This window comes from Acipenser ruthenus, chromosome 14, assembly GCF_902713425.1.
Source record: "Acipenser ruthenus chromosome 14, fAciRut3.2 maternal haplotype, whole genome shotgun sequence".
NCBI lineage: Eukaryota > Metazoa > Chordata > Actinopteri > Acipenseriformes > Acipenseridae > Acipenser > Acipenser ruthenus.
In genome coordinates this window covers 28,279,957-28,568,314 of record NC_081202.1, presented here as the reverse complement: position 1 = coordinate 28,568,314, position 288,358 = coordinate 28,279,957, and the positions used below count along the sequence as shown (strand labels likewise).

The following is a 288,358-nucleotide window of genomic DNA, read 5'->3' as shown; positions in this document are numbered from 1 at the left end:
GGCAAGGCTCAGTTATAAACTCCTTGCTATTTTCCACAGTACCAGCAATGGAAGATGATGTAGTCTGGACTTGTCAACTTTCCCTTATTTGCTGGGACTCTCCCGTTTTTTGGACACTTCTCCCGGACAACTCCCGGGACAGATTGTCTCCCGTATTTTGCTCAAAACTACTGTTTAACCTCTTCATGTCAGCTTTAATTACTGCAAAAGTCATGTACGGTCTGGGGTTACTGCGATCCCTGTCTGTACCTAGCAGGGTTTAGGACCTTGTGGCAGGCATCATCCTTTGATGATGAGGTCAATGTGCAGTAGCAAACTCAGCCTTTAGATATGTTGTGTGATAAAAGTAACAACACCAACTGTGTATGCTTTGCTGTCGTGCAAAATCAACTACAGTTGACCTGTTTACATAGTATTGGCTGCTGCAAAATCAGCCACCTGCAACTACAGTACATTAAGAACCACAGGGGCCAAGAGAGAATTTGATTGTGAAGCATGGTTGTTTTTCTGTTTGATATTTTTTCTTTTTAAAAGCAATTAGAAGGTGCACTGTATCACAGTCTATCATTCTATCAAGTAATAAAGTGGAATAGTTGTATGCCTTTGTCTTATGTAGGTATTCCAATTCAGGCCATTAAGATTTCAATTTACAAAAGCTCCCTTGTTTTGAAAACTCAATGTTGACAGGTATGCGCAGTCTGATCCCTGGTTTTAATTGGAGGAGCAACTCAAACCCTCCTGCCCCCTGCTGAAGCACTGCTGTAGGCCTGCTATGCGCGATTATGAGGGAATTGTTGAATAATGGAAATTGTAGCATTCTGTTTCGCATCCAATTTTCTGAAGGAGAATTTAAAAAGTGACCAGAAAAAAACAAATTCTTCCACACGGTAGGAATATTTTTCAAAAACCAGTGTTATTGTATCGAACTCACGGTATAGTAAAGACAGCTTCAGTAGCAAGTGATTTTCAAACGAAATTTGTTAATAAAATCAATCCATTAATGCTTTGAAATTGAGTCGATGAGGTTGTTAATGAACGCATTTCTTGTTAAAAAGCTTAATTGTCGCAGGTCACGTACATCACTTCCTGTCTCAACGACTAGATAAGGAGAACTTGTTAATCAAAATGCACGTTAACAAGATCAAGAAAAATGAATGGAAGCATAATTTGCTGTTATGGAAACTACTAGTGTACAGGGAGATGGCTCTCCCACCAGCGAGCAGCAGCCAAATGGAAATAAAAAATATCTATTTTGTGTATAATTTGTAAACTTAATTTAAAATAGTACATTTTGTCATCCAGAATGTACATTTGTTTAGAACACCTCACACATAAAATGCTGATTTTGTTTTTTTGTTTTTTTTTGGATGGGGCGGGGGGGTAAGCCATCTATGTATGTTGGTTGGAATTTATTTTCTTATGTTTACATCTACTTTTGTGTGTATTTTAGTATGTATGATTGTAGGCTATAAATAAATAAGTTTGAAGTGCCATTTGTGTTTGTAGTTGTTAGGTATTATACATGTATACCATGTATGTGACACTTCATTATATATTTATTAAGTTTTTAAAATTACAATAGAACTCCCTAACCCAATACACAGTTTGTTTATAATTGCTTGGTGAATTCCTCTAATCATGCATTTTCTCTGGTACTCTTTGCTCGCCTCCGCGATAAATAAACTCAACATGATTAGAAGTAGCCACCGAACATCTAAAAAAGTAACCATACTAGAACTAATTTAAGATTATTGACATATTTTTCAAACTCCCTCAAAATATCTTTGGGTCTAGCCCATATATAAAAAATATATTGTCAATGTAACACAACCATAACTTAAATAAGGTTTAAAAGGGTTATTATTATAGATGTAATCATGTTCAAATTTGCCCATATATAAATTAGCATAATTGGGCGCCATTGCTGAACCCATTGCTGCACCCTGAATTTGAAGATAATATGTATTCTCAAATCTGAAATAATTCTTATTTAAAATTAAAAAAAACAATTCTATCAAGTATGAATTAGGTGGCATCACACTGTTGTAAATAAAAATCAACTGCACAAATACATTCATGATGGGGAGTACAAACTCGATACATCCATAGTTCCCAAAATATCCAAGGGTGACAAATCACAGATAGAGCGGATGTGGTAGGGTAGCTGTTGTACAAATGGGTTAATAAAGTAATCAATAAACTGAGACAAAGGCACAGTTAAAGAGCCTATACCCGCCACTATTGGTCTACCAGGTGGGTGTTCTACGTTTTTATGTATTTTTGGGAGAGTATAGAAAACAGCACGAATAGGATATGTCTGAAGTAGAAACTCAAATTCACCTTTATTTAACCATTTATTATCAAGACCATGCTGTAAAATACATTTTATTTCTGTAGCATAAACATACATTGGATCTGATTGCAGAGTCAAGTACAAAGTTTTATCTGACACTTGTTTTAATACCTCCTGGCGATGTTTAGATGTTCGAGTTTTGAAGGTGGGGCATCGCTTGACAACCACTTTGTACAGGAAACCTACAGATCGTAACAGTTTTCTAAATGCACCTAGTTACCATCTTCTTTCATTGAACTTGCATATAGTCAATTTCTTAGATTAAGATGCATCTGTGACTCTGATGATGATTTTACATTACAAGCTAAGGAAATGAAAAACAGATTTTTGATGAAAGCGTATAAATATACTTGGGTCAATAAGGCATTATCTAAATGCATGGCTCTTAATAGAGATCAGTTACTTACACATCAGACTAAGAAAGATGAAAGTAAACATTCTGTAACTTTTGTTTCTACTTATTCGCCTATTTCAAATACGGTAAAAAAAAAAAAAAAAACAAACATAATACATACTAGGGTTCCAACCTTTGATTTACAAAAAAAACAGGACACCAGAGTCATTTTGTACAAAAAATAATAATAATAAAAATATATCATATACTTTGATGACATTTAATGTCCCAGGGAGATTTCCCAGGACAGCTGCCTCAAAAAGAGAAAAATCCAGGCAAAACCAGAACGGATGGCAACCCTAATACATGCTCATTGGCACATATTGTCAACTGATCCCAAATTAAGATCTGTTTTGCAGAATCCTCCGCGCTTTACGTTTAAACGACAAAAAAATTGGAGAAATGTATTTGTTAAAGCAGACACTTTTATTCCACCGCAAGGTAACTTTCTTTGTTACAATTTCGTGTGTTGCAATGCAATGGTAAAAAGTAATACAATACAATTACTCAACACTAATTAGCAATTTAAAGTAAGAGGTAGGATCACTTGTGTCTCTAAGTTTGTAGTCTATTTGTTAAAATGCCATTGTGATCTTTGCTATGTGGGCAAGACTATTAGGGAATTGAAAACACTATAAGTGAACATAATAATAATAATAATAATAATAATAATAATAATAATAATAATAATAATCTTTATTTTTAATATAGCAGCTTTCACTATAAAAATTGCCGCAAAGCGCTTAACATGAATAAAAAAATTAAACACAGAACAATTAAACAAGGCAGAGAATAAAAGGAACATAATTTTAGCACAAAAACACTACATTATAAAAGTGTGTTTTAAAAGCAGTGACTCTTGGTGTGTCCCTTACAGAGCTAGGCAGATCATTCCAGAGTAATAGTGGCACGTATTGTATCTAAACAATAACGTTCAATGTAGAATGTAATGTGGGTATTTGGAGCTAATAAATGGTAAACATGGTTCAAATTTGAAACATGGTCTGGTTTCATCCTTATAGAGTAACAAAGTAGTTAATTTCATGTTTACCTTACTTCATAAACCTTACACTGGCAACTCTGTTTTAAATCTTACACTATGGCAATAAAGAGCAACTTTTTCAGCATTAATATGCAAAGGCAATCGCTAAGACTATCATTTTCTTAAAGGAAATGTCTGTTGCTACTGATTTGCTTGCAGCTTCTGACTCCCACTTTTTCTTCATTGGCCAGTGCTAACACTATTTAGATCACCAAAAACAATGCAACAATAGTTTGAAACGGAGCAGCTTGTTGAATTGAGAGCAGGCACTGGAAGGCACAAGCTGTTGGGCAACATCTACCATATAAATAAAGGCTATGAGGGTGAATAAATCCCAATACAGTCGTGCTTAAAGTGGGAAAAAATGGTTTCAAATCAAAGGATTTTTTTATGCAGTAAACAGATGTGGAGGGGATTTGATTTTATCCCGTTAAGGCTGGCATGCTAGCTTATAGCATCATACTGATAGTTATAAACCACATCAATTGAGACCATTTATTTCTCAACATTGCAAGGACCAGCCCCATGAAGCAATCGGACCAGAGAAACGTATTACTCATTTTTATGTCCTGTATATATTTGAAAACTAATGCATGGATGATTTAGTAAGGAGTTTCAGGTAAAGATTCATCGATCTTCCCTTAACATTTTTAGCAATAAATATTTTGGCTTCTGATTTTATTTAAATGGCATTTTAAATCAAGATGTTTCCCTGAGCATTTGAATATCACTTTGTATTTTGCAGTAATTGTGTTGGTCTCTCTCCTGAAGAGAGGGAATTCATGATTACAGTTCCTCTTAAGTTCTCATCATAGTGACAATATAATAAAAAAACAATAACAAATATTGATAGGTTCTTTAACAATGAAAAGGATGCATGCAAGATGAAAGATGAGACAAAAAGCATCTGTTGATGGAAGCTCTGTCGTTATTGTACTTGATAAATGGTTTAGAATTACATCACATTTTTTCTTATTTTCAAATATCATCTCATGAATTTCTTGGAGAGCTTTCATATCATATCATTATTTGTTAAGGCAGTATCTGAACCAAATAGTGGTCACAGTTACAGTGACTGCGATGGTCAATCTAGCTACATTTTTCTTTAGTGTATTAAGATATTTTTAAATACCACTGTAGCTGTTTTTTGTTGTTCAATTTTAGTGTTTCAAAGCCCCATTTTTGAAAAAAAAAACATGACACAATTGAAACCATAAACATCAAATATTAGACCATATTTGCATTTAAAAAAAGAATAAAGAGTTGGTGAGCCTAACCCAATCAGTGCCAAAAGATGATTTAATTGATCATTTTTCTTCCTGGAAATTACCTAACCTGAGTTATTCTGCCCGTTTTATTTACACATAGACATAAATCCAATGTCTTTCAACGAGGGACTTTTTTTTTCCTCCAAAAAATAGGTTTCATTTCATTCCATGACATTAACAAATTAAAGTTATTATTATTATTATTATTATTATTATTATTATTATTATTATTAGGCATGTGGTGACAAAACAGTCCAGTCTTAATTTGCCCATTACTTACATGTACCTTAGAACTAAAATAAATGATTAATATGGCCTAAGAGAGCTTTGTAAGCAATAAGCAAATGCTGTCTCTGCTAGTGTTAAAGTATTGTGATTCATCTATTTTTCCTGCAAAGGGTAAGGCATGCAGACATTGCATTGACTATTGGGAGGTTGCTTGCATAAAGCTGATGATTTTTAGGCATATTCTTTTTACTTTAAAAATAGACTTTCATGAAGTGAGGTTTGTTCTTAACTGCAACTAGATGTAATGTATTGTAATTTACTTATTTTAAAGTACTGCAGTGTATACTGTCTACTTTTTCTTAATATTTTATTTCTTACATGTGTTCCCAATTATACATATTATTATTATTATTATTATTTATTTCTTAGCAGACGCCCTTATCCAGGGCAACTTACAATTGTTACAAGATATCACCTTATTTTTACATACAATTACCTATTTATACAGTTGAGTTTTTCCTGAAGCAATCTGGGTAAAGTACCTTGCTCAAGGGTACAGCAGCAGTGTCCCCCACCTGGGATTGAACCCACGACCCTCCGGTCAAGAGTCCAGAGCCCTAACCACTACTCCACACTGCTGCCCATACATATTTAATGCATGTTTGTGTGTCCCTTGTTATTCTAAATTGCTGTTTCTGTTTAGAACATAATTTACTAGGCTAAAACTGTAGGTATTCCATTTACTAAATCACAGATACCACAGAGGGGTAGAAATTGTAGTTACCGACTCCTGGGCATCATTCTAAAACCTCACTTCAGAAATGCACATTAGCTGCAGATCTGCACATACACCAGTTAGTAAGCCTGGTAAATGTTTCACAGAATAAGGCACTGTTTCAGTGATGCAATGCTGTAATAACGCTAGACTTCTTATTAACTTGACTCTTAGCCAGTGCTGAGTAGATTTAACAAGATCGTTTAAGTTCCAGGCATACCAAGAGTGAATCAACTTTACTTTTTATATACTTGTCCTGTGGTGACCTCTTACATACCCCATTCTAGTTAATGATTCATACACACTTCACTTTGAACACATATACTGAAGAGTTGTAATTATTTAACAAAGAACGTACATGACGTTGGTCTGCTTACGCTGGTGTGAGTTAAGATGCTTATTATTCAGAAACTTGTTAAAAGCCACATCTTCTCAGTGAAAGCCTACCCTCTTAAGAGGGATTGATGAAAGACTATAGACATCTACTGAATTAAATGACACTGTTAATGCCACTCTGTGAATGAACAGACAGTGTACTCTCATATCTGGTCAATTGTGTATAACATTTAGAATACCGTAGTTTCTAGCCTGGCATGTACTTACAGGGCAGAGGGAAGAGAAAGGCTTTGGAAGTTTATTCTAACCATTCTAGATTGCGTGATCAAGTAATCAAGTTAAACTTTTTTCAGTGTCTATGTGTTGTCAGTTGTAGCATTATTCAAATGTACAACTGGAAAGGTAAACACAACATACCTTTCATAGGGTGCATCCCTATATAGAATAAAATAATTATCCAAAAAAAGAATAATAGATCAACTAAAGCAAAAACAGAACAGACCTTGTTGATGAAAATGATATGCTGCAAGACCAAGTAAGTGGGAAGGTTTTATCAGTATGCACATTTTGCAGATGAGTTGTTAAACAAACAGTAAAAAAAAAAAAGAAAAATGTATATTGCATTTGTATTAGTAAGTCTACATACCTTAAAGTGTTCTTGATGTGACGGGACCACTGTGGAACTGATCATACTGAATGTTTAACCTTAATTAAATATATACTCTGTATACATTGTGGAGATAATGTGCTACCCGTGGACAGTACATTCCAAGATCAACCACTGCAATTCACATTTAAAGATTAAAATAAATAAATAAATATCAAAACAACGCATCACGTCTTATATTAAAACAGTCTATTTTTAACCCATTGAGTGCCACTGTCCTCATTTGTAATTTTTTGGAGCATTTTAGCTGGATTCTATGTCTTATTTTAATTTTCTCTTTAACTATATTGTTATGATAACTTACTCTAATTTTCTTAACCGCAAAAGTTACGTCTAAATGTAATGTATCAATTACATGAATACAGCTTGTGTTAAGTTGGTACTTAATGATTTAAACATACAGACTAAATGTATGTTTAAAGGAAAGGAAAGACTAGGGATATCTTACCTAAGTTGGCATTATAGGGGATGCATACTCTCCTTACAATCAGACCCATAAGACATTTCTATGTCTAGGTAAATTTCTTAACAAGACATTAAAACTGACATTAAATGAATCCGACCTTTAGCATGAATCATAGATAAACTCACTTCAGCACCCACTAGAATACTTAACTTGCTTTTTAACAACAGTAGACTATTGACTTGTGCTGCAGTTGACATTTGGGATTAAGAATCACTTCCCTGGCGCTAATATTTATTCTGCTCAGAAAGAAACAAAGTTCATTTGTCCCCTGTAGCCAGTTTCTATTTTCATATTTTAAGGTTATTGGATTGAGGAGATGTCAAAATAGTAAACAAATCTCAAGAATGATCTGATTTACAAAATGTGTGATAAGGTGCAGAATTCAGATAATTTAAAGAACAGAAAAAACTGGAAAGAAAGTCAATTTTCTGTCACTCCTTTCAATAGTGTGTTTGTGGAATAGAGTGACCAGTGATTTTGCCTGGGTTATAGCATAAATTAGAAATTAAACTCAAATTGCAATTCATCAGGTTATCTGATTGAATCCATTAAATATCCGATTGTCGCACAAACACACTGAAAACGACAGCTTATTTGAAACATTTGTAACGTCAACATAGTTGTTTGGCAGAAAAAGATATATAAAAAATAAACCATTGAGTTTACAAATGTATTTTATGTCAGATCTCAGCGGTGGGAGGATCTGATGGTAAATATATAAGCAGTGGCAGAGCAGGGAGATGTGTGTACGCACTTTGAGATGTGGGAAATGCAGAGAGATTAGGCCTTCCACTACAGGTGTTATGTTCAGGGTCAACCGATAATAAATGTGCTCCTCAGTGGGACTTGAAGTCTGTGGTCTATTTAAGACTACCACATTTCTGGGAGGCTCAACAGGGACACATGGCGAGTTGGTGGGTTGGAATGGGTAAAACTACAATCTTTTTCTATCGAAAAGTAATTTTCCAATAAAAATGTGTGTACAGTAGTCCCGTGCTGAACTGGGCATGTCGAGAGACAGACACGTTGTCCATTTAAAAAAAAAAAAAAATCCACACACATATATATCTTGTTCTCAATTTATTTTAAATGTGTAAATCGTTGCATTGAAATAACATTGTGTTCTCTGTACACATTACATTTTGTAAAAAATATAAATACGTGCATGTGGCAAAGTGGTTTGCAGTGCGCAGGTGTCGGGGTGATGCAGTGCGCAAGACAAGGACAAACAACAAAGTACTGGTGAAATGATGGTTTATTTATAATCCAAAGTCTGATGACAACAGTAAACAATAAAGAGATCAAGGTATTGCTCTGTTTAAATCCATGAGTTCAGTCCTAAAAATAATAAACATGGTATTTAAACACATACAGTTAACACAAACACGGTCACAAGTCCAAAGTAAGTGCTGTAGTGCTCGTGGTGAAAATTCAATGAATCGTGAACAAGTGCAGTGTTGTCTGGGTTTAGTGCTGGCCTGTAGTGGCAGCTCTGGATCGAGTTAGTCATCTAATAAGAACAAATAAGTGGATTTTAGACACGACAATAACAAACAAAACACTCACGATAACAATACGGTTCTCCTTCCGGTTCAGCGTTAACCATAATAAAGAAACAGATCACCTCGCTACGTCCCCTTATGTACTGTCAATCATGCCCCCTTGGTTAACGATTGCAACCCGCTCCTCCAATCCGCAGCTGCCACATCGTTTCCCTTCCGGGTCGATGACGGTGTACCGTAGCTCCGCCCCCTTTCTAGATGGCCGACTTCCACCTAACCCTGGGAATGAATTGTCAGGCCATCCAGTCCAGGGCACTCTGTTCCCTTTACTCAGCGCCCTCGCAGGTCGGGAGGGAGATCTAACATGAAGAATAATTCTGTCTCTGTCACATATGCCATCGCTCAGAGTGGAGCCGAAGGAACACTCGGCTGAATCTACCTTTCCCGTTACTCCCCCCTCCCATGAAAAATAATCTGCATTATGGTGTTCGTTCCCTGCAAGGTGGATCATATGACACACAAAGGGCTGCAATGCCAGATACCACCGAGTTATCCGGGCATTGCTGTCCTTCATTGTGCTTAACCACTTGAGTGGGGCGTGGTCTGTGACAAGATCAAATGAATGTCCCAATAGGTAGTATCGTAAAGAGTGAGTAGCCCATTTAATGGCCAAACACTCCTTTCGACCATGGAGTAGTTGCGCTCTAGAGGGAACATCATTTTGCTGAGGTACAAAACCGCACCCAGACGTCGGTGTGGAGGATGAATCTCTTGGTGAAATCTGGTGTGATGAGTGTGTGGGCCTGGCAGTCTCTGTTTGATAGACTCAAACTTCCCCTGACATTCTCCTGACCACTTAATCACATTTGGAGCTCTCTTTCTAGTGAGGTCAGCTAAGGGATTGACCACTGTGGCATACTCAGGGATGAATCTACAGTAATAACTGGCTAACCCCAGTAGAGACCTCACCTGAGCCTTGGTTTTGGTGGATTGCCACATCCATCAAAGCCTGGACTTTGGTGACAACGGGTTTTACCCGTCCATTTCCCAAAATGAATCCCAAATATTGAGTTTCTGTTTTGGCAAACGCACATTTTCTCAAGTTTGTTGTCAGCCGGGCTACCCTTAGAGACTGAAGGATGGCCTTGATCCTAGTCAGATGCTCTCTCCAGGTGGAGCTGTAAATAGCCACATTGTCAATATATGCTGCCACATACTCACGATGTGGGTGTAAGACCTGGTCCATCAGTCTCTGAAAGGCAGCGGGCGCACCATGTAGCCCAAATGGCATGGTTTTAAAGTGAAACAGCCCTTCATGAGTTGAAAATGTTCTTTTCTCTCTAGAGTTGCGGGTTAAGGGGATCTGCCAGTATGCCTTTGTCAGGTCCAAAGTGGAGATAAACCTAGCCCAGTCTATTGAGAAGCTCGTCAACCTGAGGCATGGGGTAGGCATTGACCTTAGCAATAGCGTTTACCTTATGAAAGTCAACGCAGAAGTGGTTGGTGACATCCTTTTTGGCGAATATTACAATCGGACTACATCACTTGCACCACTTGCTCCTGGAAAGTTCTACCGGGCAAGTCAGAAAAAACATCATTGAACTCCTTAAATTAACTTATGCAACTCTTTTTTGCTTGGAAATGTCTCTGGTGCTAGGGGTCTCTAGACAGGGGCCTAAATCATCCTTTACTTCACCTGGCCTATATAAGGCCTCTCTTGCCTGCCAGGGCTTTAATAAATGTATGTGATAAATTTCTCAATCATTACAGCTATCAGGCTGTCTAATTTCATAACTGACCTTTCCTATAGCCCGAGTCACCTCATATGGCCCCTGCCATTTAGCACACAGTTTTGATTCAGACGAGGGAAGAAGCAGCATTGCTTTGTCTCCTGGTCTAAAGGTCCGAATTCTTGTGTTTTTATTGTAATGCTACTGTTGCTGATGCTGAGCCAATTTGAGATTGTCCTTGGCCAAATGGCCAAATCTAGGCAACTAACCAAATCTTTTCTAATTCATAATTCCTTAACAAAAATCTCAGTGGCAAAATTGGTTAAAAATCGCCTGATCCTTCTAGTGTCTTCGGCAGCTCTGGTATAGAGAGCTCAGAAAATACCGACCAATAGGCAGGCATATCCCATACCTAATGTTGTTGTTGGTCGTCTTCTTATTGAAAGGGAACTTGTGAGTGCGTTTAACTCCAACTCCATGCTGTCCCGTACATAACACAATAAACCACCTTCTCTCACGGGAGGTGGGGCTAGACCTAGATGTCACACGCAGCTTACTGTTAAAGTTAAACATCCCAAAAGATACTAATGGATCATTATGGGTCACTATAGAATATGCTGTATATAATAAATCTAAAGCATAAGAACAATAATACATGTACATTATTTTCTCTTTTTTAGTTTTTTGCATGGTTTGTTCAGATCTTGCACACTAACAATTTTCTTTTTCTAACCGACGATAGGAAATGTTCCACCAAGTCCTAAATGTTAGTAAAGAAATTTATGAAATTATCAAGCTAGGAACGTCCTGTAACATACTATTTCCTATCTTAAATGAAGATAGGAAAATAAGTTAGGAGAGCATTTTCTGTAATATCAACTCTCCTAAACTTGTAGTTAGGACATTCTATTTCTGAAGATAAGATAAGAATGTCACATAGGATGCTTTTGTAATATGCCCCCAGGTCTCCAAAACCTTTACAATATTTGGACTCAGGTCCATACAGGTGTTCTCTGTTGCACAGCCATCCAAGTTCTGTTTAACCTGCCCTTTTATACCTGTGCTGTTTCCATCAATTACCCAAAGCTGTCTCTAGTTAACTGACTATCAGAACAATTTGTCCCTCACTCCTGGCATTCTGGGAAATGTAGTTCTTAGATATGGATAAATACAATATGCAAGAGAGAGTATTATTATTATTATTATTTATTTCTTAGCAGACGCCCTTATCCAGGGCGACTTACAATTGTTACAAGATATCACATTATACATTATTTCACATTATACAGATATCACATTATTTTACATACAATTACCCATATATACAGTTGGGTTTTTACTGGAGCAATCTAGGTAAAGTACCTTGCTCAAGGGTACAACAGCAGTGTCCCCCACTGGGGATTGAACCCACAACCCTCCGGTCCAGAGTCCAGAGCCCTAACCACTACTCCACACTGCTGACCTATTGTATCATGTTTGATACATCATGTAGATATTACACAGTTAAGTCATAAATAAATACGTTATTCGAAGCCTTGGCTGTCAATAATCAAAACACAATTGCCACTACTAGATAATGAATTAGTAATGGTCATATGCATTGCATTGGGATATCATAATTGTAGACTGATTGAAATACCTACTTACAGCAGATGTTTATGATTAACATCTCCCAATAATGTATGTAGGGTCCTTCTATATTAATTCATGTGAAGCTGAAGAGAAAGCATTTGCAATTGGGAACATTAAGAGGTTCCTGAAAGTTATTTTTTTCGTTACTCAAATTTTAAGTGGATAATAATTAGCAGTATAAGGTGCAGGTACATTTTTTGCGTCATAAACTTGTCTACTGCACAAGTGTATTCGATGAGTGGAGAAAATCTAAGAAGTGTATTTTTAAGTGGCAATTATACAATACGGTTTTATAAGGAAGTAGATGTGACCAGGGATACAACTGGAGACATTCTAGGATATAATTCATAATATGTATTTGATTTGCATAACAGTTTTAGGCATAACCCTTTTTTACTTAATCTGGCATCAAATAAAAAACATGTCATGCCCAGTTTTTTCTTCACTGAACCTGGACATCACATTTTCTAGGATGAAAATAAACAAACTTTCATGTTATTTAGAGGTGTTTAAATGTATTTCCAGCACTAGGCAACAATATTGCAGTGATTTTAGCTCTTAGATAATATGCACACAATGCAGTTGTACAGTTTGAGACCATACATATATGTGCATTCCTAAATGATTACAAAATAAACCACATACTCCTTGTCTTGCCACATGTTTGTCATTTTGATGTTGCCAGAGTAAACTGCCTGTCACCAGACTTTCAAGAGGTGAATCACTCTCTTAAAATACAGATATTATCATGACATTAAAGTGGTTGTAGCTTAAAAAAGAATTCCATTAATCTTACTTGTTGTGCACCTTCATTCACGATATAGGTTTTAATCTGCAGTTTTGAAAGAAACAAACCGTGCGTCACAGTGTCTCTGCCATAAATCTTTCCTTTGCATACTGTATCTTCCTCCACATACTCCCCAGTTTTCGCGATGCTCTGACAATGTTGCACAAATTATAAGTAGTACAATTTTATGTAATTAAAATTGTATATGTTATACTTTTAAACTGTACAACGGCTGTGCAACAAAAACATAGAAGAATAAAAGTAAATAGCAACTGTTTATCCTGCCTGACGTCACAAATACCGCCGTGACTGTCATTTACTGTCCTGGATGTACAGGAAAACTGTACGTATTAAACAGTATATACTGTAGCGCTGCGTGGAATAAAGGCAGACTCACACCAGTTTTTTCAGGTTCTCGAATTTAGCTGTTTATTAAGCCAGGACTACACTGGACAGCTAAGAACAATGTGGTTGTTTGGAATGTGCAAATCCCTCTCCGGTACTGACTCTGCTGAGCTCTAATTAACTTCTGGCTACAAACAAAATGCTTAATGAGTCTTCATCCCTTGGGATTTCATGTGCCCTCAGTGCACAAGAGCCTCGGTGCCCTCAGTGTTCAAGTGCTCCCCGACATCGGTGGCTTCATGCCCCAGTGCTCCATAGCCTCTGTGGCTTCTGTGCTTCAGCATCCTCGGTGCCTCGAGGACTATGCGCCTCGGCGCATCAACGCCTTTGAGGCATTTCAGCCCTGTTCATCGGCGCCCTCGGGGCCATGCTGCTCCAGAGCCTTGGTACCTCAGTGCTTCGACACACTCGGTGCCTCGAGGACTCTTTGTGCTTCACCTGTGATGTGATGCACGCAGACCAGACTGCAACTGTTAGCTACGCGCTGTTCGTGGTTGTGTGACTGCAAGCAGTCCAGACAAAGACACATAGCTCAGTGCCTTCATGCTTCGGCCCTCGGTGCTTGCTGCTTGGTGCTCAGGCGCCACAGTGTCTAGGCCTTGGGTCCTCAGTGCCTCAGAGCCTCGGTGCCTCGGCACCCTCGGTGTTCAAGTGCTCCCCGACATCGGTGGCTTCATGCCCCGGTGCTCCATAGCCTCGGTGCCTTCGGCATCCTCGGTGCCACGAGGACTCCATGCCTCGGCACTTCAACGACTTCAAGGCTTTCAAGCCCTGCACATCAGTGACCTCTGTGCTCCGGCGCCCCATAGCCTCGGTACCTCGGTGTTTCGACACCCTCGGTGCCTCGAGGACGCGAAGCCTCGCCACTTCTACGCCTTCAAAGCTTTCAAGCCCTGCGCATTAGTGCCCTGGGTGCCCTTGGTGCTCCGGCGACCCATATCCTCGGTACCTCGGTACAGGGAGGGTGGCCGCGCATTCTACCAGAGGTGTGGCTACATCATGGGCCCTCTAGGAGGTGCCTCGTTGACTGATATTTGTACTGCGGCTAGCTGGGCTACTCTGCATACATTCACCAGATTCTACCGACTTAATGTGGTAGATCCCTCTATGCCTTCATTAGGTACAAGGGTCCTTGAGGTTGCATGCTCACACCACCAACACTAGATGGTAGCGAGATGTCCCTCATGTGCTGTCCGCTCATTCTCCCTCGTGACGGCTTTGGTAGACTTTACCAAAAGTATTGTTTTGGTGGTCGTCTTCTCTTTCAGGGAACCGTGGTTACATCCGTAACCTATTGTAATATTAGGTTCCCTGGTTCACTTGTTCCTGTCCCTTGAACCTGAACTTCACATTCTCCTATAATATCAAAATATTTTATACAAAAGACACAGGATGATAAATGATTATTTAATGTCTCATGGTAGTTAAATATTTAAACGATGAGAAATTCAGTTCATTCGGACATAAAAAAATACATAGCAAAATGTGAGACCTATGAAATTATATTATTTCATATTAGATCAGACTTGCTGGAAGTATTATTTACTTTAAGGTCTTACCTGTTTAATATAAGTTGTATGTGTGTCCTGTATAGTTGTCTCTTGTTGTTTGTGCTTCTATGTATACTAACCATTCTAGCAAAACATATCCCTTTTAAACTGGGCTGCTCCTCTTACTCTGCAGGTGGAGACCTAGAAACATTCTATCCAGGATTTGAGTTAGTACCTCTATTGGTATCTCTTTTGGCCAGATTTTAAACTCAAATGTTGGAGTTTTTAATAGTTAAGGCTCTCAAGCAGTAAAATTTAATGTACATAATGTGGGTGTAATCAGGTTAATGTACAGCAAAAATGGATATGCATTGATAAAAAAAAGAGTTAATGTAACTAAATGAACTGCATACTAGTAGTGCTATTTAGCTGTCTTGGTCTGCACACTACTGAGTTGGCAGTATCTGATCCAGTGGCTGAAAAAGCAGCCTTCATTATTTATTTATTTTCCTTTGTTTAGCATTTCCTGCCCTAAATTCCTTATAGTCCTGCATTGTGTATTCATTATTCAGAGACTTTGTACTTTTGATGCATTTGATTAATCAGTTGAATATCCTCCACAACAGAGCTACCATCAGCAGTTGAAAAATGTCATGGTACATCATGACAAATACAGTGCAACAGACCTCATAAAACACATTGCTCCCAAGCATGCCATTTCCCTGGCCAAGCTTCAGTGAAGTGTAGTAATAATTAAGATAGGTCTGCTGTGCTCCAAGAGAGTTCATGAAGTTTATTTCTCAATTCACTTCTGCTGTGATGGCTCGGCTCTGAAATGATCTTCTAAATTATCTTCTTTATCTTTAAACCAAGCTGTGACTGGGTACACCTAGGGTGACCACCTTTTCAAAATGCAAAAACAGGACCCCTGCCATTTTGTATGGGGGGGGGGGGGGGTATTGTATATTTACATATTTTATACTGTATATTTAATAACAGTATTTCAAAATTAAATATCAACTTAGCAACTTTGAATGCTTCTTAATATCGTTTTCGCCTCAGTATCCAATTCTAAAATATTTTCTTACGTAATGTATAAAATCATTTGCACTTTTCCTAATCCACGTGTATGACCGTTATAACCCATTCCTGTCTGAATTTGCACAGGTGCTTACTTTTTTGCTTTGGTGGAGTAGGCTTTACAGGATACTCCTTCCTTTACTGACATATCGCTATCAGTGTCATTCCAACTTTTAGAGTTAGCCATTTCGCATTAACAAAGAAAGCACTCAAATTAAAATATTCTACTAATTGTGTTTTGTTTGCTGTTGCCAAAGCAGATCAGTGTCAGGCTGTTGGAGAACATGTGATGTGAGTGTAAAAAGTCACATGATAGTGGGACTATATAGTTTTATGTCTTAGATTGCCTAACCAATGTGTCAATCATTCTGGGGCTGTGTAAAGCATTGCAAAATTATGCAGCAGAGTCGGGGCTTTGCTCCAAACAGATATGCCATGGTTTGACTGTGGCGCTAAACTGTAAGATTGCACTGTGTCTAGGAACCTGGGACAGATTCTGTCCTGGAGGCATTTAGCCTTTGACATTTAGGGACTGTATTGTCCAATTAGGGACGGGTGGTCACCCTAGGTACATCCTACCCATGTTTATTTGTGTTATTTTTGGTATTATTATTTAAATGTATTTTGTGTTAAAACACTGTTTATTATTATTATTATTATTGTTAATGTGGGTTTTGGGTTGGCAGGGAAGCAGACAATTATTTTTCCTGCCAACAATAACACATGTAGAATGTGCCTGAGCACGACTGGTTGACAACCTCAGCAATGGTGTAGTGGTAAATATAAAAGTGGGTGAACTCCCCTGTTTGGTGGAGTTGAACAGATAGATTGAACAGATAAACATGAACCGATACATTGTTATTGGCCCTCAGCCAACCATTCAGTTATTTCCCCTCTCAGGTGCTGTTCACATGTTCTGTGAGCATTCTTTCATAGGCTAGGATAAAGGCTACTAGCACCACCATGCAGGTCCAGTGTGCCTAGCAACATAACATTAACAGAACATAAACAACCAATCACAGAATGCTCACACACACAAACAGAACACGCAGTCCAGTGGCCACGCCCCCCTGCCGCGCCACAGTTCTGTCAGTCTCGCGTACAGCAACACAACACAGATGCTTACCGTTAAAATATCTTGTCTTTAACCAAGGATTTACATATCACAGGAACGTAGAAGTGAGTAAACTCTGTATCCCTTATGGGAGAAGTGAGTAAATGCTATATTGTCCAAATTGAAAGTGGCTAAACGCCGTTTACCTGCGTATACATTCGACTACACCACTGGAACTCAGGCACAGCTGCATAAAAGAGGCAGGAACCTCTCATTCGAGGTTGGGTTGTTCAGAGGAGGAACGTAAGTGAAAATACAGAAGACACACATAGAAGCAAGGTATAAAAACACTGTAAAACAGCACACACTATATTAATATTACCGCTTTTTGTTATGCACATTGTTATAAAGCAAATAGAATAGTCATATTTCATGGGCCTGATTCCCTTTAACACAAACCTACAAAATGATGGTAATACATATTCAGAGGCATGTGAAGAGTCTTAATGACGGCATTGCATCACTGGCATGCAAGACATAATACTTTAGTACAGTATTTAAATACTGTTTATCTGCTGTTAATGGATCTATTTAAAGTGATGTATATAGGATTCACAGTACACAACCCACAAAACCACTTTACAAAAGACACATTAATCAGTGTGCCATTTTATACATTAATAGAATCTTTAGGGGGTTGCTTAAGACTGAGATATCACTTATTTACATATTTTCCAGATATGATCTAAATGCATTGCTTTTTATATATAGTATGTCAGTATTACTAATAAGCAGTTGTTTTGTTACATGGAGTTAATGGATTGTAATGCGTAAAGTAACTGTAATAGGACTGCGGTTTACAAGTTAGCTCTTGTGCATTTGGAATAGGATAAATATAAGTGAGTATTCACCATGGTGGATTTATTCATATCAAAACAATTCCGTTTTTGAGGAGGGAGACTACCTCTAATTATTTGGGGGTGAGTGAGGATACACCAATGGGTTCTGGAGTACATTCCTGTGATACACTTAACAGTTAGATTCAGTGATAAAAAACACATTTCCAAGTAAATAAGTAAGGAGAGAGCATTATGACTAAGGGTAACTGCTTACACAGTCCAATTTGTTCTGCTGAGCTCACTTCACTTTAATAGAGCTTTATTACAGCAATGGGCTATAAGTGTCTGAACAACATTTCAATTAGACATTAACCTGAATAGTAAAAACACAGACAAACTGTAAGCATGCTGCAAAGAAAACAAAACAAAAAAGCACAATAAGATTTCCGTTTAGTAAGTACTATAAATTGCTTTGATTTTAAAGCGTGGAAGAGGGCAGATAAATTGTATTCAAATAACATAAAAGATTAAAGAAAAACAAGTCTGTCTGCCAGAAAGCATGAACAAAGGTAGTTTATTTAAGGCTGGGCTGGATGTGGTTTACCTATAAAAGAACACTTCCTTTTCCCAGCAGCTGCACCGATGAACTCTTTTCCAGTTTAAACGTTCTGACAATTACTATTAATTACTGAATAATTATTATTTGGTTTTACCTTGCATTTTTCATAACATACAGCTGTTTCTTTTAATTAACCTAATTATGTAGTCTGCACACATAAGTATTGTTAGATCATATAATTACAGCTTAATGCTGAAAACAGGCCATATCTTGCAAGTGAAAAGCGTCCATATTCTCAACAGCCAATGTTTATATCTGGCACAGTGACTAAAGGTAATTTATTTCCAATAGCTGTTTGGAGCTTGAGTTCCAGTATCCAATGTGGACACAAAACATTTTTTTAAAAAATAATGCAAGGATAACAAGTGTGTTGGATTGTCTGGTGATTTCGTTATGTGGACCAATGACCCCAAGGAGTCCACCAGCCCAACAAACTTCACTTGTGCCCAGAGCTGGCTTCAAATTCATCCATGAAAGGCTACTTAATGAGTCTATCACCCAACAGGACTCTTGATTTAGATGAAATGTCAGTTAGCTCCATTTGAATATATATAATTTTAAGGTCCTTTATTCTCACACTAAAATCCATTAGAAATTCAACAATAAGGTATACTTGCTGGCTCTGGGGATCAGTCAAAACGTCCCCAGTGCGGCAGCATTAAAATCGTAAAAAACTAAATTTTTACCATGAAAACAGATCTTAAAAAAAACAAAAACAAACCAACAAAAAAAACATGTATTCATATTATCATTCTAATTCATCCATTAGAAAATTCAACAATAGGGTAAAAACTCAAAAGGATGTTAAGATTCCTACTGGCTCTGGGGATCAGCCAAAACCTCCCCAGCATATCATCATTACAAAATACAATGTGTACCTGAAAAACAGATTTTAAAACAAAAATAAGCATTTAACTATTCCAGGTTAAAATCCATTAGAAAAAACACACAGACATGGTACTCTTTCTAAAAACAGATTTTAATCATACAAAAGACCTACATCATCAAAATACTAATATCTTTATAATAATATATATATGTTTTTTTTCTAAAACAGCACATTAAGCTGTCCCTCCTCACTCACAGAGCACAGGGTGTCTCCCACACACCACCTCTCCTGAAAGCCTTCTACATTATTTACCAAGTTAAAGTAGGCAAAATCAACCTTTAACCTCTCTGCCCCAGAGAAGTAAATAGTCACTAAAATGAAACCGACCACATGTTTCTTGGATCCAGCACCAAAATCACTTACTGTTTCTCATTTCCCAGTTCTCAGCTCGGTGATGACTGACATCATCAATAAATCACTGAGTACTGGAGTAGTTCCATTAGCATTTAAATATGCCGTTGTGACTCCTTTGCTAAAAAAAAAAACAATCTCGATCCAGATGTTCTCTGTAATTATAGGCCTATTTCCAATCTGCCATTTCTGTCCAATTTTGGAAAGTGTGGTGGCTCATCAGTTACAGTCATCTCTTGAAATGTGACATCTATGAACCCTTGCAGTCAGGTTTTAGATCACAACATAGCACTGAACCAGCCCTTGTTAAGGTTGTTAACGATCTGTTCATGGCCGCTGATTCAGATGCACTGGTCCTGTTAGAACTCAGTGCTGCATTCAACACAGTAAACCTCTCCATTCTAATGAATCGTTTGGGATGTTGTGTTGGTATTGTTGGCACTGCTTTACAGTGGTTTAGATCATATTTGTCAGATCGCAAAAAGTGTGTTTCTATAGGCGGTTATACATCCGACCCTAGTTCAGTATCTACAGGTGTGCCACAGGGTTCCATTTTAGGACCCATTTTAATATCAATATGCTGCCACTTGGACAGATTATATGTCGTCATGGTGTGAGCTGTCACTCATAAGCAGATGACACACAATTATATATTCAGACTACACCTGATACAAACGTGGCTGTCTCGGTACTTAATAACTATTTTATGCAGCTAAATGGCAACAAAATAGAAGTAATGCTGCTTGGCTCTCCCTGACAACTGAGAAACATTGATTGTTTTTGTATGGTGATTGACGGGCTCGAGGTTAAATCTAGTTCTGAAGTTAGAAATCTGGGTGTGGTTTTTGACCCCAGTCTAACCTTTGAGTCTCATATCCGTAATGTTACTAAGGTGTCCTCTCCGGAATGTAGCCCGTCTGTGCCCTATCTTGTCCATGCCCGATGCAGAGAGGCTGGTGCATGCCTTTGTTTCCTCCCGGCTTCATTATTGTAATGTTTTGCTTGACGGTGCTTCCAAGGCTGCTATTGGCAGGCTACAATACATTCAGAACTCTGCCGCTCGCATTTTAACTGGCTTCAGATTGGGTGCTCATATTACACCAGTTCTAGGGTTGATTTTACAATTTTACTTCTAACTTTTAAGGCTCTAAATGGCTTAGCCCCAGATTACATCTGATTTGTTAATGAGGTACATTCCCACGTGTAACCTTCGCTCTGCGAATTCGGGTCTGTTAAGGATTTCAAAGGCTAAGCTTCGTTCTATGGGTGACAGGGCTTTTTGTTGTTATGCGCCTAGGCTTTGGAATAATCTTCTTCAGGCGATCACGGACGCTAATACTGTTGAAGCTTTTAAAAAACAACTAAAAACACATCTCTATGTACAGGCATTTCATCATGGTTAAGTTTATGTCATTGTGCAATTTTTTTTTTATAATCTGTGCTAGTTTTAACTATATGTTTGTGTATTTGTCGTTTTATTTTGTTGTTTTTAGTGTTACTGTTCTAAATCGTTCAGCGCTTTCAGATGCTTGCATTTAGGCACTATACAAAATAAAGATTATTATTATTATTATTATTATTATTATTATTATTATTATTATTATTATTATTATTATTATTAATAAAACTAAAGAGGGGGCCAAAAATAAAAACCTGTTTTGTGAATGCAAACCCTAGCTCCTGCAGCAGCTCTGTCAGCTGGTGAAACAGCGGCTCCAGTCTCTCACAATCTCCATACGTGTGGTAACACTTTCCCCTCCTGACCACAGAAACTGCACGCAGGACTGACGCTGGGGTCCACTCTGTACAGGAACCTCCCTATGGCACAGACAGATGGTCTATGACACAGACTTAGTCTGCCACTCCCCTTAAGTGTTTACAATGAATCATTTTTACATTAAAAACATAAAACCTCTTGCTGTTGGACATGTGGAAAACATTTAGTAATTTCATTAGTTTTGCTCTCTCCTGTTCCTCCTCCTCCTCCTCCTCCTCCTCCTCCTCCTCCTCACCAGGAGACAGCAGCAGCATCGGTAAACTGGTATACTCACTCTGCCCCTGTCCTTGGTCAATTTCCTCCCTCAGGACCTCTCTGAACCCTGAGGAGAGACAGCCTCTGATCTCAGACAGCACCCTGTCAATCCGTCTCTCACAGTGCCAGCCCAGCCTACCACCCAGTTCAGCAGCACTGAGCCAGCAAGAAAACCCAGGAGACATTCGGTAGGCCAGTCTGACCACCAGTGCCTTCACAAACCTGGTACACAACGCCTCTGATTGGAGGCAAGGAGTTCAGAGAAGTGAGTTGTAAAAGAGAGGCTCCTCCAACAGGCACTGGCTGGTCAAAGTCTCTTGCTTTCTGTATACCTTGATATTCTTCCAAACTTTTAAAGCATTTGCATAAAGTAAAGGCAGGTTGGAACTGTTCAGAATGTTGTGCTCGATTACATGTTTTTTCAAGGCTCTTTTGTACTACCTGGACATCCAGGTTACTATGAATAATCACATTCACATCGTCAGCGTAGGCGGACACCTTCACTGCCACAGGAGGGGCGGAGCAGGGCACTGTCCAGCCCGACAGCCTGCTCCTCAGCAGTCCTGCCTGATGTCCCTGCACACTGGAAAAGGATGGCTAAGCCCACTGTTAAATTTTAAAACACTAAAGACATTGTTGTATAAAAGTTTAACTTGGTTAATAAAAATGAGGGCTGAAACCAAAGGCTCCCAGGGTTTTAAAAGGTAGTGGTGGTCAACCTGATCAAACTCTTTTTCCTGATAAAGTCAGCTGTGTTTCCAGACTCTGCTGTTCCCCCAGGCTCAGGTGGGGCAGTTACTACAGTGAAATGTTCTCCTTAGTCGGGTCACACAGCTCGCTTGAAAACAGTTCAGAGTAGAACTGCAGCGACACCTCACTGATCTCCTTACCTGACCGGTTAGCTCCCTGCCGCAGGGCAGCTGGACACAGCGAAGCCACTTGCTGCTCGCTCTTTTCTTTTTGAGTCCAAAGAAGAAACTTGTGGGGGCGTCCATGTCTCTCAACACAATGAATCGAGAGTGTATTTGTGCCCCCTGCGCCTTCTCCTCCACAGCAGGCTGCCCACGGCTTGCTTCCTGTCATTCAGGGTCTCCTGTGCCACTGTGCTCTGTTCAGTTTCAAGATGAAGAATCTCTCTCTCTAGCTCTCTTATGGCTGCATTCACTGACTTGGTCGCATTTTGGGTGTGCTGTAGAGAAAAAGATTTTATCTGGATTTTTCCAATGTCCCACCACTGCCTGAGATTACTATATCTTCTACTAACAAAATTCGAATTTCAAGTTAACTTTACTTTATTTAATTGATTGAGAAAGGCTGTTAGGGTTTACAGTGTATATGGTCGGGACAGTCATGATTTCCTAGAAGTCCTGATGCATGGAAAAATCCTGATATTCCTGGGAAATTATTCATAGCTGTAGAGCGCTCTGTCCTGCTCACCTATTGCTGTTTGTTCCCTTTAGCATCTTCTGACCCAAGAGTTCACATGATCAGATATCAGTTTATTGACATCCATTCAACAAATTAATATGGCATCTGTTAATAAAGCAACGAAAAAATAAGTTCTCTTTTAATAGTGACTGGACTAATTTGTACAAAGGTAAGAACAGTTTGTTATGCCTATTTTTTACTATCATGAAGCTGTAGGGTTTACTTGAGGGAACTAAACAGGTGGTATAAAGTTAGTTAAGTCTGTTACTATTATGATAATATGAATTTTGTGTGAGTGTGTTGTAATCTTTTTTTAATATATTAAAACTACAGTGCCAGAAAGCTAAGTTGGGAAGTTAGTTTAGGAAGCATGCTTACAGTACTTTAGAGAAAAATTGGGTCTCCCTCCTAAACTCACATGTCACGACTGTTGTGAAGATTCTGGGTATTAAACTATTTATTATTATTATTTATTTCTTAGCAGACGCCCTTATCCAGGGCGACTTACAATTGTTACAAGATATCACATTATACATTATTTCACATTATACAGATATCACATTATTTTACATACAATTACCCATTTATACAGTTTTTTTTTTTTTTTTTTTTTTAGTGGAGCAATCTAGGTAAAGTACCTTGCTCAAGGGTACAACAGCAGTGTCCCCCACTGGGGATTGAACCCACAACCCTCCGGTCAAGAGTCCAGAGCCCTAACCACTACTCCACACTGCTGCCCAAAGACCATCATCCCCTAGGTTTGACCAAAAGAGTATGGTAGTCTCAAATTACCTAGGAAACCCAATACTTCAAAAGTTCAGATATATGACAAAAGTGTATCAATAACATAACATAACAACTGTGGTAAAGTAAAGTAGTTTATTGAATTCAGAATAGCTTGATGAGTAAATAAGTGATTCAGTTATGCAGTTCACAAAGTTACAGAATATTATCAATCAGTGAAAATAATCAATGGGTTAAATCAAACAATCAAGCAATTAAAACGTCTCATCAATACTCATCAAACCAGTTCTTTAGAAGTTGGTTGAGGATTAGGTCCTTAAGAGTGGAGCAGGAACAGTGGTGAGGTTGTCTGTACTTCTCTGTAGCTTCACTTTTTCCAACTAGAATCATAGCAGGAATCTGTGAGATTGTTATTGTATCCAAGATCGCAGGCTAGCAGCTTGAACACAAATCTGCAGTTGCTCTAAGAAGAGGAAAAGGTGGTGAAACTCAAAAGGCAGAGGCCATTTTGTCAGTTTCAGTCCAGTTTCACTGGTCCACTTGTCTTTGTAGATCAAGTGTCTTCTCTTGAAAATAAATCCCAAATTAATTCTTTCTTGGGTTGACTATTCCAATGAACACTTCTTCAGTTAAAGCTTGACATCAGCGCTCTCCACTTTGTTAATGGAGGGTCCTTACTTTTATACCCCAGGGGTGGGGTCTCAAAGGTAACTTCATTGTCCAATAAAGTTACAGGTTTCCATATGATGATTTACACAGGTACTGCAACTCTTAATATTTATGATACTGAGCTTAATAGTTGAAAAGAATGTTCAAGAAGTTTCTTACAAATCTATTGTTTGTCAAAACATGGTCTCATGTTTTAGACATAGCGACTCCAGTTTTCAACTCCAGCTCTTAACCCTCATATTATATTTTGGGTCTATTTGACCTGACACTGGTTTCTATTGACCTTAAATGTTACTTTTGTCCCTATAATACTGTATGACATTTCCTAGGTTGGGGTCACAAAAGCTTGGTTTACAAGCAAAAATAGAAATAGTAATCTCATCTTTTTGGTATGCTATTTTGGTAGTACATTTCCAGTAATCTAGGTTTAGATGTAGTTTTCTTTTAGGGAGTGCAATTCTCCTTCAAAATGCAAATTACCCTATCAATAATACAATATAGAAGGGTATGTTTAAATGTGCCTGTCATCATTACAATTTGGCCTTTGTGACTACAAATATCATGCAGATTTCTTAAACTGGATTTGCAAGAAGATTTTAGGTTATGAGAGTAGCTTATTTATTTCATGCTAATACTGGACTCTGCTTTCGCCAAGATAAAATGAGATGGTAGTGGTGTGGACGTAGCTTTAATGTAATATATATATGCCTTCAGTGCTTTTCCTCTGCCAGGTCAAAGCTGAAACCTCTCATTAGTTTTACTCCCAAAGTGGTATAATGATTGTTTCAAAATACAGCAGTTTATATGTAGCCACTAGGGAAGTGGTTAAACGTTGAATAATATGCTAGATGTATAACCGTTCACGTGACAAATTTCACCAAACACATATTTTTTAAAGTATTAATTTTAGTAATTCACCATCATATACAGTAGTCCGTCACATATTCGACTTATTGGTGCAACAGAAAGATTGACACTGGGGCGGGTTTTATTCTCGTAGATCTGGCGTGTCATTGGTGTGCTCTGTGTTCATGCTGTAGTAGGTGTGGTATGGAATCCAGTTCACGGGGTAAGAAAGTTCATGACAAGCGTTTTCTCTGACATTTGTTATATATTTTTAATAAAATGGCATCTCTAAACAAACGAACGAGGCAAAGCCACGTTTGGAAGTATTTTGAGTAACCAGATGAGAAAACCGTGGTATGTAAATAATTATGCCAAACAAAATTATCATACCACAAAACACAAGTTCAATGCTTCACCATTTGAAATTAAAACATTTAGAAGTGACTGTGGATGGAGTTACTGGTGGCAGTAAAAAGCAAACATCCATAATAAACAGAACACTCTAGATGGCGACTGACATTTATTTAGCCCTTACATCCCTGTGAATATGTATAACACAATTTAAAAGTTTTCTTTCCAATATTAATTCAGAGAACACATAAATATAAATAAATTATGTATAGACTTTCATTTACCAGTACACTTGTTTATTATTGGTTTGTGTTTTGTTCTTTGAATATAATATAATGTAAACAAAAAGCTTTAGTTTAGTTTATTCACTTTGTGCCCACAGGGCCAGCACAGGTACATTTCAATAGTGTAGAACAAATACAAAGAGACATTTACTATAAGATAAAAATATAAGATAAAAATAGTAATACATGGGCTCCCGAGTGGCGCATCCAGTAAAAGCACTCGCTAGAGTGCAGGATGCGCTCTATAGCCTGGATGTCGCGAGTTCGAGTCCAGGCTATTCCACAGCCGACCGTGGACGGGAGCTTCCGGGGGGCGGCGCTCAATTGGCCGAGCGTCGCCTGGGGGAGGGAGGGTTAGGTCGGCCAGGGTGTCCTCGGCTCACCGCGCACCAGCGACCCCTGTAGTCTGGCCGGGCACCTGCGGGCTTGCCTGTAAGCTGCCCAGAGCTGCGTTGTCCTTCTACGCTGTAGTTCTGAGGCGGCTGCACGGTGAGTTCGCAGTGTGTAAAGAAGCGGGCGGCTGACGGCACACGCTTCGGAGGACAGCATGTGTTCATCTTCGCCCCTCCCTGAGTCAGCGCAGGGGTGGTAGCGGTGAGCTGAGCCTAAAGAATAATTGGGCATTTCAAATTGGGGAGAAAATAATAAAAACTAACTGGCAACGACTAAATTAAAAAAAAAAAAAATAGTAATACAAATGCTTTTAAAAACACCAAATTCCCATTGGGCTAATTTATTAATATTATTTTTATATAGATTGTTTAGTATTACATGCAGGACAGCTGCTATAAGATTGTTAGCTTTAGTAAAAATGTGCCCGGATTAATCTACCGGATAATCAACTAATGCCCATAAATTAACCAATAAAAAATTTGAATCGAGTGATAGCCCTAATTTCAATATATACTTTGGTGTGCACATGTGTTTTTTTTTTACTTTGTAGTTAAGTCTTTGCGATGTTAAAACGTTATTTGATTATTTAGGGTTTCTTTGCTTAGAAAATACTGACCAGGGCTGTCAGTACCCATCAGAATATAATATAAAGAGCATGTGTATGTAGATATGGTTTAAACTTTTAAACGCTGACACCGTCATAGCATTTAAATGTTCATAGAAATTTACCAAAAGCACATCCCTAGTAGCTGCCTAATTAAATAGTGAGATTTTTGTTGGAATTAATGCTAGTAGGGCTATCACTGTTTACCAATCAATACAATACTTGGTGGCAGTAGGTGCAATGGAAACATTTCATACGAAAGGCTTTCAAATCGGAAAAACACAACTGAAAACGTAGCGATTACCAAAAAAGCAGTTCACATGTTTCAGCAGCACCCATTTTGAACCCAAATCCCATTTATGCTTAATATGATAAATTACTTACATTTAAATACTGTCAGTTGATTATTTTAGACTCATGTGTGCCGTTGTTTAATATTTCTGGTGTTTTGTGCTGCATTTTTTAAAAGTTTTTTTGTGATAGCATTTTGCGTCAGTAATGGAATGGATGCTGAGTCCACATCAGTACCTTGCCAGGGCGCAACCCTAAGCCTTAACGTTGCAGCACCCGGGTTACAAAGGTATAAGCTTTACGGATATAGTGGAAACCAGACTTTGAATGAAACTGATGCTTTAAGATGGTCACCACCAAGTCCATCATATCAGGAACCTATCTCCATTACATAAGTGTACATGGGTTCTGTGACTAAGCATTTAGCACGCCTGATGGCTGAAGTGTTTCTTAAATGCAGATTCCCCTGTGTGCTGGTGCGACAGACAATGTGTGGATGGGGTGATTTTTTTTCTAGGCTGTCTTGCAGGTGACGTGTGTCCTCATGAAAATTCTGAATTCTGCAGCTTTTATACACTGGAACCTTTCCCTAAGAAATATTTTGCCCGTGAAGTATGAATGCAATGACACCATTTAGGAATCAACTACAGGGTCGTTTGTATCCTAGAATCTTATTGCTGGTCACTTGGGTGTCTGCCTGCTTTTCCTCAGCAGCACTGCAATGTGGTGACTTTATAACCATCCTGTATATTTAACCACCAACAAATGAGCTTGCATGCAGAGTAACTCATAGTCATTTATAAATTCTTATGGATTCACCACAAGGGAATTTTTGAACTAAATGGAGCAGCAGATGGAGTTGCAAATACATGCCCTGGGAGTAAGTCACAGTGTTTTTAACTAAATTAATTGTTGTGTTGTGAGTTGAAACGGCAACAGATGCTTTAATAGAAATGTGGCAACTACAAAATGGTTTATATGTCACAGCTTCCACCAGGGAAATTAACATGTATTTGTCCAACCTGCCTGCTATACTTAAATAATAGGCTGTAATACTTTTTCACATTTTAACAAAAACAATCGCAATGCTATATAAATGTTCTTAATATTTAACTTCTTACGTGTTGAAGATCACTTTTATATGTGTTTGTGGCAGGGCAAAAGCCTGAAATGTAAATAGTGTGGGAAGATAGGGTTGACAGAGAGGGGTTTAAAATGCTCCCTGCAAGAATACATGTGGAATTGTGTATGTATACCGAGCATCAAAAGAAACTTAATCACTATTATAACACATTTATTTTTGAAAAAAAATAAGGTATATAAATGATGGACATTAACAAAATGTTTTTGGTTTCTTTTAATCACTCAATCATTCATCCTTGACCATGACACACTTGAGTGACTATGTCTGAAGCATATGCACTTAATCACCTAATTAGTGAGACAGTTGATAGGACACTGGATATGGAGTGATTTCAGCTGTTGAATTGCAAGCTTGAATAAAAGCAATAAAGAAAATCACAGAAAAAAATAGTATGCCACGTCTGTCAAGAGAGCAGCACCTTCATGCAATAAGCATGTTGGAGGCTGGACTAGGGCAGCGTACTGTGGCATCTTGGGTGCTCTATGATGTCAATTGTTAATCAGCACAATAAAAAGTCACTACACTACAATATATAAGTGATACATTTCTTTTGATGCTCAAATATAAGTGATACGTTTTTTTTTGATGCTCAGTATATAACTGTAGTGAAGACTAATGCCCAGCCTACAAGTGTGCATTGTTTTGTTTGAACTCTTTATTTTGGCCCTCGTGCCCTATTTGTTTATTTATTGTTCTATTTTTTTTAATAAACGTGCGCTTAAAATGGCAGATTTCTTGACTCCAAGTCTCCTTTCTGCTATTGTTCTGTATCATTCTGTATTGTTATTGGTACACCACAGTGTAACCATTAACTTGTGCTTCAGCACCAGTCATAGTGGATACAAAAATCCATCTTGGGAGCAGGGGGACTGGCGGCCCACAGGGGTGCATTAAACTGAGTTTTAAAAAGTCACCAGTACCTTATTAAGATAAAGCTGTTCCAACATCACGTTTCAGGTATGTCTCTTGTATTTACCATTCTCCAACAATTACCTAATTGCTTGGGAAACACCATTGGGCCAACCACTGAGAAATCGAAATAATCTGAAACACAACTGTAAGTAATGCAGCAAATACTGTCAATGATGCACACTATTTGTAAAAACAATAATATGCAAATAGAATCTTAATCATGACAAGATCACAAATTAATTTGTAAAACCTTCAAAAAGTGTTCATTTGTAGAACCCTGGTCTCGTTCCGGTTTAGCGTTTAACCATAACAAGGAACAGATCACTTTGCTACGCCCCCTTTGTGTACCGTCAATCATGACACCTTGGTTACCTAGTGCAACCACTCCTCCGATCTGCAGCTGCCACGTCGTTTCCCTTCTGGGTTGATGATTTAGTGTATCGTAGCTCCGCCTCCTTTCTAGATGACCGACTTCCGTCTAACCCTTGGGGGAAGCCTGTTAGTTCCCGGCCTTGGAGGTCGATCAGTTCAGCCTCACCTCCACGAGGGTGGTTCTCAGAGTAGTCAGGGGGAAACCCCTATTCTATTACAAAGTCACAAGCACTTTGTCTTTATTCTAGTATTCCCTGTACGCAGACCTGGCTCCTGCCTCGTGAAATATTTAATACTAGAAGGACCGGAGATATAGTCATACCTAGAAGCCCCGCAGCAGTCTTTCTGACGGCTGTATTCAAAAACTGTAAATAGTATAACAAAAGGAGAAACAGTCAGATGTAATAGTTTTTTTTTTTTTATTGAGTACGTCACAAACATCTGAACAACCGAAGCATATATATATAAATATATGAACATTTATTTTACAAATCAAAACAAGAAAATGTAAATAAATAAACATCTGAACAGACATCGGTTTACAACATACATATTTATAAAACTGAAACGATAGCGATACATTTTTAACCGCAATCTGTTTATTATCAGATGCGCAAAAGCAACTGAACTACGTAGATAAATAAACTTAGAAGAAAACATTTTACAGAAGCGCACAGCACAAGAAGTTATAAAAAAAGTCTAATTTATTTTTCTTTTTTTTCGACAAAAGGGTATTCCTTTACCTTGAGTCTAAGGCTGTTCACAATCAACACAGATAATGCGCTTCTCCACGCTGCCTTTCTGCACAGGGCAAAGCTATCCAACGTTTTATTTTTATTGCACTTGCCAACCTGGCATTGGCATCTCTTGCGGCTCTCAGCGGGGTTGCCAGCTTCAGCTGTGGGTACACGCTTGGCAGTCTCCCTCTGTTCCAAATGCTTCTTGTGAAGTTCCTGTGCTAACTGTAAAACATATTCTCACCTTGGTAAATTCTTCTCCGTGCACTCTTTGTAAAGTACCCAGGAGTTGATGGCTGCTAGGTCCAACACATTGTAAAACACATGAACAGGCCACTGCCGGGAGTCAGCTTTCACGGAATACTTCTGTGCCATCTGATCCAAAACATCAACTCCATATTTTTTTGCATTGTAAAACTCCACGGTTTCTGGTATTTATTTTCACTAGTCCCGATGCTAACTGACTGACCAAAACAGGCATTCACTCAGGCAGAGAGTAGAGACTAATCTAATTAGAGCTAAACACATTGCGGACTGCTAAATAAAAATAATAAAGTAGAATACTGTTCTGTATAATCAAAATACAATTGTTTTCTGTGTGGCCGTCAATGTGACTGCTCCCGGGGCTTTTAGGTATAATGTAATATATCTCCTTTATTTCTGCACTCCTGCGTTTCATGCTTTGTGAGAATATTTAATACATACGGACAGCCCCATATGTGTTACACGACTGGAGAAAATTAAATTTTAAAACCAAAAACCGCCAAAATGACTATCGCGGGTCTTCTAATGTTAAATGTTTTAACTATTTTGGGACTAATTGTTATAATTTGAAGTTCAGTGCTGTTAAAGTTCTTCTATATCAGTATACAGTATATTTATTACGTTTTCTTTCTTTCTTGCATTGTGGGTGAGCTACTACCAGCAGTATAGTTGGGAGGGTGTTTGAAACTCAGTAAACATTTTTTGTTATTTTACTTTTTTTTTTTTTACTTGATTTAGGATGCATGCAGCTGAGGCGTGATAGGTCAAGAAAGATGGTTTGCTGCTCTTTATGCATTGCAAAAGAGAAGCAGGCACTACTGTAAGAAAGATATGTACCACTGCTTTTTAGTGTTTGATCAATGATAAGTACAGCAATGAGGATGTAACATCTTATAAACACACAGTAATTACTACAATAGAAGAGCATTTTTACTGTGGCCTGCTTGGATCATCTATCAAAGGAAGTTAGATCTGTGAAGATAAATAAAGATGTTCACTGTAATTAAAAGCAGCAACTCTTAGAGTATGTCTTGATGTCAATCTATGTTTAAATGTTTGTTAACACATTTGGTAATTTCCCAGAAGACAAAGTAATCTATAGGACAGGCATTTCCAAATTATCAAAATAAGCTAAGGATTGTATGTACATTGAACAATATCAAAATTATATACATTAAGGCAAAAATTAATTTAGAAAATAAATTGTTTACACTATCATGTTCAAATATACACACCACAGCCATTTTATTAATGTAATTGGTAGACAATGGCAATTTATTTCTGAAGCATGGTTTTGTTTTTGTTTGGTTCGGGTTTAATGTTCCTGCATAATAGAACGAGGGTGTGCACAAAGCCAGACCCTGATCCTTAACTCATATAGAAGTTGTTTGGTATTCAGAAACCATATCATTTTCAAATTTCCTTTTGATTTCAGTGGTTTTACTTGTTAACAGCAGTGGGTAGAATTAAAAGTGCCTTGCTCCACCATCTTGAAAAACAGTAAACTATATACCTCACAAGGTTCATTTTAAATCTTAATATTACGATCACACTTTACACTTACAAAATCTAATTGCGATCATTCTCTTGGGAAAGCCAAACATGAACTGGCATGGCAGCTGAGCAGTAGTCCCCCAGGGTAGGACTGAGGCATCTTTCTGGGGCAGTAAAATGAAGTCTCACTGCTTGTGCATGTGTCCTACTTGCTCTATGCATTACTGGGTCTGTAAGCATTTGGCACAAGTGATCAGACAAAACAACAGGAAATCAGGTAGCTGTTGAAATAGTAATGTTCTTAAGCACATTGATTTTTTGGCAGCAAACCACTGAAGCTCCTTCTGAAGCCCCAGTCTCTACAGGAGTGAATTTACAGGCCAGGTGCAGCCTTTTATACACATACACCTGCATCACTGAACACAAATTGAATAATTTATTAATTGACCCACCAATATATGACCATATTTTACTCCACATTCTCTCATGGAGAACAAGGCTAAAATTAACCCTTTCCTGGGTTCAGATGCCACACACATTTAACACTATTAAAAATCCATAATGTAATACAGTTAACACATTTAATTGTGAAAGTAAGGATAACAAAGATAATATTGTTATTGAGGTAGCTGGTGGAAAACTTATGTGCATTTATACTGTAGACTAAGGAACTGAATGGAAACAAGTACATTTTACAATGAAAACAATACATCACAAAAATACCCCCCTCACATGGTCTTCCACTGAAATGTTCTCTCTTTTTCATCTATAACATAAGAGCAATGTTTTCACTGTCTATACTTGTTTCAGCTTGTGTGTGTTTTTTCTAAAAACATAGACGATTGAACATTATTGCCCTTAAGGAAAACACTAAAAATGAATAACTAGAAACAGACGCTACACCTGCTTTAACTGGTAATTATGGATAAGCTGCAACACATGGAATTCTACTTTGGCTATGGCACCTGGGGCATGACTCTTTATTAATACAGACTAATAGAATATTTTATTTAAAAAAAATAATAATACAATTTTCAAAACCACCTTCATAAACTGCTAACTTCTATTTTTAAAAACAAACTCACAACATGGACACAACAAAACACTGTCAATACCAAAACAAACAATGGCCCGAAGCTTTCAAAGTTTTATCCACAGAAAACAAACAAACAAACAAACAAACAAACACAAGTACTCTTAGAAAAAAAACAGTGAACAGCCTATCTATAAGATGTGTAAATAAACAGCAGGTTCGCAAAGGGCTTGACTGTCTCTATACAAAGTTTGGTGCATTTTAACGACAGAATGCCACAATAGCTAGAATGGGACGCAGAGTGCAAAATTAATGGCTGATAGTGGCTACCCAAAGACCACTAGGGGAATCTAACATAGCCGATGGAGGCTGGTTCAGTTAATTAACAATTACATTAAAACAAAGTACCGCAATAGAGGTAGTCTAGTTAGTGTATGACAGACATCTTTTTTAAGTCTTTTTTCAGTAACGTACTGTAGGATGTAATAAGCAGGCTACTGTACAGAATTCAGTAATCAAATACAGTGCTGGGAATTTATGTTTATACACACAGACACTCATTCTAAGATAGGACATTGACATATGGCTAAAAAATTATCTGTAGGGCTAAATCTAGGGGTGTGCAGAGAACCCATTACTCGTATTCAGAAGCCAAGGATTCTGACTTTACTCAAATTCTGTCACTGGAAGTGCCGTTGAAATCAAGCTGGCCCCGATTTTCATTCAGAAAGTGACCAGACAGTGGTTTAATGTTAACTTAATTTTGATAGTTTCAAAGTCCTAGTGTGTCATTTTGTTTCTTATTATGTTTTTATTATCAAATTATATTTACTCCATCTGTGATGGAGTGGCGATTAATGTACACAGTTGAAGTGGAGCTCAATTAAACTGTTTCTGTCAGATTCGATCAGTTGTTCAGTTCAGAGCAGTGCGTGAAAGTGAAACTTTAGTTATAATTAATAACTAGAATTTGGCATAATTGACTGTTTCTGATCATAACCATGTATAATAACTTAAAAACAAAAATGACACCTGCAAATTTGGTGCAAATTGAGGATTGAGGATTCAGAACTGGGGAACAGGGATGTTTTGAAGGGGGAATGCTCATTTTCAATCTCAGAATAAGACCCACATGAAAAATGATATTTAGTAACCATAGTTTCAAATAAAAGTGACAAATATTTTCTGTAAATGAGGTTCACCCAAATTGCAACCCTTTCTTTAAAGTGGTTCCTAGAATAGAAGGGATACCTGTCTGTTGACACAGTTGCTGTTACAATACGGACACATATATAAGAAGCACCTGTACCTTTTGACACAGAGGCAGTGTCACTATATAATAAGCACCTGTACCTGTTGACACATACGCTGTGTCACTACACCTGTACCATTTAAATGTATTAGCTTAATATAACATTGTCACAAAGACGGCCAGAGTGGGTTGCGTCAGACCAGAAAGGAATTCAAACACAGACAGTGGTTGTGATGAGCTGAGTGCAATGGCTGCACTCAGCGTTTATTAACAAATAAAAGGTTTCAAAACAGCACGAAACAGGACACGGCACTTGCGCCAAAATAAACAGACATACAAAACGACTAACACTAAACAAACGGTGCACGGACAGACAAACACGGTGAGAACAAACACTTATATTTACGCTTTCTATTTACTTTGCTTTTACTCCTCTCTCTCTCTCACCCGTTCTCCTCTTCCGAACACCCAACCCTGAGTGACAGAAATGTGCATCTATATATACTGTTGTGCTGGGATTCAATTACTGATTAATTATTCACTTGAATACCAGCACGTGAATTAATTCTGTGCAACCCCGTGCTCACATATTACATTTAACCAGCACGTGAAGTGATTTGTGCTCTCCTCGTGCCTAAATACAAATCTACACTTTTTAAATACATGTGAAACACAGACCCGTTTATATCCCGTGTACCAATGACTACACACCAACATTAACACACGCAACATACAGCAACACATAACACACAAAATACACACAGGGGCGGGCACTTTGCCACAAACATCTACAGTCAAATGTTACTAACTTCCATGAAGAGACACGTTTGAAGAATATGTATTTAAAAATAAATATTAAACACAATGCATTGAATATAAACAAACAGAAACGGTTTGTTTCTAAGTTGTTTCATATTTTGCTAGAAAAAAATAAGTTGCAAAATATGTAACAACTTAAAAACAAACCTTTTATATTTGTTTATATTCAATGCATTGTGTTTAATATTTATTTTTAAATAAATATTTTTCAAACATGTGTCTCTTTATCATTCTAAAGTTTCTAAGCAAGGATTGTATCTGCTTATTTTAATTATGACCACCTGCAAATCCAAAAGGTTTTCAAATATGTAATCCATTATTGTATTTTCCATAAGAAAACTATAGCTGTCTGAATCAAAATATAGCTGTCTGAATCTCTGCAACTGGGATACAGGTGAAAGTGGGTTACTTCCAACTTAGCTGTTAACAGGCATCTGTCAAATAAACTAAGACTACGACGACTAATAATAATAATAATAATAATAATAATAATAATAATAATAATAATAATGATAATAATTATAAAAAAAAAGAAAAGAAAAAGGGATATGATGAAAACACTTGCTAAATAATTAGTTTAAGCAGCAATTGCTGAGGTCTCTGTATTTATCCTCTTAGGATCCATTTTTATTTTTCCATTGACTCATTCAGACTTTTAAGCATGTGACTTTACATAAAGTTATGTATTTTGTAAACATGTGTACATTTGCTTTACATTTTCTTTTTTAATGTCTATGGTAGATTATGTATTTACAGCACCTCTATATATACCTCCCATCTTTTCAAGCCAATAGACAAAAAAGATCAATTAGACCTGGAGTATGTGGTATAGGTTGTCCAAACAAAGATTAGGGGATAGAAACAGATCCTCAAGGCACTGTTGACAGATTGGTGTGACTGCAAAAATTATTTTTTGTAGACAAAACAATCCAGCTTCACTTTTGTCAATGTTTTGGGGATAATTACAACGTTTCAGACTCGTCTATTTTTAAATAATATAAAATGATTTTGTTTCTGATATTAGATTTGTCCTGAAAACCACCCACGTTGAAATGCATTGTGTTTACAGGTACACATAACAGACATGTGTCTTTATAAAAAAAAAAAAGTGAAAGGCTCAAAATCACATAATAGTTACTGAAAAAAGTAAAAATATATCTATTGTGTGTGTGTGTGTGTGGGGGGGTTCTAACATACCAGGTAGAACGAATATTATCAAACATGCTATTATTACTCTGGCAGGTGTCATGGTCAGGCAGAGTCTGTACCGGATCCCAGTAAGTCGCAGAGGTCCCGTTAGCAAGGAGTCAGGGGATATCGCGAGGAGAATGCTATATCCAAGTTGGATGTGTATCCGATGCCCCGAGTAGACAAGCTCTTTGACTGACTGGGAACGGCGCGGTTGATCTCGACTTTGGATCTGAAAAAGGGATACTGGTAAATTCCACTCACTCAGAGCTCACAAAAGAAAACTACTTTCTCTACCCCAGATGGCCTGTTCCTTTTCCAGACCATGCTGTTTGGACTGCATAGAGCCCCGGCTACCTTGCAGAGAATGATGGACCAGGTCCTTGCACCCCATCAGAAGTATGCTGCTGCGTATATTGATAATGTGGTGATTTTTAGCTCGACCTGGAGAGAGCATATTATTAGACTTTCGGCCATCCTACAGTCTCTGAAGGAGGCAGGGCTGATGGCTAATCAAGGGCAAGTGTGCATTTGACAAACAAGAGACCCAATATCTCGGTTACATCAGCTGACGGAGTAGAACACCCTATGATTTATATGGGCAAGAAAATAGCTCCCAGGGAAATAAACTACTCTGTCATTGAGAAAGAGTGTTTGCCCATCAAATGGTCTACACACGCTCTTTGCTAGTACCTATTGGGACTTCTCTCTTGTCATGGACCATGCCCCTTTAAGGTGGTTACATACGATGAGGGCTACGAACATACTGAAAAAATAAAAAACAAATAGACGCATTTAGAAAGATGCATTTACTAATATAAGAAAACGACATATAGAGTCAGTTTGCAGCTGTCTGCTTTCACACAGAGCATTACAGTTATGCACTGCTTCTCATTTCCAGTTGTGATTACTCACACATGTTGTTCTCCCTTTTTGTTAACTGCGGTATTAATGGGTTTATACAAAAATACGGGGGTCTGATTAGCACTGAGCCTAATAAAGAAACTGTGAAATTGTAAAAGCTTCTCTTTGAATTCCTCAGGAAGCTAATGACGCTTTGTGACAGGGAGGACCCTGTCGCTGGTTCAGCTGCACTGCTGCTGTGGTAAACAGGAAGGCTTGTCCAGAGCAGAGCTGATTGGGAGATCCTGATTGGCTGGGGGGCAGGAGGGCGCTGAACGAAAGCTTGCTTTGTTTACATCGAGGAGGAGAGCATCCACTCCGCTGGATAACTATTATTATTATTATTATTATTATTATTATTATTATTATTATTATTATTATTTATTTCTTAGCAGATGCCCTTATCCAGGGCGACTTACAATTGTTACAAGATATCACATTATTTTTACATACAATTACCCATTTATACAGCTGGGTTTTTACTGGAGCAAGCTCGGTAAAGTACCTTGCTCAAGGGTACAGCAGCAGTGTCCCCACCTGGGATTGAACACACGACCCTCTAGTCAAGGGTCCAGAGCCCTAACCACTACTCCACACTGCTGCCCATACTACTACGGAACCCTTCAACTGCCAGTCAGTCACATTGCATCTTTTGTTGATGATTTTAATACACGCATCACTATACTGCAGTGGTTCTCAACTGGGGGTACATGTACCCCAGGGGGCATGCAAAAGCTTTCCAGGGGGTATGTGAAGCATTTAGATAATTTTTAAGATAAGTAATAAAAAAAAAATAAAGAAAAAATGGTATCATGAATTTTCCCTGTAAGGACTCCAGTGCGATCTTTTCACGTTATTTGTACTGCTCTATACCATTGTATACAATAACATAACATACGTATAAGATCTAACTGATTAAAACTAGGGCTGTCAATTAATCGCAGTTAACTTCTGCGATTAACTCGTTAATTCTTTGAGAGATTAATTATTTTAACGCGTGTTAATCGCGTTGCTGTGTATTGAGTCTTTCGGCACACCGTACTTCAATCCTGGCCGCGGCAACCTCTGGATTGAGTGTCTGAGTGAAGTTATTGTTTAAATAGAAAGTTAGTCACTGAACCGCTTAATGGAGCAAAGCACTAAAAATGAATGGGATTTTTTTTTTGGACGGATCACTGGACAGAAAGACGCTTACTTGTCTACTGTCAAAGTGAGTTCCAGTATCAAACACCGAGTACATGTAGTCTGCTGCGTGCTGAACACGTCTTCATCTCTCAAAATACACTAGCAGCTCTTTTGCTACAGACAATAACAACAACAAATTAAACCCACCAGTTTCGACAGAAATGCAGGATCGCTGCAAACAGCAGCATGAAGTCGGCTCATTTGCTACAACACTTGAAGACAAAACATGCTGTGCATGTTGCTAAGCCAATTCCATTTTTTTCAAAGAAAGCTTGCAGAGTTTCAGACCTGCCAATTGAAAATGAAAAAAGCTGCAACTGTTTCAACAAAAGCACTGGAGGCTTCATATACAGCGGAGTGGAGCACCGTCTATAGGCAGAGGGCGTCGTGCACCGAGCACCCGAGGGCGCTATGCGCACCAAAGTACTAGACACCTGCATACCGAGCACTGCTTGCACCAGGTACTGTGTGCACCGCGTGCACCGAGTACTGCGTATAACGAGCATCGTGTGCACTGAGGCTCTATGCGGGACCGGGGCACCGAAGCACCGTGAGCAACACGTGCACTGGATGTACCAAGCACCAAGGCTGCTATGCGCACTGAGGTACTAAACACGATTGCAGCGGGCACCGTGCGCACCGAGCAATGTGTGCACCAAGTACTGCATGCACCGAGCACCGCGTGCACTGAGGCGCTATACGGGACCGAGGCACCAGAAGCACCGTGAGCAACACATGCACCGGATGTACAGAGCACCAAGGTTGCTATGCGCACTGAGGTACTAAACACGATTGCTGCGGGCACCATGCGCACCGAGCGCCGTGTGCACCAAGTACCACATGCACCGAGCACCTCCTGCATAAACGGTGCATAAACCAGGGAGACACACAGGCTAAAGCCGCGATGGGCGAACTGAAAAACAACAGGGTGAGAAACACACTTTTTTTTTTTTGTTGAAGGCCTGACACACTGGGGTGAGTGGGCCGAGGCAGCCAGCAAGGTCTACTCACAGCGGGGCAGGTAGAAACGCAGCCCCAGTGGAGATAAAACACAGCTGGTTTTTTTTTTTTTTAAACTGCAGTGCAGCTAATCCACAGCACAACGCAGGCCAAGCGAGGTTGTGTGATCGGGTCACACACAAGTGGACACGTAACAACAATCGCAGAATATTATTTATTTTTTAAATTTTTGCCCAACTGCACGTAAGCAGCCGGCGGAATTGTTGTTGGGTTACAGCAGAGCCTAGCCCCAGTGGAGGAACTGCGTTCTCCACAAGAGTTTAAATCAACACTGCACAGGGAGTCGCACACAAATGACAGACAGTAAAGAAGCAAGCCTGCAATGCAAGCAAGGCAGGCTGCTGAAGAAAGGAGAACTTTATTTTCTAGAGTCGCTGATTCCACAGAAGCGGCAAGCTGGCTTTCAGCACGAATGCAGGGGAACTGCAGTCGACCCAGAAAAGTTATTTTAGTATACGCTCAGTATCAACACAGAAGTTCTTACCTTACCGTCTTGAGAGGCAAAAAGAGGAATAGCTTCCGTGGGTTGACTGTTTTGGTCCCTCGGTAGGCGGAACTGAGGACGTCACCCCAGGAAGGGGCTTATCGGCAGCTTTGATATAAAGAGCTCAGTAATATTTGGCAATAGGCAGGCAGTGGTGTGGAGTAGTGGTTAGGGCTCTGGACTCATGACCGGAGGGTCGTGGGTTCAATCTCAGGTGGAGGACACTGCTGCTGTATCCTTGAGCAAGGTACTTTACCTAGATTGCTCCAGTAAAAACCCAGCTGTATAAATGGGTAATTGTATGTAAAAATAATGTGATATCTTGTAACAATTGTAAGTCGCCCTGGATAATAATAATAATTTCTCATAAGTATGTTGTTGGTCGTCATCGAATTGAAAGGGAACAGCGTGTGCTGATTAATATATCAAACATACATCAAAACATCCAGGAGGACATGGAATAAAATAAATGCATCTACAGTAGGTTTTGAATTTTTTTAGATATATTTGTACACAGTTAAAATAAATAAATAAATACATTTAAAAAAAGAGTATCTGCGGGGGCTCCTGAGTGGCGCATCCAGTAAAAGCACTCGCTAGAGTGCAGGATGCGCTCTATAGCCTGGACGTCGCGAGTTCGAGTCCAGGCTATTCCATAGCCGACCGTGGACGGGGGCTTCCAGGGGGCGGCGCTCAATTGGCCGAGCGTCGCCCGGGGGGGAGGGAGGGTTAGGTCGGCCAGGGTGTCCTCGGCTCACCGTGCACCAGCGACCCCTGTAGTCTGGCCGGGCGCCTGCGGGCTTGCCTGTAAGCTGCCCAGAGCTGCGTTGTCCTCCGACGCTGTATCTGCTTTATTTGAGCAAGATTGATCTTGAGTATTTAAAGTATTTAAATAGATATTGATTTTCTGACAATTATACATTGTTTTCAGTTTTTCCTATTGGATTAAATTTCACCTTCTTCATTTAACTAGCCTTTAAAAAATAAGCGATTTTTTTTAGGGTTTTTTTTCACTTGTTTTAGAAAACTATTATGTATCCAAAACTGTAGTAATTTGCAAGGAGTCGAGGCTAGAATTAAATTTTAAATTATAGCAACCACATTTAGAAAAATGTGATAAGTTTGACAAGTTTAATTACCAGCAATAAAAGTTACCAATGTGTCATAATAGGGCATTTTATTCACATACTTTGTGTTATTATTTTTTACAGATTGTGTTATTTTGTAGGGCTTAAATCAGCTATCAGAACAGTGACGTTAAAAGGAAATCCTTTCGATGAAATGTTTCCTCTTGAAAGTAAAAAATAATTATATATATCAGTGCAAGACTAAGAAAAGTAACTGTTACAGAACCCAGTCTGGCCAGCAAAAAAAAAAAGACTTCTGAATATGGAATCTGGGAATTTAAAGGGAAAAAAAAAATAGTAAAAATTGTTGACCCCATAGTTGATTTTTACAATGTACCCCCATTCTCCAACTAGCAAGAAACTCCTCAGAACAATATACTGAACTTCTCCTTCCAAATCTAATTGGTTTCTTTCTTGTGTTATACCATTTCAATTGAGTGATTCCATTCCATTTGCCATTGTACTTATAGCTACCATTAAAAATGAAGGGTTGCGAACAACAAGTAGCTCCTTGGTAACCAGCATAAAAACATAAACTTTAACAAAGAGCACAAGCAGGAAGGTGAGCATCGCATGACAAAGCCTATTCAATTGAAACTGGTAGTTGTGATACATCTTTTAAATCTCAGGAGAGTCTTGGTTTTGGGTACCAAACAATGGAGGGAGTTTCCTGTTAAAATCCAGGCTGTCACTCGACAGGCTGATTTATGAATTAATATGCATATACAGCAGCGTACAGGGTTTATGAATTTCCTGTCCTACTCAGAGTTAACAAGAGCACAGATCAGGCCATGAGCAGGGAGGTTATAAAACAGATGCAGGCTGACTGCCGTTTTATTAAAATATGAACACAAACTTCCTGGATTGTAATACTTTCCATGGTGATAAGGTCCTGACCCACATCACCCTCCTGCTGTCTGTATGCGCACATCAGCAGGTGCGTGCATTGTTCTCGATGACATCAGCTCCCAAAATGAAAACAGAACGTCGGTTTTGAGCCAATCCAAGTAAAAGAATGTTGAATCTAAGGCTCGTGCTATTGACAGCAGCACCTTTGGGAAGATTCGATATCAAATGCTCTTTGTTATATCAAAAATCTAATGAAAAGTGCTTGTTAACAGGTTTACTAGACAGATTTTTTAATTAGCATACACCTTTGCAGTTTTCCACATTAAATTAATTCAAATTTGTATTTTGGCATAGTTTATTGTACTAATTATAAATTATGAAGACACTCCCAGCCAATCAAAACGCTCATTATGCCTTATGCCATCAGAAACAGGGTCAACTATACATAACTTACTCAGCACACTTGAGTTTATTATCTTTTTCAATAAATATACTTTCCTGTCAACATGCTGATTGATTTTACAAGATTGTTCAATTTTCTTGTAAACTTAATGTGGACTCTCAATAGCAACAACTAGGGATGTGCAGAAATTCATACTCATGCTTGGAATTGCCTTTAAGAACTATTTATCACAGGTATTCAATAAATCAATTCATTTGTTTATTGATTTCAAAACAAGAGAAGCTGTCCTTCCCTCTGTTTACAATTGAGTATTAGTCAATGGCAATATACATCTGCATTGTGTTTTAAAAGCCAATTGAAAGAACATGTTCCTCTCATCCAGGGTGATGACATTTTTACTGGCCTACCAAGGTCATGAACTGACAAAATCATTGATTGGTACTCAATTATAAACTGAGGGAAGGACAGCTTTTGTTCAACACATAAATGAATACATTTATTGAAGATCTGCACACCCCTACCAACACCATTGACACATCTGGTATGCCCTATAAAATAAATGAGGTTGGGCAAAAACAACATTGGAGTGTACTTGCCTTTTATTGTATTTCCATTTGTCAGCTATTGTTCTGTTCCTGCAGGCTTCTGTGACTTCAGAGATCAAACATTTATTTCCCTGTTTTTCTACAAGCCTACCTAGTATTCTATATTCTGGTTTGCTACTTTCTCATCGTACTTCCCCTTTACTATCTCCTTTTCATTTTTTGTATCCACACCTACAAATGCCTATTTATTTCATTGTCCCTGGCTTTGGGCCAGTATGCTCATTGCTTACATTCAGTTATCAGGTACCTGTACCTGGCATTAACACAACTTGTCCTCCCCCTTGCATCCTTATACTTTTATCTCCCACTATGAATCGCCTCCCAATGCTACCCTTCTCCAATTAATGACTATGGGCAGGATTTTCAAAAAACAGTGTTATTGTATTGCACTGCAATTAGCAGCCTGTAGGTAAAGTGTATCTGCAAGGACAGCTTTCAGTTCTAGTACCTCAGATGCATGCTCACCATTTGGTCTTGCAAAACAAATACAATGTGTAACCCATACTGATCTTGGGCATCAGTCGACTCGTCAGTGTGACCACTGACAAGCAACCAGACTGTTTTACCAATTCCATTATCTCCTGCTTGTGATACTTGGCAACTTTAGGTAAGTATTCATGTTTCAGCTGGGCTGATGAAGGAATCACTCCACCATTTACTACACTCGGTCTAAAGAATTTACGTAACTTTTGGTTGTCCAATTTCTCAAGAGCGATATTTGCGCAAACAAACGCCTCTTTCAGGTCAAACTTTAATGTATTTCATGCTTCACGGTTTTCAGTGGACTTTTGGAACATGGAAGTCACCGTTTTTTGTTTCTTTGCAAGTAAAGCAGTTGCGGTATTGCTCTGGATTTCCGCCTTTCTCTTTTGGTGAATACTTGAATCTAAATGCCTGTCAACAGCCAATTCTCGGTAGTGATCTACAGTAACATTGCAGGACGTACAGAAGAGCTTACCTCCATCGTTGTGTAAAACTGCTGGATATTGCTTTATGCAATCTGCTGCAGACACATTTTTAGAGACATACATTTCCTTGTTTACAATGTGTAGTATTTTAGTTTCCCACCTAGATTGCATATAGTCACATGACATAATCACTGCACAACACTATGTGCATGGCGAATAGTACATGCAGGCCCACAGGAGAGCTGTACAGGTTCGTTAATGTGATTTTTTTTGTATAAAATACAAATAATAATTATTAAGAATTATTAAGAATATTGTAAAAATTGAGAAATTGGGCCAATTTCACGATTTCCGCGCAGCCCGTGAAATCGCGATTTACACAGGGCCTTAGTCATTTACCTTCATTCAGGGGGATATTTTGCCACAGCTAACTATATAAATATTTTAATGTGCATTTTGCTGTCTTTTTTTGGTTAAAAAGAAAAAAAATACCATAAGCCATCTATGTATATTGGTTGGAATTTATTTTCTTATGATGACATCTACTTTTGTATGTATTTTAGTATGTACGATTGTAGGCTACACATAAATAAATACGTTTCAAGTGTCATTGGTGTTTGTAGTTGTTATACATGTATACCATGTATGTAGCACGTCTTTATATATTTATTACGTTTTTAAAATTAAAATAGAACTCCCTAACCCAATACACAATTTGTTTATAATTACTTGTTTGGTGAATTCCTCTAATCATGCATTTTCTCTGGTACTCTTTGCTGGCCTCCATGATAAATAAACTCAACATGATTAGAAGTAGCCACTGAACACTTACAGATTTATAAAAACATTTTATATGCAATACAAACGAGTGATGGTGAAAGTGTACGTTGTACATAAAGTGTGGGGGGAGTCTGACAACATTACAAATACGTTTAGATTACAAATGGTTAAATTACGTGAATAAATCTAAATCATAACCACAAGTATAGAAAGGGAAAAATATTTTCTTAAGTACAAATATTGAATTATCAAGATAGTCTGTAAGGAAATAACCCTGGTCCTGTACACTCTCTGTATTGTCGGCGTCACAGACATGGTCTGTTAAATGTCTGTTTCAAGGTGTATATACTCTTTCGTTAATTAAAACTCCTTTTCCAAGTGCAAATTAACTCCTGATAAATGATGACAATTAACATGGATTTGCTTTTAAATTCCCACGCAAACAAAAAAAATAGTCGCAAGAAGCACTGCTCGTTAACATTATTTTGGAAATCACATTAGGGCGATTATTATTTATTATTTCTTAGCAGACGCCCTTATCCAGGGCGACTTACAATTATTACAAGATATCACATTATTTTTACATACAATTACCCATTTATACAGTTGGGTTTTTACTGGAGCAATCTAGGTAAAGTACCTTGCTCAAGTGTACAGCAGCAGTGTCCCCATCTGGGATTGAACCCACGACCCTCCGGTCAAGAGTCCAGAGCCCTAGCCACTACTCCACACTGCTGCCTTAACCATTTGGAATAACAAATACCCATATCTTGAGGCTTTTGGACCATTTTAAGGAATGTGACTTCCAAATTCACAGTTTAGAATCATTTTTAAACTTATCACAAGCCAGCAGCCATGTGTTTACTTTTTTGTTGAGCATCTGAATACCGGCTGTTTGTCTTATCAAGTGGTACAAGTTTCGATATATTCAGCTTCTGAACAAAACCAGACCTATTTGAGATTTTTCTTTTTACTGTTTGTGGAGTAGGGAAGTAAAGAAACTAATAGGTTGAGATAATGAGGAATTGGATTAACTTATTTATTTACATTCTGTGTTACAGATCTTCTGTTGTTAAATGTAACTAGGCAACCCTGAGTGCTTTAGTAATTCCTTTATTATGCCTCTTGACAGTTTCTTGGAAAAACAGCTGAGTGCTTTTCTGGTCTCTCACTCTTGTTTAAATAACATTTCTTTGACAATATGGTATGCTTGTAGGCAGCTCAGTTTTACTATTTATTTTCTGTCTTATAGGTTACAAGTGGTCCTGCCAACTAAAAATGAAAAGCAAAAGATGACCACAAGTGAATCCTCAGATGATCAGATCACCTGCAAATTCTAAAGAGCATACCGGGTCATCACTATAATTAAAATTTGAAAGATATCCATTTAGCCATTTAGGAGAAATCCTTGTATAGAGAAAAACCTTGAAGATGGTTTCCAGACAGAAAGCCCTTTGGGCTCTATTAACCATTTACCACAAAGTTAGCCACAAAGTTAGGTTATCAAAGTCAAGGTCACTCAAGAAATTCAACAACCAGTATATCAAACATCAATCAAATAGATTACACCGTGTAACAATTTTTTTTTTTTTTTTTGGTTCCTGGGTAGTAAGTGTTATTTCCTAATTGCTTATGCCTCAAAAGTATAGAAAATGGCTATTATTCCCCACAAACTTTGCTTTTGTGACGAGGACAGTGATATTCTGAAATTTACCTATTTCCAATGAGAAAACGGGTGAATTTTTGTCTTTTCGTTCACATAATAAGGTTTCATACCTTATTAAAATATACATTATGACAGTAGGAAATGTAAGGAAACACATAACACAACAATAATGGCAGTGTGTTTCTTGCTTTGTCTTTTATCTTTTATTTAATAAGGGGGATGTTTGTTATTATTTCTTAACACAGCTTCAAACAGTTGTGGTTCATTTGATTGTTATTCTAGCTACAGTAGAACTAAACTGAGAAGAGCCATTAGGTTTGTCACTGTATTCTTTTGCAAATGATTTGTCTAGCTTTAAACTGTCAAGCTATAAAATAATATTCAGACTTCAGATCCCAAGAGGGAGTCCACAACTGGACATTTTTCTAGAAAGGTTGACTTTGCAAACCAAATTCAGATGCCAGACTGAAATTTGATGAAACAGCAGCAAAGGAATGAAAGGAGTGTTCTAATTAATCCCATTCTAGGGGTAGAACAACTAGGACTATTTGAGATGAGAAGTTCAGATAAAAATAGTGCAATAGGTTGATTAGTCGCCAATAACAATATTAATAAATCACGTATTTGATGAGCTTTAGCGTAAACAAAATAAAGATGAAGTTATGTTTGGTTAGTCAACTAGCAGTTTCTAAGGTCGACCACTCAACTACGGTATTTCTTACTAAAAAGTTAGCCAGAAATATAATCCCCTTCAGGTCCCTGAAATCGTTAAATACTTCCTTTCATGTACTACTTTTGGAATATAAATTGTTTACCTTTTCAAGTTTGAACTGTTTATTTCATAAGACACTTTTTTATGTAGTAAAGAGGTCAATATCAGTTCTATATAAGAACATAAGAACATAAGAAAGTTTACAAACGAGAGGAAGCCATTCGGCCCATTTTGCTTGTTTGTTGTTAGTAGCTTATTGAGCCCAGAATTTCATCAAGCAGCTTCTTGAAGGATCCCAGGGTGTCAGCTTCAACAAAATTTTTTGCATAGATGCAAGTAGCAATGTAAATTATATGAATTATTGGGTTGTCAAAAATATCAGTAACATAGCGCACATTGTAAAACCTTTTTATGACTCATTTCTATCATTAAAGAGCATTTGAAACTGATTAATAAGAATAACTCATAGTTTATATTGATAACAACAGTTATATTTTACCATGAAGTTACGACTGCATTTTTGTTTATCTGGAGGATGCCTTCATGTTTCTGCTGTTATTCAATGTTTTACTGTATACAGCAAAAGCATTTGATTTAATGCATGTTGCAAAAGTGACATGTTGTCATATATATATATATATATATATATATATATATATATATATATATATATATATATATATATAAGCACAACATGCTAATTTCTATGTTTCCCAGACCAAAACCATTTCAAAATATATGGTTTCAAATATTTCTAGGTGCATAAAGTATTCAGGTGTGTTAGATGGGTTACAATTTCTTAATTATTGCAGTTCTAAGTTCTACAATTTAGAAAACAAATCAATCTAATATTATTTAGGAATAATGTTCTTGAAATACTGAAGGTCACACAACTGTGATACTAATTGACAAACAAACAAGAAAATCCATACTGAAGAACTGACATGGTCAACAAGCATTTTGTTCAGTCCAAAAAAAAACATGAGCGTTCTTGAGAGAGGGAGATATCGTTATCTTTTCTAACAGCAATACAGTTGAATTTCCATTCTCCATGGCTCTGTTGCAATACAAGTATAGAAGCGTTAAACAGTCATCATCAGTTCATAAAGAGTAAAATATTTTTTGGACAGTGCTATTTATTCCCTAAATGGTTATTTACATTTCATTTCATGAAATAATTATAGCTCACTCAGGTTTAAATAGGCAAGCAGCACAACATTTATTCAAGCATGATAAAACCCCTGATCAAAACTCTTCAGGGAAACGGCTCTGTGACGTTCTTTGGTTTAATGTGATTGTCACGATTTATGCTAGGCAATTGAAATTCCTATTGCGAACACTCCCATGAGTAATTCAGTCTTTAGAAAAACAGACATTATTTATGAATATTTCTACCTCACTGTAAACTGGAGCCAGGACTGTCAACATGCTTTCATCAGAACCCATGCTAGCATCAAGTTGAGCATCTGCCTGCCCCCCAAATAGATCCTTGATCTTTATTAGCACAGTAGACAGTGCATTGGTCTACTGTAGGAAGACTGGGCTTCGATCCTTGATTGCTATCTCTAGATTGTATTAGTGCTTTGACATACTGCACTTTCTCCCATGTAAAGATGCCTTTGCCCAGAAGAATACCAACAGTATTACAACAGTTTTTTAAGAAAGCATATCAAATCATTTCAAAGAGGATGTTATTCAATAAACATCAAGAAAAAAGCATTTACAAATTTAAGTGGTCAATACCTTAATAAACATATATGTAAATAATAAGTGCATATATATTAGGGGTTTTAATCTTGACATTTTCTATTGATAGAATAATCATCCGAGCTACGTGATCAATTAATCGCATCTGTTTGCTGGTGATATGCATTTGTATTGAAAGACAATTACAAGTAATACAAAGTATTAACATAATGCTATTTACTGTAAATGTTTCATAATGCCAGCTAATGTTTAATATACAGTGTATATATGCAGTTGTCCCGTGTTATACACTTTATAACACCACCTTCACATACTGCCAGCTATTCACTCTGAACAAATGTCACCAATATAAAAACAGTGCCATTTTTACCCGTTATAGCGCCACCCCGGTGATCGCCATCCACCAACTTCCCAAGCCAAGCAAACGTAAATATAAGCATTGTAGTTTCCCTCTTTGTAGCGCCAGCAAAATAATCATGGCCAATTAAAACAACAAAGTTATGCAGTTCACCTTTGACACACTTTACTAATTCGTTGTTAACTGAATGTTCATACCAATGTCATCAGCACTCCCGCTCCCAAAGCAAAACAGAAAGTACAAAATGGTGAGTCGACCCTGCATTTAACACCAGAGCAAAATAAAACATCTGCATGTATGCATCTGAAAATAAGAAAGCAAGACATCGCAAATGTTTTCTTGCCAAAGTGAGGCATACTGTTAATCGAAGGACAATTGGAGACATTGTAATGGATAAAAACAAATGGCTTACCTTGATGGAACGGGTCAATTTGTTTAACCTGAAAAAGGCTTGACGCAGTCTAAAATAAGTGACTTTTATAAACCACACTAAAAAAAAAAGTACGGTAAGAGGTTTGTTTGTTTACATGCAAGTTTTACACAAATGAAGGCTGACTTAAACTAAAGCATCAGTTTTGTAAACAGCATAATACAGTTTTTTTACTTTTCGTTTAAAAAAGTGTTTGCCTGTACTAACTTTTAACTGCTTAAAAAAGAATGCTTTTGAGCTTAAATTGCTTTGTGAAAGAAATAGACGGCATCGTTCAATGGGGGATAGTATTCAGCAGGCTTACAGTTGTGTCACACAGTTCAAATGACAGTACAGTAGACAATGTATGCTTTGTTTTTATGAAATTGTTGTTTGGGTGATTTGACACTAAATAAGTATAAACTGTTCCTCAAAAGTAACCATGTATGTTTCATACAGATGGGAAAAGATGATACAACATCACTAGTAGACCTTCTGTTGTGTAAGAACTAGTACTGTAGTTTAAAAAAATATTGTTTTCTTAAAATGGCCTGCAGTTACTGTAATTGTATAATTAAAAAATAAAATGTTAGAATTTATTGCAAACATAGAAAGTTGTGTGTGTTTTGTTTTTTTTTTTACCCTCACTATAAGCCACCCACGCTTATTGCCCATTTTTGCCCATGGCCTTTGCCAGGCGGTATAAAGAGGGTTGACTGTATATATATATAATACATGGATGAAGGCTATATTTGCATCCTGAGCCATTTAAAAAAAGGCATAATAGCAGAGTAGTGACATCAAAATATCATATTTCCTCTACAGGAAAATATACTTGAACTTTGACCCATTCAACTCCTCGAGCACTTTCAATTCAAACACAAAATATCTCATTTTCAATCACTCGAAAACACCCACAGTAGAGAAATGTTCATTAATGATCAACAAAATGAGAATACGTTAAAAAAAAAATTGATGAAAAACTGGTGCATTCGTATCTCAGAGAAACTGGAGAGGGATGGAAACTTAAAGACATTCCTGTCAATGACATAAAATATTTCAATCACTAGACAACACCCACAATTCATGTTTTTTAGGCACTTTTAACAAATCTGTCTCTGAAGATTTACAATCATCCTTTACTAACGGGAGCACCAACCAAGAGACAGCAACTAATAATAAAAAAGCATACCCCATTGAAACACATTTTCCTTAAAAATATGTTATTTTTTGCAGTTCATTATCTACCCAGTTTAATTCACCATTCCTGAATTATCAAAAAGACAATTCTATTTAAGATTCTTTAATATTGACTTAATGTACATTATTATTATTCATTAAATTCACGTGCAATTTGAACCTTAACACCCGTTTATTGTCTTTTTTTATTACAGATACTAATATCCATGTATTATAAAAAATAATTGATAGGCTTCAGTGAGTTAAAGGAAAATAACTCCATCTCGGGTTTCTGTGATAGTTTAGGAATTACTCGACCTTCGGTCATGTAGTTTATGACGTCACAGAAACCCGAGATGGAATTATTTTCCTGTAACTCAAAGGGCAGCAGTGTGGAGTAGTGGTTAGGGCTCTGGACTCTTGACCGCAGGGTCATGGGTTCAATCCCAGATGGGGGACGCTGCTGCTGTACCCTTGAGCAAGGTACTTTACCGAGATTGCTCCAGTAAAAAACCCAACTGTATAAATGGGTAACTACATGTAAAAATAATGTGATATCTTGAAACAATTGTAAGTTGCCTTGGATAAGGGCGTCTGCTAAGAAATTAATATTTATATATATTATTAACTCACTGAAGCCCATCTATATATGTGTGTGTGTAAAACAATGTATATATTTTATATAGACACACAGTAGGTAGATGATGACCTTTAGCTACAGTAGCAGTATTTAGATTTTCCGTTTTATTTTGAATAGTTTTGAAATGGGAACACATATTAATAATGTATTTTGAACAGATTCATATTCATTGCAAAGTATGAATCTAAGCTAAAGTGCTTTTCTTTATCCCATCAGATACTGAACTCTAAATCATATATCCCCTAAAACTATGTGCCTTATTTAAATTACGTCATCAGACCTTTATGCCTAATAATAGTGGATGGAATTGTGAAAGTGGGTATAAATCACAAGTAAAATATTTGCTCCTATCTATCTATCTATCTATCTATCTATCTATCTATCTATCTATCTATCTATCTATCTAGGCAGCAGTGGTTAGGGCTCTGGACTCTTGACCAGAGGGTCGTGGGTTCAATCCCAGGTGGGGGACCCTGCTACTGTACCCTTGAGCAAGGTACTTTACCAAGATTGCTCCAGTAAAAACCCAACTGTATAAATGGGTAATTATATGTAAAAATAATATGATATCTTGTAACAATTGTAAGTCGCCCTGGATAAGGGTGTCTGCTAAGAAATAAAATAGCAAAAAATAAAATATTTATGTAGATATATATATAATCTATATATGTATATGTATATGTATATATATATATTTTTTTTTTGTTCCTGCCATCACATTTATGATGGACAATAACAAATACTGTCATATTAAAACCATCCTTTTTATCGGCAATGGAAACATATGTGATTAAAATACAATTTTTATATAAAGAAAGCCTTTGATGTTACCCATATTTTAGCCAGTTACTGTATCAGTTGTACAGCTAATATACCTCAATTCATCCCAATCTTCTATTTTCTACTACCTGGTTATCACATCAGCAGCCTACTTATTTGTATTCATCTTAATTGTTACATTATATGAACTGTAAGTATAATTTAGAAATGTTGCAAGCTTTAAAAAAAAAAAAAGATTCTGAGAACAGACTTGGAGATTATCATCTCCAACTTCCCTGAAAGAATTTGGTAGTAATCACTGAGGAATGGTAAAGTTCCGTATCCTTGCTAGAACAATTTAAACACCTTGCAGTTCCATCAGTCGAATCAGTGTTGTGGCAACCCTTGACAGTGATACGATTGGTGTTTCTATGTCTCTATCCAACACCAGTGTATAAGTAACACCCAAAGTGTAAACATCATTAAACAAGTACAAAACCAGGAAGTCGTGTAAAGGTGTGGTTATAATTTCAGCAGCTAAAGTCCGGATTTTGCTTCATTTCCTTATAGTGACCCGGTTTTCTTAGTAGAAAAAATACAGCTATTGTATTTAAGTATAAGCTTTACTCTTGGTGTAACACAGACCACAGTTGACTAAAGTGGGATTCTAAATGCAGCATGCATTAATAACTTGGCAAGCAGTGAAGTGAAGTATGTTAAAATACCCTCATACAAATAAACATAACAACAAAAAACAGTAATTAAGAGTAGATTGACTACTTATTGTGCAATGAAAAACACTGTGACAACATTTTGATTGTGATTTGACTGTTCACTGCATTATTGTGTAGAAGTTGTTTCTTCAGTCTCAGAGCAGGTTTTGTGGAGTGGTCATACATTTGAAACATCACTCGGCGTCAAACATCCCTCAAGAGATGATGGTGCTTTTGTCTCTCAGAAAGTGTGGAGGATTGTCAGTACTTGATGACTTAACCATTTGATTTGTTCTCCTTGAAATTAAAGGTAATGGCCTGTAATGATGCAATTGCATACAGATATACAGTACTTTCACACTGTAACACACCTCTTACAGTCAGTAAAGATATGAGTAACAGTTCCCTGTCAAAACATAACTGTACTTTTCAGTAAGAAAAAAAGTAATTGTTAAACAGCCTTATATATCTCTAAATTCCCCAATGTACTATGAAAAGCCAAATAAATAGCATTGAAAAACAGACTTGATATATCATTTATATTTACAGACACAGATAGGAAATTCAAAGTTAACGACTTCCTCAGGCCAATTATCTGAAATATCGTTAAACATATAATTAAATAATGCACATACACACAGACCAAGACAGAAATGGGCATGCATGTTCACTTTAAAAGGTTACCTGTATTTCACAGTGTTATACATTTTTTAACAAAAACTACTGTAAATGGCAACTGTCACAACATTACAGCAACTACTGTAAGCATACTGAAAGCTAAATGATGGACCCATGGAGTTTTAGATGAGAAATTGACAAAATCAGCCCGCCTATTTGGAGGTAGACCTACTTTACAAGTAGTTTGGGTTGTTTATAAAACAGGAAACTTCTGTTGATCAATGTACTGGTCTATTTGAATTGCAAACAGGGTGAATAGTTACCTGTATGTTCCCCTTGCAATCATATGTAGACCTGACATTTACATCCATGGATTCTACACAGAAGTAGCTTGTGATGCAACTGGAAATTAATTTCTGCCTCTTTGAAAGTGGAATTGAATTTCTGGCTCTTCAATTGCAATCATTTTGAAGTCCTTATGTGTACTGTAAAACAAGATATTTTTACGGCAACTTAATTTCGCTAATGACCTTCAAGGTACATTTTCACGGCACGTAATGTTTGCTGTATGGGCCTGTAGATTAAAAAAATCTCAAAAATCACAATCTCAGTGTTTAAAAAAGAAAAAAAAAATTATTGGCATTATGTGGCGGAGTGTCCTGTCCCTATATATATATATATATATTTTGCAATGCCTTACACAGTCCCAGAATGACTGACACATTGGATAGCCAATCTAAGACATACAACTATATAATCCCACTCACATCACATGCTCCCCAACAGCCTGATACTGATCTGCTTTGGCCACAGCAAACAAAATACAATTAGTAGAATATTTTAATTTCAGTGTTTTCTTTGTTAATGCGAAATGGCTGACTCTAAAAGTTGAAGTGACACTGATAGTGATACATCAGTTAAGGAAGGAGTACCCTATAAGGCCTACTCCACTAAAGAAAAAAAGTAAACACCTGTGCAAACGTTAAGAAGCATTCAAAGTTGATAAGTTGATATTGAATTTTGAAATACTGTTATTAAATATACAGTAACCCCTCCCCTCATAGCAGGTGTTCCATTTTTGCATTTTGAAAAGGTGGTCACCCTAGTCAACACATTTAGGTTAGTTTTCTTAGCGTACTGTATATGTTTAAAACTTTATTTTGGGCCTATCAAAGTTCTTTCTGTTGAAATGAAATAAAACATAACAGTGTATATCATGGGCGATAATTTAAATGGCAATTGTTATACAGTACTACTAACTATATGAAAATACTGTTCATTGTTCAATGTCAGACAATTGTGTTTTTATTTGTTATACTGTATAATAATACTGCTTACTTTCATTGTAAAATCGGATTAGAAAACACATTTTGTTTTGTAGTTGTAACTAGCATGCCTGCCTGCCCGCCAGTCCCCCAAAAAACATTTGCAATATTCTTGTTTCATATGCTGGTAATTATTATTATTATTATTATTATTATTATTATTATTATTATTATTATTATAGGACGATAATCTCAAAAATAACAAGTAAATACATTATAATCAATTGTTACATCTTGCAGATTTGCAATCTGGTCAAAGTGTGCATTAATCACCACCCCATCACAGCCATCCCATATAATTTGATAATGAAAAATAATAAGTCTTGCTCAGCAAGAATAAATGAAATATTAGGACTTCAAAACAATCACATTACATTAAACCACTGTCTTGTCACTTTCTGGATGAAAATCAGGGCCAGAGATATATTTTAAAGGCAGTTCCAGTATTAGCCCCTTCCACCTCCCATGATATCCAAAAATGTAAGTATTTATATAAGTATTGGTTTCTGAGTATTGAGGACGAGCAATAGGTTATCTGTACACCCCTGATGCTAGTTAGTTTGTTTATGAACTGTTATAACCAGCTCACTAACATGTTAACAAATGTGTTTTGTTATTTGTTAATAAATACTTCAGTACATGTTCTCTTTTTAAAATCCCTCCTTCACGAGGACCTGGATAGACAGAGATGTCCTCATCAGCTTGTAATTTTGCATATACATGACCTGGTATCTTCTAATCAAAGCACTACCTGTCCTGTTATAATGAGAGAGCTGATATTTGTGATGAAATCAAGAAAAAATTACTTTTATGCTTGTCCTACTGTAAATGGGTAATTTTTAGGTTTAAATGAATGATGTGTAGCACTATGAAAGACCCTCTATGAGGATGTAATCCAAAGGTGATTAATATAAGAGGTGCAGATGTAGGATGTAGTTCAAAGATATTAGCTTTCTCAGTTTCTTACCAATAGCAGTCTGTGATCCATAAAGTAGATTTGCTATCTTTTGTTCAAACAAAACTAATGAATCTATTCCAAAGAAGAAATCAAAATTTGTCAACGAATAAACGATAAATAAAACAAAAGAAATCATAAAAATCCTCAATCTGCATATTGTTTCAAATGGTTTGGCTTTAATGATACACACTACTTTTCCAATCAGGCTATTACTTGCTTTATTAGATCATATCGCTTATTAACTCGAAGCCTGTTATATATTATTATATATAATTTATGACTTTGTGGGTTGTACAAATAGTAACATCTATTGCAGCAATTTAAATATCATAGTCAAGCTTTTTGCACAGACATGTTTTTACAATGTGTGCATGACATAAAGAAAGTTATTTTGCAATGTATTTTTTTTTATTTTTCAATGTGTCTATTAAAACAATCTCTTTGAATTCCAGCACATCAATATTGTGATTCGTACAGTAGTTGATATAAACTGCTCTGAAATAGAAACAATGTATTACTTCTTCAGACATGATGGGGTATGTATGCAATTATATAATTTATTTGAATAGTCTCATATGGAACTCAGTACTTGCAGAATAGTTTACAAAACCACATCCATGCACAGGAAATGCCTCCAAAGTAAGAGAAGGGAGTATTATAATTGTTATTATATTATTATTATTATTATTATTATTATTATTATTATTATTATTATATTATTATTATTATTATTATTTAAATCCATAACAGTGCTTTGCATGTCAGTTGATAAGAATTCTGTGCTTGGTCCAATGACATTGGATATCTTCATTTTGTGCTCACACTGATAACACTGCCTTTAAAAGGGCTTGGCTTGTCAGTTGAACAAGATTTATGTTCTCAGCTGTGCGTTCATGGAATGGATCACAACATTGTTTGTGTTTTAATCCGGAACAGTTTTCTCAAAGGAAACCCAGAGGCCTTAACTAGTTTCATAGTTGCTTTTCTCTGTCTTTGTTATGGTGTGTCAAGGTCAACTTGAGGTTTATGCTTGGGTGTGGGTCCAGGATTATTCTCATTTATCTTGCACTTTGAGTATGCAGTGAACAAGAACAGTGTTTTTAAATACTATTGTACTGTATGTCTTTATGTCCCTCTTAGCAAATGAAAACACCTGCTTCCCAAACACATCCAAAACAATATATAGTGTAATCTTGTGAACGGAAAACATATGTATATGCTTACTAATATTTTCAGCAAAAAAAAAATAATAGAAAATCCCATGTCAACCATTTCTAAAAGTTGAATTTCTGAAGAAAGTAGTATTTGTATACTGAGCCACTACTGTTGTTTGAACAATTTTAAACAACAATTTTGAACACTACCTGGACAAAGACAAAAACATCTTGCTGAAGTCCTCGCTGTGAGTGTGAACCGGGATCGGAGCTAAAATAAGAAGCTGAAACCACAGATCACTGCGTGTGTAACCAGGATCAGGGTTTGTTTACTAATCAGGGATTTGTTTCGGGATTGTAGATACCAGCAAAGTCTAGCGAGATGTACAAGCGGGACCTCCCGTGGAGGGGAGTAGCACACGCCATGTTCATGGCAACTTTTATTTGTAGTTTTTGAACAGTGTTTTATTTTGCTTTTTGTACACTGTGTTGTATGTCCTCCATGCGCTACCATTGATGGCAGTGTCACTTGAGCTGTCTGTGTGTTTGTGTTTGGAAATAAAGCCTGCTAGCCTGCAGGGTTGTCAGCTGCAACCTCTGTCTTGATTTCCTGCCTCTCCTGTCAATCAGCAGCAAATACGCACCCACACATCTCTACCCTGTTACACTAGCAGGGTCTCCAACCCTGGTCCTGGAGAGCCCCAAATCCTCAGGTTTTATAGGTGTCTATGTCATCAATGGCTAAAGAGCTGGAACACATGTTAATCTTGACTAATTAAGCCAATGATTGGTGCAATTAAGTAACTGAGAGCTCGGTTGAAACGAAAACCAGAAGACCCAGTAGCTCTCCAGGACCAGGGTTGGAGACCCCTGCACTAGCATAAGGCAATTTTAGCTGTTAGCGTGATAACTTGTATACACATAACTAATCCACATGTTGGAAAGGTTTCAAGACCACACACAGATTTTGGCTCAAATCCTTCTTCGTACCCTAAAGCAATTCATCAGTATAGCTTTATTCCACCTTTTGCCAGAAGTCTTAAATTACATTTGCTTTATAATGTATGTATCCTCATTTGTCATGCAATCTGAAAATTTGTTTTATGCTGCAACACAGATGTTGTGCTTTTTGCCAACCATAAAGACTTTTCTGTTGATTTTGGTATCTGTGGACCAAAAGAAACCTAGGACCCTATTCACAAAGCATTAACTCATAGGTTGTTACTTTGATATTCATGAAACTGTTTTAGATTGCACAGTATCAGCTACAGTAAAGGTACAACAAGATAGTAAGACACATCTACTGTAGGTAAAAGTAAAACTGTGATATCCTAATTGGACTGTTCCCCAGATAAAGACCTGCATCATTTTAGCACTGGTTAATGTGGATACAAAATCTCAATGACTCTTCCAGACTAGCACAGTGAGTGTCTATAGCACTATAGCAAAACCTTAATTTGATATAGATATTCCCATTGTTTTACAATTCAGGGATTTGTAGTTTTGCTTACTGAATAAAACATTATTGATAAGCTTTATGGACAAAAAAATAAATATGTTCTTTAATAATAATAATAATAATAATAATAATAATAATAATAATAATAATAATAATAATAAGCAACTTTACGGCTTCCTAGTTTTTATCGTGAAATTTACGCGTATCAATTGGTCACCATCCATGTGACCAATCATCTTCATTCAATTGTGGGCATTACTTCCCATAGGGTACTGATATACAGCAAAGTTTCACAGGTTTTTGTGCAATGGTGATTTCTAAACCTTCTAGTAGTTATAAGGTAGCTTTTCATTTCACCTTAAGGAGAGGTCAGAGGTCACATGCAATGACATTTTTTATAAAGCATATTCGGGTTACTATATGTGTTCTTCAGTAACCATGACCCTATTGGACCTGACACGCCTGAGAGGCGCTGAATAAATGGACCGCTAAGGGCTAAATATGTATATTAAGTTTCAGAACTCTGTAATAAGTTGTTTTTGATACGTAGACGTTTTAACAATCTCTGCAAAATCTGATATGGCTGCCGAACCATGAGATTTGTTTTTGTTTCTGGTACACTGTCCCATGGGCATCTACCAACCTAACAATTTTAGTGAGTTTTTGAGCAACTTTGGGGGGGAAGAAAAAAAAAATACAATAATAATAATAATAATAATAATAATAATAATAATAATAATAATAATAATAATAATAATAATAACTAGAACTGATAGGCAGTTTTACGGCTCCCATGCCCCAGTACCAATATCAAACACTTAAGCAATTACTGGAAGAAGTGGGTTTAGTTCTTGATATTTGACATGCTTGAAATCAGTTACTTAACCAGTTCTCCAGAAGAAGATTTTGAAAGTTTTTTCAAAAAAATGTGTCACGCAGCCATCTTGGTTCACCCACAAACACCATTTTTGAAAAAGTCAATTGTACTGATACAGGCACGATAGTTTTCAGGTTTGGAGTTAATCATGTAAACCATTTTAAAACTGAAGCAGTTTTAAATTTAAGAAGATGTAGGGTCCAGCAGCCATCTTGTTTTACAAAAGAACACTATTTTGCCATATCTGAAATCCATTGTCCCCAGGATGATGCCTATCAAGTTAAGAGTTAGTTGGTTAAACAGTTTGCAGACAGAAGCAGTTTGATGTTTGGGACGCATTTTGGCAAATTTGGTGTCAGCCATTTTGCTAGTAAAATTTATTGCAGCAACTTCTGTTTCACAAACTTGAAGTGGACGTGGTTGCTGATGACGTATGCGACATTTCAGATCAATTGGTTCACCGCTTCCCATAAAGAAGATTTTGAAAGGTTTTTAAGGAAATGCGTCTTGCTTTACGCACAAACACAGTTTTTGAAAAAGTCAATTGTATTGACACAGGGATGATGCTTGTCAACTTTGGACTTAATCAACTAAATTATGTTCAACTGAAGCGGTTTTAAATTTAAGAATGTAGGTCTGGCCACCATCTTGTTTTACGAAAGAACACCATTTTGTCATATTTCAATTCTATTGTCCCCAGGATGACGCCTACCAACGTAGGAGTTAGTTGGTTAAACGGTGTGCAAACAGAAGCAGTTTGATGTTTGGGGCAAGTTTTGGCGAATTTGGTGGTAGAATTTTTTTTTTTTTTTTTTATATAATTTAGTCGTTGCCAATTATTTTTTATTATTTTCTCCGAATTTAGAATGGCCAATTATTTTTTAGGCTCAGCTCTCCGCTACCACCCCTGCACTGACTCGTGAGGGTGAAGATGAACACACGCTGTCCTCCGAAGCCGTCAGCCGACCGCTTTTTTTTTCTTGGTCACTGAAGCTCCTGTCAAACGCGCCCCAACAATCACCCCTCTTTCAAAGTCACTGAGGTCTCCTCTTGCAGCCATGCTAGCCATAATTATAGCAACCAGGCCTGTCCAGCATTTTTATACATGACCGTAAGCATGCTGGGATGTTATTTGCTTAATTAACGCATGAGCCACACCTGTGTGGAAGCCCTTGCTTTCAATATACTTGGTGTCCCTCATTTACCCAGGTGTTTCCATTTTTCTGTCAACTACCTGTAGTTTTAAAGGCAGCAGCAGTGGCAGCTTTCCTTACAGGGCTAGGCAGGCCATTCCATAATTCAGGGTCTTTATAGCTGAATGCTTTAAATATAAATTTTGGAAATAGTAAGTAACTCGGCATCCTGTGATCAAAGTGAGCGTCTAGGAACATATTGAGTTAAAATATAATTTAAGTAAGATGGGTCAAGGCCATTTAAAGCCTTATAGATTAAAAGCAGCACATTAAAATGTATCCTAAACCGGACAGGAAACCAGTGCAAAGATGCTAGCACAGGGGTAATGTGTTTTTGTCTCTTAGTCCCTGTTAAAACTAGCAGCAGCATTTTGTACAAGTTGCAGATGAGAAATAACATGACTACGAGTACCAGAGAATAGGGCATTACAGTAATCAGTCCTTGAAGATACAAAAGCATGCATCAGTTTCTCAGCATCTGGTCGGGAAAGAATACTTTTCAATTTGGCAGTCAGACAAATGTATATTATTTAGTTGTTTCTGAGATCCCAGAATGACCACCTCTGATTTATCTGAGTTTAACATTTAAAACATTTTTAAACATCCAATATTTGATGTCAGCAAGACAGGTATTCAAAATATTAGCAGCAGAGGTGTCACCCTGTTTGAGAGATATACTGTATATCTGTCTCATAGGTATCAACAGCATAACAATGAAAATTCACTCCATGTCTACAAATAATGTTGTCGAAAGGTAGCATATACAAAGAAAACAAAACTGGGCCTGGAATAAGAGCCCTGTGGGACCCCACATGTAACCAAATATCCTCCTCAATTTTAACAAATTGAAGCCTGTTTGAGAGACAGGACACTACCTGACAATCCCACCATATTTTTAAGACAATCAATTAAAACAGAATAATCAATAGTGTTGAATGCAGCACTTAAATTTAGTAATATAAGAACCGAAAGTGAGCCAGAAGGTCAGACTGAAATTTCTCATATATGTTATGAGCTCCCAGAAATCTGTTGAATTACTCAGCCACTACTCTTTCTAAGACTTTAGACAGAAATGGGATATAGGAAATAGGCCTGTAGTTGTTAAGAACATTGGGATCTAAGGTGGGTTTCTTGAGCAGTGGTATTATTATTATTTGTTTATTTAGCAGACGCCTTTATCCAAGGCGACTTACAGAGACTAGGGTGTGTGAACTATGCATCAGCTGCAGAGTCACTTACAATTACATCTCACCTGAAAGACGGAGCACAAGGAGGTTAAGTGACTTGCTCAGGGTCACACAATGAGTCAGTGGCTGAGGTGGGATTTGAACCGGAGACCTCCTGGTTATAAGCCCTTTTCTTTAACCACTGGACCACACAGCCTCCTATAAGCAGTCCTATAAGCAGTTACTACAGCAGTCTTGAATGAGTATGAAACAGTACCTGATAAAACAGAACTGTTAACAATATTACAAACTGCAGTATTTATTAATACTTTTTATTGCGATTTATGATTACTGGGATAATCTTACATAGATTTCAAAACTGCTGCATTGATGATACGCACACACTGTCCTCAGAGGATGAACTCAATCACGCGCTGTTCGACACCCTAATACAAGTGATTAGCAAAACAAAAGCCAAATCAAATCAAAATGTCTATAGCAGCTGCAAGAATATTTCTTAGAAATAAACACTGGCCTTTATTACTGTAAGTTACGAATTAGGAAAATGAATAATAAACAGAAGGAAAATGAATAATAAACATGTAAAATCAGAATATAACAGCGTCAGCCTGAGTGGACCGGAATGCTACAACCTTTTCTCCGTGTTATAAGTAGAATTCTATTGGGTTGCCACATTTTGTACAAGTTTAGTGATTGGCAGCATATTTTTCTCAGATACAGTTTGTATGCTTGGCAAATAATTACAATTAAAAACTTTAACTCCTTGTCATTTTTTAAAAATAAATAACATATAATACATTTGAGTCTCAAACCCCGTTCAGAAGAGTGCATAACCAACATGTTACTTGCTGTGCCACACTAACAGCTTACAACTGCATGGGTTCCACCACACTCAGTATTAGGTTACTTACCAACCAAAAAGTGGTTATCCCCTTCTCTTGCGATGACTTTCATGAACACATACGCCATTGTTAGCTTTAAACTGTAAGGCAACTGTCTGCGTGTTATACAATTTAGAACTCTGTTACACCAAGTAGCAGCAGGTATAACTCAAGACATGTAAACTACTACATTTATGGGGTGAGATATGCTGACAAAAGGATTGTACTGAGAACTGTAGACTTAAGTTATTGCTGAATATATTATTGAAATCTTGAATTGCTATTTCACAAACCTCTGTTGCAAGTGCTGAAGTGCTTGCTTTATACACGTCAAAACAAACAGTTGTTAGGATGTGTAGGAGTAAGTAAATGAAGTCTGGGTCGTTAAAATACAATTAAAGATAAGAAGCACTAATGCATTCTTGTTTAATTGTCTCTCCCTGCAGGGTTCCCATAGTAGCTGAAACTAAATAACAATGGTTTGTGGAATTTTACACAGCATGGTGCCAAATACACATATGCATTGAAATATCTGTTGGCCGAACTAGACTGGAGTAATACAATGGCATTAATAAAACACTAGAACAAACCATAAATGAAGGTGGGGATAGATAGACACCAATGTATATTCAAACACAGTTAGCTTTTTAGATCAGACTGACCTTAGTGGTGGGCATACTAAATCCAAGCCTTTCAAAGGTGAAGATTTTGGCTGCTGCAGATTTCCACCCAAACATCCTTGAAGGAATTAGAAGCAGCAATCATTGAGGAATGGTCACATATCCCTCCAGAACAATTTAAATAGCTATGTTGCATTAGTGCTATACTGGCTGCCCATGGTGGACCTACATTGGACCATATTGACAGTCTGTTGTTTTATGTCCAACCCTTGGTCAGTACATACAACCCAGTGATTAATGGCCTGTCTGCCTTCCACCCTGGGGGAAGCCTCAGTCTGGAAATTATCTACATTCTTATTATGTTATTTAGTAACCTACCAGTAGCTTGTATGCTTGAGGACAATCATTCACAGATACAGTAATCAGTAATCGTGCCTTAGACTATACTAGGTGTCCCTATATACATGATAAAACAGCATAATAACAACTTAGACAGCAGCAAATTGCACTTTTGTGTAAATAAATCTGTCCATATCTGCCTCTCTAACAAGCAATTACAACACCGGCTGATTAAAATTGAATCACTTCTCAATTAGTAGCAATCAGTTATCTACTTAATGCGTGTCCCAAGAGGTCTACAAAGGGGATTCCTGAAAAGTGGTTAATCAGCTGACTGGAGTAGAGGAAGTACTTTTTTGGCAAATTTGCAAATAGATCACATACCTAGCAACTGAAAATTTAGTATGAGCAATCAGGTAACAAACCAATACTTAACATTAGGAGACAAAACACTTGTTAATTTAACCTAACAAATAAGATCACTCATCACCTCCCAAAACATATGTATTGATTTTGTAATGGATAAATAAAGGAGAGCTAGGAAATGGTAGTAGGTATTAACACCAATTTTAATTAATTTATTCACTTTTAATATGTACTTTTATATTGTAAGTAGGTCATTCTATAGTATACCAATACAGGACGTTTTGCTGTTTTAGAAGCATTATTACCAATTTTCTTTTGATAAACACAATAAAAACACTGTCTTCATACCACACGTACAGTATAAACTTCAGATGGTTCATGGTTTAAATATTAAGGGCTTTTATTTTACAACTTTCATATTTATTAAAATAACAAACTTTACTGAAACACATGTGGAGTAACTTACAATATATAACATAATATCACATACACAACATTCAATGTCACAATATGAACGGTAAACAGGAAAGCTTATTCTGATTATGTTACACATAAAACAAAAATACTACTGGAGTTAATATGCCGTAACTATCTGTGTGAATGGACTGTAATAGATTGTATTTGGTTTTCAGTATCTTTTAAAATGCATTATAGTTTTTTTCATTCATGTAGAATCTTTAATCCACAATACAATAGAAGTATCTCTTTTCAGTACGACATACTTTGAATATGATATACATTTAAAAATAACACTAGGGTGTATTATGTTGCTGCAGGAGCTCAGTATAGGAACCTCAAAGAAATGAGATGTTACAACACAAGAGGTACTTGTTAATGTATATTCATTGACACACTGAAGAGATATGCATGCTTCTGCTAATTAGTGCAGTGAAATATTCTTATTTTTGGTCATTTTATGTTTTTGAAAACACATGTCACTTTCTCACATGATAATACAACATTTAAACCATTATTTAATTATATTTACAAGGAGGAAAAAGTTAAATCAATCTATAAAATAAAGAATGTTCTACTGAAACATACAAAAATAGACATTAACAACTTTTAAAACATTCTTCTTATAAATAAACACAGTACTTTGATCATGGCAGAGTCTGGCAAATTAAAAAGAGAAAATGTGTTCCCAGAATGACACATCTTTATACTGCAAAGTACACAAATTACATACCTGCATACATACATACAACAATGTGAAGGACAATGCTTTATGAAATATCAGTTTAACTTTATGGGGTAGGTGTACTAAGATGGGCCAATCGCAGAGCAAACCTACCACATTTGTCAAAGTATACATTTTGTTGTATGTACTAGGAAAAAATATGTTTATGAAAAGAGCAGCAGTATACTAAATTAAATATTTGTTGCGTCTTCTTAGCGAGATCTCTATTGTGAGAGTCATGCGACATTGTTCAAATAAATAGCGTGAGCTGAGTTGTGGTTTGCTGCAGCAGAGGGTGCCCGAAGGATAACGGCTATACATGCAAGGGTCCAAGAATCAAAACAACATTGTTTTTGTTAGGAGATGTTGGGTTTAAAATAAATACATGTTTGAAATTGCACACACATACATTTATAGTGCTCAATGTATTTTAAATGTATAAATCATTGCGCTGAAATAACGCCCATAATTACATATTCATCTATGCTTGAACCACAAACAGAAACTGCTGCCACAAAGCATTCCCTAAAAAATCCCAAATAGCATTGCACTTGTTTAGTACATTTCACCCAAGAGTTCGGATTCGTTTGCAACTATTGCGACAGGCGCAACACTTTAGTACACCTACCCCTAGTGCCTTATTAAAATGAGTAATCCTTATTAAAATGTGTTATACTATTGTTAAACATATTCAAAAGACCAAACAGTATTACACCTTAATACAAGTTTTCACAAGTGATTATAATAATTGGGCGAGGTCTTAAATATGTTTAAGTGGTATTTCATACCCACATCACAAAACATTGTTTTGATACTAATCATATTATAGGATAGGAAGATATGAGGGTAGATCATTAATTCACTGTTGATTGCTCACAGGTATCATACCACATCTCAACTGTGACAATTGAAAGGCTCCACCCAGTTAGATGAAGAAAATATGTATTGCTGTGTAATTTTATTCTAGGGGCATTGAAGTTGTCAAAGTAAGTATGTGTCAAAGTAAAACATTTTTCCAAACCTGGAGCAACCGAGATGATTAGGAGCTTGAGCAGACTGCATTTCACTGACTGCATTTCACTAAAACATCTAGATTGCAAGTGCTTGTTGATCAGTGGTTGGGGAAGGAAGTGTGATCTAAACTCTGAGTAATTTACGTAAAGGAATCTTTAAATAGGATTAAGTAGTCACTGTATTTTTTTTTTTTTACAAAACTAACACTATAAAAGCTTTATACAAAAATAATGTTAGACTACGTATGGCTATAAAGCCATTTCTAAGACAACAATGATCTTTTTTCAGTTCTATACTGTAAAACAATGTTTCAGAGATGATGGAATTGCACCTAATAACAGAATTATAAGCCTATAAGTACTCACAGCATTGAGGCAGTTTTATTACATTAGCTTTGGACAATACTGTCATAAAAAGCACTTCTAAGACAATTTCCAGCTACATTTCCTATAGGAAAGGGGTTATGACTTTACCTCTTTGGAACCTATATTTTATGTTTTTTCTCCTTCTGTGTCAATGTAAGGTATGTAGACAGTTGATGGTGAAGCCACAGTGCCAGCATATTGTGGGATAGGGGTAAGTGAACAGCTAGCCAACACATGCACCAATCATATCTAGTCAGAGCCACTAAGTCTGGAAGACTCCATGGATGGTAAGAAAAACAGCTGATGGTGCTGCAGGCTAGGTGCCTTCAGAGGGTAAGTAGCAAAGGTATTGTTAGACAACTCGACTTTAGAATAACCAGTTTCTTAAATTGGGCGTTAAAACATAAACACTCTTAAGCAAGGAGCAAAATCAAAAGCATATCTAAACAAACTAAATCTTCAGCACATTTTAAAAGCTGTCTTTCATAACTACCCACTCCATGGTGTTAGCAGCGATTTATGTAAACATTAAATCACATTATTACCAAGTACCAAGCTGTGACATTTTAACCCAAGTTAGTTTTGTAAGCCTCACAAACCAGACTGCAAAGATGGTTTACAGCTATGGCCAAAAGTTTAGCATCTCCTAGAACTTTAGGATTGAGACATAATAATAAAACAATATATCTGAACATAATTTAATCAAAGGAACTACACAATGACATTGCAAAAGTCTACTGGAAGCCATAATAGTAGTACAGTATTTAATGTTAGATTTTGAAATGTCACATTTTTTAATTTGTCAGTTTTTGTTAAATATATGGAAAACTACAAAGCGGTATGTAAATCAATATATTAACGTAACATTATTCAGCAGGTTTCATTCGACTTTATGAAACAAAATTAGTCAATTCTATAGTGTGCTGCAAGACTTTTGTTCATTGCTGTATATTGTTGTGAAGCTATAAACATTGTGGGTATCCTAGAGGATGTCTGTGATCATAAGGAGAAGGTGAGTTAAAAGTAACAACTTTTCGTTCATATATATCCTGTTTTATTTGGTACTTATAAATGCAATTTTTCTCCATACATAATAAACAATTTTTTAAATTTTGTAATCCGGTCCTAAAGAATATGAGCCTATTCACAAAATGTTTTGTTAAGTACTTTTTTGTTTGATCAAGTTTGCTGTTCATGAAACCCTTTTTCAACTGTTTCATGTGAAAAATGTTTATGAACCCTTTTCAAAAAACATTCCTTAAAACAGTGTTCTCGATTGATCTAAAAAAAATAAATGAATATTAATTTACATATATTTGTGATGTGTGGTTTGTGAAACTATATGGGTGGATGAGGCATCTCCCCACAAGGAGACAACGAGTCCTGGCTGTGTGTAGAGCTTATTCCGGTATCTGAGTCTGTATCATTCACATCTGTATGGGACAGTATCTGTGAAACCTTACTTTGTATTGCATTGCTCTTTGTCTGGTCTTTACAACTTACAAAATGGGGCTGTTCCACATTGTCCATTGTGTGCAATGCACTGAGCTGAGCTGCTAAAAGTTCACATTCCTGTTTCATGTTCTGTTGCACCATGTCATATTGTTTCAGTTCTTTCTGAACACCTGAAAGGTCTGAGTGTATTGCCAAGCCATTGTGCATGCTATTTTCCAGCTCCACTTTGATGCTTTCTAATTCTGTAGCATTGTCTTCTTCCTCATGGTCATAGTCTGCACTTGCTGCTGCCCCTTGTGGATCCTCTACACCGTGAAACCAAATACTCTTGATCTCTTTTTCAATGTCATCAGACAGCTTTTGAATAAGCACCCTGTGCTGTTCAAGTTGTTCCTCTAGCTGTAAAATCCCATCACTGGTGTAAAGATTCTCATCGAATTGACTCACATCTTCCTGGCTGCTTTTGTGCTTGTTATGACTTGGAAAATAGACATCTTTTACACAATTTCCCCCATCAGTCTCTGCCCATTCAGTACTCAACTCCAATTCATTTTGTTCAATTTCCAGGTCGAGTTCTCTCATCCTTCGTATTTGCTGCCTAATGGTGTGGTCTTGAGCTATAATTAACTTGATCAGGCTGTCCATACCATCCCTCTCTTGCTGTGTAGTCCCCTGCTTTATCTTCTCTAACTTCCTGAATGCCCTTTTCACCATTTTCTTCTGCTTCTCCACTGACATGGACTTCATGAATTGTGCTGGTCCTTGGTTCCATCGTCTCTCTTTAGTATGTGTTTGCTTGGTCTCAGATGACCTCCAGCCTGGCTGGAGAACAAAGGCATCTGTTTTTACCAGAACAAACTGTAGATATGCTTTTTCATCTCCCCAGGCCCTCCAGAGCCTCAAGATCCTGGTTAATGGAGGCAAGGCCCTCTCAAAACCCCTCCATCTTTCTACAAGACAATATTCCCTGGGGCTTCCTATCAGAAGGCTCTTGTCACCAGCTGTAGTCTGATGTTCCTCTAGCAAGGCTTGGACCACATCAGAACAGGTTGTATGTTTAGTCAGTCCAGAAACCACCTTCTCTTCCTGGCAAACCCATACTTGAATCTCTTTCCCATCAGACTCCATTTCTTTACTGGAGGACCTAGAAATAAATAATTTAGAATGAAAAAGAAGCTGTGTCTGTGTATTACACATGATATCTATCTAGTCTGTTCAAGCATATATTACTGATTTCCTCATTGTCGGTAACTTCTAATTATGACTTCTTACAAGGAAACCTATCAATCTCCCCAGATACAACTTCTAATATAAGACTTGCTGCTCTCTCTTTTTTTATTTGTGGTAATAATGTTCTACCAATTACCGATATCAAAACTTGAAATGAGTAAAAAGTCCCAGCAAATGCCTGCCAATTCTACACTGGCAAAGGTTTGTGAACTAATGAGTTTCATTTAATTTTAAGGATGTATTTTTAATACAATCAGAATTAATGGAAAAGCAACATTGAAAGTGTTACTATATCTAAGTCAGCTAATTAAAGCCTCAAATCATCTTATTTGTGGTTTAAAAAATGCATTGTTTCCTGTTTAAACATATTAGGAAAATAACATGAAACTAGTGTTTAGGTTTATATTTTCTTGTTGCTCTTTAAGCTTTTGTGTTAGGGAATAGGGACCTCCACCTTGTGGATGGTCCCTGGTTTTGATGTACTGTTTTCCTTGGTGAATTAAAGTACTCCTTGCATTCTAGAAAGTGTTCTGCCAAGTTGCCAGGGAATGTGTTTCTTTATCCAACTGCAAAGGATAGTATTAAAACAATTTTAATCAACCCCTATGGTGGTCACACTTTTTTCTACACAACAAAATAGTTAAATTCCTCTGTCTGGCTGAATGAAACCACCAACAAGTCATTTTAATTGTTCAAATAAACCTTTATGTTTATTCAGCCAGCCCCAATCATGTAAATAAACACTGTACTGCATGAATATTTATGGGCTATTCTCTATGGATTTTTATGATGGATGTTTGAAGTATGAAGTATGTAAGCAATAATCCATGATAGGGTGTGGGTTAAGATATCTTACGCACGCCTGGGCGCATTGTGCCTCCAACCACCCAGAAGTGCTCATACAAGCTCTATTTTTATTTTATGAAAAGAAAACAAAAAACAATAGCATTTTAAACTTTAGATTAAGTTTTATCCAAAGAATACTTCCGCCAGAGCAAAATATTTCCTATACTTTGTCTTTACATGCTACAAATTTGCTGAAAAAACTGCTGAGTACATTTTTAATTTTTTAGATACCGGTATTTAAAAATGTAACTGCTTATTTACATGTTTTATACACTTTGGTAAGTAAAGTTGACCACTGTTTCCCTAGTACAGTAATCACACTCTGCACCTTTATTTTTGAATCTTACAAACATGCTGCCTGCTTCTCTTCTCAGCACTAGTCTACCTGCTCCAGAATCCCCCAGACGATCAGTGAGGCAGTCATGCAGAATGTCACATCAGTCAACCTGAACAAAGCTGCTTAGTGCTTTATAATACACACTGATGTCTGAAATTACCGTGATGTATTTAACATTTCATACCATATTCTTGAAAATATGAACCCTTCGTTGTTAAGATCCAATGCAAACAATCTCCACCCCGATTCTGGTACTTAAGCCCGGGGCTTCACAGGCTTTATCATTATTATTATTTTACAATTCTGTTATTTAAAAAGGAGCTGCAAAGCCAATTCTTTGTTCTCAGCAAGCTGGAGGTAAATTGGCTAGCAATCCTCACGGCTGTTTGTGTAACCAGGGTGAGCAAAAGAAACCAACAACAAAGGATCACTATGTGTACACCGGGATCCTGGGTGCTTATAGAATAGGGATTAATTTAGGGGATTTTAACCCCACCCATTATAGCAGGAGTAGCACTTGGATGCTGTTTGGCCAGCTTTTCTTTTTGTTAGCTGTTTTTACCTGTTTTTTTTATTTATTTATTGCATTCTATGCCTTGATTTCGTTTGCAGTCGTGTGTATGTCCAGGTTTTACCATTGCGGTTACCCTAGTTGCAGCCACCTGCAACAGCAATAAAAATTGTGTAAATCTTATTATTATTTGTTTATTTAGCAGACGTCTTTATCCAAGGCGACTTACAGAGACTATCAGCTGCAGAGTCACTTACAACAACGTCTCACTTGAAGGACGGAGCACAAGGAGGTTAAGTGACTTGCTCAGGGTCACACAATGAGTCAGTGAGTGAGCTGGGATTTGAAGCAGGGACCTCCTGGTTACAAGCCCCTTTTCTTTAACCACTGGACCACACAGCCTCCTTGTAAATGTAGTAAATAAATCCTGCGAGCCTGAGTTGTGTGTCAACCTCTGTGTCTCTCTCCTGTCTGTCAGCGGATAACCAACAATCCTGTTTTACAAAAGCACATACATGTAACTATTTTTATTTTGTAGTAGGTAGAAGGTAGTTCAATAAACAAATGAATCTTGTCAGAGGTTTTACATATACATTTATTTAAAATTAATTACTTGATGTAGATTTAAAAAACTGTCATTTAATTATTAATAAATAAATCATAACATTAACAACAACAACAACAACAACAATAATAATAATAATAATAATAATAATAATAATAATAATAATAATAATAATAATAATAATAATAATACAACAAAACAAACACAAAATAATAAATTGCACAGGGGCAGAGGGGTACCCCGTTCTAAAAATAAACAATACATTTATGGCAGGGCTTTGCCCCACCCCCTTTTCATGTGCAGGGCTCCTCACCCTGCCACAGGGATATAAAGAGGTACATGTCTTCCTGTCTTTATGTGCACATGCATGTCACAGGGATGAAATCACGTCTACTACAGAAAGCTACATGAAAAGATTGCACTCCAAATTTACAGGAGAAGCTTTATTTCTTATTCTACAAGTACATTTGTTTTTTGTACTTAAACCTTCTTCTGTTGACTATAAAGTAAATAGAAACAAAGTATTTATAGCTCTTTAATAATTGCTGCTATTTACAAAATCCAATGATAAAAATACTGTAGCATTATTTTGTATGCCAAATAATGTATTTGCAGAATCAGAAATGTTTTTAGCGTAACGGTGCATTCATACAAAACAAAACAAACAAACAAACAAACAAACAAACAAAAAAACATGTCTATAGTCTCACCAGTACATTTTAAAGGAATTATAGTTGTAACAAAAATGCTGGACAAAATCGAGTCCAGTTACCTGTAGACCTTTACATTTTAGAAGCATTGAAGGTCAGTGCAGAACACCCACTGGCAGTCTTCTCGTACATGCCCTGTCATTGCTTTGTGAAGACTTCATAGAGTCCATACTGAGACGCTGCACGCTCGGCATCTACAGAATGAGGCAAGATCGATAGGGATTGCTTTGCTGTCTGTTAACTGGAAACCGCTGTAAAACTACAGGTGATCTACGCTTCATAGATACAAGCAGAACATAACTCGAAATATCTGATCGTTTTCATCAATGGTTTGGCATTCTGAGCAATGAACTCAATGTCAAGAGGCAAGTACGTGTCGCTTAAAAGTGAGATTAAAGTGCCCACAGCTGCCACCATATGTAGCAGGGTAGGGTTGCGTTCAAGGCTGGTCAACACCAGGAAAGCAGACCCAGAGACAGAAGCTGCAGTTTTAAAGGACTGTGCACACTTTTATCAAAAGACACAAAAACATGAAAACAAAGGCACAAGTGCCAAAATAAAAAGGTTTAAACAAAACACAGTTACCTTCTCTATTTAGGCTGGGCATTGGCCTTCACTGAATAGTTAAAAAACAAAAACACAGTTTACACACATCCTACACTCCTCCACCCAACAAAGGATTTGACTTGTTTTATATACATGTGGCCATTCCCCAGTTAGCACTCAATTACCCAATTGGGGAATGGCCACACATGTTATTGTTGGCATGGATAGATTTAACCCCATCCCTGCCAAACTTACATTTAAACATACAAACTTACGCCCTGCCACAGTCACACACATATACTTTTAAAACAAATATTAAAGTATTACATTCTTAGTCTAAAGGGCATATACTTGATACTTCTAACACATAGCATACATATGTAATGAAAACTGTACAAAATGTGTATTTAAAAGTAAATGCTGACTTGAAAGGGGAAGTATTAATTAACTGGTGCACACAGTGTATTGTGTTTAGTACTGCAGCGGAGTCACGCCTCCATCCACAGGTTACAGCATAGGCTGCTGTAATCAATTACAGATCCTCTTAGGCTCACTAGGCTCAATTAGCAGAGATCAATATCATACGATATAGCCGTGACGTCAGACCAGGAACTGAATGGACAGTCTTTTTAGTAAACGCGCTGTTGCACCGGTTTATTGTAAATTAACAAACAAAAAGGTTTAACAAAACAGCAACACAGAAGAAACAAAATGGCGCGGTGGCCAAATCAAACAGACAAACAAAACACTAACAAACAACAAGTACCGTGCTGGTGCTTCCAGCACATATAGCAATTGTTATTATCTGTTTCTCTCCTCTCTCTCCCGTACCTCTTCACTGTACACCCAACCCTGTGTGCGTGAAACATTCATTCTTTTATACAGCTGTGCCGAGACTTGATTGCTAATCAATCATTCAATTGAACCTCGGCACAGTCTGCACGTGGACTAACTGTGCACTTCCTGTGCCCCCATACAAATACCCATTTTAATCTGCACGTGAAGTGATTGTGCAATCCCTGTGCCCAAATACAAATATACATTTTACATCACCTGTGCTTCATAACCCACACTCGGTGCACCACTACAATAATACATATAACAGACAACATAAAACACAAAATACAAAACACGCATAGGGGCGGGGCACCCTGCCACACAGTATCATACACATACAGTTCAACAGACTTCAGTCACTGCATTACTTAAAATGTACAGCTACGGGCACACCAAAGTACAGAGACTGATGACTGGCAGGGGCCGGGGTTTCAAACGAGCTGTGCATTCCCAGGTTACATTTTTATACCTTTATATCTCTTTTAAAATGTGTTCACTTCTGATTGCCAAAAAGCTTGACTCCAGTTTGAGGTCAGTGTTTATGCTGAACGGCATGTTTATACATCTTATGGTATTTGAGCTGTGGGTGACAAAAAATGTTCTGAAACACAGGAATTTAACACATTTTTAGGCACCCCCTTTAACTTAAAAAGTACACAACAAAGAGTTAAGCCCTTTTCCAGTTACAGCTCCTCTATAACAGACAGGCTGTTATCTTGTGGACAGTAATGCAAGTTAACTTGTCAAGGAAAGCATTATTTATACAAATATTGGAAAAGAAAGCTGCAGACAGAAAATACGATTCAGCCTTTTTCTTATTCTGGCTACTCTAAAGAGTAGTTGATGTTTAATCGAGAGGAATCACAAATCACACAAACAAAAGGTCAGAACTTTGAATAGAGCTGTATATCAGATAACATTACTGTTGAAGAATAAATAAAATAATCCCCAGAACTGCTAAATATAGGTGTTTCATGTTTTTCGCCTTTAAGAAAGTGTGCTATTAAAAGCTAACACTTTATGACATATTGCCTGTGCCCCCTGTCTTTGCCTATTGTAATATGAACATGACAATGCCTATTGGTTACATCTACAGTGGATTACTCACAGCTCTTCCAGCAAGGTCAATAGCCACACTGCACAGAATGTGAGCTGTTAGACCAAGTTTCAATAAGGTCTTGCTTGAAGGTTTTTACAGGTATTTTAAGAAATCTGAACCTTTTTCTTCAGTAATAAGACATGATTTTGAAAGAAAAGTAAAAAAATAAATAGCCAAGTAACTCACCACCTTCCTTGCAACTTATTAATTCAGATCCCTCCACCTCCCACATATCTGTGCTTGAAGATAACCCGTGATACAATCTATTATGGAGAGTCTGCGTTTCATGGTTTTATAGCATAATCATCAATAAATAATACTTATATTCAAATGTCTGTGTTGTTAACTGTGATGAACTACTAAACATTCTTGAAATCTATTTTTGTTTACGACTGTAAGTCGCCCTGGATAAGGGCGTCTGCTAAGAAATAAATAATAATAATAATAATAATAATAATAATAAACAATTTTCAACAGAAGTTGCTGGAATGAAAGTGTTGGCAGAAACTGTTATATAAAAGCTGTAATTGCAAGTTGATATGCCGTTTGTAAAAATAGGTCCTTTATGGCTTAATAGCTGGCAGCATTGAAGAGATGAAAAGTTATGAAACCACAGTCTGGATATGCTAGTCACTACAGTAATACATAGCCTCTTAGGAATGCAATAGGAATGCAGCAGGTTAGTTAATCATTATAAATGCTGAGAACTGAGTCCAATACATGTATAAACTATGCAAAAGCCAAACAAAGCAATGCCCTACAAGTACATACAGTACATAGAACTATTGTTGAGATCTACAAAAGTAACGTGAAACACACAATCGCTAGACTGCAAGGCCACTCTATTAGAACCTGTACCTTATATCAGGTTGGGCCATTGCTTTCTGTGATATAAGCCTTTATATAAGGTGGTAAAGACCCCCTGGGGTGTTGAAAGGTGTCTAGAGTATCAAGGCACAACTGCAGCATTGTTGGGTGGAGTTGATCTGCAACGATGCTTAAGTAACCGACCACATTGTTTCATCCTTCCACAGTAATCAAGCAACCAGGGTATACCAGGAGAGCATGCCCCATGCCTGGGCGTTGCCAAATCCAGTCAAGTAAACAAGTCCTAATAAAGTAGCCAGGCAATGTACAGCCACATGTAAAAATGTAACTGTGACATACAGACAGTAGGACAGTTGCCTCCATAAACCTGATATAATAACTTAGCATGCCCAAAAGCAAGTTTCATCATAAATGGATATGTGGTTCTTTAGATATATGTTGAATTGTAATGTGCCATTAAGTACTTTAACGTCCAGCAAGAAAACCAGTGTGTGTATTCTGCTACCTGCTTTAACTCTCTGTACCATCTCAATTGGCTATAAAAGCAAATATACATTCACGGTATACATAGTGGTCAAGTTCTTTCATGTGAAAACATTTTTAATAACATATGAAATGTGTTAAATAACTCCAGGAAATAAATAGGAAATAATGGGACATGTCACAATACAATTTGTAGTACTTTTGTGAAGGGAAAATTAAACGATCCAACAATTTCTGTACTGTCCTTAACTTAACCTTTTGGGTCTTGTAATATTAACAGTTTTATGGAGCAAATTGCAATTTGGAGTACAGCTCCTCACCATTGAGCAGTACAATGTGTCACATACAGCAGGATATCATTTTATAAACTCTTACTCTTTTGTTTTCATATACAACGTTTTTTCAAATGATAGCAAGTTAGATTTCTCAAGCCAAAGAAATCAATATCCGCTGCACCTGCCACTCAATCGTACAATTTGTTTAATGATGCATCTCCACTAAAATTCATTACATATTTTAGAGCTACAACTTATAAACCAGATCTACTTTTACTAATTTAAGATCAACCGCATGCATTGTGCTTGTATTTTTTAAAGTATAACAATACATAAAGTTAGTATTGAATGTTTACAGTTAATCTGTTTTTATTGAAACTGCTACTTTACGTTAAGGTATTCGGTCATATTGGCAAAACTTATGTTTGAGTTTTTAAAGTCCCTTCTAATTGATCATATCAAGTTTGATATTCATGAAACTGTATTAAATGGTTGGCTAGAACAATATCATGAATATTAAGACAGTTCAGGACTCTGCACTTTGGGTGTTAATAGTGCAGTTATTAGCTTGTGATATTACAGGAGCAAGGTCTTGGTACTTCAAAAAAATCTTTGAAAGCTTTGTAATTAAGTAAATAGTAAGCTATTAGCAAAATGTTTTCAAGTTTTGCAACTTCAATGTTTTCCTTTCAAAAAAATGTTCTAATGTCACTGGAATAAATGGCTTTGTGAATTCCCCTTATAATGACAATGTGATCTGTGCAACTCAAATGGCTGTCCAGTTGGGGCACCCTTAAAAATGAGACATGCCTCAAAGTATTTTTATTTTCAACAAAAATAAACAGAACTGAGCAGAATACTAACTTGAAACCAATCTTCTTTTTTGCTCTTGCTTTTTGGACACAATAGATTAAACGAGTGTTACACCGAAGTATCATGTTTCCATAACACTTACCTTTGTACTCATTGCTGGTTACAGGAAACATAGCTACCAGCAACACTACAAGGGGAATTGTGCAGTCACACACATGTACACAGGAGTTACAGCTGAAGAAAGTCATACCTGGAGCAAAAGCACACAAAACCTTTACATTCTAGTCTAGGAACTCATTCAGGTAGAGAATAATGAGGTGGTTTTATGACTTAAACTGAGCTTCTGGGATGTGAGTCATTTTTACTTCCATATCAACTCAAATCACGACAATTGATTATTACAGGTGGTGTCCTGAAGTGTCAACAAATGGAAAGGCTTTAAACTCATGCCCACAACAGCTATCTGCAGATATGCTATATGCATCAGAATTCTCCCTGAAGTGATGACATAAAATATTCTTTTCATTTTTTATAGCACTTTTGTATGTGATCAAGTGTCTCTTCTGTCTGACATCTATTCAACTACTTGTTTGCTTTTAATATTATACATAAATAAATATATCCAATTACTTTGGCTTCAAATTGTGAGGTGTGAGGTACAGGAACTAGATGCATAACATCCCTAAATCTTCTAAATTAGCAGAGCAGATTGTGTTTTCCATACAGATACATTAAGTTCAGCCTCAGGGGTAAATACTTACATTCATGTTTGTACCTTTTGAAACTTCAAGTGATTTCACGGTTTAACTGAGGCAATAGGTTTTGGTTGATTTGAAGTTAAACGATGTGCATTTTGCAAATTCATCAATTACACTGACAAGTAATTTATAGTATCCTCTAAGATTTTCCAACACAAAATTTAAAACAAGTTGGGAACTTCGCTGGGGAAAGTATCATTTTTGTTTATGTTATACGGCCGTATTCGCATATACAGAATCAGCCAAGTTAGAAAAAAGTGATCATCCATATTTCTATGTGACTTCTACAAAATGAGACCATTAAAAAAAAATCTTTAATCAATGCCTCTGGGAGTGATTAATACAGTGTTTTGGACCACTAGGCCATGTTGACTTTCCTAATTTCTCTTTTATTTCATCCTTTTTATGTGTATATGTATAAGTATATGTAGAATACAAAGTATTTATATGACATATCTAACTTCATGAGATTCCTGGTCTTGAATGTTATCTACCAGGTCAGCAAGAAATGTTTTGTGCATTGAAAGTTGCTGATGGCAAAGTTCCTGTTTCTTTTGTTTAAAATCTCATTTTTCTCACATTCGGAATGCTTTGTAGATTGTTCAGACCTTTTATTTTGTTCACCAGTTGTTTATTTAATAAAAGCGCTACAGTGCATTCATTACCAATCTGCTCTGGATTTCCCTTCCTTTCACTCACCATATCACCTCGCAATGCTCTTTGTTTTGGTTTCATTTCCTGGCCTGATGTCACCCCTACAGCCAGCCTATTCACAGGAAGTAATAGGTATATTCCTATATCCCTGGCAACAATGTAGCACATATTTTGGGACATTTATTCAACCTTGCTACTATCATACTACTCCTCTGCTTCACACTCCACTGACTACCTATGTCTGCATGCATTCGACTTAAGACCCTTGTTCTTGCTTACCACTCTCTTCACCACACTTGCCCCCTCCTACCTCCAATCCCTCGTGTCTCCCTATACCCCCTCTCATCCTCTCTGCTTTTCCTCTACTGGCCTACTGGTCATGCCTTCCCTCAACTCTCCATCCTCCCGTGCCAGCTCCTTCTCTTCCACAGCCCCTCTGTGGTGGAACCAGCTACTAGTGAACCAGGACTGCTCCATCTCTCAGTGCCTTCTGCCGCCTCCTCAAGACCCACCTGTTCAGACTGCACTTGTAGACCTCTTGATCTACCCCTCCTACTATGCACTGGACTTCCCTGACTTACGCACCTAACTTGCAATCCTAACTTGTTGCATCCTAGTTGATATTGTATTTTAGTTATATTATTTTCACTTACTGTAAACTATACTGTTTTAAAATATTAAGCTTGCATTGTAACCCTGTAGTACCCTGTAACACCTGTAAGTCGCTTTGGATAAAGGCAACTGCCAAATAAATAAATAAATAAATAAATAAATAATCTACAGTATATCAGGATAATGGGATACTTTTTAGGTGCCCATGTCTTCACAGTCATCCTATTAGACTTCACTATATCTGCTACAACTACACAACCACTAGATAATGTTCTGACTGTGTGAGGTCTCCGTGACAACTTCCCCAACATCATCTGCCTTTTGTAAATTACACATTTAGATACAACCTATTTGTGTTTCAAATGTATGATACTTGTCGATCCATGGCATATAACGGCTTCACACCTGTTTTGTTTCTAGTCTAACTAACTACAGATTTTAAAGATTATAAAGTTTAATAGTTAGAAAATAAAGACACATTTGGTTTGAAAGGATTAAATAATACTTAAATTATAGCAGACATTTCCTTTATGTTTACACTACTTTAAAGTTAGACATAAAACAAATTCAAATACATGCCTCTTCTAGAATGCAAGATGTGTCAGAGAGCCAGACATGAAAACTACATATTCTTAACTTTGTAATTAAGTTTGTGTTTTTTTTGTATTATTTTAAATTCTTCAGGTTTAGCATTGTGTAAAACATGAAGATACACCTTTTCAGGTTCAAATTAAATAATTCAATTAATACTTAAAAGATAGTCTGCACATTCTTCTACAGCAGTCTGGTGTAACATTTTATTTGAGAGTCAATTATAACACATTTCTATTTATATAAAAGGAATTCCAATCGGTTTCAATTGGCAGGCACAGACATGGTTCAAACATCAGAACATGTTAGCTTATCTGTAATGTGATATTTTGCAACAACTGTAAATCACTGTGACAGAGAAAGAATGAATCTTGGTTCTAAATCTCCCCCCCGACCTGTGAGGGTGCTGTGTAAAGGGAATAGAGTGCCCCAGACTGGATGGTCTGACAATTAACCCTTTGCAGTCCATTTATTAAGTGCGCGTCCGGTCCAATTTATTTTCACACGCGCAGTTAATTTTAGACGCGCTGTTTAAAAGTATTTTTTTTTCCACAGTCAAACAGGTTTAAAAGGCCCTGCATATCAACAAAGCACTCACTAGGCATCTTCAGCCCCGCTCCACCCTTTTGTTTGCTATAGCTTTCACATATGCTAATAATTAAATAATAATAATAATAATAGTAATAGTCGTACATACCGATCAATCATCTTCTGATCACTCGTTTTATCACCAAACGCCTCAATAATGCGATCCAAGTCATTATTTTATTACTATAACATCTCAAAAAAGCTCTGCAAATGTCCGTGATATTCTCTGAGCGCTGATGCAGTCACAGCCAGCTTGTTTCCTTATGGCCTCCATTATCAGATGCCAGGGACAAGTATGACTATTCGTGAGATACACCCTTTTTTAGCCATTGAATGGTTTTCTCAGCTTTTTCCGGAGAAAAAACTACTAGAAACCCATTTTTTGTGTCTTTTTGATGATGTCGGACAGGGTCCGACATTGGACCGGATAGGAATAATTGCAATGTAGGACCACAAAGGGTTAATTCCAGGAAAAGGTGGAAGTCGGCCATCTAGAAAGAGGGCGGAGCTACGGTACACCAAGTCATCACCCCAGAAGGGAAGCGATGTGGCAACCGCGGATTGGAGGAGAAACGGTTGCACTCTTTAACCAAGGGGGAGTGACTGAAAAAAACCACTAAAGGAGGACTAAAAACATACCGTGAGTGTTTTGTTTGTTTGTCATGTCTAATTTGAATTGTTTGTTCTTGTTAGACGACTAACACGATCTGAAGCTGTTGCTTAAGGCCAGCACCAAACCTGGATAACACTTCACCATTGTGCAGGAATAAATTGTATTTCACCACTTGCATGTTAGGCCTCCCCAGGTGATGGCGAACTAGCCTCCCCAGGCGATGGCAGCCCTAAGTGTTGCAGGCTCGGCAGCCCTAGGCGTTGCAGGCTCGGCAGCCCTATCCAGTGCAGGACAGGCAACTCCAGGTGGTGTGGGACAGGCAACTCCAGGTGGTGGAGGTGGGAGCTGCAGGTAGTCCTCCCATGGCGGTGGAGGTAGGAGCAGCAGGTAGTCTCCCTCTGATGGTGGAGGTGGGAGCTGCAGGCAGTCTCCTGGCGGCGAAGGTGGGAGCAGCGGGTAGTCTCCTCCTGGTGGCGAAGGCGAGAGCAGTGGGTAGTCTCCCCCTGGCTTGCATCTCTGGAGGCATTGCTATCCCACTGCTCTGACACCATATGTGGCATGATGACTCGTATGATGGCTCGTGTGGTGACGTCAGACCCGGAAGAAACACACACACAGCACTGCGAGTGAATGTGAATGCGCTGCTTGCGCGTTTGTTAACAAAACAAAACGTTTAAACAAAACAACTAGACAAAAAAACAGCGTACGAACACGAAACAAACAAGTATCGTGCTGAGCTATGTCAGCACGAGTAGTAATTGTTAGCTTTTAGTTTTTACTTTACTCTCCTTCTCTCTCCCGTTCTCCACTCACCGAACATCCAACCCTGAGTGAGTGACTCGTGCATCTATATATACTGCTGTGTTGGGATTCAGGAATGCATGAACAGAAAAGCTAGTGTGACCTCTGTTTTTTATAATTAAAGATGTATTATGTAGAAATAATTAACATTAAATATTGATCCACTGCCGTCTTGGCTAGCAGAGCATTCACCCTTTGCGCGTGTGGGAGTACTGAGCGACGTAAACAAATTGGTCATGTGATACGAAAAGGCGGCTCTAAGACTGCTTTGCGTTCATATATATGGAAAGGCCGGCCCTGGTCCTGGATTGCAGGCCCTGGGCCACATCGAAATGGCGGCCTAAATCTAGGTCAGCCCTGGGCTGCCTTTTCTTTTTTGGAGTGGTCACATATGAGAAAAGGCGGCCCTGAGACAGCTCTGGGCCGCCTTAAATTGCAAGTGTGAATGGGGTCTATGACAGCACTGTTAGTCTACCCCTCCTACTATGCACTGGACTTGCCTGACCTAAGTACCACGTTACTGGATGCACTATCCTTGCATTATTGCACTGCTAATATGTCATTGTAGATAAAATTTGTTGTAATCCTAACTTGTTGCATTCTAGTTCATATTTAGAATTTTATTTCAGAAGTAAAAAAAAAGTTTGTATTTTAGAAGCACTATTGCACTTACTGTAAATTACACTGTATTTAAATATTAAGCTTGTATTGTAACCCTGTACTGCCCTGTAACACCTGTAAGTCACCTTGGAGAATGGTCTAAAAATAGGTATTTCAAGATATTTAGCAATTCAGCATAATGTTTATTAAAGCAGAAACAAATAGCATTGTCAGATTCAAAATATATTTTTCTCTAGTTATTATACAACAAATGTTCCTAAATATGTAAATGCTTACCTGAAAAACAGTAAATACTAAATTGTTGAATATTTTGTTGTTTTATGTACACATTGTAAATAAAGTAACAAGAACAAATGTTGTTTATTGTTATAAAAGTTATTATCTAAAACAAATGTGTGTTGCCTGAGCAGCAATGTAATTGCCGGTTTAGGGTCTTGATTATTTGAGCCCGGTGCGGGAAGTTGTTCAGAGCACAGTCCTGAACAGTAACTTAACAGCAACTGTGATCAACACTATTTAATTGTTGCTTATACTGCTTGGTTTCAATCCGCTTTTTTTATCCATATACTTTAAGCAAGCATGAATACATCAAGCACTTTTGTATGAACCCTCCAAAATGTCATACTGATTAAGGAAGACAGAGAAAAGAAGTCCGTAGGCAAACAGTGAAGAATAGGTCACTAATTTCAAGAGCATATTAAATACATAGGGAACAGCAGGCAAGGACAGAAACCACACAACAAATTACGATTAACAGAATATTGGTGGGAGATATGGGCAAACAACCCCCTATTCATACTGTGGCTGAAAGGGGGGGCCTCCATTATGAATAGCAGTGCTGGTTTACACTACAATCTAAACATGATTACCCACGGCACACAAACAGTTCAGACTTTGTAATCGGCATCATGTTAAACAGCTTTGACCCCTACAGTTGCTTATCAAACATTAAAACGTATGCATTAATTCATCAGGGATGATCTCAAATGCAAGGTACCATGTCCACGAGCAGCACTACTCACAGAGTGTGCAATATTGTACAGGATTAGTTTATGTAGCGAATGGCAATGAGGAGATTATTTTTCATGTAATGTAGACCTGCATTTTAAACAAACTTTATACATGTCCACAAGAATGTGTACTGCCTCTAAGTGAACTGCCTATATGTAGGCTACTGGAGGCAAAACTATTTAGGTAGCAATCCATTGCCAACAACTGTTTTCATCAGTTGTATAAAAATAAACATTGTTGCCTTTAAATTAAGAACGTGTGAACACACACACACACACACACACACACACACACACACACAATTCGGTAATTTAAAAAGTGTATTGTTCAAAACGCACGTGACATGTTTTAAGGCAAGCACAAATACACGTTTTCCTTTTTAATAATTACGTTTTGTATTGTTCGTAAAATGCCGTTATTTATTTATTTTTTTTAACCATTCAGAATAATTTTTGCCTTGGTAAATATTATATAACTTGAAACAAATCAACGTTACTGTACTTTGAGGTATAAACGAAGCCAGTGCATTTACCTTGAGCTGTTAAATTGGACAAAAGTCTGTCACTATTCCATTGCAATGAGCATCGCAATTTTTCCTTCGGTGCATTCAAAGCATCCACTTCAGCATCATAATAATAATAATAATAATAATAATAATAATAATAATAATAATAATAATAATAAACTGAAAAGAATGATCCCGAAATAAGTTAATTAGTTACCTATTTTTCAGGCGAGCTTTTAAAAAATTCCTTCCAAAGGGAGCCATGACAACTTCAGGAAGTTTACAAAAATATTTCCAGCCGCTTTAACAACCCATACAGTAATGTGAAGAAAAAGAAAGTTGGTTAACTTTTTGAACTCTTACCCCTCCCCCTCTCTCTCTCTCCTCCACTACAGACATTACTTAAGCCTTAGGAGTCCGTCCAATTTAAATGCAAAGTTAATTGTAATGTATCATTATGGTAGCGCTGATTACCTGTTCAACCAGTTCCAAAAATGTAGAACGAGAGAAATTAGAATGTAGGATTTTAAGAGGATATATATATATATATATATATATATATATATATATATATATATATATATATATATATATATATATATATATATACACACACACACACACACACACACTAGACACACACACAGACACACACACTGTACTAGACTACATGTCATAATTTGAAAACGTAATTTCAAATGAAATACTCGACTGTATGCCATATATTTTATTGTGTTGTATCATTTACACTTTTTAAAGGCCTCTTTACATAACCAAACGAACATCAGTGTACAATGTGCGTATGCATGTAAACACGAAGACTAAATAACAAAGTAACTAGTAAGAAGGTAACTGTCTGCAGCACATTTTGTTTTAGAGCAAGGCTGTCACAGATTCACTTTCAGTGTGCATCATATCAATGAGGTCGTTTGTTTTCAGTGACAAAAACATCAGGAACTCGGTTCAGGTGTTGGGGTTTCTGAGCTCCATCTTTTACACGCTCCTGTGAGACACCTAGTGGGGGTCCAATATTGTTGCGCAGAATAAAGCAAACATTTGCATTTGATGCTGGGTAAGCTAACTATATAAATCTATCTAGGATGTGTTATTTCTTAATGTATGTTGTGTATTGTATGTTTGTATTTTAAAATTACTGACTTACAAAAAATCTTAATTACAAAAGATCCATTGGCCCATACATCAATTATAAACTGTTAGAAATTATATAAATCATATACTGTACTATGTTCCATAACAATAGTATTATCAAAAGGGTCAACCGGAGCAATAAAATAACCACACCACCTTGTTTTCATTGGCATTCAATTAGTACATTAAAAATGATTATATAGTTTAACATAACTGTCCCTTAATCACTTTACAATCTATAAAGAGCTTCTCATTTGTGATTGTATATTGTGGCAGAGTGAAGTGCAGACAAGGCTGGTCTGTGGCAGAAACAGCAAACACACTCAGAAAACTGCAATTCAGCACCCTGGCACACTTTTATTCTTCAAAGCAAAAGAAAAACACGAACAAATAAAAGGTTTAAACAAAATCAATCCAAAACACTCCTACAGAAATACAGTACCCAAGCACAGCTTTCACAATATTTGAACAAACCTGTCTTTAACCTTCTTTCTCAGTTCAGGCTGCCTTCACTGAACCATCCCTTCTTTTTAAACAAGCAGAGCTTCTTGTCTGACTACCAGTTTTAATCCAGTAGTAATATGTGCAGATACCAAGGTAGTTGCCTCATTACTCTGAATTTGTGGTTTGAATTTTTAATCGCGGATTGAGTTGACGTATTGATCTGTATTGCATCACGACAGTTGAACAGGTATTACAGATGAGTTATGGAGTTCACAAATACAGCACTGTGATGGGTCGAGGGTACTGGTCGAATGGATTCTGAATCAGAGGGTTGTCATTTTGTCCCAAAGCATCATAGAACTTTATGTTCAGCTTCAGAAGATGTTCACCCAGCATCTCAATACCCAGCTGTCTGTGTAGTTCTGCTGTTCTGGTGAATGTTGAAACTCTTGCAGCAATCTGCAAGGCTTTGTTCTGTACTCTCTGAAGTAAGAGACAAGTTGAGTCCAAGCAGCCACTCCAGACTGGGGAAGTATAGGTCAAGGTAGGTCTGATAATTGCCTTGATGATCTTGATTTTGCTTCTTAGTGGCATGGTTCTCGTCTTCAAGAGAGGGTAAGGTGCGTCTAAGTGACATCCAGATAGGTACTACTGTTTTCCCACTGGACAGCGTCACTAAAATATATGTCAACTTATTTTCGTGACTGATTCGTGACATATATTAGATATGTACTGCAGACTCAGCCATAGTGGAAAATTAAACGCCCCTGCATCTTAGGGCATTATAACCCCCTGTCGGTTACAAATGTCAAATTGACAAATGTCGTGATAACTGCCTTTACACTTTAGTGAAAACAGATGTGTTTGTGACATATCTATATTCTTTGGTGTGAATTGCACATCAATAGCTTAGTCATTTGTGTTACAAGATTTGTTCCAGATTCTACTTTCATGATACAGTGCTTAAACTGACAGATCAAATAATAATAATAATAATAATAATTTGACTAGACCATCCTTTTAGAAACTTCCGGGACAACACATGTAATATTTTACAGGTGCTTATCCTGTTCAGAAGTTCAGCTCAGCAAGTGACTTGATTGAAATGTCTCTTCACCTAAGAGGCATTGAGTAGAATAATTCTTAAATGACGTCATATTCACTCTTAAGATGTTCTTGAAGTTGGGAAGTGAGAGGGGGTGGAGTGTCTTAATGACATCACACTGCTCCCTATATACTGAGGGGATGGAATACACTTCTCCCTATTCTACACCTAGGCACAAAGAGAGTGGCCAAGGGAGTAGTGAACATATTTTGCTTCCTTTCTGATCTTTTCCATATGGACTTGATCATTATCTAGACTTGCAATAACTTGAAGTTTACAAGATGAGAACTCAGCTTATTTGTTTAGTGATGCTCTTTTTGGCTTATGATGGGGTGTGCTCAGGTAAGTACTACTGAACTATGATATTTATTGGAAGATGAAAATGTTAATCATTGTTTAGTTTGTTTTTCATGTATTGTGGTTTATTGATTTTTTTAGAATGGGTATTAATCAAGTAGTGGATTGCTGTGCTTCTACCATTTCACTGTATCTTGTGCACCTGTTACTTTTCATTCCACTTTTTCATCCACAACATTTGGTCAGAACATCTCTTCATTTGCCTTGAGTGATTTACCAAAATATTACAGATAGAAAAAATAGCATTTTAATGAATCAACAACATATCTGTATAACCTGAACTTTGTGTTCTTGCAAAATGCAAAATAAATAATTGATCAGGCATTTAAAAATATATATATATTATACATTATTAATTATTGCATGTTATTATTTTCTTCCGGTACCTTGATAATAGTGTCTTTTATTCATTATTTCTCATGCATGTAATGTATTTCAGGGTGTTCATTCAGCCAGTGCTATAATACTATATTCTTACTTTAAGTACATGCATCACTGTAATACTACTGTTTTATAATCACATTTCTAATGCTAAGACAAGCAAGATATGATTCAAAGACTTTTGCTAAAAGCAGATGATACATGGTCACAGAGTTAGTTTGAGGTCTGGGTGACAATTTGTAAACCATAATAAGAATGATAATGATTGATACAAACATGATTTACATTTATTCTTGATTAAGAATAATTTTAGCTTCTTTATGCTTTTATTATTTTAAGGAATCAATATAAATCTACAGTATATTAGGTAAGAGCTCAGACAGTACATGATAGAGTTCCCTCCATCACTGCTAATGATTCCCCACCAAACTACATCTTGTACTCTGCTTGCAACTTGAGTGGGGGTATATCAAACAAGCTTACTGTAGCTAAGTATACACTCTTACAGGGATACATTATTCCAACAGTGAAAGTTTCATTTTGGTTTTTGCATGCTATACAGATAAATATATTGTATGTATGTGTTTGATATTTCAAAGTCACATATTGCTATCTTTGTTAAACATTTATATGTGTTCAGCTAGTGTATATATGGTTTCTTAGATTTTATGTGGGCATATTTTAAGTGAACTCCTTGAATCCGAGCTTAAAAAACTGGCAGCTGAAAGGTTATATTTTTGTTATGTTTTTATTATTATTATTATTATTATTATTATTATTATTATTATTATTATTATTATTATTATTATTATTATTATTATTATTGTTGTTGTTGTTGTTGTTGTTGTTTTAGTGTCCAAAGCCATTGGCTCATCTCTAACATGAATATATTTTATTTGCAATGATACTCATTCCTGCTGGTCGATTGGTATTGGGAGTGCTTTTAATATGGTTGTCTTTGTTCCATTGTAGATCTTGATCAGGAAATGAAAGCATTAGAAGTCGATTTATTGAAAAGCCTCTACACTTCAAAGGTATGTAGCATAACATCCCAGATGAAGGCCCTACCTAACGCTGAGTACAAAGTGAGCTCTCACACATCAACCTTTTTCTTTTCATCTGATCTCAAAATAAACTTGCCCCTACCAAGAAGGGTCCATGGGTTTAACAATTAAACATAAATATGCTCTCAAAAAATAAAATAAACACGAAAACATGTCCGTAGTCTGTTGCAGATTGCAATTGACAATTATTCAGAACAAGCAATTATTCCTTCTATTTTGAACTTTTAAATGGACATTTTCAACAGAATATGTGTGCCGAGTTTTTTTTTTTTTAAATTGATTGAATTCACAATATTATTTATAGTTGGCCATGTCTCTTGTGCCATAAAATTACTTTTCTCAAATCGTGTGGTTTTATGAATCACTGAAGGTACTAAACATGGATTACTATGCTTAATAAATAATGTGTGAAGTAATTTTTTACATGGCGGTGCACATACTGCATTTCCACTTTTTATTTGCTTTATTTCAATTAGGATTTTAATAGGCCAAGTGCACTTTTACAAACAAAACTCTGTCACTTGTCCAGTGGATTTAATAGGCTTGTGCTGGCATAACTGAGATAAGAAAGCATATTGCCTTTAATTATAAACGTACACAGACAAATAAACTATTATCCACCCCTGCTGCTTGAAATATTGTAATTTACCGCACTTTGGAATTTTAGACCACTTAACCCTCTTAGCCATAACGCCTATATCTCCTCTCACTACAAAACAAATGAGTACTATTTTGGTACATTTAGCTGTTCTTTTTTATTATAAAATACTAAATAACTGCTGTGGATGTAAGCCACATGAGCTACATTTCCATATTAATAACATGTGATGTGTTAATTTATCATTGGTAATATGTATTTTACTTGCAATTCGAAACAATACAATACTATATGATGCAATATAATAATATTTAACTGTTACAGTTCTATATCTGTTGCTTCTAGTGGCTTCCACACACATATTCTACAGAAATGTGAAATTCAAATAACTTGACAACTGTAACATTAAACAACTCAATCATTTTTGGAACAAGCAACCATTATCTATATGAACATTCTACCTCCGTAGACTGTAACACTATCTTATGCAATGACACTGTACTAAAGGGCAACAAAAGCACCAAAACTTGTGACGCTACTGTGTTAATAGAATTGATCCGCATTGGTAAATTTGTTATATATTGTACTGACTTACCAAATACACACTAGTAGTATCTTTTACAACAAGAAGTGGATTATGTCAATTCCTTATGTTTTCTTTCTGAAAACTAATTTACAAAAGTAAAGGGAAATTTCATACAACTAGTGGAATGGAAAAAAAGTTTCCATTAACACTTAAAAGCTGATTTTGTTAAATGTTGACAGCAAATGCATTCCAGGTTTATCATATATAATTAATCAAATGTTGACAGCAAATGCATTCCAGGTTTATCATATATAATTAATCTAATGCATGGCGTATGGTTTATGACTACAGGTGAATAAACAGAGGTTCCCCCATTGGAAGGTGGCACTGCTCAACATGTGCAGGCTTCTAAATAACTTGAATAGCGGAGGGGAAGATGCATGGAGCAATGATGAAGAAGGGATCATCTCAAGGGAACACTTTTCAACACTTCCAGATAGCTTCAGTTTGGGGGCATTAGAGGCAGCTTATCAACTCATAAAGATCTGTAACAGTAGAACATTACAGCCAATGGAGGTAAGAAATAAGTACTTTTCTATTACAAAACACAGCTATTGTACATACTGAATTGCAAATAGTGTTTACTTTAAACACAATTAGTATACGAATGTGCCAGGGTGTAAATAAAAAAAAAAAGTAGTATATGTTAATATATGTAGCTCCTCTTCTTCATCACAATTTAAGTTATTTTCATTATAGAGACTAATTGCTGACTTATTTTATTATCTTACATGACTTCATACTCACTACTTACGGAAACAACATTTTCATGAAACCGTTGCTGTTTGTTTGTAAAATGTTTTATAATTCTGGTATTATTGTGTTCCTTTCAGAGTAAAATGGGGTCACACTTTAATAAATGCCAATGGACCACATTTATCAAGGGTTTTACACCAAAATGCCAAAAGCATAATTTTTGTGAAAGGGGAATACAACTGTTACAAGCATGTTACAAGATACATAACAAACAACATACTTTGGGGTCCTTAAATTAACATTTAATGTGTTACTTGTTTTGTAACATTTTACTTTTGCATAAAAAACATATTCCTAACCTTAATCAAAATTGCACTTCAAACCTAAAGGCATTATAATTGCTATATGTCCTCCAGCAAGACAATTAAAATTTTATTCTTTATACAACACAAGCTATTTGATGTGTGAATTGTCCAGGGTCATTTAGTACAGTATGGCCTGACAGCCTCATGAACACTAACATACAGTTAGTCCCAATTACATTTAGAATTCAAATGTTTTATAATGTGGCCAGCTCAAGTGTGGATATTTGACAGCATAGCTCTACATTTGACCACTATTTGAATTAAGGTATTTTGCAAGTTTCAGTTGTATAGCTATGGTCACAGGTTTTGCATCATCCTATAGAATTAACACATTTTGCTTCATAAAGTTGAATAAAACATGCTGGATAATGTTACATTAACATTTTGAATTACATACCACTTTGTAGTTTTCCATATACATTTCAAAATCTAACATAAAATACGGTACTACTATTATGGCTTCTGGTAGACTGGTATAAAATTATGTCTCAATCCTAAAATTCTAAGTGATGCAAAACTGTTGGCTGTAGCTGTACTGTGGCCTAAATCAACAAAGCTTGCTTTGAGAAAAAGCTACATATTGTAGGACTGATTCCCCCATTCCACCTCCCAATTAAACCCCAATTCGGTGCCACATATCGTATGCCCTTGCTTATCAATTCAACTTGAAAAAATCTTCAGCACTGACAAACAGCTGATAGTCTATACCAAATGGTTTAACATTTTATAGTTTTCTACACATAGGTCTCTCAATAACTAAATAAACTGATTTTGTATTTTCCAAACAGCAGTCATTTTTAATAAATACAGTATATCTGGTAAAATAAATAAATAAAATAAATACAGTATTTGTACTATTACATATATATAAGTAATATCTTGCTTTTTTAAAACCCACTCAAGGTGGCCACATGCCCATCTAATGTCCTCTATTGATATAAATAGGTTGAGTGATGGGTATTATCTAACTGGTTTCTAAACATGCATTACGCAGCAAGTTTAAAATGCGTTTCGAATTTATGACAGGTTTTTGACATTGGCACCAATTTCCCACAGCTTGCCTGACAAGCTTAATATTTAATATGTTGTTTCAGGTCAATGTGAACTAGGAGAATTGTGGAGTACATTAACATAAAATCAATTGTTGCTTTTTTTGTTTTCTCCCTAATGTATCATAAATCCCAGAAAATAAAATACCATCTTAACATTTGTATTGCTTACGATAACACATAAAAAACAGTCCTCCCAGACAGACTGATGTAAAACTTTATATAGTGTGGAACTAGTTATTTGTACACTAAATTAGACAAATTAGATAATGGGGTTGTATAAACCACAAGTGAGACAGCACTTTGAATACTGTGTTCAATTCTGATCACCACATTACCTAAAATAAATTGTGGTCTAATTCTGAGACTTAAAGGAATGAGCTATGAAGAAAGGTTGAGGGAACTGAATTAATTTAGCATAAAACAAAGAAGTTGGCAAAGTTGACCCTAACAAATACTTTATGCACAATACAGTAACGAGGAAATTAATTGGACTTAGGACAGTGTAGGTGACACTTCTTTACACAGAGGATGGTGAGGGTATACAATGGGACCTAGCCATGTTGGTGAATATCATTTTTATCTATTAGGACCCAATCCTTTAAGATTAGCTATGAGGCAATGTGTAATAACACTACACTGTTTTACCTTCAAATTATATCTTTATTTATTACAGGAGGTGGGCACAGCTATTCAGTTGGACATCCAAAAATGTGCAGTTGGTTGAAAAAAAAAGTAACTATAAGTAGCAATAATTTGAAAAAAAAAGTATATACTATTTAATTTTTTATAAAATGGCTTGGATAAATTAAGTGCTGTGATTGGCTGAACAAGATCACATACTGCACGGCTATGACATCATAGACCAACTTACTTACCTGATTGATTAATATTACTATGGGAAGGACTGCGGCACTGCGCAAACTGACACGGAAGTCGTTTAGTCCACATATCATCTAATGCTGGTTTACAATCTAGGGAAATTATGCCGGTTACCAGCATCGGTGTGAAAACAGCCTCAGAAATTATTGGTCAGCTTCTCTTGAAGACCTCAAAGCCTGAGTAGGATCATTTCTTACAAAAAAAAAAAAAAAAAACACACTCGGAAGCCCATCCCTCGAGTGCCAGTGCAGTGCAGTGTTTGGCTGTTCCATGAATCCTCCCTCAGATGTGGGAAATCAGTCTGCTTTCAATTCACAAATGTTATTTAATGTCGAAAAATTTTACTATAAATGGCAATTTTCAATGTAATGTTTATGGCAAATAAAAAAAAAGGGACAAAATATGTTACAATCAAACAATATAGATACATAATATATATCTTATTTTCTTCCTTAAAAAAGCTAGTTTGTGTAATTACTAAAAAAAAAAAAAAATGTAGCCATTTTATAAGTGCAATAACCCACTGCAGGGTGTTCTTAGTACACTTCCTGGGTGCTTGAAGGGGCGAGGCTGCAGGTATTAATGTTTATATGTTTATATGTTTTTGTTCTTCATTTCTTGTTACTTCAGAAAACCCAAGACCGGGATCAGGATCATTCAAACTATAAGAACGAGGAGATATTAAAGAGGAAATCACCTTACCTTTTGAAAAGACAGTTGCATATTAACAAACCAAGAAGACCATACATTTTGAAGTAAAATACATTCTACTGACCTGATACCTTGTGGAAAGACATTATACATTTTGTGAATATGTGGCTGTATTTATTGTACACTTGGTATTTATTACTTGCTTTGTGTTTTCTGGAACAATGGTATAAACTGTATCTTTCATTTAAAACATTGATTTTGTAAATAAACTTGACAGCATAATTCAATCCAGGTCTGTTGTTGACACATTCAAATCGTTCATCCCATTTCTTGACCCAAGAATAATAAAATGTCATTAATTATTAAACCTTTCACATTTTGAAATCATGGTTAAAGTCCTGCAAATACAAACAGTTGCATGCATGCATCTACAAGTATACATATTGTCAAAGAATGAATTAACTTTTTTTGGAGTCCATGATCTGAACAATGTATTGCATTCTGAAATGATTCTGGTTAAAACCCACAGACACCTTTCTCAGCCAAATCTTGAGAATGTATTTCAGCTCCTGACACCACAAAGACAGTTTTTGAAAAAAAAAAAAAACATACTGTGATTGTCAAGTGGCCTTTGCTCTGTATGATAAAAATTAATTCAGTTGCATTTCAATCACTTGGAATGTCTATAAAAACTATCACCACTACTCCTTTCAAAACCCTGACTAGAAGAAAAACAATAAATCGTTGTAGTTGTAATACATTCGGAGTGGCAGTTGGCACAGCAGACAACACTGCTTTTGTATATTTTTTATCTGCACCTCAAGTGGGATTTTCTCTTTATTTTCCTGCATTTCCAGTGACTTATCTCACAGGATCTCAGCAGCCACCCCATTATATGTCCTTCCCGGTGTTACAAGTTGATTAAAAGGCTGATATTGTTTATACTTCCCACTGGAAGCTAATGTTTGTGAAACACATTTATTTTGACATTGTAATCTATTTTCCCATTTTCTTTTGGATTCATCAAAACCTTAAATCATATGTGGAAAATCACATATTGGGTAAGGACAGGAACTTCCTAGCTCACTCTTTTTAACTAGCCAAGAAAACAAAACAGGCATAAATTTATTTTATTAAGTTTGAAAATATGGTGCCATTTTTAGGGTCCTCGTTTAAAAAGGACGGTAATGTGTTTTTTTGCACAATCTTTACCAAACATTTATCACACAGTGCACCATGTCTCCTGTAGACGCTTTGAAATGTACAGTATTTGGCAATAATTTGGTAAACTCTCGATTTTGTACAAATACGTTAACCTTTCGATTATTAGGGCTCTGGACTCTTGACCGGAGGGTTGTGGGTTCAATCTCCAGTGGGGGACACTGCTGTTGTACCCTTGAGCAAGGTACTTTACCTAGATTGCTCCAGTAAAACCCAACTGTATAAATGGGTAATTGTATGTAAAATAATGTGATATCTGTATAATGTGAAATAATGTATAATGTGATATCTTGTAACAATTGTAAGTCGCCCTGGATAAGGGCGTCTGCTAAGAAATAAATAATAATAATAATAATAATGAGGACCCTCAGTCCTCATAATCGGTTATGCGATTATGAGGACCCTCAATATGTGCGTTGTTAATGAGAAATATACCATACATGCTCAAAATAGCACCCAGTCTCAACTGTTCGCCCTTATTCATATTTTACTGGAAAAAGGTTAATAATCTCCCACGTGCTCCAAAGCACTCTCCCCATTTTTTTCAAAATTTAGTGTGTCCAATTATAATTTTTCCCCTGATTTAAACCCAATTTGGAATGCCCAATCGCTTTTCTCCTCACCGCACCAATTCCCAACATGGCTCAGGAGACCCGATGATTCAGTGGGCGTCCTCCGATCCCATGACCAAGCCAGCTTCCTTTTGCACCCAGGACCTTTAGAGAGGATGTCTGCTCTGACCTCGCTAGGCGCCTGCCCAGCAGGGTTCGATGCAGAGCGATGAGGAGAAACAGTCCCTGCCGGTTTTACCTCCCTAACCCACAGGAGCCCCTGGGCCAATAAAACGCTCCCTTCGGAGAACCCAGCGAAGACCAGCCTACTTCGCACAGCCAGGATGTGACCCTGCGCTGTATGACTCACCCAGCGCACCACGAGGCTGTGCTTCTACCAGGTGAGTCACTGGGGGACCACACTATTTAAGTATTCTTGACATTTTCAAAATGGCCGCTCGCACTGGAGTTTAAGATCTGTCCTCACTGCAGGTAGAGCAATAAAAAAAAAAAAGGGCTTTGGCTTTTCTGTTCCATACCACAACATTGATTGTTATTGCTGTGTTACCTGATTGACAATGTGGGCAATAATCCACACACTATAAGTGCACTAGAAAAGAACTTTGAAACAGACTTTAAAGTTATAAGAGTAAAACGTTGTCAGGATGGTAACAATGCTAAGAAAAATTACAGCTATATTATTTAAACAGTTGATTCCTATGTGATGTGTCTGTGGCGCCAAGCCGCACAGAGGCTGCCAGGGACAGGAGCGGCAAGATGTGTGTGAGATAATATTTGTCCATAACGAGGAAGAAGTGATACAGCCATGATCTTGCTAATAACCATTATTCCTATGGCTTTTCAAAGTTTTTCTGTTAATCATTAATGTTTTACAAGAGTTGTGTAGCAACTATGTTCTGTTGCAGTAAAGAAAAAAAAAAAAAAACATTAGCAAAGCTTTTTTTTTTGCATTATGGAGATGAGATACACTGCAAGACATTAAGATTAATTGAATAGACCCGACCCAAACCCGACCAGTTTTGCATAACACTTTTCTACCCGAAACATGTTCAGGTCCAGGTCGGGTCTCGGGTCCCCGTGAAGACCTCTTCTGAAGGAAAAAAAACTGGATTTAACTACATAAATTTGAGATTAATATCCATGCACACCTGCTTACAGTGCCATACAGTCTTTAAAAGGTGGCTTTGAAAATATTGTCAGGAGTCTGGGTAGATCCAATGGAAGAAAGGGATCTGGGAGATCTGCTGTGACTGAGACTATAGGGCAGCAGTGTGAAGTAGTGGGTAGGGCTCTGGACTCTTGACCGGAGGGTTGTGGGTTCAATCCCAGGTGGGGGACACTGCTGCTGTACCCTTGAGCAAGGTACTTTACCTAGATTGCTCCAGTAAAAACCCAACTCTATAAATGGGTAATTGTATGTAATAATAAACACATTGTTTAAATAGTGTTTTCACATGTTAAAAATATGGTCTATACTCAATAGGTATTTCCTGTATGTCTGTTATATAATAATAATAATAATAATAATAGAACCTTATTTAATTTCTGTATATCTTCCATAGATTACTTTCATAAAACTCTACTGTTAGTATGGCTACGTGTCTCAAAAGTTACACCAAGGCATTTGTGTAAGATAGTAAAGCCATGCCTTTGGTTTTATCACCATCTGGTGGTATAATATGATTAATGTGCATGTTGCTCAATTTACAGGTTTGAAATAATCCAATCAGAAGAGTCTATTTTAATGATCTAAAAGCAGCGCAACCCTACAAATTCTAAACCTGATTCACAGACTTCATTACTGTCACTCTTTGCATTGTGGTTTAATTGGGGCAGCAGTGTGGAGTAGTGGTTAGGGCTCTGGACTCCTGACCGGAGGGTCGTGGGTTCAATCCCAGGTGGGGGACACTTCTGCTGTACCCTTGAGCAAGGTACTTTACCTAGATTGCTCCAGTAAAAACCCACCTGTATTAATGGGTAATTGTATGTACAAAATAATGTGCACAAAAATAATGTGTTATCTTGTAAAAATTGTAAGTCGCCCTCGATAAGGGCGTCTGCAAATAAATAAATAATAATAATAATAATCACAGCTGGGACCTTCCTGTTTTAGATCGGCTCATTCCATGCTTCACAGAAAATAATAATTCCATTACAATGTTAAACAAAAAAAAAAAGTTGATTAAAAATATGTATTTACAAAAATCTGTCACTGATTTATTTACAAATAAAAATGTGTGCAGCATACTGCATAGCTCATTAGAAAGTTTTGTATTTTATTTTCTGAAGCCTGAATGACAGAATTATTATTATAAATAATATCTTCTGCATTAAGACACTAAACATGTATACTTACATTTGTCTATAAACATATCCATTATAATTGCGTGAAATTAAATTAATCCGAACCAAATTTAAATTGAACCAAATGCATTGCTTGAAGGCTATCTCTCAACACAGTTCTACTGCAGTTTGCGATTTGTCATAATGATCTTTAACCAGCAGAGGGCGCACTGGGCACTTGTATTGGCCACAAATTTCCAAGGATGTGTTCCCAAAAATTGCTTAGGAGACAAGCGTCTTTAGGGGGGGAATAAAGGGTTATTAAAAATGCAGTGCAAAAAATGAAAAACATATGTATACTTATAGACATGGTTTAAAAGGAAAAACTAAATACTGCTATTTCTGGTTTGGCCACACTTAACCAATACAAAAATGTATGCTTGGACTATTACAAAAATACTGATTGAAGTTGTTGCCAACAATATTTTCCTGGTTGTAAATGTAATATACAGTACTGTGGATGTGAACTGCATTCATTTATATGACTGATGTTTTTGGAACCTCAAAGGTTGTCTAAAAACATAACTCAAACAGCACGTACTGTAACTGCATAGCAATGTTGATCATAAACGTTGTGTTTCCTAAGCTGTATTAACATCTGGGACCTTCTGACCAAGTGGCAACCTATTAAACCAATGGTATTGTATTAAGTCTCTGAATAATTAGATTCTTACAGTATTTCACTGAATTAATTTTACCCATAGATCAGAGTGCATCCAACAGATTACAGGCCTTCCACAGAATAATATGAGCCATTTCACAGAGCTATTCTGTCAACAGAATGGAGTTAGGTCTTGGAAAAAAATGCCAGTGGATATTCTTTTCCTCTGATCTTAGTGGTATGTATTTCTATTGATCTCTCCAAAAACGGATATATTGTAGTAAAACTGAAACTATACTAATTCAACCTCAGATGAAATTAAATCCCTTAAAACCCAAAATGATCTCATGAAAGCAGAAGCCCATCTGTTAGATTTGTTTTGATAATTTTCCATTTGTCATAAACTAAGCCAATCATACATTATATACAGGGGTTCACATAACTGGTACGCAGGTCCTCATGCGCACCAATCCAAAAAAAAAATGTAGACTTCCATATTGTCTTTAAGACACAACTACGTACCATCAGTACATTTTTAACAGGAAAGCATTTTTCATACAGGCAGCAAGGATGCATGTTTACTGGCTGTGACCCATACCTGCCTAACTTCCCAATTATCTTTTGGTCTCATGGTCTCTGGGATCTGTTAACAATCTCCAGGTAACTTAGCTTATTATCGTTGATCATAATTAAATACCAGTCCCCATATTTCACTTAAGGCCAGAGGGTTCCAATTCACTAAAAAGTCCATCCTTGCTAGTGCTATCATTGGCTGCTTCAAGATTTTATATTAAAAAAACAATGGGACAGCGATAGGTGGAATCACTTCAGTTCATAACATCAATCATTTTCTTTTAATGGACACTTGAAGCAACCAATGATAGCAGGGATCAGCAGTCCATTTAGAGAAGAAGTATGTAGTTGTGGCATTGTGGAAGCTCACTGACGCTTCACTTCCCAAACTGAGCGTGGATGAGAGGAGGTCCCCGGTTCAACAGAGGGTGCACCATATATGACTGAGCAAAAGAGTGGACTGGCTAGCAGAGTGCTAGAAAAAATTAAAGAAAGAAATGAAGAAGTACCAATTTTCTAACACTGGATTCTGCACGTTACAGGCATTATGTGGAGAAGTTGTAAAATTAGAACATGTAATGAGCATTGTTATCAGGTGTGCAGAAAAGAAGTGCCTTAAGTGTCCGGACAGAAGTCATGAAAGGTACATTTCAAAGTGGTACTGGTTACTAAATCACATTTTTACAGCTGCCAGTATCTTTTTTTTTCAGTGTTGTTAAAAACGTTATATTTTGGAATATAAGTTAAATATTGAGAGTTAGCAGCATATACTCAGACATCTTTTTTTTTTTTACTGTTTGAGATTTCTATTGAAAGTAAAATACTCTTCTATCTCCTCCATTATATTACATAAGTGATATTGAGTTTTTTTGTAAGTGTTCAGAGAAAGTTGCTTCTTGTTATATCTGCCTATTTCTGTACTATAAAATACATTAAGTAATACGCTGATTAATTGATTGAAACTGACACCCTGGGATCCTTCAAAAAGCTGCTTGATGAGATTCTGGGATCAATAAGCTACTAACAACCAAACGAGCAAGATGGGCCAAATGGCCTGCTCTCGTTTGTAAACTTTCTAATGTTCTTTTGAAACCGTGCCTGCATACTTATTGATGACTAGGAATCGTGGAATGGGGTTAATGTGTATTGTGTGAAGTAGTATATTTAAGTATATTGGCCTACATTCAATTTATATAGACATTTCCACTTAGATTGTGATGTGTGTGTGTGTGTGTGTGTGTGTGTGTGTGTGTATAACTTAAATGGCCCTTGCTGCCAGATCTTTCCATTCAAACACATTTTCATAACTAAGTAATTCGGCAAGATATATATATTCTAGTGCACATCACTAGTTTTCAGGCCAGGGAAATAGGTTTAAATCGCGCGCCTATCAGTGGTTAAAGCCTGGTTCCCATACGCACTAATAAATGATCACTTTAATGCGCGCACTAAAATTAAAGTCCTTTAGTAAATACCATGTGAATACAGCTCATCTCATTATTCTGAGCTGGATGCTCATTTAAAAACATTATCATGCATTACCATACAAATCACATATTCATTCTGATTACCATTGTGTGTAGCACTAAATGTAGCGCGCACCATAATATGCCAGGTATTGCATGTGATAATGAATAACATTGCAATAGTAAATATGGAATTCATGAGCGTGCGCACTAATTGCAATAATGGTGCACCATAATGTTTAGTGCCCTTTCGTAAATGAGGCCCATATCAGCTTGATTTTGTGATGGTTGCATGGAATTTCCTCTCAAGCAAATTATAAGAGCTGCAGGTGTATTTAGAGTGTCCTGCCTTCAAACACTACCAGCTTCAAGCTTTCCAGGGGAACACAATTCTAGTCCTCAAGGTCCGAAGCCCTCTCCACATATATCCTAAATTTCTTTTTTGAATCAATTTAACCTCCTTCTGGGTCTTAATCAGTTAATTGTTTAATGGTACAGTAGGTGCTGGTTATTAGCAACCCTGATAAAGACAGCTTTCGGTTATTAACAACATTTTCACGCAAACCAATCCCATCCCATAGACTTTAATATTAATGGATTTCGGATATTAGTGGTATGTTGTTGTAGTACTATGTATAAAATACAGTACTGAGTATGCTTTTTTTGTTTTACACATCCGTGTATTATTAGTAAACAGTTGTTTGTTCTGATATTTGGTGTTTTACATGTTTATTTTATAACACTGTAATGAACCAAGATGTGTATTTCAGTGTGCTGTTTCTACAGCTGTAGTATACATCGTTTTTCCATATATATATATATATATACACTTGAATTGTGGCTTTTTGCTTAAATTAATTTTATAAGACTTACTGCTGCATGATATGACAAATTGTTTTATGATAACATTTTATTGACAAAACATCACAAATTCATTTTTGAAACAAAGTGCAAAACATTACTTTTTTTTTTTTTTTTTTTTACAAAACTCCAGGGTAGACACATCAATACATTTACAATCAACATTTGTGCCAGAGAAATAACTGACAAATTGTGTACATATTTCTCTACAAATAATCAATGTAAACTGGAAACAGAATGAAATGTACCATGTAAGCAAAAAAGATATATTCTATAATAATAATATTGCGCTAAAAGTTACAATGAAGTCTTATATAAACACCAATTTAAGATAATTATTGTATCTACATGGTTTACTTTTGTAGAATTTTGAATTTGTAACTAGAAGGACAGTTGCTGGCCTATTCAATTGATCTAAAAAATTGCTGTACAAAATTAGATCTAATAGGGCCCTTAGTGTACTTTTTAGAGGGAAATGGGCCAGGGTTTCATTTTTATCAATCTGCCTTTGCTTATACTCCTATGTGTTAGACATAGACTTTGGCATGAACATTACTTCTGCGCAGATGTTAGTGTAAAAGCACGTCAACCTGCAGTCTTCATGGTTCGATAATCTGCTGCAGTACCTTTTGTTACCATATGCCAGAGTTCAAGTTCCAGGGCTGGAATTTAATTTGAAGGCATTTAACAGATTTTTTAGTGTAGTGGAGGTGTGTTCTTCAATGATTAGGAATGTGCCTGCCTCTAATGATTGGAAATTATAGAGGCTGAGTGACACAGAGATCTTGTCACATTACAGTCGTTGTTGCTGGGAGCCAGCTTTGATTAGGGCAACTGTATGATATGATATGGTAAACAATACAATAACCACAAGTCCTGGGCAAGTTACAAGTTCAAACAGAGCTGCTTTGGATTACATATTTTGTATAATGCATATCTCTTATATAATACCCAATCAAAAAACACCATAGAATACCATATAGAATACCAATACCCAAATATACTTTGCACCTCATATAACATGCAACCTGATTATAAAGTTTATCAATGTTCATTAAAACATATTTCAGAGAACAACAAGATTGTTGTTTTCTTCTTAACATTCAAACTGTTGTGTAAAATATGGTGGAACTCATTCACGTTGAAATAGAGCCCATGTGTTAACTGAACATATTCACTGTCTGCAAAAGGACCTTTATTTTATAAGCAAGTGCCTAATAACACAATAAATTAAAGTTAAACAAGGTACAAATTAAATATACAGACAATAACAGCCATTTACACATTATTATTATTAGATAAGGCTACATTTAGAATAGCATTTTACTTAACCAATCTCTCTTTTGAGGTAACAGGATACTTTTTAATCAATTCATAAACATTTGTATGCCCAAATACTGGGATGATAAAGCACAAATTGAGGTTTATACAAAATGACCTCCTCATTTACATATGTTTGTTAGTAATCAGATATGTAGTAATGTTTCTTTGTATTTCTAGTGTCGAATTTACCTGTTAAAATATGATACTGATTCACCTTCAAATGGAAATTGTAAAAATGACAGTAATACATCATGCTATCAAAATCACTTTAATCACAAACTGTCTTTAATAGTGGTATCCAAGAAGTTTGGGAAGTTATGGCTGCGACTATTATTATTATTATTATTATTATTATTATTATTATTATTATTATTATTATTATTATGCCTTTATTAATAAAATATAATACCATACGTTTTTCCTTCTCATCATAACACTACTATTATTTATATAATATGACACTATATCAAGCAAAAACAAGTAGTTAGCCAACAAATTCAAGCAAACAGTGTTGTACAATGCATCAAGCTCTCGAGTATCTCATTGAATTCAATCAAATAAAACATGCGTCAGTATGCTCCACAAAAAGCTGTCTCTATTAGAAAAGCAAACAGTGAATGGTGTGCTGTGCGCAATCACTACCATTCTATATAACCTTCCGAGCAGTTCCCTAAAACACTGAACAGAAGGACTGGGGTAATTAAAGACAGAAACAAGAAAGTAAAAAGGAATTTCAAGTATGTGGGTCCACTCCACAGCGAATAATGTTCACAAGGTGTGGTATAAGGTGCAAATGTTCAGCATGAGTTGAGCTCACTGTATATTCCAGTAAGGAAAACCATAAACCGGATTTTCATAGCAATATAATAACATAACACAATGATGCTTCTGTCCACTGTTTGGACTTGGTTTGTTTATGGCAATACAGGAATAATACGACCTATAAGAATTATTTATTTGCGTGGATGCTGGAGCTAAATGAGGTACGACACAGTATTTGCACTCATGTACCTCTGCAGTTACGGGCCATTTAGCACCAGTGGAATCGATGTACCTCTTAACATGATGCATAACTAATGCACTGAAAGCAAGTGTGATAGTCAGTAGTTTGGATGTGGACATAATAACTATCGGCCCATAGTGCCATTTTATATTGCAAATTATTTAGGTGTCAAGCATAATATTGGTCCAGGGCTTTATGTGAACATGGTTGTGTTCATGTCAATGTGTCTGTGTGTGTGTGTGTGTGTGTGTGTGTGTGTGTGTGTGTGCGTGTGTGCATATTCTATGGATGTTTATTTATATTGTCACAACATAGATCAATCTGTTGAATTTTTTAAATACCATTCAGATATGTAAACTGTTCTTTAAGTATGTAATGATAACATTTGTGTTTAATTAGTCTGAAGTATTTATGCCACTGTTGGTTGTTCATTCATTGTTAGAAAACACTCAATGGAAGAATATGCAGTAATACTTCAAGAAACCTGGCCAAATTCCTAGTTATACTAAGTTTCTTTTAGGTTTACTAAATTGTCATTGATTCTGCAAAACACGATTTGAGTTAATCCAGTCAAAATCAATATGATTTACCCAAAGGAAAAAAAAATAGAAAGCATGATAAATATCTCTTACATATTGCCTTGCTTAAATGCTTGCAGTCAGTCATGTGTGTTTATTGATTTGGTGGCTGTGTAGTCCAGAGGCTTATACTTCTTATTATCAACCACTCTTTTTGACTGGCTGTGACAACAATTCTTACACATTCAATGTCAAATGTAATTTTATGTTCTATTTCCTGGGCTTCAACCTGCCCATTCTTAAATTCTCCTAAGGTTATGTAAGTGGAACATTGCTTGCCTTTTTTGGTCCCAATCACTTTCTGTCCAACTTCCAACGCCCCATGATGCAAAATATCATTTTGCCGGTCATCCGTTCCTGTGGCAATTTTTATTTTGGTGATCTTTGTTAATTTATCAAACACAATTATGAAGAAGTCTCCAGTGGAAGGTGATTTGCCCCAGAAGTACTCGTCCACACTACTATAAGCTTTGGTGGCATCATAGTTTTCAAAAACATTGATATTTGTATACAGACTGGCAGGTGGGTTATCAGGAATATCAAAGGAGTCTTCTTCAAAGTCATCATCCTTTAATTTATTTTCAGCTCCTTTGTAAGAGGAATAGTACCCCATATGTTGAAACAGAGATGGCTTGAAACGAATGACATCCTTCTGTGCGAGAAGTCCCTGGAAATGGATGAGAAGCCAGTCACAAGGCATCTCTTGGTAAAACATCAACAGGAAGCGGGCAAGTCGAGGGAGATCATTGGAGTGATAAAGTTTTCCAATGTATCCCAGCTTAGAAAACTCTAGTGTCACCCAGTATGATCCTTTTCTTGAGGTAACAACTTTTTTCATGGCAGTTAAAAAGTTTTTTGAGCAACGGACATCATCCTCAAGCATCATGTAGTAATCCGAGAGATTGCTGCAAAAGTTTAAAAGGAAAGCATAGTCTACATTTTGTTTTGATCTAAACCGGACACGATCCTCTGGGTCATTGTAGTTTCTCTTAAGCCCATCTAAAACTGGATAGTACTCCTCTGGAGCATGGATAACCAGTAGCCTGCCGGCTATAACATGGTGGGCAAACTTTCTGGTGATATCCTGGACTAAGCTTTCACACCAAGCCAGATCAAACTCTGCAAGATGAACAACCACAACAATCTCCTTCAGTTCCTCATAGCTGGACTGATCAAAGATAGATTTTATTGTTTCTAGTACATAATTTCCTCTTTTTCTTTTGACAGATGACAATCCTATTGTTAAGTATCCTGTAAACAAAGATAGTGACAGTATAATAAAACAGAAGAATTCATCTAGGAATAAAAGCAATTTATTACAAATGGACAGTGATGTATTCCATATGCAATAATATACTTTCACAAGTTTAAACACTCGGTTCTCCTTGAATAATTTCAGCATTTGATATAGAGTTTGATTTAAGTTTCACTAATAATGTTAGGGATGCAAAATAAATAAATCATACTTTACTCACTTTTTCTAGGTAAAGGTGAACCAGCAAGATAGCGATAGGTAACATTTATTGCACCTGAGAAGTTAGACAAATCTTTAAATGTGTGGACATATCTTTCTGAATTAAGCTGTTGTATTGATGTTTCCCGCAGCTGCCTCTTATCCTCTTCCTAAATACAAAGATACAAATGTTAATTTGATCACATCGTCCACAGACAAGCTAAACGTTTAGGCTCAATCAAACAAGAGACATTTTAAATGAAGTAATTTATCAAACTTATATTCTTGCACATGTTACTTGACATTGTGCATGTGCTTCCTTCACACCTGTAACAATATCACAATCTATTTTGAAACAAAAATATTATATTATGCTAATGACCTTAAAATGTCTAAACACTGTTATAATGTATGTGTCCCAAATTTATGTTATTTACTCAATATATGTTTCTGTCCTGTTGCCTGCACTCTGTGCTTGTTTCCATGGAAACCTGCTATCCAGGAATGAATATTGTGCCAGCTGTGTATTAAATGATTCTGAGATTAAGACCCTTTTTTTTCTTTACATAACTTGTAAAAATCAAACTATATTTACATATAGCATAGCGTCAAATGTTTGCTTTCATTGAAAAAAAAATATTTAGAATGCATGCAGGTACGGAATTCTCACACTTACTAACAGTGTAGAAACTACTGTAGATATAATACATGTAGCACCATAATGAAGAAAGTCTACATCTGATTACATTTGCTAGTTTTCAATTAACACCCTTATTTTCCCTATTTAATATGTGTAAAATGAATATTAAGATTTTGCTGTAGGAAATAAAAACAACTATTTATTATAGTTGTACGATGCAGTCACATGTCACAAGGAATTACTCAGTATTTTCATGCAAAAATAACATTACATTAATTATAATCCAAAAAGATTCAAACGTTGGAAGCATTTTTTGTGACATTTTAAATAATGGTGAAAAAAGATACTACAGTTACACAATACCATTCGTTACTTACCAAAACATAACCATCCTCCATATACAGGTTTACAAAAAGGAGACATGTAATAAGGATCCCCATAAAAGGGATAGTCAATCGCTTCCGAAAACACCTCATTTTATCCATGTACTTCCACAACAGCCTCATGACAGAAATACAGTTGCTGACGTCTCCTGCAAAAATGCACAAGTATATACAATAAGCATCATTTATAACACCTAAATGTTTTGGCAATATACATGTTTTCTGACAGATACACATATATTTCAGATTATGCCTGAAGCAAGGTTTTGATCCTGAGACCTTGGAATTTGAAATCAGCGACTTCACTCCTTGAAGTCTACACAGTTAGCTGAAAGGTAAACCCTAACCTTGGTTATATTATTCATTCCTAAATGACCTAACACAGGGTTTCCTTTGTTCATACTATTATTTACCCTGTGTCTTTTCATAATAACACTATCACTGTTCATGAGGAATTCATGTTGGGTTTGGGGTTCAGTATGAATAAGTATGGAATGCAGCAGTAATTCATGTTTACTTTATATTAATGCAATTGCCATTACTAAGTAGTTACTAAACAATAACAGTGTTAATAATGTTACTTAAAATCATGATGAAATATCGTTTTTAACTACCTTGAATAGCGAAGTACTAAGTGCAAAAACTTGAATGAGATGGAATGCAGCAATACCTGCCACCATAAATAAACTGCCAAAACAACTACTGTGCAGAGACCAAAAAGCTACATTGGAAGTCTGACTCAAAAACGATTACAAATAAAAAATAAAATAAAAAAAAATGGAAGGGTATGCTTAGTAAATTTTGTATGCCATCAAGTAGGCATTCATTCAGCAACAAACCTAGGGAGGATCTTGTATTTTCAGATGACGGTAAGAACTAAAACTGGCGAACCACACACTTGATAGTTCATTTAGTTGTTATGCAGGGGAACAAACCAATCATCTCCATTTATATTTCCTCTCAAATGGGGGAGACTTCTGTATTACTCCATAGCTACTCGAAACCATTACCTTGGCACACATTTGGGCAACTGCAATATGATCTACTGTATAGGTAATTGCTTAATTTATTTAAAATGTTTTTTTTTTTTTTTTTTTTTTAATCTGATATATTACAATAATGGATGGGGGAAAAGGCAATTTATTGTGAGCAGTGAGTGGCTCTGTACTCAGTCTGGTTGCTTTAAATTTGGATATGCCAACAGTCTTGCTTTTGGAAGAGGGGCAGATTCTTACTACAATAATACCAGTTGCCAGATACCACCAACCATTGAAAACATTCTAAACTACACGTTGACTGAGGGTTAACAATATCAAGTCAGTATTTATGTTGTTATGTTGGAACACAGTGGTGACAAGAGATCTTTACCAGAAGGTTATCTGCTGTCAACTATCCTCTGTGGAAACAACAACCCACAAGGCATGATTTTTGAGGACGAGACCGAAGGAAAAATAATAAGCTACCTCCTCCCCCTAGACACTTGAACTAAAAGCCATTGATTTTCTAAATTTAAGCCATGTACAAATCAATCCTGCAATGTTTCTAATTGCAAAATCTGTGAACGGGCTGCGTCTGCATTCAAAAGGTTTGATTAAATACAGGGGGTGTCCTGGTGTTGAGGGAGTACAAAGCAACTTTTTAATGACAGCTTCATTAAAGTGTCTTTCACAAAGTTGATGTCTCATCCTCCCTCTTGTAAGCTCTGGCGAGGGAGGCAAAGAGGGACACAGCATCCAAATCCAGCCTGACAGGCTGGCCCTGGCCTAGTGATTCAGCTGTGAATTTATTCAAGCTAGATATCTTATTTTCAGTTTTGTTTTCACAAGGATGGTTTGTGATACACAGCTGCAAAGCTCATACTTCTAAGGAAACATTTCATTTTATCAACCTAAGCAGGTGTCTGAGCTGTCAAAACCTCAAAAGCCAATTCTGGCATATTTGAAACAGATCTGTCAGTGAAGCTGAAAGAAAAAGTCCCAACTTTTAGTTGGTGTTTGTGTAAAATTGGATGCATCTAGGGTGGCAGGCTTTTTAATCAAATTGGCATGTTTAACAGTGTGTATTTTAGAGATATGAGATTTTGACAGAATGTGTATGATACTATCTCAAGGGATACTGATTTTGCAGAAACAAGATGTAAGCAAAGGAACTTAAAAGCTTAGAAAGATGGTTGTGGGTTTTCAAAGAATTGGATGAATTGAGTAAGCCAAACTGGAATATCTGAGACAAATAGAGGGATTGAAGTTTGGGTTTATGCATTGCACATTAAACTATTTTATCCTGAAGATATTTTAAACATTTGTAAAATATGCATGAATACCAAGGATACGAAAAATGGATTTTATTCTATGGATTGCTAAAAGTGTTTTTTAAGCATCCAAAGGGCTGGTCATCTTATAGGAAACTGTGTCCAAAGTAATTTCCTTGCAAGTGTCAATGACATTATTGGGCGATCATGAATTTGTTTAAAGTTATGTGATTTTTATCATATACGTAATAAAGAAAAAAAAATGCTAAGAGCTTTGTGGCCTAGAGGGACAATTCACTAACCCATTTTACAGTAGCTTTCACATCTGAAGGCCTGGGTTTTAATCAGGTGACAAGTTGGAACCACAAAACCTCCACATTCTGCACAATTGACATCTCTGCATTAACAGAAACCTGCCAGTGTTGTTGTTTCACTTTTCTTTAGCAGAAAAAAAAAATACAATATACTGTAGGTCCTGTGACAGTACAGACGTCCTACACATGTACAGTAAATGTGTCTATATTTTGTGTTTGTGTGGTATGGGATGTAAATATTGTACTGTATATATTTGTGTTTAAAGCAGGGGATTTATATTAAATCCCTGCATTGTTGTCTGGGTCTCCTCCAACAGTCAGACAAGCCAGCTATGTGTAAATGGTTAGTCTGGAGGGGAACACAAAAAAAAAAAACATATGATAATGCGGTCAAGCTAAATTGGTTAATTAAATGCCAGATTTCTGGAGTGAATACAGTCCTTTGTTTAAAAGTAAAATGCTTTTACATCTGAAGCTAGTGCTTTATAAATATTCACATCACGGCACTTACTATGATACAGTTTGAAAAATAAAGCCTATACATTTAAATTGATTATACTTCCACAAGCTTGCAGCTTTATTTTTCAAATTGTATAATTGATAGTGCCGTGAAGCATATACACAAGCTCTATGTTCAGGTCAAAAAGCATGTTACTATTAAACAAAGGACTATATTCACCCCGTGAAGGACACCTTTTATTTTCTTACTGACTTCACTGTAATGATTTGTTTAATTCTAGATAGAGGTAACCACAAAACCAAAACATATCCGCATAATGATACTTATCAAAATACGACCACAGGTTACGTTTGTAGATATGTGTAAAAAAAGAATATTTCTGACAATGGTGGCAACTAGGCTTGTTTCACATTTATCCCATATAAATTATACACGTTTAAATGTCTTTTCACATTATAGCACATATGTAAAAGTCTGTATTTTGAAATCCCGTCCCTCTGTCGCTCTCATCGTTCTGTCAAATATGTTTTGGTTCTGTTGTCCGAGTAACAATCCAAACTTCCTGTTGCTGTTGTCTGTGGTTGTTTGACGCTGACAATGGGGGCTTTGCCGAGGAGTGTACGTTACAAACGTTAAGGACCGATGCGTTCACAGTAGAGCAAAAAAAACAGACCAGAGCCCCCACTGCAGCAGGACACTTGAGACGGCTGGACCTGGGACAGCTGCGTTTACACTACAAAAAGAAAAAAAAAAGAAAGCTGTACTAAGAGCTTAGCCACCTCAAAGCCGGTTAAAAGTGGCTAATGTAAACAGGGTATTAGTTTCACCGTGATAGCGCAGGGGGGGGGGTGATGGTTGTTTTGTGTTTTTGTTTATAAAAGTGCACATCCAAGTGCTGGATTTCAGCTGTCACTAGCTTTCCTGACTGCAACACTACCCTTGAACAGGGCCCTATTCATAAAGCTTTAACTTAAGAGTTATTTAAAGAATGATTTGAAGTCTGTTGATTAAATAAAGTTTGATATTTGTTAAGCTGCTTAAAACTGCTGTTTTGGTGTATTTAAAATACAAGGTCACTTTTTAAAATGGTCAGCAGTAAAGTAATTAATATTGAAAGGTTTTGAAAACTATACTGTGTTCAAATTCTTAATAATAATAATAATAATAATAATAATAATAATAATAATAATAATAATAATAATAATAATAAAAAAATAACTACTGTCTGCTTCACACCACCAGATGTCAGCATAAATGCACCTAAAATCCTAAAAGCTGGTTGACATTCTGGTTTACCAGACCAGATACGATAATGTCTTGCTCAGTGTTACAATGACTAAAGTTTTTATTAATGTTGCTCATACTGTATTCATCTAAGGTTGCTCTTGCAATCACACACACTTTTATGCTCATATATTTTAAGTACAGACATGTATTTCTCATTTTCAGCACTGGAAAAAAATGCAAAAGCTTATATTAGTGTTAAACATTTATGCCTAAACAGGAATGACTTTAGATTTCTAGGAACATTCACTCTCAAGCTCTCTCTGTTGTGAGATTTGGTAATAGCCCAGGGGAAGCCTCACCTGCAATAGTCTTACTGGCAGAAGCTCAGGGCTTACAGCAGAAACTGATTTTAAGTCCTCAACATTATCAGTGATATAAAGCTGAAAACTTTTACAAACTATGCCTTTATAACTTGCCACAGTAGAAGGGTGTAAACTTGTTTAAAGATAGAATACTCTAACATCCAGTACGTATGTATGTACTATTTGAATCTTGCATGTGATGTAACACCTGATAGACTCATAGCTAGTACATAAGATGATATAATACTGGGGCTAACAGAGATAGTATGACTTATTTAAACTTCTGAAGTCTTGTCAAACCAATACATAATTTTGACAAACAATTGCTCTCCCACTATATTCACTGACATGCATTTATTTTAGGCAAAAAAAGTCCAGAATACAGGCTGCTATTTGCTTTTTATTCTGAGTCCATCTCACAAGTACAGTGGTACATCAAATATTGTCCATCAACTTCCAATATAACCACACAAAACATAGCTAGTATGGCCTTTGGAGGAAGTTCCAGTCTTCCCCTTATAACGGTTTACCTAGGGAAAATGTGCACAGTATTCTTGCAGTTTTCCCATTGTTATACTGTGAATTTACCATATTTTACCATGTATTTTTTTTTTAATATGCTTAACTGTACCTTTTAGGACTTTACAATGCTTACCTACTCTATGCTTTACCATGCTTTCACAGTACTTGATTACACTTTGCTATGCGTTTACTATGGAAAATGTTTATACAAGCCAACAGTCCAAGCCATGTATTAAAAATCTATGACATTGGGGACATGAATTCATAAATTGATTACAATTTATTAAAAACACAATTAGGTGAAATAAAAAAACAAGCAAGAAAAAAAATATTCAAGACAATGAAGGACATTTTTTTACAGCAGCTTTTTTTGAGGGCGTGTGTCATGGTAGGAAGATTCAAAAGGAAAATAACTGAAATACTTGTGCCATGATGAAAGCTTGAGTTTAGACCTTGAAGGGACCCCCTACAGTTCCACCCGATACGCATGCCAGCGTCAGTGACACACTGTCTCTGGAGGTGAAAAGCGCTCAGTGCCTACTGGCGCTGGTGTATAACACCTGTAACATGTTAAACCAGTGCTCAGTGCCGCACCGCCGCGGACCAGCAGCCAATTGAAACCTAGCAAGCAAATATAGAAAGTGTCACATGACAAGTGTTCATGTGGTGTTTTAGCTTGCTGAAATCATTTTCTTTAGAAACTTTATTTTTATTTTTGATGGCGCACATTGTAAGTGATATTCTGGAAAATGAGACTCCCTTTTCAAAGCACGTAGAAACAAGCAATCAGCAGCGACAGTGCTTCCCGGCAGCTTTTGTCGAAATTCTCTTTTAAATTTACGGACGTTGAAAAGAATTGTGGGAAATGTCATTTTAAGACCTTGATATATACCTTTGCTTCTATACCTGATCCCACATTTCCCACAATTCTTTTCAACGTCCCGTCCCTGCCTATTGGCTGAGCGTCGCAGAGCTAGCAGGGGCGGCACATTCAAAATTCAAACTGTACAGACAGACATGGAGCACTTAGCTTATGTGTTTTTAAGTTACTAACTGTCTCTGTTGAACCGAATACTGTTTTGTTTTTAGCCGTATTTTTATTTTCATCGGCAGACGCGCTCTGGATGCAAGCACAGTGCTGACATGTCATTTCCTAAAATTATATTAACCGAGGTTTCGGGTAAATATAGAAAGAAAAAAGGGAGTGTATATTTGAGCACTAGTACAACAAGACCATGTACGGAATTAAAATGAATGGACTATAGAATAGTCTTTTTTTGTAACAATTTAATTGGTTTAAAAAAAAAAAAACAAGATTATCCATAAACTAATGTTAACAGAAAATAAATATAAAAATAATTTCGACAAAAGCTGCTGGGAAGCAGTGTCGCTGCTGATTGCTTGTTTCTACGCGCTTTGAAAAGGGAGTCTCCTCTTCCAGAATATCACTTACAATGTGCGCCATCAAAAATAAAAATAAAGTTTCTAAAGAAAATGATTTCAGCAAGCTAAAACACCACACGAACACTTGTCATGTGACACTTTCTATATTGGCTTGCTAGGTTGCAATTGGCTGCTGGTCTGCGGCGGTGCAGCACTGAGCGCTGGTTTAACATGTTACAGGTGTTATACACCAGCGCCAGTAGGCACTGAGCACTTTTCACCTCCAGAGACAGTGTGTCACTGACGCTGGCATGCATATTGGGTGACAGTTCATACTTGATCAAGCAGACTCTGTCAAGGTTGGTCAGGGGTTCTTTGATTCATTGCATTGTCAAGAGACTTTTTTCTGATTGAATTTCTACCTACTGTACCAGTATTGCAAAGCATTTCAACAGAACATATATAATTTCATTTCTACCTGACACGATCTGGTAGGGTTTTTTTGGTTTTGTTTACAGCATTTTAAACATGAACATGAGATGAGACTATAATTAACTTTCAAAGTAATCAGCCAAACCGTTTGCCGATTTGACTTATAGTTTTAACCTACCATACAACATGGATTAATTAAGAAAACATTATTAATGACAAGTTTAACTAAAGGTAGTAGTTTGTACTAGTTGCATTTAAAGTGTCAAACTGGAAGATGGATCATTTTCACATATTCTTTTTTTACTCTTACACACTTACTCTGTCCTTGGCTATTCATTTAAACGTATCAGGGTTACTCTAAGTGACATTAGTTATATGGTAATTGCAATAATTACCTATGCAATTATAAAGCAACTACTTTAAACCATGCAACTAGATTGTCATTAGTGCCTGTGATGCCACCTGCATGCAATATTCCTTTCAAACAGTATACCTCTAAATAGACAGCATAAGCATTACAGTAAATTGTGATTGCTCACTGTGATTTTCTTGACATTTTGTTTTCACCGGCCATAAATTACAGCAAATAATTGGGAGATTAATAAAAGGGTTGGCTTCTGGTATATGGTTGCATTTCTCTTGAAGGGCTTCCTCCAAGCTCATATTGGTACAGGACTTTGTACTTCAATTGAAACATCCCATGGAGGTTCAATGGTGTTCGGATGACAGTGGGCAGAATTTCACTGATAGTACCATGACAACACAGTAGAACGGTGGTAAATGATATTTAACTTAAGGTGGTAGTCTACAGTATTAGATACACTTTGGTTGAAATGTACTACTATAATTAAAATGTTACATTTCTTAAATATGCATTTATTTGGAAGGTAATGCTATATGTTTAGGTAATGTTATACATGAAAATCAATGCATTTCTTTTTCTAACAGATTTTCGATATGCAAATGTTTGTATCAGTTTGGCAAATGAAAGGTTATTTTCGTGCATGAAAAGCGTGCATGTCAAAACATACCTGCATACAGCTAGTGGGGGTGAGAGATGGAGCGATCTTTTGGTTATTTGAGCTAACCTGACAAGCAAAAACATTAGACTTACAAATGCAGGCTGGTGTTGATACATTTGACACTACCCTGTTTTATTTTAGGGTTATTTATGATTATCTGTGTAAACATGCTACATATTTCTACTTTTGGCATTCACAGGAATGTGGTGCGTATTTATCAGTTTATGTTCATTGGTTTATATTTGATACAAAGTGTCATTCTTTGTGGAAAGCAGGTGAAATGTATCAAACTTAACTCGAGGTTGTAAGCATGTATCAAAGCTGGTGAGATGTATTCCGATGGACGCTCTAAAATTCGGAGTTAAGCTGCATTGTTACCCCTGGCTCCTTTTGTAAATCCCGTGCATGACACTTTTTTGTCAGTGATCTGAGAATAGTCTAATGTCCCTAGCTGTACTGTAAAAAAAAAAAAAAATTATCTTTACCACTATGTGTTTAATGTAACCGTAGTTACAGTATAATTTAAAAATACTTGCATTGCACATTTTGTATAATTTATTCTAAGAATAAGAACCATGTTGACAAAGCGAAGCACACTATCTCGTTGTAAACTGGCCCAATTACTGCCTGTTTCTTTGATTCATGATGCTATTTGTGACAGAGAATGTTCAATGTTAACCCAGTATCTAGCAATAATAAGTTTGGCTATCTTGGACCCAAGTGGCCAATATATTATTTTGGCAGACTAAAAATGATCAGATTTGAAGAAAAATGCTTTACCTTTTGTTAATAGTAAAAGTGCACAAATTCAGACAAAATTCTGCTTTTGAAAACTACTTTACAAATGTTATCACAATTACATTCTCCATTAATACTTGATTTGAACATGTCAGTAATTGAGTTATATGTAATCAAATGCAATTATTTAGTAGATACGATGTAGTTAATAATTAGTAAATTCCTATTTATATCTTTTTGTATTTGTTCCTTTATATTTACGTTGTATATATGTGTTTTCTTTTGCATTTTTATTGCCTGTAATTTACATACTTTTATATTTTGTTACATTTTCTGTAAGTTGCTTTGGACAAAGGTGTCTGCTAAATAATTAAATAATAATGATAATGTCACCAAATTGATACTGACTATAACAAAATGAAAGAAAAAAAAACTTGTCTTAAAGTTGTACTGTACTACTTCAGTCAAACTAAACATCACCATTGGTTGCCTTTTAATAGATTATATTAAGGGCAGTGTACATTATATAAACTAAAATACACCACCCAGTCATCAGCAAACAGAATGCACAATACACAACGGAATCATTTTTAAATTATCCGGTTCATGCCAGTGTGCAATCCATTGCATTACTGAGTGGAGATTTATTTTGTTAACAATAACACTCAACAGAAAATGTTTATAATTCACCACATTAGTCCAGCAAAATCCCCTGTTGAACCTGCTGAGTATACATCTGTCTAAACCTGCAAACATCCTATTTGTTATGCAAAGAGACAAAAAGCTAAAGGCGGCAACAGCGGCCTCTTCCATGTAGCATTAATAACACAATAATGAATGGTGAATACATGGAATACTATTCAATGAAAGCAAAATTATAACCTGACTGGATCTTTAAAAATAGCATTTAAAGGATTTGAAGAAGTGGCATTAAGCATTTTTCTGGCTCTCACTTTAAGAATATATGGTGTCATAGAACGCTGATGATGACCCATGGAATAATGTTCTACAGATTTTGATGGCCAGAGCCCCACTGACATGCTTTTGCCATGTCTCTCTTGCCTCTTTTCTTCTATTCTTTCTTACTTGTACATGTGTAATTGAAAATAAAACCAGTGGCGCACCATACCAAAGAGGTAACCTTTGAAACCTTATGTTTTTAAGAATCAAATATTGATGTTTTATAAAACAATATGGTAGCCAGATGGCCATTTACGTCTTAAATTTAAAACCGCTTCAATTGACAAACGGTTTACTTGTCTAACTCCAAATTTCACAAGCAGCATCCCTGTCACTGTATCAATACAACTCACTCTTAAAAAAATGGTGTTGCCCCGAACCAAAATGGCCGTCTGACACATTTTTTTTTAGAAACTTTTCGAAATTTTATTCTTGGGAACCGGTGAAGTGATTGATCTGACACTTGGCATATCTTATCAGCAACCAAACCCGCTTCAACTTTGCAAAGCAGAAGTTGCTGCGATAAATTTTACTATCAAACTGGCTGCCACCAAATTTGCCAAAACGCGCACCAAACAACAAACTGTTCAAAAACCATTTAACCAACTTACTCCCGACTTGGTAGCATCATCCCGCTGACAACAGAATTCAAATATGGCAAAATGGCATTGTTTTGTTAAACAAGATGGCTGCCGGACCTACATTTTCTTTTTAAATTTAAAACTGCTTCAGTTTAGAAACGGTTTAATAGATTAACTCCAAACCAGAAAACCATCATGTCTGTGTCAATACAATTAACTTTTTCAAAAATGGTGTTTGTGCGTGAACCAAGGTGGCTGGCCGATGCATTTTTTGGAAAAAAAACTTTCAAAATCTTCTTGTGGAGAACTGGTGAAGTTACTGATTGCAAACTTGTCAATTATCAAGAACTAAACCCACTTCTTCCAGTAATTGCGTAAGTGTTTGTACTGGTACTGGGTCTTGGGAGCTGTAAAACTGCCTGACAGTTATTATTATTATTATTATTATTATTATTATTATTATTATTATTATTATTATTATTATTATTATTATTATTGTTGTTGTTGTTGTCGCACAAGGCCAGATTGGAACACTGACAGAACACTGACAGAAATATTTAAACATTCCATCCTATATTAACATTAATTAGGTAATTTGAATTTTGAAGAATTGATTTCCCATAAAGGAAACTACATGTTAATCCAAATTGCCCAAAAGCTACTATAGTGTACCAAAATAGCTTGAATGAGTCCTATTTTTATTTTTGCATGTAAACCAAGCCTATTTTGTTGTTCTTAAATGGCTGTATTTCTGAATGACACACCGTCCCTCTGTTCCTTATTGATGTTTTATTCACAAAATTAAATGGATGCTTTATTCATAAAAGACAACCAACATGAAAGCTAAGTAACAATAAAATGTATTTACCGGTATTAAAGACGTTATTCTAAAAGATTCAATTTTTACCCAATGTCTGGAAATCGAAGGATTGATTTAGTTTCTCTACACAGACTTAGATTCAGTAAAATGGCGTCAACTTATCTTGCTTTTGCATTAATGCTGACATTACTGCTGTGCTTGTGTAATATAATAGTGGATTACTGTACTATTGTATCTCTTCGGTCTGCTCATTCTATAATTCTATAGTCTGATGCATGAAAAAAAAAGATATACTTGTTGGATTGTGTAATTCTATAGTCTGGTCCATGAAAAAAAAGATAGTCTTTTTGGATTGCGCTGACTAGAGGTTTTATGATGAGTATCATTGTTCATTAGTCATTTAATTTTGCTACTGGACAAAAAATATACTTAACCACTTGACTGCCACTGAGTGTACCAGCTAGTAGGGGTGTGCTGATACTCATATTTCCAGAGTAATTGCCTTCAAGATGTATTTGTTGGTAGGTATTAAGAAATTCAAAACACACTTATTTATTAATGTGTTGATTTGAAAACAAAAAAGCTGCCCTTACAGCAAATCTAAAAGTGAGTACCAATCAATGGCAGTTAAGGTCTAGAAAGACACTATGCTATCACCCACCCAAAGCTCTTTTCATTTGACCTTACTTTTGAATCCTATGATACAGTCTAACCACTGTTTTACAGTACAATCATTCTGGTTGAACTCAGAATAAAGTTATAGGAATCTTTAAAGTATCTTGAATCAGTGAAAGAAGATCATATTTAGATCAGTCTGCGTCATATAAGAACGCAGCACACAAGGCTGTGTTAATAGTTAACACATGTTTCTGCTAAAATCAATACAAATGGAAATGTATTTTACTGCAGTAAATAAAGAGAGTTGTTTATGGCTGTTGAGAAAATAAACCTTTTTTTTTTTTTTTTTTTAAAGGAGTCATTTACAGGATGCAAAATTCATGTGACTTCCCAAACTGATTTACATTTGTAACCTAGACTACGTCACATATTAAATGTTTGCATTACACTATCCAGTTGCTTAAAAAAAAAAAAAAAACTCTATTGCACCTCATATCTAAGTATCCAGTGCTCATGAAAGCTGGCACTGCCTAAGGTCAAGAATGGAGATCCATTCAGAGGCTCCCTAACTTCCATTTGTGCCAACTGATGCACTATTCTTCACTGGGTTGGGACTGCCAAAGTCATTTCTCTTGAAGCTTGGCTTCCAGAGGTGAAAGGCATGAGAGTTGTCAATTAGCCTGCACAGTCACATAACCCATAACACCATTGCCCCTTCAGTCTTACAGTACTTGAGTTTGATCTTGTTTACTTCATGGTAAAAAATGTAATGTTATTTTTATCTGAGAAGGTTAAACTAATACAAAACATACTTCAATACATAGACATGTGGGGGCTGTGTGTATTTACAATATTATTAAGCAAAATATAAGCTTTATTTTATACAAAATATAGTTTTTTGTACCATTTGAGCATAATATTGTAAAAAAAGATAGCTTTAGTAGTTTGTATTTCTGTTGTGTTTTGTAATTCAGTTATTATTTGTAACGGTATTAACTATAAACACCCCAAGCCCCTTAAGTGGGTTGACGCATGCGCCCCTATACACCAGTAGCAGCTTGCTTGAATGAGCGCAAATACACCTGAAGCCGAAAAAACAGCTAGCAAGAATCATGTGTTGCCAGAGCGATAGAAGCTTTATATAAAGATTTAAGCGGTTAACATCAACAGCCATACAGAAAGGGAGTGTGTCAGTCTTGCAAATTGACCAATAGGATTTCAGGTTTTTTTTATGATGATTACAGGTGGTTTCTTTGAAGTGTTTCTGAGGTGGGGCTGAGGCGAGATCAAAGGAGATTTGACAACTACGAAAAGGTTGATATTTGTGGTGAATTTACAATAATAATGTCCGACTTTGAGCTAACTAGTGAAAAGTCAAGTAGTGAGTTGTCTGATCAAGTTTTAGATTTCAGTTCAAGCTCAGGAGAAAGATTTTCAGGCATTTGCTACACAGGAACTCTACAGACCTGATCTTGACTATAGTCAGTGGAGTAAAGCGACAGGAAGCATTCTAATAGGCACCTTTTTCGAGGAAATGCCAGGTTGTAGAAATACTCCAGTATGTCTCTGAATCATCTGATGCTCTGTCATTTTTTGTATCTTTTGCGGGGTGACGATACTTGCCAAACCTTCGGAATAAATACAAACAGTAACACCAATCAGTTTATCAGAAAGCACCCTAATATAGCTATTAGCAAGACGTGGGCCCCTACTGACTTTTTGGGGTATTAGGCTGTCAATGGAGCATTGTGTGACGAAGAGGCGCTACGAGTCGTACTGGTAATTAATTGAAATCAGTTTAAGCAATATGGAGATTTTTGCATTTGGCCAATGAAAAATAAAACAAACTATACAAGGTCCGGCCGCTGATAAACATAAACTGATGTTCAGCACCACAGTATGTCTGAACGAGAGCTGTCAATTGATAAGGGAATGATTCCAGAGAAAACTCGATTAGGGTTTAAACATTATATTATAAATAAGCCTGTGAATTTTGGGGTCAAATCTTTTCAGCTTTGTGAATCGAACATGGGGTATGTTTTAAATTTAAGATTTACACTGGGGCTGAGAGAGAAGATTTTGTGGGAAAAACTGGGGCCGTGGTTTGATGGACTAGACTTCTGCCGTATACTGTAACTTTGAGCTTTTTTTCTTAATGTAAAAAAAACACTGTTAATGCTACAAATCATACAATATAATACTGAAAATAACTGGATTAATTATTTTAGAAGCATTAATACTTAAAGGAAAAAAAAAATATTACATAACACTGAAGACTAATGTCCAAACATTTGTTATTAGATAAATTTATTTATTTATGTAAAGATTTTTGTTTGAGTGGATGTATTACTATTTAGAGTGTATATTAAGTGTTGGGATTTATAACTTCTCTAAAGCAGTTCTGCAATAAAAAAATTCTGTTCGTAGGAGACTGCTGTGGAACCAAAGTTCTAATTCCAGATGCTGAGTGAAAAACAAAGTGCATTTTAACTTGCTGCAAGAAATAAAAAAACATATCTATGACAAAAACCCTAATGAACACTGTTCCTTGTCTTCTGTATCACTTTATACAATCTCTATTAGTGAGGCTTCCTGTAATGATCAGGAAGCTGTAGGGACCACACTTTAATGGGAACCCTTGATGAAAAACACATTCCAAAAGAGAGAGAGAGAACAGATTAACAATACATCCAGTAGAAAGCAATTTTCCCACATTTAATCTTCTTACCTATTTTACATTATTTCCCTGGGGTATCCTGAACTTCACAGATACACAGCTCGGCACAAATAATCAATTAAGCCAGAAGAATCTCGTGAATTCAGCAGTTGCTTTGTGTCAGACCTTCAGCTACTTAAATAGATTTTTCTCAAGCAAAAAAAAATATGAGCAGTTTCTATTCATACCAATATCTTAGCACAGAGTAGAATAATACATCCATTTATGGAAGGGGGATGTCTTGTCTTTTGTTGTTTCTAAATTAGATATTGCCAAACCAACTTGTTAAAAAAAAACCTTCCACTGAAGTGCTAGAAAATTAATGTTACAAGTATACCTTGAAAAAAAGAGGGGAAACATTATATAGTTTATCATTAAAGGTATCATCTGGGACCAACTCGTAAAAAATCTGGGAACATATAAACTTTTGCAATAAATAGAGAACAAGTAGCAAACTAACAATGATTCTTCTTTTAATGATTAGGTGTTTATACAGCTGGCAATGCAAGTGTATTAAGACACTATGGGGTCTGTTCATAAAGGGTTAACACCTGTCGAAATGAGAAAACAGGAGTACATGATCGGATTTGGTCCATAGCCAACTATTTAACGGCAGTTGCTATTCATAAGAGATAAGTCAGATGCGTCGTTAAGCCTCAAAGATTTTCGTCTATGAAGGCATGTGTTTAACGAATTGAGAGAAAGGTTAACAATTACCTAATTAGCATAAAGTTTTCATCGGTCCTGAGCGTCAACCTGCTATTCATAAGAGTGAACGACAGCAAAATGCTGTTGATAACTAGGAGTTATTGAACGCTTTCTACAGTCAAGTCTAAACTAACAACAGCCTCAGCTTAAGACTGCCTATTTTGAAAAAAAAATAAAATAAAAATAAATCCGTAGGAAAATGTTTAATATAGATATATACTCACACAAGAACATATTCTCTGGCATAATCATTTTGAAACAGCGCTGTGATGCGGAGAGCAAGTAAGAGACTGAGAATAGACAGTTATTTTTTATATTTGAAATCAAAATCAGAAGACCCTTGTGGTTTAGAACAGTGTCAGAAGCATCCATGGAAAAAAACAACACATACTGCAACAGAGGAAATACAGCACTCTGATTGGCTACTGATGACGGCATGCTTTAAAAAGGCATCAATGTCCCCCATTTCAAAAATAGTTTTGACATATAGGTCATCCCATGGGTTGTTTCAGGCAAAAAAAGCTCAAATTTACATTTTTAGACTGATCAGGTCAAGGGGTCAAAAGTTAGAGAGGTTAAAATGCAGTTAAAAACCTTTTACTCAGAAACGGTTTGTGCTACAGATTTGTGGGAGGTGTCATTTTATTGGAAATCAAACAAAAGGAAGTTACACCTTAATGTGTCTGACTGTTAACCTTGGGGTGAAACCCCAAAAATAAAAATCTCAAAAAATTCACAAGAAACGCTCAAAGGTCCCGGCTTCATCTGTGCAAAATTTCAAGGTGGTAATATTTTTGGTTTGCTTTGAAAAAATCTAAACCTACCCAACCCCCATTTCTAAAGACTCTTTCACACTGGCATGCTCTACCTGGGTCGGAACCTACCTGGGTCAGGTCATGTGGGTCGGCTGCATGATTTCACACACGTTTTGATAAAGCAGGGTTGACCTGGGTGACAGACACAAGTAAATAATGATTGTGTCAATGCCCTGGAAGCAGCTTGTTACAGACGCTTCAATTTTCATGGTACTATGCCCACTTTTGGTTTGAGCCTGCCCATTTCTCATATTCTGGAAACCACTACCACTGCTTAGACATTGTTTCTATGGATATGACAGTTAACGGGGTGGGAGTCCGGGCTATAAGAATAGCCTGTTAGATCATAGACTGGGTTGATAGAGGAGAGACCTCTAGAGAAAATATATAAAAGGGTTGTCTTGCTTGTTGAGGAGAGGCGTGGCTTGATGAGGAGAGGCATGGCCTTCCGAGGATAGAACAGTTACTGGATGCAAACCTCAATCTTTCGGGATGGAATAGGTAGAGGATACAAACCTGAAAATGAAAGGACAAAAAAGTAGTTTCCCAGGATATTGGGGAGCTGCTCGTAGTGGGAGTTAGGACATTGAGCACTAAACACATAGCAGGCTAAGACCCAAGCGGAAATTGCTTCTGCTGGGCGGTCAGAATGAGAATGCTGACTAATTGAGGGTCCGAGGTTACTGTGTGTAAGTTATTGCAAATATGTGATGATACTGGGATTCTTGACAGGCCGGTAAAAATCCATGCTGCAGAGCGTTGATGAGGTAGGTTGTGAAATGCTGGTCTGGGTGATGTTCGAGGGCTTCAAATCAGAGCTGGGATGATTATTGGGGTGTGTGGCAAAGTGCCCCGCCCCTGTGTGCATTTGTGTGTTCTGTGTATGTATGTATGGGTGCGTATGTTAATGTTGGTGTATAGATTGGTACACGGGATATAAACGGGTCTGTGTTTCACGTGTATTTAAAAAGTGTAGATTTGTATTTAGGCACGAGGAGAGCACAAATCACTTCACGTGCTGGTTAAATGTAATATGTGAGCACGGGGTTGCACAGAATGAATTCACGTGCTGGTATTCAAGTGAGTAATTAATTAGTAATTGAATCCCAGCACAACAGTATATATAGATGCACGTTTTAGTCACTTGTGGTTGGGTGTTCGGAAGAGGAGAACGGGTGAGAGAGAGAGGAGAGTTAAAGCAGTAAAAACGTAAACGTAAAGTGTTTGTTCTCACCGTGTCTGTTTGTCTGTCCGTGCACCGTTTGTTTAGTGTTAGTCCGTTTTGTATGTCTGTTTATTTTGGCGCAAGTGCCGTGTCCTGTTTTGTATTCCGTTGTTTAAACCTTTTATTTTGTTATTAAACGCTGAGTGCAGCCATTGCACTCAGCTCATCACAACCACCGTCTCTGTGTATTCCTTTTCTGGTCTGACGCCACCCACTCTGGCCGTCTTTGTGACAGGTGGAAACTGCGAGCAGATTTCAATGTCATTTCTTGGGGTGACTGGGCAAACTGATTGAGAGTGGGCGTTGCCACAGTAGTTGCATAGATGGAGATTCCTGCAAGACTTGGATGAGCAGACAGAGGAGCTGAAATTGTTACAGATTTGCTTGAAACCGGCAAATCTGGTGTTACAACCATATTGTGGCAATGTGCAACGCCCCTGTGTGCATTTGTATGTTATATGTTGTATGTTGCGTGCGTGTGTTAATGTTGGTGTATAGAGATTGGTACACGGGATATAAATGGGTCTGTGTTTCACGTGTATTTAAAAATGTAGATTTATATTTAGGCACGAGGAGGGCACAAATCACTTCACGTGCTGGTAAAATGTAATGTGTGGTCACGGGAGTACACTTAACTAATTCACATGCTGGGATTCAAGTGAATAATTAATTAGTAATTGAATCCCAGCACAACAGTATATATAGATGCACATTTCTGTCACTCGGGGTTGGGTGTTCGTTGAGTGGAGAACGGGAGAGAGGCGGAGGAGAAATAAAGTAAAATAACGTAACGTAAAAATAGTGTTTTCACTCACCGTGTTTGTTTGTTTGTCCACCGTTTGTGTGTTAGTACGTTTTGTTTGTCCTTTTATTTTGGCTACCAGTGCCGTGCCCTGTGTTTTTGTGTTCCAACCTTTTATTTTCTGTTCTGTTCTGTTTAATTATTAAATGCTGAGCGCAATCACGCGCCCAGCTTCACCAAACCACAAATCTCTGTCTGTTTATTTCCTGCATCTGGTCTGACGCCACCCACTCCGGCCGTCTTTGTGACACATATTTATCTGTGTTCCTGGAAGAAGGTGGAACTGATGCGTGGCCTGCAGATTGGCATGACAAGTAGCAGGGTTTCCATCGTTGAAATTGTAAGAGAGGTTTTGTGGAGAATCCAGCAGGGAGGTTTTCTGGTCTGAATCCGAGTTGTCAGGGAAAATATGAAATAGCCTTAAAAAAGTGGCCCTAGTGCATAGTGGAAACTTGTATGTTTTTTCGAGTATTAAAGGTCACAATACATTCCACATTCTGTCACAATCTGCTTGTGACCAGTCTTATTGCTTTTGTGTTGGTTTTCAGCATATGTTCCAGGAACACTTGGGACAGTGTCTTGATGGACAAGTTGATCTATACAGTCTCTATATTGAGGGATGGACTAGATTGGCATCAACTATCATGGTTCTTGTGGACTGCGATCCTTCTGTTTTCTCAGGATTGTTGCTGAATAGTTGCACATAATCCTCACACAACTTAAATACGGTAGATCTATTGGATCACATGAAGCATGACTACATACAATACATACATACATTGCAGATACATTGCAGATTTGGGAACTTTATAAAATGTACCAAAGTAAAAGCATAGTAAGGTATAATGAAGCTTAGTAAAAGCACAGCAAAGCACAGGTAAGCATTACAAAGAACAGACAAGTATGATTAAGGCTACGATTTGAATAAAGTCTGTGAAATCTTGGAAATGGATGTAAAAGCACATTTGATGAGGCACTTCCTCTATACAGTATCTGTCAAAAATGCAATATGTCATTGTGATGGGGTGCAGCCTATTTTGTGGTGGTTCTGTGTTTTTTGTATTGTTTAGAGTGGATGTGAGTGAGTTTGGGGTGTGGTTCAGTGAGTATGTGTGAGGAATGTGTGGAATGTGCCTGGGCTAATGAGGTGCGAATTGCCCAATTAGCCCAGGCACCTGTATAAAAGGGAGTGGTTGGGTTTGTTAGGAAGAGAGTGTTTGTTAGGAGGTGAGTGTAACAGAGAGAAGACGTGTGTTAGAGAGAGAGTGAGTGGGTTTTTGTGGGTTTGTTTAAAGCCTGTTTTGTGTTTGTCTTTTTGGTTGGCCATCGTGCCTTTTTATTTGTGTTTTGTTAATTAAAATATTTTGGTTTCACTGCACTTTCTGTCTCTGAGTCTTCCCTCTGCTGCTATCCTGCCACAGGTTGGTGTCAGAAGTGGGATAGCGCCCCCTGGAGACTCAGAGCGGAAGTGCAGGTTTTTTTGTTTTGTTTAAAAAAAAAAAAAAAAAGGGAAGAGAGGATGAGGTGGAGGAAAATGGAGCTGGCCCAGGAGGAGGCAGATGACAGCTGGGAGCTATTTTTAAAAGGGCTTGCGGCAGAGTTGTGCCCCGGCTGTGGGGCATATGGACACACAGTGGCCATCTGCCCCACCCAGTATGAGGAGGAGGAGCTGCCGCTGCAACAGCCCGAGTGGGAGGCGCCCGAACGTCCACAGCCCGAGTGGGAGGAGCCCGAACGTCCACAGCCCGAGTGGGAGGAGCCCGAACGTCCACAGCCCGAGAGGGAGGAGTCGGTGCGTCCACAGCCCGAGAGGGAGGAGTCGGTGCGTCCACAGCCCGAGAGGGAGGAGTCGGTGCGTCCACAGCCCGAGAGGGAGGAGTCGGTGCGTCCACAGCCCGAGAGGGAGGAGTCGGTGCGTCCACGGCCCGAGAGGGAGGAGTCGGTGCGTCTACGGCCCAGAGGGAGGAGTCGGTGCGTCCACAGCCCGAGAGGGAGGAGTCGGTGCGTCCACGGCCCGAGAGGGAGGAGTCGGTGCGTCTACGGCCCAGAGGGAAGGAGCCAGTGCGTCCTAGGTCCGGAGGGGAGGAGCCAGTGTGTCCTGTGTCCGGAGGGGAGGAGCTGAAGGCCCAAACCCCTATTTTTTTTTGGGAGGGACGAGGGCGTGAAGCTCAGGCTCCACAGCAGCCGCTGTTTTTGCTGCTGAAGGGAGCCCAGCGGAGACGCCCACCACCAGCCCTACCCCCACTGTCGGAGGAGCCGGCAGCGCCACCAGCCCTACCCCCGCTGTCGGAGGAGCCGGCAGCGCCAACAGCTCTAACCCCGCTGTCGGAGGAGCCAGCAGCGCCACCGGACGGAGACAAGCTGCTGTTACCGCCGCCACCACCCGAGGGAGAGGAGCAGGAGCTGCCTCTGCCTCCACCACCACCACCCGAGGGAGAGGAGCAGGAGCTGCCTCTGCCTCCACCACCACCACCCGAGGGAGAGGAGCAGGAGCTGCCTCTGCCTCCACCACCTGAGGGAGAGGAGCAGGAGCTGCCTCTGCCTCCACCACCACCACCACCCGAGGGAGAGGAGCAGGAGCTGCCTCTGCCTCCACCACCACCACCCGAGGGAGAGGAGCAGGAGCTGCCTCTGCCTCCACCACCACCACCCGAGGGAGAGGAGCAGGAGCTGCCTCTGCCTCCACCACCTGAGGGAGAGGAGCAGGAGCTGCCTCTGCCTCCACCTCCCGAGGGTCCGCTGCTGCGGCCGTCGCCTCCCGAGGGTCCGCTGCTGCTGCCGTCGCCTGGGGTCGCCAGGGATCCTGCTTCGCCTGGGGTCGCCAGGGATCCTGCTTCGCCTGGGGTCGCCAGGGATCCTGCTTCGCCTGGGGTCGTTGAGGGTCCTGCTTCGCCTGGGGTCGCTACACTGTGGCCGGAGCCCCACGGAGGGGAGCTGCCGGCCATGAAGAAGGTGGGGGAGGTCAGGAGACCAGCTCCCCAAGCCGCACGTTTGCGGCAGGATAGTGTGTGGCGGGAGCCCCGGAAGAGGGAGCTGCCGGCCACGAAGAGTTGGGGGGTGCTGGACCTCCCACCATGGCCACCCCCATGGACACTGTGCTTCCCCCTCTTCCGGGACTTTGAGACTGAGGGGGGAGGTGGCCATTTAGGCCATGTTGTGCTGCGCACAAGGAGGGGAGGTGTGTGATGGGGTGCAGCCTATTTTGTGGTGGTTCTGTGTTTTTTGTATTGTTTAGAGTGGATGTGAGTGAGTTTGGGGTGTGGTTCAGTGAGTATGTGTGAGGAATGTGTGGAATGTGCCTGGGCTAATGAGGTGCGAATTGCCCAATTAGCCCAGGCACCTGTATAAAAGGGAGTGGTTGGGTTTGTTAGGAAGAGAGTGTTTGTTAGGAGGTGAGTGTAACAGAGAGAAGACGTGTGTTAGAGAGAGAGTGAGTGGGTTTTTGTGGGTTTGTTTAAAGCCTGTTTTGTGTTTGTCTTTTTGGTTGGCCATCGTGCCTTTTTATTTGTGTTTTGTTAATTAAAATATTTTGGTTTCACTGCACTTTCTGTCTCTGAGTCTTCCCTCTGCTGCTATCCTGCCACAGTCATGCACTGATAATAATAATACAAATCTGTGCATATCTGTAAATTATTTGGTTGTGTATGCACACAGCATTTACGTGTCGCTATGTAGGTCAGTAAATTAGATTTGTAGCTGAGCGAGCAAGCATTAAATGAGTGGAGTGGAAGTTTATGTTGTGAAAAATTGAGACAGGTGCGAGCAAAGTGGCAAATATCACTGCTAAGCAAAGAAGTGAAAAATATCCAAAGGGGACTTTTCATGAAAGTAGTGGCATGATGTTTTGTACAGCATGTAATGTTCCTGTGGATTACAAACAAAAAGCAAGCTGTGACAAAGACATTGAAAGCACTTTACATAAACAGAAGCTAGTACAAGCTGTTGAGTCTGAAGTAGGATGGAGAGCTATACAAAAAACAGTGAGTGAGCTGTTTTCTGTAAAGACAGACGAACAAATGCATCAGAGAACAGAAGTTTATTGACTTACAGAGGCTTTCTTTACAACATGAAGTTTCTGAATCGTGGAAAACTCTAACTGTACGTTTTGTACTGTAAGGTCATATTTAAACTTGTGAGTTGTCAAAAGCAATAGTCTTTATATGATTGGTTTGGGTGTATTATTTAAAAGCTCTTGTGTATGTTGATGTCACAAAAAATTATTTGGTGACCTTTCCATGAATTCTTGTTTTTTTGTTGCACCTCGCCCGTGAAATGTACTAAAATGTACCATGCCAAAATCATAGCCTTAGGTATAATTGATAAAATTTAATGCATAGTGCAACCATTGGAAAACTACAAATTATTGTACAAATTTACAGTGGTAAAATTGTACAAGGGCAATTAGAACAATGTATAAATAAAAAGAAAAATGAATGATAAAAACGGCAAATAGTAAGACTTCTGGGCACACCTCAGTTTACAGTACTTTCTGGAGCTTTCTATTCTCTCAGATAACTGTAGATCCTTTGACATTTTGCTGGAAACGAGAAGGATTCTCAACTAAGAATATGAAAAACCATTGATTTATGATGTTCGATTTTGTCCAGTAGTTAAATTATTTTTTAAAAGACCAATGAAAGAATGGGTTATGATGCATATAGTGACATTAGAAATACATTTATACTATCCATCATCCAATATGATGCACAAGATGCACCATACATACTGCTGATTACCAGACTCCAGTCTGTACAGGAGCTTTTATATTACATTTATCACATGTTTACATACTGATCATGCAATGCCATGTAAGGTATGGTGTAATTTTAATCATGATTTTAGAAAACTGTGTGAAATAATATTTTTTTCATAGTATTAACTACATTAGAACAAAATACATATTACACTGGTGCATATAAGATGTGATACAGTATGTAATGTACTTTTTTTCTTTTTAGTATTTTATATGCCCCGACTTTGATGAATAAAAACTGAAAAGCAAGTGCCAAATCTCTAACTAAAATTGAAGATTGATATTACATGACTGATGTGACCACATTCTCAATGCATTTGTGTTCTTTTTTCCCAGTGCTTTTCTGTAATGATGCCATGCATCATGAATGAAATAAATACTTTCATATTCTGCTCCTCAGCTGGCATCAATCTACAATTCGTTTATGCCCGTTTTTCTTGCATACTTATATTTAATCTATTACCAACAGTTTCGTGATCAGCATTAAATAAAATGCTGAGTAATAATTTCTGGTCCTTCTTGGAATAATTAACACTATCAATTCAGTGATATATTTTATATTTTACTTATACTATTCACTTCATCTAAACAGTGATCGAAATGTTTAAATATTCAATTAGGCCACAATCTATTACATTTAAATGACCCTCACACACTGATAAAGATGCTTGTTTTTTTTAAAGTCCCCTTCTTTTAGTGACTTCAATAGTAGTCACTAAAAGTTTTTAGTGACTTTTTATTTAAATGTGCCACTGCATAGATGAATTGAGCAGACCCACCGTATTCATATCAGCAAGTTCATTACGTCTCCAAGCGATTTATTGTGAGCTTACAGTGTTCTAAATTTAAAATAGTGACCCAACTTTATAATACTATGGCTCTCCGTCCAGGCATATCTCATTATATTTCAAATAAAAAATAAGTAGTTTCCCACACACTTGATCACTCGCTGATCCTCTTTTGTAAATGTTGCAACATATTACCTAGAGTAATAGCTAGTTTGGCATGTGTCATACAACGATTCTTAAAGGATTTTTGCCCACAAATTGCTATATTATCTTAAATCCAGTTATTGCTATTTTGGCCCTTACATAAGAATCAACCACCTATATCTTATCTTTAGGATGGATATATTGTCATTGGATTTGTAGCTTTCGTGTTGGTATTTTGACATACAGAAGGTGTTTTGTGCTTCCAACCCTTGCAGAGTATTATCCTGAATTTATCACCAGCTGATATTGCATCTTGGATTCTGATCTGAGCAGAGCGCAGCAAACAAACCCATGTTTCATAATGATCAGTACTTGCATGGGACAGCTCAAAACGAACAGAAGGCACATTGTTGGATCGACTGCCAAACTCATACCGGGGCCTCAGCATTGGATTAATTCAGATGTTCCTGGTCATGGCTACACATTGTGAACTGGAATTACAGTGACTATAGCACCTGTGCCATCATATCCTAACACAGAGTGCATAAACTACTTTACACGTATACACCAAAAACAGTATATTGTTTCTGATGGGGCGTATTTTCAAAGTGGTTACTCCAGTCTTTAACTCTATTTATTTATTTTTTGAAATGTATCAGACATTATTTTAGATTTGAATGGGAAATAAGTGAACAATTTCCTTTACACTGCTCTATTTTAGCATCACTGAGGTAGGTTTATGCTTAAAACAAGTGAAGGTCACTCTTTGGTCATATCATTGTCACAGCAAAGTAGGAATATTGAACTCAATGCCAAATTCCCCAAATAAACATCACTTCTGCTCTCTCTCATTGGAAACAACCATTGTGCAAAACTATACTGTACAGTACCTTTAAATGAAATAAATAAATACAACTGAAGCTGCTGCAAGGAATTGCTTTATAGCGTATTCCTTTTGATGTTTACATGGATAGTAACAAATTTCACTGAATTAGTAGGACAAAATGCAGTTCAATTTGCCCATAAAAGTTTAGCAGACTGGGTCAGTGAATTTTCTACTGAAGTTAGAATCTCAAACTGCCAATGTAAATCCATTATTTATTAAGTTACATCGCCCCCTTTTGCTTCAGTTGATTTAATTTTAAAACTAGCGACGGGCTGAGCTGCAATAGAAACCAAGGTGGCATTTCAGATGATAATCCTGATCAAGTAAACTATACTTTACATGACGTAGCATTAAACACACTATTTCTTTTCCTCGTAATCACTGTAAGTCAGGCATGTGACTGAGTTGAGGAATATAAAGACAATTGAGTCTGATTAGCTAATGTATTGGTCTGTGAATCGGCGAAAATATCAGTTACTGCATTCTGTGCTGTGTAAAGAATGAAGAGGTTCCTTTACAGCTTTTTTTGTGCTTTTTTTTACAATCCTGTCCATTGGGTGAAAACCCTGAGCTATTGATTCATCATTGATTAAAATTGCATGAAACTGTTTTTATGCTCCTGCACTGTGTCCATGAGATGTGGATAAGTGGTTGCACTCAGCACAATCTTTGATGAAGACTTGGGAGTACAGTATGTACAGTAGTGCTTTCTTTCCAGTAGATGACTGAGTTGAGTAACAGATAGATGCAGCTGTCTGTGTGTCTGCCTGCTTTACAAAGGCATGGCAGGCAGCTTGTAAGCCTGAATCTGAGGTTCACAACCTACTACACTGGGTTAAGGACCCTGACAGCCTTTCTAATGTTTCTTTATATTTACAAATTCAGCACTATAAGGTAGGTGTATCCAATTAATTTCCCATAGCCTGGCATTGCTTCTATTTAAAAAAATACAGTGCAAATATCAAAAAATGATCAGCAATACAACACTCTACGTCTTTAATAGTATTTTAAAAAAGCATTATATTTAGAATATTTATTATTTCTTGCCATATACAAATCTGCTCCATGAAATATTAGGTTTTGTATTTGCATTATAATGTACGTTTTTAGACCTTTTATTCAGGTTAACTAACACTTGTGCTGTTATGGTGATGTGGAATATCTTAATGCAAACATGAATTACATGTGCTGTTTCAGTGTGGACCTTAAGTTGTAAATCATGAATGAATCCCCAACCCTTTTTTTAACCCTAATCCATCATGAGAAGGCACTTTTTAAAAGAAATTAACATATGGTGCTTTACAATAAGTTACACATGATGTGATCATGAATAATGTTTAAGAGTTAATTAAGATGCAAATGAACCACGAATAAATTAAAGCCAGTGGTAAAACTATCATTTATTAAACGCACGCATAAGTAAAGACTCACGTTTGGTTTCTAATTTGATGTTTCTTTAAGTGTTCATTTCCTATTACACCAAAACCAAGAATGTGTCTACGATCAAGACAAGTGTAATTCATATTTTTTATAGAATGTCATATTTGTTAATTATGCAACACTCAAATTATTTAAAATAAACACCCAAATATAGTGTGTAAAAACATTTTACCTTCTATAAGTACAGTGGTAGCCATGGCCAGCTATACAAATGGTAAAGTATGGCGTGTTATGCTCCACAATAAAATCGAGGTCAATGCAATGTGCAGTTTAGTTAACCTGTCCTACAGCTTCTGCACACTAGAGGGTGCTATCCGTCTGGAAGCTGGTTTGTCACAGACTACTACTGAAATACAATGTTTCACCAGCAGGTGTCACACACTGAAGATCAGGTCACCACAGAAAGCCATCATCTAAAATTAAATACTACATGTTTTAATTTGATCAAACAGGAAATTAAACTAAATCCAACAAAATACAGCACAGTAGATGTAGACCAATGCACAGAAAGTTAAATGTTCAATTTTACAAATCGTGATCTTAATCAACAACATACAAATAAATGTTCAAATATAAGAAAATAAATGTTCTAAAACAGCAACGTATTCACCAATACACCGGTCATTTCCAGAAGTGAAATTCTCATTGGTCTGATAGAGTAATTATTTCAGGCTTTGTGGCAGCAGTGTGGAGTAGTGGTTAGGGCACTGGACTCTTGACCGGAGGGTTGTGGGTTCAATCCCCAGTGGGGGACACTGCTGTTGTACCCTTGAGCAAGGTACTTTACCTAGGTTACTCCAGTAAAAACCCAACTGTATAAATGGGCAATTGTATGTAAAAAAAATAATGTATAATGTGATATCTTGTAACAATTGTAAGTCGCCCTGGATAAGGGCGTCTGCTAAGAAATATGTACAAATCTTTTCCTTTGCAACACTTCACCAATTTAATTTGAAACTAAACACTGAAGTAAGACCAGATGCTGCACAGCCAGCATAGCAGTTGCTGCATGACAAGAAACGCGATCATGCACGCAGTTTGAAATTATATTAAAAGGGGTGCAAATCAGTTAAATAGCTGAAAAATTTGATTGATATCAAGCAGAATATAATAACTGAAGTGATACTATCAGGAGCTTTTTTCCCCCATTGACTACTATTACATTCTGTCTGGGACATTTTTAAATTTGGTGATAATATGCAGAGCATGACATTAAGTGGGTTTCACTGTATTATTATTATTATTATGATTATTATTATGATTATTATTATGATTATTATTAATTAATTGTTGTAGTCGTAGTAGTACTATTATTCCATGTAAGCTAAGATACATTTTACAGAGAACTTTTAAAGGCATGTCAGTAAAAATGTCTTGTTTGCCATGAACAGTTTCAAATACTATCTGTTTGTTTTTGATTAAAATCAGGCTTTAAAAAGTTTATGAACTGACTAACAGATAAAAAGGTCCTGATCCTTTTGCTCTAGAACAGCACTAGTGCAATGATATAGTGCTCTACTTTGTTGGTTTTGCTGAAAACAATCATTAAATCGATAGTTTTCCTCAAATAGATGTTTGCTACTGTATGTGTAATGTCCATCGTATTCCCTTAACATTGACTCAACTTAAATCAACGTTTCTCAAGTACACCCACTGTGGCTGCATACAGCCCCCCAGCAACCTCTCTTAATAAACCTTCACCTTAAATTGGCACCGAATAATCACTGAATGTTGATTGGCTGAGCTTTCATTCTGATCAGATTTCATTTTGGCTTGCATTACAAATCTTCGCTTTGTGTCAGTGCTCATTGGTTGATCAACGAGAGAAGACTTTAGGGCAATGTGAAAACAGTGGTATGGAGTAATATTATTTTCTTTAATGCAGAGAAACTATCTGAATATTCAAACGAATATTGCTGCATGTGGATTTGTAGGCAAAAATCCACATCTGAGTCCACCACTAAATAAATAGTTACAATCTAATGTTACATTCATATAGTCTCGCTGCATGACCTACTGGGAAACCCACTGCACAGTATCTTTAAAACGGTTTATTTACAGATATCTCTAAATATCTCTAAATACAGATATATATGTAAAGATATTAGCAAATGATTTACAGATATCTCTAAATATTTCAAGATATCTTAACATACACTTTGAGATCTCAAATGATAATTTGGCTTGCCATAAGTCTACTGCACTCCCTGCTGTTTTGTTTAATGCATTTTCTTCTTTCTTTTGCCATCTGGTGGCAGAAACAAGTATGTGCAGCCAGTTTGAAGCTGGTCAGAAAAAAAAAAGGATTTCAAAGCTGTGACATGTTTATGTTACCGCACTGTGACAGGTAAATACAGCTGTAGCTGGCAGGGGCCTCCATTCTGTAACTCTTTCTGTATCTTTTCAGTTTGTCCTTATCATAATCTGCATCTTGGTCGCCTCAACCAAGGATAACATTGATGCTGAAAACACTATACAAAAGCCAAAACTAGTTTAAGCCAAAAAAATTAAACAAATGGCTTCAAACTCCAAATATTGTGCTCACTTAATCCAATTCCAGTTGCAATATCCAGATTACTCCTCATATAAATGTAACACTATGGTTGACACAAACGCTGGAATGGGTTGAGGGGCTGCTGAACAATGTGGCATAGTTCTAGTCACAGACCTATAACCATATCCTGTACTCTCTCTCTGTAAGGAATAGTATTTTTTCAGCACAATACACTAACATACAGTACCTACTAACATACTATAATGTGGCATTTAGTGACATCTAATGAACATTTGCAACTGTAACATATTTGCATCTGTTACAGTTGCTTATAGATATTCTAATAAAGAGTCCATACATACCACAAACTAAAATAAAGTTAACTCTCAGAGACAGCCAAACAAAAATGCAAAAACAAAAAAACAACTTGATCTCAGACTGACTACCAGAGAAGGTAAATATTAAAACCTATCCCTGTGTGACTTCATATGAATACATGCTTGTTTCCTTTGTTTCACAATCAATTTCCCCCCAGGATTAGATACAATTGCATTCAGAAGACAAGAACAAACGCATAGCAAAAAGCAAGTGAAATATCAGCAGCCTTACCTTAGTCAGACATTCCATGTTCTGTACAGAGCTAGCAGACACATTCTAATATAAAACAGGTTTTTGTTTCATTCTTGTAGGAGTAGATACAGTGGAAAAGCTTGGTATCCAGAATCCTACAGTAACTGTGTTGCGATGAACATATAGCTGGGGATCCACCCAGTCCCCAAAGCTTTCATCATTAATATTTGATGAACCTAATATTGGTCTGCCCTATCTCAAAGAAACAATTTATCTTACATTTAAACAAGCAACCACTGCTTCAGCTGTGTTAAAGGGGAGTGAAAATGCAGACTTGCTTTCTTAAGGAACCAAGCATTCCCCTAAGTCTGCATGGGAAATATTGTCAGGTACTATTAACTCTTTGCTATTATCAATTCATCATCATTAGTATTATCTCCATACCGTATATCTCAATTTTTATCACATTACATGAATAACTTATCATATAACTATTTCTCTGTTTCTGCTTAGGTCATTACCATGCAAGCAAACTATTCCAGGATAAATGTCCCCTTCAACCAGTTGCCGAGCATAACCTAAGGCCAGAGATATTAATAATGTATGGCGTTTGTGTCATTATCTTTTTCACATCTAGGAGATAACAGATAGCTTAACAAAAGTGATCATTCTGTGGAATGAGTCACTGAAGCATGCATTCAGCAGTGTGGATTACTTACAATTGTAATTAACAAGCACACCTTTCTGTTCACTGTTTAAAAACTTTAAACTTTTCTAGGAAGATAAGGTCGTCGATAGTTTGATTTACATAATTCCCCTCACCGTTAACACATAACATATTTTTTTTGTTAACATCGTTCAGTAATAATGATATAAGGATATCAGACCTGTATATCTTTACTTTATATATTTAAGAAAGACAAAGATAAACCAAGTTGCACCATATTGTAATGGCACAAAACATATTTTAGTATTCCATGTTTATGAAAACTTGTCAGTCAACTTTGCAATGGTGTTACTAGCTCAGTACTCAGGGTAGGTGAAAGCACACCAACACAGAAAACATCAGTTGATTTAGTTTCTTGACAATCCCTAAGAAAATGCTAGTTCCCACAAAATCGTTCAGTACTAAAGCATTACATGGTTACAATTCAAAATCAAAACTACATTGTATTATTCATGACATTGCTGTCACTCCTATATTGCATGCAGTACAAAACTGAAGGTTTTGTGACCTTTGTGTATCATCCAGTTACAGATTGGTTTGTAGACTGGAGATGGAGCCGACGGCAGCCCCAGTTTGATATTGGAATGAGATGAGATTGAGTTTTACAGACTAGTTTCATGGTGCAGAAAGCCATGGGAAATTGAAAGTGTAAAGGCAGTCTGAAAAAAAAACCTCATAATGACTAGTGACACCAGAAACATATGTGGTCAAAGAAGTAGATTTTAATGTTTTTGTTGGTATTTTCAGGGATGACAGAGCTCTGTTATAAAAAGGGAATCAACTGACAGTTGAATGCAAACAGTATATATGTATTGCTGTTTGAATGGGGCATGATAACACTATATAGTTTTTGATGAATTAGTAGAGTGCGCATACGGTATGGAAATACATAGTAAACGGCCACCAATGAATCATAATTAAGTTTAAAATTGATCATGTAGGACTTAAGACCCAACAGCTAGTCACAAGACAAACAAATGGTTACCCAAAGTAAAATCAGTCCAAACCATAAAGGTTCAAATTCAAAACCAAAAGGTTAAAATAAATGAGAAAGAAAATAATAATAACCACATGTTATTTGAGGGGTCAGTTTATCCCACAGTTAATAAATCATACCTGCAATTTAACTGGTCCATCAAATAAAAAATAAGTCTCCATTAAATTACTTCTATTATTCAATACACATGTGTGGGCATGTTTAATTTATTAAACCTGTATAGCCAACACATTTTGAAATTGCCCTCATGAGTACAGACAAGGAGAACAAGGAAGGAGCTTATCAAGGCTCTAAAATATGAGGAACAAAATGTTCTTGTTCAAATTTCTTAACAAAGATGTCTGTTGAGGTCGGGAGACAGTTACTAATAAATCACCCAGCAAATGAAACACAATAGAATAACAATACAATGACAAAGAAAATTACATTTAACTAAATGCTCTCTGCAATCCATCAGTGCCATACTAATAGCTATAGTGTTGTGACTAAAGGGTCAATAAGATATATTAAAAACAGCTACAAAGGAGCCTGTCTTCATGGAGAGATATTTCAACTCTATGGAATGTATAGGCTCAAACGGGGCCTTAGTGAGAGCCTCCAATACCACGTCTAGACCACTCGGGGAGGAAGTCCTTTCTAGGAGGACATAACTGCTGAGCGCCCTTCAGAATACGTGTCGCCAGGAAATGAACACCTGGGGACACCGAATCAATGGGGACATGGCATGCAGATATGACTGAAACTTGTAAAAACTGTAAAATGATTGCTATAGGGCAATAGATGGGGTCATGACCTCTGGTCATACACCAATTTTGAAAATACCTCCAGTTATAGGCGTACAACGACCTAGTGGAGGAGGTCCCGTTCAGGGGCCAGACCCACAATTGGAGTCTGCCCGGTTCTGAGTGCCAGAGAGTGCCTTGCGCCTGACTGAGGAGATCCATGCCTTGCTGGATGGCTGATGAAGCTGCAGCCATCAGACCCAGTAATTTCTGACACAACACCAATTGTACTGTCGATCCCTGTCGAAACAGAGTTAGACAGTTGTGAATGGTAGCTACTCTGTCGCCTGACAGGTAGGCTTGCATTGTAAGGGAGTCCAGCCAGAGACCTAAGTAAACCATACTTTGCACCGGTATTAATTGGCTTTTGGCATCATTTAAGGTGAGATCCAGTCTCAACAGATGCTCCATCATGATCGCCGTGTGGGTCACTGCTCCTTCCTGCGACTGGGAGCAGATCAACCAGTCGTCTAGGTAGTTCAACACCCTGATCCCCTGCAGCCGCAAGGGGGCCAGGATGGTATCCACTCACTTTGAGAACGTGCGGGTGGCTAAGGAGAATGGCAGCACAGAAAATTCGAAGACGATCCCCGAAAGGCAAAGCGGAGATATAGTGGAGATATAGTCCATAGTGGTAAACCAGTCGCCCGTCTGGATAGACTGGAGGATGTGACGGTGTGTGACCATTTGGAACCTCCTCTCCCTCAAGAACGTTGAGGCCACCAACCTTTTTTGGCACCAGAAAATACCTCGAGTAGAACCCCTCCTCTTGAGTGGTGGGTGGCACGAGATGAATGGCTTGTTTGAGAAGTAATGTATTTACTTCTTGCCTGAGGGCTAAAACCTGGAGAGGGTCGCTTATGGATGTAACCGTGATCCCTCGAAAGGGAGGAGGGCCTGCGTGGAACTGCAGCGTGTAACCGGTGTGTACAGTGGCGAGCACCCAAGAGTTTGAGGTGCAAGTGTGCCAGTATTGTAGCTGGTGTTGTGAGAAGGGGTGGGTCTGAGGCTGCAAGTCTTCAGAGGCCCTGCTGGGGCTGCTGAGGCTGGGGTGGAGCCTGCTTTAGAGGTTGCCTAGGGCAGCGTTGGAACTGCCTCCTGGAGCGCTTCTGCACTGGGGCCCCACGGCTTGCTCCATAAGCACCCAAACTGAGCTTGAGGGAGGGGTAGTACCAGTCTGAGGTAACCTCACAGCTGTGGCCCGTCTCCTGGGTCAGTTCTTGGACCTCCGTCTTTTCCTGTGAGAAGGAGTCACAATCCCAGGAAGCTGAGATTGAAATTGCATCCTGTTCCTCCTCACTCATTGCCACCTCTTGCTCTGAAACATCCGGGGCGACCACCGGTGAGGTCCCGGGCAGGAGGCAGAGCTGGGGCTGGAGCAGTGGTTAGAGCCTGCTGCCTGACCAGGTACTCCAAAACCAAAGCCATCTGGCTCTTCAGTACGGAGATATCCTTAGACTGCCTCAATTGTCCGTTTACTGCTCCTTGAAGGAGTGGCTGCGAGATCAATGGGCCGGAGCCTGCACGCAGGGTATGGTTGAGGAAGCCGTGCAGAATGTCTCGTCCCCTAAGGCGGAGGAGGCGTGCTGGATACCCAGGCATCTGACACAGAGGAGGTGTTTGTCCTGTGGGGGGGAGCATCCCTCCGCCGGATGTGCAAGGGTGAAATTTTGACATATCGACATGCCGGGACTAAGCACCAATGCATGGAGCGTTTAAGTACTAAGGGTGCCAAAGCACCGGGGCACTGAGGCTCTGGGGCACAGAGGTCGCCGAAGCACAGAGGCTCTGACATAAAATGCTCAGTAAATACCTGTGGCAGGCATATCCCAAAAGTATTATTGGTTGTTGGTCATCTTCGAATTGAAAGGGAACAGCAAGTGCAGCCTGCCTCATTTGGCCACCAAATAAAAAAGCAAAGCAAAAAAAACAAAACAATAACAACATACCAACAGTCTATAATACACGTACATATAAATTATATATATATATATATAGACACACACACACGTTTTGCTACATGACCGTAGCTTCAGCAATTTTGATCCTTATGGTAGTCTGTGAGTTAAAATACAGCACTTTTAGGTTAATGTTAAAATGATCGAGTCAAAATGTTTAGCACTTTGCAGTTTTTAAAATACTGCTACTAAATTTACAATACCCTACTTGTGCACATTTGACTAAATAATAATAATAAATACCTGAATCTGAATTCCGCAGGGACAGTGCAAGGTTCTCACCAGTAGGATGTTGTTATACTGTATATTATTTATTTATTGATTGATTGATTGATTTTGTTATTGGGGATCCAGTATACCGGTAGTCCATAAGAGTTTAATATATTTCTCAGCAGATGCTAATCCACCCAGGCATTTTTTGTAACTTTCTGGACCTTTGTTCTGTAAATCTTACAGCAAGCTGATGTTAAAGAGTAAGTAGCAGGGTTCCGAAAAATATAGCGTTACACGTCCCCCCATGTTGCTACAACTGATTAAAAGAAAAATATGTTATATATGCTATTTAAACACATATAAACAATTGTAGCAACATATATGGACATGTAATGCTATACTTACTCTTTAAGCCCTGTATTTTTATTTTTGAACAAATTCATGTTTTCATTGAATTAGGTTTAAGAGATTTTACTTCAACTCTATAGGTGGTCGCTCAAGCCTGGTGCTATCGGTAGCAGTATCAAAATACCCAGAGCTGTACAATGAAGGACTCAAAAATTATAAAGACGTGGCAATGATGGAGAACATCTGGGAGTCAATTTCCAGGGACTGGATATAGCTGCTGTGTGTGATTTGTTTACCTTTACTGAAATAAGTATTCTGAAAAGCTATTATGTATTCTACAGGACAAACATCTGTGTGTTTTTTTCCCAGCTGATGATACAATCAGAGGAGAGTCGCCTATCACATTGTGCATGCCTGTCAAACAGTAAAAACAAATATATATTTGTGCGCTTTTTATTAGTATTTGATTGTAACATCGATACTTTTCTTGTTTTTGTTATTTATCATCCCTGGATCCTTTACATTGATCTGTGTGTCATTTAAATACATAACCTTTACAGTAAAATAAAACAAAATATGGTTTAATTACTATATATATATATCAATCATAATTAAACCATAGATATGCGTTTGTGTATTTTTACGTATAACTCAGTTATTATTTGTAATACTATACTGAAAAACCTGAAACAATTTGAATACATTTTAATTCATTCTGTCTCATACAGACACACCAATAGGTGGTTGTTTTGTTTTTATTTATATTTTTATGGGGAGGCGAAATTTGCAGTGACAATCGCCACTGGTGTGAAAGGTAGTGGCACAGTGAAAAATACCATTTTATCACCGGACAAATCACATCGCGTCTGGCGTGTGGAGACCTTTAAAGCAATCAGTTATCCAATGACCAAACACGAAGATAACAAATGTATAAAAGGATGAAACAACTAAACTATAAAGCACTGTTATTTTATGAGTCAAAAGGCAATCATTTCAAAAGTTGAATAAATGGTGGCACATGACAAAAAAAATAGTGAATGAAGAGGTCACTAAACCCCTCGTACTGTACGCTTATTTTTTTCTTATTTTGTCCAAGAAGCTTGGCAGGGCTACTGCAGATCTCAGTTGTAAATAGAGAATTGCTTGGTACGGCCTTTATTTATAGTAGAAGGTTGCACAAGGATATGTCACAAATGGGATCGTCACTGCTGAAGTCTTGTATGCCTTTCTGACTTGTTTCCATGTAAAGACAACCTTTTTGATCAATTTGCATGGCTTTTTAGTGTGAGAAGGCAATTTACCCACCCTTTTAAGACCCATGTATTGTCCGCTCACTTCCTATAGCGTGAGGAATGTGCGTGATGTGTGTACTACATCACATTCTCACGACAATGGAGGGAGAATATTTGAGTTTCTAAACTGCACGGAAACCCTGGCAATGCTTCTTTGTAATTGTATTCAGTTTTTTAAGTCTTCACAGTCTTTTTTACATAAATGGTTACTTAAAAATGATTGACTTGAATAATGTGAATACGTTGTTCTATGATGAAACAGGAACAGGTTTAATCAGAAAAGAATTAATGGTATCACAGCAGGAAACATCACAAAGGCTGTAGTTATGGTAGAAAACCAAGCACTTGTATACTAAAATGTGATACACACATGGAAATTCACTTGATGTGTTCCACTGACGTCAAACTGCAAGCTTGAGTGGGTATAAAACACTGATAAACTCTCGAAGTGAATGGCTTCCGTGTACAAAAGTTAAAGTTCTTGTACAGCTTATAATGGTGTTAAATACCATATTTAACATATGTTGGAATAGCATTGCAAGTTCAAAGAGAATATACACAAAAATCGCACATGAATCTGTCTGGCTCATTAAATAAAAAAGTGCTTTTTGAATCACCCCTACAAGATGATACAATCAAAATAATAGATGTGATTTACTGAGAGGAACATATCAGGGACTGAAAAACCCCACTGCTTTTATTATTGATGTTTTCAAAAAAACATTACAACTCCTCCTCAAAGATTTATCTTTTGGGTGGGAGTACGGTTTTAATGTGAAAGAACATGGCAAATGCATAATAAAAGAAAATGCTGGTAATAATATCTTGTTAATAACAGTGACTTTTACAACAACATAATATGATTGCAATACTGAACAGCTGACTACATTTTATATGTACAGGCAAGTCAGTTTTATGATGTAGGGGGAATATACTACTGTGTATGCATCATTTAACCCCAGCATCTACAGTGTTTGAATGTACTTTATAACTGCATGAATATTTGTAGATCATTCATTAAATTGAAATTCTGAATCTAATACTAAATACAGTACATGATAATGTAATTAGGAAATGTAATATTATTGTAACTTGATCTATAAAATGATATAGAAATGTTGAAGGAGATGTTACACAAAGTAACATTAAAAAGATGAGCTGAATGAGTTTTGAGCTGAATTCAGGGGCTGCTCTTCGATTCTAGTTACCTGCCATTAAATACTGTATGAAACCCATGTTAGATCAGCCAAAATATCTATGTGAATGAAAAAGCCAGTATCATCTGGTACACATCTGTGTATTGCCAGCTAAAATAAACTTGAAACCTTTTTTTAATAGATGGTGGTGGCTGTTACTTTCATAAAAACACTTTACGAAAGTAAGAGGCTGATCTAGCTTTGCTTACTGTAAATATGTCTATGTCAGGCAACTAGAACAGATAGGAGGCTGTCTGAGAAGGCGTAAGCTGGCTCTTTGCATAATTCATTGTAAGTAGACGTAGAACAGTAGAAGGTGGCCGGTGGACAAGTTCCATGTGGGCCTCTGCCTGAGATTGAGACTGAGCACAAATGAGCCAGTCATCCAAATAATTGAATTGATGCCTCTGAGTCTCAATGGGCCAGGATAGCTTCCATACACTTCAAAAAGGTACATAGAGCTAGAGAGGCCACACGGCAAGACCCGGAACTCATATGCTGTTCCCTGAAAGGCGAACTGCAAGTACTTCCTGTGCACTGGTTTTATGGGGATGTGGAAATAAGCGTCCTTGAGGTCCATCGTGGTGAACCAGTCGCCTGGCCTGATTGACTGCAACAGCTGTTGCATCGTAAACATTTTGTACCTCCTTTGGCTCATATAAAAGCTGTCCTGTCTGAGGTTGAGGATTGGTCTGAGGCCACCATCCCGCTAGGGCACCAGGAAGTACCTGGAGAAGAACTCTTCCTCTAACTGGAGGAGGTGTATCATACAAATAGCCTGCTTTTGCAGCAGAGCTGCTCCCTCCTGGGACACCACTGCAGCGGTGACTTTTACAACAACATAATATGATTGCAATACTGAACAGCTGACTACATTTTATATGTACAGGCAAGTCAGTTTTATGATGTAGGGGGAATATACTACTGTGTATGCATCATTTAACCCCAGCATCTACAGTGTTTGAATGTACTTTATAACTGCATGAATATTTGTAGATCATTCATTAAATTGAAATTCTGAATCTAATACTAAATACAGTACATGATAATGTAATTAGGAAATGTAATATTATTGTAACTTGATCTATAAAATGATATAGAAATGTTGAAGGAGATGTTACACAAAGTAACATTAAAAAGATGAGCTGAATGAGTTTTGAGCTGAATTCAGGGGCTGCTCTTCGATTCTAGTTACCTGCCATTAAATACTGTATGAAACCCATGTTAGATCAGCCAAAATATCTATGTGAATGAAAAAGCCAGTATCATCTGGTACACATCTGTGTATTGCCAGCTAAAATAAACTTGAAACCTTTTTTTAATAGATGGTGGTGGCTGTTACTTTCATAAAAACACTTTACGAAAGTAAGAGGCTGATCTAGCTTTGCTTACTGTAAATATGTCTATGTCAGGCAACTAGAACAGAGGAACAACCCTTGAACTCAGCTCAAAGCACATTAAAAGAAAACTCATTTAATTTTTTTTTTCATAGTATCCATGAATGTTCCTGCAGCTCATGCTGAATACATACAGCAAGTTGTTTAAAATGGTTTGCCAAGGATCCAGATCACAGCCTTAGGTAAATAAACCAGCCAATGATGTGGCTCTAGTTCACTAGGTCAAGCTAACAGCACTAAAAATATATTACTATTTAATCACATTTATATTGTGCCTTTCAAGAAAAGACATTCCAAATCTGTGACAGGGGCTACTAGGAGCAACTTGGCCCGATCCTGTCTGATTTTCTCCAGACACAGCGGGAGCAAGGCGAGTGGTGGGAAGTCATAACAGTTGCCTTGGTCACTGGTGTGCCAAGGCATCTACTGCCAACAGGTCCCCCCCCCTCCTATAATGGTGAGCCAGAGGGAAGAGTGGGTTGAATCCTGGGAGGCAAAGAGACCTATCTCTGCTCTCCTGATCCTCTCCCAATTGAGTCTATCACCCTAGGCAGATGTGCTGCCCGCAGTGAGGAGGTTCTTGTGTGCCCGGAGCAAAAGCTTGCGGGCCATGCGATGGAGACTGGGTGACCTTACGCCACCCTGGTGGTTGATGTAAGACACCACTGTTGTGTTGTTTGTACGGACGAGCACATGTCACCCTCGAACCTTCTGCATGGCCAGATAAACTGCCTGCAGCTCCAGAATATTGATATGGAGAACCTGCCAAAGGGGTTTCCATACCCCCTGTGCCCCCCTGCCATTCCACACAGCGCCCCAGCCCAGGCTGGTCGAGTCTGTGGTTACGACCTCCCTCCTGGTGACACTGCTCAGCGCTATGACAGTGTCATAAGGTGGTCGCAGGGCAATGCGGGCTGAAAAACCTTGCTGTTGAACTAGACTTGCAGAGGGCGCATGTGCAGGAGACCCAAAGGTAGGTTCTGAGAAGCTGCTGCCATCAAGCCAGAAGTTTCTGGAACGTCACTAACATGAGCGCTCTGCTGAGCTGAAAGAGCTCTAAACAGGCGGCTATTCTTTGCTCTCTATGGTCCAACAGCATGGAACTGGAGTCCAAGCACACTCCTAGATAGGAGGCTGTCTGAGAAGGCGTAAGCTGGCTCTTTGCATAATTCATCGTAAGTAGACGTAGAATAGTAGAAGGTGGCCGGTGGACAAGTTCCATGTGGGCCTCTGCCTGAGATTGAGACTGAGCACAAATGAGCCAGTCACCCAAATAATTGAATTGATGCCTCTGAGTCTCAATGGGCCAGGATAGCTTCCATACACTTCAAAAAGGTACATAGAGCTAGAGAGGCCACACGGCAAGACCCGGAACTTGTATGCTGTTCCCTGAAAGGCGAACTGCAAGTACTTCCTGTGCACTGGTTTTATGTGGATGTGGAAATAAGCGTCCTTGAGGTCCATCGTGGTGAACCAGTCGCCTGGCCTGATTGACTGCAACAGCTGTTGCATCGTAAACATTTTGTACCTCCTTTGGCTCATATAAAAGCTGTCCTGTCTGAGGTTGAGGATTGGTCTGAGGCCACCATCCCGCTAGGGCACCAGGAAGTACCTGGAGAAGAACTCTTCCTCTAACTGGAGGAGGTGTATCATACAAATAGCCTGCTTTTGCAGCAGAGCTGCTCCCTCCTGAGACACCACTGCAGCGTCTTGCAGGTCCGTGGCTGATGTTGGAGTCACACCCTGAAAAGGGAGGGGGACCGTGCTTGAACTGCAGAGTAGCCAGTTTGAATGGTAGTAAGCACCCAGATGTGTATTGACACCAACACTCCAGATGGCTCCCTGAAAGAGGGCCCTGGGCCTGTGGCAGGAAACCCTTAGGTTTGCTGCTCACCTTGTGGCATGGCCTGAGGCTTTATTGGTGGCAGAACTTATTATATGAATACCACCTCTAGCAGCATGCACAGACTGCAGTGCCGGTCTATGAGGCTGCTGGGGCCTGGGGCACCAGTTTGCCATTAGTTTGTGCACTGGTGGTTGTCGTTTGGGAAGTAAGTGCACCAGCTCCTTCGTGGATTCCCACACGCGGTGAGAGCACTGCAGTATCTCGTCCACCGTGGGACCAAAGGTATGCCCCAGTGTAAAGGGGCATCTAATAACGGTGCTTTGTCTCCCTCAGGCACACATGCCTGGAAAACTAAAGTTGCCTGCGTGCGGCTACCAGCGCAGCCAGGTTTCTCCCCACCTCCTGCCCGTTCAGTTTAGACAGACGAAGCAGGTTCTTATTGATCATGGCCTGTGGTTGTTAGTTAATATATTTTTTTGGGGGTCGAAATTTGCTGTGACAATCGACACTGGTGTGAAAGGTAGTGTCGCAGCGAAAATACCATTTTATCACCGGACAAATCGCATCATGTCCAGTGTGTGCAGACCTTTAAAAGCAATCAGTTATCCAATGACCAAACACTAAGATAAAAAAATGTATAAAGGATGAAAAAAAAAAATTCTGTACTTTGCAAAGGGATTTACTATTTATTTATTTATTTATTGCAAAGAGTTGCATTTTTTAATTTGTAGTAGCTTCAGTATTTTTTATAACCTTATAAAACAACTAAACTATAAAGCACTGTTATTTCATGAGTCAAAAAACAATAATTTGAAACAGTGAATAAATGGCGGCTCATGAAAAAAAAAAAAAATAAGCAGCTTCTTGGCCCTGCGCAGTGCTGCTGAGTCAGCAGCTGCTCTCACTACACGTGTGCCACAACATGCAATGCAGACAAGGCTGCGCCTAGTCTCTGAAAACAGAAATATATAATGAGGAAAGAAAATATTTCTCACATACAATAATACAGAAATACGATTACTTAAATTATACAACTGTTTCGTAACTTTGGCCGAAGTCAAAACGAGAATAAAATGACTCCAGCCTGGAGGAAGAGCACAAAGTCAGCCGACTTACATTGCTCGATCCCTGAGAAGGCACAAGGCCGCAGTGGGATGTAACAATGTAGTGCACAATATACTGTACTAGTAATTCATTTTTACAAAATCATTACAGCATAAATAAATGCTTGCGTAAATTATGTAAAACACGATTAATTAGTGACAATTATACAGTCAAATAGTAATAAGTACTTATGTGATAAGCTCCGCCTGTCAGGCCAGTTCTTGAAAGGAAAAATGGCGATGAGATCTGTGCATGCAGTTCGGGGGCGGGACATGACTGTGTCATAGGCTCTGTTAGCAGCTTTGGTATTTGGGTAGTTTCGGGTCTTTAGGAGGTAAACACCCATTAGGTAATGGTTACATTTCATACTTGAAAGGAAACTTCAGTTATCCAGTTCCACTCACTAGCTGCCCATGCAATACACTTTTTTATTCTGAGCTTCATGAAGGCTTATATCTGTTATGCATTTTTCTCTTAAATACATTTATTCAGACAATGCTGTTAGACCCCTATTTGCAAATGCTTAAGGGTCCTTTCCGTAAATTAACAATAAAGTGTGCTGAACAAAAAAACAACAACACACAACCCACATTCTAGACTATAGGACAAATTGTTATCTGGAGTCTTAAATGTACTCAGGTTTTTTGAAAAGAGGAAAAACAGCAGCTTAATTCACAGCGAATGTTTTTTGACATTAAATTTGACCCATTTAGAAACTTTCATCTCAAATACCTTGGTTGTATCTGACTTTCTACCAAGTTTCAGGTTGTTTTTCAAAAATATACTCAAGCTTATGCAGTAATGTCTTCGTTGGAACCAGTTTTGACCTGTTTAAAAGCAATTATGGTTTCTAAATAGTGTTTTGGAACTTCTTGTTTAGAGCCTCTTCATTAAATTCAACATGGGTCTATTGTGTGATACCAAATGTAAAACCTTTTTGACATAAAGTTTGACCAAAAAAATTGACAAAGTCACACCGATTCATGTTCACAAAGCTTCTAGGGGGTACAGAATTTGAATTTAGAAACGGGCAAGGCCCAAACAAAGTGGTAGTCAGAAATGCTTTTAGCACATAAGAACATTTATTACACCATTAGTGCAAAAGGTCTTTTAGAACATTGAACCATTAAATGTCTATTCCATTCAGCCACACAACTAGTGTCAGCATGTGAAATATGCATATATATTGCTAATGCATAGATGTCAGTAACCAAACCACCACTGGGCAATTTCCTAACAACCAAGATTCCAATAAATGAATATGCATTATAATAACACTCAATCCATTTACAAGACAGAATAATAATAATGAGGAAGTATGCTCCAAAACACAATTAATCTTAAGTAATTACATGTTTTTTTTTTTACAAGACAATGTACCACAAAGCTGTTTTGTAAATACCTTATCATTCAAGGCACCGGTTGACATTTACTTGATTGTGTTTCTTTTGCCACTGGCCCAGGCTTTCACAGAAAAATTGCATAAAAGAAATTCAATTGAAAAATGTTAATTACTCATATTTAACTTTAGCGTTCATCAAAGCCCCCATGCATTGACGTGTACAGATTAGAGGTAAATGGTGTGCTTGCTTGCCTTCCATGTTTGTTTCTTTCGTGTTAAAATATATGTTCATATTATATTTAACTCAAAATATTTCACTGGCTTAACACAAATGATATTTTTAATTAGCATCATAATGGGAAAACAATTAAGTAGCGTTACCTGAAGACTGATATACACTAATATTTATTTTTAAAAAAAAAGTGAATCCAGCTGCCAAGCAAAAACCTATTTTTATTCCCTTTGCTTTCAAATAGATACACAGTACCATCTGCTCCTATCTTTGTAACCTTTTAAGGCAGATTCCCACTAAAACATGCATAGCTGGTTTTGTTCAGTGTTGTTTGCCCATTATAAAACCATTTCCTGAACAGGTCCCTACAAAGTGGAGGCTTCTATAAATTACACTTTTATTTTAATATTATGAATTTTATGATTTGCACTGACCAGCTGATACTGATATGTATTATGTTCCTTTATTTTTTGATAATGAAATCATGAAATTAATTCAGCAGTAAAATCAGTTTGTAGATGTAGATGTAGATTTGTATTTAGGCACGATTTTGGCACAAATCACTTCACGTGCAGATAAAATGTGTATAATGTGTGTCACTGGATTGCACTTAATTAATTCACGTGCAGTTGTACCGAGATTCCAATTGAATGACTGACTAGCAATCGAGTGTCGGTACAGCTGCATAAAAACAGCATTTTTTCACTAACTCGGGGTTGGGTGTTCGTGAGTGGAGAACGGGTGAGAGAGAGAGAGGAGATAGATTATTAGGAAGAAACAATTGCTACAGCATGCTGGAAGTGCCAGCACGGTACTTGTTTTACGTTCGTCCACTTGTTTTGTGTGTTAGTACGTTTTGTTTGTCTGTTTATTTTGGCTCTAGTGCCGTGTCCTGTTTTTGTGTTCAACCCTTTTTATTTTCTGTTCTGTCTGTTAATTATTAAATGCTGAGCGCGATCACGTGCTCAGCTTCACCAAAACCCCAAGTCTCTGTTGTTTATTTCCTGGCTCTGGTCTGACGCCACCCACTCCGGCCATCTTTGTGACAGACATTTTTATGAATAAATAATAAAAGGCAGTTTAATCCCATCAGATTCTAGTGGGGTGCCCACCTTCACCTCCAAATAAAAAATGTGTTTCTATCAAAAAGCTTTTCATAATCATATAGCAGCCACTTTCTAAACCGGATATGTTAGTCTGACATAAGGAGGTGTCGGGTTTCAAAAAATACAGTTAACTTGGCCTACTTAGTAGCCTAGACAATTAACACTAAATAGATCATGGAGGACAGTCCATTCTCGTTAATATGAATTTCAAGGGACTAGCAACAATTTTTGCATTATACCACTAATTCGTATTATCATGAGTAGCCTATAAGCAGGGGTTCACATAACTGGTACACAGGTACACATGCGCAACAATAAAATAAAATGCAGTCTTCCATGTTGTTTTGAAGGCACAAAGGCATACCGTCAGTCCATTTTTAACAGGAAAGCATTTTTCATAACGGCAGCAAGAGTGCATATTATCTGGCTGTGATCCATACTTGCCTATCCTCTTTCCATTGAGTCTCAAGACGATAATTAAATACCAGTCCCCATATTGTTAGTGCTATCATTGGCTGCTTCAAGCTTTTATAAAGAGCGGTAGGTGGAAACTGCAGTTCGTAACAATGATTTGATTTTATTGGATTCTTGAAGCAACCACTGATAGCAGGGATCTTGATTTAGCTGTCCATTTAAAGAAGAGGGATGTAGTTACGGGGAGTGGCAGTGTGAAAGCTCGTCAATGCTTCCCAAACTGAATTTCAATGTGAGTTTAAAAAAACAAAAATTTACTTAAGCACTTACTGGGCCACCATACTTGCTTGTTTACACTGTAAATCTGATGTAGTTGATTTATAGTTATATTAGAACATTTATTTTGTCATGTGTTTATATATATATATATATATATATATATATATATATATATATATATATATACTGTATATGTTTTTACCACATTTATAAATATCAGAAATGGAGCTAGACAGCGACTTGGATTTTATTATGATCCCTAATTTTGGTGCGTACCAAACCATTTCTGCTGGTACTCCCGTGAGAACCTAATGATAAAAGTTATGTGAACCCCTGCCTATAAGCCAAATGTATACTGTCAGTATACTGTAAGTTAAACCGTGGTGCAGTGCTAAATTGTGCACAATTACAAACCACCTGCACATTAATAGAATAGGTGTGTTTGCTATAAATGTTCAGAATGAGCTGGAGGGGTTAGTGGCACATGTGTGCAGTCTATTGCTCCCAACACATTGGAGAAACCAGAAATGTCAGAGACATTTGTTTAAGGCTTGTAAGTACACAATGCTTTTAGGGAAAAAAAGGTATCTGGGTGTTTGCTTAAAAAATGCATTGAGCACAACTGGCGACGCATGAGAGAAAAGGTGGACGGAAATGCGAACAACAATTGCGACTGTTTAAAACATGTTTTAAAAGGTTCTTAAAATTGTCTTCAAGAATTCATTTTTTAAATTCCCTCATTGCTGGGTTTCTACATTCTACAACTAACAGCCTTAAGTTGGAAGGGTGTATTCTAACCCACTCTAAAATTAGCCATCTTATTAGACTAGTTCCAAATTACAGTGGACTTTTGCTATAATTGTACATGAAAGGTGCTATAGAGGAATTTATTGTATTGTTTATTGTACATTATAAATGATATATACAAAATCAACCAATGTGTTTCTTTCTTTAATAGTCTGCAATCTGTTATATATTGCAGGATGACAAAATCAATAATACTGGTCTGGCCTGGTGCTTATACTGTATTTCAAAATCCAAACGTTATTATGAGAGAGACATATACTGTATATTAAACTGAGATCAAACACGGACCTTCTTTTTAATTGATACGAAATTGACTTCATTTTGGAACCATATGTTGTTTGAAAAAGTCATATTGTGTATGTCTCAGCCCAACATGAACATCACAATGGTACAACAAGGAAAGAGAGAACACGTGAGAGCACTGCTATTGGGCTGGACAACAACAACATAGACAACAGGGCTGTGCAGACACTTCCTATTTGTCCTTACCTGTACTGTAGGTCATTGCCGTGGTTTGTATGCAGTATAGAAACTCCAAATTCTCTCTCCATTGTTGTGAGAATTTGATGTATCACGCAGATATCACGCACATTCCTCACGCAAAAGGAAGTGAGCTGCCAAAACATGGTACAACTTGAAAGGGTGGATAAATCGCCTCATGCAAATTGACAAAAAATGAAGGTTTTTTTTTGCAAGTCTGAAAGCTGTACCTTTTTCTCACAAGACTACAGCAGTTAGGATCCCGTTTGTGGCGTACCCTTGTGCTACTTTCTACTATAACAAAAGGCCGTACCAAGTGAGTCTGTTAAAAATTGAGATCTGTTGAAAGTAAACCTGGCAAACTTATTTGACGAAATAGAAAAAATAAGCATATATTACAGGAGAGACCTCTTCATTCAATATTTTTTTTATGTGGCACCATCAGTGTTTCAAATTATTGCCCTTTCTAGGTGACTCATTAAAAGAATAGTGCTTTATAGTTTAGTTGTTTTATAAGCAAGATTATATAGAACACTGAAGCTACTACAAAATAAAAATGCAGCCCTTTGCAATAAATAAATATATAAATAAATAACGAAGCCCTTTGCAAAGCATAGATAGATATTTCTTTTCATCCTTTACACTTTTGTTATTTTCATGTTTGGGGATCAGATAGCTGATTTCTTTAAGCTCAGCCTTTTCTGTCCCTTAGCAAAAAGATGCAAGTCATTGTACACTATCTTAAGTAGCATCTACCATGGGTTCCTTTATTACTTGTATTGTAACACTTGAATGTATTTTGTATTTGCTTGCGATTGTAAGTCGCCCTGGATAAGGGCGTCTGCTAAGAAATAAATAATAATAATAATAATAAAGGACAAAAAAGCCACCTTTGCACCCCAAAATGTATTAAATTAGCATATCTGGGAATTTGTGCCAGTGTCTCCTACATTATTGCTGTGAGCTACCAACCTCAGCACTATTTTAATATTAACTGGGCCAACTGCATTTGGAAGAAGAATTTTTCTTCCTAAAAAAAAAAACTACATTAGAAACCCAAATTACCCAAAAGGTACTCAAATAACGTGACAAAAAGTGATGCAACTTCTTAGTACTGTACCAGGAACTCCTATTATAAGCCTCACATCTATGCCAATAAGATTCAACGCGAGTGTATATAAAACAGGACTTTAGATTGCAAAGGGTTGCACGGTTTTATGTGGTAAAAAAAAAAATCAAAAAACACATTTTAAAAATGCAGGAAAATTATCTTTGCAGTCTAAAACTTCAACATGCCCTCTGCTCTGGACAGGCAATATATGCAAACAGACCATTAAAACAAATGTATTTCAGTTTTGTTTGCACATACATACAAGACAGAATGCTATTCAAATCACAAAGATGAACATAGAGAGACAGATATATAGATACCTTATGCAAGTGCTGGTCCTGATAAATGGCAGTTACTTATGTATTTTGTGGGACTACAGAATAAATAAAAAAGTTTGGCACATTTGAGTGGAATAACCAGCTCATTAATGGTGTATGGAAGCAAGTTCAGACACTGGTGTTTGGGTTCTTAAACCACCCCCACACTGTCCCTTTAAAATATTTATACAGACAGATTTAAACCACAGAGATAATGTACAATATTCAAAGATGCATTTTGTGGGAGGAGGTAAATACTCCTCATGAAAACACAGTCTGTAGCTAAATAATATTAAACACACACATTTCACAAATTAACAACTATATTTAAATCAATGCATACTCTATATTCTAGTTGAAGTTTCTCGATGTTTCCAAAGATTTTAGACTTGATTCTCAGAGCTGTTGTATGTACTCCGAATTGTAAATCATTAGCACCATTTGTTCAGCAAAGAAAAATGCACCCATTCAAATAACCCGTAATAAACAAGATTTAATGTATGGTCTTGTATTGCAATTAGAAATGGAATTGGTGGTTTCTTCCTTTCAGACAAAAATGTCCTAAAGATGTTTTGGAGTATAAATAGCTTTGAGAATCAAACATTTTGTGTGTAACAAAATTAAATATTGTGGAGAATCCCTCACCTTTACTACTCATTTGTAAATTCAGTACTGTCAAAAACAGTTTAGTAATTGCAACGTGCGTCCCCAAAATTGACTTTATCCAAACTGTTATCTCCTCATACACACCCTGTGGCTATTGCTTCAATAAGAACACAGTGTAGAAAACACATTACAATTCTGCAGTGTTCTAATACTGGAAATAATATTTTATTCACAAAATTTTTAGGTGAAAATGTATACTAGCAGCAGCAGTCTTGTTTGCATGTTATTATTACCATTATGGTACACCAGACTTCCTATATCAGAAAATGTAAATGAGGTACCAGTACTGTAAATGTAGTGTAGGACAGTGTACAAAAACATTGCTTGTTTTGTTATTGGATTTACACAGTAAAAAATAAGGACTTGTAAAGCATGCTACAGTGCATACACTTTTGTGCCAACATGGTATAACTATGAATTAACAGAATACATGAACTAACAAGGTAAAACTGTGCTGATTCCTATTTCTAAAAGATGGGCAGTCACATGACTGCAATAACACTGTTCTATATAGAGCTATATCTCAGAGGTACTATTCCAATTAATCATTACACTGTAGCAGTGTCCCACTGTTAGGCATTCCAGGTTTTAATCTGGCCGGAGCTAATTTCTTTATCAAAGTCGCTACTAGAATAGAACTTGTTTTTTTTCTGCTGTTTTTTTTTTGTTGCTAGTTCAAGAATAAACAAGTGAAACAGTCAGTAAGATTTTAGAGTGGTATACTGTAGGTGTCGTCTCTAATGCAAAAACCCAGTATGCATGTCTTCGTTCCCAAGAGGTTAATCTTTAAATAAATCTAGTTATATGCAACCTGCTTTGTAGATTACCTTGTAAATGATCTGTTAGGTTTGGCTCAAGATCCCAAAAAACCTCATTAAACACTAATAATCAGAGATACATCTTGATGCAAGGTCACTGGTTTGCCTGGTGTGGACTCTACTGATTCTTTCTCAGATAACCGTGCTGTGACACCGAAGAGTTGATTTGATTTTGTACTGAAAGGTTTGACAGGAAATTAATTCTATCACTTGATGAACAATAATATTTGGCATGCTTGGAAATTTATTAGATTATTTTGAAAATTACATTTAAACATCTCACTGGAACTTACTCACAATAGCTGAAGATAAGTGTTTTTCATTTTCCTTTGATTCAGGGAGAACATTCATCAATTCCAGAACTCTCCAGACGTAAGGATATAACAAATGGAACCCTTTTCACAAAACTTTAAGGACTGGTTAATGAATTTAAAGCCCATTTTGATAAATTTGATCAAGATTGCAGTTCTTGGAATATTTTTCAACTGGTTTGGAAAGGGTTTATTTGTTTTCTTTAGCATCAGCTGTTTTTTGAGTGTCTACTATTGTATGTTTAAGTGAAAGATGTGATAACTACAGCAGGATAATAACTTTTGGCACCCACTTATTATACTGTATTCCTCTAGATTTTGGAAATGTTGGTTCCAAATGTGAACGCCTGGACAGGGTAGGCCAGTGCCACGTTGGTATGATTTACATCGTTCCATGGGTCAAAATGCATGAATTTTAAGGGACATATTGAAGAATCATCATCTCACTGAGACAGAAACACACTTCTCATCTCCTGTAAACCCATTGCAAATCTTATGTTAAGAAAAGCTTGTCGCACAACTTCAGAACACATAACACCTGGGCCAATTAAACTCAGTATATAAAAAAGGGAACAGGCACTGACATCAATACTTCCCCACAATTGTCAAAAACACATTCTCAAGAATTTCACAACCGACTTCTCTGAATAATCTTATAAGAGGTTAATCTGTTTAAACCACTGGCATATCAACAGCAAGCTGAACTCTGTAGTTTAATCAATAAAGCCTTTATGTGCAGTTTTTAAGATCAAAGTATTGAATCCTGCTGTACAAAAGTATTTTAATGCAAAGATACCATATTACTTTGAATTAAGGCCACAGCATTTATTTTAAATTGCTATAAACAGCTGTGCCGCTTATTCAAGGGCAGTGGTAATTAGAATTACTATTGTTTTCGAAAGGCGTAATTTTTTATTGCGTTTTTTTATGGTATTTGAGGTGTATATTGAAGTTTATTTCTGCATATACAACTTGATCAGGATGGTGAAGAAGTCCTACAACTTTAAACTGTACGCTGTTGAGCTCGCAGATCAGTGTTTGACTAGCTGAGGACACATACCAGTGTAGTATGGAGAGGGAAAAAATAATAACGGGAGAGAAATGTCAATTCAACACAGGAGGTAGGCTTAATTTCCCTTTCTTTTCTTTCAGCAGTTTCTAAGAGTTGCAAGGCGGCTCTTTAAAATACAGTGTGTTTCTTTCTCTTTAACCAGCAAAACAACTAAACACTCACAGTCTCCTGATCCAGACAGGGCTTCGGGAGGAAGATGAGTTGATCCCGTGGCTGTCCCTAAACAGCAACGCCACAGCGAGAGCTACACTAGCTTCTGCTCACCATTGACACTCCAAAACCCCACACCCGCCACTCTCCAAACTTCCTGTCTGGATCAGGATTCTGTAGCTTCTCTTATTAGCCAAAATACTGTGCATAAAACCAAACCAGAAATGTTAGTGCTGCTGTATTTACTCCCACACCAGTATCAGTACATAGTACTGTGTACCTATGGTATTTATTTATTTTGCTTGTTTGGGTTCCATAAACTTAATTACCGGTATGCACAAGTGTGTAATTCTATTTTTTAAAAATACATTTTATTCAAAGTTTATTCAATTCATTTTGTTTCTATTTGTAATGTTTTGCTATACTGTGTTTTGTATGTGATTCTTTATTAAGTGCTGGATTTATTTGAGCTGGGGTAGGGAAAAAAAATGTATATGTTTCATTACTGAGAGCAGTGTTTATTCAAGGGCGGCATCTATTACAAATCTGATATCTGAGCACGGCGCTTATTCAAGGGTGGCGGTAATTCAAAGTAATACTTTGCTTCTTTTACAATGATTATATTTGTTATGGTATTTTTTGAAAATTGCATTATTTTGTTTCAATTTATATTACAGTGAAGATTGTGTGACTCGGACTCGAACTCGAACATTTGGGCTCTGAGATATTACCGACAAGTCCTTTTTTATATTCTATTACACAAGTAATACTACAGTTACTAGGAAAGTGTGCACAATAAAAACCCACTGAACAAAACATTATCCAATCACTGGTTAGCCCTGTTGTCTTTGCAGCCAATCATAGTAAGAATAAGAAATTGGAAGCGAGGTTGTAGCATAAACACACACCGACACAAATCCAACCTCAACCATCACAGACCAAGTTTTTCTTCTCTTTTGCATTAAGTTTTATAAGGAATAAATCATGTCAGCATGGTAAACAAATTATTATTTGGCTTTTAACGAGCCTTTCTCTTTACTACTTTAAACCGCGTTCTATGTAGAAATAGATTTCTAAAACTGCATTTTTAAAAAATATGTAATTTGATTTTGCTGAGCTCCCTGAATCTCTGGAATAGAATTTATTTGTTTGCACTGAAAACAACAGAACATTGATCACCTTAATAATTTTGAGTTTACTGAAAACAAAAATGAATAAAAAAAGAATAATCGTATAAGTTTGTAGCAGGGCTGGGGCCATGCACATAATGAGGAGACTTTTGTGATTGTTTATTGTAAATTATTATGTTGGGGTTGATTAATTGATGGATTATTATTAGTGATAGTCAATTGTTAGATTATTGTAGATTACTGTTAAATAATGGTGTAATGAAGGGTGTTTTCAAATGGTCTCTGAGGGGTCCATTCTGAGGAGGGGGATATGTGGCAGGGGACCCCTGCACGTGAAAATGTGTTTGTGTGGTTTTTTTTGTAATTGTGTTTAATTAAATAATTGTTTGCTAGCGGGCACTCGGTTGGGACTTGCTGCCTGCTGTGTTTGGTTGAGGGGAAAGGCAGTAAGTGATTGGTTCTGCCAAGCCCTGACTAGTAGGTGGGCGTGTCCCAACTGAGTGTCTGTTTCCTTAAACACCCGGCCGAGATTGGTTGAGGCTGCTGCAGGCCATGAGACTCTGCGCTACGGAGGTCTGGCATCTCGGTGGAGAGAACTGGAGACTGCTGACGACTGCATGGGTTAACCAGGGTCAGTGTTCCAGCATTCATACAAGAAGAAACTGCAACCACCAGCAGTCGTGTGTATACTGGGGCGGGGTAGGAATGGAGCTTAGTTTCAGGCAACAAAAGCCTGCAGTATAGAGAGAAGTGTATTCCAGCAGAACCGTCTGTTTAGGGGTGTAGCGCTTGCCATTTTTACGGCATCTTTTATTTGTAGTTTTTGTACTGTGTTTTATTTTGCCTTTGTACAGCTTGTTGTATGTGTCCTCTGTGCTTTACCATCGCTGGTAATGTCACATGACCTATTTGTTTTTTGTTCTCTTGTGTGTTAATAAATCCTGCAGATATATCAGACTGATATGACAGAAGGACTGATTAATAGCAAAAAACAACAAAAAACGAGTAATTTAATACCACTTCATTTACCAAAATGAAAATAATTTATTATGGATGCAGGAAAAACACATTAACAATATGCTGTGCAGCGTCAACCTAGAAATCTGTCTGTGTGAACTTCATTTTTTATTCCATTATGAACCTACACTAAGGGGAAATACATAAATATAATGTTTTTGTGTAAAAGAGAAAAGAATAAAAAATACATGATCTGAAATCGAATTAACTGAAGCACAGTAAATGCATCATTGTTTACAGACTTAATAAAAGTGCAAATGCAATAAAGGTGAAACATAACGTTTCTGTTTTGCAAAACAAATAAAAATACAGACATTACTATTTAAGAACACAATATATATGTATACATTTCCGGCAATGTCCAAAATCAGATTGGCAGATTTTACCAGAATTGAAGTCAAAGTAGATGCTATAGTCAGAGGTGAAAGTAACTTTCATTTCTTACTGGTGTAGTGTTATTTTCTGGTACGTGTTAAAGTGGTACTCAGCGCACTGTGCTTGCTCGCGCATGCCTAAACAACTTCCACTATGAAAGCAGGGAAGTGCCCATTCAAATCTGGTACGTTATGCTGTTTTTGGTCTTTTGCATCTTTTTTAATTGAGTTTGTCATATTTTCCAGTCTTTATAGTGTTTTTTTTCCACCATTATGAAAATAGTGTGCAAATATTTATCATATGCAATACATTGGTCTTGTACATTTTTTTTTTTTACTTGTGCAACTTTGTGACTTATTGTAATTTTTTTTTTTCTTTTCACAGAAATTGATTGTTTGTTTTCAGTTTAGTTTGCAAAAAAATAATGTATAATTCATGGTAAATGTACTTTTTTTTTTGACAATAGGAAAACACTCAGCAGATCGCAATTAATTGCACCTGTACCAAAATCTGACAGTGTACCACTTACAATCAGTATCCTCACTACTACCACTAGTTTAATGAAACTTGGTTTGAGTTTGTTTCAAGGTCTCAGCCTCGAGACTCAAAGTCAAGGACTCATGACTCGAGACTCAAAGTCAAGGACTCGTGACTCAGACTTGGACCCGACACTCGTGACTCAGACATAGACTCGAGGTTTGAGGACTCGACTACAAGTATGCGTGTTACCTCATTTTTATACCCCAGTGAAACAGGAAGCCATGGAAGGCCACAATACAGTTCCTTAAAACTGAGATGAACTTAAAGTAGAATGTTAATGCAGATTTAATTTTGTTTGATTTTATTTATAAGAATCTTTAGGCGTGCCAATAATTCTGACACCTATCTTTTTGAGAAAAAATTGTATTACTTGTTAATAAAAAAAACTTTTTTCTCTGAGCAATTGTATTAGAATAAACGAATATGGTTTTCCCATATATTTGAGCATAAAATATAGCTCATTACCTGTGTTGTTTATTTTATACAGCCTTTTTTGCTCATCTTTATCAAGGGTGCCAATAATTTTGGAGGTGACTATATATATATATATATATATATATATATATATATATATATATATATATATATAGATAGATAGATAGATAGATAGATAGATATAGTTTTATGTTGTTGTAAGTTAAACAAGCGGTTCTGATCAAACGAATGACACAATCAGCTTAAGCCCCAAAAACAGCTGCTATTGCATTTGCATTTCTAATTTTTCCCACTGTTTTGGGACAGGTGTCGGTTGTGTTTATATAGCCTTGCTAACACATTTGAACTGGAACCATTTTTTTGGCGGATTACACCACTTAAATGCTCATTACTTTTTCATTTAAAGCTCCCTATGAACCGCAGACAATTATGCATGAAATGCGATCTGCCGGCGGGTGAAATGGAGCATCGCTTTCGAAAATAGGAGGATATCTTTTAACGAGAAGATTTTGATGTTTCCAATTGGGCCCTATGTGTTAACACAGAGATTTCTGGGAAAGGCTTCTTTAGTTAACTCAGTAGCACTTTACCCTGCAGTACCTTGAATTAAGTAGTAAATGGGTTAAAGTGTAAGAATGTAGAGCTTAGGGCCCAATCTCTCAGAAACACAAGAATGCAAAGAAAAACAACAAATCAAACCATTTCCATCCACCCATTATCACCCATTCAAATCTGTTTCAAATCTGGTAATGAGGGATGGTCCACAGGAAACTTAAACAGATCACAGACACATTAAGCCTGTCAGAGCACATGTAACGTATACAAATATATTTGTAAATATAAAAGTGAAATAGCAAATAGAGAAAATAGATATTCAGTCATAAAAAACCCTTCATACAAAACTAGCAACCTTGTTTAAGGTATATATTTTGCCAAAAGTGTAACAAAATAAAATATGTAAAAGAATACAGAATCACCAATCAAACATAAATAAAAAATTCAGCCAATATATTTCAGATATTATTATGTTGACATGTCTACCCACAGAAACACTATTAAGATAACGATTTATGCCAGCTCTGGATTCATTTCCTTCAGTGTTTCTAACTGTGGCATAAAAACACCTTAGGACTTTATTCAATTGAACACTCGGCACAGTTTTAAAGCCCAAGCTAATGTTTTTTTTGTTTCAACCAATCATTAAAAACATGTCTTATTGTTAAGGCGTAGTTATATTAATAGATCATTTAAGTGAGTTGATCTATGGTGTCTTATTGTACGGTCATGTGAGCTTGTTCAGCCAATCACTTCACTTATTTATTTATTTCTTATTTATTTATTTCTTAGCAGACGCCCTTATCCAGGGCGACTTACAATTGTTACAAGATATCACATTATACATTATTTCACATTATACAGATATCACATTATTTTACATACAATTCCCCATTTATACAGTTGGGTTTTTACTGGAGCAATCTAGGTAAAGTACCTTGCTCAAGGGTACAACAGCAGTGTCCCCCACTGGGGATTGAACCCACAACCCTCCAGTCAAGAGTCCAGAGCCCTAACCACTACTCCACACTGCTGCCCCATTTATCCAAGTGCAGTGATTGGCTGAATAAGCTCACACACACACACATATATATATATATATATATATATATATATATATATATATATATATATATATATATATATATATATATATATATATATATGTGTGTGTGTGTGTGTGTGTATATGTATATATATACAGTATATATATATATATATTTATATATATATATATATATATATATATATATATATATATATATATATATATATATAAATAAACTGATTGTAACTGCTAATATTTAATGGAAATCATATTTAGAGTAGTATTTGACCATTTAAGATGTTAGGTAAGTAATTATAGTTTAATGGATTCCAGCATCGACCCTTTCCCCTAGCATTCCTAATAGAGAAACTTCAAAGGTCACCCAAGGCAAGATAAACACTTTCCAAGGCAGTGGGTCATCCTTAATTACAAATATTTTCATAAGCCAATACACACATATTAGAAGAAAAAAAATATGCATTTAAAATTACCAGTTGTTAAACATACTGATATTTTATATGTTCCATATATAATCAATATGTTAACTTACAAAATCAAAATACTGTATTATGTCATTTTTTGAGAGTTTTAAGTAATTAAACTGTACCAATACAACAATTAAACAAAATGATTGTGCAGTTACAATGCAAGAACATATTTAACAAAATTCTAAATGTTGGCAGTTGTTTGAATCTTTTAATTGCACTGTATTTACACATGTGGTTGTGTATGTATAATGACTGACCTTTACTCATGAGTGCTTTTTACTGCATATAATTCGTTATATCTTCATAGTTTTCCAGAAAACATGATCTTTTTGTTTTGTTTCAAGTTGTTTGTTTTGTTGCCAGACTAAAAAAGACTAAAAAAAGGGACATGTTTATTATTTTTTGACAATTATTTGTGTTTTTCTTGGATGTGTATGCAAAAACAAATGACCAAAAGTCCACAAAACAAAATTCAATGTACAGTCATATTTTTCAGACTACAAATACTGGTTAAGAACGCGTATTGCAATATGTATTCTTAAGCTTAGCAACTCAGGAGCAGAGGGAAGAATCGTGCTCATTACTGGAGAAAGATAGAGGCCGGTGTTGGCTCAGCATATTAAAAGCGTTATGCCTCCATGCATCAATCCCCTTCACTACACGTGTTTGACTCCTTTAGAGAGACAAGTTCAGATCCCGGTCTTGATTGCCCTAGCCTGGGGATGAAAAGTGATAATTGAGATGTTTTATGCCAGTTAAGCCAACACAGGCTGCTGAACAGGGAACAACAACAGAAAGAGATTGATTTCCTGCTACGCTACCCCTTTTTCCCCATCAGGGGTCAGTATTAGATTTTGCATCTGAAGTCAAATGAGTAGGAGATGAAACTGTTTTAGGAGAATTAGGAGGCAACTAAATGTCATATGTTAATAGTGTTTGCTAGTGAGGTAAAAAGTCCAAATCTCTTTGTAATGGACCTCTGAGCTTTCACGTCATTAGTAATGTATGAGCAAGCAAGGTTCTGCTGATCTCCAAGGATGCACTGAAGGACAGCGGGTGAGCAGGGAAAGGAGATTAGGTATCATTAGAAAGAGACTATCTTGCAAAAGTGTAGTAGTAGTAGTAATACTGTCAAATGTAATATTGTAATCAGAACTGAACTAAGCTGTGCCGTGGGACAGACTGGTAAATCTGCCAGACTCTTATAACCCCACTGAAATTGAGAAAATAAATGCTGTGACAGCAGAAACGATGGCCTACCTTTCTTTCACACAAGGTATAACTCTCTTTGCTTAACTGCTGGACTTCTAACATATCCGACTGTATTCATATATCTAGTTTTTTTTTTCAATAAACAAACCACAAATGCTTACATCAAGATATACACCAGTCCACAACCCCCCTTACTTTGCTATGTAATGCATTATACTGAGCAGATTTCTTGTACTGTGAGAATTGGTGATTTCACTTACTTCAGTTACTGGATGGGTTGGACACCCTGGGAAAAAGTGAAATGTTAGATATGGTTACAGCTGTCCTTGAGGGAAGTTGTCCAACTTGTACTTTTCTTTTTCCTTCAAAAGTGTCATAATGACAGGATTCCATGCAACATTAATCTGTCAGTGAACAGTTATTGCATATGCTTGAACAACAGTGTGCATAGTTTTATTTAAAATGCTATGTTTTAGGTCAGTATATTAAAACAAGCATGTTCCTGATTAAATGTGACACTTTTACCCACAGGGGAAGAGTAGATTAATACTAGAAAACATTCTTCCATTTGAATTGACATTTTGTACAATATATTAAGACTTTCATTCACACTTCAGTACATAAAACAGCCTTAAACAAATCAGGCAGATCTTACTGAAGGATTAATGTATTAATGCATACATTTGAAAATACAGAAGTAACTGTATGTAAGGCTCACAGTGCTTGGCAACTTTCACACCTTTCCTCACAGGTGCTACCAGCACTCCTGCACCTCTCCCAAGTTAGCTAAAAACTCAACATGAATTCAGCCCAGAAATGTGTACTGGTTTTAATATTAATGTCATGTAAACATTTATAGGAGATCAATTACAATAGAAATATACAATTCAACATAAAAGCTGTTATTTCCTATTCCTTTATATACACAGTTATCGTGTTTATTTAACTACCATAACAAGCCAGTTTAACTACCAAAATAAGATGCATTAGAGTACAGATGAGCATTCTATCACACCCCTTTGATATGAATGTGAATGGCAGTCATATGGTTTCAACTTGATTTAGCACTATGTTAGTCTGAGGGGGGCAGGGTACAGCATACAAAACACTGTTGGACCACAAGGAAAAACTAGTAAAGAGGTGCAGACTAGGCAAGTCATGGGGGGGGGGGGGGGACAATAGTCAAAGTTTAAAATTATTATTATTATTATTATTTATTTCTTAGCAGACGCCCTTATCCAGGGCAACTTACAACTGTTACAAGTTATCACATTATTTTTTACATACAATTACCCATTATACATTTGGGTTTTTACTGGAGCAATCTAGGTAAAGTACCTTGCTCTAGGGTACAGCAGCAGTGTCCCCATCTGGGATTGAACCCACGACCCTCCAGTCAAGAGTCCAGAGCCCTAACCACTACTCCACACTGCTGCCCTAAGAAGTATTAAGAACAAACAACTACAACTTAGAAGATACAGTAGCTGTCGAAAACTATGATGTCATTGTGATTACTGAAACTTGGCTTTCCCCAAGCGACGGAGAGGAGTTCTCAATACCAACAACAACACCCATTTACACAACAACATTAGAGATGCATGAAAGGAAGCAGAGCCATCATGGGAGACTTCAACTTCCTGGGTATCAACTGGAACAACCCACAGATTGTGCATCAACAGAGCTGAAATGGTGGAAGTGTCAAATGACTGCTTATTAACATATGTGCAGGTAGAGCGTTTGTCCTAGTGTTCTTAAATAACCAAGACGGGGAACAAAATAGCATGATCGAATTTGAAGTCCACTAAAAATGCAAAACACGTCTACAATTTCCGGCCAAATTTGAAGGAATGAAACAAAGCCTACACAACATAGACTTGGACAAGACACTGGGAGAAGAATCTGTGAAAAGAGGATGGATAAAGTTCAGAGACATCATGTTGGAAATGCAAGGCCTCTTCATCCCAAAGACTAAGAAGCCCAAACTAAACAAATAGTCATCAACATGGTTTAATTGATCCATTAAGAAAAGCATCAGGAAGAAGAGGGAGATCTGCAGAGTGTACACAATTGACAACAGCACAGCAAAACTAAATCAATTCAAGGAAGTGCTTGCAGAGGTAAAAACCACACACAAAAAGAGATACTGTACTAAACTCAACAATGATTCATACATTAAACACAACTTCAAACAGTTCTTCCAATACCACAACATCAAAAGAACAGTCAAGGAAGAATTCAAGATCCTAAGGGACAACATGGGCAGGGTTAGACATTAACCATGGGCTGGCAGCCCGGGGTGGTAGAGATCGCAGTTTGGCCTGTAGTTATGAAGCACCACAGGCCCGACTCGGCCAATTACATTTAACTAGTATAATATATATAGTGCACATGGCTTCCGTTTCATAAATACAGGAAAGGTGTGCCAAAAAGCTGAAAACGAATTTAGAAACCATTTTTTAAAAACATAACTAGGAACTAATCCTAATTTTCCCGCCGCACGTCATTTATTGTACAGTCAGAATCTGAGACTACGTACCGAAGTGCTGTGTTTGTTCTTGTTCCTGTGACATGGCAAATCTTTTACAAATCAGGTTTCTGCAACTAATCAACCAATAAGCGAAAAGGAAAGTGATGAAGTCAATAAATCATAAAGAAAGTAATTATGAAAAAAATGAAGACAAACATTTAGAGCAGAGGCTTCATCTGGTTCCATTATGACAGTGAATAAAAGGTAATATTCTGCCTTGTTTGGTGTCAGTTTCCCAGACCTGCAGGTAAAACAGAAGCTTTATTTGTTGTGAATTCAACATTTTCTTTACATCATATCCAGTCTCATCAACACCCAGATACGCAATCGAATTGTCTAACTTTTTGATTTGGGATCCGATGTGTTTAGGTAAAAAATGCCATTCACAATCTTTCCAGGACTCGTTGGTGTCATTCAGCAAGACTGGCGTTGACTTGGGAGAGGCTAAACAAGCGACAACGCTCTGAGAAGGATCGTTATTATTTTGTATTATGAATAATGTTTTAATAGTGTTTATTATTAGGATTAGGGATGGCAATTTCAAATAGTTTCCTATTTGAATACACAGGGTACAACATTTTGTGTATTCAATTATCCTAACTCTGGTCCCTTATGCTAAAAGGCAAATGCTTGTGTACAAGCAGACAGCATACAGTGTAAGTGAGTAAAGTTTAGGCAGGTTCACGAAGTGTACCAACAATGTCCAAGACCATTTAATACCCTATTTCCTTAGGCACAAGTTTTTCCTTTTGTTTTGTGAATTAAAGTACAGAACTCAATGAGCAGCAACGTCACAGAGTGTAACTCTTCCAATTAAAGCAACAGTAGAATAATATTGTGCAAACCACGAAATAATATTTTTTGCTGTAGTATATTCAGAATAAAATAACACTTGTCATACAGCAACCTAAATATCCTACATCTGTTTAATTCTAACAAATAATATTTATAAAATAATCTTAAAAGTGTAAATATTGAAACCAGGCCAAAATAGAAAATACATTCCAACCTTACAACAGTTTAACATTACTAATTACAACAAGCCATCAAGTACTGACATCAGGTGAATCTAAGCCAATTTACTTTGTTTAATCAATAACCCGTAAATAATTCAAAACAAGGATACCTGGTTGAACTTTTAATGTTCAGTGCAAATGTTGACGTTACTCCATCCATTCACAGAAAGTCAACCGTAGATGTTTTACTTTGAACTGCAGTCCAGAATTAAAAAAATAACTCCTTTCAAACTCCAAGTATCTTGCCTTAGTCACTGCGTTGTTCTGCTTAACGCTTAGTATGTCTTTATATTCATTATAACATTAAATGACCTTTCTAATTTCAATGTTACCCAAGTTTGGATTACTTTTTTTAGCACTTGCTATATACATTATTTAATTTCAGTTCACACATTCAAAGTTTGCCAGTGCCATGCTCCCGGAAGCTGTTTCACGCAACAGCTGCAGAAGCTGCTGTGTACAGTCATTACAGAGGAACTCAAGCAGGGATCTGTTAAAATAAGCTAAAAACAAGGCAATCAATTGGCAACAATTTCAAACAGAATACGATTACTGCAGAATGTTGCTATTACAAGCATTGCATAATTAATTAGGGTCCTTATGTTTAATATGCAAATAACAACAGGTTTAAGACTGACATAACACTTGTTAAGAGTCAGCATTAAAAAACAAATAAAAGAAAGACGCATTTGCTTCTACTAGTAGCTAATGTATGAGGCTTTTTTGTGTACTTGAATATGTAATAAGCTATTCAAGTTTTTTTTTTGTTTTTTTTTTCATGGATCCAACTACACTGACCCATCCCTAATTAGGATTATTGTAATTCAGTTTTAGCGTTGCTGTGACCATATGGTAACAGCTCAGTCTCCTTGTGAAAAAATTTGTATCATTTGTACACATACATTTTCAAATCTTAATAGCATTTTCATTTTCTGACAAGCACACAAATGTGTGCATGTTAAATGGCTGAAATAAAATATATTGAAGGCTTCGTTTAGCCACTTTCTTTTGAGACGTGGACTCTCTTTGGTTACCATACACAGTTAGAAGCATACAGAAAATAAAAACCATCATGAAAAAATATTTAAATATATTGGGCCAAATAAAATGGTATCCGGACCAGTAAAAACAGTAGCTCAGTGGCCCAAGGGGCCAGTAGTGAAACATCTGAATGTAGAGCCCTGGTGGGGAATGTAATGGAGGATGATAAAGCAATAACAAACATATTGAATTACTGCTTTGTACAAGCTTTCACCAACAAGGACGCCAGCAACATGCCCCGTCACTGTAAGTCCTCAAACAATCTTGACACACTGAGTGTAAATTTGACTGAAGTACCAAGGTAGGAGATGTCCCAGCTGACTGGTGTGTTGCAAATGTAATACCCATATTTAAAAAGGGAGATAAGGTTGAACCAGGAAACTACAGGCCCATTAATCTCATCTCCACAATATAGAATCAGCAACTTCATCTCAGAAAAGGGAGCTCACACCTCACAAACCTCTTAAACTTTGAAGAAGTCACTGAAATGATGGACACAAAAACAGCCTACGACATAGATGCAGTCGGTGGGAATACAAGGTACTAAATGCAAATGGATACAAAACTAGTTAAAACTCAGGAAGCAGGGAAACCTCTAACTGAGGCAATGTACTAAGAGGGGTGCTGCAGGGCTCCATCCTTGGACCACTCATATTTCTTATCTGCATCAACGACTTCGATCAAGGGATAGTTAGCAAACTTGTCAAATATTCAGAAGACAAAAGCTGGGGGTGTGGAAGACATGCTTACAGCCACCCAGGAATTCCAAAAAGATTTATACAGAACTGGGCAGAAACGTGGCAAATTAAATTAAATTAAGAAAAGTGTTACACGGCACTTGAAAAATGCAAGATCGAAATACCAAATGGGTGGGATAGAAATAGAACAGGCTCATCTAGAGGAAAGTCTTGGTGTTGTAATAGATTTATCACTGTCAACAACCACACAGTGCGGGAAGCAATCAAAAAGTAAAAGACTGTTATGATGAGGTTGTACAATGCACTGGTAAGACCGCACTTGGAATATTGAGTCCAATTCTGGTCACGACAGCACCAAAGGGACATTGTGGCCCTGGAAAGAGTCCAACACAGAGGGTGGTGAGGGTATGCCATGTTGTTGAGGCAGAAACACTTGGATACTTTAAGAGCCAACTTGACAAAGTTCTGAGATCAATCAACTACTAAGAACCAGACGAGTCTAGATGGGACGAATGTCCTCATTTCATTCGTAAATGTTCTTATGTTCTTATAAGATGTATGCACTCACCTACTGTAAATGTGCCATCACTAAACAAAAAAAAATTAATCCCATTAGTTCTTTCTCAGGCATACCCTTACAACACATACCATTGTTGTAGCTTAAACATACTGTTGCCCCAGCCTTTTTAACTATGACAAAATACATGCAATACAAACTTGCCCATGTAAACAGTCAGACATTACAAACAGTTAATATGTGCTTCACCTTGGGACATCCTACTGTCCCACTGTGATCTTTACATAAAGGAGATTCACATATCTTTGTGATACTTGCTAAACAATACAATGATTAACTACATAATTAAAGGATAACCTGTATATCCTAGTGAAGGGCAAACTGACAATAAACTTTCAAAGTTAGTCCATTGAGCTGTATTATACCCTATCGATCAGAAGGATGTCAAGCACCAGGAACATTGGCATTCTTTTACTTTCAGGCCTGAAAGAAATATAAATGATGATAAGCAATAATAGTCATTGCAACTGGAATGGCTTCTGCTTTTGTTTACTTATATTGCACCCAGTCATAAGGACTAAATTGACCCCATAACTTACATTAATTTCATATTGCTGCCAGATATGAAAGCTGTGTAAGATAATGATAGAGGTGGATGGTTACTAAAGATGTCAAAGAAAATGACATGAGTTTGAAAACTGAATAAGCTGCTCATCTCCCAGTTATGTAAAATACAGCACATATTTTTTTGGGGGGTCTTGATTTTGTTTGATTCTGTGAAAATATTTCTTATCATTACCCAGATATCACTGACAATTGTTAACAGGTTTGTGCTGCTGTGTAGGATCCTTGCTGTGTGAAACTCATTTCCAATAATATATACTTTCTTCAGCATTTTGGTTGTGCTCACAAATTAAATGGACATGTATTTGATGATTTGATGATATGTAATTTATTTCATTAATTTTAGAAAACCAAACAGACTTAATTGCATTTATTACTATAATACAAAAGAATGAAGCAACTTTGCGAAAACGATTAACAGCTGTTATTCACCACAGTTTCTTTTAGTATACTTTTTTAATATAATAATAATAATAATATCTTTATATAGCACCTTTCATAGTGGACCACCATCACAAAGTGCTTTACATAGGTAGGCTGTGAACTGTGCATTATATGCAGAGTCACTTACAATAGGACATTGGTTGAACATCTTATCTGCTGGATGGAGCACAAGGAGGTTAAGTGACATGCTCAGGGTCACACAGTGAGTCAGTGGCAGAGGGGGGATTTGAACCAGTAACCTAGTGGTTACAAGCCCTGGACTTTAACCACTGGACCACACTGCCTCCTTGTAATATAATATTTATAGCCTTTGCACTATTTAGCAGTAAACCACCCTTTCTTTTTACTGAACTGCTCTGGCATTGCTGGACAAAATCAGACAAAATGTCATTCCACACTTGGGTAATTGAATTATTTAACCATGCTCTTTGTGACATCTGCAGTAATTCATTTTCTATTCTGTGTAATCCCCAAGATTTTCAATTGGATTTAGACCTAGGCTTCAGGTAGGCCATGAAAAGAGGAGCAATTGATTTTGTATCCTTCTTTATTGGTCAGCTTTGTTGCTAGCACATTTGAGATATTTCTCCTGCTGCAAGATAGCAGCACATATCAATTATTTACGAGAAACATCATACTTATGTGATCACAAACATTGCTACCTTGGGGAGACACCTACTTTAAGAATCTGGGGGAATGGATTATCTGAATGGTACATTTATACTCTTAACTAAAAACATTTCAATTGTTCACCTTGAGTGTTATCTGAAGCCATGTAGAAGTATACAATATGATATAAATATCTGAACAAATAATAAAAAGATACATTCAAATTTGGTTCCTATACATTTTAAAAGAAATCTGTGGGTATTGGTAGGTCATGCCTGCCATCTTCATGTAAGAGATATAGGAATAAATGATTCAAGTTGGATTGTTCACTTTTTTTGTTAAAGTTAGACAGATATGTCTGAAAATGGTAACTTTAACATATACGTAAATACATACAAAAATACAAGTATAGTCATTCAAAGACAATGATAATAAAATACTAAAGTCTTAACATTTTTAATAAACACCATCAGTGTCTTCCTTTTTTGAATGTCCCTTACATGAACCTGGGCTAAAGAGTAAATGATGAAGAATGGGTTTAACTCAAGAAGTGACTTTTTAACTGTAGTCTCAACTGATGCAGGTATTGAATGATCAGTGAAAGTTTATAACATGAGATAATTGTGGGAAGCAAGAAATCGTCTTTTCTCAGGGTAGCCTTGAAGTTATGGAATATGATTTATATGGTGATTGGATTATTGACTTGGTAAAGACGTTAGATAATAGATCATTTATAATATGATAAAATGGAAAAATAATAACACAAAAATAATTTTTCGAGATTTTTTTTCTGCAAACTGTAGCATTATTCACATTTCTCATTTAAGATTGTATACTCTAGTTGGCTGTGGGTCGAAGTATACAGTACAATAGTTTTTAGTATGGGGCTTAAAGAGTAAGTAGCGGGGTTCTGAAAAATATAGCGTTATATGTCCCCACGTGTTGCTACATCTGTTTAATAACGTACCTGTAAATTTTTCTTTTCATAGTCAACACCCTGATCACTTTTTATACTTCCAACTTTTGTCTGTTTCAAAGCTCTTAAACTACTTAAAATGGCTGCTCTAGTGCACTGGGGTTTGAGATCTGTCCTCTAAATCACTGCAGGAAGAGCGATTTAAAAAAAAAAAAAAAGTGCTCTGGCTTTTCTGTTCTGTACCACAGAATGGATTGTTACTGCTGTGTTACCTGTTTGACAATGTGGGCAATCATCCTTACACTCTCACATCCTCACTGCACTAGAGTGGCCATTTTGAAAAGAACTTTGAAACAGACTTTAAAGTTGTAAGTGTAAAATGTTGTCAGGATGTTAACAATGAAAAGAAAAATTACAGGCATGCTATTTAAACTGTGTACAACACGTGGTGATGTGTAACACTATATGTTTTGGAACCATGCTACTCCTTAATCTATCCCTTTATCCATATGTTATCTAGTTAATATTCCTAAAATATTGTGGCAAAGGAAAAACTCTTCTATATTCACAGATCATATATTGTTTTGGTAACCACAGTGCATGTCTAGCTTTATTGCTGTGCCAATTTGCCTTAACCCTAACCCTAACCCACACTTTGATCTGTTCCTTGGATTAAACGAGGTATTGGAAATACCCTTCTCATACAAACCTTGGCTTTAAGACCATCGATTGCTGTGAACTTTTTAAAGGTTTTGAGATGGATTAAGTAGAGATCACACAGTTTATTTATTTTGTGAACAGAATTTGAATCCCATATTTAAAGTAGAATTAGCAGAGGACCATCCTCTTTAGTGCTTAAACATCAGTATGGTCATATTTTTGCTTTGATTAAGCTTCTGCACTCATCATTATTCAATATGGGCTACATTTGGCTGCCTGATTTATCCTCTAGGAATGTATTATGTTGGTATCTGGTGCTTTGTACACATTTCAAAGACAAAAGTGGCCCAATTTTTTTTTTGTGACACATCGATAATCCCAGTCATCTTCTAACTCACCAAGGAATCATGTAAACCATGCATACGGTAAGTGCAAATAAAATTTGTTAGACAATATCTGATTCTCAGCTCAGAGACCAGAGACCAGTTTGCGCAGAAACCAATTTGAAGTCTGAATCAAATCCCTACCAGCTTACTGCCTTCTAATTCTTAACTGAGCAAAAAAATATGTTGTAGCAGTGGAAACTGGTGGGTACAGATAAGCACTAAAAAAAAACAAACATTAATAATGTTTAATTCAGATTGGTGTGACAACCAGAATTCCTTCTGTCACTAGTGTAAGTAGTAACAGTATAAGATTACCTTGTGTATTAGACGAGTTCCACTTTCCAAGGATCAATTTTAGCAAAAGCAAAATTATTTTATGTGCAATTAATCAGTTGACTTATTTGATTGCATTTGCTGTTGTTTCCATCACTGCATCACTGCAAACAATATCATACAATTCCAAGTGAAGACAGTCAGAAATGTCAAAAAAGTGGTGGCATAGCTGGTGGCTTTGGTAGTTTGGGAATCAGCCGCTTAGCCAGCCGTCAGTAAGCTGGTAAGGAATGATACAGAACCCAATTCTGTTAATTAAAACAGGAATGTTGATGGAAGATTGGAGAAGACAAATTAAAGTCTGGGGATCCAGATGTAAAGGTCCCAGCCCTCTCAGTGAGTCAGATAGAAGAAAAAGGGATAATAACATGGAAAGGTTGAGCAGAATCAAAAAGGGAACAAGCAGCCAAGGGAAATATGAATGGAGAGGATTTATTTGTTTCGCGTTCCATGTTTTCATCTTACTGTTTGTTCGATTTTTCTTTTCAGGGATAAAACCTGAGTTTTTCAGCTGGTAGGCAGGGATTTCAAACACTGGCAATGAGAAGTCCCACTGGTGGTCTCAGCTCAGTAAAGAGTTGTACACATGAAACATACAATCGTCAGTTTAACTGACATCTCTAGATCAGTAGGTATAGTAATTGGTATACAGTAGATACTTTTTTTTTATCTGGTGCCTCTTGGGGAGGAGGGGGTCTGTGTAAAATTAGCTCTTGGTGTAGAGGTATCTGCATCATAAAACAGAAACAAAATACAACTGACATCTAAAGCCTCTCACACCTTCCTAGGTGGTATGGGGAAGCCTGCATTTTTTTTTTTTTAGTAAGTTGTTTATACGTATCTATTCACATTAATCAAGAAATGTTTTTTTTGCATTTTCAGTTTGTGTATTTGCTTTCAAATCTTTTTCAATCTGGCTTAATCTACACCAGTGCAAATGTAGATTTAATATATATTAATGATAAGAAAGAGGCACATGCTAATTATTTTAAGCTGTAACATATGGGCATTATAATCAGAGAACAATGCTGGGAAAACAGAGAGACGTCAAAATTAAAATGATCTTGTGTTAAGCACTACCTTTCCTTACCCCCACATAATCTGCCAAGTACAGTGTCTGAATGTCACTTTTAATAAGAAATACAAATTAGGGCTGCTACGATTAAAATGAAAATTGATTTTTTTCAATTGATTCCATTCCTCATAATATACATCAAGATAAATACTGGATAATCAATTAAATAATTACATTTTTGTAACACGCATAGTTAATAACATTATTTAAATTTATCTCCGAAACTGCACCGAACACTCGCCTGCCTTAATTACAATATTTCTGCCAAAGAGAAGCAGTGGGCGTGCTCTTCTTTTCCTGCTTCAGTGTTACCAAGAGCAGGACAACAGGCTTGTATTCCTGGCAAACAATATGTAAATACATTGTGCACATTGAAGAAAACTTACTGTATATATTTTGCGCTTCTTTGGAGTTTCAAAATTAACTGTTAAACCTGGGAATAATACTGTTTTTTTTTTTTTAACAATGTATTTTTCAAACTGGGCTGCGTGCTCCGTGTGCATTTCCTGATTGATAACCCCATCTAGTCAATGTAAGTACAATCAGTCCCGCCCACAGCTGATAAAATTAATGATGTGCATTTGAAAATATTTTTGGAATTGGGTCCGAACCGGGTGTCTGTCATTGGAACCGGGTATTTTGAGTCCGATTCTGGTTCCCAAACTATTTAGAAAAACATGTCCGTACTGTATGTCAATGTATGAGTAGATGGAGGTGGAGAGGGATTGGCATCATATATACATATAAACAAGCACAAGAGCTACAGTTCTATGTCAAAAACTAGAAAGACCACAACAAACTCATCACAGTCACGATCAAACAAGGACAACAAAATGCAAATACAATCTAGCTAAGTGTGTGTTTTTTATTTTATTTTTTCTAAGTATGAACGTGACTATTATAGTTATCAAATGTATTTTTGACAGAAATTAAAAGCCTTTGATAATTAATCATTTTATATTTTTTAATAATCCGTTTTATTAAAAACATAATAGTACTCACTGGAACCGGATCCTTGATATTTGTATCCGGTTTGTCGGTTCCAAAGCAGGAACTGGGTAACCGGTTCAAAGGAACCGGTTAGCACATCTCTAAATAAAACATTTTTATGCCGGTACTCCTAGCACCATGCAGAATGCTATATTACAGTTAATTACCCCTCACATTCAATTGTTGTGCACAGGCTATTATTGAACAGCAATAATATACAATTTATCACGTCTGGTGGTGGGTGTTATGGGGCGAAAATGTATGTGGGCGTTACAATCATCTATATTTATTCGAACAATTATATTTTGTGTGCTCAATTAATCGATTGCCATTTGGAGGCTTAACTGACAGATGAAGTTTAATTCAAAATGGTAATAGCAAGGTAAGGAAAAAGGAGTCCGTGGGGAAAGTGTATTAAATGCAGTACATCCTGGCTGTACTACATGATATGATTGCTCCCTATAATGTAACTGTAGCATAGCATTAGAAGACTGATGATAGTTTCATTATTGATCAGTGCAGGGAAAATACAGATTTGATGCACATTAAAATTAAACAACACAGATTAATAAAACACACTGTGAATGAGGAATATCTCAAAACATATCTAGATCTACCTCGGTACATAACACAATAGTTGTAGCATTGGTGAGGCTCAGAAGGTCTTTATACCTTGAAATGTAATGTGTCACACCTTTTGTTCGTGTTGCTTCTGGTCCTCTCCTTCCACTCTGCCACCTCTCCAACAGTGTCACCCTTTTTGGATGCCCAAGCTCCAGCCTCAACTCTATGTGAAGGCTGCTAATTACACCTTGCTATTCAGCCAGACATGGCCTGCCTAGTGAACAAGCATTCTGCCTTATTCACTCTTATATTAATCTCATTTTTCAATTACCTAAATAAATAATCAAATAATTGATAAAACATTTGAGCATGGAAAAGTATAACAAAACAAATACAAAGCAAATACAAATACCATCCAACAACTGAATGGAAACAGCATAAAGTTGACAAGTATCTTGGGATGCCTGCAACAGCTCCAGAATTTACTTTCTTATCATTTGTTCCAAACTTTCATTTGGTAATAACTATTCTAAATTGAATGTTCAAACTGAGTGCCTGACCTGAATCATTCTAAGAAAAATCCCAATTTTGCAGTATATCTTCTTCTGAGTTTCAAATTGGATGTAATAAATATGGCCATTCTGAGCCTGCCAGAGCAAGAGAATGATAAAGTTGCTGAAGCTGCTGTGCAAAGAAAAAAGCTAAATAATGGGTAGCTTGTCATCAGCCACTGCATTGTATTGATCCCACCACTGTAACCCCCGCGCTGACTCAGGAGAGATGAAGACCAACACATGCGTCCCACCAAAACGTGTGTGGTCAGCCATCCACTTCTTTTTACTTTGTAGGACCGCCATGCAGCTACCTCAGAGCTACAACATTGGAGGATCACACAGCTCTGGGCCGCTTGCAGGCGGGCTGCAGGTGCCTGGCCAGTCTACAGGGGTCGCTGGTGTGCGTTAAGCCGAGGACACCCTGGCCGACCTAAGCCCTCCCCACCCCGGTCGGCGCTCGGCCAAATGTGCGCTGCCCCCTGGGAACTCCCATCCACGGCCGGTAGTGGAATAGCCTGGACCTGAACCGGCAATCTCCAGGCTATAGGGAGCATCCTGCACTCCACACGGATTGCCTTTACTGGATGCGCCACTCAGGAGCCCCTAAAGAACGCACTTATGTACAAAAAAGTGCATGAACTGTTAAAATGGAATTTGGATGTATATTTGCAATTAAACTACTTCCTGCCTGGTTCAGTACATTTAGGCAGCATATCATTGCCTAACAAGCAGCAAAACATGGCAGCTCCCAAAACTGCTGATGAGATGTCTGTTCATATTTTAAATTGCTTTCTGCAGCATCTCCACGTGTTAATATTTAACATGCCCTATTCAGAATGGATTAAATCTCCAATGGATAGCTGAGTCTGGAATTACTCAGGAGGGCCTGTGAAATGTTTTAGTGAGAAACTGACTCGTTCTCACTGGATTACATTTCTCAGGGGGGTCAGCAGTGCAAGACATTTGATGTGGTTCTTTTCAGTCCTGTGCAAATTAGGCTTAAAGTATTTCCCCGACCTTTTTAACATTATGTTTGAATACTTTGGTACTCACAAAGATGTAACTTGTTTACTGGTTAAAAGTATAAAGTGTATTACTTATACACTTCAACATTTTATCAACTAGTTTGATCTTCGTCCCCCACCACAAAAGCATTATATAAATGCCGATTAAATAATGCTACGTTTTAGTTTGGTTACATCTAGATTGGATTAACACATCATTCACACATGTGGCCACACTGACATACTGTAATTATAAAATAATTGAAAATAATAGCCAGTTGACAAAAATGGAAATGTTGCCTGGAAATTAGTTTCAATCTGTCTAGTTGCAACAGCATCATTTAGAAAGATAACACTCAAGTTTTTTATCACATTGTTTTTCTAAATAAATAGTGTGGAAACCCTGGGGAACAGCCGATCAACATATAATATCAAAACCAGATAAGAAAATGAATTAACTGACCCTGTTGTCAAACCATACAAAGCAACTGAACTCTATTTCTTTAAGGTCACTAAAGCAAGATCATATATCAGAGGTGGCCAAACCGCGGCTCGTGAGTTGCATACGGCTCCCGGACAGTTCAAGTGCGGCTCTCGGTGAAGTGCTGGGTGATGCACACTTTGCGACTCGAATGAACTGAAGAAAGAATAATAAACAAAAAAAAGAAAAGAGAAAAAGTAAAAATAAATTAATTCATGTTTATTATTCTTTCTCTCCCCTACTCTCTTCAGTTTCTTTATTATTATTATTATTATTATTATTTGTTTATTTAGCAGACGCCTTTATCCAAGGCAACTTACAGAGACTAGGGTGTATGAACTATGCATCAGATGCAGAGTCACTTACAATTACATCTCACCCAAAAGATGGAGCACAAGGAGGTTAAGTGCCTTCTCAGGCACACAGTGAGTCAGTGGCTGAGGCGGGATTTGAACCGGGGACTTCCTGGTTACAAGCTCTTTTCTTTAACCACTGGACCACACAGCCTGCATGTTCAGTACAAGGACTTGGAAAAGTGTTGATTGTGAACCAAGATCACTAGTTTTTTCTGTAACGAGTGAGGCTATGATTCTGTTTCATTGATAATGTAAAAAAAAAAAAAGGCAATCCTTATTTTTAATTCAAACCGAACACAAAAAGCAACTACAGTTAAATAGCTTTTCCTGGATTTAAAATCTTAATGACTCGTTGCAAAAATGTTATAACCTGTTTTGCAAACAATAGTTTCCTCTTAATTATGATTTCATTAACTCAATTGAACTTCACTCATTGTTTGCGCTTGGTTTGAATAAAAAATAAAGAGCTATAAATATCAATGAAACAGAATCACAGTCTCAATCACATTACGGGAGAAAAAAACTAAAGTGAACTTGTTTCACAATTGAATTGAATGGAGTCGGCTCAAAAAAAGGACATGATGGGATCAAAAATGAAAACCGAAAACAAAGAGCCGTAGGCATGGAACATCGCTCGTGCCAAACGTCCTTATTCAGATGAATGAATCTTTTTATAAAATTGGAGTGTTGGCGCTAGACTAGAGAATGCATGTTTAATGCAGGTCTGCAATGTATATTATATTTACATATCTTATGTCTCGTCATGAGCAGGTACTGTCAAATAAATGCAGTGCATTTGTCATACACAAAGCCATCAAAAGTATTTAATACATACAGCAGTCATACAAAAAAAAGATCTTGTCAAAAAGTATCCTTACATTTTTATGTGGTGGTTTTGGTGAAATCAGGGCAGTTATCATATTTTGCTTCATAATAACCTAATATTTTTTTTTTATTTAAAGTGTATAATACATACAGTATAAACAGAACTGTGCTAGCTATTGGGCGCATGAATGATCTTGCGGGGGTGGGGGTGGGGGTGGGGGTGGGGGTGGGGGTCAGGAGCGGGGGTGGGGGTCGGGGTCAGGGGCGGGGGCGGGGGCGGGGTCAGGGGCAGGGGGTGGTTGCACAGAGAGGCTGGATGAGGATGTGCCGCGTGGATCTCTCTCTGCTCTTATATTCCTCTGGTAGCCTTGACAGGATACAAATCTGGCGGAATATAAGAATATATAGAAAGAGAACAAATAAAGAGTGTCTGTGCTCGAAACAGCAACGGAATTGTAAGGCAGTGGAGGCGGCTGCAGAAGACAGCTGCTGAATTTAGTTTTGTTACGTGCTTGTACTGAAACGATGATTACGTTAGCTCAGAGGGGATCCCCATAGTCTGTACTGAGGAATAGGGGAGCGTCATTCACAAATCGCACCTTGCAGGGTAGCGGAGGTAGCGAGGCCCTGCATAAAGCAGTATTTGTTTTGTAGTTTTGTTTACTGCACCTGTGGGGCGTATCAAATAAACATCTTTGGCTCTGTGTGCATCAGTGAGTCACCCACACTCCCCCCGTTACACTCACATATTTATTAATAGTCAGCAATAGATTTTTGGATGAGCAGTTTGGTACAACTGTGCTGTTTTGTTTCCCCACCATTAAGAATATATAGGTACTTAGATCAACAAGGCATTCAGATGTTATAAGCCTCAAAAGATTTCAAAGAAACTAACATACAAATAAGATGTTAAATGTGTAAATATATATATACTATTTTATATATGCTGTAGTATGTAGTGACAATATTATTTTACCCATGAACTAAGTAATATACAAAGGCAGGGGAGTATTGAAGGTTAAATTGTGCTGCAGCTGATAATAAGTAAATGAGTATAAGAGAGCTATGGCCTATTTATGCTTTCAAGATGCTAGAGAAAAAAAAACATCTGTTTTTTCTTTTTTAAAATGATGCTTCCGAACTGTCAAAAGAATGCATCAGGTCTACTTCGACCAAATTGAAATGAGGTTGTGACCACTGCATTATGCACATCGAAACTGGCTTGTACTGTAAAGTGCCTCCCTCTACACCACATCCCATTAACTTGATGCAAATTGTACTGTATTATCATTTATAGTGAAACACAAATCTAAAGTGAAAATTCCACAGATACTGCAACCTTAATTGCTGAAGTCAGTTTATACAAGATTCTGTACATGGCAGGGACAATGGATAAGGAAAGGTAGTGTTCCACAATTCAGAAGAATCACACAAAACTGGTGACTAGGCTGTTTTTTGGAGGGGTTGTGTAAGGATATTTTTGGGTAACTTGGGCAAGGTTTACATGTACAGTGAACATTTCTCATCTTTCATGACATTTTTCATGTCATGAATTTCGGTACATTTTTAGCCACCCTTTTACCTGATAAGAATGATTTACATGTAGCTAAAAGAACAACATATATATATACCTTCTTCCACAAACAAACTTATCTGTTCCTTCAATATTGTGCAGTTTTGCTATTTGTTTTTAATGAGTATTTTTTAAAACAGTTAAGCCACATGTTTTCTTCATACATATAAAATTTTTGGACAGAAAAAAAATAAACAGTTATATTAAATACGCATATAGCGGTGTTCATCAGCAAGGAATTTCAACCAGTAGCAATATTTAAAATTATTTTAGCAGAGTCTTAAATAAAGGCTTAACTTTGCTAACCATCTCGTATACATTATAGATAGGGCTTCTGTTTTCGGCTTCTGTTTTTCGGTTTTTATTAATCGTACTTTTTGGTGCTTATTTTTAGCTACTTTCGAGTTTTATTTAAATCGTTTTTTTTCTGTCAAAATTTGTATAGTAGTAACTCGACAGTACTTGCACACTTAAGTTGTACCTTCTTTCCTTTGTTGTCTTCCACAATGAAATCCCTATGGTCACGGGCACATTCTTCTGGGGTTTTTGTGTGCAGGCATTTTTTGTACATTTTGCCACAATGCTGTTTTAAATCCTCCATATCTTAACTGTAATACAGTTTTAAATCCCGCTAACAAGCCTCCATTCCTGATTGTAATCTCGTTTTAAATCTCGTAAGCGGAGTCTCCAATAGAAATGTAGAAATGTGCTGTCACTCAGTAGTTGGGTGTGGGTTTAAAGTATTCATAACGAATCAATGATAGAGACAAGTCAGGAAGGCGGGACATTGCCCAGCAGCATTGGGAAATGTATTTATTATTATTTTTGTAGTAGGTTTTAGTTTTTAATGTGAAAATGGTAAAGTCAACGTGAATTGATTAACCATTTCCACAGTTTTCCGGTGTTTATTGGCTATCCACCGATTTCATTTTTTTGGTATCGGGGGTGTTTTATCTGGTTTTATTGGTTAAAACCGAAAATCAGAAGCCCTGATTATGGATGAGCAATGTATCTCTCAGCCAATCATGACAAAAACAAATGTTGAGCTTTGATTATAAATGAGCATGCATGCTCTGTCTTTAAAGATTAATGAAATATTTCCAACAGGAAGAGTTGCATTGCATGTGTGCACATACACAACTCACAGTAATGAAATGCATTTGGGCAAGTTGTTTGTTGTGTTCAATCTCCACTGCTCTTACTTTTCTCATTTTGCTTGTGTAGTCAGCCACTCTGCACATCCATCAACTCCAGCACACAGCACTAATTTCTTTAATAAAAGAGAAGTGATGAAAACACATCTAGACCTCTCTGAGTTAGAGTTAGAAGATAATCAATTTTACATTGTTGCACCAGGGGCTAGAGGGCTATCAGGATCAGAAAAAATATATCTTACACGGCAGACTTGAAATAAATGCATGCCTGTATTGTTCACTGGAAATACATACTTTTCCAATAAAGCAGGTCACACCAATAAGTCTTATGTGAGCATGTACAGTATATTGACTAATTTCTTCAATATGAAAAAAAGGAAACAGTAGTTTCTTACCATTTAAGAAAAAAAACAATTCTTATATTACTAATACTGCTTGATTCTAGCTAACAACATTTTAACTGTATTCGTAAAATTGGGATCTGACGGAGAAGGATGCTCCATTTGTTTAGGGCCTTGGATAAAAAAAGGCTGAGCGTACCAATCATGTTTTCATGTTAGTAGCCATAGTAACCATTTTCATGTGATCCATAATAACAATCTGGTGGTGTCAGTTTGGAGCAGAGAGTTTTTAGCTCAGTGGCATTCAGGGAAATACTGGATGTTTCAATCTTAGTACTCCAAAAGCAAGTACTATTGAGCTGATTTTCAAAAATACTCTTTGCACACACACAAAAAAAAAATCATATAGCCTTGTAGAGACTGTATAGACTTGTATGGTTTCAAATAGACTGAAAACCAAAAAGGTTGACAATGATTTTATAAGATGGATAACATTTGTATACATATAATACATTTAGCAGTGTACACAAGCACTGATAAAGATGTTAGCACTATATATATATATATATATATATATATATATATATATATATATATATATATATTCAGTTTGTTATGTTGTTATTCTACTACGGTGCAGTAAGCAATGATGTGCAGTATAATGTGTAATTTGCTTGTTTATAATTAAAAACAAAGAAAACTAATGTATCATTTTTTCCCCTCATCTTCCTATTCCTATAATTGCTCTCTGGTATGCATGATAATAATTCCTTTGGGGTCATAAAGCTGATGTTAAGCCCCATATTTGTGGAACCAACAGCTGTTTTTTTTTCTCATATTTGTGTTCTTCTGAAACAAATATTTCTTTATGAATTAGGTTTATGAGATTTTACTTCAACTCAATACCTGGTCGCTAAAGCTTGGTGCCGAGGTCAGTAGCCCACAGTAATAATATGGAGACCACTGGCACAAATTCCCAGCTATGCTAATTTAATACATTTTTGGGGTAAAAACATCATTTTTTTTGTCCTTAGTAGGTAGGTACCCATAATAGATGCTACTTAAGGCTATTGTACAACGAATAACATCTTATTGCTGAGAAACAGAAAAGTCTAAACTTAAAACAATCAGCTGTCCGATCACCAAGCATGGAAATAACACAAGTGTAAAGGATGAAAAAAATATATTTATGTGTGTTGCAAAGGACTTCATTATTTATTTATTGCAAAAGGCTGCATTTCTTTATTATGTAGTAGATTTATTATTTTTTACAACCTTGCTTATAAAACAACCAAACTATAAAGCACTATCATTTTATGAGTCACCTGCATATGGCAGTAATTTTATATGGTGAAACTGTGTAGTGTGTGTTTTGCAAGCGTCAACCTTTCCCTTGTCTATGGCTAATAAAAAACTGTCCTTAGAAAGTTGGTTGCAAACACACAATTTAGATACGTTTTTCATACCTTCTTTAATGTTTGAAAAATTGGCCTTTACAGAGACAAACTACGAGTAGTACAAAGCTCATTTTTGTTAAGTTGCTTTTCGAAGCCGTTTAAAAAACATTCCATGTAAAACATATCATATAATGTTCTTTTTAATACCATGCACAAGTCCACATGTATTTCTGTTATTCTGTTGAATAGTCAAGACTCAGGAAAGCAAATAATATTGTATTGTACTACAGGTGTTGTACGATACTTCACGTTACAAGCAATGGAAGCACAATGAACAGAACTCCAGCCATCACGGACTTAAACCCAAACTTTTATATCGTATAATTCCATGATCCATGAAAAATGCACTATATGCAAAGATTATCAGTGTATATGCTGTCTTAATGGTGATCAAAATTGTCAACCTTACAACACATGCAATTAAAATGTTCCCTGTCTGAAGTATCTGCAAGTCACAGTGTGCGTGCGGGTATTCGTTTTCCAAGGTGAACATTATTGACAGCATTATTAGCGTTCTTATGAGCTTACTCCTTGAGGACTTGCCACTTACTATATTTGTATTATTTGTAAGATGTTTTCTTTTTTTTATTGAATTCACTTAAAAGAGAAAGCACAATCATTTTTCTTTTTTTCTGCTTCAGTAGGGTTTGCTACAGTTTGCTTTGTTTTTGCAATTGTGGAACACAATGTTTGGTTTTGCTAACACAGAGACATAAAAAAAAAAAAAAGATTACTAAATATGTACAGCCCAACAAACCACCCCAGCTGGCCAGGTATCCCACCGTGGACCAAACTAGTGTCAGAACTACAAATGTCTGGCCAGTACTTGCTCTGATAATTGACTATAAGTAGAGTGTCTGATTTTCGGGTGAAATCAGATGCCCTAACTATAAGTTCTGCTCAGAGGGGGAGGGGTTATTTGATACCTTGCACATGAGACTTCTAGTGCTATACCTACAGCTAAAGCCACATGTATAAGTCAAGATGGTGTATATTTCAACAGATGCATTATGCATAAAAAATATACCTATTTAATGATATTTTCTGCTTCCAGATGTTTCCAGCATAAGGTCATATTCAAAGTTGCCTATTCTTCTCAGTTTTGTTTTGCTGTTTTGTTTTTTTTGAATATACCAGGTACAATATTTCAAACAGCAGTCACAACATACTAAACAAAATAAAAAGGTAGCCTAATGTCATTTAATTGATGTGACCCTGTAAATGTTCATGCTCAGCTAAAATTAAAATTGAAGAATTATCTTGCAGCAACTATCTCAGGGGAACTATATTATTTGCAACTGGTGCTGGAGCTCTGGAACAAGAAGTCTTTGCAACATGACAGTAATTGGAGTTTGATCAGATCCACTGCAAACTCTAATATGTAAACATTCAGAACAAGTAAGTAAAATGAATGCTGTCCTTTTATATCCCTGTCACTTTAATCTGGATAATTATCACCCTAAAAGTATCAAAGCCAGGATTATGATTATTTTGTTAATTGACAATGTATAGGCAGGAATAAATGCATTCTTCGATGATATACCTGCATTTACTAATAAACTTTGGTCAATCATAAAATTAACCGGTAAATATCCAAAAAGCAATATATTTCGGACATAAGTCCGGATATTTACCACCTTACTTGGTAAAAGTTAACGGTTACCCATAAAACTTAAGACTTTTACCGTAACATACATGAGAGAGAGAGAGAGAGAGAGAGAGAGAGAGAGAGAGAGAGAGAGAGAGAGAGAGCGAGGGTTGCGTTACTATAATCCTGACTCTGAATGCAACAATAAGGTACAAGCAGTTTTCATCTCCTTGAACTGTTAAAGCTGTCAATCTCACAATTCAATAGGCCTCCTTCGTCAGGAAAGCTTATTTTCTCTCCCTGGTATTTGCTGGGCTCTGGTTTATAAGTGTCACTTCAGTTTACATTTCACCACGACTTTAACCTACAAAAGATTTCCCAATGAGAAGTTGATGCTAACGTTCACTGGAGGCTTTACAAAAATCTCTCATCCAAAACATTTTACTGAGTTACCTTTCAAGTTCAATCAAGTGTTTATAGAATAATGAAAGGTGAATCGAAAACTGAAGTGGATTTGAGTTTTGTTTTGGCAAATGTTTTGAAAGTTCAAGTGTCAAATTGGTCTTCGAGTCTTTTAGGAATGCTTTATTTTAACAAGACATTCAAATGTGTGTGTGACTAATGTAACAAAAAAATATATTTCCACAAGAAAAGCACTTTTAAATGATCAGTGCTGGAATAGGAATAACTATACAGTAGAGTAGCAATCACAATAAAAAAAAATTACAAATATATATTTTTTAAAAGAAGAAAAAAGCTGGATCAGAAGTAAAAACTTTGATGTGATGCTTTATTCATGCAAATTTAAATACAGGTTTAAAAAAATATTTACTGTATCTAATAGTTATTTTGCTATCATTAGCAGACATCACGGATTGCCAGGGTAATCTGGGTTACCTGGGTAATCTGGGATCAGAGGGAATCTTGAGAATTAGAAAGGAGAACAGGACTGGTTTCAAATCCCATTTGAAAGAGGGCAGCTCTAACAGTTGAAGCCATAATACACAAAGGTAGACTGTTCATGAATACATATTTTTACCTGCCCTTGTGTAACACAAGACTAATTAGTATACCACTGGTACCTGCTGCTGCAGCTATAACATCTTATACACTCCTGGGCTTGGAGTCTACAAGGTGTTGGCCTCCTGAGGTATTAGGGACCATTCATCATCCAAAGTCTAAGAGTGTGCAGTATTATAGGTTGGAGTCACCTTGCTCAGAGATGTCGTCCAAACCCATCCCCATAGGACCTCATTTGGATTGAGATCGGGTAATAAAGGTTATGCAACAGTCCTACCTAAATATCATGGCCGATACATTACTGCCTGAAGTGCATAATTTCTTTCCTGATGGTGATGAGTTTTCTACTCATGTATGCAAGGCCTAGTACAATTAGCTTTAGGATGTGTATTACAGGGGTTCTATAGGTTACACCAATTTCAGAGAAATCATGTCATCTTAAATGATTGATGCACTGTGATCAGTCCCTCGAAGGAGCCAGAATGCTAATGATATTGATACAGAGCTGTACTATGTAATACTAATGTTATAGTTGTCAAAATAAAAAAACGTCTTAATCATCACAAGCTCACTATTTAAAGTGGAACATCCCTGTGCACCACTTTGTTTAATCTTTACAATTTTCTTTTGGGGCACATTGTAGCACGCCAAAGGGTGTACCACACACACAATCTTGCAAGTATAATTAGTCACTATTTACAATAAAAGAAAACTTGAACATTCGCTACCTGGGTAGCTAAGTACCATTTGAGATTTTTATAACAAACCAAAACATATATAATTAAATGTTACCTTTGCGAAATGCCCACATATTGTTACTGATTTTGTACATACTGTTATGGGTCGAATCAATTTCGGAGGACCTAAAATTGATCGGCAGGCATAAGTCAAGGTAAAATGTTTTATTTAGGTTAGGAAAAAGACAATTCGAAAATTTGTAAACCAGCCAATGAAATGAACAAGGTTGCTGAAAATTCTCAACAACATTTTAACAACAACTCTGTATAGCTAAAGCAGGGATTGAATGTGAGACCAATTCTGTTTCACATGGTAACCATTTTAATACAACGAAACAACAATCGCAGTGTTTTCTCTTCAAAATTAGCTACTTTATCATGAAGAATGTTGCATTTTTCTTTCCATACATTTAGATGGATTTAATCTGAAATAGTTAAATGAGTTATTTACTATGTATTAGACCTTACATGCTCACAAGTGCTCAGATAATTCATTATTATTTGGATCAGTAGAGGCACTCTCAACACAGTCCCTGCAATTTTATTGTCTTATACCTGATGGGAGCTGGTGTATGTTATCAGCGATCATCAAAGTCACTGTCAAGAAAATGTACAACGGTGGTGTTGTAAGTCTGGCTGGTGTAGATGGCGCATACAAATGAGAAAGGTTTATTAATACCTCAAACCTTCAAACCCCTTCTCTCCCTAGACTAATTCTGAGTGCATTTAAATCCCATGCAAGTTAAGATGTTCTTGCTCTTAGCAAAGATAAAAACAAATCTGTTTATATTTCAAATTTAACCCTATGTTACTTTTACTGCAAAAATATTCACGATAACATTAAGAAATTCCTGTATAAAGTGTTTCAGGCTAATTGTGATATGTTACACCCATGCCAGGTTTCTCTTTAAATTAAGGATAGTGCCCTATGTAGGGTGTGAGATTAGCCACACATAGGCCTTAAACTTCTAAATATAAAAAGTCATCAGATTGTAATGACAGAAACACAAAATTAATTGCATCAAGGATACAAAATTCAAATTTTTCATACTAACACTGAGAGACTCTGAGTGACAACTTTTAAAAATATTTCTATTAGCTGAAAAAACTGTTACACAAAAAAAAAGTTCTCAAACAAACTTTACTAGAAAACTGCATATGCTTACTTACATCAACAAAAATAACAAGGGTCCACTTTGATTGCCCACAATTTGGACTGAAGGTAGTCCCCACATTTATTTATATCCAAAGGGAATGTTGTACCACTACTTAATCCTTCCAGTGAAAATGACATTTGTTTTAAAAGCACATCACTCAATTGATTTGGTTATAAAGCTCAATGTTGGATGTGCATTAGGGGAATTCACTGCTTTATTTATGTCTATTAACCATTGCCGTGTGGGAGCTGATTCAAAGCATGGGCTGATTGGGTCAAGAACAATTTCTACCTGATGCTGCACTGTGTTTACAGCTCTGTCAATGAAACCTCTTCTTGACAAGTTTCTTTTGCAGTTTTCCATCAAAATGAGGCACTGTGCTGTAACTTGAACAGGTCTTTTGTAGAATTAATTGAAGGATGGTCTCTGTGCCATGACTGACATTAGGCTATTTTTATATCCATCAGCCCAAATTGTAATATTGTAATGTTGTAAAATCGTGTTAATGGTTTGTCAGTAGACTTCAGTAATCAAGTAACTGCTCTAACATACAAATGTAAGCATTCCCTTGGACTAGACTAGTAGGGATGAGCTGCTTTCCAAGTTCATACTGGGGCTGGGGACTTCTTTGTTTCTTGGTAAACAGGAGTAAACCAGGAATACCTTAAAACAGGTCTCACTTACACTTGCAATAATGAATAGTGTTTGTTTTGTAATTAAATGTTGTACATATTAAAACTTCTCAACAAAATTATTTGCAGAGGAAATGTTACACAATTAGTTTTTATAATGAATAATCTCAAACCTGTAACACATGTAACATATGATTACTATTCCAGTTTGGGCTCTAGTACTGTATAAAGTCAGGTAAGTTTGTCTGCTCTGGTTAAGTACTAATGTCAATTCATTATTGATTTATTTATTCATATTAACATTTAGATTATCCAAATCTCCATCTGCAACTGACAGGGCATTACAAGAGCCCAAATGGCAGCAGTTAACTGGAAAGTGCATGAGGATTGTTGTCATTATCATTTCTTTGTGTCATTCAATGGTGTTGGCACCCATCAGTGTTCCAGCTCTGGCGTTTCACTGCTAGCACTGCCCATTCTCTCAGGACAGCTGTCAGACAGAACTTTGAACACATACAAAATTGTTTATGAAAAGCCTCAGCAGTCATCTTTTTCTTGTTAGAGACCCTTTCCATAACTTACCAATACAACAAATCCCATAATTTTAGTAATATATTCTTTATTAAAGATTCCAAATGTTTTCTTTCTATTTACGGTGTAGTTTATAATGTAAGGGCCCTACTATTTTGCCGTGTTGAAATTAAGAATGTTTAAACCCTGTCCTATTGGCACAGAAATGGAACAGGAATACAGTATGCATTACATTTTGACTAAAATAAATTGCATGTATAGAAGTGTAAATAAAAAAAATATGCTACAACATTATTTCATCCCACCCAACACAGATATAGAATCAAACACAGTTACAGAATCAAATACACAACTTTCAGATACAGCCCTGATGTCTCATAGCAATTAGCTAAACCAGAAATAGCAGATGTCTTATAAAGGAAAAAGCTATGCATACATCTCAAGGTTGTATAGAAGTTCATTATAGAACACAAATAGGATTACTGGACATTACACACCTTTCCCAACCTATAGGAAAGTAAATCCAGCTTTAAAATACGTTTGAGACAGCAGTTCAACAGAATCCATTCTATATTAGGTGAGAAGTAACCCTAAGGCATCAATACACATATGATCCTGTATCACTTCAACTACTTGTATTAAAAGAATTAAGCTGATACAAGCGAACGGCAGTGGAAATGTACTGAGTGTACTTCCCTCTTTTCAAGTGTACTGAGGAAATGCCCCTTTCATACTACTCTGTGAGACTCTGCAGGAGGACCGTGAATTAAATCATTCCAAGTTATCAGCTATGCAAGATTGAACATTGTATAGTATAGAATTGCACAGGAGAAACCGTATTCACCTTTTATTATGAAACAACAGACAGCATATTTGGATGTGTAAATAATTAATTAGTTCCTTTACAGAAATCATCACAAAAGGCTTCTACCATTAGAAATAGCAACCGTTTACAACTAGTATAAGAGAAAAACACATCAAAAGCTCATTGGGGGTGGGGGGGGGAAGGGTCACAGAGCAGTTTCAGGAAAGATCGATTGCATAAAGTAAACCTGAGTTGTTGTCATGGAAGCCAAATCTTACAGTTAAATACATACATTAAGTTTTGAATAAAACAAAAACCGGAGATGGGTTTAGAAAAAAAAAAAAAAAAAAATTGCTGTTTTTCATTCCTGCTTTATTCCTGCAAATACCACAATAACTGCATTCAGTCTGAGGTTGAAGCCATTTGTCCACAGCTTACATAGGTATTGCTATGTAAGTGGCAGACAATTCACCTTCAACTAAATATTTTAGATCTGCTTTTGCATAGTGAGCGCCACCATCCTGTAAGTTTTTCATTCAGCGAAGCATCTGCAGTGACTCTTTGCACATCTGTGATAACTGTTTTTAAAGGAAGTGCAACACTATTTAAATACACATACTGCCATATATGTTGGTATTTATGCATGGTTAACTGATGAATGTGTGATGTTAGTATATGTTCTGTCAGTCTTCTCCCTAAGCACATATGAAAATTACTGAAGATGTAATATCTCAAGAGGTTTTTTTTTTTTTTTTTTCTGGATACCTCCATTGCAATTAATGAATGTATGTTTCTAGTTTACATTGAAATGCATACAAATTGTGATGAATGTTCTGCTTTGAATAAAAAATGACCACCTTCGCATACTGTAAACTCTTGGTTTCACAGGGGATGTTTGGAATTGTTTGGGGACAGAAACCTTAAATGGGAACGCCTGCAGTATTTCTTCTCACTCCAAAGGTGTTAAAATCACTGTAAACTTTATTAATTAATTTTCTGGGAAATTATTTCCTCTGGTTCAGATATGTAGGATCTTATTTCAGCTTGCATTTTAATGCTGGGACTGAAACAATTACCTCGTTCCATCACTGTGAGCCAGAGGGTTTGCTCAAAACACTACACCACAATCCATTATCATTCCCCCAAAGTGAATTTGACCAAACTGTATGTTGCAGAGGTATTCCTCAAGTATGTCTGTGTTATCATTTAAATAATTAATGAAGTGTTTTTTGCTACCCTAATACAAAAAAAATATGCACAATAATGTTGATTCCCATACATATGGCTGCTGTCACCTTCATTCTTTACTGCTTGCCAGTTTGTTCAGACTCTTACAGTTACACACAATGGGACAAGTGCATCTTCTTCCATTATACAGTCAAAGACTGCTTGTCCAGTTTACCAGCTATACAGAAAGAATTTGGCTACACCAAGCAATCTTTCTGATTAATAACAACCCCAGTTATGGCTATTTATCTCCCAAAATATTTAGCTCAGACAGTCAGCTATTTGACACATTCCCTGAAGCTGCCTTCCGGGGGTAGCAAATACCAGACAAGATAGTTCACAAGCCAAAGAAAAAAGTCAAATTGCAATCCTGCCATATTATGCCTAAAGAGATGAAGAGATAGAGACAACAGCCATAGATGGCTACCTAGCGTTAAACCCATTTACCTTAGGACACTTAATTGCAAGATGGTAGTAAGTGCTTCACTAGCCCACACTTCAACTAATTTTCAGCAGTCATTGCCTAAAGTAAACCATTAAAGTACACATTAAGGTCCTGGCCACACTACACAACCGATCTCGAGAACCGTACTCAAAAATATTTTAATTAATCCAGCTCAAAGCGTCCACACTAAAGTATCATTTTATGTTTAGTCGGGCTTAATGCATACACACACTATTAAAATAGTTCAGTTACAGTTCTAGCAGCGCAATGGACTGCAGGACTTAATATGACATTATCCCACCATGCACTGTATTTTATGTTTACAACCCGGCAAATATGGAGCCTGTGCCCATAGAAGACATAGCGTTTCTTAGCATGAACGTTATGGCTTTGTTTCTTAAAAACATAAGGTACATTTGATCATAATGTGTGCATTTCATTTTGAACTCTGAACCAATTTCATCACTCCAGATATCAATGTGCCCTGATTTCGGCATCTCATCACGTCGCTCCATGATCCACCGTTTTACAAGCCTCAGAAATTGTATACGGTGCAGCAGTATTGATAGTCATTCTCAACTCCTTCAGGTGCCTGTTTTGAGTACTGTATTTGTAATGTTCATACGCCAAAACATATCAGAAGCATTTTGGGATATTGGAGGATACACAAAAAATGTAGTTCAGTATTACAGCGTCCACACTTCTGACAAACTGCACTACCTGATGCAATCTAATTTAGAACCAGACTCAAGACTACCCTCTGAGATGGTCTCTAGTCAGGTTCTCGAGTATGGTATTAAACACTGCGTAGTGTAGACAACAGTCGTATTTAGCACTTTGAAGCCAGTTTAAAGGCAACTAATACGGTTTAAAGGCATAGTGTGGACAGGGCCTAAGAAGAGACACTATCAAAACCAACCTTAATAAGGCTGCTTTTGGTGTAACTAAAGTCTTATGAGAGGGTTTAATATAAAGTATACAGTATGCAGCTGTTGATATAGTTGTCAAAGAGCTAATAAGTAACTGGCTATTTTAAAAAGAGGACTTACATTTTCCAAGTTTAAATGAAAGGCTAAGCAATCCCCTGGCACAATCTGGCTGTTGTGCCTCTGGAACAGGCGACTCACTACATGTGATTGAATGAGTGATCGAAAATGACTGATGGTTGATGCTGTGGATGCGTGTTCACTGCTTGATTGACAGGAGACAGAGACTAGAAGGTTGGCATTGACACACCCAGCAGGTGTGCAGGTTTTATTTACATACTGTATAATACAGACAGGAGCCCCACATGACACTACCAGCAATGCTAGCTCACAAGGGACATACGGCCCAGAGTACAAAAGGCAAAATAAACAGTGTTCAAAAACTATCAAATAAAAGGTGCTGTGAAGACTGCTCGCGCAAATCTGCTATCAAATGGAGGTTCCTCTTAAACCTGTCTGTTATACTGGGTGGGATCTACTGTCCCGAAACTAACTCCCTGTCCCTACCAACTCCAACATCGGAGTATACGCACGATCGCCGTTAGAGGTGGTCGCTTTGCTTCCTGAACCCAGTCGTTCAGCAGAACAGACGGACCGATGCTTCGGCAGCAGCAGCGCTCTGACCCCTATGCCTTACAGCAGCCGTGATCTGTATAATTTGGACCCTTTTATTCCTGGTGCTCTGTGGCACCACGCCTACCTGCTGATTAGGCGCTTACAGCTGGTAAATACATACATTGCTTGCTCCTGCAACTAAACAGTATAGGCAGGCTACAACACACAGAGCACCAGGTTCCCTATTAAAACCAACCCCATTCTTATTTATACAATCACTACACTCTTATTTACATTAAACAATTACAGAAGCCCCCTTGTTATGTGCAAGGACCCAGCCGTGTTACAGTCTCTTACAATAGTCTGTGTATCTAAGTAATCATGTAGAATATTATACCTGCAATGTAGTTGATGAATTATATATATAGATGAAAATGTATTGCATGCTCTATTTAAAATATGTGAATGATAAACCCTGGTGCCTGCCAGCTCTGGGCACAACTTTTATATATTCACGCATAGACAAATTCATACATAAATACCTGCTCATCATCTTTTTCTATTTAGTTTTTTTATGAAATAAACAAAAGTATCAGAAGAAGAGGGGTGTCCATTGCATATTAAGTTTAGTGGGGTGCAATACAAAATCATACGTGTTCTTCATTATCATGCTTCATTTATCCATGATTGTTCACACGCCATTGCTGTTCAGCAAAATCTTACCACACATTTTAAACTAGAAAATAATCCAAGAATTCATGAAAAGGAGCAGCTGTACTGATCACAGGTGACTTTTTGGATGTTTTTTGAAACAGAGCCCAATGAGTGTGACATCTGTTCAAAACTCCACTATTGTCCTCTAAGGGGTGGTAAACAAGCAGTTATATATTGGCATCTGCCTATATTATGTCTTTCTACCAGGGTGCGGTTTGTCAGATTTCCAGTGAGGGAGATAAAATATGCAACCTACAAAACAGTAGCCTATAGTAAAGATACATCACCCATGTGCCAACATCTGCCACCATGCAAATGCAGTTAGTGCCATTTAAAACTTCATGATTATTATTATTATTATTATTATTATTATTATTATTATTATTATTATTCTCAATAACTAAAAGGCAATAACAACCTACACTTATAAATTATATATAATACTCAGGACAAGTAATTGCACATAAACTCCTTGATAACTTACTCCTGTAGGAAGTGTATTTTTACCTCAAGAATAACTGAGCATGGAATGTACCTATTAAACTGCCCTAACCTGTTGTAGAAGACAGTTCAACCCGCCCTATGATATTACTGTATGTTCTGTTACAAAACAACCACTGCTAAATGTACCCAATCCCAACAGAAACAACTGGTAGCTATTTTTTCTGAGGCAGCTTCTGATTCCTTTGGCTTTGAGAAGAGTGTTAAAGGCTTATGTATTAATTGTTATTACAGAATGATTAGGTTCAAAAGGCTTTGTTGGGAGAGTACACGGTATTATTCCTGTATCGCCTTGTCACAAAGACGGCCAGAGTGGGTGGCGTCAGACCAGAAACAGGAACACAAACGACAGAGAGATGGGGTTTTGGTGAGGCTGAACGCGTGATCGCGTTCAGCATTTAATAAACATAACAGAAAATAAAAGGTTGGAACACACAAAAACAGGACACGGCACTGGTAGCCAAAAGAAACATATAAACAAAACGGACTAAACACTTAACAAACGGTGCACGGAGACAAACAAACACGGTGAGTACAAACAACTATTATATTTACGATCTTTTCGCTTATTTTAACTCTCCTTCTCCACACCCGTTCTCCACTCCCGAACACCTAACAACCAGTGAGTGAAAATGTGTCTCTATATATACTGTTGTGCTGGGATTCAATTACTAATTAATTATTCACTTGAATCCCAGCACGTGAATTAATTCTGTGCAACCCCGTGCTCGCATATTATATTTTAAATGCACGTGCGTGATGTGCAATCCCGTGCCTAAATACAAATCTACACTTTTTAAATATACGTGAAACACAGACCCGTTTATATCCCGTGTACCAATGACTATACACCAACATTAACACACGCACGCAACACACAAATGCACACAGGGACGGGGCACATTGCCACACGCCTACATAAAGGTCAACCCACAATCAATATACAGGAACCCTAACTGTCCAAAATGCAAACATACATTAATTCAAACCTGTAATTTAAAGGTATAGACACACATTTGAAACATAGTTTAACCAATACAAATTACTTATTTCAATCTTACATTTGTTTAAAAACACATGCTATCGATTTCTGGTTGCTTCTCTTAATTTTTCTGATTTTTCCACTACAACCCCTTTAAATTCTGTCTAGAAAACCTGGACGCCTCAGCTGCATTTTTAATGTCAACCTCAGTATCTCTCTCTTCTATTAGCAGATACCCACACAGTAACAGAACACCCCTGCAACAGAACATCTTTATTGCTTTTTCCACAAATGTGCCCCATCCTATACACTGCAGTATTAGCATTTAATTAGTTATTGGATGGGTCCTTCCTTTGCCTACAACAGTTAAACTCTTAACTGTTTACCATCAAAATTCAAAAGGAACTATTGCCTTATTTTTCTAAATAAAATAAATTGCAGCACTGTTTATCTCTAGTTTTGAAAGATGAATAGCTTTTTTTATTATACTAGAAGCAGATGTACTAAAGTGTTGCATCTGTCGCAATAGTTGCAAATCAGTTGCAAATGAGTCGGAAGTCTAGGGTGAAATGTAACAAGCGCAATGCTATTAGCGGCTTTTTAGGCAATGCTTTGCGGCAGGAGTTTTTCTTTGCGATTCAACCTTAGACGAATGTGTAATTATGGGCATTCCTGCATAAATTTGTAAAAAGCAGGTGGAGATCAGGGTTCTCAAATATTATAATGAGATGTACTAAAGCTGCCAGCAATTGCAACACAATTGAATCAACTTTTGAAAGCATGTTTTAAACAGTCGCAATTAGCAAACCTTTAAAAGGCAGTATGAAAAACACTATCCCCTAACCATGGCCGCTGTGATTGCAACAAGGAGACATCGTCTTCAGCAAGAATGATTTGTAGGATGAGAAGAGAAAAGGTATTTCGCACCCGAATTATCCTCTACGATTTAAATAAAGACCAAATTAAGCACAAGTACAAGCTCGGCAGCCACATAATTCTCACCCAGAGAAGCCATGCTATCCCTGCAGTGGTTAAACTATTGTTCACCCTGCATTATCTTGCCTCTGGGTCTTTTCAGGGGACTGTGGCAGCTGTTGCTGGCATTTCCCATTCCGCTTTTTCTCGTACGTTGCCAGTTGTGCTCAATGCATTTTTGAGGCGAACACCAAAATATCTATTTTTCCCTAAAAGCAGCGTGTACTTACAAACCTTGGAACTAAATATCTATGACATTTCTGGTTTCCCCAACATGTTGGGTGCAATAGACTGCACACATGTGCCCCTAACCCCTCCAGCTCATTCTGAACATCTGTATAGGAATAGGAAACACACCTATTTATTAATGTGCAGGTGGTTTGTAATTGCACAATTTAGCACTGCACCCCTGACTAACTTAAAAAAAAAAAAACCTGACAGTACATTTGGCTTATAGGCTATTATAGCTGATAATACAAATTACAATGCAAAATTTGTTGCTGGTCTTTTGAAATTTGTATTGACAATAATTGACTGTCCTCCTGTAAGTATTATAACTTATCAATGCGGCACCATGATCTGTTTTGTGTTAATTGTCTAGACTAAAACCAATAATAATAAAACAAAAAAACTCAGCTAAAATAAATTAGTTTCCATTTAAAATAATCTTTTATTCGCATTGTACACCAATGCAGCAGCATGATTTATTTTGTGTTACCAGTAGCCTACAGCAGACTAAGGTAAAAAGAAAGTGCGCTAGGTATTCATCTAATTTTACTACTGTACTGTATACGTTTAAAATACATTGAGCACTATAGATGTATGTGTGCGATTTATTATATTTTTTTATTGTATTTTTTTAAACCTTATGTCAGACAAACATGTCCGGTTTAGCGATGGGTACTGTGTAATTATGAAAAGCTTTTTGAAAGAAAAACATTTTTTATTTGGGGGTGAAGGTGGGAGCCCCACTATAGAATCTGATGGTAATAAACTGACTTTCTCTTAGTACATTCGACAAAATGTATACTTGGCGAATCTTAGTACATCTACACCTTGGTGTCTTTAGCCCGACGGTTGTTGCTTTAATTTTTTGGCCACACAAAGCCTTGGTTTGATTTGTCACTGAAATCTTGTGCGTAATTAAGTTAGACATTAACAAAAATTAAACAATAACATTTTAACTACATATTTGTTAACAGTCAGAATTCCAGAGTTATTTTATTTATCCTATCATTTTTTCCCACTGTACTAGTGTTCTGATCACATCAATATGCTAATATTATATTTGGTTGAAAATTCTTAAACAAAAGTTTTAAATCAATGATGAAAAGCAGTACACCAGTGACTATCTTTTTTTTTATTTTTTACTGTAGCACAGAAAAGGTTAAAAATAGGTCATGAAAAGGTTAAAAACAGCTCTGTTCTGGAGTGAGTGGTTGCTCTCTGAGGATGCTGAATAACTTAGCATCATTAAAGCCTTCACTGACTGCCAACTCACAAACAGACATGGACCTCAGGGATGCCAGTGGTAGTTTCACCTGGCCCTGGCTCATAGTGATTGGAGCAGAGGATCAGGGACTTGGATTTCTGGGTCTTAGCTATTTTCCCCTAGTTCTCCAAGTTGTAAATCTGAGTAACAACAAGACCATTTCAATTGAGCTGTCGCATAAAATACTATCTTTAACCAAATGATGCATTCAAATAAGAAATAATGTGCACTTTACATATAAATAACATTTTTTAATTTAAAATATAACACCACCATCAGATATTAACAACTGTAGATTATGAAGCTGAAACTGCATGCTAACATTCCAAGGGAAGTTTTTTCCGGGTTCACTTACATTAGAAGTTCACTGCAAGAGTGACAGACGGAATTGACAGAATGTCTTCCCATCGCCCACAGAATGATACCGCTCCAGTGAAAAGGTAATTGGCTCTGCCAGTTCCATGAAGAAGCATTTATTCGCCTGACCTTAATCCTGCAATTGCCTTTCTCACATACCCTAAAAATAAACTCATTCTGGCTTCTCATAATTACTGGTGAAATGGAGGAAGGAGGTTATTTGCATTAGATAATCTAGGCCCTGTGGAGATCACCTGTATGTTTGAGGTCACTATAATCTGTGAAGGTTAGACATTTTTATATGACTGACAAGGTGGTCCAGAAAGTAGCTAAGTTGTATGGTATTCTTTTTTGTGTGCCATTTGAGCTTTACATGCTTTACATACCAGCAGGAAATATGTTTTTAGAATCTGGATAGTGTTTATATAGTATATGTTACAATAGTATTAAGAAGTTCCATTGTATATACATTATAGAGCCTGCACAACTAAGGACAGCAAATTCAAAAATAATAATTCCAAAACAAAAAGCTGAATCCTGAAATAAATTTTTCATGTTCCCAACTAAACTGTAAAATGTTACTTGCACCAGGACCAAATTTTTCTGAATGTACTATATATACATTAGAAACAAAGTTACATTTATTAATAATATTTGTATTTTTAGTGTACGGGATGTTTATATGCACATTATAGTTCATTTATACTATGTTTTCTCCATAAATACAACAGTTGCATAATAAATACAACATTATCATAACCCTGGTTCCCTGAAATAGAAATGTAGCCATTACCTAATGGCTGTTTACCTCCTAAAGACCCTGAAACCTGAATAGATATACCAAAGGTGCAGGCTAGTGCCTGTGACGCAATAACGTTCCCTTTCAAGTACGAAATGTAACCATTACCTAATGGGTGAGTGTACCAAAGCCATTGCAAGGGCAATATTGCAAAACGACTGGAATGCTACAAGGCTAAGCCGAAGGCTGCCTTGTGCGTTACCATTAGGAACCCCAGTGACAAGTAGCTAGGGCTAAAAAATGGAGGGAGAAACTCACCTCTATGTTATGTTGTGCACAATACTCATTAAGTGTTTTCCTCTGGCACCCCATTTTCAAATCAAACTAGTAGTCACTGAATACCTATAGCAAAAACATACCTACACCTTAAACCGCTAATTTCAAAGTAGACACTTTGAATGGCAGGCGCTATAGCTTGGAAATGAAAGTGCACAGTCGGGGCAGGTCTTGCTGATTGACAGTCATATAAACGAATGAGAGCATTCTAGCACTGCTTCAGTAAACGAGATCTGTCAGAACGGGATGAAATGTCTGACAATGACTGACAGCGACCCCTAGCCATTCTCAGTTGAACGGACTGAGAGCACGTATAAAAACTACACAAGCTAAAGATGATTTCTAAATTATTATTTTTTGAAAGAAAATTAAAAATAGTGAGTGGTTTCACTGACGTTATCCTATGTAAATGTGTTTCAGTCAAACTCATATTTTTGAGGAATTCGACATTATCCCTAGGTTTACCGATTAAAATCGAAAAGTAGCAAGCCTAGATATAACCAAAAGCATTTGTTCTGTTTTCTATATACAAGAACTAGTCAAGCTCCCACCATTTACATTAATATTCATTCTCTAAATGTAGGCAATATGTAGAATTTCCCAAAGCCCCCAATGCCATCATGGAGATAATTAATTTACTCCTCTAGGAATTTCTTCTTTGAACTGAGGTTGGAGTGGGTACAAACTTATACAACAACTTCCTGCCAATGTTGACTTTTGATCCAGGTGTTGGAGAATGAGCTGCCTTCTCTTTTTTCCTTTCTTCCTTTAGAAATAAAAGCAGCTACTAACCTCCCTACTAGAAAGGTGACATAACGCCACATGGGATAACATTTAGAGTATGGAACTCTGACTGACATGCAGAGCAGGGATGCAGATGTTCAAAACCAGAATGAAGAAGGATCAACACACTGGCACACCATTAAATTAAGCCTCTAGCTGCATAGCATTTAATAAATAAGAGACTACCTAAAAAAAAAATGGGAGTCAAAAAAGGTTATTTTAATTTGAATCACTTTTTTTCATCATCAGCTGCTGTGCCAGCAGGCTCAAAATCATCATAAGAACATAATAAAGGTTACAAATGAGAGGAGGCCATTCAACCCATCTTGCTCGTTTGGTTCTTAGCAGCTTAGTGATCCCAGAATCTCATCAAGCAGCTTCTTGAAGGATTCCAGGGTGTCAGCTTCAACAACATTACTGGGGAGTTGGTTCCAGACTCCCACAATTCTCTGTGTATAAAGTGCCTCCTATTTTATTATTATTAGTATTATTATTATTATTATTATTTATTTCTTAGGAGACGCCCTTATCCAGGGCGACTTACAATTGTTACAAGATATCACATTATACATTATTTCACATTATACAGATATCACATTATTTTACATACAATTACCCATTTATACAGTTGGGTTTTTACTGGAGCAATCTAGGTAAAGTACCTTGCTCAAGGGTACAACAGCAGTGTCCCCACTGGGGATTGAACCCACAACCCTCCCGTCAAGAGTCCAGAGCCCTAACCACTACTCCACACTGCTGCCCATTTTCTGTTTTGAATGCCCCTTTATCTACTCCATTTGTGACCCCTGGTCCTGGTTTCTTTTTTCAGGTCGGAAAAGTCCCCTGGATCAACACTATCTATAGCTTTTAGGATTTTGAATGCTTGAATCAGATTGCCGCGTAGTCTTCCTTGTTCAAGACTGTCAATTCTTTTAGCCTGTCTGCATACAACATGCCTTTTAAACCCGGGATAATTCTGGTTGCTCTTCTTTGCACTCTTTCTAGAGCAGCAATATCCTTTTTGTAGCGAGGTGACCAGAACTGAACACAATATTCTAGATGAGGTCTTACTAATGCATTGTAAAGTTTTAACATTACTTGCCTTGATTTAAATTCAACACTTTTTATTATATATCCGAGCATTTTGTTGGCCTTTTTTATAGCTTCTCCACATTGTCTAGATGAAGACATTTCTGAGTCAACATAAACTCCTAGATCTTTTTCATAGTCTCCCATATGGACATTTTTACTGCCTGCGTGCAGTACCTTACACTTTTTTATATTGAATGTCATGCTTTTGAGATAGGAGAATTTAAAGTTCTAACATCAAAACACAAATCACCCATAAAATGTTTCCTAATTTGTACAGTGCTTAATTTCTTATATTTCCAGTCTCTGAAATTTGTAGTATCTTGCGATAATACTGCTTCACATATCAGAAAAACATGATCTAATAACCTAATTACAGATTTAAATAGCATGATAATCAAATACACCTGAAGCAAATCAAAGGTTAGGGAAGAGTGAGTTCTAGGAGTATGTGGATAATGGTAGTAATGGCAGTAATAACTACATTTAAAATGAACTTTTAATATAACAATTTTCTTAATTTAAACGTAATATGTATTTTATGATAATTTTCTAGTCCTTGTCCACTTGGATCTATCTAAACCTGACCATACTCAAAAGCTATCCAACTAATACCTTTTTTATTTGTCAAAGGAAAGGGCAGTTTTGGCATATTCTTTTATCAGACAAACGCAACGATGCTCAAATGTAGACCTTTACACTTCCCAGAAACAAAATACATTTCCAGAAAGGACAGACCGTTGATCACAGTCACGTCTGTGGCTCTTTAACTAAATTCATATCCATTTAAAGATACCACTTTCCCCTTAACAGCAATGATTTTTTTTTTTTTTACAGTATAACGCCATGAAGAAAACTATTATGATTTTTCTTTTCTGGATATCAAATTGACTTGCTGATGGCACAAGAATAATGGTTTACCTGAAAGGTTTAGTTTTCTCATACAGACAAACATGTTTAATACAAATAATGCAAGTTTAATTTTACAGAAGGTAAACTATACACATCTCTTTAAGGCTTTGCTTATTGTCAAAACAAAACAAATTTTGGAGTTTCTGTTTACATCAGAATTTGTGGCTTGGAGGTCAGTTCAGCCATGAACGACAAACATGGGCAGAACTCCGGCCTTTAAGTGTTTTGTGTAGACCCTTTGGAATGAGAGTGAATTATAAATATCATTAGATTATGACCACAGTAAAATAAAATATGCCTAGCAGTCTTTTATTACCAGTAGTTTTATATTCAGTTATGGCAATGGTATTGTATTTTGGCATTGAATGAATTCAATTTTCTATTTCTATTGCTATATTTTCTAACCCACACTGGCATGTAGTGTAAAATGTATAAATGTACAGATAATTGGCCGTGTCCCTACGCAGCTCAGTAAGTTGTCACTCTGTCCCCACAGTCTTTATTTATGTGACATAGCACGCATATTCCATGCTCTATAGGAAGTGCATGTCTAAAACATTGTACGACTTCAAAAGGGAGGGTCAATTCTCTTTTCACGCTAAAAAGCTGTACAATTTAACAAAAAGCGGCCAAATAGAAAACTCTGAGTACATTTAGCATTCAACAATGATTTCATTTTTTTTTTTTAAATAAAAAAAAAGTAAATTTTGTTGAAAAAGTTGGCTGTGGTTGACCATTGTAAAGCATAGTAAAAGTAGATGTAGTGACAAACACAACATAAAGCATGTGTTCAGCTAAAATATCCCTGCTAAATAAAATCATAGGTCATTGAATCTATTATTTTACCTAAATGTGTCAACACAAAGCTAGTCTTCTAACCCCCATCCAATGGCTTAATATTAATTAAAAGAGTTTTTGTTGGTAAGTGGTAACAGAAAAACAAATGAAAAGTTACCAACAATACAGAACACACCTGCATTATTGTATTGTGTTATGTTTAAACCGTTGCCATTTAGAAAACTAAGCACCGCTCTTTTCTAATTCTTCCCTCTGGTAGAAATGAACATCTGTTCACATATAATTTGGATTTCATAAAAAAGTGTCTACATGTGTGGTTCCAGGGATTTGTATTAACTCTACCAGTGCTCAGTATTTACTGTGCCATGGTTTCAAAGGCTAATCAAATTACCACAGTTATTGATGCATGCCCATTAGTATCAACTTGAATATCCTGTAACCAATAAAGTTAGCCAATTATATGATTTCATTTAGGAATAAGGTCAATAATTGGCCTGTGTAACTGCTAGGGTTCATTTGGGGTCATTATACAACTCTATATCAGTATTCTTAAAGTAGCATTTGAATAGGAATTGACATCTTGTTTACTTTTAGGGGCGTGCATGCAGCTAGAGCTAGATGTGAATGTAAAAACAGTACCGAATTATGGAAGTCAAAGTAAGAGAAAAGGCATCTGTCAGGAAGCATTTACTGCATGTCGTCATAAACCTTGCTTTACACATAAAATGGATCTTCCCACAAAGAAACCATATATATATATATATATATATATATATATATATATATATATATATATATATATACTGTATATATATATATATATATATATATATATATATATATATATATATATATATATATATATTTATATATGTATATGAAACCCCATTTTAACTTGTTGGAGTATCCATTGGGTTTCATTTATAATGCCTTTTTTATAATTAAAACAGACATCATTGAATTTCACTTGTAACATTCCACTGCACATACAAATGCCTTGATTAACAGGAATGACGTTCATTAAATCAAGTGCATATTTTAATTTAAAAAAATGATTCCCTTTGCTATTACCCAATACTGCACCTACTGGTGTAGTGATAGTTGCTTTGATTTTGACATTATATTATTTTTTTCTGAAGAAACAAGTAACGAGTAATAAGCTGATTTTTTTCAGTAGCATGTCCAACACTGGTGATATCTCTAAACAGAACGGTGTGGCTGGCACCGCAGCCTGGATGCATTTCAAGGGTCACAACTTGTATAAAAATCTGACTGGTATATTTTTAATTTAGCATCAATCCTTGTCAAGAAGACATTCAGGGATAAAAGAAGTGTAGCAAACTTTGTTAAACACCAAAATATTTTAACACATTTTGGAACCAGTAAATTAGAATATACTGTAAACATTTCTAACCTTTATTGTGATTGTGTTTAAATACAACATAGTTTAAATACCTATAGTTATAGGATATGTTCCTAAAAGTGAGGAAGATTGTCAAAATGCATTTGCTTTTATGGGTTATGGGTTAAAGTTGGGTAACCATGTGGGTATGACACTTGACCTTAGTTCCATAAGAGGAGTCTGATGTAATTGTCTAATGAAATTAAGATGATCTCATGCTGTCTATTCCTTTTGTCAGTGCAAACAATTTCACAACTGTATTTCTTTTCTTTTCTTGTAAGACAAGTAATACATGAAAAATGATTTGGACATATTCCAGACCTGAAATCCCATAATATCAATGTAATATTAATATATAAAAAACATCTACCCGGTCTGCTAGAAAACAAAATCTGTTACAATGTAGATGCAAACACATTTTTAAAAAGATATAACCAAAAACATTGTGTTAAATTGCTAGCATCCACCGGAATTGAGCATTGAGGCTTATAGCATCATGACTTTCCTATTTTCTATAGAGGACCTGACAGGCACTGAGAAGCAATATCAATTCACCTTGGATTTTCCCCTGAACTTTCATCTTCTATTTAGACGTAGCACTCACAATAAAATAAAATAAAATAAAAAATCCTGAAAGCTCCCGTACATTGCAAATTCTTTATTTTCACCTTACCGTGTCCTGGAGAAAATGTAGTCTTTTTTCCTTAATGTTATCATCCAGTCATTTCAATTTCCTGTCTCCCATATATTAAAGAAGTAATTAAAGGGAGAAGCTAAATGTTGTTTTTTTCTTTTTCCCCATTAAAACAATCTCACAGCCACTAGCCCATCTTCTTTAAAACTCATTAAGCAGATTGCCTAGATTCTGCCAGTGACTGTCGTTTCAGCATGCATCTAACACGATTGTGGTTTTCCTATTGATCTCTAACACATCATCAGTGGGTGTAGGACGTTGTAGAAAACAAAAAAGCTTCATGAGTAAGTGAAAAATATAATGTTCCATGAATTAGTGAAGGATCTTTACACACAAAACTACAATACTTGTACCATTCACCTTACATGTATATAATATACTCTACAAATCATAAAGGATGGTTGTATTAAATCACTGCAGCAAAGATTTATTTTTGATCCCAAGTTATTTATCCATTACCCATTATTACTTTTAATAACATACTGCCTATAAACTTATAATGAATATGTATGGCAAACGTTGTGGAATTTAGAGTATCAGCTTCCAATTCCAACAACAGCTCAAGGAACACACAATGATACTGCCGTAGCAAAAAAAGGGACAATAGACACTTTATTTTTGAATATACCAATATTATGGTACCTTTACCTCTCTTAAAATCAACATTGACTCTGTTAGCATTGCAGATTTTCAACGAGTTAAGCACGCATCAAACAACCATTTGATTAATATTACATGGAGAGAAAAACATGGAAAAAGGCAATTAGATGTGTTTCACCAAGAAGTGATTGTTATTAATATAGAGCCATTACATCCCCTGCACTTTAACTGGACCTGTGCCTTGAAAGAAACAAATAAACTTGCAATCCTGGTAGCAAATGTGTTCTTCAAAGAGGCCCAGAATACAGTAGTCTTACCAAGAGAATACAACGCTCAAAATGATGATAGTGTATTGAAAAAAAAACGTTTTTTTTTTCCATGTAGCGATTAGTACATTTAACTTATTTTTGGTAAATATATCCCATATTTTACATCTGACAAAGAGGTGGGGGAAACTTGATGTGTCTGGGCAGAAGCCAATAAAATTCACCTCTTGAATTGCTAGGTCCCTACCTGACTTCTGCAACTGTACTTAAAATATACACTATGTACTAAATGATTGCCTTTCCTGGGATTTCACTATACATTGTAAATCTATTTGCTAAAACGTTGGATGTATAAATCAATCCAACAATAAAACAGAACATGTGGACTATGCTCAACAAGAATTAAGTCCAATGGATAACATGATCACCTCGCTGAAAAGAGCTGTCGGCTGTTCTTTCTGGGTATGCTTCTAGCAAAATAAGTACAAACGCATTTCAGGCAAGTAATGAAGTGTGTGTGTGTGTTGCACAAATATAGGGGGATACTGCCAGAGTAAATTGCACATGATTTATTTAATTTAAATTTCAAAATCCAAATGATGAATAGACCTGACAGTATTTTGTGGTCCGTTACCAAAGTGGTATGATTCCCAGGAGAGAACATCTCTGTAGATTAGACCTTCTAAGAGCACAACAAAGGCCCAAGGCGTAAGTCTGAGGATCAATTTGTTATTCAGAAACACACTTGAGGCCATAGGGAATGCTCTACTTCATTTTTCTTGTCAAAAATGTTTGTACCTTGTGGTGGGGAAGGTTATTTTACCCTGACTGACACATGAAAACCAGGTTGTTAAGTTACCTGGGTATTTAAGGCAAATATCTATTCATGTTAACTAATTACATACAAAAGGTTATATATATTGTGGTAGAGTAGGGGGGAGGATGTGTGCAGTGCAGACGCTCTGCACATGGGTGCACATGTCTGGTGATGGAAATTGGGTTTAATTGTTTAATTGAGAGACTGAGGTATAGTTGGAAAAGTGTGGAATGTGGCCAGGTGGGAATTGAATGATTAATTGTCAATCTACCCCTGGTCACACACCCCTATAAAAGAGAACAAAGGATGAATGTTTGGGGTGGGTTGTGTAGGTGAGTGATTGGAGCAGAGAGTGAGAGTGAGAGTGAGAGTGAGAGTGAGAGTGAGAGTGAGAGTGAGAGTGACAGTGGTACTGTGATAGCTAGGCTTGGGTGCTGTTTTGTTTATTTTGAATAGTTCTGTGTGTAAGGGTTTTGTTCAAACTGTTTTGTTCCTGTGTTTTGTTTTCGTTGGTGTTAATGATTATTAAAAGTGTGCAGAAAAGCACTTAACCTGCAAGTTATTGTGTCTGGGTCATATTTTCAAGAGTGCAGACTAGCCTAAGCCAGGACGCTACAGCACTGTTTTTATGATTTCTCAAATATACTTTATTCATTATAGCTTGTCTCAGTCGGTTGCTAATTTTGTTGTTAAATATATTGCTACAGATAATATATTCTCCCTCTGAAAGGCTGGGTTACAATGTTATTAAAAAGACAGCTTGTGTTTTTAAAGCTACGTACCACTGCAATTAAACACAGATGATGATATAAAGACAAACTACTATGAGAGGTGAAAGTAACAAAAAGTAAATAATATAATGCAAACTCATATGTTAACAAAAAACTGATCTATTAACAACAAAACAGCATACCTTAAATTGAAATTCAATTTACTTAAGGACAAAAACAGTATACCTTAAATTGAAATTCAATTTACCCTAGGGTGCGCAAGATCTTTATTTGAGCTGTGCACTTTTGCTCCACAGTTTATTTAAATATGTTTTATTTGAACTATGCAAGCACAAAGTGTCAATCATTCCCCTCAGCCTCACCCACTTCCATCAAGGAAATCGGGGCTTGCTGTCTCGTTCAGCCAATCACAGCTAACTTTAGTTGGAACCCAAAACTGACACTCAGCATACAAGTTCTGGATGGGGGCACCAAGCTTTACAGAAGGACCGGGCTGAAGTTAGTTACTTATTCCTGATTCGAGGTCTGAAGTTAATTACTTATTCCTGATTTGAGGGCTGAAGTTAGGCAACCAAATGTACATTGCACATGAAATTCCATTCAAATCTAATGATCCACTAGTATGATTCAAAACCAGTTAATTTAAACAAATTCAGGAATCGAACTGAGAAAAAAAAATCCAATACAAGTACCTCCAGTTTCAATTTTCAAATCCTATTAACAGCCAAAACACAGTTATAGATTGCACATTCTTAATGATACATGCTGAAAATACATACACACATAAAAAGTGATCTGATACTAAAATATGTTTACATGATGAAAAACTGCCCAATCAACACATAATGCAAAGTTTTGCAGTTATTTTTATTTAGAAGAGCATGTTATAGATGTCATATCATTGTTTGATTTTTTTTGTAATTGTTCAGCAGTATTCTAATGTTATTGGCTATGCAGCGTGCATTTGAAAAGGGTACAAGCTGTGTCCATATTGGAAACTACAGGTGGAATGTGCATTAATTGGTACCTGTGGCGCCAATTCAGCAAAAGCTTGGGGTGGGGGGTGGGGTTGGTCAAAGTTGAAACCTGATTACTTAGTGGTGCTCATTGGGTTTCATCAGAGGAAACATCTCATGCTGGGTTAATCTTATATACAGCATACTTACCACAAGAAGGTAAAACATGACTTCTTCACACACGTTTAATGAACAAAGCACTGATAATCAACATGCCACATGCAAATAATAAAACAGTAACATAACTCCAACACAACACCACACCAATGCTGTATCCTCAAGCAAAATCCACAGGCAACAATTTATGCAAGATCATAATAACGACAGTTATAAAGTTACAAATATACAGCTTTCTTCCCATGTCAATCCTTGTATTGTAATGTACTGTACCCAGCACAAATGAGCTGCAACGTAACCGCACTGCATTTTACTAGCTATTTACATGTATTTTTGTATTTCAGCTACACACAACAGATCAAACTCCACAGTAAAAAAGCAATAATTAAACAATGTAACAGGATGTGTGTGCATGTCATGTGCGGTGTGGAAACACTGGTTCTGAGGCAAGAGTACTGGTGAATTGGGTGTTTTTATTTACAATCCGTATTGGTCCATGCCGTGTTTTCGGATACACACGGTGAGTTAAACAGTGTCCAAAATGTTCCTCGTAGGGACACAAATGTGGTGCACAATATATACAGTCAAGTAGAAAAATAAAAACACTTTTCCCTATTAAATGAAAACAAAAACCTAGCTCTTCCTTGAGCACTAACTAAACTTATAAATGTCCCTTAACTAAGAACAGGGTGGCTAAATTACCTGTAAACCTGTAAAAACATTGGTGTTAGATACAATAAACAGCGCCGACTTTTTTTATACACAATATTTCTTCTTGGCAGATATTACAAAATTTACAGCCACTTGTACGTTGATGTTTTGGGTTGAGAATCCTTGATCCAGTCAGATGATAGATCAGTCAAGTTCTCGCAATTTGGCAAAATCAGTCACTAAAACATCAAGATCAAATGTTTTAACTAATTGTTGTTCAACTGCTATCAGCATTAAATGGCTGAGTCATTTGTCTCCTATAGTCGTCCTGATGTAGGTTTTCACTCTCTTCAAAACTGAGAAGAAGCCTTCATTGGCAGCTGTGGTGACTGGCAAGGTAAGGGCGACTTTGATTACCTTCAGAACTTCTGAATGCGCCACAAGCAATGTCTGCAATTTGTTAAGTAATGTGAGAATGTCGCAGTCCTCTGCATTTGACAGTCCTGCATGTAAATACGCTTCTCTGTACAGTTTTGAAAGTTCTTTTGTCCACATCCGTGAACTTAGGCGACTTGGTATCAAGTTCCATAAGTACTTGTACACCACAATTCAAAATTAAAGAAAAAAAACATAGACTAGGGTTCTGGATGAAACAAGGTACAGTAATAATTAAGGACAGAGCAGGAAGCCAATGTTTGTACAATAGCTCTTCCATCTAATCATGGTGCTTTAAATTAGCAGCTTGTACCATACACCCTACTGTATATTTTTTGATATAGTGTATTCCCTAGGGTAGCATACATTGCATTCTATACAAGGGGTCTAGCACAAGGTTGCTCAGTTATGCACATTATAAACAGGTGCACATTATATTTCAAACATTACAGTATGGTCCTTACAGATATTAGTTGATTCATTTAACAGGCATTTGTCAGTTAGAGAATGTACTTAGATAGTTATAATGTTTCTAATGAAATTGTATTTCACCCCCATGAAATGTGAGAACAGTTATGTAAAAGCAATCACCATTCTGAAAGATCAATACTTCTCAATGTCAATCTATGTAGGTTTTAAATTTAAATGTGGTCATAAACTATACCAAAACTATTGTTCCAATTGTCCCTGTGACATATAAAAAAAGGGATGCAGGTCTTAGTTAGTATTTACAAAAGACACTGTTCATTTTGAGCTTGATTGAAAACTTGGTTGCTTTTCTGGAAAAGAGAATCCACCCCTAACCAACAAGTCATCACCAAGCATCATAAAGGCTCTGTGTGGCTTTCACTCATGTCGCTTATTTTGTTTTGGTCATGCGCGGTGAGGCCAAAATGGGAGACAACCGTCTTAGCGCCTGGAGGAAGGGCTACCCTCAGCCATGGATTCCCAAGGTTTTCCCCTACCATCAGAAAAATTTAAATAATGTGAGTAGGGTTTTTTTTCCTCACCTGAGTGCTGAGCGGTTCGTATTTAGTTCTGCAGGGTGTGTGGTCAGGCTGGAGAGGCTGGGCTCTCTCCCTCAGTGCAGTCATGCTCTGGGGGGATGGGCCATGTCTCAGCTTCTTCACTTTTATTCATCTTTTTCCATTTTTCTTTGGGGGGGGGGGCGGGTAGGTGGCACTGCGGCTCGTTGTTTTAATCATTCATTATTTTATCCATGGTTTGGCGGCCTCGTCTTTTGGGGGGAGGTGGCCTGAGTGCCACTTCCTATCTGCGGCACTAGGATGCATGATATCATTTGTGTTTTTCCTAGCCGGCCTCGCGCAGGTAGCTGTCGAGCACCCACGGCCAAATTTATCATTCATCATTAAATCATCTGTCAATTGAAAATCAATAAATCATCACATTGCGGATTCTCCGTTCTGAATGGTCTTTTTTCCGTTAGGTGGGCAAAGCTCAATCTTACTTTTGGCATTACATGTAAAATGCTCACCTGAATATTGGGGACTAAACTGCTCTCAATTATATTTTGCAAATGGTAACTGGAGGCCCAGTAGCCATATACATGTTGTAATTTATAACATATATATTGAGCAAAACTGCTCAGGTAGGTATTGTTTACATTGTGTCTTAATGAAGATTAGAGGAATTGAATAGATATAACATTTCAGAATATAAAAAACAAATAAAGCAATTAATGTGTTGACATAGATCTTTAACTTTAATCCAGCAAGTAGTGAGTGTGCTAATGCTTGATGCATTTCATATGTTAATGGATGTCAGTACATTTAACATGCATTTCAGTGCATTTTAAATCATCTAAAATCAATCTAAATAGGCAATTAGCTGATGTATGCCTGCCTGCACACACAAACATTTTGTTTTATTAGTTTTGATTTATGGTTTTTAACATTACAGCTACAAACCACTCAAGACATGCAAAATGCAAACTGTTTATGCTAAAAGGCTTGATTAATCAGTGCTTTAGTGTACACACCTCCCCACAACTCATTGAAATCTGTATTTTTTTTCACTTAAGCAGAGAAAAAACAGAACGTTTATGATTATATCGCAATTTGATATATTGTGAAAATGAATTCCTTTAAATGAAGGGCTGTTTATAGCATAGTCCGGCAGCAGAACTAGGGACATGCATAATTATGGAGAGCTGGATTGTAGTTATTAAGAGGTAATACCCCAGTCAAAAGCATCCATCCATTTAATTTTCTTTAGATTATTTCTGGCACATTGGCATCATAGTTAAAACAAGAATTTATGCTGGTAATTAAAGGATATAATCACAATTAAATGAAGTCTGTTCTAAGAGACATACAGTATTTGTTATACAGAATTTGCCTAACAAAAATGTACAATAAGAAATGCATGTAAATCTAGATTGTGTTCATAAAATATAGGTGCGCACAAACCTAGAGCAAGGTATTTAGGTAGATTTTAAAGATGAAACGTACATGTATGCATTGTGTTTCTTTATTAATAATAGCACCAAAATGAAGGATTCTACGCTTTTTTAAAGTGACTCCTCAAACAGCAGGTATAGAAAATAGATGATCAAAAACCCTCACAAACAGGTGGCAGAGAAGTAATCTGTATTCTCTGGGACTATTTTGAAAAGTGGTGATTCTTAGAAATGGTACTGTCATCAGCAATCAGCTCATATTCTTCCTAAAGCTCTGTTGTGTCAGCTCTTACTTGGACCTCAGCTGGGAGTGTAGCTAGTTGTGAATGCTGGCAACTTGTGTAGCTAGCTAACTTGTGTAGCTAGTTGTGAATGCTGGCAACTTGTGTAGATAGCTAACTTGTGTAGCTAGTTGTGAATGCTGGCAACTTGTCTCATTGTCTGCTTTGTTGGGGTTGCACCACCACCAATTGCACTGATGGCTGCACAAGCCCACATTGTCATTTGATTACTTTAAGAGGCTGTTTTCTTGGTTTTCTTAGTCTATATATTTTAAATAATAAAATCTTAAAAAAAAAAGCTTAAAAAATATTCAGGCAAAAACAGCTCCCCTGAATCATTTTTTAATAAAGAAAACGGGCAATGCCAAGAGTTCATTTCTAATTGTTTAAATTGTCACCAAATGTAATTTAATCCCAATGTAATAATTCCTATAAATTTGATCCTTACAATTCTCAGTTTTATTTTATAGACATGTTGCTGTGTTAAGCAGAGACAGACTAAAGCAAGAATAAGGCAGTTAAACATTCTAAACCTACAATTATTTATTTGCTACTTTCTTTTACAAAGCTTTCGTTTTTATACTGCTGTAATTACCTCTATTTCTCTCAGAATACTTTGCCACAATACCTTCAAATTTGCCACATGTTGTTTACTTAAGTTTACTTGAATCCTGCAACAGTTCTCTAAATCTGAATGCATAATCACTTTTAAACTGGAATATCTCTTTAGTGTTGAAGGGACATTTTAGTGATGGTGATTAGTGACAGTTAAAACTGAACTCACACTAGAAAATTATGCTTTACCTTATGGTCATGGCTCTCTAAAAATACAAATAGACAATGGAAGAGCCTAGTTTACAAAGTATGTTACCCTGACGCAGGCTGTTCTGTGCCACTACCGTCGTCACCTGAGACTCTGTCCTGGGATAAGCTTGTATGAGCAACATTTTTTACAATAAAGTTAAGGTCATGCCCCAGCCTGCTTGTCACTCTGTTCTTTTGCTAAGAAGTTTCCACTGATTAACTATTCTTTGTGTACCTCAGTGATCCATCATCCCATATAATTTCTGTGGTATGTCTATATTTTTAAGGGAATGAAATTTAAAGCAGTTGCTGCAATAATTTGACATGATACAATAAACCAAATAGCACATGAAACACTGAACCTTTGTGTTTTATGAGCATCACACTGCTTCGACCTAATTAGCTTTTTTTTTATTAAATCAAACTACACTGTGTTCAATTCACACATGCATCACCCTTGCTTTTTAGTGATTAAAGATGTAATTAGCAGAAGACCCTGCCTTCGGGTTTCACATAAATCTATATTGATATTTCCTGGCATTGCTGAGAGATCCCCTAACGGTGATGTAGACCATGGCAAAACTGCAGAAGAAGCTTAAGGACTGAGAATGCATCTTTTAACCACCTTCATGTTTATTCCTCAAGGCAATACTCCACTACTAGAAGCAAAGAAAAACAACAAAATCAATAGTGGAACACTGCAGTCCTGAGAGTTTAAGTCCCAGCAGGGGACTTCTTGAATTCCTGATAAGAATGTGAGAAGTTCAAGAATCTCAAACTGAATTGTCTTTTTTTTTCTTTTTTTTTTTTTCTTTGGGTGGGCTTATTTGATATGATTTGTTATGATTGTGATGGTTTGGTAATACCTCCCGGTGGCATTGATCTAAACATTGTCAAGGGATATATTCATCCAAAAGACCAATATGCGAAGGGTCTTTCAGTAAATTGGAACACAGATAGCCCTTCATTTATTAAACAGCAACAGCAAATATTCTTGAGAATGAGTACATTGCATTAATTTATACAAATGATAGCTGTTTCCACAACATTTTTTTGTATGTTTTTACATTGGTCATTGCAAAAAAACAGGCTTCAAAATTGTTCTAGTTCTGTGGCTAGTTCTATTGAAGAGTTCATCCTCAAATATCCTGTAATATTTCCGAACAAGCCATAGAAGGAAACTGGATTTCTGCAACAAATTATTTAGCAAATTATAACTAGAAGTCTGTTTTATGTCTTATAGTCGAACACTACTTTATTTATTAGTTTTCAATAGGTTACTATACAGTTAATTGACTAACTAACACAAAATGAACAGCATTTTGTTAACAGTTAATGACCTAATAAAATGCCCCTCAAAATAAAGCATCTACAAACTAGCTCATTCTTTCTTTACCAGTGGAGACATGTACCAGTGTATAAACATAACCTTAAATAGACTACTTCCTTTATTAAATACAGAGACAATTGCTGTTAAGCTTCTACAATGCATAATGTAATGTCTTAAAGTAGTGTAAACTCTTGGTTGGTTGTTTTTCATAAATCCCCAGAAGCATGTGAAGGGAGGAATTACCCCATTCCTCCTTCTCCAGGTAGCATTCTGTGCATACTGAGACGCAAAAGGGTAAACAGATGCAAAGAGGTTGTGACTTTGCCTGCTGTGATTTCTGAAATTTCTGATATTCTTAGCACCACATTTGCAACCCTGCAGAGAAGCATCAGTCTGGGTAATTATTTTCTGGGCAGAAGAATGTAATGAAGTGTAAAAAGCCTATCACAACTACAAATTAAAAATCCATTTGCACTAACAGGTAATCAAGGAATACAGTGAAGAGCTCTTATTCTTCTCTATGAAGTTGCATCCTTTCATTTAGTAAGTGTGGATAACTAGGCTGAACTAATGTATGTATGAAATCAAATGAACCCCAGGTTACTAATGCTATACAGTGTTATTAATTACTTGTCTGTCCACAAAATTAGAGGGACATAGGACTTACAGAATTACATAAGACTGATTTATATGCCATGTATTTCCCAAAGTAGTGCAATATATATATATACACTGATGCACAATGAAAATGCAACAGTCTAAGTTTTACACAAATACAAGTGTTGCGTTGTTCAAGCCAGCCTGTGGGGTGGTGGAAGTGTGATGATGTTGGGAGGAATCTCCTTTAACACAAGAACGCCTTTGGCAACCTTACTGCTGAGCTAATTGACAAAGTCCTTGAGGCAACAGTTTTTCGGTTCCTGCAAACCAATCCGGAAGTGTCGATTTTCCAGCAGGACAATGCAAGACCACAGTGCTAAGATTACAATTGCACGACTTCAAGAAAACAATGTCGAGGTCTTGTCGTGGCCAGCATTTTCTCCTGACCATCTGTGGGACCAAATCGCCATTGCCATCCACAGGAGACAACCGCAACCAGTCAACCTTCACCAGCTGGCTGCAGCTGCATAACACAGCAGTCTATCCAGAGGCTGATCAGGTATATGAGTCAACGCTGCCAGGATTGTGTTAATGCTCAGGGAGGTCATACCCGATACTAACTTCATAATGTTTTCATTTTAACAGTGTGTCACATTTCTGTGATTTTGTTTGATATATAAGTTTAAAATATTTGATTCAATCCATTAACCCTGAGTGTTGTGTTTCTTTTGTGCATCTATCTATCTATCTATCTATCTATCTATCTATCTGGTGTTTAAGGTGTTGGTGTTGTCTCGAATCAGACTTGAGTTCACCTATTATAGACTGGTGCACCAACTGGATTTGTTTCAGATGGTTTGGGGAATGGAGGGTGTGCTATGCTCAATTGAGGAGGGACAATTATGTATGAACCTGTGAATGTGAGACGGTAAATGTTTTTAAATAAATAAATGTTCAAAAAGAAGATAAATGTAAATGTGTGTATATGTATGTGTGTATATATATATATATATATATATATATATATATATATATATATATATATATATATATATATATTCTAATTGTATTTGGTTGTCTATTGAAAATTGTCTAGAATTTGTAAATGGAATTTTTTTCGATGTGCTTTTTTGTAATAGTGAATAGAATTTGTTAAGAAAGTTATTTAAAAAATTACATTAAAACTATATCTATCTATCTATCTATCTATATATATATATATATATATATATATATATATATATATATATATATGAAATTGTTAGAATAATAACATTGTTTAGAAGTAAAAGCAGAAACAATCGCAAACAAGTTACATTTCCAAATGTTTGCTTGCTTTGTAACAGTAAAAAGAAGGAAAAAGTCTGTGACCTTGACCTAGAGTTCAAAGCGTTACCTTAATTATTGTGTTTGACCCAGTGAACCTGACAAACAATGGGCTCAATTAACAATTTAATTTGTGTGGGCAATAAACTACAGTTTCACAATGTTTCAAAATTGATAATGAAATTAAATTTTAAAAATCAATACATTCCATGCTAATGACCCTTTAAAGTTTACCATTGTAAAAGCATAGTGTATTAAAGCATAGTGAAAACAAGAAAAAGCATAGGTAAGCATTATAAAGAGTAGCGAGATATGGTAAAGCATATTAATAAACATGTCAAATCATGGTAAACTATGGTAAATGCATAGTTTAACTAGGGATTTTGTTTTTTTGTTTTTATCAATTTCATTTATTTTTAGCTCTTTTTGAGTTATACGTAAATCATTTTTTTCAGGGCTTTCGCTTTTTATTTACTGTAGGAAAATATTGTTTTTGGTTACTTACGTTTTTTCTATCACAATATGTATAGGAACTCAACAGTACTCACACACTTTTTCAATTGTACCTTATTTCCTTTGCTGGCATTTTTTACATTTCACCACAATTTGCAATTCTGTTTTAAATTCCACAAGCATGTCAATACTCCCTATCGAGCAGGAATATAGCTTTAAATCTCACAAGCAAGCACAATCCTCTGTTTCTTGTAATCTCGTTTAAAATCACGCAAGCGTGTTGCAATCCTTCAATACAAATGTAGGAATTTGCTGCCAGTCAGTAGTTGGAGTGGGTTTAAGTATTCAGAATGAATCAATGCAAGATACAAATCAGGAAGGAGGGACATTGCCCAACTGCACTCAACAAAGTTTTTTGCAGGTTATTTTTATTTTATTTTTTTCACTGGGAAAGAGGTCAAGTCATCGTGAATTGAGTAACCATTTCCAGTGTTTTTCCGGTGTTTATTGGATATTACCGATTTCTTTTTTTTTTGTATCAGGGTGTTTTATCATTTTTTATCAGTTGAAACGGAAAATCAGAAGCCCTAAGGATAACCATGGGAAAAACATAGTAAAACTGCAAAAATACCATGGGACAATTCATTCTCAGGACTGATTGTTTATCATGACATGTATTCTGTAAAACCTAAAAAAATATATACAGTATGTTTAAAAAGGAATCGAGGAATGTTTGCAAGTCACATTTCAGCAAGAAATGAAGGCAAAAAAATGAAGGCATTTTTTTTTTAATTTCACTAAAATTTAAATCGCAGATTCCCAAGAAACACAATTTGTCTGATTGGGAATACCCACTCATATCGGAGCAGCTGCCAGTAAGCATTATAAGAGCACTCTTAATCATAGTTGTATTTTTCAAAGCCAAAACATTATCTCCTTAGGAATACTCATTAATAGTTTAGCAGCTGCCAGTTACTTTTCTAAAAAGTAACTTAGCCCCCTTGACACATCCCTTTTAGGTTTCAAATTGCCTTCAGCACAAATTTAACATTCACTATCTCTTTGTAACCCTCTTATAGCGATGCAAATCATGTCCAGCAATATCCATATTATCAGTCTTATCTCATTCATGGAGTGGTTTCAGGGCTCATCTCCTATTCATATGCACAAATAATTATGAATCATGAATAATTCAAGAGTGAATAGCCTTAAGGACTTTTCCTTTCTATGTGGTCTGGGATTTTTTTTTGGCAAACAGTGGAGTGGATTATTTTACTTCACATATGAATTATAGTGTAGAGAGGCACAGCACAGAGACTTCGAACTGCATTAAAATTAATTGCGTTGATGACATTTTCCCCAGCATACAGCAAAACAGTAGCTGGCATTGTCTCTCCCATGCTGCTCTACCCCAAGACTGACTCCAGCCGCCCCACTCATTAACCTAGGGGTCGACACTGTAAACAACATGCATATGTAAGACAAGGTAGATGCATGGTATAGTTTATTAAACAGCATGAACAACGAGATTCAATTGATTGTTAATTTGGTAATTGGATTTGTTTTTTGCTCCTTTGTTGCGCTTAGTTCAAATAGTTAAAGTTTGTCTCACACATTGCAGCAATGTTTTCATGAGTTCCTCAGAGTTTGAGTTTAAAATCCCACTTACACAAACTATCTGTTGTAAGTGAAGGTAGTAGCTGTTTTAGATGAAGAACGTGGCAACGATGAAAGTGGCATTAAAAAAATAAAAAAGGAAAAAAAGGTATGAGAACGGAGAGGAAAGTTATTGATTGTTTTGTCAAATCTAAAACAGATGCAGACCTAATATCACTGCAAGCAATTGGTTTTTGACTGAAAAGCTGTAAGTTTGTTTGAACAATGGTAAAGGCCAGGAATGAAATGCAAAAGATGAGTTTACTAAAATCCATTTAATTGATGGAGGTTTACAGAGTGATGATGAAATTGTTTTTGTTACTGAAAAAAAAGAAATGTAGTTCTTGTTTGTTAAACGAGGAATGAAAAATGACATATACCAGAATGCCATAGCTATCCAAGAAACTAATACATCTGTTCTTAATTTAACAAGCCAGGCAGGTATAAAAGGACATGTTTCAAAGACAATAGCTGTCTGTGGTAAGGTAAGGAACTGTGTATAGACCTGAAATGTGGTGTACGTTAAAACAAAGTATATTAACTCTGTGATTTGTGTATTTAAAGCCAGTAAACCAGATTAGCCTCTGACTAAAGATACAGCAGGGATCCTGTTAAGTTTAGTTAGCGCTCCAAAACATGAGCTAGGGTTTATTTTTGTTTTGTATTGTTTGTTAAAAGAAGCCATGTTCCCACTAGAAAGGGAGACCATGGAACAAATAAACATACAGGTAATTTCCTGTTTAAACCCATCCTTTGTTGTCGAACGCGCTTTATCCACCAAAGACGTTTTAGGAACCCAGAACTGTGTTCAAAATTATACTGTAAATAAAGAAGCCTTGTCACAATTTATAATCATGAAAAAAAATACATTGATAATGTATAATTGTATTACCCTACTTTTAGCAAACAATATAAAATGCTGAATTGAAATCGCAAGCCCTGTTCTAAGTGTTGTTGAAATGATTGTTGCGTAATAAAATGGTATTTGCTGTGGATTCATTAATCAACAATGCATTTGCCCCACACTCCCCTTCTCTTCAAAGCCACTCGACCTCTTTTAGTTAGTAGATTCATAGAATTAATCAATTAAAAGATCAAAGGGTGGCATCACAGAAATTTTTTAATACTTGATAATGTCCAACCCCCTACCACTGTTTTAAAAATGGAGCTCAAGCTTACTGCATTCACATTTAGATCAAGATATGTTTACTAGCCTCTATTACTGTTCTAGGCTTTACTTATCTCTGCTTGTGCACAGTACCTTAATTCCTTTTAAGTTTGGTAATAATACGTGGTACTGGTAGAAATTAGCATGTGAGTTGTATGTAAGAGGCATTGTTGGGGGAATTCAAAAGTTGTACAATAGTATGGTTAAAGTAAATGATTAGTTGGCAATTAGAAATGTGTTTAAAGTTAATCTCATGGGATGCAGTAAAGGACAGTGTGCAATGAGATCAATGTGATACAGGAATTAGGCATCATTTGTTACACACCATGTGTAACTTCACAGTGGGCAGTCCTGCCAATGGACTTGTTTTTTGTTTTTTTCAACATACTATAACTGTCAGAGCCCATAGAGATGAATGACATAAAAACAACACAGGGCTGCTATAGATGAAGCAGTTCTATCTCAGAAAAATACCATATCTATAGACAATACATGTTTTCTACATTTTAATCTAATTCAGATCATGATTATTATTATTATTATTATTATTATTATTATTATTATTATTATTATTATTATTATTATTATTATTTTAAATAATAATTATTTATTAAATATCCCAAGAGGCCCATAGTGCAGGGGGAGAAAAAGATGGTGGGAGGGGATGTGTCCCCAACAGCTACCTTTAGGGAATGTAAACACTGGACTCGATATCTTATAAAGTTAACAACACATAAGACTTAACTATAGAGGAATGTGATTGTAAACAGAGGTTAGGAAGTATAGTTTAATGGGACACTATTGAACTGTTGACCCCCGGCCTTGTTATGTGCATTTATGTTCCCAACAAACAAGAATTTGTTTTGCATAGGCCTCTTACCAGCTAGGAGCTGTAAACTAGTTCCAATGAACCACGGCTATAATGGAACAAGTGACCATTATTGAAAGGATGAACTACATCTGCTAATGTCTATTCTTAACCTACAGCTATCCATATGCTGGAGAGAGTTTATTTTATGAGTGGGTGGATGACTTGATTGACAAGGACCTTTGGGTCACAATTCAATTTCAGCCCTGATAAGAAGTCAGTGAAAGTCATTTATATCTAATGTCTGCCTATGGTCTTAAGTGAAATTATAATGGTCACTTGGAAAAAAACATAATCAAGGACCTTTTTCATTATACTGTTTTAATAATGTATAAATATTAAAATATTCTATACTACACTTTAATATATTTTAATAAATGAAAAAGCAATATAGGATGCCATTGTAATAAACACGGCTTTAAGGTAACCAGCTTACATTGCTTACTTTCCAAGTCCTATTTGTAATGATGAAGGCGTCAGAGAGCCTTTATCTTAAGCCAATCACTCTATTACCAACATATGTCAATACTAATCTAAATCCACCATCAATAATGTATTGAGTAATGTCTTGTCTTGTCTTGTTTGATTGCTGAGTGAAAAGCGTGGATAGATTAAGAAAATCTACTGCATGAGGTATTGTAACAGGGCGAGGTGCCCTGTACATTGTTTTGTTTATTTTATTTTAGAGCGGGGTCCCCCTCCGCCCGTGTTTATTTTGTATTGTTTATTTATTTTTATGGTATTATATTTATGACGGCGAAGCGCCGGTTGTTTTGTATTTTAAATGACGGCGTAGCCGTTTGTTTATTATTTAGTAGCGTGGATGGGAAGCCCCATCCACACGGTAATTAATAAACTCGTGCAGATTGTGGCCGAGGGGTAAGAGAATAATTAATTGCAAGATAGTTAAACCCCTCGGCCACAATATAAAAAGACTGCAGCTCTCCAACTCGAGGTGGGAGTTCAGAGGAGGAACGAGAACGGAGAGTGGAGAAAATAAGAATTAAAACAGGAACAATGGGCAATCTGCCCAGCCTGACCTATATGGTTTATTTATTATTTAGTGTGCGAGATTTGTTTGGTGTTAATCCTTTTATTTTGCTCTGTGAGCGCGTGTGTTTTTTTGTTTAAATATTTTATTTATTTTTGTTATAAATAAAAATGGCCGCCAGCCAATTCTCTTTACTTGCAGTACTTCCCTGGTGTCAGTATTTTTCCCTTCCTGCTTCTGCCTGACGTCAGACCACCAGTCACCCTGTCACAGGTATATACACATCTGTAAGTTTCACAAGGCCTGTCTCATACTAAAACAGAATTTTCCATAATTTTCTAGGTACCCCTTTGTGGACCCCCAGGGGTCCTTGGACCCAATTTGAGAACCACTGCCCTGCAGCAATGATCAGGTGGTGCATTGTAGGCTTTCAAATCAGATTAATTCATTTCCATCAGGAAGATCAAGTAGATTTCAATTGGGACCCAGTCCCAATTAAGATTGTGGGCTGGCAAAACTAGATCTCTCCAACTCGCATTGATGATGGAAGTTACATAAAGACTATTCAATAAGAAGGATGCAAGAGGCAGCTTTTAAGGTTAGTATCCCTGGATTTAGAAGGTATTTTTAGCAAGTTTTCCGATTTCAAAACTAGTTTATGATGTTTGGAAATTATTTTAGTAACATCACGATGATGCATGGCGGCAGAAATTGACTTTGCTTTGTTTAAAACTAAAATGTTCCTTCCTATTGACTGTACTTGCTTTGAAAAGTGCTTTATCAAAATCTCATCATCAGCAGATTTGCGTACTTATATCTGTTTTTATTGTGCTGCTGTCTTTTGCCACCTTTAGGAATTGTTGGATTTTTTTCTTGGCCTTTTTTAATATCGCTGACAATTTCCTGATACTATATTCCTATTGCTGAGTATGACACCTCTGTCAAATTAAAAAAAATATTTTCAATGTTTTCTTTCAATTGAAAGTGTAACATGTTTGTGTTCAGAGACGCGGGAATGAATTTCAAACCGGGGGTGCTGAAAATGAAAGGTGGGTGGGCACATTTGGGCAATATTTAAATATATACAAAATCGTCATTTTGTGTGCATTTCACCATCACAACATGCACAGACCAAGTGACTTTCATAAGGAATAAGACACAGCGGCACAAAGTATAAAATCATTTATGTAAGCTTCAAAGCAACAAGACAGCGTATTAACTACGTTGCAAATCAGATGTTGCAAATCAAATACATTAATTTTCAGCACTAAAAACTAAATTACCATTACAAGCATGTTAAACATGTTATACAATAATTAAAGTAAAATAATTTAAGAAATATTTCCATTTTAAACTTCATTAAAACACAATAAACATACTTAAACAACTCTTGAACGTGCGTCCGCATAGGGTTCTAAAACCAATTTAAAACAGTTAAGTTATTCATAAAACTACATTTGAATCGCATAGTTTTAGTAAATCTAAAACCCTGAGATTGTTAAACAAGTCAATATTATACCCTCTTAAAGGTTATTTAATTAATTTCTATTCACTTAAACGTTCCATGGTTCATGGAAACAATTAATTTCATGGGAGAGTCATGGCACCTCGTATCCAACAGGTGTCGCACTTCCTAACCCTTTATAGGAAAAAAATGGTATATTGTCTTTCAGACAGACATTCTTAATTAATAAGAATCAGCTTTCTTTGTTTAGAGCAGACTGGCAGGTCAGCACATTAGGTAATTTATATTATACTATTCCCCAATTTAAATCTTTATGACCCTCTGTTACTAATATCTAGTCCCTTGAAGTAGACCAATCAGGAGTGTTTTGGGGGAAGGAAGGGGGAAGGTAAAATGTATTATATCACAGCATCTTTAGTCTCATATGTCAAGATTTGAAATGCCATTTTATAAAGTACATTCAATTACAACTACACATTTCTCCCACAGCGTAGTGCATACAGCTGAACTGCTACACCAAAAGAATATGTTTTTATACTAGTCAACTTAATTATACATTCATGTTTATAAAAAGATAGAAGTAATTACTGACTAGTGCATGGACGACTTTCCAGATAGCATGCTGACGTCTACTGCTTAGTAAGGAGCAGAAAACATTTTGCCGCTGTTCAGTGTGCAAAATGAAATCATTAATGATATTTTGTCTATTTCATCAGTAAGGTTTTTTTAAACGTGCAGAACTGCGAAGTGATTAAGTCGTTCTTGGCTCATACATAGTTGTTTGCAAGTATTTTTTTAGTCTTGGTAGGCAGACTAACACACAACCATAATACTGAATACAAAAATAAAATACACAAACATAATATAGAATATCAAAATGACAAAAGAAAGTTGACCCTGACACAGTCAGACCCTTTCTGGTTTCGTCACTTTGTGGTCTGTGAAATGCTTGTGTGAATACAGGGCTCAGAGCTTTCATGTTTAACAAAGAAGAAATAATCCGGATTTCCCTGTTAAACTAATCTTATGTGGAATGTTACTGTTTCTCATGTATTTTACCATTATGAGGTGGAATTTTAAAAACATATTGTGTATAAAGATATCGATCCCACGGGCCCATATAACCCGGCATCTATGTTTGGGAGTGTAGGAATGCTGGTTTGTGCCCATATCCTGCAGATCAAACCCTGCTCAACATAGATTTTTACAATTACAATATTTTTGGTTCATTTAAATATACATTCAAATGACCACTTCATTTGATTGTTTCCCAAAGGATTATCATAATTTTGGAAACCTTCAAGAAATTAAGGTTCACATCCCTTTGCAAGTGTTAATTTCAACAAAAGCTCATCAAAAGTGTATTGTATGACAGAAATCAATATGATTTGGAACTGAATCAGTCATGGACACTATGCAGGACCGAGAAAAGAAGTGAAATTGATTTTTTTAGAAAAGTGCCAGTTCATCATTACACAAGACACTTACCATTGATTTTTTCCCCTCTTGTTTGTTTGTAATTTTGTTACCTCTGAACAGGCTGCTGAGTTTAATCTTGTAACACCTTGCATGCTTTCTTGATGAAGAATTACAAGATCAAAGAAAAAGTGCAAAATGACTAATTTGGAGCAATTGTTCAGTCATTTTGAGAGTTTTGGAATATGGCACCCTGCTGTCCACATGCAACAATAATTGAATTACTTTTTGTTCAAATATAAACTACATGAAATGTTTTATCTATAGTGACTCGGCTATCTGGAATTAACTGGATTTTAAATAGATCTATGTTATGTTAACTGCAATAGAAATTAGAAACCTGATTTGAAGTGGCATCACTGGCGCTGTGATGGGGACTGTGATAAAGAGAGAAAGAATCGACGTTGTAAATCTCCCTCCTGATCAGAAAGGGCGCTGGGTGAGGTTGGTAGTACACTTCCCCATATGCAGGTCAACTCAACTTGGCCATCTTGGGGAAAGTGTGTAACTGCAAGTGCTCTAAAGCTGTCCTTACAAAGGTACCACCAAATGTTCCTGTCAGGACGGTGCACTCTGATTGGTTATCATATTATTGTTAATAAAACAATGAATAATCCTCTCCCAACACCGAAACCCTAAACCTAAGGTCAGTATCCTATACTGCAGCCATTACACATCTAAAGTAGTTCATGTTTAGCAGTAAATAAGCGTTTTTGTTACTTTAAAAAAAAAAAAGTGACCCGAGGTGCTGACTTCCTCAGTTGTCCTGACAGGAACATTTTCTGGTACCTATGTAAGCACTTCTACTCTAAACAACTCTCATTGCGATCAGATACGGGTCAGGCAGTGATTGGATAAACCATGGCAACTGGCTGATTGCAGGGAGAAGTTTGGTGGTACAAAGAGGATGCAGTTGTGTGAGTACAACCCCTTGCGCTTAAACGTAACATATGGCCAGAGCCTTGCTTATTTGTTTTGTTTGTTACGTGTCGTTTTTTGTATTGTAGAGGAGGAGAGTGGAGCTGCGGAGCCAGCCCAACTCACTGAAACACATTGAACATTCACAGATTTAATGGCCATGATCATTAGCACCAGTTCCACAGCTTGGCAAAGTAAAAAATAGGAGGGTTTTTTTTTTTAATGCATTGCACCAGATTTTGTAGCACTTAGCAATTAGGATCTTTCAGCCAATCAGAGCCCCAATTCTACCTGCTGGATGATCTGACACATTACACACAAATCCACACTGAATACCACACTTACTATCTTACTTTATTCTCAATATCTGTACAGTTGACATCACCTGGTCAAATCTTAGAATTCCCTTCAGCTAAACTGTCAATTCAAATTACTGACATCCCAATCAGCCACATACCTCATCAAGGTTTTCCTCTTTTCAGTAGAATGCAAGTGGACTAAATAAATGTTTATTAATTAATTGCTTTTATATCCTCTCATGGCATCAGCATAGGTTGACTTGGAGATCATGAATAATAATAATAAAAAAGAGACTATGCTTCCCTCCTGTTGTGAAACTATTCAAACTCCACAGTTTAGTACATCATACAGTATATACAGTACCTATAAAGTTAAAAGCAAGGCTATTGCAATGCAAAACAGACATAAAGATTCAGAAATAAAATATATATTAAAAAAAAACATGTGGAACTGAAAATGTAATAAAGTGAAACTGAAATATTGAATTATTATTATTTATTTTTTCACTGAGCAGGGTGTTAACAGGGTGAGGAAGCCTATATATGACGGTAAATGCAGAGAAATGATGCTATTGGTATTGTAATGGTTTTTAGTCAGATAGTTAGGACTACACTGGACAAAATTATGTAATGTAAGTACATTTAGAATATGCTGTACTCTGTAATGTTTGTGACACGTGGTCCACTAACCCCTGTTAAGAGTTGAGTGCAACTATTCAGCTCCAGTTATGGGAAAGCAAAATAATCTCAGTTCACAAGTGCCTGCCCCCCAGCACTGTGGCTGCATTGACCAATGTGCCCATAAAGACAGTTTGGTATTTTCCAGGAATGGCAAGGTTAGATGAAAGCTAGGAATAGTCTTCATACAGTGTCCAAAATCCCAGAATCCTTCAACACTGGACGAGATTCACCTGTTTCCACTGTGTCAGGACGTTGCGAGCTACGTGGTCCTGCTCACTATTACAACTGTTCTCTAATTTTTAATATGTACAGTTCATATGGCACACTGACAGATGTTTTTGTATAATCTCTTGACTAAATTGATGAAATGGTGCTCTTGAGCTAGAGGCAAGTGTTTATGTAACAGTGACAGGTGCTTTTTTTGGAGTGTGCGGTAGAAGTCCAAGTTGTGCTAGAACTCATAAACAATGATTTTTTCGACAATGTATAATGAGTCATCCTTATGTTCCACCTTGCTTCAGTTAAAAAGCTTCACAAAAAAAAAACAATTACAAAAAAAAAAATGACAACATGTAACAACATGATCTGACAGTCTCAACCACCATTCCTAATTACTGAAAAGGTATATTGTGAAAGAGAATAAGTACATTATTGTAATGCTATTGCTGCAGCAACAAGTAGAGTCATCAAATTATAGGTATTATTTATAAGATTGTGTAGAAGTAGACATGGTATTACTAGTGAAACATGTGGCCCTGTAAGTGCTTCAGATCAACAGTATGGGGTCATTGCAATTTCAGCTCAACAGAGGAAACGAAATCCACATACTGATTTACTTGATCAGCCCATCCACACGAAAATCTACACAGCTCCTGCTTGATATAAACCGTGATGTTGTTAATTACTACTGCCCTGTATCCCCACTCCTAGCCACAAATACTGCCTTATAATAATAGGTATGACAGCTGGGTACCTTCCTGGCCAGATTACATACAATCTCACTTTTAGGCTGTTTTCAAGCTATACATATTGGGCTTACTGCCCAAACTGTTTAGGACTTAAATAGTGATCAGCCTACATGTGTATTACTGTCCTGTACAGTATGTGACCTCTACGTGGTAATAGTGTTCATGAGATGCTAATATGTCTCAGGATCCGCAATAATTGCATAGTGGTTAGAATTGTTAGAATGGATTCATCCTCCTACACATCTCAATGACTTGCTCTCTAAATATATTCCTGTCTGTACTTTGTGTTCCATGGAGGCTGGAGTCTTCACTGCCCCATCTGTGTGGAGGAAGAGATTTTTTTGTTTTTGTTTTTGTTTTTGTGCCAACATTTAGGAATGATGTGAGTGATCTTTAAGTATTTAAAAATACACTTGTCAGATATATTTCTCACATATTTTTTGACCTGATTATTGTGAGTTCAGCCAGGTCTTAGTTATCCACTGTACATTACCATAAGAGGTTCTGTTTAAAATGCTGCTATTAAAAAGGGGATAAAGGGGATATATGTATTTGTACTAAGCATTTCCTCACAACACAATGGTTGTTACTTTATGTGTTTTTGCTTACTTTTCCTATTCCAAGTAAAAAAAATAAATAAATTCTAAACTTATCAACATGGAACTAATGTCTCTATATTTTTAACACAGACTGATAGGTTGTTTATTTCTGAAGAATCCCTGTACAGCACTGGTTTGTACTGTAAGTGGCTGCAGTATTTAAAAATCTACTGTAGTTAGTGCTCCATTTATTTCCTTTGACAAGTGCTTAGGCTTTCCATCTACAAGTTGAATAGAAGGTTTTAAATACTCTCCAAGGGATGACACTTGTCTGTTTATTTCTATATAACTATGTTGACATTTGATCCAATAGTAAATAGCATATCAAACATTACACAGTGAATGTGGGTCTCATTAATGTCTGTAAAAATAAGTACAGTTATAAAACCAAAAGAACATGCCATTTAGACCAGTTGAACACTCCATAATATCACAGGTATATACTGCAGAGTTGTTTTTATTTTATTTTATTTTATTTTTTTATTTGGAATTGGCAATTTAACCCCCTATTTCTCACAATTTGGAATGCCCAATTATTCAACCCAGCTTACTGCTGCAACTCCTGCACTAACTTGGGAGAGATGAAGACGAGCACTCGCGTCGTCCGAAACGTGTGCCGTCAGCTATCTGCTTTATTTCGCACTGCAAGCCCGCCGGGACTCCATTATAGAACTGCAGCGTCGGAGGACCACACAGTTCTGAATTGCACACAGGCAGGCCTAAAGGTGCCCAGCCACCCACAGGGGTTGCTGGTGCACGGTGAGCCAAGGACTCCAATTGGCCAATTGTGCGCCACCCCCTGGGAACTCCCAGCCACGGTCGGCAGTGGCATAGCCTGGATTTGAACGGGCAATCTCCAAGCTATAGGGCGCATCCTGCACTCCTTTACTGGAAGTACCACTTGGGAGCCCCCCACTGTAGTTTCTTGATCTACTCATGTGGCAGCTTGGAGTTATGTGTGGCATTCTGAGGCAGAATCATCAGCTTTCTTGTTTCCAATTCCAAACACAACATTTTATGCCGTATTATTGTACTTTTTATTAATTTTGGAAATGTAACAATAATGTGGATTATGCCATAAGACAAAGTTGTGTCTTGAGGAAACTAGAACGTACAGAATGGGGAGCAATGGTGCATGTTCTACCCTTTTATTTAGATTTTTATGAAATCCACTAAAACTAATTTTCCAGATCATTGGAACACAGAGCTCTGGAGTTGCATCCAACAATACTTTCCTGATTCATTTTTGTATTGTTAATTTAAGAATAATTTAGGACTGTAGCTACATATAGTTAACAAAATAATGACAATAAATCATATCTACCAGTAATATGTATTACCATGGTAGGTCTCACATTGGGTTTTCAGCAATGACACAATTTAGAATGGGTGTCAATAGCTGTATTCCATAATGTTTTTTCACCAAAACAAGTGGAAAAATAACTACTTTCCCTTATGAAATATCTCCACAGAGACCAGGTTCATTCAGCGCCCATTCAGTTTAAAGATTTGAGTGATACTTTCTTTCTGGCAAAATGTCATCATAATTACGAATATATATTTTTCTTGCTTGAGAAAAAAAGATGTTTAACTGTCAGAAAAGGTTCTTGTTAGCAGGCAAAGAGCTTGTTGGTTGAAATGCTATGTGAAGTGTAGCCGATAATTCCTACTCTACATTTTTCAATAATTGGGACTAGTAAAGGGACCTTGAAATTACATCTTGTACCCTCTTACTGTACTGTAAATACTGTAAATAGAGGAGAAGGGCCTAGTTGTAACAAGGTTTAGTTGTAACAGTCAACATTCATGGGGTTTCCATGCAGGCCAATTTACACTTAAAATTTCGATGTGCGTGCACGTTTGGGAGAATCTCATTTACTCGTGTAAATGACGAAACACACAGGAAAATCCACGCCCAGTTTTGCATGGAAACCCGCATTTCACATGTAAATGTGAATGAGCTTGTTTACCCTTAAGTGACATCACTATAAATATTGCAAGGGAGCAGGTCAGCTGTTACTGTGGATTCCAAAACGACAGAAAGTAAGTGGCTGATGGGTGATTTTATGGTTAGCAGTGGTGTAATTCACCTTAATGATAATGTGGGCAGCTTTTTTTATTATTGTTTTTTGCTGTGTACAGTTCTGTATAAAACCACTTACCATGAACTGCGTTATACCCTTGCTATATTATTAAAGCAGCTGTTTGAGAATACCCTTGCTATAAAAACTACACTAGAGTTAAACACGAAGTGAGCTGCTTAAATTTCTAACTGAATTAATTCCCGTCTTTTTTTTTTTTTTATCCCAGCTATGTCCGAAGACAACGCGTGTCCGCCCTCCATGTTAATAAATATAGTTGGTGAACTGGATGTCATGAGCCAGCTCGATCGCCCAAAACAGTACAACATATATACCAACAAGTTGTTGATGCCCTCTCAGAACTGACCAAATAAAATTGCAAATGAACATATTGTGTTTTATTTGTTTGCATCGTTAATATTTAACACAACAATAAATCCAACACAACTTAAAAGAAAGGAGAGAATCTCCGACAGCACGAGCCTCCTCAGATCGCTGCTGTCCAATTTTAACTGGTGGCTGAGGTAACTTTCACAGTTGCAAAGTGTGCTTACAATAAGCGGGATTGGGCTTGTTTTTCTGAGAGTCGCTGGTTGGAATTTGCATAAACACCCATACTTTAGCATGGGTTGCGCTTGTTTTGAGCTATTTTGAAAGGCAGTGGCACTTTTTTTTTCTCGTGAGACTTGACAACACTGGTAACCTTCCTCGTCTGTCTCACAGGCAGCCACTGATTCCTGAACACCTCATTGTGTTGTTGACAAGAGTTTGTGCAGGCTACAGCAGGCAGTGGCAATTTGGGGAACGGACTAATGCTGCACTTAGGTCCGTTTCAAAGTATCCACCACCTCCCTTTCAAGTGCCCACTACCCATATTTGCCCAAGCATGGTGTTGAATGCTTCCTCAGCAGCTGTCAGCTGTCCGGACAGGTAGGGTTTTTAAGCCAGGGTAATATACGCAGCATCACCTGATCCCCTATATGCTGTATTGCCTGAATTCACTACTAACGACATGACACCCCACTAATGACATTTGAAAAACAAGAGCAGTAAAACACATTATTAACCAACCAGGCACAAGGAATTGTGCTTTATTACAGCAGCTTAGATTCACCCAAGTACCAGTTCTCTGCGCATGGAAACCACATTCACAAAATGTCACTAGTAGTCAAAAACAGCATGAGTATTTTATGCATAGCTAATTTACATATCAAGCTCCACCTTTCCCATTCATTTGCATATTGTCAGGTGAAAAGCCAGGTTTACTCGAGTAAAATAAACTGAGTGAATGTAAAAAAACATTTTACACAAGACTTTTTTCTCGAGCTAAAAAAAAAAAATACATGGAAACTCCACCATTGTTCTTGAATGGGAAATAAGTACACTTCTCAATATATTGTACTGAATATAGAAAGGTAGAAAAACTACTGTACAAATGCTTCAAGTTGTAAATCATGGTTTGTTTTGATTCAAATTCACCAGTCTGTTCTGGTCCAAAATGTGCAGTGAGTTGCTAAAAAGTTGAGCTATAAACATCATATATTCTCTTTTTTTGGGTGTGAAATTATCTGAACTAGAGGATCTCTACCACAATAAATGTAGTTTTTACTACATGTCTGGGAGCTGCTTGTGTAAAGGTAAAAAGATATCAATAAAATATATGCACCCATGCTTGTATCATTATGTAGTTGAACATTTTACTTATAATAGATTTTCTTAATTTGCTAGTATTTGAATTCACAATGCTTTCTTCCCTGGACTGAGAGAGACTGATAGTTTGAACTGCACTTAATACATGCTGTGCCATTCTGCTTTGCTGAAAATGATACAAGTTAACTACATCCACTGAAAAGGATACATTGCACTGAGAAACTCCAGAACCTAGTGCTACCCTACATGAATAACAATGCTGTTCAGGTTTCTCCATTCTAGAGCAATGGTACCAAGATACAACACTGAAATAGAACCCACTGTGTTAGAACTACAATTTGGATTTTTGAACTTTCAGAATTCTCTAACTTACATTACATGATGAAGTGTTAAGGATGAATTATGTTGCCTTAGGCATTTAAAAAAAAAAACTATTAAGGAAGGCTAGTAAAGGCTAGGCTTGGGAAATAAAAAAAAAAAACAATACCTATGTGATTTTAGTTGTTTAATGTAAATACCATATAACAAAAATAGAGGGAAACATTTAAAGGGGAATAGTTAAGTATACTGGTACATTTTTTTTCTGTCGGTTGTTATATAACTTTAAGACATTACAATCTTAAGTTACCCATTGTTTTTATACAGTTTGAATTTCTCTTTTAGTTTTATAAGACAAAATAAGCATTTGCATATAGTGTGTCTGCTGTATTAGCTATATGCACCATTTCTATCGTTTTTTCCAAGTCACCTTGTGCTGGTTGCTAAAGTGCACTAAAGTACTACCCAGATAAGTGATTGATGCAGTACTGGTCAGTCTTCTTTCTCTGTTTTACTGTCTTGCCATCTTCTGGAATTCTTTATTTGCATCATCTGTTGTCTGAATGAGTTTTTGATGCCAACGTGTTTCTATTAAACTCATTCAGGCACCATTCTAGTCTTTTATCTTATACCAGCAGTTCCTGCCATAGGAAACACTGACACAACTCCTGCTTTTCAGAGATTTAGTTTAATCTTTATGCCAACAATATGACCCTAATCAGTTTGCAGAAAGCAGTTCTGATCATTCCCAGCATTCACATCCATCTCAATGTCTTCCTCAATCAATTATACCACTCCCTAGTAATATATTATATAGCTCTCTCCACTTTCACAATGTCCTCACCACCTCATTCCTCACTAGACAGTACATCCAATTAGCTTTTGATATAATCTTTTATCCAAAATTGCAAACACCACTTCCAACTATTTTAGCAGCAGTATCAGAAAAGTAATGGAAACAGCTGCTAACTTTGCATGGTTTTTCACTACTGCTGCCTATGCTTTCCATGTATTGTACTGTACCATGTGTAGCAGTACAGGTATGTTGTTCATATTCTCCCCTATACTAATATTAAACATGTCTGATTGCATTTATTTCCAGTTCCCTATTATGTCACACAATCTTAGTTCAGATGACTGTAATTACATGTTTTCCTGAAAATATGTATTTCTCGTGTTTGTTTACTATGAATGTGTTTTGGTTGTGTATTTCTTTAACAAAAAATACAACTAAAATCTTGATAACAACCTTGGTGAAGTTCAGGAAGTGTGAAAATGTGGTCCTCTTTCATCCTATAGTCTATCCAGTCTCCCTATTTACCCCAGGGTATGCTTTTTTCTGTTTGTCTGCATGGTTTGCCCTGCCCCCGCCATCTTTGAAGACTTGAGCCCAAACCTCACCTCTCACAGAACAGAACTCCTGAAAACCTCACCCTCCCTCACTTGATCTGCCTAGTGAACCTAACCTAATTTATGAACGTTTCATAGTTTTGAATCAGAACAAAAAGTAATAGATTGAAGTTGTACTTTTTGTGTTTTACTGGAAGGGTTTCACAGAAGCAACAGAGAGGTGAAAGCAAGGATACCAGCTTACCTTAGATGCCCTTGAAATAAGTTTAAGTGAAGATTTCTAAATCCTTTAATCTGGGCAACAATCCAGACTGAGTAAGTGGATATTGATGATAATCAATGCCAAAGCTTAACACAGAATCCAAACCTTCTCTCCAATTTTTTTTTATGGAATTAGCAGACAGGAATCAATGCTCTGAGCATCTGCCAGCAAAGTCTCACTGCAAATAGACATCTATCAATCTTTCTACCAGTCTTTCAATCAGGTCTTTCTAGCAGTCTCTTAGGGCATTCATTTAGAAATGTTTCACCAGGATAAGCCTCAATGTACCATCTTATTTCCAACAGGATCCTGGTAAACAACAGACTTTAATCACATAATATATACTGGACAGTATATATATAGGGAAACCTAATTAGTAAGTGCCATACAACTAACTCCCAAGTATTCAGGGTTCAGGATAAATCCACGTACAGGGCAAATTCTGTTAGAATATGGGCTTCAGGTGGATTAACATGCTGTCTAATTGCCTATTACCAGTATGTGTCATTTGGTTCAGTAGGCTAGATAAATGGTGCCTTTCTGATTATTGTGATATTTTGTATTTATTCAGTTTATGAAGTTTAGACTATGTCAAATACAACAATTAACATCAGAACAGTAGAATAACTCTTTGTATCAGTAATTAACTCAGCAAAAGGCCTTAAAAAATGAATTGCCAGTTACCAAAGTCTGCAAGTGCCATTTATTTTTATTTTTTTTAAACAAAAATATGTGGTATATTTCTTCAAACACAATAAGATTTTCCTCTGGTTATTTGCATACAAGTAAGCCTTTTGTGTCAGTAAAAAGTGATTGGATAGTTAATGATCTTAATAATAGTACTATGTTCCTCTAACTGCTTTTTTTATTACTGCAAATACCTTATTTCTTTTATATATTGCTACGGAAACCATTAAGAAAGATGTTCCATGTGTGAATTATTGGATTTCTTGCAAATTTGACTAAGTTGAATGTAAATCCCACCTGTACTACTGTAAGTAAGCTTTACCCTTTAATTGTGTTAGGTCTCAATACACATACATATGTGTTATTAGGCTCAAAACCAATGGGGTACATATTTATAATCTTACAACCTCTGCCATGATGGTACCCTACATTTGGAAATGCATTTCTTTACTTTTGCATTATTTAATTTTACCTATAGCTATAATATAAGAATATATATATATATATATATATATATATATATATATATATATATATATATATATATAAAAAAAGTTAGGAATCATCAGTCTCCCAGGTACATGTACATTTTAAGGTGTCTTTAAAATAAGGGCTATGCTTTTTTAATGTTTGCCGATTCTTTTGGGTGTGGAGGAAACTTCAGTATCACAGAATCCAATGAATTTGAATCACCCATAAGCCCAATCAAATCCCTAAGTGCATGAAGGTCAACAGTGAGTGTAATAAATCAATTCAACTGGTTTCTTTGGCAATTGAACCAAGAGCTTCCTATTCATCTTCCTTACAAGCCACTATTACATTCTCAGGTCCTCAGGAACATTGATATTGTAACCCGTATTACCCTGGGGGATTTATGGCTTTAAAATGCAGCCCATCATTCCCTATTAAGGCATTATAACATATTACAAGAAGACAACTATACTTTGTGGAAATCATGGACGAATGCAGGTCAATCTAAAAAAAAGTTGTCAACTTTCTTTAAACCGTTGTGACAAACCAAGGAGCAGGGTGGTCAATGGGAGATACGTCAGGGCAGATGTTTTAATGGGGTTGTGTCCTCTCGTGAAATAGCGGCCACGAGAAGGACCACAACTGAGAAAATGTCCGCCCAAAAAGATTACAATTACCAAAACTCAGGATAAGCACACAGGGTGTGACTGGCCCAGATAAAAGGAGCCGGTTAACAGCAAAATGGCAATAGAGGAGAAAGAGAAAAAGGTTGGTGTTGTGGGAAATTGCAAGAGAAAAGGGTGATATTGCTTTGTGTATGACTTGAGACCATTTTAACTACCCTGCCAGCTGTAAAACCCTGTTTGTGAGAACCAGATTTGTGGACCAAGAACTGTATTCTGTTTATCTTAAAAAGCAGGTAAAAGGTACCTGACGCATGTAAAAGGTACTAAAATGTGACTGAACTGTCCCAAACTGTCCTGGTGAACATGGACTTTGACATGATTAGGAAATGTCCTCTTTCACCTTACAATTCCTTGACTGCATACAGTATACATGTATTGTACACAGTTGAGTAAAGTAGTTTTACATTATCCTTATACATTGAGCTACATATTTATACAGATGAAAGTTCTTGCATACCCTAAATTGTAGCTACACTGTATTTACACTTCTGTTACATTATTTAAGGCATGTACTACATATATAACTATCTGGTTGTCCCAAGTAATATAAAATAAATTGACATTTCCTTACATGTTAATTACTAGTTTAAAATTATTATTATTAAAAAGTATTTCAGTTAATTACAGTAAATAATATCAGTTTCAAAGCACATACCAAGTCAAAGTTATACACAAACCAGAGCTGCTGATGCTATAAGAAATATAAAAACAGTGTAGGTATGTCATTCAGTGAGAACTAAATAAAATATAGGACGTCCAAATATTCCAGGAATTCGTGTTCTGTGATCATTAAGACCATCTTGGAATGGATAATTATAATTGTGTAATTTAATTAGAACCTAAGGGTTTAGACAGTGTTTCATTGAACTATGTGGAAACCACCTAAGATAACATAGATCCACCTAAGATAAATGTCGACCCAGGGGACTTTTCCGACCTGAAAATAGAAACAAGGGCCAGGGGTCACAATTGGAGATTAGATAAAGGGGCATTCAGAACAGAAAATAGGAGGCACTTTTTTACACAGAGAATTGTGAGGGTCTGGAACCAACTCCCCAGTAATGTTGTTGAAGCTGATACTCTGGGATCCTTCAAGAAGCTGCTTGATGCGATTCTCGGATCAATAAGCTACTAACAGCCAAACGAGCAAGATGGGCCAAATGGCCTCCTCTCGTTTGTAGACTTTCTTATGTTCTAGGCTATTTATTCTCATACAACTCAAATTTGCTAATATTAGGATAAATAGGGTAGATCTGTCAAAAGAGTGGACATGTAAGCACCACCTTATTGTTTTGTAACTATCTGGAAATGCCATTCATCAATTGTGAAAGGCAGCCAACCAATATGCAACTTACTATCTGACATGGGCATGCATTGTAAACAAATAATAATAAAGAAACTGCTCAACTAGCCGCTGAAGCGGAACAGCGAGGATGGAGAATCTGGGTTTACCCAGTGGAGGTGGGTTGTCGAGGATTTGTGACACACTCTACAACCCGGTTTCTCAGAGACGTCGAATTCAGTGACCAAGAGTTGAGTCGCACATTGAAGAACTTGTTTGAAGCAACAGAGATGAGCAGCAACTGGCCGTGGTTGAGACGGAAAGATTCTGGTTGGGGATCTCAAGCACAATAGAAAGAAAGAAACACTGATGTATGGGTAAGTAAGCTGGGTTGAGTTGAGTGGGGGACAGAGGGGGGTAATGCTGGGACTCCAGAATCACTGTCGCGCCCTCTTGAGGTGTCGTGGGCTAGTCGACGAAACACAGAGGATGGAAGGTGCCCACTTGAAGATCCCAGAGAGGTACCATACTTAGCTCAATCCAGACGGTTGTCATGCTGATGCGCTGGGGAGACCGCACTGTGGTTGATCCCCGAAGCCAGCATCGCAGCCATTGTGTGTGCTGATGCACTGGGTGCCCAGATCACTTGATGGTGGTCTCGGCTCACTTGGAAGGGGACTCGGTAAGTTTACCACTTCGCTCCGTTTCAACTTTTCAGTGTGAAACAAAACGTATTCCAGTTCACTTGGAAACAAACTGCTCCAAACAGCGAAGCAAGTCATGTCAGTGACATACTTCAGCAAACACCAAAAAGAGTCTTGCCACTGTCACCCATACGCAACGCATGCATGTTCTATATGCACAATAGCAAAACTGTCACAAGTCAAAAAAAAGTCATAGGAAACATAAGAAATGACAATTGAATCATTATTTAGCACATGTATTGTGTCTGGCTTCATTATAATTGCACCATATACACTGGCAGGGAAAACACTGTGCCAAGACAAAGTGATATAGACATTAGTGTTCAATTTTCGCTGCTCCATCTGAGTTTAGTAAACCAGCTCCTATGTCGCATCTGTATCTCACCACACTGTCATGCATACAACAATCACAACAAGCTATTATTATTATTATTATTATTATTATTATTATTATTATTATTATTATTATTATCAATGTTTGCCTTCTCTTGAAACATCTTCTAAACACCAGTCTCAAAAGAACAGGATTTTTTCAACAAATATGTGACACACATTTGATGTTGTAAGCACCAAATAAACCAAAAGAACACGGACAACAGAAAGTATTCTCCCTGTCAGGCACGATTTTCCTAGAGAGAACTTCCGCTCCATTAATCCGCAAGAGAGACAAGTACGTAATTGCAGTGTATTTAGCCCATTTCTATTTAAAAACATTTGAATGTAAATCAGGAAGACGATTGTTATACTTCTCATGAAGTATTATACACAGGAGCTAACTGCAGTGCTTTTTATTCTAGTGAGAATGTTTTCATTTACACCTGAAGAGTGACCTATGATCTCAAAAGTATAGGGATACGAATGGTCTGGCATAACCTTCAATGACTACCAACCCTAATTAGGTAGGAGACGTCACTGCCAAGACCTCTATAGAAACATTCAGCACAAATCAAGTATGCTCCGCAGGGTGGCATAGTTTTGTCGACCCCTGAATACGACCTGCTCCCAGAGGAAAGCAATTTAATGCTTCGCTGCTCATAGAGCAGTATATATGAATCACAAAAACCTTAGATACATTACAGACAGCTACATCTGAGCAGAGCAGCTCCTAAGCTTCTTATCTTCAGCCCAGCAAGCTTGTTTCACCTCAGTTTAGACATAAAGCCACATGGCAGGCTGCCATAGCATGCGGTCGCCAAGCAACTGCTACCATATTTAACATAGGAGAAAAAAAATATATACTTTAGAACAAGAGACAGCACATGGACAGTTTTCACACCATGTATTTTGATTAAACGATAAACTGTAAATATGCAAGAGTCATACTTGTATTCAAACCTTATTTTGCTAAAAAAAAAATAATGCTTCTTGCAAAATAGGCAGTTTTTTATATACCGGTATAGTTAATCCATATGTTTCCAAGAACTCAATAAGACTGCAAAAAGAAATCACAATGGAAGCTAGATTCATATTCATTGTTTTTGTATGCTAAATGGTAAGTTTACGACTGCAGTGTTAAGCTATACTTTCCTGAACAAGGTTTTCAAAACAAGGGGAGAAGGAGGGGGGGTCATTTTACATCAGTATTAAAAAAAAAAATTAACTAAACAATTAGATAAAACTGTATATTGTTTAATATATATATATATATATATATATATATATATATATATATATATATATATATATATATATATATATTATATATATATATATATATATGGACTCTTGACCGGAGGGTCGTGGGTTCAATTCCAGATGGGGGACACTGCTGCTGTACTTTACCTAGATTGTTCCAGTAAAAACCCAACTGTATAAATGGGTAATTGTATGTAAAAATAATGTGATATCTTGTAAGTTTTTGTTTTTTAGGACTGTAAGTCGCCCTGGATAAGGACGTCTGCTAAGAAATAAATTAATTAATTAATAATAATAATAATAATAATAATAATAATAATAATAATAATAATAATGTTCAAAATTGAAATATATATATATATATATATATATTATTTATTTCTTAGCAGACACCCTTATCCAGGGCGACTTACAGTCGTAAACAAAAAATACATTTCAAGAATCACAGTACAAGTATTAATATAATTAAGAGCAAGATAAAATACAATAACTTCAGTTCTAGTAAGTACAAGTATATTACAAAATACGAATCAATATCGGAGCAGATAACAGTGTCAGTGATAGTTACATCAGGATACGATTAAATGTAAAATACTACAGAGTGATTAACACTTGTGGCAGATTACAGTACAGTACTCTGTAAAGTACAGGATTAAATGCAGTAAAATAGGGAGCAGATAAGTGCATTAAGGAAGAGTGATAAAGTGTCCAGAGGGAAAAGAGGAGTTCTACAGGTGCTGTCTGAAGAGGTGAGTCTTGAGGAGGTGCCGGAAGGTGGTCAGGGACTGGGCAGTCCTGACACCTGTAGGAAGGTCATTCCACCACTGCGGGGTGAGGGTGGAGAAGGAGCGGGCTCTGGAGGCAGGGGAGTGTAGAGGAGGTACAGCCAGTCTTCTAGTGCAGGAGGAGCGGAGAGGTCGAGTGGGGGTATAGAGAGAGATGAGGATCTGGAGGTAGTTGGGTGCAGTCTGGTCAAGGCATCTGTAGGCGAGTCCAAGAGTCTTGAACTGGATGCGAGCAGTGATCGGGAGCCAGTGGAGTGAGCGAAGCAGTGGAGTTGCGTGGGAGAAGCGAGGCAGAGAGAACACCAGGTGAGCAGCGGAGTTCTGGGTGAGCTGGAGTGGACGGGTGGCGGACGCAGGGAGGCCAGCCAGGCGGGTTGCAATAGTCTAGGCGGGAGAGTACCAGGGTCTGGACAAGGAGCTGGGTGGCGAACATATTCCGCTTATTTCCTCAAGTTAGAGGAAAGCAATGTTTTTGCATGGTGAAATGTTTTTTATATTGTTTTTCACACACTCAAGTCCAAACTGTATCGTTGTGACTGGCTCGAGTGTATGCCACCTGATGCTTTTGAACTGTGAAGATGTTGCTCCAGCAGCGATTTAAACCCTAATGGATTGCATGCTGAACACAAGAACTACATGTTGAGTTCAAAGCTGGACATACCCCTGTAACATCACCTTTTTCACATACATTATAAATAATAAAAGCTACTGATATATACCTGCTTGGCTAGATTATCAAAGCACTTCACTCCAAATTGTTACCAAAACAGAAACCAGGTGCTTGTAAGTTGTTTCTTATTCGTTTTAGATTCATATATGTTAAAAAAGCGACAAGTATTTTCTTTTTACATTTTTTGGTAAAACTTTCATACTAAACCTATTTACGGGCAAGCCTTTTCACAACTTCAGTGCAATACACATACCGTAGTCCGTCCCGTATCTGACTGCGAGTAAGGTTGCATATGTAAACAGTCTCCTGTTTTAAATACCATTATACACAGCTGTACTATTATTAATTATATACCAATATTAATTAATTAAATCAATTACACTATTTACAATATACATTTGCACAAAAACTCCTCTTCATGCGCAGTGCTCCTGCCCTGCTATAGTGCTGTATACACTTAGATTAGTGTGGGGTAATTTACACAGTAACAAAATGTAGCCATTTTGCAGTAGCGCTGTACGTGTGAGTGATGTTGCTGGAGAGCTTGATTATGGCGGACAAACGGTTAGGGCGAATATGTGACAGGCGGATATGTGACAGATTACTGTATTAAACAATGAGAATTCCTCATTTTGTAAAAGGTGTTCAATATGTAAGGGATAAACAATGTTGAGTGTTGAATCGGTAAAAATAATTCACAATTTTCGAGTGCCGCTAGGCACAAGAAACTGGATTATTGTCTTATTGTTTCATTTTAAATGAGGTAACCACATATCCAATGAATGTGTTCAACTCATCGTCTCATGAAGGAAATATTACAAGGAGCAAGGTACAGTAGGTACAGTAGTACCAGGTATTAACCTCTTCAGGTGATTTAAATAATATTATACAACAGGTATACCAGGAACATCGACAATGGGGCTTAGTTTTGTTCAATTTGCATTTGTGTATTAAAAACCTATTCTTAAGCTGATGTTCTGGCCGAGTTCCAGTATGTACTTTAATGATGTCATAAAACTAGGACAAATTTATTCAAAAGCTTCAGTAGATTTTCAACTTAATTCGAGATTTTCAAAGGCAATTTTCAACCTTGTTCTATTGGTCTTATGTTTTCCTATAAAAGTATTACTTTTTACAAAACTATGTAACAAGACAGCGAAATACAAACTTCCTTTTTTAATATATAAAAAAATAAAGTCAGCGTCAAACTTGAAGGTACATTACTACCAGAGTAGCGGGGGTGGGGGGCCTACTATTACTGGCGGCTGAGTTGCCTGAAAGGGAAATAAAATGCAGTGTCAGTGGGAGTGTGTCAATGCTGTAAGAACAATAACTGGAGTCAACGCAGAGGAAACATTTTGGATGCACGTATTCTCTCCTCGTTCTGCTTTCTATGCTTTGGGAGCGGCGGTTCTGACAAACTATTTATCTAGTAGATCTGGCCTAACAATATCCGTTCAGGACCCCAGCCTGAGATATTCACAAACTTGGCAGATACCACAGAGTTGTCTACTCCATCATGTAAGACTTGGAAAGATTGGTGCTCAGAAAGTTGGCACCGCTGAAGACAACAGAAGGTGTTCATTCTCACCGAAGATGATTTCTTTATCTGGGCAGCCTGTAAAAGTGACCCTGAGCTGAGATGCTCACTGTCCTTGATTATTCTGTGGAGAGGCTTGTGTGCTTGCATTGTATAACATAGTACGATTTTAAGCTTCTTTTGACCTGTACCAGAATGTTTTCTGAATTAAAATGATTACATAATACGGAAACAAACAAAATTCTTTCAGCAGACCCAGCATTTTGGATTTTAATACTATTTAGTTTTAATTACAATATGAAGCTCTTAAAGGTAGGCTATTCATTTGAAAATTAAGAAATAAATGGCAAAAAGAGTTTTTTAACTGAATACAGTTTGGTACAGTATATTACATTTTTGTAACAACTGAACTTGTACTGTATATGTCTACAGAAATTAGTGCTATAAAAACTTAGCTTTGATTGAGTGATTTCTCCAGCTGAGTTCATGGGATTAAAACTGAATTCTATTACAGCTGGTTTAATTTTGAAACAGTCTTTATCTACAAAAAATAAACAGAATATACATATCTCTTGTTTTTTTTCATCATAATAATATGTTTATACAAACTTAGATGTATTATCCATAATAGCCATAAGGCAATTTGCAATGAATTCCTGAATTAATATAGCTAAGAAAATATTGATTGGTATACTATACTATAGTGGAGCTACAGTGTAATACTCGCTTGTTTATAATTGGCATAATGTATATTGGATTTCTGTTATGCTGATAATTGAATAGATTCAAACTTTCTTTGTGCAAAAACAAAAAACAAAAACCTGTTTAAAGATATACAAAGGTAGCCTGAACCATTTTACAATACATCACCAAACAGCAGTGATGAAATCAATCAGGATGCCCAGCCTCAGGTCAACGCTTAGTTTCCCTTTTATCATCATCCCTCACAAAACATAGTTCATTAATGGTTCAAAGTCTGCTTTGGAATTTTGAGGAATTCTGCTTTTTGATTTCAAGTCTTAACAGAAAAACACTGGAAAACATCCCCAATAAGAATGAAACCGATGTTTATCCTACTTTCCCCCCAGTTCATTTTGTTGAGCACAGTGTGATTCCCATCTGTGCTGTTATTTGACTTGAGCAGTTCTAAAGATATCTAAAAAAAAAAAAAAATACAGATAAGTAGTTTTGGGCAATACCAGAAAAAAATGGGTCAATTCACTTTTCAGACAGTATAAAACACAAAAAGCCATCAACAAAAAGCTCAGAAATGTTTAAGGGGATTAATTGAACAGTGAAAAGCAGAAGCCCTACTTAGAATAGAGTAGGTGATGAAAAGTGCTATATAAATCTACAGTGCATTATACAGATACCAAGATAAAGAGGTTATATGGAAGGGTGCTATTAGTATGAATCCATGTTCCAAAGCCTGCATTCCCCTATACACCTTTTCCCCTCCAACCTTAACCATAGTTGATGTGGAATCAAGAAAAGTTGTCTGGACAAAACAATCATTTCTTAATTTTATGCAATGACACATGAGGTTTTAACTAAAACATAGTGCCCTCAAAGTATATTACTAGGCCAATATTAAATGTCTCTTTCATTAAGACGACCCAGTATGTATAGGTCACAGTCTACATTAATAGATAGAACTATTATCATGAATCAAACTACTGTGACAGTACAATCTAGAAGTACTTTTTCTGAAACAACTGGACAATGGATTGGCCCATTTTTCACTAGGACATTACTTTGACATACATCACTGCATATGGCTAAAGCAGCTGAATTTGCTCCTAAAGATTACTGAATTGGTGACAATGAACAGTGCAAGAAAGCTGCCAAATTATTAGGTTATTTCTTAATACTCTTTAAAGGTTTACGATTTTCAGAACAAAATCCTCATAGAAAAAAAATACTGCCGCAATACGGGGGCCATTGTTGTCCGCTCTGCAGAAAATCAAATAAGAGGAAAACAAAATTAAAAATGGAACAGTGCCAACCTCAAAAAAATCAGGAGGAGGAGGTTGAGGCCAAGGTTTGATATAAAAATACTAGTAGTATTTTTTAAAGTAGTCAGGTCATCAACACAAAATACAGATTAATTACTGTGCCTTCTTGTCAAGTAAAAGGTTCAAGAACAAGCAATATGGGAATGCAAACTTTTCACTACTTTAGGACATGATGGTGTAGACCTCAAACGAATTAAACATCTCAAATCTTGAAACAATATCAGTTTCTAATCTTGTCAAGTGTTAAATGCTTAGTTAACATATGTACAACAGCAGAACAAGAGTTGACAACAAAAATTAGTTAGTCATAATGAAGACAAATGGTAGTCTTGTCAAAACCACACATTACATGTAGTGGTGAAACTGACACTGATAATGTTGCTAAGCAACAGTCAGATAAATAATACGAAGCATGTCCAGCATATTATCTTTGTTTAATAGACTGTTTATTAGTATTTTCAGGCCCATTAACAATATTGTATGTGTAAAGCGTGGAAATGTATTTATAGTAGGCCATGTTTGTCCATAGAGCTACAGAGAGTGACAGGTAAATAGATAGCCATCCAGGAAGGCTGACAGGATATATGTTTACGTTTCTATAAAATAAGACTATAGAGATTGTATAGTACAAGAAAGAAAGAAATTGAGCTATCACATTATTTGTAAAGTGTCTGGCCAAACTTATCAAGAATGTCAGTTCACTGAAACATACAAACATTTAAATTCAAGCAGCTGTAGTGCATATATAGTCAGGTTATTTTTTTCTATACATATCCCCACTCTATAAACAGTTTTATCTGATCATAACTTGGCTTGAGTCAACATTTTTATTATTAAGGGTATTAAACCCTTGAGTTACAATTCAGAATTTAATTGAATAAAACAAGTTAACTTTGGTACTGTACTTCCTGTTGAAGCCTGGAATCCTGGATCGTTTTCTTTACTTTCAGTGAAAGCCTAAATCTTATCTTGTACACAACCAGCTTCAGACTGTGACAGGATAGCAGAGAGACAGAGACTCAGAAGCCAGGAAGCTGCAGTTTGAGCATCAAAGCACACATTTAATAAACCAAATAAGACCAAATACAAACAAAAAGGGCACAAGGGCCAAAATAAAGGTTTAAACAAAACACAAAAATGTAGGCTGGGCATTCACCTTCACTGCTTTACAAAACCAAAACATGTGCTGAACCAGAAAGCCTAATTATATACAGTACAGGCCAAAAGTTTCAAACAAAGTTACAAAATATTAGTTAGCTTATTTTGTTTTGTTAGTCAGTTAGAATGGTTATTGACCCAATAGATTCCATGTGCAGGTCTTGAAAATATATATATTTTTACTTTAATTCATGACTTATAACTCTGCTTTCAAACTTTTAGCCCGTACAGAATAATGCAGCTGTATTAACTGTAATGCTCTTTGGATAAAGGCATCAGGCAAATGAATGAACAAATTATTAATAATAATAATAATAATATTATTATTATTATTATTATTATTATTATTATTAATAATAATTTGAACTAATTTAGATATGTCTTACAGTGTGATATGTCTTACAATGCTCATTGTGGTCTCTATTGGCGCAAGGAAGTACGGTTCCTCTCAATACTGGCTGATGAGAGTAACGCTCTTTGTGGTCCCCACTGGGCAAAAAGGGACGTACATTTTGAGAATTAGCTATGCTGAAGAATAGCCTATATATTTGGTAAAAGTAAAACATTAATAAATATTGAAATAAATGAATACATAAATCAATACATAGATTTATTTATTTCTTTATCTATCTTGATATTTATTTATTTATTTATCATATAAACACTGCCATTTAATACTGTGTGAAACGAAAAACTACTCAACAGTTCTTGTTCAATTGTATATTAGTGAAGATTTTTGTACATAAATGTGTTTTCATATATATTTACTTTCAAATAAAAAAATCTATTGTAGCGAACTGGATAATTGCTTTGTTGCATTGCATGTATTGTAAGGGGGGGGGGTCATGCCGTTACTGAGCATGGGAAGGGAGAGTGAGTGAATGAGTGGGGAGAGTGTGCGTTGTTGTTTTCGGAGGTTGCAGAGCATGGATGTGACTGGTTGATGAGTCAGACAGTGGCGGGAAATGACTGGGGACTGGAGACAGTCCATCGCTGAACTTCAGTGAGAAACTGTGGATGCGACTGAGCGAGCGAGTGAGCTGTGACCGGAAAGAAAATGCAGTGAAAGTGCCAAGACTAAAACGTAGGGTTATTATTTTGGTGCCATGAATTCTCTGTAGTTTCAAATAAAACAAACATTTCTAGAATTCAACACTGTCTCCCTGAGTACTACTTCCAAACATGAAAAAGTTATAATATACTAAATGAACGGATCAAGCGTATTATGATAGTTTGCAAAATCAGATGAAAGCTTTCAATACAATTGGGATAATATGTAATCATTATTTACAAAATCTTGTTTGTCTCGTTACTTGTTAAATAAAAACTACAGCTTTACTGCTATACTACTGCAAATGTTGTGCAATGGAAGCATATCTTGAAAACGTAAAAAAAAATCTTGCAAACTTAAAAAAAAAAAAAAAAAGGATTTTATTTATGTGCAACAAACACATTTTTTATGTGAAAAAAATGTAGTTAATATGAATGACACTTTCTTTGAACATACAATTTTGCTATTCCCGTAATGTATGTGTGTGTTATAAGTGACAAAAGCAGTGATATCTGAAACAAAAACACATTTGAAATGTGAAAAAACGGCAAATTATCAAAAGTGCCCAGCCATTTAAAGTGGAGATATCAAAAAACACAAGACAAGTTTCAAGAAACCATTGGGGCAACCTTGCCCAGCACAAAGCACATAGGCACAACAGTAAAACCGATGGGGGCCCAAGGTTGCCCCAATTGTTTCTTCTAACTTGTATAAAAAACACAAGCTAAGTTAGAAGAAACAATTGGAGCAAATAGACACAACTGTAAAACCAACGCCCCAATGGTTTCTTGAAACTTGGCTTGTGTTTTTGATATCTTTAAATGGCTGGGCACTTTTGATAACTTGACGTTTTTTTTTCACATTTCCAATGTGTTTTTGTTTCAGATACTGTAATACAGTAAATAAACAGTTTTTTTTCTTTTTTTATTCATTAAAATGCTCACATAAAATGTATAGTGATTATTTTCCCTTTACTTGTAAATGTCACATATTGTTAGAGAGAAAAGTTCAGGTTGCCAATTACCATCACTTATCTTAATGTTACATGCTTTACCATACACATTTTTGTGGTTTCTTTGAAATTCTGGAAAATACAGCTTCGTACTATATTCTCTCCTCCTTCTCCTCCTCCAATGGATCCCTCCAGCAAAGCCTTAATGTATCAGATTTGTCAGTGTCAACGTAACAGCTAATCTCTCCAGCCCACATCAGCCCTCACATCTCAAATCCATTAATTCTATGATGCCAGTCCTAGCCATGCAGAATGAAAAAGGGGCAATGATTTGATAAAATAATTAAATGAAATGACATGATTGTCTGCCCTTGTGGATATAATTGATATGATAAACCAGTTTCACCAGATTTTCAACCACCTAACAAGGTGGTTCAAAGAACCAACCTGTTCTGAGACCCTCACATGCTGTATCTGCTGTCCCACTTTGCTATTTAGCAAACAGCCTGTTAAGCCTGCAAACAAAACAGTTAAAATAAAAATAGCATTTCTTACCTCTCATTAGCATAAACTTTATTTTTCAAAAGCCCTGGCAAATTGTGTTCTCACCTGCAACAAGACAAAAGACATGTAAAATCACTAAGGGTCATGCAGACATGTAAAATCACTGAGAGTCAGGACTTTTGAAACACCCTATATAATAACTTATTTGCTGTAGTTTTCCTGCCTTTATTTTTTCTTTGACTCAAGCAAAGCAATTTTTCTGCAACAATTCTATACTGTAGGTAAACTAAGCCACGCTCTCAAACAGTGCTGCACTTAGGACACAAAGACCAGCCAGGATAATTCAATTGTGGGATTTTTACACCTTCATGATAAGCAAGTACTTACAAATCTGTAAGAAGACTTCAGGCAAGCACAGGAAAGACTTTTGTTTTCTCATTTAAGCCTCACTCTCAAACTAACTCATGAAACAGTTTCCATCTAGCCATCTTGTTAATATTTAGAAAACACACACTTCTGAGAATTAGTAGGGTGACCCACTTACAAAAATGATGCTCGTCTACCTAAATAGTAGAATATGAGGAAAGTGATGTGTACAGTAATTCTTACATTTCAGTTTAAAGTGGGTCATTGTGAAGAAACCTTTAGCAGGGATTTTGAAAGGTAAACCATGTAGTGACAGCTGGGATTGAGGGTGTTATTAAAGCTAAACAGTGCTGTCAGTATGCAAGAAACTGGACTACATACAGTGCAACCAAAGTCATGATAATTATTATTATTTGTTTATTTAGCTGACACCTTTATCCAAGGCGAGACTAGGGTGTGTGAACTAGGCATCAGCTGCAGAGTCACTTACAATTACGTCTCACCTGAAAGACAGAGCACAAGGAGATTAAGTAACTTGCTTAGGGTCACACAATGAATCAGTGGCTGAGGTGAGATTTGAACCGGGGACCTAGTGTTTACAAGCCCTTTTCTTTAACCACTGGACCACACAGCCTAATCGTTTGAAACATGTTTAAAGTAAACTCTCTAAAATAAATAGAAAATACTTTTTAACATATATCCCCTTATACTTCCATCTACAAATGCTTCTGCAGTCCTTTATTCTTGCACCTAGTGTACTTTTTTCTCATGCTGGTGGTATTAAGAACCACCAGTATTGTAATCTATTAGCTAGACATGATACAGTTTAATGGCTTATATATCTTCTACCTAGAAGGACATCTTTTTTTCATGGGGCACAGTTGTTACCCATGAGTTATCTTTTGTACTAGGCTTGCAATAGAGCCCTTATCAAAGAAAAATAGTAAACTAAAACCTTGAATTCAGTGGGACAAATTATATTTTGATTAGTAAAGTTATATAATATTCCATCACATAAACAGACCCCTGCCACCCAGCAGTGCAAAGCAGCATATACTCTTCATACTAAATAAAAGGGGAGATAAAAACCCTAACTAGAGCATCTGATTGTGCAAAACTAGTAATAAAAACAGGCTGCTCTTGAGACTTGAAATGCAATTTGTATTCTGCATTGCTTACCAATGAACAATTAATATTTCTGTGGCATTGGCACAACCACTGCATGTAGCTACTGAACTGAGCTGTATATTCAGAATGCAAACAAGCAGATATAAATAGGTGTTAACCAATAAGGTGCATGATCCACCAAATGCATTTTTGAAACTGGTACATTTGCAAGCACATTAAATAAAATAAGAGCAGATTAGTGACTTAGATATTCAAACAGAGTCTCAATTCAAATTACGTTTTGTTTCTTTGTTCTTTATGCTGTATCAAAGGTGTTGCAATGCCTCTAGTTTTAAAGAGTGGATACAGCTTCAAATGTCATTTTGTTTACATCCCCCTTTATTATGGTGTTTGTAATCATGCAGTAATTCTGTAACTTGTTTCACATGTCAGTGCAACACAGTGGTACACTTGTAAAGTAGGTATATAGTTCTGGTTGTGATTATTAAAACAAAATGAATGTATTTGTACAGCTGGAAATGTAATGCAATTGTACTACACCGTATGCATCACTAAGATGTTTTGTTTAATGGTTATTAAATGGTGAACTGTTTAGTTTGTTGTTTTTTTTAGCTTTTTTAATTGATGCAAGCAGCACTGTTTTAATACAACAAATTTGTAAAAGCCAATGCGGCAGGAACTATTGTCTAAGTATGGTTTTGGAAAGACATATTCAGTAAAGCAAAAAAGATATGTTCTTGAACTTTGGGTCACTTGATAAGCTCAAATAAAATACAGGTAGTTTAATACAGATGTGATGTGCGATGTATAACTTGATTGTACGCTCTGTTAATTATTACTTTTTAAATTGAAAAAAAACAAATAGTTTCTAGCAGTTTAAAAATGAAAAACAACACTGTAAAGTTATTAATGGAATAAAATGTTGCAAACAAAGGCTATTTCGAAACTAAACCTGTGTATCTTTCTTTATTTATCGGTGTTGAGCATGTAGGAAAAAAATAAAAAGTAAAAAAAGTTTTCATAAAATTGAAGTCTCAAAAAAGGGGGCGGGGGCGACTTTTACGCCAGTTCGACCTATAAAACGATTTTTACGGTACCCCTTTTCTCTAAATCTGCCTTTATCTCTTTGAGCTTCTTTGAGCTTGTGTGGGGAATCCTGCTAGGACTGAACAGCCTTCTTCATTTTACAATGTGGCCTTTCAAGTCTGCCAGCTCTACGTACTCTAGCAGTGTTTATACATGTAGATTAAGTGGGGCGAGCATGATGTCACAGGATTTGAATGGAATGAGAAAGTCTGTTCAGTCCCTGTGTTTACGATTCTGCAGAAAAGCTGAGCCCCAGGTAAAAGCCGATTATATATATATATATATATATATATATATATATATATATATATATATATATATATATATATATATACACATACTCTATGGTGTGATGTCACAGACTCAGAACAAACTGCTCTTTTTATTCAAACAAAAAAATGTAAACAAAAACACTGCAGAGCAAAAATAAAAGGTTTAACAAAACAAATCTTGCACACTAAATAATACCTCCACCCAACAAGAACCATGCTTCCTGTACATGTAGCAATTGTTTTACTTTCTTTTTACTTTGTTTAGTTTTTCACAGAAAAAAAACAATATACCATGTATGTCAAGAGAGCAGCGCCTTCATGCAATCGCCATGTTGGAGGCTGGACTAGGGCAGCGTACTGTGGCTCGACATCTTGGGTGCTCACGGCCAGCAATTTCAAACCTGGCAAGACGGTATAACCAGACACACTCTGTCAATGACAGGCCATGAACTGGGAGACCAAGAGTACAACACCTCCCCAAGAACGATAGATCATTTTGCAGCATATTTGTGATATCAATTGTTAATCAGCACAATAAAAAGTTACTGCACCTGCTCTAAAACAGAGTTTGTCATTTTCGATCACATCTAGTGAATTTTATCCAAATACAAGTGATAAGTTTCTTTTGATGCTCAGTATATATATCTCTCTCTCTCTTTCTCTCTCTCTCTCTCTCTCTCTCTCTCTCTCTCTCTCTCTCTCTCTCTCTCTCTCTATATATATATATATATATATATATATATATATATATATATATATACAGTATATATATGCAGCTTAAACGTTTCATACATTTGTTTAGGTGTCATACATAATGATTATAAATATAACCTTTTAATTAGATCAAAGTCAGGTCAAAAGGATTCCTAGTGACACCATACACTTCTCCTTGTGCTCCAACTTTATTTATGTGACCAGGGTTTATATTGAGTCAAATGAACATAACACTATTTTTCCAGGTGTCTAATCTAATGGGCTCAACCTCACCGCATGTGGTGAACAGCTGGAATCACCACTACTGACACGAATTTTACATTATATTTACCGTTTGCTGCTACTGCAGAAAAAAGTCTCTCCACAGAACAAAAAAAACAAACAAAAAAACCTTGCTGTGTACAGCTCATGCGAATACCTATACCTACCATGTTCTGTATACTCTTTTAGATGACTTTGTTGAAGATGTATTTGTTCTGTCGTTTAAAATTCTTAATCTGCATCCCTTCACCTGTGTCAATCAATTGCAAACCTGACAATCAAAGGATTGTTTTACTGAAGATAACCACATTGTCCTATATACCGTATCTGTCCAACATACTATATCCCCCTAAAAACCCTGTCTGTAACAAGCTGCTTCAAGATCCAGTATCATAGCTTAAACTTCATAGTGTTGTACATGCATTAACGTTACTGTAACACAAAAAAAGAATACATGAATAAATAACATACGCTACAGCTGTATGCTGTTTATTGGAATGACCAGGCTTCTGGTTAGAAAAAGGGCACATGATGACAACCGAACACTGATTCTGACCTCAGCTCACAACCAAAGCAGTCTTGGTATTTGATTTATGGTATACAATTACCGTTACAGTAGACATTTTACTAAAAAATTTTAAAAAATACAAAAATAAAACATGTCTAAAACAGTTAATTGAGTTTATTCATCCATTTATTCATCTGTAAAGGTTAGCTTGGGGAACTCTCAGTGAGAATCAGAGGGGCATCTACTGACTTTTATTGAGCTGCACCAACTCTACTTGACTAGAAAGAATGAAAACACTAATTCATAAAATGTAAACATACCACCAATCTTCGAGGATAGATCGGAGTTGCACGAAGCAGTTTATAAAGGAAAGAAACACATTTAAAACTGACCCAGGCTGACCTAATTCTTTTAGATTTATAACTCTTATATCTATTGAGGACAGCACTTAGTTCTAATAGCAATAAATATAGTACATCGGAAATCAACTGAAAGTGAATGTGATTTCTCAGCACTGTTCATTTCAGAAAGATTGTTGCCATCAACACAACCAAGCAGCAGAGCACCACTGAGCACAGATACACAAGATAGGAATAAGACAATAGAATTGATTATGATGCTAAATTAAAGTCAGTACTTCATATCAAACACTTGTTATAGCTGCATTACCTACTTCTATCATGGCAATTACAGTACTGCAATACCACCAATAAAAAATGAAACTTCCAACTTAAAACAGTTCTATACCTATAGTACTGAACAAGCTGCCCTGAGATTCCCTTCCCTTACATTACAGACATACAATACAGAGCACAAAATGCAAATGCTGTAGGCATCCTTACCTGCCTAAGATAAAGCATTTCATTCTTTTACAATTTCCACAGCCTTTGTGAGAAAGATCCAGTGTTGCCTTGTGCATGTTGCCAGTCTAAATGATCTCCATGACTCACACAGAAGCAGATAATTGGCTCTCAAAAAAGTGCTGAAAACATTCATCATAATGGCACTTGCCTGCTGAAGCTAGCAGCTCGCGCAGCTCACTCTATACCAAGGTGTCACTAACTGTTTCTCTACACTCTGGCTCTCATTGGCTTTCCTTTTCAGCTCTCTAGAATTCTGTCTTAAAGAAACAATGCATACCCCATGGCTCAGAAATGTACCATTAAAAGAGGTGCATGGCACAACTAATTATAGTTTAGAGTCATGCCTGTAAGACAAATCTAATTAATTCACAAGCTCAATTTGAGAGCTACAAGATGCAAATTGGAACTACATCATCAGTGGAAGAGAAAACAAAATGGGTACAAATCTTGAGTATTGTTTTTCATAAAATCTATGTAGTATTGGGCTGGTCAGCAGTAAGTTTTATACCACTACTGGACAGCATCAATGTCTGTGCGGGAACGCATTGGTTTGTGCTTGTGTACAGGTGGTCTTACATTTTTGGCCTGGGGGTCCCCCTCTGGCTCACTGAGAAGCCTTCAAAGAGGTAAGCTGCTAGGCCTCTAAGGCTGGGAAGCGAGCTTTGCTTGACCCCAGAGGGAGATGCAGTTGCAGAGGTGGCAGAGAGGTGCCAAACGGGCACAGACAGGGAGAAATTAATGGTGGCAATGTGGCAGTTGTCATGGGTGCCCTTCTCAATTGCTGCAATGCCCATCAAAATATGTGTCTATTCACGGCAATTATGGCCATAGTACCCTTTCCGTTACAGCAACTAGAGACGCCTGTAAACTCCAAATTAGGAAGTGTTTGGATCAAGAACAATAACATAATTACGTTTTTGCATGGTTAAGTCGCATCAGCAAAAAAAAAACTAACAAACAACGAACACTACCTTTTCAAGCACATGGATTTCTACCACACGTAATAACGCAATATCAGAAAAGAGTCCTGATAGAAAAGTAGAAGGCCTTGCACAATCTTCAAAAAAAATGCGCAAAGCTTGATCATTTTTTCAGGTCTGTTTAAAGAGTAAGTAGTGGGGTTCCGAAAAAATATAGCGCTACTCATCCCGAAGTGTTGCTAAAACTGTTTTATTAAATGTACCTGTCACACGATGGCTTGTGTGAATGACGGGAGACCCGGAAGAAATAACCAACAACAAAGGCCAGTACTGCGGTGCGAGACGCGAATGCGCTCGTTTCTTTATTAATCAAAAATAAAAGGTTTACACAAAACAGCAACAAACACTGAACAAAAACAAAATAGCACAGTGGCCAAAACAGACAAACAAAACAAACGGATATGGAACAAACAAGTATCGTGCTGGTGTTAAACCAGCACGTGTAGCAATTGTTGTGACTTTTCAAGCTTTCCTTCGCTTTACCTCCCGACCCTCGTTCCGCCTCTGAACACACTAACCTCTTTCTCACCCTATTTATACACCTGTGGCTGGACCCTTAATTAATCATTTATTCAATTCACGGCTCCAGCCACATTCCCACATATTTTTACAGGCAGGAATTTAACTGTTCCACACACACACAAACCCACATCCCCATGCTCACGTACCAATATACTTTAACTTCCCCATGATACATAACCCAAACTATACAAAATAAACCAAAAATACACCCAGGGGCGGGGGTACCCCATCACAGTACCTGTAAAAAAAAAAAAATCATTATTAACATTGTTTTACACTTAGAACTTTAAAGTATATTTGAAATTGCTGACCTAGTGCACTGTGGTTTGAGCTCTGTCCTTTAAATCAGGGGATCCGCAGCCCCTGGTGGACTTTGAGGAGGTTTCAAGAGGTCCTCCAAAAATAAACCAGAAAATGTGTTATTTTCCCTGCATGCTTATGACACACTGAAACCTATTAGCTTCAGCATGTCATAAGCATGCGCAGAAATGAACATGTTCTCAGGTTACGGAACACGTTCTCGGGTGATGTATGGTGATATAAAGCTATTTCAGCGGGAACACGACAGATTACAAAGCAGATGAAAAATCATTGGAAACACAATAAATACCAGATATGGATACAGAACTTCCTTCAACAAGCTCAACTGTAAGGGCTGAAGAACAACGAGGAGGTGGTGTTGTGAGTAAAAAAACATAAAGCTGTTATTAACCCTGCAAAATTAAGGAAATACAAAGACAGCTACTTGAATTTTGATTTTATTTGTACTGGAAGTGGAGATATACCTCAACCGCAGTGTGTAATTTGTACACAAGTACTGTCCAATGAATGTTTGAAACCCTCCAAATTACAGTGACATTTAATTACCAAGCATGAAATACATAAAAAAAACAAGCAACATTCATTTTTTGAGTGAAAGGCTAAGGAACTGCTTGGTACTAAAGCTGTAATGAAATCCACAAGTACCACGGATAAAAAGCTTGTAGTGTCATCGTACATAGTGGCACAGAAAATTGCTAAAGTAAAAAAATCGCATAGAGGAGTTGGTAATGTTGTTAGAAGAGCTCATTGACATTTCATCAGACAGCTCCCGTTCCCATTCAGTACAACCTACTTAGTTAACCTACATTTTCTATAAAATTAATTTTCTTTATGCTGGACTTCTCTAAATCATAAAAAAAAAAATCATCCAAAGGCACAATTAATAAACTAATTAGCTCGACTATGGGGCTACAGTAATTTACTTCCAGTTGTGCCAAAGTTGGTTTACTAAGCATTTATTTTTAATCTTTAAAATGTGCCCTTGTTTTGGACATGTATAAATACATAACAGAGATGGAGTTTATTTATTTTAGTTTATTTTGGACATTGGTGCAATGCAATTCTACAAAAATAAATAAATAAATAAATAAATAAATAAATAAATAAATAAATAGATAACAGTTTTCTGCATAGCATCCAGTTTACTATAAAAAAAAAGTACTAGCAAAAGAAAACAAACAGAATAGTTAACATGGAACCTGGTACCATGTGTACTTGAGTATCACAGCAGCATTACAGAATTACTTTTCACTCATCCCTGGACATTGCAAGCTTCTGTCATTTAATTCCAAACAGCTGTTGTTTATGTGATGTGATTTCATTAATTGGTGTTTCTCTGTCCTGTTTGTTTGGCTCCCTCTCTCTTGATTCTAATGCTGGGTCTATTTCAGGCAAGCTTATTTGTTGTGTTTGAATGATGTGGTTGTGGGAATTGCCATTGTAGTCAATGCCTGTTTCTGCTCCTGTTGATAAGTACTATTTATGTCTGTGCTATGTGGACAATAAGAAACAGGTTAAATGTTCCTGCAGCTTTCTGTTTGATAGTCTAAACATAAAATGTGTTCATCCCACAGGAAAGTGCTATCAAATACTGTAGGGCTAGTTTGATATATACACTTGAAACAATCAGAAAACTATAAAGAATGGTGATATGCCTGATTATGTCAATTCTGCATGTATTAGAATATGCTTCCTGAATGTGTTCATAGCTGTAAATTAACCAACTGCTCCATTACTGCCACATATCTGTTCCATTAAATAAGTATATAAACTAATCTTGTTCCAATAGTAGACTGTAACTGCTGATTTAATTTGCAGTCTACAATTTTCTCAGAAACCAGGCATGCCACAGAGGTAAAATATAGTCAAAATGCTTTTATTACATGCTTTAAGTTTGCAAACCCAACCTGAAACATGAAAGATGCTGTATGAAAGCTTAGCATTGCTCTTAGTGTCACATAATTTACTTCATTGGCAATGAGATTGCATGTCTTTTTAATAAGTTCATGTAAAAACATTAAAAAACAACACTGAAATACATGTTAATAGACCTAGATTCTGCTAGCAACTGTTTACAAATGTCAAGATTACATGTACTGTTGAAGAAAGGAAGGGACATTTTTTTAAAAGTCAGTAAAGTTTCTGAATCATGTAAAAGTATGTTTGAGAGTGAGATTATTCAATGTAATACAAATACATCATGTTACACTAAATAGGAGTGTCTGCATAAATAGGCTTGGGCATACAACTGGGATCCCATCTGCTTGGTCTGAAGTGTCAATGAATGTCAAGCTCTATTCTGCTTACATGGCCTGCATTCATAATGTTCTCACTCTAATGCAAGTCTGTTTTGTACTGTAGTTAAGATATGGGCTGGCAATCACAGGGTAGTCAGTTCAAACCCAGTCCTAATCTGTGCATTGGACACTCTGTCATTCCCATAACTATGTTTGGAACAATGGAACCTGCCTTTTTAAATTGGTCCTTGCACTCAAAAAAGGGAACACAAAAGGTGTGCTAACCAATGATTTTACAATATGCATATACCGTAGTTTATCTTGGTTTTCCATGTTTTTTTATTCCGTAGCTGTAGGCTTTAAAATACATACCTATGCTTTACCATGCTTTCACTATGCTTCAGTAGCGTAGCTAGGGGGGTGCAACACTGTAACCCCCTGTCCCAACCAATGTAAGCTCTGACCTGTGAGCTTTTTGCATCGCTGCCTGCCTAAGCACACAAATAAATAAAGAAATAAATTAGTCAAACACATATCTAGTTGTGATTGAGTCCTGTCATTTTTACGCCAGATTCAGCCTTCGACTCCTTTGATTGGACAACGTGTGTGCATGTATTGTTCAAACTGACGTGTGATTAGATGAAGAAATTGAAGATTAATATAGAAATTATGGCCTCAGCTAATACCAGCATTACGGGAAAATTATTTGTGATTTTTTCATTCGTCCCACTGCCTTTAAACCAGTGTTTTTCAACCTTTTCATCTCAAGTACCAGTGTTTTCAGCAGGGGGTTTCTGAATTTTTATCAGTTAAATCTAGTCCTGTGCCAGCTGTCCATTTCTTTGTATGCCAGAGGTCCTCTGATTATTTTACAGGACATTGGGACCTTCTGTAAAATTTAAAACGCAGGTGTCCTGTGTCTTTATATTACCGTGCCAATCGACCATGTCAGTGTTATGTTACAATTGATATAGCATTTCCGGGGTACCAGTCTTCACCTCAAAGCAATACCAGCCTTCGAAATAAACCAATATAATATTAAAATTGGTACAATCTGTCCTGAGATTCTACATTTCAGTAAAACACAACGATTGGACATAACCAAATTGGGGATAGGCGAAAATGCAAAACATAATTGGCGACATCAGCTGTACATCTGTAACTGTAAAAGCAAGATTCTGTGAGGCAGCACAGTGATCACGTTCCATGCCAGCCCTGGATTATATATATATATATATATATATATATATATATATATATATATATATATATATATATATATATATATATATAACAACAGGCTAGAACAGTTTAATGAATATCACATTTTATATAATGCTGAGAGATCTAGCAATGAATGATTAGGCCATTCATACTGTTCCAAATTGCGCCTAATGTAAAGTAATTGCCTACATTCACTTGTTTAATTTAGGTTTAAACACACTTCCTTTCCATAATTATACTTGTTATATACACAGAATACTCCATGAACATTCAAAGAGTGATGGGGTTATTTCACTCATGAGGACAGCTGTACACAACCCACTTGTCTTCCCATTTCTGGGGGCTCGTGGATTAATCGACTATCCTTGGCTATAACTACAGTACTCTGAGAACGTTCATAGTGTATCCTCTATTTATTCCATCCATAAAATACAGACTTTCTTTAAATGAGATAAAACTTTCTTTAAATGTTACAATAATCAATACAATGTCACAATAATCAATACAACAGATATCTGTTGATGTTGATGTGACAATAAAAAATATAGTTTTTTACAGTGGTGGTGGAAGCTTTTTACATGAGGCTCAATTGCGACCAAAGCATGAAAATCACAGAAATTGTGTTCTAGTGTCTTAATTATGAAGGTTAAAAAAGCCAAATAAAAAAAAAAGAAATCTTGGTAGACTGACCTGTGCATTTGCAGAATTTCACAGTAAATAAAGTTGGAACACAAAAGCGAGCCCAGACATAACTGTTTATTTACAGTTTACAGGCATTACATTTCTACAGAAGAGCCCTAGGGCCATGCGAGAAAAAAATACAAACTGGACATTTTGTCTTTAAAAAGTCTAAATCGACATTCTACATACCAACTGGCGGGGAAAAAGCCAGAGGAAGCGGAAGTCGGAACTCTTGTTTTACATGGGATTGGTCAATAATTAATCTACGTTTCTCTTTTTGGGCAATATACAGTTTTTGATTAATGCTGTTTTATCAATAAGGTGGGTCTTGCCCCATTGATCATTTTTATACTGCATAGACAAATGTCTCTTCGAAAAAATACCTAAGTTTGGAGGAATGCAAATTACATATTTCTATTAAGTATTATAATGGCATCAAGTTGAGATTCTACACAAAAAAGACATTTGCGGATCATTAGTGCATGTGCTTAAACAGGATATTGTCAAAATCTGTAACCCAGGTAAATAATGACACATTGGAATTGATATGAGAAAATGACATGTGATACATTTGTCATTGTTTTATTTTCTCTTTATTAAAAAAAGTAAACAAAGAAGTATAATCTAACTGAAAGCCTCGATTCAACATACTGCTAGATCATTGTTCAATCTGGGTAAGCCGGACCAAAACAAAACTGCCAGACAGGCCACTAAAACAATGTGAAACGTCTTTAAAACTATATCACACAATTATTCCATCACTATAAATATTAAAAAGAATAATCATTTTTATAATTAATAAAAATGCTCACAGACAAAGACAAACCTTCCCCAGCATGACACTAAATCAACGAGAAAACATCTTACAGACTATACCACACAATTAAAAAAAGTATGAAAACTCATGACAATAATAAAAAAAATTGATTGTGCAGACTATAGATTTTTCAAGACGTTTTGCATTGCTTTTGCCCCACCCGTGCACTTTTGTCTTGGTGCGGCTTTCACCCTCCCCTTTTAGATCTGTGTGCTTCATCTAGCCTGCCCTTTCATGCCATGTTACTGAAATACAATCATCAACGGGCAATTTTCATTCAACTTAGGTTGTAAGCACCTTTAATTTATGTATAAAACAGGTGAAAAAAACCAACAGAAAAGGCTGTTTGAATGACAGTTTGGAAATAAAACGTTGATGAATCACTCACTGTGACAGAGTGAGAGCTCTGCTGGTAAATATTGTGCTGTTTGTGTGTGTTTTGGTGGTGGTTGGCAGGGATGGGGTTAATTCCTGTCCCTGCCAAAAACATGTGAGTGTGGCTGCTTCTTAATTGAATAATTGGTGATAATTGGAAGCAGCCACATCCTATAAAAGGAGAGCTCAGGGCTCAATTAGGAGAGATTACCAGGGAGCAGGAACCAGAGAGGAAAAGTACAGTGTTTATGATCCACTTGTGAAAATAAATGTTGTTGTTTTTTTTGCCGAGGAAACAGCTTAGCTGTCTGTTATAGCTGCAACAGTTCAGTTAGCACTCCTGGAAGGAGTTAGGTTTTTGGTTTTGTTTAATTTTGTTTCGGAGTTTAAGATAAACATACAGACCTACCTGTACTGTTCCTTTCTACACAAAAAGACAAGTGAAGATGGTCCTGCATGTGGCAAGCTCACCCCGAGTTTGTTACACTCCATTTAAGAAAAAATGAAAACACGAAGTTTCGGAAAACATTTCTAAAATAATTCTGTACACCGACTCTTTGATGAACAGAGGCATGCTACATGTTTCACAACAGACAATGGGGCAATGCAATTTACATGCTTGTATTAACTATTGAAATTAGGTTACGTACAGCTATATGTTCATTACAGCTGTCATTTCTATATGAAGAACGCATTGCCCCAAGATAATTTCAGATTTTCCCAGGGGTTCTTTACATAGGAAGGCCAGCCATAATGACCTAATATATACAGGTGCAAGTAAGGGCATTTTTATGTGGATGCAGGTGTGTAAAACGCATTGCCCCAAAACATTCATTTTTTCTATGATATATGTATACATATAAAAAATGTTATATTATTTTGGGACAATCCGTTCTTCATATATGAATGGCACCTTTTAATAACTAGACACCTTTGGTGATGTCATTATACAACTTAATAGAAATATGTAATTTGCATTGCTCAAAACATGTATTTTTTCAAAGAGACATTTGTCTATACAGTATAAAAATGATCAATGGAGCAAAATGCTCTTTATTGATAAAACAGCCTTAATTAAAAACGGTATATTGCCTAAAATGTAGATTAATTATTGATCAATCCTGTGTAAAACATGCTTACTCCAAACTTTAGCTACTTTTTCAAACAGACATGATTCTATAATATATGTTGGAAAATGAATTTATACTAGAAAAGACTAGAAAAAGTTTTTAGACTATTAACCCGGCGGAAGTGAATTTAAGGCTCCAAGCATCAGTGCTGTCAGCAGGAGTTCTGAGTTCCACCTCCTCCAACTTTTCCCCAGACCCAGCTAGTATGTAGAATGTCAAAATTTGGAGTTTTAAAGATGTCATTTAAAGTTGTTATTTTTCTCACATGGCCCTAGGCAGTAGCGGCTGGTGAATTCTGAGACATGTGGGGTGTTAAAAAAAAAAAAAACAATTAAAAAAACAATATATATTAAGAAGGACGGGTTCCGGCAGAGTACCTTTTTTTCAAAGCTACGCGCATACAGTAACTACAGATTGGGGAAAAAAGTGACAAAAAAAAGTATTACACATTATATATCACAATTAACATTTTACAATCAGGAATTTTAATACAGCACAATATGTAACTGACAAGTCTGTGTACGAGCATCATCTTATATCTTAAATCAAACTGTACTCACCAACTCACAGTTGTTTTACCCACGAAACACTGCGCTCGGGCGACATATAACACAGAGCACTGAACACACGCATGCATTGCCATTCAATGCAGAGCTCAGGAATCACTGCTGCGAATGTGCTACAGGGGCAGCTGGGAAACCGCCCAAGGTTCTTACAATTACAGTTATGATCTCCGCAATGATGTTAATAGTGGCCAGCGACAAAATAGCAAATTATTATTGAATTCAAATTGGTGGGGCCGTGCCCCAACGCCCCTTATACACCAGCCATGCCTGGCCCTAAGGCTCATCCGTACATTTAAAACAACAATGTGCTTGCTATATTTTTCAGATACTGCCAAGCATGGTCTATAGCAGGGTCCCCCAACATTTTTGAATGGAGGGCCCTTGGGGGCTGGTAGGGCAGGTCAGTGTTAGTGTGACCCTTGTGCTTGCATCTCGCTGGCGAATAGATGTCTGGTTGGAGAAATTAGAAACTCCTATCCTATGCACTGCATGGAGGTGTGTGCAAACTGGGTGACATTTGGATATTTACAGTACTTTGTATTTTGTCATATAGTACTAACATTGTACTCTTTAAAACGGCAATGCTCTAAAACATAGTATTGTGTGTTTATTCTGAACACAAAAATACTTCTCACTCCACTTTTTGTTAAAAACACAGCACCATGAATCTATTTTCCGTTTCTTTGAAAGGGCCATTGTAGATTTAAGCACATACCTTAGACCAGTGGTTCCCAACCTTTTTCAATGTTGGGACCACTTTTGTGTTTGGATTTTCCCCACGGACCACTTGCCATACATTTTTTCACAACAGCATTTTGAAACTAATTTGTAGGCTTATATGTATAAATACATGTAGAAGGTAAAGTATTTATATAACGTACCTAACTTAATGAGATCCCTGGGCTTGAATCTTCGCTACCAGTTCATCAAGGAATGTTTTCATTTTGCTCATTGAAAGTTGCTGAAGGCAAAGTTCCCATTTGACAAAACCTCCTGACAAATAATGCACTGCGGCTTTGGGTCAATCTCGGATCCAGTACATGTGAATACCAGTGCTGGTCCCCGCACTGGTATTCACATGTACTGGAGTACCACAGGGATCAGTATTCAGTCCTCTGCTCTTCCTAATCTACATTAAGGACTTCTGATTCTGGTATAGTAAGCAAACTTGTTAAATTTGCAGACGACACAAAAATAGGAGGCATGGCAAACACCATTGCAGCGGAACACGGAAACAGACACGGAAATTGAAGAAGGAATCTATGAAAAAGATCTAGGAGTTTATGTTGACTCAGAAATGTCTTAATTTAGACAATGTGTAGAAGATATATAAAAGGCCAACAAAATGCTCGGATATTAAAAAAGTGTTGAATTTAAATCAATTGAAGTAATGTTAAAACTTTACAATGCATTAGTAAGACATCATCTAGAATATTGTGTTTTCAAGATCATTTTGTAGTTTCTTTGATTACGTGATGTTAAATTATTATTATTATTATTTTTTTTAAATGATGTCTCAATCCTAAAATTCTAGGTGATGCATTACCTTTTGGCCATAGCTGTGCACATCCTAAACCTGCTTCCTGTCAGTATTTTTTTTAATACTTTAGATTTGATTTTTTATTGTTATTTTTTTTTCCATAAATAAATCTAAAGCTGCTATTTAAAAAAAACTCCTATGAGCTTAACATTTAAAATTGTATACCAGAAAAAATGTGACTGTACTATATTTCTACAATCCTGCAATCTCTCTGGAGTGCTAAAACAAATGGATTGGGTAGAACTGGTTAAAGTCTAAATGTATTGTTGAATGAGCATTACTACTGCTTACAGAACATACCAAGAGTGTGTTGCATATTGTTTCTGGTTATTTATTTTCTAATTAATGAAGCTCAAAGTGAATTTGTGAACATTTAGGAGGATGATGATGCAGAGTATCTTTGTGGGTGTATTTCAAACATGACATCCTTTCACAAGAGGATTACACTGCTGTCTGTGTTGCTGCACCTCTAAGATAGCGTTCAGAAAATAAATACAGTGCTGAATAAATTACGCAGATACTGTATTGTATTTTTATTGCTCTTTATTAACATTTTATAAAACATAATGCATCAGGCATTTAGGAATTTAAAGAAGTCACAGATTTGATATTATCCATGCCTGTGGATTTATGCAGAGCAACTGCATTTCATATAAACAGGATATTAAAAAAGGGTAAAATTACATAAGGAACATAATTGTAACCCGCTTGGCAATACCCTGAATTACCCAGTATTCAAAATGTAGGACTTTGGAGTTCCGTGAACTGTCCTTAATGTCCTACAATTGCAATATGTTTGCTCTATTAGGCTCCATTAAAAGGTTTATTGACGAGGACTTTGTCGATAAATTTGACTTGCCAAGAACAATTACCATATAAAGTGCTTAATTGCTTTGTATGTGTTTATTATTGGTGAGGTGATACGGTTGCAAGTCATTACAAATTTAGGAGAGAATGGAACATAGCAAGGGGCAATATAAGTGGCATGGATGAATAAGAACATCATCTGCTTACCACACAGGATTTTTTTTTTACTGTCGCTCTCAACCTTCAAATGCCACTGCTCTAGATTGACACCTGTCCACTAACTGCTCTAGATTGACACCAGTCCACTAACTGCTCTAGAGTGACACCTGTCCACTAACTGCTCTAGAGTGACACCTGTCCACTAACTCCTCTAGATTGACACCTGTCCACTAACTGCTCTAGATTGACACCTGTCCACTAACTGCTCTAGATTGACACCTGTCCACTAACTGCTCTAGATTGACACCTGTCCACTAACTGAAGCCAAAGGAAGAATTTGCACAGCCCTAGTAAAAAAAATGAATCACCACAACCAAAATGCTGTTAAATTGCTTAGCGCTAACCACAGAATATTGTGTTTCAAACAACTTTTGATCATGATCAGTGGATTTCACACACAGTGTAGAAATAGTTTCCAATCAAAACGTGGTTAAGTGGATGGTCCTGCTTGTACACTGGCTTGAAATTATTAAACATATGATCTAAACTATACATGATTTGGGTATAATTAATCGAAACGTTGTTTCCTGCAGTGTAAACACAACCTAGTCTGGCATCATATAAGCACAGGCACCAGAACGGGGCAGGCTGTGTCAGGGCCCACTTTCTTTTGTCATTTCTATATTCATTATTATGTGTGTATTTATTTTTGTTTATTATGCTTGTGTATTTTACTTTTGTATCCAATATTATGGTAGTGGGTTAGTCTGCTTATCAAGACTAAAAAAAATACCTGCAAACCACTATCTATGAGCCAAGAACGACTGAATCACTTGCAGTTCTGCATGTTCAAAACAACCTTACTGATGAAATAGACAATCTTCTTAACGACTTCATTTTGCGAACTGAACAGAGCTGGAATGTTTTTGCTCTTTGCTAAGCGGTAAGTCATCTGTGCACCAATCAGCAATTACATCTATCTTTGTCTAAACATGAGTGTATAAGTAAATGCGTTATTATTATTATTATTATTATTTATTTTTTTTATGCACCCATTTTGTAGTTTTCATTTTCTCTTGGTTTGCTGGCTTAATTATTTTGGTGTAGAAGTTCAGCTGTATGCACTACAGCTATGGCCAAGTTTTTGCAGCACTCTATAGAATTAACAAATGCTGCTTCATAAAGTTGAATGAAATCTGCTGAAACAATGTTACATTAACATATTGAATTACATACCGCTTTGTAGTTAACCATATACTTAATGAAAAAACTGACCAAAAATAATTGTAATACAATTATTGTTGTATATTTTCCAAACCAGCTCGATGGGGTTTAAGTCTGGAGACTGTGCTGGCCATGCCATGATTTGAAGCCTACCGTCTTGTTCTTTTCTTCTAAGGTAGTTCTGACATAGCCTGGAGGTATGTTTTGGGTCATTATCTTGCTGTAGGATGAACCCCTGACCAACTAGGCGTATACCAGAGGGTATTGCATGGCGCTGCAAAATGCTGTGGTAGCAGTTTTGGTTCACGGTGCCACTCACTCTGTGCAAGTCGCCGACTCTCGATCCAGCAAAAGAGCCCCAGACCATCACGCTTCCTCCTCCATGTTTGACAGTTGGTGTCACACACCGAGGAACCATCCTTTCGCCTACTCGACGGCGTACAAAAACCCTGCGTGATGAACCGAAGATTTCAAATTTTGATTCATCGGTCCATAAGACCTTCTTCCAGTCTTCAGTAGTCCACTGGCAGTGCTTCATGGCCCAGGCAAGCCTCTTTTTCTTATTTTGCCATCTTAGCAATGGCTTTCTTACTGCCACTCGACCTGTCAAACCTGCAGCTCGAAGTCTTCTCTTCACAGTTGAAACTGAGACTTGCTTACTTCAACCAGTGTTAAGCTGTGCTTGAAGCTGTTGTCCTGTGAGCCGCCTATCACGCAAGCTGTTGACTCTCAGAAACTTGTCTTCTGATTCTGTTGTGGCTTTGGGTCTGCCAGACCTCTTCCTGTCAGAGTTTCCTCCAGTTTCCAAGTGCCTTTTGATGGTGTAGGAAACTGTACTCACTGACACCTTGGCTTTCTTTGCAATTTCTCTAAAGGAAAGACCTACACTTTTAAGGGTTATAATGGTCTGTCTGTCTTCCTTTGTTAATTGCCTTTTTCTCGCCATTATGACAGCAATATACTACTTCTTAAGAGGGTGTAGTAACAGTCTGTTCCAACACTGCTTTTATACAGACAGAGGGTTTGTAAGTAATCAACAAAAGTTGGGACACCTGTAGGAATTGTTAGCATCAACTTTCAAGGCTTAATTTACTTCCATTGCTGCAGAACAGCTGTAAGTTGTTAACCCATTACTTGTTCCCTGAAAAAGGCCTTTTTGTATAACTCTGAAATGTACATTATTTTTCAGTTTTTGGTAATTTTTTTTTTTTAACCTCTGGCAGTTTACCACTTACCTTTGTACCATTTCAGGTTATTCACTGGACTTGAACTGCTTAAATTTCAATAAAAACTGGGAAAATGGGGGTGTTCTAACTTTTGACCGGTAGTGTATATATATATATATATATATATATATATATATATATATATATATATATATATATATATAGTACAAACAATATATAACTAAAGGTTAATTCAGTGTTGACGCTAAAACGTTTTCGCCACAGTCTGTTATTATTTAATAATTCCTGTTAAATGCAAAAAATGTTGCTTCTTCCATGTTTGGACAGCACAGATAACAGTCTTAATGGAAACATAAATCTTCGTACCATCAAAACAGAAATGTTCCCATACATGCTGATGTATAATATGACCCACAGGGAGCATTATGAATTAAATAGAAAATGGACCCATACTAGAACCCTGGAGATCTCAAGAAAATACATCAATCACAAAGGAGGACAAATCAGAAAAGGCACTTAGAAAGCAATGCTGAAATCCATACCATGCTTTGGGCTAAATAAGGATTCATTGGTCAACAGTGTTAAATCCCCCACTCATCTCTCAAAGAATAGGAACAGAACATTATCTAGATAGTCCTAAAATATCAATAATTATGCCCAGACCTGCTGAATGTTTAAGAAAATAGACACAAAATGTTCAGAAACTACCCAAGACAAAATAAATCTGGGTCGGTGGTGGGGTGGGAGTCTATGGTTATTTTTGAGGGAGAACCACTGTAGTTGTCGGAGAACTATTGATGTTCTTAGAAATAATAAGTGTTGATATCCCATGGTCACCCTCTGAGGAGACAGTATGGGGCAGATGGTGGGTTTTAGCCCTCACATTATCAAAAGGAGGCTGCAAAGATTGATTATACTCTGCAAGATAATCAGGCTCCAGAAAACAAATCCTTATATTTACCAGTATGAAGCAGCCATGGGGGTTGAAAAAGCCCTAGATGATATCATACTGTACATGATACAGATATTTGGCTGAAGAACCAAGAATACAGGGGAAAATGCCATGTTTGTACTATATTTTACTTAACGGATAATGGTGTTTTTGTGGCATGTTACGTCCTGAGTTGAGACCGGTCGAGGGCATTATTTGAACAAGGGAGTTGCATTATTACCAAGGAATATGCCACAGCAATGTAATTATTAGGGGTGTCCCAATACTTGTATTTTCTGAAAGTATTAAATATTTGTCGGCAGGTATTAATTAATGAGTTGATTTCAAAACAAGAAAAGCTGCATTTCCCTAAACCTTAACAATTGGATACCAATCAATGGCAATTAACTTCCAATTTGAGTAATTGAAAAGCTTATTGGAAACAAATTTCCCCCTCATCCCCGCCGCTGACATTTTTACTGTTGTGTTGATGTACCAAGGCTGTAAACTGACAATGAATATATGTCATAAAACTATCAAATGCAACTGATTTGTCACGTACACATGACCTTTTCTTAGACCTAACTCAAGAGCTACTGCTGTGGAAACTGTAATATGTATTTCTTCTTTGAGTTTAATCAGAGATTACATCTTTGGTAACAAGTGTTAGCTTTTTCGTTATTGAGTTATAACAGAATGGCTAAACAAAAATAAACAAACAATGGCTAACCTCTCCATAGAAAGCAATGGGAGAGTTACAATCGTGTGATGCCATTTTTGCTTTCATGTATAATAGCAGTGCTCTAACGTCACTTCCTTTGTGCCATATTCAATTGGTTAAGACACCTATCCTACTTAATTGTTTTTAGTGATGTAAATATAAATGTAACTCATTCTAAAGGAATCTAGGTGGCAAAGTATAATAAATAGTATACAGTATTCCAGGAATATTAAAGCATTCTGATTAATGTGCAGCACTGTGCATAGACATCCCCTGAACTAATGTGTCATAAATCACAATTTTTATTTCTGGAAACATCTATAAAAATGAATATACCTTAATGGTTCTCTTTTTGATTGAAAAAAAAGCGATTGGCTACAAAACACCCAATAGGAAACTACAGAATGAAAAAGAAAGTTTTTTTTTTACAACAAAGATACTGTAGTTTACAAACTCTCCTAAACCTCACATTTAATAAATTAGATTTTGAGGTCTGTCTACGTAGAGCTTGTTAATAATGGCGCTGACCCAATAGGAACTTGAAAAATCCTTCATGATTTTTGAACAAGCAAAAAACGAATATTCTACTTTTTTTCAAACACTTGACTTTTTAATTAAAAGCTGTAGTTTAGCTGTTTCTGTTACTGAGACCCACATTGAATGCATGCATGACTTAATTGTCTTAAGAAAGTGCAGTTTGCTCAGCACGGTCTTACCTTTATGCATGAATACTTCATGTCTGCGAGGGCAGAGACTAATACCTTCTTTCCATCAGATCAATAACTTTACCTGACTAATTTGTTTTTCAACTGGATTAACATTTATTGAATTACATAGGTATGGACTGGAGGTAATAAAGATACAATCTTGTAACTAATCTATACCATGGAATATACTGAAACCAGTAAACCACGACATCCCTAATCATAACATTTTATATGCAATTATTTTAAAGGTCAAACTGAAAGAACTAAAGCAGATGAGAAAAAAGAAATAATGCTAGTCCTACTACAAAACCTATGCTGACAATAGACCTTGAATTCATGTTTTATCTGTACTTCAATAGCTCATATTTTTGCATTGTAAAAATGTTAATTAATTTGTTCAGATATGGCAGTTAGTAGAACTAAACTGGATCATTTCGTTACAAGCACTTGTTTTGCAGAATACCTAGATTTAGTAACTAGATTTTTGCTGAGATGAATTTTATCAATTATCGCATTATATTTTTGTAAATTGCTTTTTCAAGTAAAACACTAGATCAATAGCAAGAAAATGCTGCTTTATATCGAATCTCTTAGGTCACATGGTATGATTTCAGCTAAACCACTGGAGAGTAACTGAACTACAGCACAGGAAGTTATGTTATACAAGGAAGCAGTCTCCACCTTCACTTAGCATTGTGACATGGCACCACGACCAATCAGGTGGTCCGGTCCAATATCCTAGGGTGCTATAAAATTTAGTCTGACTACACCAGTCCTGTGCTAATAGCAACAGGACAATATTTATAATTTTGTTTAACCCACTTTCTTTGGTCACATAGGTTCGAGACATCCACAGAGGAGAACAGCAGCAGAACACACCAGACAAGACAACCAGGTAAATAATGAATATGTATTATACTGGCACTAATGACATTCCTTTGTAATACAGGCACAATTAAAATATAAATAAGTGTGACAGAAATAGAATGATTCTTGGTGGTAAATCTCCCTCCCAACCTGTGAGGGCACTAAGTAAAGGGAACAGAGTACCCTGGACTGGATGGCCTGACAGTTAATTCCCAGGGTTAAAAGGAAGTCGGTCATCTAGAAAGGGGGCGGAACTCCAGTGCACTAACTCATCAACTCGGAAGGGACTTGATGTGGCAGCCGTGGATTGGAGGAGCGGGGTCAGAAGGGGTCATGAGTGACGGTACAAATAGGGGACAGAGCGACGTGATCTGTTCCTTCGTTTATGGTTAAGGAACCACAACCAAGGACCAGTGTTTATATATATATCGTACCGTGAGTCTTTTGTTTGTCTCTAATTTGTTGCTTGTTATTTATTAGTTGACGGCTAACACGTTCCGGAGCTGTCACCTGAGGCCAGCACTAAACTGGACATCACTTCACCTGTATCACGATATAGATTGTATTTGCACCACGAGCACTACAGCACGCACACAGGACTGGTGACCGTGTTTATATATTGTGTGTGTAATTGACTGTGTTTATTATTTGGGACTTGCTGTGCATGGCCTGGGATTATTATTTATGGTCACCAGACCAGGATTATAAAATGAAACTCATTGGACTTTGGATACTTGTTGTCTATCTTTCATTGATCACCGCATCACTCCTGCACCTGCACTCTGCTAACCACTTTGCCACAATAAGTAAATGAACAAATATGCTAAAAGTCTACTGTCCAATTTCCCCTGGCCAAGTCATCGGTAAGAGACATGGTTCCAATTCCCTACTGCCCAATTTAATAATAATTTCACCTAATTTGCCTCACCCACAGCAGGGGGTGCCACTCCACCACCGAGCCCAACCAACAGACTATGATGGATCAGCCTTGTACAATTTTCAGTTGGTGCCACAAAAGTCCACCCCAACTGAGCTCTGGTCCAGGATGGTCAATCCTCGTCATGCAGCACGCCAACAATAGCCACAGCTCTAATTCAGAAATCAAGAGGCAAAATAATGCAGTTAAAATCCTAATAATCACTTCTGGTTTTGAATCTAAGATCAGGAAAACTATACCTATTTAACAGTACTCAAACCCTACTGTATTAATTATATAATTAACACACAATATACTATCAAAGTAAAATACAAATAGAAAGTAGACAAAGATTTATTTCACAAAAAATGTTTAAAACACAATAAGATCGTCAGCCAACTGAATAAAACACTACTGCAAATAATTTAATTAAAAGCAAACATTGGTTAAACAGCTACTACTAACTCCAGTTTACTTAATTTCGCAAATACTAGCTCCACTCATTCTCTGCTGATCCCGAACATGCCCCTTTCACAGGTGCTCTGGTCACTGCAATATCAGCTGTTCCTAATCTAATCAATCCAAACAGTGAAACAATAATAATAATAATAATAATAGCGCATAATTCAAAAGGAAAGCACAACTCAATATCCACATATAATAAAGAAAGCACAAATAGAATCTTAATCACCCGTGACAATGGCCTTTGAAATATCTACATATTCTAAATTGAACTGTAAAATATCAAGGAACCAAAAGACCTTCACCAGGGCAACATGTAGACTTTTTATGGTATATATATATATATATTCTGATTGGGCTAATACACACCAACACATACATTGTATATTTCCGGTTTGCTGAAAAAAAATTACCAGTTTATTCCTGTAGCACAAAAAAATGAATAAATAAAATCGAATTACTACTTTCTAACCCTGCCTTTTAGAGACAATTGACTCTATTAGCTTATTCAATAACTCCTAATAGTTGTAACCATACAGATTTCTTAAGTCTTGTACGGTATGTTAATGTTCGTAATAGTCCTTATTAAAAATAAACAAAATATCGTTTTTTAACAGGTTTGTTTTAGGTACAGTAGCGAGCAGTCAGGTCTAGATAACTTTTTACTTGTATCTATACTTAAAGTGGTTCTCCCTACCGTAGTGAGGGTACGAGCTGTGGTACTGATTAGCCATGAATCCAGAGTCGCAGACAGGTATAGACTGTCACGTCTATAGTAGGCGGTGGTTTTCCTTACGCCGAGCTGGGGGGCTCCTCTGGTGTTTGCGCTCAAGTGGAAGTGCCTCTGTCCCAGTTTATTGTGATCAGATATAGCATAAAGGAAACGTGAAGAATCAGGCTCCACTAATCAGTAATAGGGAACTATAAGATTGACTTTGGGAGGTGGGACACAGTTATAACTTAAACCTAGTAACATCCCATTACACAGTACAGTATATTGATTTTTTAGAGATTTGGCGATTTTTTTAGAGATTACTTGATTTCTCACTCTATTGTTGTTTGTGATTGAATCAGTTTAAGAATAATTGTCATAATCAGGAAGATTACTGCATAGTTCCTATCCTGTCATTCTCAGTGTTTTCTGCTAGAACGAAGACCTCACCATGTTCGTTATGGCTGGCACTGTCTGAATGTGATCTAATGACATTGTTGCATTGCTTGTCTCCTTAACCCTTTCACTGTTAACGCCGTGCGGTAGAACTTCCCAGTGCTCACCGAGTGTTTTGTACATTTGACATAAAAATGAGTCCTGTTCTGTTACAGGATGTAACAAAATCCAAAGTTATACAATTGAAACAGCTGCCACAGAAGCTTTCCCTCACAGTTCTCCAAGTGGACCTAAATTCTAACCTGAAAAACCCCTGTCCTTCAGTCCTGGACAAACTGTAATGTGGACAAATGTCTTCCAGGGACTAAAGTGATACTGACAATCTCACTTTACTTTTTTGAAACCAGACTTCCAGAGGTGAATGTGTATGTTTATACAGTACAAAACTAAATGAATGCACAATGTATTAGAATGTATTCATTCACATTAGACTTGCTGGAAACACAAGGCAGCTGAGCGGTTAGATTGCTGAGCCACAGTTCAGATCAGAGATTGCTATGACCATCCTACACCTAGTTTAAAAGGTATAGTGGGATAATTAACTGCTTTTAAGGGCAGCAGTGTGGCGTAGTGGTTAGGGCTCTGGACTCTTGAACGGAGGGTTGTGGGTTCAATCCCTGGTAGGGGACACTGCTGCTGTACCCTTGAGCAAGGTACTTTACCTAAATTGCTCCAGTAAAAACCCAACTGTATAAATGGGTAATTGTATGTAAAAAATAATGTGATATCTTGTAACAATTGTAAGTCGCCCTGGATAAGGGCGTCTGCTAATAAATAAATAATAATAATAATAATTAAGACATTTGAAGTTTTAATTGGTTCAATTAAAACAACAGATCATGGCTGGAACACTGACCTGATCTGGAAAGGTCAGACTTGACCATATCTTGTTTATAGCACCAACGATTAAAGTAAAATTAGGGTATTGTGTGTTTGTTTAAGACACACAGGTTTTCCAAAACCTTTAATCTAAATTGTTTTCTATCTATTTTGCTGTGTCTTTATATGAGTTAATTGAATTACGTGTTCAACATTTTTTTCTTTTCTTGTAGTGGATGACAACACCAGCTCAAACAAAGACAGATAAATAAAAGAATGACACCAATGCCTATGTACAGTTTCTATTCAATTGTCATAGAAAGATCAGACAATAAAGAAAAACAGTGATGTCTGGAAGGTAAGAAAAATGGCACTGGGCAATTTTGCTGTCATTAGTAATGAATTACTAATAAATCCAATAACTGAGACTGAGGAGAGGTTCACAGGGATAAACAAAAGATATCTGAAAGCTGAATCAATATAAGAAAAGTAATTAGGGATCTTTGCTAAGATAGCAGTCTGCACCGTTGTGACACTGAGACGAAACATGGCAGACAGATTATCTGAAGTTGCAGCTTGGCATGTCTTTGTTCTCCATTAATTTTTCATGTCTCATTAGTATAATTAGCAAGTAAGTATTTTCATATCTACTGTAGCTTTAGTAATTTCCTCCCCTTTTATTACAACACTGTGGATTTATTAACCAGCTTGTCACACGTACCTTAAAAGCAAAAGTTCGGAAAGGAAAGAATATCTGGAATATGGCTAAAGAGGGACTTAGCTCTATTTTCGGCAGACAAGAGTAAATTACTTATATTAAATGATATTGAATTGTAGAAGATATTCCATATTTAATACGGTTATCATAGTATTCTTTTTTTCAATACTGGAGACTGCAGATCCAGTAATATATTTAAGAATAAGTTGGGTAACATCAGGGAATCATGCAAAGCTGCCCATATTATGTTATGTTCAATGTTTTGTTAAGTTTCACAGGGGAAAATAGAGAATGTACTATATGTACACACATCTCTATTGAAGTCTGTTTTAGGTTTTGTATCCTGGATTGTTTCATACTGTTTTTTTTTTTTTGTTTGTTTTTTTTTTAAATAGCTCAACATAGGTTGAATTAAAGGGAGATTGTTTCCCACTACTGACCAGATAAAGTCCTGATCATTTCTTAGAGATGTCCAAATTGGAAACTGTACACTCCATATAAAAATGTGAAATGCACCTCTGTTCTCCAGCCCCTCAGTCAATACAAAGACATGTTTGTGCTTATTAAAACCGTATTACACGTTTAATAATGTCAGAAAATTTATATGCATTCCAGTAGAATTGTATTGGAATTCATATAAATAGCACCTAAATATGTTTTCTAATGTAATTATTTTCCTATTAATGTTTTAGTTATATATTCATAATTCACCATAGGATTAACATGTAATCCATTAGAATTCAAATACATTTGCAGCCTTTATTAAATGTACACATATGTTTTTATTAAACCAGAAACAAAAATAAATAAAACAAAAGTGGTAAAACAATTCAAACTATTTGCAAATATTAAATAGGAAATTGTTATTTGTATTGCTTGTCAGATCAATTACCACGATATTACAGGATAACAGGGCAGATAATGTTAGTAAGTCAGAGATATGAAGCATCATATAGCAATCCACACTTGGAATCTTTCCTTACTTGTCAGTTAAACAATGTGAAAGGTTTACGTATGACTTGCTGTCTATAACACAAGCACAATGGCGTCTGTGTGCAAGGAGGCAATGATACTAGCGGGAACCAGTGCTATAAGGACAAAACTCGTGTGACTATTTTGGAATCACTGAAACTGTCCAACAAGAGAAAAATCCAAAGACTTACTGCAGAGCATGTAACAATCTTGTGTCAAATCCAAGTGGTAAGACCTCTATACCCCCTTTCACAATGGTGCTCTTACACGGGTCCCAATCCTGCGAAGTGTGAAACCATGTACCCTGGTCGACCCCAGCTCTACAAATTGCATGATGGGTGTTCATAAGCAGACAAAGTAGCAAACAACCATCGTGAAGGTTTCACTTCTGCAAGGAACTTGTGAGCCATTTCTGATTTAACCATATATCTGTTGATTGAGACACACCATGAGCCAGATTGCTGCAGGGACGGCACGGAGCGATGTTGAAACATTTGCTCTAATAAACATTTGGGCCGAATATTCAATCCAAACATGTACGCCATCTTGAAAGCCTGAACAGATTAAAGGGTGGTCATGTGACCGTTGCTGCTTCCGGGGCATTGTGTACGTGCATTGTGTACTTCCTCTGTCATCCAGGTCGACCCGGCTTCAAAAAGAAGTGTGAAATGGTGTAGTGTGTGAAGCTACTGTGCCAAAAATGCATAGAACAGATTATGCACACCTACATGTCGTGTCATGTGTGCAGAAAATTCAAGTAGCTGTGTTTTTTTTTTTTTTTTTAACTTGCTGACAAAACAAGCCTAGTGTACTAATTCACATTTTAATAATGCTTAAATATGCTTTTAGGTACCATCTGGTACATTCTTCAAGGAAACATAATCCCTGCTATATACAGTGACTTGCAAGACAGAGTGTGACAAACAGAGTTACTGAGAATAGGGATCCTTCTTTCCAATAAAGCATTTTTATCAGAAGTTAGTATAACTGAGTTTGACTCCTATTAGTAGGCAATTTTATATTTTTCTTAATTAAACATCACTCACTGAAAATAGTGTATTTAGTGTTGTAATCCATTTACTGTCTGGACATGTACTATTGTACTACTTTTGGAAGCTTACAAGAATAAAATCGAGTGGAATACCTTTTTTCTTTGAGATTCCATGATATATTGTTATTGCTGACATAAATATAACTGTTCCTTTCTTTAAAAGTAAAAGAAGAAAAATATCGGTTCAAGTCCAGATGATCATTTATCGTGATACTATGTTCAGCTTATATCGTGATGTGAAAAATCGTGTATCGCTGCAACCCTAAACCTTACAAATATAGCTTCCCAAAACATCTGTAAATGCTAGCCTTCTTTAAATCAATGCCTATTAACCATACCAACTGAATCTCAACATATCTGCTATTGAACTGGCAGGGACTGTTTCTCCTCATCCCACTACAGCCGACCCTGCTGGCCATGCGCCTCAAACGCAGGCGGACACCCGCAGTGCTGGTCTTTGTCCTCCAGAGGCTGAGTTCCTGGGTGTAAACCTTCAGTTGTCCTAAGCTGTGTGTGATCACTGCGGTGAGGGGAAAAAATAGTTGGACATTCCAAATTGGGGAGAAAATCAGGGGTAAAATACTTGAGCACACTAAATTAAAATAATAAATAAAAGAAGACAAAGAAATGGAAATACCAATGAGTGGGTCAGAATAAATAGAGGAAAGGACTTCAGATGCTTATTTCTAAACATAATAAAAAAATACACTTGAATTTTTAGAATTTCAGTTGTCACCTTTGACAGAAGCATCTCACCTGAGAACTATACTTGCAACCTCAAAGAAGGTGAATCCTTCAAATTCAGCTTGTGACATTTAGGTGAGAAAGTGGGGGAAGTGGCTGTGCAGTACCTGCTGTGTTGATGCACTGAGGAATTCATTCTCAATAGCTGTCAATCTGACACCGTCCACAAGAATTACATTCACAGAAGATTAAAAAAAAGAGAAAGCTAATTATCATTTTCTGTATTGCAGTTGCTCGGTTAGGCATGAGAATGACATTATCCATTTAATTGCCTGTCAAGATAACAATGGACATTTTAAATGTTAATGCAGTGAAATAGACATTCATTAAAATGATACCTATTATAATTCTAACTACATATTTCAGACACTGCCTTATATGTTCAAACAAGTCCATTTCTATGGAAAAAATAGGGTCCAATTCATATTTTGTAAGCTTCTTATGGTTTTCAGATTTTCTTTTTTCCCAATAATTTCTGCTCTGAATTGTAAAAATGAGAATGGTGAGAACACAGTCATGCATGGTTTTATATAGAAAAACAAATTACATTGCTTTGCTTTGATGGTTACAAAAAGTTGTAATAACATTGTGTGCAGTGTTTGACTGAAGAGCTCCATTACAGAGTTAGGTACCTGGTTTAATTCCAACCATCTTTAACAATTATTGTTGTTCTGTTTTTATATACTGGGTTAAATGCACCCTAACCCAATTATTTTCTGAAAATAACACATTGCTGTTGTAATGGCATAGTGCTGGGATGAACATGGTATTTTCATGTTCGGATATCTGATCAAGAATCAGACAAGTATTTCAGTATTCGTTCATTTGCAAAACGTTATCAACGCCATTATATGTAACATGTATTCATGTTGAAAAATATCCCAGAAGTACAAATATGATATGATGGCCTTACTTTACTATAGTGAATTAACTACAAAACAAAGGACGCTGTACAGTAGTTGTGTTAAAAAATGTTTGTGTATTGCAGGTAACAGTACATAAAGTAAGCAACACAGTTTGTATAACCCCTGCCATTGTCGTGTCTCCACAATAAACAAAGAGGCCATAGACACATTTTCATAAAGTAGTAACATTACATTTTAACTTGAATAAACACTTCAGATAAAATAAATGTGGACATTGTACAATGACAAACATTTACTCACTGTTATTTGTCTTTTATTACATTCCACATAACAAAAACTGGGATTGCAACATAAAAAAGAAAACAAAACGTTGATCACTATACCAGATATTTCTTTTGCAAGTTGGGCCAGTGACATATGGCTGATCTGTCATATGGCATACAGAAAGAGTACCCGATTGACTTGCTTTGGAAATCTGAATCTGCGCCGGCAACTTCACGTGTATATACAGCTATGACCAAAAGTTTTGCATCACCCTATAGAATTAACACATTTTGCTTCATAAAGTCGAATAAAACCTACTGAAGAGTGTTGTTAACACATTGAATTACATACCACTTTGTAGTTTTCCCATATAAACTGACAAATTAAATGTGATATTTCTAAATCTAACATGAAATACTGTATTACTATTATGGCTTCCGGTAGACTGTTGCAATATTATTTTGTAGTTTCTCTGATTACATGATAAATAAAGACATTATGTTCATATAGTTTTTATTATGTCTCAATCCTAAAATTCTAGGTAATGCAAAACCTTTGGCCATAGCTGTGTTTTTTATATATATATATATATATTGTAAACCGGTCGTTCGTTTGCCCCTATAAAAATGACCCAGCACACAGAAAATTGAGTTTTTATGCGCTGACACACTATTTTTTTAATAAACAAAAATAATCAAACTGACTTCGGAGCACTGACTATACACTTGTCCGGAACCTAGCTAATACACAGGACAGCCAGGCTGTTTACCTGTTATAAAACAAAACACACTGTTTAATGCAATTTTGCACGGTCACACTTTCAGTTGACGGCTCAGCAGCATGGTACACCTTCTGCTTCCTTCTCCTCAGCTGTCCTGAAGAGATCTCTCTTTTAAACCCTGCACCTGGCTCTAATTTACAATATGGACCAGGTGCAGGTGATTAATTAACCATAAAATAATAATTAAACAAAACATGCTTTTTAGGCAGTTAGCTCAATCCAGACGGTTGTCATGCTGATGCGCTGGGGAGGCCGCACTTTGGTTGATCCCCGGAGCCAGCATCGCAGCCGTTGTGTGTGCTGATGCGCCAGGGAGGCAAAATAAGCTGATCCCTGGAGCCAGCATTACACTTCAGCCATTAACACCAGACAGAAGGATATCTACATCATCATATGGAAGGAAACGTAAATGGATGGAGACACATATGGATCACATTAGTTTACTGTAAAGCTACGTCTTAGTTGGTGCTTATCTTGGCGAGAGCCGAGTTCAAATCAGCATGAAGTTTTAACATCTACTCTCGTGTAATGGAAATCATAACCATCTCCCTGCTCACACATCCTCCCCCATGTCTTTTTAAGACACCGGCCATTTAAAGGCCACTTCCCTCCACCTTTAAAAGACCACCCACCCTCAAGTCTGATTTCTTTAATCTTCGCCTTCTCCACGGGCAGGCTTGAGGGTGGGTCGGTCCCTTCGACGCTTCCAAGGAGGGACCGAGAACCAGTGATGAGGGACCCAACCGTGGTGACAGGGGCGACCTGCGCGCCGACCGGAGACCTGGTGGGTGGTGCAGCAGACAGAGGTCTGCGGATGGGTACCGGCGTAACAACCTCTGAACCACCAGGGGGAGCACAGCAACAGTCAGGGGGAGCCCAAGCGACGTCTTCTGCTGGAGACAGCTGGGCTTATCTCGTCTGCTCCCACTTTTGGAGCAACAGCTCCAGCTCCGGTAGCTCTACTTCTTATTCTGCTCCACTTGAGCAGCGGTGTTTCTGTTGATCAACTCTTAATTCTGTATCCATTTTCTGGGTCGTAGGGGTGCCCACACTCGCTGCCACCATATGTAAGCTTGAGGCTCTGTTCAAGATGGTGACTGGTGCGAGAGACCACGCAGGAGGCAGTAATTCAAGTGAAGAGGTGCAGTTTTATTTACAGTGAATAACAAAAATAAAAACTGTGAAAAAGAAAATTAAAACCTAGCCCACTCATCGGGCCCTAGTCTTGACTTTTTCCAAGCCCTAGTCTTAATAGTTTGGGCTGGGCTAATTGCACATAGACGTAGGTATTTTTCCTTTTGCTAATTTCGAAACTGTCTCGCAAATTCTGGCAATTCTGATGTGAACGGCAGAAACTCATGACTCACACTTATTGTCTTTAAGAAGTATTTATCGGCAAGTATTCAATAAATCCATTCAATGACAAGGTGATTTCAGAACAAGAGAAACCATGAGTACCAATCAATGGCAATTCAATTCCACGAGTGTTTTAAAAGCCGATTGGAAGAATATTTGACTGTTTATGGCCTTGGTTCGTCAGCACAACCATAAAAATGTCAGCACCATATTCTTCCAATCTGCTTTTAAACCACTCATTGTGGAAGTTAATTTCCATTGATTAGTACTCAATTGTAAAGGTGAGAGAGGACAGCTTTTCTTGTTTTGAAATGAACATGTTAATGAATTGATTTATTTAATCCCTGCTAATAAATACTTCCTAAAGACAAAAATGAGTATGAGTAACAGGTTTCTGCACACACCAAGTGAACTGATAACCTCACTGTTCCAAGATGTCTGTCCATTCAACAAAAAAACAAGTTCTGTAGTTATGGGGTAAGCACATGTCTTATGCTGATGTCAGTATTGTTAACTCATCAGCGGTTAGGAGGCTTACATCAGAAGTCTTGGCCAGCTTCTAAACCCTTACCACAACAATTAGCTTTGACATCCCTGCTGACAAAAGCAGGAAAAATAAAGTGTCAAAACTGATGTAATATGACGGTATCAGCCCATGCTCTTGGTAATGAGGTGAGTAAGAGCAAGTCCCAGGAGAATATGCATGTGTTTCTAATCATTAATGGAGGTATAAAAACAAGATACTAAAATAAATTCTAACAGAATTGAAAAAATTGTAAAAGGGTAAACTTCTGAATGGTTCAATTATATTTTAATGATGTGAACAACTGCTGCCCTAAAACCTGCTCTATTGTATATATATTTCACCTATTTTTAGTGGGTTTAGTAGAGGTGTGCAGAGTAATCCAATTACACAAGTATCCGTTACAATCATGCCAATTCTTTCAGAGTAAGAATAGTGTTTAGTGTTGAGCGTGTCAGAAATGTGTCTGGGGAAAATCATCAGATCCTTATTATGACATTTATAAGGTATTCCAAAAATGTTCTATAAACGTAGGGTGACCAGATGTCCGGTTTAGCTGGGACAGTCCCCGTTTTCCATCAAAGGTCCCGGTGTCCTGACATTTTTCGCAAAATCTTAAAAATGTCCCAGTTTTCAGCCACCTCCTATAGTGTAACACACTCCAAATACCTTTTGTCAAAATAATGTTAAAAATGATTCTTATATGACTTAGTTTATGGCACCTGCAGTGAAAATGAAATAAAAAGGTACTAGGGTAATCAAGAACATTATTTTTATTAAGTGATTAACACAGACATACATATTTACTCCTCAGTGCACCATGCGTTTTCATGTAGTTTATATTCAATATTAATCTACAGTTATGTGCAATACGGTAATTTCGTAGCTGTTCAGTTCTGGCGGGATTTAGCACAGACACTATAGGTAGAGCAGCGAGAGGTTGCAAGCATCCAAATCCACCAGGTTAAACCACATCACCAACGTCAATAAATAGAGCCATCCTAACGCAGTGAGTAAAAAAAGAAAGAAATGGCAAAACATTTATTTTTAACGACAATCTACAGAATGTATTATTATTATTATTATTATTATTATTATTATTATTATTATTATTATTAATAATAATAATAATAATAATAATAATAATAAGTAGCAATACATATATAACACAATATGGCAAGTTAAACTAATTAGCCACAAATGATACACCCGGAAGTGTACTGAAATTAGCTAGCTGTTTGGTTGTGGTTAATGGGAGAAAACAAGGACAGGAAACATGAATGAAGTGTTGTCCCATTGATAAAACGACTGTATTTGTCTTTGCCAGACGGCTGATATGAAGCCGGGAGCTGCAGCCAGAAGCCAGCCCGGACCTAAACACACAAAACCACCACCACCGCACCTGCACCTGCACCTGCACCTGCACCCAGAGGACACACAGTCTGGAGACGTGTTGCTTGTGTCTGTGTTACGTGTTTTGTGTTCGCATTATTATTTCGGGACTGCAACCCCTTGTTTTGGCGCTGGCAATACCCATTGCTGGGTAGAGCCAGCTTTATTATTTGAATTCAGTTTTCGCTGGCAATACCCATTGCTGGGTAGAGCCAGCTTTATTATCTAAAACCTTTTTCAAGGATATTAAAGAACCTGAACTGTGAACTTTGTGTTTGTCCTTTGTCTGGAGCACCTGAATCACTTGTACACCTGAGCACTGCAAACCACATTGCCACACTCTGTTACAAAACTATATGCTAAACCCAACCGTAGACAAAAGAATACATAGCCACACAAATATAAACAGAACTGGCGATTACATTGCTGTGTTGATAATTATCATTCGGGTGTAGGGGGACTTTATGTAGCCGTGTTTATGTTTTGAAAGCGGCGGATCGGTCTACAAACACGGAGTTAAAATATATATATATATATAGTTTTATTTCAACTGTTTGTTTTGTCCATCGTGCCCTTTTTGTTTATTGTCTCTCCAGTGATGTCATTCTGTCACACTGATATATTTGCAAGGCAAGACCTTTGTCTTGATGTTTTTTGGCAAAATTGTTTAATGCTACTTCTGTCCTCAGTGTGACGTTATCCATCATTTTACTATTGCCTTATGGTTAACAGCCATATTATGCAATATTATGTGCCTATGCATAGTAAAACATATTGTGCGTGAAATTAGGCTGGCACGTAATTCCTTGGGGTGTAAATATGGGGTCTGGCATTATAATAGGTATTGTGTACCCCTCTCTAGCAGACATATTATAGAGCTGTCATTTTGTTTGCGAATGACCCTAAAAGCTTCTTACTCCTGTACTTGCTAGCAAACTGGCATGCTGCAAAATGTTTTGCTACAACAGGAAAAAATATATAATATTTTACTTTATTTTAAGTTAACATGAAGGTTCCATCAAAAAGCAGCAACCTTGTTTACATTTACCAAAATTACTTAAAGCATATTGAATGAGGTTCTTTATTCTCCGTATCAATCACAACAAGTAAAAGGCAATTATTTTGTAAACCCCTAGGTATTTTTTCCCCCCGCTTAAACATTAAACTTTGTAATGAAATCAATTTGAACAGACTTAATTTTCAGGCTGTAGAAGAAAAGAGGTGGCCTTTATAAAACTGTTGTAGCATAAATACCAGGAGGAGATGAATAAATGCTATGCCTGCAAGCAGCATGAAAATGAGTTGCACCACGCTGAACCGCTCAGCAGCTCTGCAGTCAAGAACAGTCTCACTTACACCAATTATGTATTGATTGAACCTTTTTTCATGATGTTAATGGATAGCATCTATGAGATTTTTAGTTTTGGCTGATTGAGACTGGTTGTGATGAAAATACTGATGGTCTCTCTTTTCCATGCCTTTAACACTGTCTTACTATACTGTACATAGCAATGGTTTTATAAGGGGCTTTTATACAAATTATTATTATTATTATTATTATTATTATTATTATTATTATTATTATTATTATTATTATTATTAAAATACCCATATAAAACCTGAAAACCCTTGATCAGAATGTTATTCATTTAAAATATTATAGGAGCCACAGGTTATTGTCAATAAGTATTTTTTGAGGTTGAAAATAAACCCAGTGCAATACACACGGTAAGTAGAGTTTGCATCTGCTTATTGCTGGACGAGCTGTTACCAGCAGGAAAGAGACCTAGAGACAGAAAGCTGCAGTTTAAGCGCTGGTGCACATGCTTATGGGACAACATAAACTGGCACAAGGGCCAAAATAAAACGTTCAAACAAAAGAATAAATCACTTGTAGGCTGGGCATTAGCCTTCACTACAGATATAAAACAATACAAAAATCACAGCACAAACACTCACCCTTAAACAAAGGATTTTCCTTTATATACATGTGGACACTCCCCAATTAGCACCAATTACCTAACTGGGGAATAGCCATACCTGTGATTTGCTGGCAGGGACAGATTTAACCCCATCCCTGCCAACCTTACATTCCCCCCCCCACACACTATTTACAGCAGCAGGGCTTCTGCCCTGCCACACAGCACTTTTTCTAAACCCCACAATTCAAATGTTCAGAGCTTATGTAGTTTACAAGAAACACAGCTTAGCTTTGCAACCGTTGCATTGATAATTACAGTGCTGCTCGAATCGATATTACATCGACTGAACCACTGCAGGATAGCTGCATTTAATTTAGCATTATTTTTCTTTTCAATGTTAACATCTTGACAACTTTTTACACATAACTTTAAAGTCCTTTTCAAAGCTCTTTTCAAAATGCACTGGGGTTTGAGATCTGTCCTGAAATCACTGCAGGATCATGGATCGTCATGGATCGTTATTGCTGTGTTTACCTATTTGACAATGTGGGCAATAATCTGTGTACTAGAGCGGTCCCAGAACTACATGTTTGTTTAACGGAGCGATAACTTTTGAGATGAAGGAAGCAACACACACACACAATCCTTTTTGTGTGTGAGTGTTCTACATTACCTGGTTTACCACTCAAAGCTTTTGCCATTTATCCTACTAATCCTGTAGCACTTTACATGTAATCTTGTAAAATCGCATAGCGTTTAATGTCGTTCTCGCCGCAATGCACATTATATGTGGGGCAGCAGTGTGGAGTAGTGGTTAGGGCTCTGGACTCTTGACCGGAGGGTCGTGGGTTCAATCCCAGGTGGGGGGCACTGCTGCTGTACCCTTGAGCAAGGTACTTTACCTAGATTGCTCCAGTAAAAACCCAACTGTATAAATGGGCATTTGTATGTAAAAATAATAATAATAATAATAATAATAATAATAATAATGTGATATCTGTCTCATGTGAAATAATGTATAATGTGAAATAATGTGATATCTTATAACAATTGTAAGTCACCCTGGATAAGGGTGTCTGCTAAGAAATAAATAATAATAATAATAATAATAATAATAATAATAATAATAATAATAATAATAATAATATCACCCGTCATTGAACAGCAAAACAAAGGTCTGTAAATTAGTAGGCTACTCTTACTGAGTCTTACTGTATTAGTTAATATGAGAAAAGGACAAACCACATTCAGGAAAGTGGGATTTTAAACCTGCACATCAGCTTTATTTTTATAAGAAACTGGAAGCAATATTTTAGACAAATGCTACACTGCACTACAATTCCAATATCTTCATCGGCTTCCCTACTGTGCAATCACTCAAGAACATCCCCCTATTTCTTACTGCTTACAAATGAGCAGACGTGTAAAAATATCCCTTTTATCATAGTTGTATTTTTGTCAAAGTGAATTACTTTTTTTTTTTTTTGAACCCTAACCTTAATGAGCATTTTTTTTTTTTTTGGAAGAAAACATGTTAAACATTCAATATAGAACTTATAATGAGCTTTTACTCAAGCAAAGTTTGTGTAAAGCTGGTAAGAATAAACATGTGTGCATGTAGCTAAGAGCACTTAAATTAACGCTAAGCTTATATCTGTTTTGAAACATTGAAAGCTTATTAAAATATGTCCTTTTGTATGGGGTGTTCGTTGTGTTTTGTAGTTATAGAGAGAACAGGAAAATGTGCTACAGCTAAAACCCTGAAGAAGGCGATACAACACATACAGCAATGTACAGCTTTTTAAAGTGGTATTGTTTTATTTGTTTAAAGAGCTACTTAAAACAAATGGTAATGGCATTTATACTGGTTTTAATAGCTGTGTAATTTACATTACCGCGGTATGACGATAACAAAGAAAAGTTTTTTGACAGTCAGTATACTGTCAACATTTAATACCGTGACATTCCTAGTTTATACCAAGTAATGGCAGTTCAGTGGAAGTTCTTTTTTCCCCACTTAAGACCTCATATTACCTGCGATAATGCTCTACTGCATCTTCTCGTCCCTTTTTTATTTAATGTCCCTCTTTATTAAGTTTTGTAATTTGCATGTCTTTATTTTGTTTATTTTTACTTCTTACTATGGGCTTCTTTTTTTCTTCTCTTTTTTAAATAGCCACTCACAGCTCTGCAAGGTTAAAGTACCATTCGAGGATCATTTTATCAATCAGGGGTGGAGTCCACACTCCAAAATAATATTTTAGTATGTGAATCCAACAAAAAGACGTTGTTACAATGTTTGTCATTGAAGTTTATTTTAGTATTTCTAAATCCATTGAGTGTTTAATAGTTACAGTGTGGAGGAGGTTCTTTACTACAGGTACTGTAGAATGGTTTTGCCAGTTGCTAGGCAACACTTCTCAAGAACATACATTTAATTCTGAAATGAGCAGGCAGATATAAGGTTCATTAACATATTTACAGTTTGTGAAGCATATTGCTTGGTATTTTCACATCCTCTTTAATACTATATTAACTGTCAATCAAAACAGCATATTCATCCTGTGCTGATTGGGAGCAGTCAATTACAAGCCTTGATTTATCTTGATCTAATTAGAAAAATACTGTACAACAGCAGAACTCAAGCTATGACAGATATGAAATCCCCTAGTCTGCGATGTATGTATGTATGTACAAGTTGATACTTTTGTTTTGCACTTAAAAATATTATTAGTAGTAGTCATAATAGTATCAGTATTATTATTATTAGTGTATCAATAGTGACTCAAGTGAATGTTTGGATTGTGATACATTATTAAGGATTGGGTTATGTATTTTGCTTTAAATTGCTTATTGTCCACTGCAGCCCCATATGTAGTCTGAATAAGAATAACTATATCTGCAGAGAGGAACATTTCCAATTGTATTACTAGAACAACGCCCATGTGTAATATGCGCCTATCAATACTGTATATACTGTGAGCAGCAAATTACAAGACATTGTTTCACCTGAGTGATTGCAATGGCATAATAAACGTTTATTCTCAGGACCTTTATGAGCAATAATGGATGCTATTCTCTATTTATTTTCTCAAAATAAACATTTATAAATAAAATAATAGTTCTTCTCTCTAATATTATCAGTAATAAGAAGAAAAAAACCCTACCTGATACATTTAATTCATGAAACATTATCTGCTTATATCCACTCGTTTCTTGATATTTATATATGTAAAAACTTATATATTAAAACACAAGACAGAATACATGTTCTAAGATATCTATAAGTCAAATACATCAGATTTACAGTGTTTTCCCATTTTTTCTTAGCTGTAAACCAGTTCCTGTGTCATGTTTTGTTTCCGCGTGCTGCTGTAAATGTCTCTGCCTTTTAAAAATGAAATGCCTGTCTCAGTGATGTAACATGAAAAAAAACAATCCGCCAGTGAAATGCAATCCCTCCCCTGTCCAATGATATGCATTTGCAATCTGTACTGCAAAGTATGGTGGCCCAGTAAGTCAAAGAAAATAAGTGTGTTTTTTATAGTGTTGGCCCAATCATGGGCCCAGAATGACACTTCAGTATGATCATGTTTCCACGATCACTGTCCTTAAAGGGTTAAGACTGATGTGTAGCCGGAAAAAAAGAAAGACGGGACAAAACAGAACAGTCAATCCAGCTGCACATCCATCTTCAATGAGTGCATTCTCTTCCCTCTCATGGCGGGTAACTTGGGACTAATTCTCACATTTCATTTACACACATTTCTTTTCAATCTTGTGCTCCTGCCATCTTCCCACAAACCTATTTTCTAATGCCACCTCACTGCTGGGCTTGTGATTGTGCATGCGCTCGTCCTTGTTGTATGTCCTCTCCATCCTACGTCATCTCCATCCAGCTTTTCCTAATAAAATATTCCTCTCTGTAGAAACAGAGATAGTTATTCTCATTCAGATTACAGGTGGGGCTAGGGCTCTGCAAGCAATGTAAAGCAAAATACATAACCCAATCCTAAATAGTGTAACACAATCCAAACATTCACTTCAAGTTACTATTATTATTATTATTATTATTATTATTATTATTATTATTAATAATAATAATAATAATAATAATAATAATAATAATAAATTAGTCATTTAGCACAGGGGTTCCCAAACTTTTGTTGGCTCAAGGCCTCTTAGGACATTTAGCATCCTGACTAAAGACCACCCAGTGAATCTATAGAAATTCAGTACCTTACTTTCATTGCAAACAACATTTTAAATAATTAATTTTAAAGAATAATTTATTTAAAAAAAGAAAAGTAATAATGTACTTACATAATTAATGTAGGTGTCACACAAACTCTGGATTCTGCATGCCTAATGAGATGGGTGCGCCTGGTAATTCCTGCACAGGTCGTCATATCATGGTGTAATTTGATACACTTGTGCCACTCTCCACATGCAGACGTACTCTTGCTCATATATGTTGTAGCAAAAGGCAAAATTGTTCTGAGAGATTTTTCACTAACAGGATACATATTCATAACTTGGATCCAGAACTTTAGTAATGGGAGAGTAGAGAATTGAATCTTTAAATTTCCCTTGTTTGCCAATTCAATCAATTCATCTTGGGATTTCAAGTCCAGGCTTGTGTCAATTTCAGAATGGTTAAACCCATCATCCATGCATTTGGCAACAAGTGCTTTGCAGTGAAGCATGCAATTAATTTTCATTTTTTCTGTATTAGTGCC

General features: G+C 36.7%; 3 protein-coding genes across 4 annotated transcripts; 1 reads left to right on the top strand and 2 right to left on the bottom strand.

The window, feature by feature from the left end:
• Positions 1 to 64,403: 64,403 nt before the first annotated feature.
• Positions 64,404 to 84,307, bottom strand: LOC117419452 (ras association domain-containing protein 9-like). Its single transcript, XM_034032200.3, has 2 exons — positions 84,214 to 84,307; positions 64,404 to 69,306 (listed from the first exon to the last, which is right to left on the bottom strand). Exons 1-2 carry the CDS (start codon positions 84,258 to 84,260, stop codon positions 68,046 to 68,048), a joined length of 1,308 nt encoding a protein of 435 aa, XP_033888091.2. The 5' UTR covers positions 84,261 to 84,307; the 3' UTR covers positions 64,404 to 68,045.
• A 2,566-nt stretch (positions 84,308 to 86,873) lies between these two features.
• Positions 86,874 to 93,657, top strand: nts (neurotensin). The gene is made up of 4 exons (XM_034032241.3): positions 86,874 to 87,036; positions 88,405 to 88,466; positions 89,972 to 90,196; positions 93,303 to 93,657. The coding sequence occupies exons 1-4, from the start codon at positions 86,976 to 86,978 to the stop codon at positions 93,429 to 93,431; spliced, it is 477 nt and encodes a 158-aa protein (XP_033888132.2). The 5' UTR covers positions 86,874 to 86,975; the 3' UTR covers positions 93,432 to 93,657.
• A 7,337-nt stretch (positions 93,658 to 100,994) lies between these two features.
• LOC117419564 (alpha-1,3-mannosyl-glycoprotein 4-beta-N-acetylglucosaminyltransferase C) lies at positions 100,995 to 252,853 on the bottom strand. Of its 2 annotated transcripts, XM_034032425.3 has the most exons (5): positions 252,649 to 252,853; positions 247,523 to 247,576; positions 106,335 to 106,489; positions 105,340 to 105,487; positions 100,995 to 105,115 (listed from the first exon to the last, which is right to left on the bottom strand). In XM_034032425.3, the coding sequence occupies exons 2-5, from the start codon at positions 247,533 to 247,535 to the stop codon at positions 103,959 to 103,961; spliced, it is 1,473 nt and encodes a 490-aa protein (XP_033888316.2). In that variant the 5' UTR covers positions 247,536 to 247,576; positions 252,649 to 252,853; the 3' UTR covers positions 100,995 to 103,958. The 2 variants fall into 2 exon arrangements, with proteins under 2 accessions (XP_033888316.2, XP_033888318.2); XM_034032427.3 differs by lacking the exons at positions 247,523 to 247,576; positions 252,649 to 252,853 and adding an exon at positions 135,408 to 135,546.
• Positions 252,854 to 288,358: the final 35,505 nt, after the last annotated feature.

Excerpts from the sequence above, each read along its gene's own strand:
- nts (XM_034032241.3), top strand. The coding sequence starts at position 86,976 with ATGAGAACTCAGCTTATTTGTTTAGTGATGCTCTTTTTGGCTTATGAT. Across the intron at positions 88,467-89,971 it reads AAAGCCTCTACACTTCAAAG|GTGAATAAACAGAGGTTCCC; the intron begins GTATGTAGCATA and ends TTATGACTACAG. Across the intron at positions 90,197-93,302 it reads GAACATTACAGCCAATGGAG|AAAACCCAAGACCGGGATCA; the intron begins GTAAGAAATAAG and ends TTGTTACTTCAG.
- LOC117419564 (XM_034032425.3), bottom strand. Across the intron at positions 105,488-106,334 it reads TGGAGGATGGTTATGTTTTG|GAAGAGGATAAGAGGCAGCT; the intron begins GTAAGTAACGAA and ends CTTTGTATTTAG. Across the intron at positions 105,116-105,339 it reads TTCACCTTTACCTAGAAAAA|GATACTTAACAATAGGATTG; the intron begins GTGAGTAAAGTA and ends CTTTGTTTACAG.
- LOC117419452 (XM_034032200.3), bottom strand. The coding sequence starts at position 84,260 with ATGGCTCCCTTTGGAAGGAATTTTTTAAAAGCTCGCCTGAAAAATAG. Across the intron at positions 69,307-84,213 it reads AAAGCTCGCCTGAAAAATAG|GTCCTCCAGTAAAGAAATGG; the intron begins GTAACTAATTAA and ends ATTTATTTCTAG.